At 47.1% G+C, this 257,017-nt stretch overlaps 3 protein-coding genes across 12 annotated transcripts; 1 reads left to right on the plus strand and 2 right to left on the minus strand.

Moving 5' to 3' along the window:
- Window positions 1–12,793: 12,793 nt before the first annotated feature.
- On the minus strand, window positions 12,794–21,678 carry DLL1 (delta like canonical Notch ligand 1). Its single transcript, XM_034963294.3, has 11 exons — window positions 20,679–21,678; window positions 20,105–20,401; window positions 19,319–19,379; window positions 18,829–19,086; window positions 16,829–16,889; window positions 16,161–16,291; window positions 15,846–16,015; window positions 15,511–15,727; window positions 13,819–14,617; window positions 13,576–13,693; window positions 12,794–13,466 (listed from the first exon to the last, which is right to left on the minus strand). The coding sequence occupies exons 1-11, from the start codon at window positions 20,730–20,732 to the stop codon at window positions 13,461–13,463; spliced, it is 2,172 nt and encodes a 723-aa protein (XP_034819185.2). The 5' UTR covers window positions 20,733–21,678; the 3' UTR covers window positions 12,794–13,460.
- A 6,831-nt stretch (window positions 21,679–28,509) lies between these two features.
- FAM120B (family with sequence similarity 120 member B) lies at window positions 28,510–133,711 on the plus strand. 8 transcript variants are annotated; one of them, XM_008975152.5, is made up of 11 exons: window positions 28,517–37,438; window positions 47,954–49,636; window positions 53,586–53,766; window positions 60,875–60,976; window positions 78,663–78,835; window positions 88,743–88,835; window positions 117,813–118,019; window positions 120,528–120,636; window positions 124,779–124,871; window positions 133,183–133,234; window positions 133,396–133,711. In XM_008975152.5, the coding sequence occupies exons 2-10, from the start codon at window positions 47,975–47,977 to the stop codon at window positions 133,221–133,223; spliced, it is 2,661 nt and encodes an 886-aa protein (XP_008973400.2). In that variant the 5' UTR covers window positions 28,517–37,438; window positions 47,954–47,974; the 3' UTR covers window positions 133,224–133,234; window positions 133,396–133,711. The 8 variants fall into 8 exon arrangements, 7 of the variants coding, with proteins under 7 accessions (XP_034819181.1, XP_008973400.2, XP_063461631.1 ...); XM_034963290.3 differs by lacking the exon at window positions 60,875–60,976 and having other exon boundaries at window positions 28,510–37,438; XM_014345540.4 differs by lacking the exon at window positions 117,813–118,019 and having other exon boundaries at window positions 28,683–37,438.
- Window positions 133,712–134,776: 1,065 nt separating this feature from the next.
- Window positions 134,777–227,187, minus strand: LOC117980779 (uncharacterized). 3 transcript variants are annotated; one of them, XM_063605564.1, is made up of 4 exons: window positions 226,596–227,187; window positions 223,425–223,514; window positions 208,630–209,152; window positions 134,777–159,599 (listed from the first exon to the last, which is right to left on the minus strand). In XM_063605564.1, the coding sequence occupies exon 4, from the start codon at window positions 151,263–151,265 to the stop codon at window positions 150,069–150,071; it is 1,197 nt and encodes a 398-aa protein (XP_063461634.1). In that variant the 5' UTR covers window positions 151,266–159,599; window positions 208,630–209,152; window positions 223,425–223,514; window positions 226,596–227,187; the 3' UTR covers window positions 134,777–150,068. The 3 variants fall into 3 exon arrangements, 2 of the variants coding, with proteins under 2 accessions (XP_063461634.1, XP_063461635.1); XR_010112556.1 differs by lacking the exon at window positions 134,777–159,599 and adding an exon at window positions 196,248–198,134; XM_063605565.1 differs by lacking the exon at window positions 208,630–209,152.
- Window positions 227,188–257,017: the final 29,830 nt, after the last annotated feature.

The following is a 257,017-nucleotide window of genomic DNA, read 5'->3' on the forward strand; positions in this document are numbered from 1 at the left end:
GGATTCTACCTAATGCCTTGGGGACATCAGAGGTAAGTGTGCTCTTGTTTCTTAGGTGACATTCTTTTTTAATCTAAAAATATCTGTTGCCACCATTTAACGGTATGGCCCTAAGCAGCTTTCATTCCCACAGATTCAGCACATTGTGAGCAAATAGCACCCGTTACTACAAATGCCTGTGAGGGAGAAAAGCCTACAGCCTTCCCCACAGAAGCATGTGTGACGCGGGGGGGGGACCCTGTACCTGCTCATATGTGTGGAGAAAGTGGGGACATCTGTAATCCTCCACCTCAGGAACTAGCTGACTTGACTTGGACCCAGCTTTTCAGGAGGCACAAAACACGAATGAGAATCAAGTACGAAGCCCTTAGTGTTCCAGTCATTCCAAGTCTAAGAGCTGTTGTGGGCGCCACAGAGCCTGCTGCTAATAGAGATCCCAGTTTGGCAAACACCAGGGCCTCACTTTATCTCTTGTGTGGGGAATGCACACACCTCACATCTGTCTCACGGACCATAAACGCTCTCCCGAGAATCATGTTGACTCTGCTCACCGAGCCCAGGCCCAGCACAAAGACACACCATAAACACCTGCGGAGGGAGCGTGGCCAGCCCCAGCCCAGGGACTCTGGGGCTCCTCAGAAGACAGGGCCCTCCCCCAGCCATGCTGGGAATGCTGCGTGACAGCGGATCAGGAAATGGGGCAGAAGCCCATGAAACCCTCGGAGTCAGGTCACCAGGGCGGGTGCTCGCCCACCCCCAACGTCTGAGGGTGACATTTGACAGTTTACACACAGTCTCTGAGCGCCTGTTTTAGCCTAGGTTTGTAAAGGAGTCAAGAATTCATCTCCGAAAGCTGCCAGTAGACAACCAAATGCTATTTCAAAGCAACTGCAGGGGTTAGTAATTGAGATTTTTTTTATCCCTCTAACTTGCTACTTCCCTAGTTCTGCGGCAGGCCTCTTGACTCAGCTTATAAATACTAAAACTGTTGCTGTAATAAGAAAAAACAAGAAACATTCCTTGAATATTTCAGAGCAAAATGCTTGTGAAAGCCCTTGGTTTCCCCACAGAAAATGTATTTAAAAGAAGAAGAGCCGTGAATCGGTGGCAGCTGCTCCCAGCACCTGTTCCCCGTTCCCATCATTGAAGTTCTCGTGGCATTTTGGAAAGAACTGAGCAGTTTTCCTAGAGAAATACTCTGGGTTCTCGATTACACAGTTGACTGCACTCAACTGTTGGCTGAGACAAAGGGGCCTGAGAGGTGTATCCGTGCGCAGAGCTCCGCACCCCGAAACCGCTCAGGGCATGGACCACGGTGACGTGCCGCCTCCCTCCCAGTGCCCACTGAAGCGTCCTGCTCACTTCTTCGCACAGATGGCAGTGTGGGGCCAGGGGACGCGTGGCATCATTTGCCCATGCCATTTTCACTTTGTTTTTGTTTGTTTGTTTTTGTTTTTTTGAGACAGTCTCACCCTGTCACTCAGGTTGGAATGCAGTGGCACAATCTCAGCTCACTGCAACCTCTGCCTCCCAGGTTCAAGCAATTCTCCTGCCTCAGCCTCCCAAGTAGCTGGGATTACAGGTGCACACCACCATGGCTGGCTATTTTTATTTTATTATTATTATTATTTTTGAAATGGAGTCTCACTCTGTCACCCAGGCTGGAGTACAGTGGCATGATCTCAGCTCACCGCAACCTCTGCCTCCCGGGTTCAAGCAATTCTCCTGCCTCAGTCTCCCGAGTAGCTGGGACTACAGGCACACACCACCACACCCAGCTAATTTTTGTATTTTTAGTAGAAACAGTGTTTCACTATGTTGACCAGGCTGGTCTCAAACTCCTGACTTCAAGTGATCTACCCATCTCGGCCTCCCAAAGTGCTGGGATTACAGGCGTGAGCCACCACGCCCGGCCACCTTCTTCACTTTCATAGAATGTCTGGACTAAGTCTTCAAGGCACAAGGGCATCAAGCTCTAATGAGCACACGGGGGCACCACTGCAGATGGCCAGGGGGGCAGGGGGAGGCCACCATGCACCCTCCCTCTTCATCGGCTCGCAGCCCCTCCTGGGGAGCTCTCGCTGCCATCACAAGCTGAGAGGCTTACAAGACACACATTCATCCCCTCACGGTTCTGCAGGTCAGGAGCCTGAAAAGGGTCCCACTGGGGTAAAAAACCAAGGCTTGGCCAGCCTGGCTCCTTCCGGAGACTCCGAGAGAACCTCTTCATGTCTCTTCCCGTTTCCAGAGGCCACCGCATTCCTGGGCTCCTGGCCCCTTCCCTGTCTCTGAGCCACACTGCATCTCCAGCCTCGCTGACCCCCACCCCTGCCGCTGCTGAACTCCTCCCTCTGTCCCCTGTACAGACCCTGTTCTTCCACTGGGCTCCCCTGGGGAATCCAGGCTAATCCGCATCTCAGGGCCTGGGGCTTAATCCACAATGTGCTGTTGGCTCTGGGGTCGGGAGGCGGGGGAGGCCGTGCCCAGGGGCCTTTCTTCTGTATTCCACACCATTGATCCACATCATGTTCAAATGATCTCCTAAATGGAATGGCCTCCTATCAACCCACGTCACTGGCTTCACCCCACTGTTACCAGGAGCTGGTTCTTGTTGGGCTCTGGAGGCCAAGAAGGGGCTCCTTCCCTCTGCCCATCAGCAGGTTGCTTGGCACGGTAGGGTGGGTGCCCCCGTGAGACACAGCTTGGGAGCACGAAGCGGCCGCAGGCCCTGGGCCCGAGCTACGGGCTGGGGAGGAGGGAGGATGAGGCGTGCAGACACTGAAAGGGCGGCTGCAGAGACTTTTTGGTCCAGAAGTAACCCAGGGCGAGCAAGTCCCCGTGGGTGAGGACCACGCATGCCCGGTTGGCGCTGATGTGTGGGAAAACGACAAGTGGTGCAAGCCACACGAGTCACGTGCGTCTCCTGTGCTAATCGTGGATTTTCATTTCCTCTGGAGACCCAAATGAGAAAGTAAAAGTGTACGCAGGAGTCAAACCCACTTTCTAGAATGTGGTTAATTTCTAGAGGCAGCTGGGTTTCCTGTGGAGAAGACAGGTTTGCCTACGCAGCGTAGAGAGGAGACGGCTGTGTGGGCTCCAGCCCCAGGGGAAGTAGGGCCCGGGGGTCACCGCGAGGAAGCTCCATCAGCCGTGGTGGCTCTGTGGAATCTGAAGAGCGTGGTCTCACGGCCACCTCCCCCTGCACCAGCCGTGTGGCCCAAGGTGATGTCTGTGTGCCTTGGTTTCCTGATGCGTAGAACGTAGCCAGCTGGAGGACAGGGGAGCTGTCGGGTTCTTTGTGTGGAGCTCTGCAGAAGGCTGTTCGTGCTGTAGGCAAATTCCACAAGATCTAGGAGCCAGGACCCCAGGTGCCTTGATGCTGGAGGGAAGAACCTGGCTGAGATGCACCTGCAACTGTTTGGAGCTGGTGACCTTGGGCCCAGCACACCCTCGCTGCTGGTGGACACAGTACCAGCGCTGCCCCTCACGAGCAGCTGCGAGGCCCTCGGGCAGTGGCATGGGCGCCGTCGCTTCCTGCCAACCCCACATCCTCATTTCCCACGCTTCTCCTTCCACCTTCCATGATCACTGGGACCTACTGCCTCAGGACCCGCCTCAGAGGGACAGAGGGAAGCAGACCACCCTTTTCTTCAGAGAGTTCATGGCCCAGGGAGGGAACGCTGGCTGGGGACGATCACAAAGCCTCTCTGGTGCCCGGCCAGCGACAGGGACCCTCGGGGCTGCGGGGGGAGAGGACGCCCCTGCCCTGGCCGCACAGGGTTGGGTTAGAGGTGAGCTGGGGCCGGAGAAGCCACAGGAGCCATGTGGCGCCTTCTCAGGAGGTGCTTCCGCAGCTTCGCCTCCTCTCGTCTTCCGTGTGCAGGGAGGGACCAGCCGAGTGACAGCTGGGAGCAAAACTGGTCACCTCCCCTCGGGCTCTGGGCAACTGTCAACCTGCAGCTTTGAGTCTCTCCCTCTGGAATCTTCTATCTGGGGTATGATAATGTTATTACATACGTTGGTTATTTACAGCGCAACATGAAAAGGCAATTTGTAAGGACTGGTCCATCTAATCAGGGCGAATCACCGGTCTTCTGAGTCATCGTATTGAGTTTAGTTTCCGACTAATTGCTAAATATCTTCACATTGCGTGGATATTGCCCAGCTCTGCCTCCCTTGCTGAAGGTGTCCCTGTGGATGCTGAGCTTCCACGGAGGGGCTGCTGCCCCCTCTGCCCCCACAGCTCAGCTCGAGTTCACCAGTGGGGAAGGCCGAGGGCCTGTGGAATGAGGGCTCCATTCCCCCACCGCAAGGAGTGAACAGCACCGAGGTTCCCGTCGCCGAGCCGCAGCGCTGTGCAAGCCCTCGATGGGCGACGGACACCAGGCCCCAGCCCAACGCGCTTCCTTTGGCTCCTCCTGAACTGGGGGGGCCTCGCACCCGCCTTGCCAGGGCCCTGGCATCTGTCTCACTGGCCTTTCTCACCTGGTATTCCAGCGAGGAGGGCACTTCAGTTTTACCTCCCTTTGAGAGGCAAGATCTTCTCAACCCACAAGAAGAGGCGACCAGGTCCTGGGTGACAGTCGAATAAGCCTGGTCCAACTGGGAACAAGTCTTCTGGGCCCTAATTTCCCACATGGTGTTCTTGTCTGACAAAATCACAGCCTTCCACGTTCAAGAATCTTCATTCATCTCTCTCTTTCAGCGAATGTTCCCTAAGCTCTCCCATCACTGAGCACTGCTGCCAACAGCCCAGCTGCATGCTACCACTTTGGTTTGATGGAGAGAAGGGCTCAGAACCTCGTGCAAGTGGGAGGCAAGCAGAAGTACAAAGGCATCTTCCGGAGCCGAGGCGGGGGCCGCAGAGGGTCTGTCTCAGTGAGATCCCACTGTCTTCCAGGGTTTGCCACCGCAGCAGTAAGCCCCGGAGTGGCCCCACACCCTAAGATCCACGGGGGAAAAGGTGGATGTCTCAGCATGGGTTTGTAACATTGTTCTCTTAAATAAGCAGAGGATGCAGAATTAGGAGCAAGCATTCCGAGGGGTGGCCAGCTGTGGCTTCCGAGGGGCACCTGACCTCCCATCTGCCTTCTGAGCACCAGCTGCCCCAGGTGAGGTGTGTGGAGTTCCACAGCTATGATGAGCCGTCGCCATGGAGAACAGCGGCTCACGATTGCTTTGATTTAAATTGAATTAAGGTGAAAATGAATCAGGGCATAACTCTCTTCTTTCAGCCAGATGTCTTTCTGAACCGGTGTATATATGACTTTAAAAAGTCACGAGGGTTTTGGGCCCAGGGATCAGGCAGGAAGGAAAGGCAGTGCGGTGCAAGGAGGGGTGGGTTAGAAATTGTATCCAGAACCGCTGTGGCTTGTACTGAAGGAAGAAACTTCGTAGTTCTGCTTCTATTTCTACGACAACACCAAGGAAGGTGTGTGGGGTGGGGAGCAGGTACACACAGGTCCTTGGTATTACCAGTGGTCCAGGATTGTATAATTCCGTTTATTCTACCCATCCCACACCCTGACCCTGACTCAAGTCCTGCAGCCCCTTGGTGCCCTGAGCCCCCTCCCCTGCCTGTTCCTAAGTAATCAATCACCCTAAGACCCCGTTCTAGGTTTCAGCAGATGAGGACGAGTTAATCAGACAAATAAGCCATGGGGTAGGCAGGGGTTGTGGGTGCTGCTTCCTGGTGCCTCTGGCAAACCAGAAGGGAGCTGCCTCCCCGCGGTCCCCACCCTGTCTCCAAGCTTCCCAGCAGAGCCCCACATCTAGCAATTGGGCCCAGCTTTAACCAGACGGAGGAGCAGCCTGACGTCCTGCCAGCCCCAGAGACAGATGTGGGCACAGGAAGGGAAGGCAGGGAGGAGAGGAAGCCAATAAAAAGTGTTAGCATCCGTCAGGGTGACCCTTTACAGAAACTGCGTCAGCCTGAGGACGCAGGGACAGGCTGTGCGGAGAAGCTGCTGGCCGTTGCCGCTTGAAAGCTGGGTCCCTGCGGCCTCCCCACCCCAGGGCTCCCTCGGAGAAATTCTCATAGAACCCCTAAGCAATGCGCGGGGAAAGAACGGATGCCACCCGGAAGCATGCCGAGGAAGAGTCCATTCATGGGAACTTCCAGAGCCGGTCACAGAGGCCAGATCCACGATCAGCTGCATGGCAGGGGCTTGCCCGCAGGACCGGAACCTTGGTGAGCATCAGCGGTGGGCACTGTGTTTCCCCAAGAGTGACCCGGGGTGCCTTCAGGCCAGGCGCAGCTTCTACTCCTCATTTATCTCCACCACGCAGAGCAACGTGCGGCACAGATGAAGCACTCAGGGAACATTTAAATGAGTCCGTGGGATGCACCTAAAAGAAATAGAGGTTTTCCAAAGAATAAGCAGGTACAAGTTAGACCCCACAAAAAAGATAGGCAGGCAGGCATTTGTTAAGTCCATTTCATTTCACCCTAGGGTTTTAACATCAAAGTATCCCTGTAATGAAGAGGCATTTTGTTACCCAAATTCTCATGTTCTTCAAGAGGGAGTAGAAAGGAAAAAAAGATGAAAAGGGAGAAACAGTACAGCCCCTACCTTCAAACTTACTACCCCCACCATACACACACACAGACACACACAGAGTAAATGACATGGATATTTATCCAGTCTGCCATAAGACACCTGGCCCCACCTTATAAATGAGGGAAGCCTGGGCCAGCACAGTGGCTCTCAACTATAAGCTCAGCACTTTGGGTGGTCAAGATGGGAGTCTCACTTGAGCCCAGGAGTTTGAGACTAGCCTGGGCAACATGGCAAAACCCCATCTCTCCAAAAAATACAAAAATTAGCTGGGCATGGTGGTGGCACATTCCTGTGGTTTCAGCTACTCAGGAGGTTGAGGTGGGAGGATCCCTTGAGTCTAGGAGTTCAAGGCTGCAGTGAGCTGAGATTGTGCCACTGCACCCGAGCCTGAGCAAAAGGAGTAAGACCCTGTCTCGGAAAAAAAGAGGGAAGCTCGGTGCTGGGTATGTCAGAGATGGAAAGACTCTTTCCAGTCTTTATGTCTCATTGGACAACGTGAAGATTCAACTTCCAGGGCTGCTCAGTAGAGCCAAGTCTGGAAAACAAGCTCGTGGGCACCACATCACAAGCACGTTTTCCCTGGAGCCCGCGTCGTCACCACTGTATTCCCAACTCCACTCCGAGGGCCTTTCAGGGTGGAGGAGAGAGCTGTGGCCAAAGGCAGTGAGAGGCAGAACCCCCAGCCCAAAAGCCAGATTTCAGCCTCAGGGACGAGCCAGGGTTCACCACCCCCGCGACACCCCAGGCCTCTGTGCAGAGACTGTGCTCAGGCCCAGCGCTTGCGCTGGAGAAAAGGCGGAGACATTCAGAACCCAGGGGATTCCAGGCTGCCTTCTCCACAAGGGTCAGGTTTGTGGAGGAGAAAGGGGAAGATTCTCCACCCACCAGGCGCCTCCTGGACTGTCAAGAACTAACAGGGACTAGATCACCCGAAATAGCAGATCAAATTGAAACAGCATACTTAGCTTTTGGAACGAACCACGAAGCAGGCAGGAGGACCGGAGATTGCAACATACTGACCTTCCGAGTTCTGTTTGGGTCAGTTTGTTAAAATTAGTTTGTCCTCCCGGGAGACGCGGCCAATGCAGCCTTTTCTGTGGCAGGAGTCCAAACACAGTCTCTGCTGCTCTCCACGCACGGCAATGGGAAGGCAGCCCTTTCCCCTCCATCACTCCGGGGAGCCCACGTGCGGACAGGGTCCTCTGTAGCATCTTTAAATTGGAGGTGACTTTGTACCGTTGGAGCCGGGGGCAGAGTCAGCAGTGACCTCAACAGTTAGGACCAGGATAAGTTCCTTCTGCTGAAAGAGGACGTTAAGATGAGAAGGGCTTGGCCGGCCGCGGTGTTTCACGCCTGCAATCCCAGCACTTTGGGAGGCCGAGACCATCCTGGCTAACACGGTGAAACCCCGTCTCTACTAAAAATACAAGAAATCAGCCGGGCGTGGTGGCGGGCGCGTGTAGTCCCAGCTGCTCGGGAGGCTGAGGCAGGAGACTGGCGTGAACCCGGGAGGCGGAGCTTGCAGTGAGCTGAGATCGCACCACTGCACTCCAGCCTGGGCGACAGAGCGAGACTCCGTCTCAAAAAAAAAAAAAAGAAAAAGAAAAAAAGAAATGCTTTTAGCGCACTTAGAGCATTTAGAGCAATGGGATGATTAATTCCATTTTCCATTTCAGGCCTCATCTCAAGTATTTTTATTTCTTTCTCTTCCTCACCTTCCTGCCACCAGTCACTGCCCAGTGACCTCGCTAGGTCAGGGCTAGAGTGTAATCATGATGAATAAACTGGGGGTTTCATGATATTTCTGACACCTGTTTGACTACAGAGACACTGAACTGTCCTCTGCCAGGTCCAGCCTGGGCTCTAGAGCCTGCATCTGAGGCCCCTGCCCCACTCGCTGGGAGCAGCTCCAGGGCTCCCCCACCTCCCTTCCCTCTCCTGTTTCAAAAGTATTGACTTTGAGGATCAGAAATGGTCCTAACTGTTGCTTTTTCATTTTAACTAAAACTCTCAAATTTAGAGTGTTTTTCCCTTTTCAATATACCTTTTTAATATTGCTTTTTTTTTTTTTAAGATGAAGTCTTGCTCTGTCCCCCAGGCTGGAGTGCAGTGGCGCAATCACAGCTCACTGAAGCCTCGGCCTCCCGGGCTCAAGCCGTCCTCCTGCCTCAGCCTCCTGAGTAGTTGGGACCACAGGTGCCACCAGCACACTCAGCTAATTCTTTTAAAATTTTTTTGTAGAGACAAGATCTCACTCTGTTGCTTATTGCATTTTTTTATTTCATATGTTTATACCAAATTTTTTTCTAAGCTTCTAAGAAAGAGCTGAAATTCACAAAATCAAATTCATACTAATTCTAGAAGAAACAATACTTGCCCTTCTGCAGGTGAGCAATTCCTATTGTAAGCGTCTGACACCAGATGCCCTTCCCCCCTTCTTCCTTCCTCTCTCCCCCCACAGGTCAGGGTGGGACAGTGCAAGAGAGAAAGTTGGAGACACCATGAATCCCGTCACAAACACTCTTAGGCCACTTCCATAAAAGTGTAAGAGGTTCTAGGCATCAGGCTAAAGTACTGCTGTTGAGGTCCATGATGTCTACACCAGGGTGCCACTTGGGGGTTTGGCAAGGCAGGCTGAGGGGCAGGAAGTGGCAGATTCTGATCCTGTCTCTGAAAAGTGATTTTATCTGTTGAATATCCCAGCACTGAGCTGTGAATTAAGATTCACTAAAGCAATCAAGGTTCTTGTAAAATATCCAGGACCACAAAGCAGATATATTTTTCCTTATGGTTCAATAATTTTAAAGTTCAAATTAACTTAAAACAGTAACATGCTTTTCGTGAATGGTGCTTTGACCATGGGTTTAGACACCGAGGAAGGAGAGGAAGTTGGTGCACAGGAAACAGCCTGGGAGGCCCTTGGCAGTTGAGGCACACGTCTGCACCTCTTGCCATGGAAGGCTGGCTTGTCTTCTAAAAATCGTATCCGAGGAAGATTCTACCACTTCCTCGATAAACCACTGACAGCCTTGAGGTTTTCTTCATGCCTTGATCCAACGAGAATGCCCCGTCCTGCAATTTTAGATGATTTCCTCTTACACTGACCTTATTTTCTTTGAGAACGTAATTAATGACATGAGTCTTGTCATTTTTCTTTTCTGTGCTTTAAAAAAACCAAAAGGTTCTGATGCTCATGTTGCAATACATTTTAAAATGCTGCTTCATTCTGCCCTCCTCAGGTACCTCACTCCGGATTCTATTAAAATCGTAATCTCTAGAAGATGGATTCAGCAAATGCCAGGCGTGGAGCCATGAATGTTTCCATAAGAAACGAGAAAAATAGAAAGAATGTGTGTTAGCCAGACGACACCTTGATGGCACCCCTGCCACCTCCCCAGCCCTCCTCAGTGGCAAAGTGATTTAGCTCAGTTGGGCTTCTCCAAAATGGAAGTAGTCACTTGTTTGAGCAAATAAATGTAATTAAAGTTGTTCCGGAAAAATGCTAGTACTCTGCACTAATACATATCATCTTAAAAACTTATCTCTGAATTGTTTCCAAATGACAAATGTGTAAAGTTTCTAAGTACTTTTTGTTTTCTTATCCTTGTAGTAGAAGATACTACATTCAACACAGACGTACTGTATGCCTCCTGCGTGTGAGGCCTGGTGCTCATGGCGCGTGTCCTTGCATGCAAAATTCTACTCTTCATCTTGACGTTTCTAGACATTCAGCTGTTCCTCAGGAAACGATTTACCTTCCCTCTGCCCTTTCTGTAAAATGCATGGACTGAGGAATTACTAATGCATAACACTTCGTTTGCTGGATACCAAGTAGACGCACTCTTACCATATACAGGGCTGTATCTAGGCGGCCAGTTATTAGAATAAAAACAAAATACTATGTTCATCTGCTCAGATAATCCCTGTGTTTGGCTTCATGTTATGGTTCGAAACTCCTAGTGACATTGGTAAGAGTGAACACGAGAATGAAGCTTCTTTCATGATGAAATGTCCTGAGTGTGTGTCTGTGTGTTCTCAAATTATAGCTCACATGGATAGAGAACGTTTTCTTGCTTCAGCCTCAAGTGGGGATTGGGTTGCAGTGGTGAACCAGGGCCAACACAGCCCGCCCTCTTTGAGGTTGCAGTCTCCTGGGACACACGCCCACTAAACAAACAACTACACGAATTAATCATGCCACAGGGCAAACTGCAAGAGCACCATCACGTGCGGCAGGTAACCCAGGCGGGTCATTTTCGTGGCGGAAGAAGGTCACACTGGAAGTCACCAGACAGATGGAAGATCACACTCAAAGTCGCAGAGTGGGGGCGGATGGAGAACCAGGCTGCCAGGGCGCTGGCTGGAGCCGAGCGGTAACAGACCCGTGGGAGAATAACAAAATGAGGCTCCAAGACAGGCGGGAGCCGGATGGTGCATGACCTGAGAGGCCAAGTCAAGGATTTTGAACTCCACGCTAAAAGCAGCCGGAAGCCGTTCGCTGGCGCCAGCTGAGCACATGCGCAGAACTGTGCCCTGAAAAGCACCCTCCCCTACAGACGGGGAGGAGCTGCTCCCAGCACTGCTGCAGACACTGCCGTTTCCCTTTCAAGGACTTAGCAGAGTGGGCAATCACCTAGGGCGCCACCAGCGAGCGGCGGGCTCTGAATCAGAATCCCTGAGACTCTGCTACCAACGTCCTTGACCAGACTCCCACTCTCCACCCAGTTTAATAGGCTTGGTTTTGGCCTTGTAAGATTTCTCATCTGCAATGTGCGTATGCAACCACAGCAAGCCTCCCTAAGATGCATTCTGCTGTAGGTCACGTAATAGACACGGCGGTCCATAGACACCAGGAAACTGTCGTGTTTGCGTGTGCGTGTATTCACTGTATAATCCGGCTTAATGCTTTTGCTTATGGGAAGTTTCAAACGTATACGAAAGAGGAAAGAACACTGAAGTGAGCGTCCCCATGGGCCACTCCCAGCTGCAGCGACCCCCAGCAGTGCTCGTGGGACTCCCCGTGCCACCGTGTGCCCACGGCAGGGGGCTCCGAATCAGTCCCAGACCTCGTACTGTTTCATCCATAAATATTTCAGAATTTTCTCTAAAAGATAAGGTCTCTTTTTAAACTGAACAGTAATAACACATCACATCTAAACTATTTAGCAAGTACACTTTAAAATCATTTGGATATCCCAGTCAGCGCTTACATGTCTCCAGTGGGTTCATAAATTTTTAAAACTGTTTGAAACAGGAACCAGATCCAGACGCTGCGATGGATTGATATGTCCGTGTCTCTTTGTATCTATGGGTTCCCCTTCACCATTTTCTTGTTTTTTCCTTGCAATTTATTTGGCTACAGAGTTCCCTGGATTCGGCTGCGCAGATCCGTGGGGCGTTGAGGAAGGCGTTTTCAGTCCCGTGTTTCCATAACTGGTAATGAGACTGAGAGCTGTCATCAGATTCAAGCTCAATGTTCTTAGCAAAACACTTCTCCTCTTTGCTGGTATTGCTGGCCTGGTATTTAACGTGCCCTTAATGCAAGGAGGAAATGCAAGCGGAGTCGGGTCTGAGGGGAGTGAGCGCCAGTGCCTCCGCGCAGCTCCTGCTGCATCGGTCGCCCTCTGTCCATCCTGGGAACCGCTCAGTGCTTTGAGGTGCGCGCAAGTTAAAAATGCAATCACTAGAAGGAACCAGGGCTTAGCGGGGGGCAAAGCGGCAAATGAGGGGTCAGCCCACAGGGAGCCCGTGCGGTCCTGCTGAGCCAGCAGGCGGGACGCGCTTAGAGACCGGGCTGCCCACCGACGGGAAGCGGAGGAGCAGCTTCCGTGACTCCCACGCCCATTCTGGGGCCATGTTGGCGTCAAACGGCGACAAAATCATGACAGCTGTGACCCACTGGGTACAAAATAACTCACAAGTCTACACTGACATGAATGAATGAATGAATGAGGAACGCTCATTCTGTGGAAAGAACTAATAAATGCATGGGGGGATGGAATTAGAAAATCGCGGCTGCTTCATGCGCGTGCCTGCTCTTACCAAGTCACCTCATGATGGCCAGCAAGCAGCTTCCTGACGGAGCAGAGGAACGGGCTGCTTCTCATGGATCCAGGGAAACCAAAGCCTTGAAAAGAGAAACACCAAGGCCACCTCTGCCCTCAGCCTCGCGGGCCGCCGGTGAGTGAGCACACCTCCGCTCTAAGGCAAAGCCAAGTAAATACGCCTTCTGGTTGTCATTCATAAAATTTATTTTGGAAAAATATTTTAAAAAGGAATTTCTTCATTAACAAAACAGTAAAAAACTCAAATAACATTTGCACAATATTCCATAAATACATTTATATACAAAAAATATAGTCACATAGACCCGAAGTGCCTTTGTACATATTTACCAAAATTTAAATTATAAAAAACGAACATCACAAAATACTCAAGCTTTACAGATATCATGAAAAATATTTTTACAAATCCAAAAAATAACACACATCTTTTCCATCTAGAAAAAGCACATCTTCGTATCAAAAAGGACAATAAAGGCAGTGTTTGTGTTTCTAATTCAAGAAAAGACTGGCTCATAAGAATCCAAAATATACACTCAGGCAGTGCATGCTTCTTATGCGTAATTCAGTTCACCCATTTAAATATATATTCTCTTAAGAGCAACTGTCCATAGTGCAACGGCGACGACACGGAAGGCAGTGCCGCAGGCAGCCGGGCCGCGGCAGGCTGTCGGCAGGCGTCGAGGACCTCAGGAGGAGAACCTGCTCGGTCTGAACTCGGTTTCTCAGCAGCAGTCCACGAGGCCTCCCTCCTCTTCAGCAGCATTCGTTGGGGCATATATCCTTGGAATTTTACTTATTTTAAGAGAAACGGGAGTCTTGCCATCTCACTTCCATTTTACACCTGGAGGGGCCACAAGACAAATGGGAAGTTAGCCTGAGACAGATTCCCGTGCTCCAGCTTCAGGTGCTCCCATGCCGAGGAGGAGGGAGCGGCTGCTGCCTGCACTGACCTCAGTTGCTATGACGCACTCATCCTTCTCCTCGGATATGACGTACACCGACTGGTACTTGGTGTCTTTTGAAGTCGAACAGCCCGAGTCCGGCCTTTTTCTTTCAGATGCTTCTCCACTAAAAGGAAAATAGAGAAAATCCACAATGAATGCATGAGAACATTTGGGAAGAGAAACGGAGCAGTGGTTCCAGGAAGACACCCCCCAGGTACCCCCTCCTGATGCTCGGCCCGCAGCACGTACCCCCTGAGTGTGGTCGGGGTCCCCTTCTCCTCCCCTGAGGAGCCCTGGGGCTGGCACTTGGTGTCACGCTTGCTGTGCGCGTCCCTGACGGCGGTGTCGTCACCCTTGAGGTCCTGCACGAGGTTATAGTCCACCGCCGGGTAGCGGGCCTTGAAGCCATTCTTGTCGGCGCTGTGGTCCCCGTGGAAGTCCGCCTTCTTGTTGGTGTTCTTGATCTGCGTGGCCCCGATGATGCTGACTGAGATGTCCTTCTCACGCTGGCAGTTGGCCAGGTTGTTCATGGTCTCCGTCTCCCCCCGGCAGGGGTCGGCTGGGGGCCGGTGCTTCTGCAGCCTCAGCCGGACGCAGACCACCACAGCGGCACAGCCCAGCAGCAGCATGAGGACAAGGATGACCCCGGCGCACACGGCCACCCAGGGGAATGGCCCGCCCTGGCCCTCTAGCTTCTCAGTGAGGTCCACCACCGCTGGGCCCGGGGGCAGCTCGGGGAGCAGGAACTGGCAGTTGGGACCCCCGTAGCCTCGGGCACACTCGCACACATAGCGGTGGCCCCTCTCGTGGCAGGTGGCCCCATTGTGGCAGGGTGCATGCTCGCACCTGCTGACGGGGGCACTGCAGTTCCTGCCCGTGTAGCCGGGCGGGCAGGTGCAGGAGAAGTCGTTCACGCCATCCCGGCAGGTGCCCCCGTTGGCGCACGGGGAGGAGGCGCAGTCGTCCACGTTGTCGTCACAGTGCCTCCCCGAGAAGCCGGCCTGGCAGCGGCACAGGTAGGCATCACCGAGGTCCACACACTTGGCACCTGGAACACAGGGACATGAACATCACGTGTCTCCTCGTAGGTTTGTTCACCAAAAAGTCACTCTGAAGCATCTATCTGTCTGACACTGTAGAAACCAGACAAACCAAAGACAGTCTGTGGCCTGAATGAGTCCACAGCGCAAGGCGACATGGTTTAGGACCTCAAATACGAGAGGCGTCCAGGTCTAGCTCTACAAGTCAGAAACCACACGGCCAGCATCTGGACAGGCGCTGTGCAGAACACTCTGTCTGGTGACTGCATTAGTCGCCACAACAGCCGGACAAGAGCATGTGCCACTCGACCCAGGTTTCAGATGGGGAAACTGAGGCTTAACGAGGGTGTCCTTGCCCACAGTTACACAGCAAGTGAGAGGAGCAGGCACTGACAACAGGGGAGGGAGGGAGGGGAAGGATGACCATTCCGGAATGCTCCGGCACATCTGGGGCCCAGCTCTCCTTGCTGTGTGTCTCCTTTCGGCAGCCAGCCCCTCGCTGCTAGCAGGAGGCTCTCTGTCCTCACTCAGGGACACCCCCAACTACTGTGCTGGGTGGCCACACAGCTGGGCCATCCTCCCAAGCTGGAGTGGCTGGCGCCTGTGGGCATCACTTACTGAACCCCAGGCGGCCTCAGGTGCCCCAAGCACCTTGTGGCCCTGAGCAAGTCATTCACTGCTTGGTCTAGGTTTCCACAGAGAACTTCATAACAAATGCCCTGGCCTCTCTCACTCCCCAGGCCTTTCCAGACTCAAAGATAGAGTTTCCATCGAGAATTCCTGGCGGTCTGGATAAAAGTGATTCATAAACTCGAGGTCACTCACAAATGCTTGTTTTTAATGCCACCTCAGTATTGACCACTCGCCCGAGTCTCTGAGCAATCGCCAGTTGCCCCCTTACCATTAGAACAGGGTGAAGAGCTGCAGTAGTCAATTTTCTTCTCACAGTTGAAGCCGGAGTAGCCCACGGGGCAGCGGCAGCTGTACCCTCCATCGGGGCTGTCTGAGCACCGGCCCCCGTTAAAGCAAGGGCCGTCCGCACAGGTCATGGCACTCAATTCACAGATTTTGCCGTAGAAGCCGGGTGGGCAGGTACAGGAGTAGCTGTTCTCGAGATCCTACACGATGGAGAGGTCAGAAAAGGCTTTCCAAAGTTGCTCCAAGGAGCCCACACACTCCATTCAACACCAGGGCACCCCAGCTTCCGGGTAAGATGCCATGGAGCCTCCGACTCACCGTGCAGCTCCCTCCGTTCTTACAAGGGCTGGGGTCACACTCGTCGATCCCCAGCTCGCAGGTGGCCCCTGTGTACCCAGGCCGGCAAGAGCAAGTGTAGCTCCCCTGGCCCGTGTTGGTGCAGGTGGCCCCATTCTTGCAGGGCTTATGGTGTGTGCAGTAGTTCAGGTCTGTGAGGGGTGGGGACAGGAAAAGTAGGAGATAGGAAGCTCGACATCAAATGCAGGAAGACTTTATTTTTCCAGTGATCAAACAGCCAGGGAAGTCCAGGGCTGCTCTGGAGGGAGCAGGCTGCCTCAGGGAGAGAAGGCTTACCCTGGTTGCAGAAAAGGCCCCCCCAGCCTTCCTGGCAGTTGCACTGCCAGGGCTGCTGGCAGGTGCCATGGAGACAGCCTGGATAGCGGATACACTCGTCACAGTAGCGGCCCTGCCAGCCCACTCTGCACCTTGGAGAAAAGCAGAAGACTCAGATGGACGCTGACTGTTGCTGGCTTTGCAGTGGACATTCTCACCCTAGAAACCATCTTCCCGCAGCACCAGTGAGCCTCTGGTTCTCCAGATTAGCAGAACACTGGGTCACCTTGGGAGCTGCAGCCTGGGCCTGGGCCCCACCAGAGGTTCTGGCTTCTTGGGCGTTAGGGCAGCACCAGTGTCAGCATCTCAAAAATCACTCCCTGAGTGATTCTAGGATGAGGCAACATTTGAGAACCATTGAACTATACTATCATTTCCTGTGCCAACTCTTTTTAAACTACTATCTGTAAATTCCATAGCCGTTAAGGGGCTTAGATGAATGACAACTCCATGACCTTACATGCTGCCAAACATTGATTAAGTAGAAACATGAGAAAACGGCCCCCTGTTCAATCAATCTTACTGGAGTTTTTCGAATGATCACCTAGGGCTGTTTTTACAAATACACCAGCTGTGAAAAGATAACAAGAAAAGGCAACAAAACAAAACACCACCTTGTGCAGACTTACTTGCATTCCCCTGGTTTGTCACAAAATCCATGCTGCTCATCACATCCAGGCAGGCAGATCGCTACAAGCAAAGGAAAAACAGGGTCAAGCCCCACGCCAAGTACCTCCCAACAGGGCTGCCGCCCTTGGGGCCAGGACACAACTCGCCGGCTTCAGTCAGCAAATCCCAGCTGAGTTAATCCTCCCAGGTTGTGGAGGACTGACCCCCCTGCCTAGTAGCCTGGGACTTGACTCAGCCCTGGGGATGAGCATTCTTCTTAACACAGGGGCTCAAGGACAAAAGGGCTCTCGGAAGCCCCCACCCCCACCCTATCCCCTTTTCTTCTGAGAGAGGGTCAGAAGTCTTCCCCCTCCTCCTCCCCCACTTCCCAATTCTGTGCACAAAGCTCCACCTCTTAATATCCCAGAAAGTGTGTGTGCAGATAAGAGTGGACAGCTGGTATGCAGGGTGCCAGGGCAGGACAGCTGCTCCATTGTCTGTCCTCCACGGCAGCTGCCCCAGCGCAACAATGCCGGCCTCCCCCGCGCCCCGGCCCCACCTCCTCACACACACCCCTCGCGTGTACACACACACACACACACACACACACGCACACACACCCCTTCCGCCAATGGGAGCCGGCGGGTGTCCCTGCACCTATCCCCGGAGAGATCTAATCTATGGCACGCGCGAGCTGGGGGCGGGGAGAGACTTCAGTGTTTGAAGAAAAAAGTTTAAGTTTCTGGCTACCCTGTGGTGAAGAAGAGGCAGGGAGGCAGGGTGGGAGGCAGCAGACTGGCCAGAGGCTCCCGCAGGGCAGGGAGTAGACAGTGGGCTTGAGGCTTGGAGCTGGCTCTTGCTGCCTGGTTATGAAACTCATTAACAAGCAGCTCCACAAGTTGTTTTTTTTTTTTTCCCCCCCCAGAACCAGTTCAGGCCAAGGCAAAGCTTACAAGGAGCTCAGTAAGTTCCGGAGGGAATTTGGGAAGCTAAGGAGCAAGGACATCAAGGCACTCAGTGAATGGGAAGACCCACCCTCAACCCCAGGCACTACCCAGCTCCTGCCAGAGGTTCTGGGCCTCCCAGAGCCCCTCTCCAAGGTTGTCCAGTTCCAAGGAAGGAGAATGACAGTTCCCTGGAGTTTCTGGGCAGCTCCAGGACCTGCCCAATCCCCAGCTGTAGAGAAATCCGGTACCAATGGGCTGGGACGGCCAGGCGTGCAGGCGAGGCCTCAGTCAGCTGGAGAGAGGGCTCCTGAGGTCCCCATGAGCCAGAACCAGGAGCCAGCACGGCCCCAACCCTGCCCTAGTCACCTGCCTGCCATGACATTGACACATCAATACCTAATAAGAGGCAGGTAGAGCCTCTGTCACTATTGGGAAGACATTGCTTTTCCAGACAAGGTGCTGCGTGAGCATTCAAGCCAGACGGGGCTGTGCACCCCTCGCCCACACAGGCCTTGGAGACCTGGCCTCAGCAGCCCACAGGAGTGAAAGCCTGCTCTCTGGCCAGCATAGACAGTGCGTGTCACAGGGAGTATCCGGAAAGGCGTTTGCTCCAGAGAGGTCAAGCACACCAGCTCCAGAGAGAAAATGGAACGTTTCCCAGTGTGATGCTGTTCCAGCACTGGGAACTCCGGTTGAAAGGGTGCCCCTGACACACAAGCTCTCTCTGTGTTCCTCCCTTCCTTCCTCCTCTCCCTCTCTAATACACACACCCTGGGGGTAGCACTGGCTTTACTTCCTGACCCCTGGCCCTGTCTCTAAAATCCTCCCTGATTAAGAAAGGCAGTTCCGATAGTGGATAAACACAGCCTGGGATGTTAAAATGTCTGCGTTGACCCCAACCTCCCCACTGACGAGCTGTGACTTATAGCAATCCACTTCTGTCCTCTGGGCCTCAGTTTCCCCACCAGAACATCTCTACAGTCCCAAGCCCCCCGTGGCTCAGGAAGCCCCGTCCCTGCGCGCGGTCCGTGTTCGTGGACGAGTGAGCCAGCGGTGCCTTCCCAGAGACTCACGCTCTGTGCAGTAGGGCCCTTTCCAGCCAGGGTTGCACACTTTCTCCCCACGCTCCCCACAGGTGAAGTGGCCGAAGGCATCGTCCCGGGGACGGCAGAAAACGGAGCAGCCCTCTCCGTAGTAGTGTTCGTCACACACGAAGCGGTAGGAGTACTTGAGGTCCGTGCGGCCGCTGCTGTGCAGGTCCTGGGACCACTCCTCGCCCACCGTCAGGTGCCTCTGGGTGGCCAGGCGGCTGATGAGTCTTTCTGGGTTTTCTATGGGGAGAAGATGCTCCTGGTTGGTTCTGAACGAGAACCCTGTGACTCGGGACAGAGCGCGGGTGGGCCGAGACATTCAGCACGGGAAGGAGGCCCAAGCTGCTCCACCCTGAACTTTCTGGGGCACGTGCAGAATGAAAGCTGTCCAGGTTTGGCTGGGGGATGGGTGGGCAAAGTCCAATGCTATTAACTGGGGAAAGCAGTTTTCGGGTTTGGGTTTTGTTTTTACCTGTTGCGAGGTCATCAGGAGAATCTGTGTGGAGAGCTTCAATAATCAGAGAGAAGGTGCCCTGGGAGAGAGGGGAGAAGACGTAAGACAACCCAGAAAGGTAACGAAAAGAAAACGGCAAAAAGCAGTCATTCCTAACAACCAGGTCAGCAACAGAGGCCTGAAGGCTACAGGTCTGGGGCAGCGTGTCTGGAGAGGGTCTCCACGCACCTCCTGCCTGCTCTCACCTTCCCTAAGGAAATGGAAGAACTTTTTAAAGAGTGGTTTCCTGACGTGTTTTTTCAGCCTGTACTACAGGATATTACGTTGTTTTTTTTAATTAGAGAGAGAGAGAGAGAATGCAGGCAGGATGGGGTGGAAGAGGCCCGAGGGCCCTTGTCATTTTTCTTGGGGGATGGGCACGCTCCGGGTGGGAGCGGTCGCGCTGCGCGGGTAATTGCGCCACCAACGCGTCTAGGAGTCGGGAAACCAGAACCTTCCCACGTGAAGGGGCGCCTCTGACTGGAGACCTGGCACAGAGGCCGGATACGGAAATCTCCCGGGCGCGCTCGGCCTCTCCTCCTCGCCCCAGCGCGGTCCCCTCCTGCAGGCCGCGGGGCCCCGGGGCGAGGTGTCCGCGCTGCTGGGCTGGAGTCCTGGGGCCGCCGCTAGGCAGATCGCAGCGCCCACCTGCACCTCGCGGGGTCCCCGAGGTCCCGCCACCGAGCGCCCAAGGCGGGATCCCAGCGCGTCCTGCAGCCCGCCCAGCTTCAGGGCCGGCCCGGCGCGCGCAGGTGCGGCACTCACCGGCCAGGTGAAGCCGAAGGGGAAGCGGATGGGGTTGCTGAACGCGGAGTCGGCGCCCCCGCCGTCGGGCAGACTGAAGGAGTCGACGCCCAGCACGGGGGTGACGGCGCTGCCGTAGGTGCAGGGCGGCTCGGGGGACACGCTGGCCTGGTAGTGCTTGAGGCACACGCGGAAGAAGGTCCGGCAGGCGCACGGCGGTGGCCCCGCGCCCCCGCGGCAGCAGTTGCGGTTCCCCAGCAGCCCCTTCTTGTTGACGAACTCCTGCAGCTTCAGTTCGAACACCCCAGAGCTCCAGACCTGCACGGGGGAGGGCGGGGGCGTGAGGACGCGGGTCCCGCCCGAGCTAGGGGGCGTGGGGCCTGGGTGGGGGTTGTGCGGAGAGCCTGGAAGGGCTCAGGGGCCGAGCGCGCTCGCTGCACGGCCGGCGCTGGGGTCGTCGCCCCCGGGATTCATCTTCCGGGCCGTGGCTGGCGCGGCCCGTGCCGCTGCCCGCCCCTCCCCGCGCGCTCCTGCCCCGCGCCCCGGCTACCCGTGAGACCCCGCAGGGCTGCGGCGCCCCCACCTGCCCGCCTACCTGACACAGCAAGGCCGAGAGCACCGCCAGGGCCAGCGCGCACCGACTGCCCATGCTGCTTCGCTCCACGCGCGAGCCTGGGGGGCCCCCACTTCTCTCCTTAGAACAGCGGCGGACGCGCGGGGGATCGATGGGCCACGGGGAGCGTGGGCAGAAAAGCGCCCTTGCCTCGCCCCAGACCGGAGGACCCAGGACTTCTTTCTTTAAAAGCCGGTCTCCGCCTCTTCCCAAGGCCGCGGTTCTTTATATCCGCCCTGCGAGGTCCCGCGGCAGCCCCAGGGATGCCCGAGGAAAGGCAGCTCTCGGGGGACAGCGCGGCGGCGGCGACTTTCGTTTTCCTCCTTCCTCCCAGCCCCCGAGGAGGTGAGGGTCGCCGGCTTCCTGGTTTTGTCTTGAGCTTCTTCGCAGGAGAGGGAGGGGGAGAAAGAGAAAGAGAGAGAGTCCAGATATTGAGCTTAATTCCCAAGAGAGCTGCAGAGCTTCCTCCCGAGCCGATTAGAAAGCCGCGGTCTGGAAATCCCACGGGCAAGGCGATAATCCGGGGCCAGCGGCGCGCGCTGAGGGGACGGTCGGCGGCGGGTGTGCGCGGCGGCCCCTGCGGATCGCGGCCCGGTGTCACTCGGCGGCGGCGGTCGTTCCGGGAGCACTCCGGGCTCTGATCTCCGGTGTCACAGCAAAGATCCGCGTCTTTCCGATGAATCCAGCCAATGCCATCCAGTACACACGCGCAGGACCGGAGGGGCCGGGCCGTGGGAGGAGGCTCTGCGCCGCGGCTGCCCGGGTTCCCCTGCGCTCTGCCCTCGGCCGGGTCGGGTCTCCGCGGGTGCGCGCAGAGGATCTGGCTCTCGCCGGCGCCTGCCGCCCTTATATTCAGCCGGCCGCCCGCATGGCTAATGAGATGCAAATCAGCAGCCCCCCAATCTGGCGAGAGCTGTCACAAAGGAGCCACTTTTCCAAACCCTCCTCTCAATGGATCGCCAAATGGTCAGTGAGCTGTAAAATGTGCAACCCTCCTCCCCGCCCCCACCCTTCCCCGCCCCCCCAGTCCTCCCCTGCCCCCGCCCCCAGCCCCCCCTTCCGCCCTCACCACACAAAACGCACTCATTTACATTCCTGCAAAATGTTCACCGCAAGAATCCCCCTGCTTCTGGAGCTGGTGCCGCCGCCCCGTCCCCTCCGCACGCCCTCCCGGGCCACAGACGCCCAGAGACCCTCGGCCACACGCGGGGGGCGGCGCTGCGGGCCCCACTTGAGCGGCGGGACGCGGCCTCCGAAACTCCGGGCCGCGGCGCCAGCCGAGGGGTCTCCTTGCGCCGACAGCGTCCCGGGGGCTTGGGGAGGGCGGCTGCGAGCAGGAGGATGAAGTTCGAGGCCCGAGCTCTTGGCGGGGCCGCCCCTTCTTTGGGGCAGGCGCTTCCTAAGGAGGAGTCTCTTGGGGGCGGAGGCGGGGGTGGCGATTCGGGGAGCATCGTAGGAAAGGGGCGGGCGGAGCGGTGGGCCGAGGGCTGCCAGAGCGAAGCGGCAGTTTCGGGAAGTTTGGGGAGGTCCGAGGCGGGGACACCTCCTGGCCCAGGATGGCGACTGAGCCTCGGGGAGTGCAGAGCCGACGCGCGGGCGGGGCCAGGACGCCCCCTGGGACACCCGCATCCCCGCGCCTTCGGTGTCCTCCCGTGGTCCGCGACCACTGGGAGTGGGGGCCGGGGGGCCGGACAGCATATCCCCGGAGCCAGGAGAACCTGGCCTTCAACTCCCCCCATAGACACGCGCCCTCCCCCACAGGATCCTCGGCCGCCGCCACCTTCCCCGGGTCTCGGCCCCTCTCTCCCGGGTATCCCCCTCGGCCTCCCTCCGCCTGGTAAGAAGTGAGTTTGGTGTGTGTCGTTCGCGTGGCTGTCATTAAGGCAGCCTGTTATTGTGCGAGGCTGAATCAGTGGCTCTTTGTGCGCTCAGCTGTATGGTAATGCAGACAGCACCTGCTCCCCGCACAATGCGGAGAGAAAGAGCTCCCCTCCGCGCGCGCCGCGGCCTCTGCAACAATGTCCGGCACATGTTCTAAAGCCCCCTCCAGCCCCGGCCCCCAACCCACAACCTTTACACAACCGTCACCTTATTAGGTTTTTACACGTCCATCAGACACTAGAACTTTTGTTTTCATTTTTTAAAGGGAAATGAGTTTATTGGGAGGGCCGAGAACACACGTATCACACAATGAATTATCTAAATTGCCCTCCTAGGCACGATGGAGAAGTAAGTTGGGGCAGAGACTCCTACTCTGGCACCTAGCTTTGCACTTCTCCCTCTCTTTACCATCCCCGCCAGTGGATCCCTGCCCACCCCCAACACCTCCGTAGCTTCATTAGAGTTCCAGGTGAGTGTTGGAGTGCCCCCTTTGATTGTAGCTCAGCCCCAAGGAAGCAGCCTGGCCACAGTGTCCTCACTGTAGGTGTGTTAGAGCTGCCTTATTGGTGAGAACAGGGCACCGTCAAAGTAGAACGAGACTTTCATCTCGGCAAATGTCTTGATCACAAAGTGTCTAAGCAGAGGGAAAGTCTTCAAACACCAAGGACAACCACTGCAGCCAGAAATCTGAAGGTCACGTGGTGAAGTCGTCCAGGGCAGGCCCTCCGGCTGCTACGCAGCTGGAATTGCTACTCTGTGGCTCCTCTTCAAGTGACCCAGCCTGTCTCCTGCTACCTTGTTTCCCAAATACCTGTAAAGTTTTAGGATCAACAGAGATGTCCACTTTAGGTTTTCCACTGTTGCCTCATGGAATAGCGAAGAATTAACCACAAGAAACAAGCATATGATGTTTAGTGCCAGGTGAGAAAGGCAGGCTGGGATCACCGTGAACCCCCTACTGTTTGGTTCAGAGCAAATGGAGGCTTCAGAAGATGCTGCCACCCCCATGATGGTGTCCTTTTTGGACTCTATAGGGACTTGCTGTCGCCACAGGGAGGGGCCAGCTCAAATCCTAATTTAATCTTGCCACCTAGTGTCAGGATCCTTTTTTCTCTAGGTTGATGTTTCCTCCAAAAGCTGACTTCAGAGCATTCTGCTTCCCTAAGGCACAGGAGCTGTTCCCTGTGCTGGGGGCTGGGGGTGGGGGTGGGGGTGGGGGTAGGTGAAAGGGTTTCAGGAGCAGAAGAAAGGTAAAAAAAGAAAAGAATGCGAGGTCAGAATCCAGAATCCTCTGCCTGTAACACTGAGTGTAGATTTCAGTAAGAAATGAAATATCAGGAACCTTTTAATTAGAAAATGGAAGTGGAAAACAGGCTCATTTGAATGCCTGTTTAGAAAACTGGAAATAAAAAGTTCCACGCGCAAGGGCTTAAACCTTGGGGGAAAAAAGACTTGCCCCAAATCTTTAACAAACCCCCCTCAGTATCAAGTATTTGTTAAATTGACATGGCACAGATTTCTCGATTACGGCGGCAAAGCGGAACTGAAAGGCATCGTAAAATCCATCAGAATCCTGCCCAAAGCGTTCATTCTTTTCCAACTTAATTTATGCCACGCGATTCTGTATTGGGGAAATCAAGCAGAAAGCCCTTTTCTTCTGCTCCCTCTCCTTCCTCCTCCTCCTGTTCTCCTTTCTCTTTTCCTCCTCCTCCTCCTCTTCCTCCTTCTCCACCTCCTTCCTCTTCTTCCTTCTCCTCCTTCTTCTCCTTCTTCCTCTCCCCCATTTCTCTCCCCCCACCCCCAAGTTGGTTCCTCTCTCCCTCTCTCTTTCAAAAGCTGTGCTAACGGGGAGACTGTTTAACTTCAGCGTTTCTATAGGAGCCTGTTGTAGTTTAACTCCTGCGCACCAGTAGCTGGGATGAACAAAGGAGAGACTCGAGGTCCAACTATTCATCCTTTCTTTGCACTTTAATTTTCATTGATTGGGAAGACAAGGGGAGCCCTTAGGGATTCGAGCTGGAGGGGACGACACGCCTTTAGACGCCATCAGCCCCCTAGCCAGCCATCTGCTCCGAACCAAATGGCGTTTTTTCACTCCCTAACTGCATGTCTCTATACTCCCACAACTAAGCACTCTGAACCCCACAAATGCAGGAGGGAGCTTAAGCCAGGGTATGTTAAATAGGCTTGCCTCAGTGTTGGCCCCGGCTGCCGAGTCCCTCCTCCCCACACTATAAATCCTCACCTTGCTCATTAGGAAAAAACAGGAAACTTTCTTTTAAATACTTTTTTATGTCTCAGGAAATTTACTGTACAAAGTGAGGCTCATTAGGGCTTAGAAGGCACCCAATACATCAGACACAGAAGTGGAAGGAGGAATTTGCTGCCTGGTGGTGGTGTTTTTTGTTTTGTTTTGTTTTTTTTCCGGGCACCACAACCCCACAGGCTGAGTAACCCCAGTGTCTAGGGTAAGCTCAGGCTGTATAATGATCAGAGCTGCAGCCACAGCAACCACATGTGGAGTTCTCTGTTTGCTGGAGACACTGAGTATCTCCCCACCATTTTATGAGGCCACCTGGGAATAAAAGCTTATGGCCATCATCTTATCAAATTCCAGTGTGGCCATCCTCAGCAGTGTGTGCATGACCTAATACCATGGTCACTCAATCCTATTCCAACCCCCCCTTTCCAAAGAAAGGTTCTATTCTCCAGGTTCGTGTGTGGTGGTGACTGTGGTGGGGGCAGGAGGGCCTGGGCAGATTGCAATAAACAATGCCCAGAATAGGCTCAGACTCTAGGCCAGCCACAGGTTCAGTTTTCTGTGTAAACAAGTCTGGAGACTTGAGTGGGGTTTGTGTTTTCTCAGACCAACTGAATACTGTATACCCAACAGAGAGGTTCTCTTATTCGTAAGAAGAATTAGGGTCCTTGTTCAGAATAACAAGATAAAAAACTTCCAGGCAGCAAATCTGGTGTTGATCAAACATGCCAGCTTACTTGAAATAAAGAAGAAGAAGAAGAAGGGGACGTAGACCATGCTTATTAATTAGTATTGGTATCACATCTGCACCAACCACCCTCTGCCCATTCTCCTTCCGTCAGTTTTGGAATCTGAAAGCAGTTAACGTAGCAGAGGAATAGGCCTGCTGGCTGCCACACGGGAAGTTCTCAGAGGCGTCCGTGGCGAAGCCTCTGTGTCCTGGAGCTATCATGGTTACTTCCTTGCTGCTTACTTCTTAAAGCTGTCTTTGGACACGTGAACATAGACCTTACCCCCCAACACACACACTCACTGGGCCATGTCCCCTGCCCAGCCACGCCCACCCAAGTGGGTGCACAGATGTGTTCACACTCGGTTGCCGCGCGTGGACTTACAAGCCCACGAAGCCATCGTTCGTCACAGCCTGGAAAAGGGAGGGGGCATCGATCTGGTTTATGTTTGGACCTCGAGGCTCCACCAGCGCTGGCGCAGGCAGGAAGGAGGTGAGCGCCGCCCGCGTGCACACAAGGCGCGCGGCCCCCAGGCAGCCGCGCTTCCACAGCGGGCAGGAGCGCGACCCCCGGCGCGGGCAGCTCTGCGCGAAGGTGGGCGACGGTGGGGGCACAAGAACAGCAGCCGGGGGCGAAGGAATCAGCCCCGCAGCGGCTCCTAAGCCTCCCCGCTGGCCGCGGCTGCGCCGCTGGAGACCCGGCGAGTGACTTCCCCGGTGCGGCCGGGTCCCGGCGCCACACGCCCTTTTCCTTTCTCAGGATCCGCGGCCGTGCAGAGAACAGGAAGACGGGCTCCAACCCCACCTGGTTCGTGTCGGGGGGTCGTTTTGCGGTGGGGGGAGTCCGAACCGCGCCACGGGCCCGCGAGACGCCCACCTCTCGCGTGCGTGGAGCCCGGGGCCGAGGCCAGGCCCGCTGCGAGCAGCGGAGGCATGTGCTGATTTGCATGAGAACGGGCGGGTCGCGTGGCTCAGCTGGCGGCCCGGGCGCAGATGACGGCTCGGCAGCGGGCCCCCGCCCCCTCCTCTGCGCCGCGGCTCCTTCCCCTGGAACCCGCGGATCATCTGCTGGGGCTGTCCCGCGCCCCATCTCCATGACAAAGCGCGTGTTTACCTGCGGCCGGAGCACCGGCGGGCACGCCTTTGTCCCGGGATCAGATTACCGCAGCAGCTGCTGCGGGCCCGCCCCGTGCGAACCCCGGAGCTGCCCCTCCGAACTTTGTGCCGACTGAACGCGCCGGGACCCCGGGCTGGGGGGCCGGGTGTTGGGGGGTTAGAAGGAGGCCGCGTGGCCCAGGGAGGGGCTGTTTTCAGTGCGATGATTGCCGGACGCTGAGATCCGCGACGGGGAGTGAGCGCACCTGAGGGCTTCCTGGAGGTGGTGGCGGCGCCAGGCAGCATTACGAGGGGCACCCGTGCAAGGCCCAAAGCGCGAGGGCACAGGCGGCGCGGCCGTGCGGCGGGTCATCCCTGGGCCACTGCGAGGGCGGAGGGCGGAGGGCGGCGCCAGGGCCCTCCCGGTGGACCCCAGTCGCCGTCGTGACGGCCCCACGCAGCCTCGCGCCCGGCCGCCGCCTCGTGCGGGACTCGTGCCCGCATTCCCACCTCACCAGGTGCAGCCGGCCCGGCCCCGGGCTGTGCGAGGCGACGGCGCACACCTCGGAGCCCTGGGGGCCGGGGTCGGCGGGCGGGGCCGGGGCGCGCCCTTTGTGCCCTCTTAGCGGAAACCGCGCGTTCCCGGAGGAGCGCGGCCCGCCGAGACCCCGGATCCCGACGCCAGGAGGTGCTGCAGGAGCCCGCGCGCGGGGGGGGGTCTCCGGCCCAGGCCCCTCGGTACGGGCCCCCTGCGGCCGCCACCCTCCGCCTCCGCGCGGCGGCTCCTTTCCGGCTGCATCCGGGGGGTCGAGGCGTCGCACCTGGAAATCGCAGCCTGTGACTTTGTAAAAAAGTGAATGGGGAAGAAAAGGCGCTGAGAGGGGCGATGGGCGGACGGGCCGTGCCCACCACCGGGAGGTCGCGGCACCTGTCGCTCCTGGTTCCCAGGGCGGCCTGTCAATCACCCACGCTGGGCTCAGCTTGCCGGGAGCGGGGGCACGCGGGGGGCTTCAAGGCCCAGAGCTCAGAGGCTCGCAAACAATAAACTCAGAAACGTGGCGCGCACCCGCAGGGCCTGACACAGCCTCTGGAGTGGCCCCTGGGCCTGTCTGGCTGCAGGGTTGGTTGGCCGTGGGCGTGTGCGGCTCAGGGTTTCCTCCACGCCCTTTCACGAATGTCCCCACGGGACCCCGCGTCCCCCCAGGCTGCTCCAGAGGAGTCCCGGAGAGCGCGGCCGTGGAAGCTTTCGAACGCGCCGTGCTTCCCCGCCGCCCCCGCCTCCCTTTCTGTGAGCATCTGCCGGGGAGAACAGATGTGGGCACCTGCGGTGACCGGCTGCGTGCGTTCCATCCCATTCACAGGCATTCAGACGTGGCCACAATGAGCGGCCTTTGTGTGCACAGAGTCACTAAATATATTAATCTGTACTCCCCAGAGCACCGGGCTGTTTAATTTTTCACTAGCAATAACATCTGATCTAATCCTTAAATCGGCTCCCAAAGCCTTCCCTCCCGCCCACCCCGCCCCTCCCCCCGAAAAACGTGTGAAGTTATTCAACTTTCCACCTGTTGCCTGCTGCACTGGGCGTGGGTTATTGCAACCTCTAATGTTGGTTCAGGCTGGGTGGAGGTTGGGGGCCCGTGCTGGGGAGCTGTTGGCCCACATGGGCATAGGGAGGGTATGTTTATCAGACGGAAAATAAACACAAAGTGTGGAGTGTGGCTCCCCAAATGTTGTGCAAACAAAGAACAATAATTATTAAACAGCTTCCCAAGCAACCCAGCACACCCACCCCTTCTGTGTAAGGCCTTTAAAAATGTACATAAAGTTCCCATTTATCTTTTTGTTTATTAAACTCTAGCGGTTGTTATAAATACCGGTCAATAGGCCACACAGCCAAAAGGTAACATAAATCTCAGATGTAAGACTTAGATTTTTTAAGCAATTTTGTTGCATGACTCTTTTATCTTAGCATCCCTTATTTTATTTTGATTTGTTTTCGGCCACAATGAGTCCTTTAGTGCCATTGTGGACTCACAATGCACATGGACATCAGGCTGTGAATGAAGACAGAGGCAGTTTAAACAAACCAAGCTCTTTCTTTCCTTTCCTTCCATTGTAATATGAATGGGCCTTCTGCATTTGGCTGCTAGGAGACCGGCTTTGCAAAGCCCTGCTCCAATAAATGGGCTGGAGAGAAAGGGACCCCAATAAACAGCCCAAGTATCCAAGTATCAGAGGGGAAAAAAAAGAAGGAACAAAATTTAGGCAAGTATTTTCTCACTTTCAAATCAACATATTTCCTAATCTCAGAATGTTAGTTTCTATCGTTGCATTCCTTGCTTTCAACAGTTTCCTTCATTCTTGTCATTGTAATTCCTATTCCCTCTCTCCACCACTTCCAATGAGGAAACAGAACAGGGATCGTTCTGGATCACCATCAAGATTTGTTTTCAAGATGCAATATTTTCTTTTTTTTTTTTTTGTTCCTTTTAGTAAAATGGGAACTGGAGTGGCATATTTGTCGGTCATCATCACTAATAACTCATGATCATACAATGCCTTCAAAATTTATTCATTGGGGGATCAGTAGTAGCCTAGTTGGTGAGTCTGAAGGAACCATCACAAACTATGATTTGCTTTTCTACTATTGAGACTGTTCTTATTCCTGTTAATAAGCTGATTGAGGCAAGATGTGAGGCTGCTTGCAGGTTGCGAAGGTCCCAGGCACTGATTGTGTTAGAAAGTACCACCACCTGCCAGCTGTCACTCATTTCTCAGTGGCTAGAGCTCAGGCATCTGGGCACCAAGGAGCCAACCACTCTCCAGGCAGAGGGGAACCCACACTGACTTAGAGCTGGTGGGCTAGGGCAAGACATGCAGGAAGTAGAAGGCCACTTCATTTCCTCACTGGCTTGTTCACTCCTGACTCATCACAGGGGCTGAGGACCCAAAGTGGAACTGGACCTGTCTCTGCCACCAGGTGAATTATAAAATGAGTTGGGGAAGACTTTCTTGCTTTTCCATTTTCTGAAAGTTTGTGTAGGATTGCTATTTCTTCCTTAAAAGTTTGATAGAATTCACTAGTGAGGCTATTAGCACCTGGCCTTTTCTTTGTGGGAAGGTTTTTTTATTGTTGTTGTTTTGTTTTGTTTACTTAATTCAACTTCTTTAATTAATATAGGCTGACTCATCATTTCTACTTCTTCTTTGTTCAGGTTTGGTGATTTGCATGGTTCAAGGAATTTCTTATCTAAAGTTGTTCAAATGTTCTTTTATTCCTTAACTGCAGGTGGTTTCTGTAGTGATACTGTCTTCCATTGCTGGGATGCGCAATGTGTGTCTTCTCTCTTCTTGAGAGATTATGATCAGAGTATTATAGGCTTATCAGTTGTATCAGTCTTATCAAAGAACCAGTCTTTTGTGTCATTGATTTTTCCCTGCTCTAGGCAGAGATGGGGCAGCCACTAGGCTCACCTCATTTGTTTTCCTCCTTTCAAGATTCTCCATCCTTTACTTCCTGTTGTCTGTTGTCTGAAAATAGTAATTTTGTATTTTTGTCCAGTTTTTTAGTTATTTAAAGTGGGAGGACCAGTTCTGTAGGAATTATTCCTTCTTGGATGGAAGCTAGAACAGGACACTTTTGGTTGTAACAGAACATCCTGATTCACTATCTGACTATGTATAAAGAAGATTCTCTCTCTTATAATCAGGAAAGAAGGTGGTTTGAGTGCTGGTTGATGTAGTGGCTCTGCCACGTCAAGGCCCAAGTGCTCTCCTTCCTTCTGCTCTGACATCCATGGCCTGTCAGTCACTCCATTTCCCGACTGTGTGATGTCTGCAGCAGTACCAGACATCTTCACCATTACAATGATCATAAGAAGAGGAACATTGTCTTTCTACATGATACCTTTTATCAGCAATAAAACACTTCAGCAGCATTTAATGTGCATTCTCTATGTAGAAATCAGTATGTTTTCATGGTTTTGGCTTTTTGTCTTTCCTAATTTTTGGACGGTCAATTGTTACCTGTATTAGTCTGTTCTCATGCTGCTAATAAAGACATACTTGAGACTGGGTAATTTATAAAGGGAAGAGGTTTAATTGACTCACAGGTCAGCATGGCTGGGGAGGCCTCAGGAAACCTTACAATCATGGCAGAAGGGGAAGCAAACACATCCTTCTTCACATGGCAGCAGCAAAGAGAAGTGCAGAGCCAAGGAGGGGAAAAGCCCCTTATAAAACCATCAGGTCTCATGAGAACTCACTCACTATCACCAAAACAGCATGAGGGTATCTGCTCCCATGATTCAATTAACCTCACAGAAACTTCCTCCCACGACATGTGGGGATTATGGGAACTACAGTTCAAGATGAGATTTGGATGGGGATACAGCAAAACCATATAATTCCACTCCTGGTCCCTCCCAAATCTCATGTCCTCACATTTCAAAACACAATCATACCTGCCCAACGGTCCCCCAAAGTCTTAACTCATTCCAGCATTAGCTCAAAAGTCCAAGTCCAAAGTGTCTGAAACAAGACAAGTCTCTTCCACCTATAAGCCTGCAAAATCACAAGCAAGTTAGTTACTTCTAGATACAACTGGGGCACAGGCATTGGGCAAATACACCCGTTCCAAATAGGAGACACTGGCCAAAACAAAGGGACCACAGGCCCCATGCAAGTCCAAAATCCAATAGGGCAGTCATTAAACCTTAAAGTTCTAAAATGATCTCCTTTGACTCCATGTTTCACATCCATGTCACACTGATGCGAGAGGTGGGCTCCCACAGCCTTGGGCAGCTCTACCTCTGTGGCATTGCAGGGTAAACCCCCCCCTCCTGGCTGCCTTCATGGGCTGGCATAGAGTGTCTGCGGCTTTTCCAGGTGCACTTTGCAAGCTGTTGGTGGATCTACCATTCTAGGGTCTGGACGATGGTGGCCCTTTTCTCACAGCTCCATTAGGTGGTGTGCCAGTAGGGATTCTGTGTGGGGGATATGACCCCACATTTCCTTTCTGCACTGCCCTAGCAGAGATTCTCCATGAGGGCTTTGCCCCTGCAGCAGACTTCTGCCTGGACATCCAGGCATTTCCATACATCCTCTGCAATCTAGGTGGAGGTTCCCAAACCTCTGTTCTTGTCTTTGGCGCACCAGCAGGACCAATACCACATGGAATCTGCCAAGGCTTGGCACTTGCACCCTCTGAAGCCACAGCCTGATCTGTACATTGGCCCATTTTAGCCATGTCTAGAGCAGCTGGGACGCAGGGCACCAAGTCCCTAGGCTGCACACAGAAAGGGGGGCCCTGGGCCTTGCCCAAGAAACCATTTTTCCCTCCTAGGCCTCTAGGCCTGTAATGGGAGGGGCTGCCATGAAGGTCTCTGACATACCCTGGAGACATTTTCCCCACTGTTTTAGTGATTAACATTCTTCTCCTCATTGCTTATGCAAATTTCTGTTGCCAACTTGAATTTCTCCCCCAGAAAATGGGTTTTTTTAATCTATTGCATTGCCAGCCTGCAAATTTTTCAAACTTTTATGCTCTGCTTCCTCTTGAATGCTTTGCTGTCTAGAAATTTCTTCCACCAGATATCCTAAATCATCTCTCTCAAGTGCAAAGTTCCACAGATCTCTAAGGCAAGGGCAAAATGTTGCCATTCTCTTTGCTAAAGCATAGCAAGAGTGACCTTTACTCCAGTTCCCAACAACTTCCTCATCTCCATCTAAGACCATCTCAGCCTGGACTTCATTGTCCATATCACTAACAGCATTTTGGTCAAAGCCATTCAACAAGTCTCTAAGAAGCTCTAAACTTTCCCACCTCTTCCTATCTTCTGAGCCCTCCAAGTCTCTAGGAGATTTCAAACTTTCCCACATTTTCCTATCTTCTACTGAGCCCTCCCAACTGTTCCAACCTCTGCCTGTTACCCCATTCCAAAGTCACTTCCACATTTTCGGGTATCTTTACAACAGCACCTCACTACCTGGTACCAATTTGCTGTATTAGTCCATTCTCACACTGCTAATAAAGACATACCTGAGACTGGGTGATTTATAAAGGAAAGAGGTTTAATTGACTTACAGTTCAGCATGGTTAGGGAGGCCTCAGGAAACTTACAATCGTGTTGGAAGGGGAAGCAAACAAGTCCTTCTTCACATGGCAGCAGCAAGGAGAAATGTGGAGTGACGCAGGGGAAAAGCCCCTTATAAAACCATCAGGTCTCATGAGAACTCAATCACTATCAAGAGAACAGCATGGAGGTAACCGCCCCCATGATTCAATTACCTCCCACCAGGTCCTTCCCATGACATGTGGAGATTATAGGAACTACAGTTCAAGATGAGATTTGGGTGGGGACACAGCCAAACCATATCATTACCCAAATAAAATCTTGAGCTCATGTGGTTGTTATACTCAAAGAAATTTCATTCAGCATCCAAATAAAAACTGCAAATACATCTTGCAGTCTATTTAAAGGGTCAACTTGTTACCAAGAGAAACCTGTCCCAGATGGCCCTGCCATTCATTTTCTGGGTTTCTCTCTCACAGCTGATGTGATGTCTCTCACTTTAGCTTTTTCCTCTGCATTAACCCCCAAATTCACTCTACAGTTACTTTTTTATTCCCCTTTCTTTTCCTATGTTTCTCTTTTATGTAAACCTCCATCCCATTTATAGATTTTTTTCCCACACTGATAAACTGGCTGTGCACAGCAGAGCACAGGGAAGTGCTTGCCTGAGCTATGAAGCAGGAGGTGAAGCAGGATGTGGATAATCCTATGTAACTCTTCTTGCTCTTGTTACACTGATTTCTGCATGCAACTTTTCTTCTAGTCTCCCAGGAAAGAGACCTTGAAGTAATCTTTGACTTTTCCTTCCCTTTGCTCTAGTGTACTGTAGTCATAACAATTTTTTAAAGCTTCAGGATTTAGACAGATTGGAATTTGAGTGACAGTCGTGCCACTTACTACCACTTTATTAGTGAATAACTTTTTAAAACTTAAAAATTTTTCCTTATATCAAATATTTGTTAAAATTCAAATGGTATTTCTAGATTTGTTAACAAAAATAGTAGTTGCCCACACCACACACTCCCACTCCCAATTCCTTCTCTTACATTTATCTCTTATATATTTCTTTTGTATATGAGAGAATTTACTCTATTTTCTTTTCCTTTTTTTGTGTGTGAGACAGCGTCCTACTCTGTCACCCAGGCTGGAGTGTGGTGGCACAATCCCAGCTCACTGCAGCCTGAAACTCTGGGGCTCATATGATCCTCCCACCTCAGCCTCCTAAGTAGCTGGGACTACAGGTGCATGCCACCATGCCTGGCCAATTTTTAAAAATGTTCTGTAGAGATGAGGTCTCACTATGTTGCCCAGACTGGTCTCCAACTCCTGGGCTCACAGAATCCTCTTACCTTGGCCCCCCAAAGTGCTGGCATTACAGGCATGAGCCAATGTGCCCGGCCTTATGCTCATATTTTCTAAGAACACATATTTAATATTCTGTCCTTACTTTTCAATTGTGCATATAGTCTATGGACTTCCTAACTCTAGAAGACAAGGATTTAACTCTCCCACCCTCCCTTCCTAGACACATGCACATTTATGTAAACACACGTAAGGTCACCTCCCTTTTTTCAAAAATAATTATAACACCCCTTTGGGTTAAACTCCCATTCAGCAATTATCTTGTTATAATTACATATTTATTCACAGCCAAGACATATGCTATATCCTTTTTTGCATATTGTTTTCACTAGATTCAATAATGGCCTCATTTATTTCCTTATTCACTTTCCTATCTAGCTATTACTTATCATCATCAAATTCTGAAGATCCCTTTTAAGATATTCATCCATAACAGGCATTCCATGTGATTCACTTCCTTCTGGAAACATCTCTCCTAGAGGCCTCTATCCCCTACTGTATAAGTCCTAGCTTCTGTCCTAGTACTTCCCTTCTCCTCTCTCCTAAGCTGGGACTTCCTGTTTTTTAGGTCCCAAATATATCCTCTTTCTTGGCTAATTTCTTAATTTTGGAGAAGAATATCCTCCAGTAGCTTTCTGAGATAAGGATATCTGAAAATATCTACATCCTACCCACAAACAGCTAATATAGTGAGAGTTGAATTCTATGTTAGAATTATTTTCTTCAGAATTTTGAAGTTAATGCCCCATTGTATTCCAGCTTCCTGGGATTCTGTGGAGAATTTCCATGCCATTCTGATTTCCAGTCCTTTAAATGTGACCTTTTCATTTTTCCTTCAGGAAACTCTGAAGATCTTTTCTTTATCCCTGGTGTTCTGAATGCTGTGGCGATGTGCCTTGGTGTTGGTCTTCCTAGGTCTGTTGTGCTGGGCACCTGCTGGGCCCTTTCGATACGAGAATGTATCTTCTAGACCTGGGAAGATTTTCCTTCTATCTTTCTCTTTCATTCCTATTTTTCAAATGTCACATTTGTGTTTTCTCTTTGTTTTTCTTTTTTGTTCCATCATCTGAGCGATACCATCGAATCCATCTGGGAGGCCAATGAGCAGTCACCTGGTGGGGCTCCTTGCTCTGCCTGCCTTCAAGGCCTCCCCAGTCCAGCTCTGCTTCCTGCTCCCCTCAGCATGAACCTCCTGCGCATGAGAGTTTGGTCTCCTGAATTTTTCCCTCAGTCTCTTTCCTAGGTTTGCTCCTTCTGCTTGGAGTCCTTCCTCTTCTAACCCTTTGTCAGATCCTACTCCTCCTTCCAGGCTCAGTTCACAAACTTGCTCCTTGAAGCTTTTTCATCCCTGTCTTAGACTGTTCAGACTGCTACAGCAAAGTACCATAGACTGGGTTTAGAAATTCATTTCTCATAGCTCTGGAGGCGCTGAGGTCTCAGATCAGGCACCAGCATAGTTAGGTTCTGGTGAGGCCTCTCTTCTGGGTTGCAGGCCATCTTCTCACTGTATCCTCACACGGTGGAAAGTGGGCAAGAGAGCTCTCTGGCCTCGTTATGGCACTATTCCCATTCATGAGGCTCCACCCTCATGATTTATTCACTTCCCAAAGGCCCCACCTCCAAAGACCATCACGCTGGGATTAATTTCAACCTATGAATTTGGGGGGTGCGGGGGACAGAAACATTACAACCCTTACTCCTTACAATATGTTTTACTTGTTGCCTGGTATTTAAAGTATGTTAGTTTATGTCCCCAACCACGATGAGCACTCCTTAAGACTAGAGGTCATTTCACATACTTCTTGGTGTCACCCCACAGCACTAATCAGCAATAGGTGCTGAACACCATTTGTTGATTTTACTCAAAGAAAAGCCCATCAGGAAACGTAAGCCTTGTATGCTGAATCGAGATTCCTTCCCAAATCCTTTAATGCATACGTGGTGCCACTTCAATTTGGTAATGTTTTCTGAGTACCTGATCAAGTGCTTTGCTAGAGATTCTGAAGAAAATCAATAGAATGTTTTTCCTAGAACAATATTTGACCATTTTACTTTCCTGATGGAAGACTCATTCGCTCACCAGGGCTTATAGCTGCCTTGCTGAGACATACTGTGTGTAAGGATAGGTTTGGAGATACATCCTAAATAAGTTGATATTTAAAATTGACATTTGTCAATAACTTACTTTTCAGAAAAATAAATCAGATTGGTTTCAAGGTCGTCACTCACACGTGCCTGCCAAGATGTTTGCTTGGTTGTAGAGAAAAAGGTGGAACTGCAGCTAGAGGGGTGGACTTGCGCATCACCCGGAGCCCACCTGATCTCCTAGCCCAAGGGAGCATGTCCTGAAGGTGAGTTTCGCCATCTTAGAGCAGCTGCAGAAACAAGACTGAGATTGTGGACTGCAGAGTCCAAACTCCTCAATATGACGACTGGGACCTGCACGATCAGGTGGCACCTGTTCCCCTGTCCCCGCCACCATGTATCCACAGCAGCCACTGGAATTCCTCTGAAGCATCCTGCTCCCTCACTGCCATTGCCTCTGCCTTTCCTCTCTCTCCCTGGAATTCTCTCCCACCCAATTCCGGACTAGCAAACCTGCCTGAAACAACTTTCAGCTGAAGAGTAGTCCAGAGCAACAATGGTGACGGTCAGAACACCTGGCCGAGAAGTGCTCAGCGCTGACTGGGGCCGCGCCGTCCCGATACGGAGGCGAGGGGTCGAACGCCAGGACATCCCCGCTCCCTCCCCAAACGTGGCGGGGAAGCGCGCGGCGGGTCCCCTGGGCAGGAGCCCCCGCTGTCCCCGTTTCCGGCCCAGGCGAGGCTCCCGGCCTCAGGGCCGCCCGCCTGGGCCGCGCTCGCACAACTTCGGCCTGAGGCCCCGGGAGCCGCCAGTCCTCAGTGCCTCCCGCAGGACAAAGACCGGCATGCAGCGTCAAGACACCGTCCGGGCCGCAGGACAGTGTATGAACAAAGAGGTTCAAGGGCAGCACCCGCCCGATGCCAGCGGGCAGCTACCTCACTGCGCGACCCGAGGTCCGCCAGCACCAGAGCAGTTGCTGTGGCAACAGGCCGCGGCGTCCCACTCCGCCGGCGCCTGCGCGCCGCGTCCGCTGTCTGCGCCTGCGCGCCTCTCTCCCCGCCCAACCCACGACGCGGGCGCTCCTCACTCTCGCAACGGTCACGCAGACCCCGCCTCTGCGAACCCGGCCAAGTCCCGAGCGGAAGCGCCTTGAGCGGAAGCGGAAGTGAACGAGGCGGCTGTGGCGGTGGCTGAGGCGGCTGGGCCTAGGGTGCAGCGGGCGCATCTGCGGCTGGTGTTGGCGCATCTCTAGGTAGGGCCGGGCCCGAGGGCACCCGCGGGCCGTCCGGGCCGCTCCTGGCCTGCGTGACCGTCCGTTACCCGCGTCCGACCCTCGCGCGCGTCAGCCCCTCGGCTTCTGCCCGGTCCCGATGCCTTCCTGGCCGTGCCTCTGTCCTTGTCACCGCGGCTGCGACATCATGGGATCCTCGCGTCCCCGCTGCCGAGCCCGTCGTCATCCCTGTCCCTGCGCAGAACCCTCCTGCCGAGCCCTGGTCCGCGTCATTGCGTGCTCCCCGACCTCGCGACCGTCGCCTTGCCTGCCCCATCTTGAGGTCACCTCTGACCCCTACTCCCTCCCTTAAGATGTGTGTTTGGCTCCTATATGTCATTTTTGGGTCAGAGCTGTTATCCTTCGTAGCTGCACGACTTTTCTGGTCGTCTCTAGAAGAGAGAGGCATCCTCTGATCTCTTCACTTTTCTCCCATCATCTGTGGGCTATCCCTGAATCAGGGCCCCAGCTCTTGGGGGAAAGACAGACAGAAAGACAGGGTTCCCTGCCAGCAAGGAGTTTGCAGACCCGTGGGATAACACTGAGCGTCAAGCAGATCCCACAATGTAGAAAGAAAAGGGTCCCTCGAGGGTGATTTGCCCAGGAGGGTCCAGGAAATTTCCATAAAGGTTGGATTTGAGCAGAGTTTTAAGTAGGAGTTGGGAGATGAACGAGGGTTGAGAGCCTATTCATGGCAGTAAGAACATAAATGTTTAAGACATGAAGGTTTCAGAGTCTTGACATATTTGGGGAACTAGGAGTTGAGCATTTGTGAGACAAGAAATGTTGGTTAGGGATGGGGAATGGCAGGAAGGAAGCTAAAGAGAATGTGGGGCAAGGAAGTGATGTGATCAGATCTTAGCGTTAAAGAGATTCAATCTGGCAGATATAGGGGTGGGGATGAGGGCGACTGCAGACAGACAAAAAGGCTTTTGTCGTCGTTCAGGGACTGGAAACCCCGAAATGGTAGTGGAGAGAACCTGGAGGTAAAGAAGTGAGAGGGTAGTCTTTCTGATGGCTTGAGCCCTTGAATAGAGAAGTGCCGAGAGGGAAAAGCCCAGAATGGGGACCATATCTGGAGCAGCAGGGTCCTAACCACCATTTCCTGAGTATGTGAGAGCATCTTATCCGCAGCTGTACTCCCAAGTTCCTCCGTGTCTAGTGTCATGCTTTTGTTTTTGACCTTTCTCTGGCCTCCCCTTCACATAGGCTCTTTGACCTGCCCATCTTTGGACTTTGCTGTTAGGAGCCACCCTCTGCCACCGCTACAGCCTTCACACTCTGTGTTCTGATACCTTCTTCATCCCATTTCTGCCATCTCCCAGCTCCATCATTAGTGAGTGTTTCCCCTGACTTTGCCATTCCTTTTGTTTTGGAACGCTAATTGAGCCTTCTTACCAGTTGTATTCTTGAAAAGCACCAACACCATAGCTGGGTCGGGGTCTTCACTGCTCATCTTCATACACACGCACACCCCCCCACACACCCCATTTTGTGACTACCTTGACCTTCCAGTTTTTTTGTTTGGTTTCTAACCACCTAATCTTCCAGACATACTGAAATCTCTGATCAACTGTGGCCCACTGAGAAGACTACAGTAGGTGACATCTGGGGTAACGTAGTTTTTAGCATTCTGAGATTTTACCCCATCCTGGAACCTGAATCTGGATACCATTTATGGGGCAGATTTACTGTAAAGCTAATGAAGTTCAGGTTTCTGGGTCTGTCACTTGCATGGGCCCTTACCTAGGCACTGGGACCTCAGAGATCTTGTGTTTATAATTTGTATCTTTTTTGAAAAGAGGGTTCCCAAATGGTATGTTTCAAGTCTTTCACAGCTTAGATCCCTGCAAAACTGGCTATTTGTCATATCCAGCCTTGAGATTTGCATTTTTGTCCTTCAGACACCTTCCCTTCCCTACCTCCTACTTCTTCCTCTTCTGGTGTGTGCTTTTTATTTAGGCATGGAGAAACAAAATGTGAATGAATGGAACTGATCAAGTTCCTGCCATAACCTGACTATTTAGCTCTAGTGTCAGGAGGGAGATGTCAGAGCTTAGTAACTCAGCATGTTGGACAGGATCTTTGTAACTTCTTTGTTGCAAGCTTAAATGCCTGTATTGTTAGATTTATTTCACTGCTGAGTTGCCACTCCCTTTAAGAAAAGGTTGATGTTAAGAAGGATAGTCCGCTTAATGGAAATCATAAAAACAACTCTTAACTCCATGGAAACTAGGGTTATACACTGTGTAAATTCACACAGGAATTTATTGTGACTTTTGATTTATTACTTTGAAAATGCCACCAGTTATTTTTATAGAACTTTATAATGAGTATAAATAATTGTAATTTGTGTTCTGTTGGAAAATCTTCAGATTTAAAACATGTTTAAAGTTTAAATTATTTATGCAAAGATAGGTATTTCTAAGGAATTTTTTAGTAGTAGTTTTAAATTTCCCTAATAGGAGAAGTAAATAATTATCTTATTTTTGCAAATAAGGACATCAGTGATGTACAAAGAGGTTAAAAGATTTGTCTTCAGCTGTACAGTAAATCAGGGCCTCCCTTAGCCAAAAAAGCCAGCTCCTGAGTACTGTTTTGCTTATAAACAAATATTAATAAAGAGGAATCTATTTTATCAGTTCTTATTATAGAACATTTAATATAAGATGGACCAAATTATATCTTTTGGTGTTTCCATATATTAATACCTATCTGTGCACATCCGTATATATCTACACACTAGGTTCTATAAAAGTGGGCAGTGTTAATACTGTTCCTATTAGGACTTTAGTCCAAAGAATTAATTTAATTGGGATTTGTGCAAATTATTATAAAGTCATTTACAGTAAAACCATGGCTCACTATGATAAGAGCATATTAACTTTCTGAATAGCAGAGGAGTTTTCTGGCTAGATTAGGTTTTTGCCCGTTAAGCACCAAAATATCCCATTTAGGTTGGGAATCTTCCTAAAGTATATTATTTCTTGTGTTCTTAAATAGAATGTGCTGAATGTGATGTAAACTTTCCTCAATGCTCTCAAGTGACCATTTAAATATAATGTTATGTTGTGATGTGAATAGTAATGTTAGGCTTATTGAGGCATATACAGCTATTTCCTTTGGGGGTTTTTGCATCTTTCCAGTTTTTAAAGTTTTCTGTCCTATTGTTTCCTTGGGTCAGCTGTTAGCACTTCTAACTGCTGTCAGTTTTCCTGCCCAAAGTTTCCATATTTTTCTCTACTATGGGTTTAGGAGCTAATTGTTACAACTGATTAGAAAGGTAGTCCGTAGATGATAATAAGAGCCTAAATAAGTGTCTTGTGAGTAAGTTGTTTATGCTGCATCAGCCTCTAAGGGGTTTTGTAGAGCACAGTGTGGGTAGGAAAGGCCAAGGGCACCAGAGTTCTGGGTTGCTGGGAAAAGCCAGAGAGTCTCTTTTATTCCCGATCCTCCTCTCAGAGCCCACCGATAGGCTGGTGACTGGGAATAATGTAGGAAGGAGAGATCTTGGGTAAGGAAACATCCCACAGGGTGGCTCTGTGGTGAGGCCCTTGCCCCACTGGCAGCACACAGCAATGACCAGATCACTAATCTACAGCAGTGCTAAGTGAGGGTTGTGGCCTAGTGAAAGGCAGCTGGGATCTGGAGTCAGATGGATTCAAATCCTGGCCTCCTTGTTAATTACTGCTTGTGGCTTCAGGCAGGTGATTTCACCTGACACAAAGTTTGCTGCCTCCCCAAAGTGACTCCTGCCTTCTTCTTTGCTGCTAGAATGTGTCTTTGACTTAAGAGACTGCACAAAACTGATAATGTGCTCTAATCTGGGCCAGTGGGACTAGATGGGCTGCCATGGGACTTTTGGAGTAGACTGCACACACTTAGACAGTTGAGTACATTTTGATATATGTGTTACAGCCCCCAACCAAAGCTCTTTGCTTCTCAGAGGACTCCGAGTCTTTGTTTGCCTCCTTCCTCAGGGTTCATGGTCTTAGCTGGGGATCTTGTCTTATTCATTGCTGTATCCACAGCTCCTAACATAGGCCTTGGAGCACAGTAAATCCTGAATGAGTATTTATGAGTGAATGTGGGAATTTGGTTGAGTTTAGATCTCATGTTCTTAGTGTATTTCGGGGGGGATAGAAGAGGGTCTCTCTGCCCTTCTTTTTCTTCTGTGATAGGAAGTGGCCCTGCATCCCTCTAGCCTTGGGATTCTCCCAGAATAGGGAGGGAGAGTGGATGCTGAACAGCCATAGCACCTGGTTCACGATGGACCATCTGACTCCAGTCTTGTCTGCCTCCACCCATCCCCAGAACATAGGCAGAGCAGTGTTTCTGAAATGCACTTGCTTGAGTCCTTAGTGACATCTCGTTTCCCTTTGGGTGAAGCGTAGACATTTTAGCATGGTTTGCCAGGCCTTTCATTCATCTGGCCCCAACTCCTCCAGCAGTATCTCATCTCTTCATCTTCCCTTAAAATAGGTTCTAGACATACTGAAGGTGAGTTTTTTTTTCCCATTTCTACACTTGATGAACAAATTTATAAATACAATTGCAAGTTAGATTAAACTACTTAATAGAGCAGAAGTTTTGAGCACCTAATAATTTGAAAAAAGATACCTTGCAGACCTTTAAAAGATTTCCTCCGTGTTGCTCATGCCTTCCTCTGGCCACACCTGCCTGTCTTCAGGCCTTGCCTTGAGTACCCTCTCCTCAGGGTTTGTCTTAGAGCCCTAAACTAGGTTGGCTTTCCCTGCTGAAAATTCCCCAGCACTCTTACCTTCTCTGTCCTACACTCGTGTCCAAGAGACTGTTGTCTGCTGGAGGGCAGGGATCTCATCTGTCTTGTTCATAGCTTAGTGACTACTCCAATGTCTAACATAAAGGTGCTTGCTGAATGAGTAAGCCAAATTTATTTTCAAATAAAATTACCTGGTATTGTTGAAGAGAGCTGAATATTCATGAGTTACAAGTGGGTCTATTCTTGATGCAATGCTTTTGGAGAAAAACTACCAATGTGTGCCTATGCCGTGACTCAGCAGCTTCCTAACATACTAAGGAAATGATCAGAGGTCTAAGACTTATATACAGGGATGCGTTTCATATTCTTAGTTATGGCGTGCAATATCAGAAATAATCCAGGTGTTCTCCAGCAGAGTTAAAGAACTTACGTCCACGTTGTACATCTGTTATACATGACACTGTGGGAGAACAGTGACATCATGAGTTGGGAATATATTTATAACAAATTAGACACAAACAGATTATAAAAGTATAATCTCAATTTTTAGAAGCAGTGAATAGTAGAAAAAGGCTGAAATATGTAAAATGTTTAAAAATTTTTTCTTGTGTTTTCTCTGAATTTTCTGCAAATGGTTCGTTTTTTGATCAGATTTTTTTACAAATTAATATATTTCCCAATATTAAAAAGTAATCTAGCTTATAAAAATTATAAATACAATAAAACCTCCCTAAAATTTATGTCTTTGTTTTAAAATTTGTGATAATTTAAGAATTTTGACATATTGGGCTGATTTTACTAAACTTTAGGCAATTGATAAACATGTTTGATGAACAAATTTATAATATAATTATAAATAAAATTGTACCACAATTTCACTGTTACTAAGTGGCAGTTAGAATCTGGACTGTTGCATTTTATTCTGGAACTTTTCGTTTTATCAACAAAACTCTACCCATTATTCTCCCACTTCCCCTGTGACATCAGCTGGCACCAGTGGTTGTGGCCCGACTGTTCTGAGGTATCCTCCAGGGCACCCTGAGTCTAGACATCTATTCCTAGAAATTCTAAAGTGCATAATAGCTATAGGCTTTCTCTGAGGTGCCGATGTTAAAATTCTAACATTTGTTCAAACAGTAGGAAGATTTTACTCAAGACTATTGCAGTGAAGGAGAGAGATCTGGCTCAGCTCTGAATACAGTGAAGACAGCTGGGGATTTACAACCAAGGAGCAGAGTGAAGGGGTGAGGGGATGGGAAATTTCTAAGGGAAGACATCAGGGATAGGGAAATTCTTGCTGAAAGCAGGCCAAGGTAGCCAGATATCAAAGGTGGGTTCTCTTTAAACTGACTTAGCAGGATTCTTGCTACAAGCCCCAGATTGAGGCCTGGTAGAGAGGAGGGCTCAAGGCCCTAGCAAAAGTGTGGTCAAGATGAGAGTCTTTATCGGTGATTGGGAATTCTTGCAAAGCTCAGCAGTTTAATGACCCCTGTATGGAGATCATCTGAAGCATCAAGACCAACTTAACTGGCACCCACCCTTATTTATTCACCTGGTTGTTTGTGCATTCATAAATAATAAACCTTCAGCAGATACTATCCTGTGTGCTGGCAAGGGATAAATATTAATCTCTTGGGATTTTCGGTCCCTGTTCTCACCCAACTGGTGTTTAAGAGGTCCCTATGAGTTTCACTTTTTAGGCGGGGGAGGAGAGGAGAGAAGAAACAATAGACCTCAGATACTCCACAACAAGCCATGGGGGAACATCACTGGGAGAGCCTGGGCCCAGGCCCAGCCAGAAGTTACCACTGAAAGAAAAATTACTTTGTACTTGGAAATAAAACAAGAAAAAGGAAGACTTTGTGTTTTGTATTGTCATACTGGGCTGTTGTTTCAGACTCACCCAAGATTATTTAATTTTCTAACAGACTTACTCTGTTTGACTTTGCTGCTTACTCTCCATTAGAGTACAAACATTGTGATGTTATATGCTAGTTTGTAGATTCGAGATGCGAATTATTTCTGTGCAAAGATTATGGTTTTATTGTCTCCAGCTTACCTTGCTTATTCCAATGTGCCTTTGCTAATGGACTGTGTGAGCTTGAGCTCCTCTAGTGCTCTGATCCAGCTTCCCTGTCTCTTACGTGCCATTGCTTATTACTACTTGCCTGAGTTATGTCTTTTAGCTTTAGACAGTTATGCTTTGACATGGCTTAGATGCTGGGGGTGTGTTAAGGTGGTTACGGCAGCCAAGTATTGGTTGTCCCGCAGAGGCTGCTGTCCGTGTGGGGAGTTGCCCTTGGGCTGTCCGTAAGTCCCTCATCCCTGTGTCCAGAGTGACGCCAGACGAGTCTTCCTCACTGTGTGTGTGTCCATCAACATCAGGCAGCTTTGTTTATGCTGAGCGCATTGCTCTTAACCTCAAGGTTTGTAAGTTGAAAGATTATAGTAAAGGAGCTTCTGAACTTCTCTTTGCTCTTTCCATTTCCCTATTTACTGGTAACTCAATACCCTGGGACTGGTCTGACTGTCAGGAGAATGAGCCAGCCGTAGGAACAAGGCAGCGTCCAGCTGTACCTTATGCCTGCTGCAGCTCCTTACTGGGATTTCCTGCTGGTGCTTTGTTTCCCAAACCCTTTGTAAGCTGCTTGAGGGCAGTGATTCTACTTTGCACTGCTTCTTTGGTCATAATTGAAGTCTGTAACTTACTGATTCCTGATTTCTCTTTATATACTGTCCTTGGATTAATTCATTTATTTATTCAAATACTGGGCCTGTCCCATGCAGATGTTGTTCTAGGTGCTGGAATAAGACAGGATGGTGAGCCCCACCTCAAAGGGAGTGATCCCCAAAGGGTCCCAGGCCATATTTGGGGCAATTAGACTCCTCCCTAATGAGAAATAACTTCTGTTTTCTTTCTAAACAACTATTACCTAGATAATGAACATTTCTTATATAATTTGCAGGTAGAATGACTTTTATATACACATATTATTTTCCCCAGTCATCCCATAATAACCACCTTTAGAGAATGAAAAGCCTGCATATATGCTCTTAGCAATGAAAGGCTTAAAAAAGAAAAAATTTAAAGCGATATCCATGGAATTTTCTATATCTTTTTATACATTTTATTCCCTACCTCACTAATTGCATTGATGAATAGATGTTGTGAGTATTTAGCACTTTGAAGATACTGAAATACTGGAAGGCATGCTCTAATATCACAAGTTCCCAAAACCTTTGCTATCCCAATTTTTCTTGGTAAGTCGTATAGAAGAGCACATTGTAATGTCACACTCTAACTCATGATTCAAACTGTGAGAAATTGGTCCTGTGTGTCTTGAGCAGTCCAACCAGCAACTCTGGGAACTGCCTGGCCTGAGAGCCCCACTGGCTGCTGACCACAGTGGGCGTGCGGTGAACCCTAGGGCCTGGCTTGCAGTCCTCTGCTTCGACTGTATTCAAATGCTGTTCCTTGTTTTTTCCTTTCTGCTGTCCAGGGGCTCTCCTGGGCCCGCAGCAGCCAGCACAGAGCTTGGTGAGAGAAGTGGGGCCTTCCCTCACAGCGTAGAAATCAAGTCACACTCCAGATTTGTGAGGCTTATCTTTGGCCAGCTCATCATCAGCAAACCATGCAAGGCCTGTTTAAATTAAAGCCAGGCATAGAGCAGTCATCTAGAGCTGGTGAAATCTAAGCCTTCTTTTAAAAGCCATTTTGACCAACCTTTTTTGTATTCTAGTATTTCCTTTCCAACACCTGTCCCCTGCCTACTCTGTTGGAATAACAAATGAAAAAGAATACCCTTTTTCAGAAATAAGAGTGTAACCTTCCTGGACATAGGTTCCATGCCATAGAACCACCTTACGGTTGACGTAATCACACTATGAAGCCCAGTTTCCACTTCTAAAACTCAAATACCTTGGCTATGTTTCCAAGATAAACTCTTTACAAGTCACAATACTGTCGTGATTTGGTGTAGATGTGTGAATGTATCCCATTATATTTAATAACTTTATGAGCAAGCCTTCTCTAAATGTCATCATAAAATGTGTGCTATTTATGTTCACCCAATTTTTGCATATTTTCATTATGCAATTAATGAAAATCCCATTAATGTGGCTATTAAAAGCATACCCTCAAATTCTACTGTTAGGGGCTACAGCCCATTAAAAATCAGTAAATTCTGTTTGGGCACAGTGGCTCATGTCTAATCCCAGCACTTTGGGAGGCTGAGGCGAGAGGATTGCTTGAGTTCGAGAGTTTGAGACCAGCCTGGACAACACAACATAGTGAGATCTTGTCTCCACTGAAAAAAAAAAAAAAAGGCCAGGTGTGGTGGCAGCTAAGACAAGAGGATCGCTTGAACCTGGTAGGTTGAGGCTGCAGTGAACTGTGATCACCCCTCTGCACTCCAGACGAGGCAACAGAGTGAGACCCGGTCTCAAAAAAAAAAAAAAAAAAAAAATCAGTATATTCTTAAAAGATAGTCCTGTGAGGATGCCTTTTCTCAACCTAACAATTTATAGTTTCTTCATTTGTAAAATAAAGCTGATAATACTTATGTGTCAGGGTCGTCCTAAAGATTAGAATGTAGATGTTAAATGCCTACCACTGTCTGGCAGCTGGGAAATACCCTAAACATGAGAGATACCCATGTGCTTAGTCACCTCATGACTGCTGCCTTCAGCCTGTCTAGAAGAGGCGTCATTTGTTTTGTGCTGCTGTTTGCATATTAAGAATTTTTTGTTGTGTTTTATCAAAGGACATAAAGCCTGCATGACTCTTAAAGAGAACTATAGTGGAAAAAGCATAGATCATAAAGAATGTCAGCACGGAGTTTTTCTGACCATTCACGCACATCATTGCCTACTTGAAGAACGCCTTTTATAACGTCATATACAATATTGTGCTCATACCTTTTCCAGATTCCAAATTCTAACTGTAAACTACTTTGTATCTGTCTTTAAATTTTCAAATGGGCAGTTTCTCTGCAAAGTCAGTCAATCACTATCTCAGACACTACAACATTCGGCATAGTGAATTTTATGTGGCCTTCTTAACACCTTCATTCAGGTGTATGTGACACATGTTTACAGTATACAGTTTGGTAAGTTTTAACATACGCATACACTTGTAAAACCATGACCACTAAGTGGTTAATGTATCTGTCACCCCCAAAAGTTTCTCCTTGGTAATCCTTCCCACCACTGTCTGTCCCCATCCCAGACAACCACTGATCTGTTTTCTGTTACTACGGATTAGCATAACTCTTCATGTACTAGAATTTTATATAAGTTGAATCATAGTGTGTACTTTTTTTGTCTGACTTCTTTTACTCAGAAAAATTATATTGAGAATCATCCATGTGGTGTTTAAATTTATGTTTTAGATTTTTAACAATAACTTCTGTTTGAGTTCCTAGATGAGAAATACTACTACTTTGAAAACTTAACCTCTTTTTGAATTTTATCAAGAAATACCTTGAATGATAATCTTAGTGAAAACATTAAAAGACTGCTACACTCTCTTGTCCTTGTGAAAGTCCAGCTCAAGTAATTAACTTATACTTAGGTAAAGTTCCTCATATGTTTGAATTGATAACTCTTAAGGCTCCTAACCAGCATATCATGTTACCTTGGAGACAAGAGTGTTTTTGGAAACAGAGTGTGAATATTAACTACTGTGTTTGCTTTGAAAGGTGCCATATATCTAATGATAATGCCATAATTACTGATTAATTTATCTTTCTTTCCAGATCCTTTCCCGGAGTTCAGTTATGGGTGTGAGAGGTTTGCAAGGATTTGTGGGAAGTACCTGCCCACATATATGTACAGTAGTAAATTTCAAAGAACTGGCAGAGCACCACCGAAGCAAGTATCCTGGATGTACCCCTACCATTGTGGTTGATGCCATGTGTTGTCTCAGATATTGGTATACTCCAGAATCTTGGATCTGCGGTGGCCAGTGGCGAGAATACTTTTCTGCTTTGCGAGATTTTGTTAAAACTTTTACAGCAGCTGGAATCAAGTTGATATTCTTCTTTGATGGCATGGTGGAGCAGGATAAGAGAGATGAATGGGTGAAACGAAGGCTCAAGAACAACAGGGAGATATCCAGGATTTTTCATTACATCAAGTCACACAAGGAGCAGCCAGGCAGAAATATGTTCTTCATCCCCTCAGGGCTAGCTGTGTTTACACGATTTGCTCTAAAGACACTGGGCCAGGAAACTTTGTGTTCCTTGCAGGAAGCAGATTATGAGGTAGCTTCCTATGGCCTCCAGCATAACTGTCTTGGGATTCTGGGGGAAGACACTGATTACCTAATCTATGACACTTGTCCCTACTTTTCAATTAGCGAGCTCTGCCTAGAGAGCCTGGACACTGTCATGCTCTGCAGAGAGAAGCTCTGTGAGAGTCTGGGCCTCTGTGTGGCCGACCTTCCTCTTCTGGCCTGCCTCCTTGGCAACGACATAATCCCAGAGGGCATGTTTGAAAGCTTTAGGTACAAATGCTTATCATCCTACACCTCTGTAAAAGAGAACTTTGACAAAAAAGGTAACATCATATTAGCTGTGTCAGACCACATATCGAAAGTTCTTCACTTGTATCAAGGTGAGAAAAAATTAGAAGAGATATTACCTCTGGGACCAAACAAAGCTCTTTTTTATAAAGGAATGGCATCATATCTTTTACCAGGACAAAAATCTCCATGGTTTTTCCAAAAACCCAAAGGTGTAATAACTTTGGACAAGCAAGTAATATCCATGAGTTCAGACACTGAATCCAGGGAAGAAGTTCCCATGTGTTCAGATGCTGAATCCAGGCAAGAAGTTCCCATGTGTACAGGCCCTGAATCCAGGCAAGAAGTTCCCATGTGTACAGGCCCTGAATCAAGGCGAGAAGTTCCCATGTATACAGATTCTGAACCCAGGCAAGAAGTTCCCATGTGTTCAGACCCTGAATCCAGGCAAGAAGTTCCCATGTGTACAGGCCCTGAATCCAGGCAAGAAGTTCCCATGTGTTCAGACCCTGAACCCAGGCAAGAAGTTCCCATGTGTACAGGCCCTGAAGCCAGGCAAGAAGTTCCCATGTATACAGACTCTGAACCCAGGCAAGAAGTTCCCATGTATACAGGCCCTGAATCCAGGCAAGAAGTTTTAATATGGACAGACCCTGAATCTAGGCAAGAAATTATGTGTACAGGCCATGAATCCAAACAGGAAGTTCCCATATGTACAGATCCTATATCCAAGCAAGAAGACTCCATGTGTACACACCCTGAAATCAATCAAAAATTACCTGTAGCAACAGGTTTTGAATTTAAGCTAGAAGCTCTCATGTGTACAAACCCTGAAATTAAACAAGAAGACCCCACAAATGTGGGGCCTGAAGTAAAGCAACAAGTAACCATGGTTTCAGACACTGAAATCTTAAAGGTATGTGTATCTGCCCAGCCAATATGCCATGATTGAAAATATATCCGCTGATGGATTTGTTAGTGAAGCTCCATTACTGCCTCTGTTTGGCCACTGAGAGGATGCACAACAGGAGTCTCTAAGTCTCGTTAGGAAGTGTGACGTTATATGTGTGGAAACTCACAACCAATGTTGGATACTGTCACATGAATATTATAGAAAAGTGCTATAAGAATACAAGAGAGAAAGAACATTGTGGGTTAAAGTACAGGGAGAAGGCCGGGCGCGGTGGCTCATGCCTGTAATCCCAGCACTTTGGGAGGCCCAAAGCAGGTGGGTCACCTGAGGTCAGGAGTTCAAGACCAGCCTGACCCACATGGTGAAACCCTGTCTCTACTAAAAATGCAGAAATCAGCTGGGCATGGTGGCGCACACATGTGATCCCAGCTACTCGGGAGGCTGAGACAGGAGACTTACTTGAACCTGGGAGGCGGAGGTTGCAGTGAGCTGAGATTCTCCAGCCTGGGCAACAAGAGCAAAACTGTCTCAAAAAATAAAAATAAATAAAGTACAGGGAGAAGTTCCCCAAAGAGGTAGAACTGGAGCCAGACCTTAATGGGGCAGCCAAAATATGCATTGAATAAGCAAAGACTTGGGAGTTGTGGAAGTACTAAAGGTGTAGCATTTTGAATCTGCATCACGCGGGGGCGCAGGGAGAAAGTCCAGGCTAGAGCGTGGGGTTTGGAGAAAAAAATGGGAAAAGGTGGACAATCATAGCCCAATTGGGAAGGTTATTAAATGCCACATGAGGAATTTGGACTTAATTCTGAAAGTATTATAGCGCCTTTGAAGATTTTTGATGGGAGGCCACTACGTGTGAGGTTCTGTGCTAGGTGCATTAGGTAACTTTTCTCATTAGATCTTCTCAACAGCCCTGTGAGATAGACTTATCCTTGTTTTACAGAAGAGGTCTGTGTCCACATGAATGTCTCAAAGGTACCTCAGCAAGTTCTAAACCAAACTTAACTATCTTAACCACACACCCTTCCTCGTTCCCAGCACTGTGAACGCCACCATCTTTCATCTAGTTACAACTACATAGATCTGTAAGGAAGCTCCTGCTCCTAGTCTGATGCAAAACTCAGGCCCGGACAGCAGCTGAGCAGCTGTGTGGTGAGACCTGGAGGGCAGCCATGTGAACCTGCCAGCCAACCAGCATTCGATTTTTTTTAAGCAGGTATATCGATATGATCAGATTTTTGGTTTTTGAAACATTACAGTGCAGTGAGTGGATTTAAAGTGGCCATTGTAGTAACTCAGGTAAAATACAAAAGAGCTAGAATTAGGAAAATGGCAGTGGAAATAGGAAGAAACAAATTCAAGAAATATTTCAGAAGTGAAACTAATAAATAAGTCTTGCTGTGGAGGTGAAGTTCCTCCTTGAGTACCGGGGATGGTAGATGCTGTTAATCTAAAGAAGAAGGAGGAAAGGTTTTACAGGGAGAAGAAGATTAAGTGGGTTATATTTTAATTGAGTAGATGGCACCTCTAACACATGTTCTCGTAGTGAAATATGGACCTAAAGTTCTATTACTGGCAAGAGACAGACATCTGGGAGTTATCCTATTTTATGTGTAAAGTAAAAGATGATGTGGGATGGAGACTTAAGGAACAGTCCACTGAGATATCAGGAGTGAGCAGAGGAGGAAGGAGAATAAGGAGGGGATAATCCCCACAAAAGTCCAAGGGGGCAAGTTTCAAGAATGAGAAAAGAAACGGTCAGGAGTATCACATGCTACAGAGGTAAAGAGGTAGAATAGGACTAGACATAGGGACTTGGGTCAGTAATTAGGAGGTCCTGATGGCATCAGAGAGTTACTGCAACACAGGGTTGGGAGTGGAGGCAAAGCCGACAGGGAGTTTGGCGTGGAAGAGACTTTGTTGGGGAAGGCAGGGTCAAGGAGAGTCCTCACAGGAAGGGAGTGCCTGGGCAAAGTGGTGGGTCGAGAGTTGTTCACATGGATTGAACTTAATTGTATCTTTGAGAACAATTTTGAAGTTTCTTACATTGCCCTTACATTTTCTCTATAAAATTTTTTTGCAATGTCATCTTCAAACCCTAACAGGCAACTAAAATTCAAACATGTATTTTAACCATACATAGTCACCCTGGAAAAATGCTCAGGTAGAAAGGCTGTGGGCACAACAGTTACATTGGATACACGCATAACCACAGCCTTATATCTGTGTCTTCTCTATGTCAGCATTTTGGAAGATCAGTTGAGTTATTGTTTGTTTCTTTGAGTCAGGGTCTCACTGTCACCCAGGTTGCAGTGCAGTGGCACTATATCCTCTGCCTCCCAGGTTCAAGCAATTCTCCCGCCTCAGCCTCCTGAGTAGCTGGGACTACAGGTGCACTCCACCACGCCCAGCTAATTTTTGTATTTTTTAGTAAAGATGGGGTTTCGCCATGTTGCCCAGGCTGGCCTTGAACTCCTGACCTCAAGTGATCCACCTTGACCTCCCAAAGTGCTGGGATTACAGGCATGAGCCACCGTTCCTGGCCGGATAGTCTTATAATCTTATAGAACATGCATTGGCAGTGAGCTGCAAGCCACACCTCAGGACAAGTGCTTTTCTTATATTGACTCATTTAATCCTCACAGTAGTCCTGGGAGCCGGGCACATTTTTATTAAACCCATTTTCTGTAGGAAGAAGGTAAGGAACAGAGAGATTAAGACTGAAGCCTATGAATAATGAATCAACATAACTAGGACTATTTAAATACATATAAATGAGACACTCTTAGGATTCAGAGTTTCTGGTATCCAGGTTATTCTAGCATCACATTTTAATGCCTTTAGTAGTAGACTGGATTTAAATTTTGAATAGTAATCTAGATGAACTTATTCTCACAGTAATAAGAATGTTCTTCACTGGAAGGTAAAACCTATATATTTAGGCTATGATAGCCCTTCTGATTTTAACTACTTATTTAATGAGAAAGTGGAATTAATTTAAATCATGTATCTCATCACCTACCATGAGCCAGCACTGTCTTGACATTACAGAGGAGAAGCACCTGTGCTTGGCACATGGTTTTTCACTTAGTAAACAATTTCTCAACAAATGAGTGAATGAATATAGTATGGCTTCTAACGCTAAGCAGCTTACAGTTTAATAAGGGAGGCAGACCAGACAGCTGTGTTACAGGGAAAATAGGATATGAGCTCCATAAGGCAAGCTGGATGTTGGTCCTGTCTAAGGGAGGAGGAGAGGGTGACATCAGCGAACCTTAAAGGGAAAAGAGGATTGTAAAGTGGGAGGCTGGGAAAGACTGGAAGAGAAAGATTCTGGGTAGGGTAAGTTCTTATGGGGCACAAGTAAAGGTAGAAGAGGATTGAGTACTCTTGAGGAGCAATGAAGATGTTCTCTTGAGACTGAATTATGGCTATTTCTATGAGGGTGAAATGGTGTGCAAGACTAGAAAAAGGAGATTGAGGCTTTATAGAGGGGCCTCAAATGTTATGGTGAAGGATTTGTGGTAGCCATTCAAATGTTTTGAATAGGGTAGCAGAGTTTTCAAAGACAGTATGGCAATGGTGTGAAGGATGGGTTGGAAAGGGGAGAAACTGGGCTAGGGGATTAAGACCCTTTCATAGCAATACTGGTGAGACGTAGTGAGCACCCGGTTACTGGGAGGTTATCAAGGAGACAGAACAGTGAGATACTGCAGAAGATAAGACTGGTAGACGTTTGGAGAGAGGAGGAGGAGGGGGAATAGAAAGTTTGAAATTGGTAGTCCAAGGGAAAGAGAACATGGCAACTTGATGTCATGAATTTCAGGGTCAGTTACATTTCTGAGGGCCTTAAAAAACTGGCATATGATGAAAGGCATTGACTTTTTCTATTTGAAGGTTACTATCTTGTTTTTAAGGAGAAATTCAGTTGTATTTAAATTTCAAACAGGTTGCTAGAACACATCACGTCCAAGCAGAAAGCTACCTGGTGTACAACATCATGAGCAGTGGAGAGATTGAATGCAGCAACACCCTAGAAGATGAGCTTGACCAGGCCTTACCCAGCCAGGCCTTCATTTACCGTCCCATTCGACAGCGGGTCTACTCACTCTTACTGGAGGACTGTCAAGGTGAGAATTGGTTGGTCCCTCTTAGTAAAGGTTCTATTTGGAGTTGAGTTCTGAGAAACTGGCCAGATGAAATAGAGTGCATTCTTTCAAGACATGGAGACAATTAAATGGGTTTTATATCCCTGTCAAATCTATAATTGAGAATAGCACTGACATCTGTGAAAAATTAAGCGTGAGTGCCATTGGACATCTATATCTAATGAGCAGTAAGTTGATGAGTGTGCATTAAAAGAAGAATGCATGATTTCTATAAAATGTCATATTTTTATGCCTTAAAAGGATTTTTGCTTTTTTAAAAAATGTGAAAATTATTTCCTCCTGTAGGGGAGAGTAGAGTATGCCTATTATTAGAAGAAAACAATGTCTCCTTAGTCTTCCCTCAAAATGTGATTTTTATAAAATAATTTTACAAAATCTAGTGATCATGTTTTTAAATACAAACAATTTTCCTTTGGTGTTTTTGTAATTTGTGTTTTTTCTCATCTATATTTCCATTATGTGCTTAGCAACAAGAGTAGAGAGTGGACCATCAAGGACCCAAATAGTGAAAATGAGGAATTTTAACCCCAAGGAGAAAGTTAGTGAAGGTCCCATAACTCACCGTTTGGAATAGTTTTCGGGGGAATGAGGAGTGTGGAAGAACACTTCATATCAGAAACCAGAGATGTTGAATGCATTTAGTGCCCTTCTATTTCAGTAAGGCCTTGTTCATTTTAGACAGAGACCTTAGGTACTTTATGGTCTGATTTGAGAGTGTGTTGATAAGAAACATGGTCTACACACTATTACCAGGATAAGAGAGAGAAGGAGTAGGATACTGGTGAAGGTGGTCCATTTGCCTAAACATCATTATTTCCAGACGTGTCAATATTAACCGTACTCTGTTGTTCCAGAAAGTGAACATTTACATAATCTAAAAGTGGTGATAGAATCATCAGATGGAAAAGTCATCATTATTATTTTTGGATGATGGGGCTCAGGGGTAGTGGGGTTATTTAAATCCAGTTTTTGTTAGATTCCTGTAGTACCACCCAGCATGCACTGCTTTCTCCCATACATACTGCAAGAGTTCACCTCTGTGACCTAAGGAAGCAGACATGAGAAAGATGTTTAAGCTGATTTAAAAACAGAAATAAAGAACCTGTGTAATAAACTCTGGAGCCAAATGTTATTTAAATCGTTTTTTAAAATTTCAAAAATCAAATTTTAAAATTTTTAAAATTCTTATATGCTCTCTACCCGCATTCTTTCTTAACATGGATGTTTGCACATTGACTCTAATGATGGAAAAAAGAGATCTTCCTCATGAAAACATTTTTACGTTAAATAATAATATTGGAATTATTTTCAGACTATTTCATTAAACTATATAAACTTCACTAACCTAAATTTCATACTTTGTTAATGTAATATATTTATGACCAAGTGGATAACTTTATTAGATAACCGCATAAAAAAACCATTCACATTGAATTTGTCTTCATAGTTGATCTTTAGTTTCTTTCTTTCTCCCTCAACTTTTTGGCTTTCTACATGAAGTTTACATTATTAAGATATGAAAATAAAATGCTGTTTTTGCTGATTTATATATGATGATAATAATGAAGTGTATCCTATGTTATTTGTTTGACTTAGTTTATGATCCCATTTGTAGTTGAAAATGTTGTGTATTTTACAGTTGTTGAGTAGAGTGTTCTGTAAATGTCAGCAGTGTTAATAAGGTTATTCCAAGTCTTTTACTGATTTTCTGTCTACTTGTTCTTAGTTCCCAGGAGAAAACGGTTAAAAACTCCAGCTCTTACTGTGGATTTGTCTATTTATTCCTTCAGTTCTGTCAGTTTTTGCTTTAGGTATTTTGAAACTCTGTTGTTAGGTGCATATACGTTGAGGACTGTTGTGATTCTTAATGAATCGACCCTTTTAACAGGAGAGTTCACTTTTAAAAACATGGTAATACTGCTTGTCCTAAAGTTGTCTTTGTTTTATTGTAATATAGTCACTCCAGTATTCTTACTGTTAATGTTTGCATGGTATGGTATTTTTTCTATCCTTTTAAACTATTTCTTAACATCTAAAGTGCATCTCTTTTAAAAACAGCATGTCCAGTGTCACAGTCTCTCTTTTAATCGGAATGTTCAGACTGAACGTAACTCTTGGCATAATTAGGGCTCACTCTTCCGTTTTGCTTTTTGTTCTTTTTTCCCCACCTTATTTTCTCATTTTCATACTTCTTTTGGATTAGTTTAATAATTTTTAGTATTGTGTTTTATGCACTCATTTGGATTATTAGATTTACCTTTAAAAAAAAAAAAAAAGTAGTTGGCCGGGCACGGTAGCTCACGCCTGTAATCCCAGCACTTTGGGAGGCCGAGGCAGGCGGATCACCTGAGGTCAGGAGTTTGAGACCAGCCTGGCCAACATGGTGAAACCCTGTCTCTACTAAAAATACAGATATTAGCTGGGCATGATGGCAGGTGCCTGTAATCCCAGCTACTTGAGAGGCTGAGGCAGGAGAATTGCTTGAGCCCAGGAGACAGAGGTTGCAGTGAGCCAAGGTCACACCATTGCACTCCAGCCTGGGGAAGATGGGGACAAGAGCGAGACTTCATCTCAAAAAAAAAAAAAAAAAAAAAAAAGTGGTTGATCTGGGGGTCTGTTAGATTGGTGCAAAAATAATTGCGGTTTTTGCAATTACTTTTAATATCTTTAACATCACCATTTACTATCAAATAATATACTATGTTACTAGCAATGTAAAAACCTTGTTACTGTTCATTCTCCCCAACATTTTTGCTATTGTCGTTTTATGTCTTGTACATATATATATTTTTTAAATTTGAAATAATTACGGATTCACAGGAAGTTGCAAGAATAGTACATAGTTTCCCATGTACCCTTCACTCAGATTCCTTCAAAGATGACATCTTATATAACTGTGGTGTAATATCAAAGCCAGAAAGTTAACATCAGGTACAATGCTAACTAAACTGCAGACCTTATTCAGTTGTGCCATTTTTTACATGCATGCATTTATGTGTGTGGGTGTGTAGGTCTGTGCAAAGATCCTGCAGCTACCACCACAGCCAAGATACAGAGCTGGTTTGTTAGCACTCCCTCCATGTGCCCCTGTGTCCTGGCAATCTTTCTTCCCCCCATTCCTGTCCTCTGGCAACTGCGAATCTGTTTTTCATCTCTATGTTCTTGTTCATTTCAGAATGTTATATAAATGGCAGCATACAATATGTAACCTTTGGAGATTATGCATATGTTGTAAACCCTATAATACATGAGGGGTTGGCACACTTTTTCTGTGAAGGGTCAGATAATAATAAATATTGTAGGTTTTGAGGGCTCCTTCCACAGTCCCCATCACAACTACCCAATCCTGCTGTTGTAGTGCTAGAGCAGCCATAGACAACATGGACATGAATGAATGTGGCTGTGTGCCAGGAAGCCTTTATTCAATTTTCCCATGTGACAGAACTTGAATTTTATTTTATTGATTTATTTATTTTTTAGAGACAGAGTCTCACTCTGTTGCCAAGGCTGGAGTGCAGTGGCACCATCACAGCTCACTGCAGCCTTCAACTCCAAGGCTGAAGGGATCCTCCTACCTCAGCCTCTTGAGTAACTGAGATGACAGGCATGCGCCACCACACCCGGCTAATTTTTAAATATTCTTTTTTTGAAGAGATAGGATCTCGCTATGTTACCTAGGCTGGTCTCAAACTCCTGACCTCAAGATTTCCCCCACGTCAGCCTCCCAAAGTGTTGGGATTACAGATGTGAGTTACCACACCAGGCCAAAACTTGAATTTTTTTTTTGAGCTGGAGTCTTGCTCTGTCGCCCAGGCTGGAGGGCAGTAGCACAATGTCGCCTCACTGCAAGCTCCGCCTCCCGGGTTCACACCATTCTCCTGCCTCAGCCTCCCGAGTACCTGGGACTACAGGCACCCGCCACCATGCCTGGCTAATTTTTTTTGTATTTTTAGTAGAGACGGGGTTTCACTGTGTTAGCCAGGATGATCTCGATCTCCTGACCTTGTGATCTGCCCGCCTCGGCCTCCCAAAGTGCTGGGATTACAGGCGTGAGCCACCGCGCCTGGCCAACTTGAATTTTATAGAGTATAATTTTCAGGAGTCACAAAATATTCTTAAAAACATTTTTTTCCAACCATTAAAAAAATATGAAAACATTATTAGTTTTCAGACTGTAAAAAAGCAGGCAGATTTGACCCATGAGCTGGTAGTTTGCCAATTTCCACTTTAAATTATAGGCTTTATACACACTGCACACGGAGGCTGCTCCGGTGAGTCCATGAGTGAGTGGGGAGTGAGTGGGAAGACCAGGATATGACCATGCTGCTGTAGGCTTTATACACACTGCACATGCAGGCTGCTCCGGTGAGTCCATGAGTGAGTGGAGAGTGAGTGGGAAGACCAGGACATGACCATACACCGCTGTAGGCTTTATACACACTGCACATGCAGGCTGCTCCGGTGAGTCCATGAGTGAGTGAAGAGTCAGTGGGAAGGCCAGGACATGACCGTGTTGCTGTAGGCTTTATACACACTGCACACGCAGGCTGCTCCGGTGACTCCAGTGAGCGAGTGGGAAGTGAATGGGAAGGCCAGGACATGACCATACACTGCTGTAGGTTTTATACATACTGCACATTTAGGGCTATAATACATTCAAAAAATATTTCTTTCCTCAACAATAAATTAACCTTAACTTACTGTAACTTTTTTACTTTATAAACTTTTAAATTTATTTAACTTTTTGACTCTTGTAATTAACACCTAACTTAAAATACAAACACATTATACAACTGGACAAAACATTCTTTCTTTATATCATTCTATAAGCCTTTTTCTATTAGAAAAATTTTTAACTCTACTTCCTGAATTCATACTTTAGAAACTTTTAATTTTTTTAAACTTCTTTGTTAAAAGCTCAGACACGAGCACGCACATTAGTCTAGGACTCCACGGGGTCAGGATCATCAAGGCTTCACCAGAAATGTGTATGCAGTCCATCACTAACCAAATCATCGTTTATGCAGTACAGGACTGTATTTCATCTTTCTTTGGGGGGTATAGTTTTGCTGCATATAGAATTTTAGGTCGTTCTGTATTTTCTCCTGGCGTGTGTAGTTTCTGATGAGACAGCAAGGCTCATCTTTATTGTTGTTCCCCATGTGTAATGTGGCTTTTCTCCTCTAGCTGTCTTTGCAATTCCTCTCCAGTTTGCTGGATTTTGAGTAAGGTTCACTCTGCCCCCTTCATGGGATTCTTGAGCTTCCTAAATCTATGGGTTTATATTTCCTATCAAATTTGGAAGAAATGAGCATTTTTTTAAATAAGATTTTGTCTTTCTCAATCTCTTTTGCCTCTTCCTCTGGGCCATTTGTTGACTTCCTCCTACAGGGTCCACATAGTTTTGCTTATTCTCATGTCTAGCGTTTTTTGATTGTATGCCAGAGCATTTTGGATACTAAAAAGAGTGTAGAGTTTAGTTCTGTCAGTTACTCTACCTGCTCCTTCCGAGACTTGCCTTTAAACTTCATTAGGCTGTGTCCATTGTGGCTTTTACTTTACAGCTAGCACAGCCCTACTCCTAAGGCAGGGCCTTCCAGGCTATCACCAGAGTGCCCAAGGTGTAGGACGAGGTCTCTTCATGTTTGCTGGTGGTGGAAACTCCACTGTCTTCAAGCCCAGTGCAAGCTCCATTGGTTGGCCAGCCCCAGGACCTTGCCTGGCTTCTCTGAGTCTTACCCTATATCCTGATAGCTCTCTCTTCAGCCAGAGTCTAAAGGGCACTTGCCATCTGCACACTGCCCTGCTTTCTGGTGCTGTGTCCTGCAGATGGTGGCCTCAATAGTCTTGATCTCCAGTCTCTGTCTCCTCATCTGAGGAACTACCTCCCTCACTAGGATACAGTCTGGACAGTGCCTATGGGCACAAAATTGGCGTGATAGAGAGTTGTTTCCCTTCTGTCTGGGATAACAATCTGGCACTGCCCATTGTCCGTCACATGAATGCAGTTGCTAGAACCATTTCTTCAGTTCTAGTGTTGATGGTAGGAAGGCTGGTCAGTGGCTCTGCCCATTCACAAATGACCACCCCCACTGTCCCCTGCTCAGTGGCTCTGCTCGATCACAGTCACCCCCGCGGTCCTGTGGCATCACAGGTGCTGATAATGCCAACTGCAAAGTCGAGTGCTGGAGTGATTCATGTTCCTTTTTTACTGACTTTTTTTTTTTTCTTAGAAGGTTTTGAGATGTTCTCTTTATCCTGTGTTTAGCAAATCTCTGTTGTCTCAGTTCTCTCCTGGAAGTGCTGTGAAATGCAGGTGGGGCTTCCTGGACTGATACTCTCTTTCTTCATCTTTTGATTCCTGTTTTTGTGTTTTTGTGCTACTTTAAGGGGACATCTCTCCACTTCATTTCTCAGCTCTTTTATAGAAGTGTCCACTCTTCTTCTCTTCATCAAGGCCTGCTTCCCCCAGCCCTGGACCAAGCCCACTGCCTCTTTCTGCCCCGCATTGAAGCCCTCTGCCCAACTTGAGCAGCTGTCTGACTGATGATCACCTTTGTGCTGGGATGTCTGGCATCTAGGGACACCACCTCTTCTTCCCTTCCCCCTTAAGCACCTGTTCTCTGCTGACCTCCTCCCTTCAGAGTTCCTCAGTTACACCCACTGTCTTCTTTACCTGGTCTTGCTTTAAAAAACTGTATCCATGTTGACTGTCCAATTCCAGCAGTTTTCTTTAAGTGTTTTCTGGAACAGTGTGAGGGAGGTAGGGAGGAAAGACATCGTAGGAGTCATTAACATGGTAAACTCTCTCTCCCATATTATTGTTTACTTACCCAGATTATCCTGAGGATTTTGTCGGTTCCACAGGGTATGGTTCTTGATGGAATGAACAGATTACCCTCAGATTGGAGGATAAGAAATTAATTGTTGGATAACTAAGGTTACTCAGTCACCTTGGATTTGAGAGCTCACCTTTGAATTGGCCACCTGGGCAGAGCTGGGTCTGTGACACTGTGAGCCTGGCGATGCATGCCCTCATGCATCTACTGACCCAACTCTTTTTCTTCAGATGTCACCAGCACCTGCCTAGCTGTCAAGGAGTGGTTTGTGTATCCTGGGAACCCACTGAGGCACCCGGACCTCGTCAGGCCGCTGCAGATGACCATTCCAGGTACAGGCAGCCTTTCTTTAAATGAACCACAGATCTTTCCATTCTATGATAAAAGTCTAAGAATGCATCAGTTATGGAAAGCATCTTTTACCAGAATTGCACAAATACTAGTTTTTATTTAAACCCTTGGCTCATGATTAATGTATCCATCTAACAAAGTCCCAAAATAATGGAAGGACGATGCTGTGGGAGGTTTACCCTGGACCATCTGCGGCGGTGCTCTGCCTCTTTCTCCATCCACCCTGGTCCAGGTCCACAGCAGTGGAGAGAGAAAAGAGACAGAAGGATGGCCGTGGTCAGCGCATGTTGCTGCTGCAGCCCCAGTGCCTGATGTCTAGTTGTTGCTTGGTAGACGTCCACAGAGTTTAACAGGATAGATTCTTGATATTCTGGTTGAATCAACAATCTTACCTTCTCCCCACCACTGAAAGCATATTTTGATGAGTTCTGGCACCAGAAAGAGAAGATAAAGGAGGGTTATTTTCACTGGAAAAAAGGTTATATTTTCATGAGCAATATCTTAAAGCTTAATGAGAGGTAAGGAAAAACAAAGTTCACCTGCAGATTAGCTGAAGTATATCCAAAGAGCAGCCTTTCTTTCTGTGAGTTCGTAGTATCTGAAACAAGTCAGGAATGTACAAGTATCAGGGTAGGGTTCTACACACAAACAGTTAAGGAAGAGGAGGCTAAGCTTCAGAGTTTATTTTTAGTGGCTCATGTCATTGTTTCACTGAACAAATATTTTCCTACAGTTTTGCTATTCCATTTTCATATGCATTAAATTCTCTGGTTTCGCTACGATTTTCCATGACATGAACGTGTAATTTACCAAGTACAGATCGGAGCACTATAATTGGTTTTTAAATAAATGGAATTGTATTGAGAGAGAAGTTGAGAAAAGCTATTGTAGGGAGTGTTTCCTTATGCTGTTAATCATACACTAAAACCTTAAAAGTACTTATCAGAGAAACATAATTAAAATCATTGACATTTGTTTTTACAGTAAGGAGCATTTTTTTAAAGGATAGCCAAAATAATTTTCCAAAAATGTTTTATTATATATGTATTTTCATCTTATAGTATCTTTCCAAATATAATATGGAAAATGACTATTACATCTCTTTTCATTGTTTGAATTAAAGAGAACATTTGACTGTTCGTCATTGTGTCAAGAGTTAATTTTAAAGGCCACTCTATATAATGTTTTAATAAATTCCAGAAATTGTATAAGTATTAGAGCGACTACTTCAGAGCTTGTGAAAACATCCTCCGTTGCACTCCTAGAGTGGGAAAGCATGTGTATAGCACCTTGGACCACACATTGGGTTCTCTTCTGGAAGGAGCTCCGGAAGCCTGTGCCCTACATGGAGGGCCACGTCTCAAACACACTCATTTTCACAGCTATTATTCTAGACATAGGATTTGAACTTTTATACGGAGGGCCACGTCTCAGACACATTCATTTCCACAGCTATTGCTCTAGAAATTGGATTTGAATTTTTATATGGAGGGCCACGTCTCAAACACACTCATTTCCACAGCTATTACTCCAGACATAGGATTTGAACTTTTACACGGAGGGCCACATCTCAAACACACTCATTTCCACAGCTGTTACTCTAGAAATTGAATTTGAATTTTTTATTCCAGATTATTTCAATGGGTGACTCCTTATTTACACTTGCACTAATGCAATATCATCAATAATGATGATAATTCAAAAGACAAGATTTTAAATTTTAAGTGCTTTTCCGTATCTATGAGGAATATTGCCAAATGATTTTAGACAAAAATGGAAAACAGAACATCCAATTTCCTGTCAAGTATTCACATGAATACAACATACGATTAAAAACAGATCAGCTGGGTGGTGTTGGGGGGCTCACGCCTGTAATCCCAGCACTTTGGGAGGCCGTGGCAGGTGGGTCACCTGAGATCAGGAGTTTGACACCCGCCTGGCCAACATGGTGAAACCTTGTCTCTACTAAAAATACAAAAATTAGCTGGGTGTGGTGGCAGACACCTGTAGTCTCAGCTACTCAGGAGGCTGAGGCAGGAGAATTGCTGGAACCCTGGAGGCGGAGGTTGCAGTGAGCCGAGATCACGCCATTGCACTCCAGCCTGGGCGACAACAGCAAGACTCCATCTCAAAAAAAAAAAGTGAGATCCTGCCAATGGGCCCTTCCTGTCCACCTGTCAGGAAAACCTGCAAAAGGTTCTTGTTGCACCATTAGAGCCAGTTTTTCCCAAATGACACCCATACCTGATTTTCCTTGTTCTTCTAAGACAGTTTTAATTAGGGTAATCTCATAAGTGCTACATTTTCAGTGAATTTTTCAATATAGTGGCCCATGTTCTTTTTTTTTTTTTAAAGTCTTTTTCCTCTGGTAGCACATGTGATTTAATGCTTGCTTTCCTGAATTGTAGAAATAAAAGGAAATCACAAGTATTTTTCAACAAAGTGGAACTGAGGCCGAAGGGTGCAGAAAAAAACTATAGAAATTAGTTAAAAATTAGGAAGGGGAAATAATCAAAATTAACGAGCCAGGGAGCAGAAAAAGAAATCTCATTCCTGGGTGCTATGGTTTGAATGTTTGTACCCCCACCTCACCACCCCACCCCCGCAATTCCTGTATTGAAAACCTAATCACTAATGTGATGGTATTGGGAGGTGGGGCCTTTGGGAGGGAAAGAGGTGATTAGATGGGATTCCTGCCCTTATAAAAGAGGCCCCTTCTTCCGTGTGAAGGTGCCAATGTGCCATCTGTGAACCAGGAAGTGGGGCCTCACCAGAAGCCAACCATGCTGGCACCTTTATCTTGGGCTTCCAGCCTCCAGAAATTTTCTGCTGTTAAAAGCTACCTAATTTATGGTGTTTTGCCATCGCATCTCAGATGGACCAAGACACTGGTTTGTTTTATTCAGGGAGCTTATTTACATGCATATATTTCTGTGGGCCTCATCTTTTTTTTTTTTTTTTTTTTTTTGAGACAGAGTCTCACTCTGTCGCCCAGGCTGGAATGCAGTGGCACAATCTTAGCTCACTGCAACCTCCGCCTCCTGAGTAGCTGGGACTACAGGCACATGCCACCACACCCAACTAATTTTTGTATTTTTAGTAGAGTCTGGGTTTCACCTTGTTGGCCAGGCTGGTCTCAAACTCCTGGCCGCAAATGATCCTTCCGCTTCTGCCTCCCAAAGTGCTGGGATTACAGGCGTCAGCCACTGCCCAGCGTATGGGCCCCATCTTTATGTGTGTGCATGTGGGAGCATGTATATAGGATATATATACTACATTTCATTTCTTTTACAATATATCATGGAAGATGATGTTTCTGATAACACAGTTTAGCTTCCATTTCCCAAACCCAGCTCGTAAAGGTCCTTGATGTGTGCATGTGTGTCTACCCTTTCCCAGCACACTGCCTGCTCTCACTCCTCTTACTCACTTTCCTGACGTTCTCCATTCTGTGGCTTGGGAGTCTTGGCCCACACCAAAGGCAAGCATTTGAAATTGCCTTTTCAGTCTCCAGAATTGGAGATTTGTCAATTCTTCATTTTCAAAGTGCTGGTGGCTTTTTTTCTCTTCTAAGTGTTTTTTTTTTTAAGTTACTTTAAGCATATCCTTATTTTAGAAACCTAGGAAAACTAATGCACACATCTCATTGGTAATTTGTCTATCTTGAAGAACCTTTTTAAAGTGGTGTTCAACAATCAGAAAGCTTAGTATTTCTTGGCTATACACATTTGATTTACCAAAATTGCAGAATATCTTAGAAGACTATTTTACAAAACGAAATGAGGGTAAGTCATACATTTCATGAAAAAAGGACCATGTATTTGATTCAATCTGTCATTTGCTATCAAACAGTTGTAGTGGCTTTCTTGTTCACCTCCTCTTACATACACTGTTGAAGGTTTTCATCTGATCCTTGTTGCAAGGTCAGTCAAGAAAGTGCTCAACAAGTCTTGGAGGTTTCTGTGAGTGGTAAAAGGAAGCTGGTGTGTGTGTGTGTGTGTGTGCGCACATGCCCTTAAGGAAGCTGGTGTGTGGGTGTGTGTGTGCCTGCCCTTGGTGAGGCTCTGCTCATGTGGCTGCCAGTGTCTGAAACTGCCCCGACCATCGCAGATCAACATAAATTGGTTAAAATCTCAAAAGCAGTTTTTCACCAACTTGTAAAAAATAGTGTGAAGCTTTGTCAAATGTGCTAACAAATTCACATTAGAGTCACAAGGGTTAAATTTTGCATTACTACTTTTTATAGCCACTTTCACTGTTGAATGCATTAGATGGGAGTGGTGTAATGATGTCATTTTTGCAAGCATGAAATTAGAAAACTTATCCATGTAAGTATAGAGTTTGATGTATTGAGATGTAAATGTATTCTGTTTTGTTTATATATGAATGAATTTTTTTGCTTATTATAAATAGGCTTTTGAATTTTGTTCATCTAAAGATTCACTTTGCATGTGCATAGTCAGGGTTTTTTGAGGGTTTTTTTTTGTTTTTTTTTAATGTAAGTTCTGGGATACATGTGCAGAACTTGCAGGATTGTTACAGAGGTATACATGTGCCATTGTGGTTTGTTGCACCTATCAGCCCGTCATCTAGGTTTTAAGCCCCACATGCATTAGGCATTTGTCCTAATGCTGCCCCTCCCCTTGCCCCCAACCCCCCAACAGGACCCAGTGTGTGATGTTCCCCTCCCTGTGTCCCTGTGCTCTCATTGTTCAACTCCCACTTATGAGTGAGAACATGCGGTGTTTGGTTTTCTATTCTTGTGTTAGTTTGCTGAGAATTATGGTTTCCAGCTTCATCCACGTCCCTGCAAAGGACATGAACTCATTCTTTTTTATGGCTGCATAGTATTCCATGGTGTGTGTATGCCACATTTTCTTTATGCAGTCTATCATTGATGGGCATTTGGATTGGTTCCAAGCCTTGCTATTGTAAATAGTACTGCAGTAAACATATGTGTGCATGTGTCTTTATAGTAGAAAGATTTATACCTTTGGGTATATACCTAGTAATGGGATTGCTGGGTCAGATGGTATTTCTGGTTCTAGACCCTTGAGGAACTGCTACACTGTCTTCCACAATGGTTGAACTAATTTACATTCCCATCAACAGTGTAAAAGCATTCCTATTTCACCACACCCTCGCCAGCATAGTTGTTTCCTGACTTTTTAATGATCACCATTCTGACTGGCATGAAATGGTATCTCATTGTGGTTTTAATTTGCATTTCTCTAATGACCAGTGATGATGAGCTTTTTTCTTCGTATGTTTGTTGGCCGCATAAATGTCTTCTTTTGAGAAGTGTCTGTTCATATCCTTCATCCACTTTTTGATGGGGTTGTTTTTTTCATGTAAATTTAAGTTCCTTGTAGATTCTGGATATTAGCCCTTTGTCAGATGGATAGATTGCAAAAAATTTCCCCCATTCTGTAGGTTGCCTGTTCACTCTGATGATAGTTTCTTTTGCAGTGCAGAAGCTCTTTAGTTTAATTAGATCCCATTTGTCAATTTTGGTTTTTGTCACAATTGCTTTTGATGTTTTGGTCATGAAGTCTTTGCCCATGCCTATGTCCTGAATGGTATTGTCTAGGTTTTCTTCTAGGGTTTTTATGGTTTTAGGTTTTACATTTAAGTCTTTAATCCATCTTGAGTTAATTTTTGTATAAGGTATAAGGAAGGGGTCCAGCTTCTGTTTTCTGCTTATGGCTAGCCAGTTTTCACAGCACCATTTATTAAACAGGGAATCTTTTCCCTGTTGCTTGTTTTTGTCAGGTTTGTCAAAGATCAGATGGTTGTAGATGTGTGGTGTTATTTCTGAGGCCTTTGGTCTATATATCTGTTTTGGTACCAGTACCACGCTGTTTTGGTTACTGTAGCCTTGTAATATAGTTTGAAGTCAGGTAGCATGATGGCTCCAGCTTTGTTCTTTTTGCTTACGATTGTCTTGGCTATACGGGCTTTTTGGTTCCATATGAAATTTAAAGTAGTTTTTTCTAATTCTGTGAAGAAAGTCAATGTTAGCTTGATGGGAATGGCATTGAATCTGTAAATTACTTTGGGCAGTATGGCCATTTTCATGATATTAATTCTTCCTATCCATGAGCATGGAATGTTTTTCCATTTGTTTTGTCCTCTCTTATTTCCTTGAGCAGTGGTTTGTAGTTCTCCTTGAAGAGGTCCTTCACGTCATTTGTAAGTTGTATTCCTAGGTATTTTATTCTCTGTGTAGCAATTGTGAATGGGAGTTCACTCATGATTTGGCTGTCTGCTTGTCTATTATTGGTGTATAGGAATGCTTGTGATTTTTGCACATTGATTTTTGTATGCTGAGACTTTGCTGAAGTTGCTTATCACCTTAAGGAATTTTTGGGCTGAGACAATGGGGTTTTCTAAATATACAATCACATCATCTGCAAACAGAGACAATTTGATTTTCTCTCTTCCTATTTGAATACCTTTTATTTCTTTTTCTTGCCTGATTGCCCTGGACAGAACTTCCAATACTGTGTTGAATAGGAGTGGTGAGAGAGGGCATCCTTGTCTTGTGCTGGTTTTCAAAGGGAATGTTTCCAGCTTTTGCCCATTCTGTATGATATTGGCTTTGGGTTTGTCATAAATAGCTCTTGTTATTTTGAGATATGTTCTGTCAATACCTAGTTACTGAGACTTTTTAGCATGAAGGGCTGTTGAATTTTATCGAAGGCCTTTTCTGCATCTATTGAGATAAACGTGATTTTTGTCATTGGTTCATTTATGTGATTAATTATGTTTATTAATTTGCATATATTGAACCAGGCTTGCATCCCAGGGATGAAGCCGACCTGATCGTGGTAAATAAACTTTTTGATGTGCTGCTGGATTTGGTTTGCCATTATTTTATTGAGGATTTTCACATTGATGTTCATCAGAGATATTGGCCTGAAATTTTCTTTTTTTGTTGTGTCTCTGCCAGGTTTTGGTATCAGGATGATGCTGACCTCATAAAATGAGTTAGGGAAAAGTCCCTCGTTTTCTATTGTTTGGAATAGTTTCAGAAGGAATGGTACCAGCTCCTCTTTGTACCTCTGGTAGAATTCGACTGTGAATCCGTCTGGTCCTGGGCTTTTTTTTGGTTGCTAGGCTATTAATTACTGTGTCAATTTCAGAACCTATTATTGGTCCATTCAGGGATTCAACTTCTTCCTGGTTTAGTCTTGGAAGGTGTATGTGTCCAGGAATTTATCCATTTCTTCTAGATTGTCTAGTTTATTTGTGTAGAGGTGTTTATAGTATTCTCTGATGGTAGTTTGTATTGCTGTGCGATCAGTGGTGATATCCCCTTTATCATTTTTATTGTGTCTGTTTGATTATTCTCTGTTTTCTTGTTAGTCTGGCTAGCAGTCTATCTATTTTGTTAATCTTTTCAAAAAAAACCCAGCTCCTGGATTCATTGATTTTTTTGAAGGGTTTTTCATGTCTCTATCTCCTTCAGTTCTGCTCTGATCTTAGTTATTTCTTGTCTTCTGCTAGCTTTTGAATTTGTTTGCTCTTGCTTCTCTAGTTCTTTTAATTGTGATGTTAAGGTGTCGATTTCATATCTTTCCTGCTTTCTGATGTGGGCATTTAGTGCTAGAAATTTCCGTCTTAACACTGCTTTAGCTGTGTCCTAGAGATTCTGGTACGTTGTCTCTTTGTTCTCATTGGTTTCAAATAACTTCTTCATTTCTGCCTTAATTTTGTTATTTACCCAGTAGTCATTCAGGAGCAGGCTGCTCGGCTTCCATGTAGTTGTGCAGTTTTGAGTGAGTTTCTTAATCCTGAGCTCTAATTTGATTGCACTGTGGTCTGAGAGACTGTTTGTTATGATTTCTGTTCTTTTGCATTTGCTGAGGTGCGTTTTACTTCCATTTATGTGGTTGATTTTAGAATAAGTGCTGTCTGGTGCTGAGAAGAATGTATATTCTGTTGATTTGGGTTGGAGAGTTCTGTAGATGTCTCTTAGGTCTACTTGGTCCAGAGTTGAGTTCAAGTCCTGAATATCCTTGTTAATTTTTGTCTCGTTGATCTAATATTGACAATGGGGTGTTAAAGTCTCCCACTATTACTGTGTGGGAGTCTAAGTCTCTTTGTAGGTCTGTAAGAGCTTGTTTTATGAATCTGGGTGATCCTGTATTGGCTGCATATATATTTAGGATAGCTACCTCTTCTTGTTGCATTGATCCCTTTACCATTATGTAATACCCCTTTGTCTTTTTTGATCTTTGTTGGATTAAAGTGTGTTGTATTAGAGACTAGCGTTGCAACCTGCTTTTTTTTTTTTTTTTTTTTTTTTTTTTTTTTTTTTTGCTTTCCATTTGGTAAATATTCCGCCATCCCTTTATTTTAAGCCTATGTGTGTCTTTGCACATGAAATGGGTCTCCTGAATACAGCACACCAATAGGTCTTGACTCATTATCCAAATTGCCAGTCTGTGTCTTTTAATTGGGGCATTTTGCCCGTTTACATTTAAGGTTAATATTGTTATGTGTCATCATGATGCTAGCTGGTTATTTTGCACATTAGTTGATGCAGTTTCTTCCTAGTGTCGATGGTCTTTATTTTTTGGTGTGTTTTTGCAGTGGCTGGTACCAGTTTTTTCTTTCCTTATTTAGTGCTTCCTTCAGGAGCTCTTGTAAGGCAGGCCTGGTGGTAACAAAATCCCTCAGCATTTGCTTGTCTATAAAGGATTTTATTTCTCCTTTACTTGTGAAACTTAGTTGGCTGAATATGAAATTCTGAGTTGATTTGCAGAAGAATTTTCTTTATAAAATTGAAGTTTTAAGGGATGTCAGTGTTTTTGCCATTTTTCCAGTTCCAAAATGATTCCATTCCATTCTAGAAATCTGAAGTATGTAACTTGAAATCCTTAATAAAATTTGGATTCAATTTAAAAAAAAAAGAGGGTAAGAAATTCTGAGTTGAAAATTCTTTTCTTTAAGAATGTCGGGGCCAGGCGCGGTGGCTCATGCCTGTAATCCCAGCACTTTGGGAGGCCAGATCACGAGGTCGGGAGATTGAGACCATCCTGGCTAATATGGTGAAACCTTGTCTCTACTAAAAATACAAAAAAGTAGCCAGGCATTGTGGCACGCACCTGTAGTCCCAGCTACTTGGGAGGCTGAGGCAGGAGAATCACTTGAGCCTGGGAGGCAGAGGTTGCAGTGAGCTGAGATCGTGCCACTGCACTCCAGCCTGGACGACAGAGCGAGACTCCATCTCAAAAAAAAAAAAAAAAAAAAGAATGTTGGACATTGGTCCCCCACTCCTTTGTGGCTTGTAGGGTTTCTGCAGAGAGATCTGCTGTTAGTCTGATGGGCTTCCCTTTGTAGGTAACCTGACCTTTCTCTCTGGCTGCCCTTAACAGTTTTTCCTTCATTTCAACCTTAGAGAATCTGACAGTTAGGTGTCTTAGGGTTGCTCTTCTCAAGGAGTATCTTATTGGTGTTCTCTGTATTTACTGAATTTGAATGTTGGTCTATCTTGTTAGGTTGGGGAAGTTTTCCTGGATAATATCCTAAAGTGTGTTTTCCAACTTGGTTCCGTTCTCCCCATCTCTTTCCGGTACACCAGTCAATTGTAGGTTTGGTCTTTTCACATAGTCCCATATTTCTTGGAGGCTTTGTTCGTTCCTTTTCATTCTTTTTTCTCTAATCTTGTCTTCATGCCTTATTTAAATATGTTGATCTTCAATCTATGATATCCTTTCTTCCACTTGATTGATTTGGCTATTGATACTTGTGTGTGCTTCACGAAGTTCTCGTGCTGTTTTTCAGCTCCATCAGGTTATTTATGTTCTTCTCTGAACTGGTTATTCCAGTTAGCAGTTCCTGTAAGTGTTTATCAAGGTTCTTAGCTTCCTTGCATTGGGTTAGAACATGCTCCTTTAGCTCAGAGGAGTTTGTTATTACCCATCTTCTGAAGCCTAGTTCTGTCAGTTCATGAAACTCATTCTCTCTGTCCAGTTTTGTGCCCTTGCTGGAGAGGAGTTGCGATCATTTAGAGAAGAGGCATTCTGGTTTTTGTAATTTTCAGCATTTTTACGCTGGTTTTTCCTCATCTTTGTGGATTCATCTATCTTTGATCTATAAGGCTGATGACCTTTGGATGGGGTTTTTGTGTACGTGTCCTTTTTGTTAATGTTGATGCTGTTACTTTGTTTGTTAGTTTTTCTTCCAACTGGCCTCTCTTCTGCAGGTGCCTCTCTTCTGCAGGTCTGCTGCAGTTTGCTGGAGGTCCACTCTATACCCTGTTTGCCTGGTATCACCAGCGGAGGCTGCAGAACAGCAAATATTGCTGCCTGCTCCTTCCTGTGGAAGCTTCCTCCTAAAGGGGCACTGACCAGATGCCAGCCAGAGCTCTCCTGTATGAGGTGTCTGTCGACCCCTGCTGGGAGGTCTCTCCCAGTCAGGAGGCACGGGGATGAGGGACCCATTGAGGAAGCAGTCTGTCCCTCAGCAGAGCTCGAGTGCTGTGCTGGGAGAAACCTCCTTGCCAGGATCCGCTGCTGCTCTCTGCAGAGCCGTCAGGCAGGAACGTTTAAGTCCACTGAAGCTGCACCCACAGCAGCCCCCTTCCCCCAGGTGCTCTGTCCCAGGGAGATGGGAGTTTTATCTATAAGCCCCTGACTGGGGCTGCTGCCTGTCTTTCAGAGATGCCCTACCCAGTGAGGAGGAATCTAGAGAGGTAGTCTGGCCACAACCACTTTGCCGCACTGTGGTGAGTTCCGCCCAGTCCAAACTTCCTGGCCTCCCAGCACTGTTGGGAAAACCGCCTACCAAGCCTCAGTAATGGCAGACGCCCCTTTCCCCTCCAAGCTCGATCGTCCCAGGTCGACTTCAGACTGTTGTGCTGGCAGTGAGAATTTCAAGCCAGTGGTCCTTAGCTTGCTGGGCTCCATGGGAATGGGACCCGCTGAGTGAGACCACTTGGCTCCCTGGCTTCAGCCCCCTTTCCAGGGGAGTGACAGTTCTGTCTCGCAGGAATTCCAGGCACCACTGGGGTACGAAAAAAAACTCCTGCAGCTAGCTCGGTGTCTGCCCAAACAGCTGCCCAGTTTTGTGCTTGAAACCCAGGGCTCTGGTGGTGTAGACACACGAGGGAATCTCCTGATCTGCAGATTGCAAAAACTGTGGGAAAAGCATAGTATCTGGGCTGGATAGCACCATCCCTCATGGCTTCCCTTGGCTGGGGAAGAGCAGTCCCCAGCTCCTTGCACTTCCTGGGTGAGGTGACACCCCACCCTGCTTCTGCTCACCCTCCATGGGCTGTACCCACTGCCTAACCAGTCCCATTGAGATGAACCAGGTACCTCAGTTGGAAATGCAGAAATCACCAGCCTTCTGCGTTGAAATCACTGGGAGCTGCAGACCAGAGCTGTTCTTATTTGGCCATCTTGCCAGATCTCCAGTATTTTCAGTTCATGGATTGATTACGATCATAGCCATGACATGATCACAAGGTCCCACAATAGGCCGTCTGCAGGCTGAGGAGCAAGGAGAGCCAGTCCATGTCCCAAAACTGAAGACCTTAGAGTCCAGTGTTCGAGGGCAGGAAGCATCCAGCATGGGAGAAGGATGTAGGCTGGGAGGCCAGGCCCGTGTCTCCAGTTTTCTGAGTTTTTTTGGTTTGGTTGTTTTTTGTTTTTTGTTTTTTTTTCTTTTTGGCCAGGAATGATCTACCAACAGATAATGCTAAATAAATACTCACTTAAATTGAACTTGTGAATTTAAGCTTTCACAAATGATCTGAGCTAAAAGATATATGCAAGTTAATTCTAGGAGTTTCACTTCTTACATCCTGAGAACAGACACAAGCCAGGCAGTTTTATGTTTTTATTAACCCTAGGAATATGTAAGGAAAATAACCTTAAAATAACTCAAAAACCTACCTATTAAAAAACTTATTTCCATGTAAAAAGCACATGTAAGTGCCATGGCTTAGCGTCCAGCATGCCTTTCACTCTTCTGTGTTTGTAGCTGTGGAAACAGCAATGGGGCACTCAGGAGGTGCGTTCACAACTCTCCCCCAGGGGCCAAGTCCTCCAGACACCTCTCAGGACATCCTTCAGAGCTTCCCACCATAGAACTGCCTCCTTTGCCTGCGCTTCTGCATGGCCCCCTGGGGCTCAGTCCCTCCTGAAAAGACCCTGAGGCTGTCCTGTCCGTCTGTTCACACAAAACCTTTTACCAAATTGTGTACTGGGGTTTTTGAAGCTGATGCGTTTTAGAAGTGATGCTGTTGGGTGACCTGGGGACCAGATTGCTTGTTTTGGTCTCTAAGTTCTTGTTGGAAACATCTCAGCTGCCCATGAGGCTCTGGGTGAAACATGAGGGCCACCTTCGATCTTTATTGACAAAGTCTTATCTTTATTCAAGACCTAGATGACTGGATGGGTGTGGATGGAGTCCTCTTACACACCAGATAAAGTTTGAGTTGCCCTCCCCTGAGTTGGTCTGCCTTCCAATTCTGATGCAAGTACATTTCCTTTAAACTGAAATTACTTATTAACAATTCTCTTGCATCGCAACCCTCCTGAGTTATCACACCTGAGTTAGCCATTCTTTTTAGAGAGTGTACCACTAGAAGAGAAGTGATCTAAATGATCCTCCAAAAACATCCACACCCTCCCCTGGATAAGATGATTCCTGGAAACCTGTCAGCTAAGAAATAAACCTGTGTATGGCTAGGAGGAGCTAACATTTTACCGCATTTATGAAAAGAAGTAACTTTGTAATTAAAGCCTTTTTGTAGAGTGGTCAGAGGACTTCCACATATTCTGAGGATGTTCCGTTCTGGTAGTAGCATTAAAAGACAAAAACCTTGGAGTATATTATCTTCCATTAAATACCTGCAAGTTCTGGAGAGAGCTATGGAGGTATCTTATCTCCTAAATTAGTATTCACATAGGCATTCAATAAATATTTCTTGGCAAAATATTGATTGGATTTAGGATGAAAATTTTTTATATTAAAAAGATTTATCAGGACATTTTTCCTACTCTGGTGATTTCCTATAATCTATTATATCATTAGAACTCCTCAAGAGCCAATTCCTTTATTGTTGGTAAGTTACTTGTTTTCTGTGTGTAAATGATTTTGTATCCTTTTTGTTGAAACTCAGCAGCTGAATCACCTGGCTGGTGTGTTAAAACACAAATTGCTGGGCCCTACCCCTAGAATTTCTAATTGAGTAAGTCTAGGGTGGGACTGAAGAATTTGCATTTCTGAGTTCCCAGATGATACTAAGGCTGTTGGTCTAATAAAAGATGTGGGAGAGAGAAAAATAAAACCTGTTGATTCCATAAGTTGTTTACCAGCTTTGTTCACTAGTATGTCACTTACGTGTCACGGCCTCTGAAGACTGAGAACCGATGAAATCGTTCAGTCCATTTGCTGGCACTGTTGCCTGTGGTGCTAGCCTCTCACTGGTTCCTGAGTAGACCCACCTTGGAAGAACGGATGAAATCGTTCAGTCCATTCACCTGCGCCGTTGCCTGCGGTGCTAGCCTCTCTCTGGTTCCTGAGTAGACCCACCTTGGAAGAACGGATGAAACCGTTCAGTCCATGCACCTGCACCGTTGCCTGCGGTGCTAGCCTCTCTCTGGTTCCTGAGCAGCCCCACCTTGGAATCCCACTGTCCTCTATTGCAGTGGATGTCCCCACCACCACCTGGGCAAGTCCATAGATCTGGAGTCCCAGTCACCTCAGCATACTTCCCCTAATCATTTCGTGGATCCAGTCCCTCACCTCTTTGCCTGCCTCTTGTTTTTCCCTTTATATTCCCCCAGTCAGCTTCCCACTGCTGCCAGAGTCCTCCTGCATAGCAGACTTGATGGTGGTCTTCCTTAGGGCTTCCCTCCAGTGTGTTCCTATTGCACTTGGGACATTTCCCTTCCCTGAACTTCCCCTTTTCTTCTCTCGTCTTTGTTCATTTCTACCCCCTCTTCAAATCTCAGCTCAAGTCTCTTCCTCACAATGTCTCTGCCCTGCAGCAGGAGTCCTCTGCCCTACGCTTTGTAGTTGGACATGAGTGTATTTGGTTAGTTTCAGTGTGCTCCACTGATTGTAAATGTTCCCTGGGGGCAGACAGTGAGTCATTTCCCTGTGTCAGCACCTCCTGTGGTGCCTGGCATGTGATTGGTTGGATGCTTGGGTAGAGGGCAGGAAGGCTGGAAGGCTTTTATCACTGTCCATTGTTGCCTCCTTTCAATCCCAGAATAAGTTTTGTTTATAAGTGTCCTTTATCCAGCAAAGTCCAGCCCAATGTTCCCACCAGTCTCTTCCATGAAAATTTATTAATGCCCTACCCCAATTTGTTTGTTACTCTCTTTGACCTTCAGAACTCTAACAGGCTGGGCACGGTGACTCATGCCTATAATCCCAGCTCTTTGGGAGGCCTAGGTGGGAGGACCACTTGAGGCCAGGTGTTCAAGACCAGCCTGGGCAACATAGCAAGACACTGTCTCCAAAAAAAGGGAAAGAACTCCTGTCATAAAACCTTCGCACTCTTGTAATATTTGCACAGCCTTCTCCTGCAAGCTCTTCCAAGGTAGCTAGCAGCTGTTCATCTTTCATGTGGGGCCACTCAGGTGCAGAGCACCTAGAATTGTATGTATCAGTGCATATGAATGGAGCTTCAGTTCTCAGCCTTCTTAGAAACTTTTGTGACAATATGGTAGGAAAAATGTTGGTAAACAATTGATGGATTTTGTGTTTCTTCCTTCCTGTCTTGTTTATTAGACAGATACCTGGAAATCTCTTCCTTGGATGTCTAAGCCCATCTCATGGAGTCTGAACCTGTAGGGAGTGAGTAAGAGATCACAAGTTCCTAGTTGTGTATTCAGGAAGTCTCTCATTGATCATTTCCACTAGACAGCCCTGCATTGCTTAACCACAGTGATCAGTTCTGAGAAATGCGCAGCTAGGTGATTCTCTCGTGAGAACATCATAGAATGTACTTGCACAAACCTAAATTGTGTGGCCTGTGTCTCCCAGGCTGCAAACCTGTGAAGCGTGTGGCTGCCGAATACTGTAGGCAGCTGTAACAGTGGCAAGCATTTGTGTATGTAAACATTCCTAAACATAGAAAAGGTAGAGTAAAAATATGGTATTGTGATCTTACGGGACCACCATTATATGTGAGATCTATCAATGACCAAAATGTTGTTATGTGGCGCATGGCTGTGCTGGGTTCTACTAAATATATGTAATGAATCTTTTTTTTTTTTGTATTAAATTTTCATGTGTAAGCAATGAAACACAGGTAAAATCTTTCCACTGTCCATCTCCCTGCATGCTGATGGGGACATGACCTTTCAGCCACGTTCATAAATGTCTTATTCACATTAAAAAAGGACTGGAAACTTGTATTTCAGAATATGGTTATATCTGGGTGGTAGAATTGTACATTGTTTTTATTTTCTTCTTTATACTTTCCTGTCTGAATTGTAGTCAAAAAATGATTTTCAAAACCGTTAGTATATTTGAAATAACTGTGATAATGGAAGATTCATTACTTACCTTAGATCCGAGACTAGTAAACTTATTCTGTGAAGGGTAATGTAGAAAATATTTCAGGCTTTGCAGGCCACATGGTCTCTGTTACTTAGGTTGGTCATTAAAGCCTGGAAGGAACCGTGGACGATACCCACGTGTGTATACATGGTCCAGTAAAGCCTCAGCCTCAGATGCTGTAATTGGAATTTTGTGTGGTTTTCCTGCATCATGAAATATCATTTTTACTTTGGTTTTTTTTTTCAACCACTTAAAAATATGAAAGCCCTTCTTAGTTCATGGGCTGCATAAAAACAGGCAGGAGCTGGGTTTGTCCCGAGACTGCACACGTTGCCTGAGTTGATTATTTTCCTGAAAGTGTGTTTCTAAGAAGTAGTTACTGACACTTGTGGTTGTCTTGGACTCATCTCTATCTTAAGTACTACTGCCATAGGGTTGTTTTGTTTTTGCTAATTATCCTTAGCGTTTTCTTAAGAGAAAAATATGAGCAAAGACTTGGAACCAACCCAAATGTCCAACAATGATAGACTGGATTAAGAAAATGTGGCACATATACACCATGGAATACTATGCAGCCATAAAAAATGATGAGTTCATGTCCTTTGTAGGGACATGGATGAAACTGGAAACCATCATTCTCAGTAAACTATCGCAAGAACAAAAAACCAAACACCGCATATTCTCACTCATAGGTGGGAATTGAACAATGAGATCACATGGACACAGGAAGGGGAATATCACACTCTGGGGACTGTGGGGGGGAGGGGGTAGGGGGGAGGGATAGCATTGGGAGATATACCTAATACTAGATGACGAGTTAGTGGGTGCAGCGCACCAGCATGGCACATGTATACATATGTAACTAACCTGCACAATGTGCACATGTACCCTAAAACTTAAAGTATAATAAAAAAAAAAAAAAAAAAGAATAAAAAAAAAAAGAGAAAAATATGTTTTTTCTCTCTCCAAAATAAATAATGAAAAAGCTTTTCAGGTGGAGGGAATACTTCAGCCATTTTGGAAATGTAAGTGAGTTTTGTTGAGTTGTTTCACTTCTGATGGCGGGAAATATACCACTGAGAGTAGTCAGTGCTATTATGGGAAACATAAGAAAAGAAAGAGAAGAATTTCCTTTTTTGGGTCATTTGACTCTGAGGCCGTTTGGTTAGTAGGTTCTGTTTCCTTAGTAAACAAAAGGGACATTTAGATCCCAGCCAGCCTTGAGCTTTTGGCATGTATTTTATAGCCAAGTGGTCCTCACAGAAAATCACAGCTGTGGATAGCAAGGGAGGACATCTCGGCAGTCACAGATTAACAAGTCTGACCTTAGAAACAGCACCTTTCTGTTTGTCAGAGTGTGGAAGCAGAGCTGCACCTGCATCTGCAACTCAGTGTGAGTCATCATCATTTGTCGTGGTTTCAGTCAATGAGTAAGGGTGTTTTTCTTTTGATTTTAATAGTTTAAACATCTATATAAAATATAGAAGTGAAACACTAAAAATTACATTGTAGGAATTTCTGTGTATTTAATAGTTTTAGGAAAGTGCTTTCCAAAGCCTGGGGTCCACAGATTGCCTGCATCCAAGTCTTCTGAGTTGTTAAAATGCAGACTTCCAGGCACCCATACCTGTCTAATCAAATCAGAGTTTCTGCATATAGATCCCAGGAAAATGCATTTTTTTTTTTTTACAATCTCTGCAGTTGATTCTTTTGCACATGAAAGGTTGAAAACCATTAATTTAAGAGAGTAAGAGAGCAGACTAAGGGGTAGATGGATGGTGTTTTATCCAAGTGCTCCATCAGCTGTGATACTGCAGGGCGGCAGTGCCTTGTTATATCCTTGAGACAGCGCATTTGAAAGATGTTCTGAAAGCATTCTTAATGGTCGAAAGTGCAGTATCCCTCAAAGTTTAGCCATTAAAAAAAGAAGGAATGTTTTCATTGAAACGTACGTATGCCAGCCCTTTAGGTTTGGGCTTTTTAAAGAAAAACACTAATCTGATCATGTTTACTTTCTAGTTCCTTTTACATCAGGAAGGGAAGAGATTTGTTTCCTTTTACTGTATTTCTACAAGGAGCATATTATAACTCTGTGCTGCAAAGAACAATAGTTAATGGACTTTTTTTCTTAACTAGGGGGAACGCCTAGTTTGAAAATATTATGGCTGAACCAAGAGCCAGAAATACAGGTTCGGCGCTTGGACACACTCCTAGCCTGTTTCAATCTTTCCTCCTCAAGAGAAGAGCTGCAGGCTGTCGAAAGCCCGTTTCAAGCTTTGTGCTGCCTCTTGATCTACCTCTTTGTCCAGGTAATGTCCAGCTGCCCGTTCTAGTCACTGCAGCCTGCGCTTACTTTATGAGAGGGAGCATGTGGGATATTGCCATGGCTGGTGTCCCGGATTGTCTTTTTCCAATGTCTGTTCCATGGAACATTATTAGTCCTTTGAAGTGCTCTAAAAATAAAAAGAAGATTGTATGGCAAAATACGTACGAGAAACTCTGTCACTACCTCAGCTTTAGAGATTGTATTAGAGACTTAGGAAATCTTGCAGGTGGTGGAAGCTGCTCTGGCCTTGACTAAACTTTCTCAAACTTTGTGGACCATAGTGTACCTCCTCTGTCCTCGTGGCATTGTTTAGGGGGTGGTTCTTGTTTCTGGGTTTTAGTGTAAAGGTGAGAAAGGACCTGGCTAGAGACCTAGCTTCTCGTAGCTCTTTGCCTCTGGACAGACTACTTCAGCTTTTTCCTATGTCAGTTTCATTCCATCATACAGCAAATGTTTATTGATTATATGCCTTCATTTTCTAATCTGAAAATGAGATAATCTTAGTAGCTGCCTCCTAGGGCTGTTGGGGCGATTTCAGGTGTCATAACCTTCATTATTTAGGTCCTCCCATCCTGCTGAGCTAGAGATTGTAGTGGTAGATCCTTCATTTAGGCTCACTCGACAAGGTGGACTGTTTCTTTTGCATTAGCTTTATATGTAGTTTATATGTGAAAATCATAAAAATCAGTTAAAAGATTCACCTTTTTAATAGTTTTCTACATGCACAATAGTGCTTGGACACCTTTAGTAAAAGAAAGGCTGAGAATGCTCCCATCTCCCAGCCCCTCTTTCTCTGCTTTGCTCCTCCCCACCTCCCTCCCTGGCTCTGTGATTTAAGATGATTTTTGTCCCACTGTTGACAAAATGTCTACTTCTTCAGGCTGTTGAGATGTCTCATAAGCTTTCTTCACTCCTTCAAGCCATCGTCTCAGCTTCTCTGACCTCCCTATATGGTGGGTCTCCATTGGCATAGCCTTTCAGTGTTCACTTACCTGGAATAGACAATTATATAATTATTTTTCAAACCTGAATTTACTTTACAAATTATTGATTGTCTTTAAGAAATGTACTCTTATTGTAGAAATACATCTCAAGGGAATCTTGGACTGATTTTTTCTTTCTAAATGTCCTCTTGGCTCTGCCCATTCTATAGCTTGCTCTACATTTTGCATTTTGTAAGATGTGATATGGTTAAGTCGTGCTTAGAGGTTTTATTGCTTCATTATTGGTTTCACATGCACCAATGTAAACCTTGGTTTTTGCATTACCATTTTGAGTAGATTACTTCTTTATTTGCTCAAGACGTAGCAGATTATAAATTAATGTAGGATGGCAGGAACTATTTAAAATGTAGATGTAAAAAGAGAGGAGATGAATCCAAGATGGCTGATTAGAAGCAGCTGTGGTCCGTGGCACTCACAGAGAAGAATGAAAAGGGGCAAGTGAATTCAGCACCTTCAACTGAAATACTCAGATTTTCACATTGGGACTGAGTAGGCAAACAACACAACCCACAGAGGACAAAGTAAACTAGGGGTGGAGGGCAGTGCCCCACCTGGGAACAGTATGGAGCCAAAGGAACCCCCACCCCCAGCCAGGGGAAGCCGTGAGTGATTGTGTGACCCTGCCTGGGAAACCATGCTTCTCCCATGGATCTTTGCAACCCATGTATCAGATCCCTTCATGAGCCCATACCACCACAGCCTTGAGTCTGATACACAGAGCTGTTTGGAGTCTCAGCAGAGCAGCTGCTCAGGCATACACAGAGACCCAAGAGTTTTACATACTCCAGCTCTGGGATCCCTGGCAAGACAAGAAATCTGTCTGTACATATCCCTAGGAAAGGGGCTGAATCCAAGGAGCCAAACGGCATCATTCTGCATGCTGCACTTCCATGGCACCTCACAATTTAAGACCCTCTGGCTTGGAATCCCAGCCGGCCAATGGCAGTGAATTAGAGTCCTCCTTAGAAGGGTCCAAGTTCCCAGGAAGAGGGACGGCCACAGTTCAGTCAACTTACCTGCTTCAGCCTGCCAGCTTTGGAGAACACAGGCAGTCCGGATGAGGGAGGGTCCCCCACCTCCAGTGCAGCACATTGGCTCTACCAAAAAGCAGCCAGATCCCTGATCCTGTTCCTCCTGACTGGGTGAGTCCTCCCAGTAGAGGTCTCCAGCCACCTCCTACAGGTGGGTGTGGGCCAGCAACAGGTCAGTAACCACTAGGACAGAGCTTCCAGAGGAAGGAGCTGGCTGCCATCTTTTCTGTTTCACAGTATTCACTGGTAGTACCTCCAGGTATGGGAGAAACTGAGGCAATTGGCATCTGGAGTAGACCGCCAGCAAACGGCAACAGCCCTACAGTAGAATGGCCTGTTAAAAGAAAAACAGAAAACAACAACATCAACAAAAAAGACCCCACCAAAACCTCATTCAAAGGTTATGGATAGGGTTAGAGATCTCAAAGATCAAAGATAGATAAGCCTACAAAGATGAGAAAGAATCAGTGCAAACATGCTGAAAACTGAAAAAGCCAGAGTGCCTTTTCTCCTCCATGACTGCAACACCTCTCCAGCAAGGACACAGAACTGGGCTGAGGCTAAAATGCCTAAATTGACAGAAGTAGGCTTCAGAAGGTGGGTAATAATGAACTTCGCAGAGCTAAAGGAGCATGTTGTAATCCAATGCAAAGAAGCTAAGAAATATGTTAAAACTACAGGAGCTGATAGCCATAATAGCCAGTTTAAAGAGGAACATAACCAACTTGATGGAGCTGAAAAACACAGCATAAGAAATTCACAGAACTTCACAGTGCAATTACAAGTATCAATAGCAGAATAGACCAAACAGAGGAATCTCAGAGCTCGAAGACTATCTTTCTGAATTAAGATAGGCAGACAAGAATAGAGACAAAATAATTAAAAGGAATGAACAAAACCTCCAAGAAGTATGAGATTATGTGAAGAGACCAAACTTATGACTGATTGGGGTACCTGAAAGAGAAGGGGAGAACAGAACGAAGTTGGAAAACATACTTTAGGATATCATTCAGGAGAACTTCCTCAACCTAGCAAGATAGGCCAACATTCCAATTCAGGAAATACAAAGAACCCCAGTAAGATACTGAATGAGAAGATCAACCCCAAGACACATAATCATCAGATTCTCCAGGTTGAAATGAAAGAAAAAAATGTTAAGGGCAGCCAGAGAGAAAGGCCAGGTCACCTACAAAGGGAAACCCATCAGACTAACAGCAGACCTCTCAGCAGAAACCCTACAAGCCAGAAGAGATTGAGCGCCAATACTCAACATTCTTAAGAATTTCCAACCCAGAATTTTATATCCAACCAAACTAACTTCATAAGCAAAGGAGAAATAAGATCCTTTTCAGACAAGCAAATGCTTAGGGAATTTGTCACCAACAGGCTTGCCTTGCAAGAGCTCTTGAAGGAAGCGTTAAATATGGAAAGCCAAAACTATTACCAGCCACTACAAAAACACACTGAAGTACACAGACCAGTGATACTGTGAAGCAACCACATAAACAAGTCTGCAAAATAACCAACTAGCATCGTGATGACAGGATCAAATTCACACAGAACAATAGTAACCCTAAACGTAAATGGGCTAAATGCCCCAGTTAAAAGGCACAAAATGGCAAGCTGGATAAAGAGCCATGACCCATCCATATGCTGTCTTCAAGAGACCCATCTCATGTGCAGAGACACACATGGGCTCAAAATAAAGGCTTGGAAGAAAATTTACCAAGCAAATGGAAAACAGAAAAAGGCAGAGGTTGCAATCCCAGTTTCTGACAAAACAGACTTTAAACCAACAAAGATTTAAAAAAGACAAGAGTATTACATAATGGTAGAGGATTCAATTTAACAAGAAGAGCTAACTATCCTATGTATATATGCACCCAGTACAGGAGCACCCAGACTCGCAAAGCAAGTTCTTAGAGACCCACAAAGAGACTCCCACACAATAATAGTGGGAGACTTTAACACCCCACTGACAAATATTAGATCATGAAGACAGAAAATTAATAAAGACATTCATGACCTGAACTCAGCTCTGGATCACTTGGACCTGATAGATAGCCACAGAATTCTCCACCCAAATTCAACATAATATACATTCTTCTCATTGCTGCTCGGCACTTACTCTAAAATGGATCACATAATCGGAAGTAAAACACATCTCAGCAAATGCAGAAGAGCTGAAATCATAACAAACAGTCTCTTAGACCACAGAGCAGTCATATTTGAACTCAAGATTAAGAAATTCACTCAAAACCACACAACTACATGGAAATTGAACAACCTGCCCCTGAATGACTCTTGGTTAAATAATGAAATTAATGAGAACAAAGAGACTACTTACCAGAATCTCTGGGCTGCAGCTAAAGCAATGTTAAGAGGGAAATTTATAGCACTAAATGCTGGAAAGATCTCAAGTTAACAACCTGACATCTCTACTAAAAGAACTAGAGAACCAAGAGCAAAAGAAAACCCCAAAGCTAGCAGAACACAAGAAATAACCAAGATCAGAGCTGAACTGAAGGAGATAGAGACACAAAAAACCTTTTTAAAAAAAATCAATGAATCCAGGAGCTGTTTTTTTTTAAATTAATAGACCACTAGCTACACTAATAAAGAAGAGAGAAGAATCAAATAAATACAATCAGAAATGATAAGGGGGTTATCACCACTCACCTCACAGAAATATAAGCAACCATCAGAGAATACTGTAAACACCTCTGTGCACATAAACTAGAAAATCTAGATGACATTGATAAATTCCTGTACACATATGCCTTCCTGAGACTGAACCAGGAAGAAATTGAATCCCTGAATAGACCAATTGAATCCCTGAGTAGACCAATAATGAGTTCTGAAATTAAGGCAATAATAAATAGCTTACCAAACAAACAAACAAAAAAAACCAGAACCAGATGGATTCACAGCTGAATTCTACCAGAGGTACAAAGAAGAGCTGGCACCATTTCTACTGAAACTGTTCCAAAATATTGAAAAGGAAGGACTCCTTTCTAACTTGTTCTATGAGTCCAGCATCATCCTGATACCAAAACCTGGTAGACATAGAATGAAGAAAGAAAACTTCAGGCCAATATCCTTGATGAACATTGATGCAAAAATCCTCACTAAAATACTGGCAAACCAAATCCAGCAGCAAATCAAAAAGCTTATCCACCATGATCTAGTTGACTTTATCCCTGGGAACTAACTTCAGCAAAGTCTCGGGATATAAAATCTCCAGTATTCCTATACACCAACAACAGGAAAGCAAATCACAAATAAACTCCCATTCACAATTGCTACAAAAAGAATAAAATACCTAGTAATACAGCTAACAAGGGAAGTGAAGGACCTCTTCAAGGAGAACTAAAAACTACTGCTCAAAGAAATCAGAGAGGACACAAACAAATGGAGAACCATTCCATGCTCATGGATAGGAAGAATCAACATTGTGAAAATGGCCATATGGCCCAAAGTAATTTATAGATTCAATGCTATTCCCATTAAACTACCATTGACATTCCTCACAGAATTAGAAAAAACTATTTTAAAATGCATACAGAACCAAAAAAGAGCCTGAATAGCCAAGACAATCCTAAGCAAAAAGGGCAAAGCTGGAGGCATCATGCTACCCAACTTCAAACTATTCTACAAGGCTACCATAACCAAAACAGCATGGTACCCATACAAGAACAGAAACATAGAACAATGGAACAGAATAGAGAACTCAGAAATAAGACCACACATCTACAACCATCTGATCTTTGACAAACTTGACAAAAATAAGCAATAGGGAAAGACTCCCTCTTTAATTAATGGTGCTGGGATAACTGGCTGAGCCATATACAGAAAATTGAAACTGGATCCCTTCATTACACTATATACAAAAATTAACTCAAGATGGATTAAAGACTTAAATGTAAACCCAAAAGTATAAAAACCCTAGAAGAAAATCTAGGCAATACCATTCAGAACATAGGCATGCGTAAAGACTTCATGATGAAAACACCAAAAGCAATTGCAACAAAAGCAAAAATTGACAAAGGGGATCTAATTAAAGAGCTTCTGCACAACAAAATAAACTATCATCAGAGTAAACAACCTACAGAATGGGAGAAAATTTTTACTATGTATTCATCTGACAGAGGTCTAATATCCAGAGTCTACAAAGAACTTAAACAGATTTACAAGAAAAAAAGCAAAAAAACAATCCCATTAAAAAGTGGGCAAAAGATATGAACAGACACTTCTCAAAAGAGGACATATAGCCGGGCACGGTGGCTGATGCCTGTAATCCCAGCACTTTGGGAGGCTGAGGCAGGCGGATCACGATGTCAGGAGATCGAGACCATCCTGGCTAACACGGTGAAACCCCGTCTCTACAAAAAAAAAAAAAAAAAAAAAAATTAGCCAGGAGTGATGGCAGGCACCTGTAATCCCAGCTACTTGGGAGGCTGAGGCAGGAGAGTGGTGTGAACCCGGGAGGTGGAGCTTGCAGTGAGCCGAGATCATGCCACTGCACTCCAGCCTGGGCAATAGAGTGAGACTCTATCTCAAAAAAACAAAAAGGACATATATGCAGCCAACAAACATATGAAGAAAAGTTCAACATCATTGATCACTAGAGAAATGCAAATCAAAACCACCATGAGATACTATCTCATGCCAATCAGAATGGCTATTATTAAAAAGTCAACAAATGCTGGTGAGGTTGCAGAGAAACAGGAACACTTTTACACTGTTGGTGGGAGTGTAAATTAGTTCAACAATTGTGGAAGACAGTGTTGTGATTCCTCAGAGACCTAGAGGAGAAATACTATTTGACCCAGCAATTCCATTATTGAATCTACCCAAAGGAAGAGAAATCATTCTATTGTAAAGATACATGCATGAGTATGTTCACTGCAGCACTATTCACAATAGCAAAGACATTGAATCAACCTAAATGCATATCAGTGATAGACTGAGTAAAGAAAATGTGGTACATATACACCATGGAATACTATGCAGCCATAAAAAGGAACTAGATCATGTCGTTTGCAGGGACATGGATGGAGTTGGAGGCCATTATCCTCAGCAAACAAACACAGGAACAGAAAACCAAATACTGCATGTTCTCACTTATAAGGGGGAGCTGAATGATGAGAACACAGGGTCACATAGCAGGGAACAACACACACTGGGGACTGTGAGGGGGTCGGGGAGGGGGAAGGAGAGCATCAGGAAGAATCGCTAATGGATGCTGGGCTTGATACCTAGGTGATGAGATGATCTGTGCAGTAACCCATCATGGCACATGTTTACCTATGTAACAAGCCTGCACATCCTGCATATGTACCCCCAAACTTAAACTTTGGAGGAAAAAAATGTAAAAAGATATTTCTTTTGATATTATATGTTAAATATGCATGTATGCACTATTGGTTAATATTTTCTATTTTCTAATAATCTACAGGTGTCTGTAGTTAACGTTGAGTCATAGTGGGACTTGAGAAGTGGTGCATAGCCAGTAAGCTGACTTTTCCCACCCATAAAAATACATGTGTTTTGTTCTTGATACTATGTGTGTGCACAACAATGGGAAGGCCATTGTCAGCCCCCCAGGAGGGACACACCGCCTGCTGTTCCATATGAACGATGCTTGCTGATCCTGTGTGTGGTCACGCAGCGCAGTTCTACCTTCCCATCACTGTGCAGGTGACTGTCAGTTCTTTAAATTCACTTCAAGCAGAAAAAGCCCAGGACCCCAGAACAGTAACATCACATCCCTGTTTATATAAGCCTGAAGCAAGACAAGCATCAGGAAGAAAATTTCCACTTTACCTTTTTTCTATTAATAAAGACCTTTTAAGTAAAATCTCTGTAGTGCAAGTTGGCATGAGCAGACTTGGTAACTTGTCTTTAAAGGAGAGGTTTAAATTGGAACTTTTAAAAACTAGAAGACAACAGATTGACAAATCAATTTGGTATTCGCTAGATGAAGAAGGTGCTGTATTATTCCCAGGGATAATAACTCTCAGAATTAATAAGGCTAAAAAGATACATTTATAAAAATATTACATTTTTATATATTAAGCCTAAATTCGATGTTTTGATGTGTAATATGGGATAAAATAGCATACTGTTCAGTGCATGAAAATGACAGAGAAACTAAATACAGTTGTGTCTTGGTATATGTGAGGGATTGGTCCCAGGACCCCCAAGGATGCCAAAATCCATGCATCCTCAAGTCCTGCGGTCAGCCTGTGGAGCCCACAGATTTGAAAAGCTGGCCATTTATATTCGGGTTTTACATCCCATGAACATTGTATTTTTCCATCTGCATTTGGTTGAAAAAAAATCCACATATAAGTGAACCCATGCAATTCAAACCTGTATTGTCAGGGGTCAACTGTACTCTCATTTGGTCTGACCTCCCAGTTAATAACAGCCACAAATGATTTTATTAAAGACTCATCTGAGAATATCCTCAGGAAAGGTAAGTTTACATCATAGAAATGCATATATTTTATATTCCTTTTATTCCAAGGTAATACCTACTTGGAATAAAAGTGGACTAGGATAGTGACATGGTGAGTAAGAGCATTGGCAGGTCCAAGCAGCAGTCAGCACCCCCACCCTGGTGGAAGCAAATGCCACCATCCTCCAGGGGAGCACAGGAGTCTTTCTGATTTATGGTGGGGTTGTTTTTATTGCAAATAGGCATGTTAGCCATTTTTAATATCCAAGAAGAATCAGTGAAGTTGTTATTCATGGGTCTGCTGTTGGCTTTCTATTTCTTTTTCCGCGAGCCTTTACTTGCCGCAGAAGGTGCTCTTCTGAGAGAAGCAGCTCTTGCGGTCTTAGGATGCCGTGGAGTCGTTCAGTCAGCGGGCACGTCCTGCCTTTATCTGGGTAGCTGAACGCGGTGGCTGGGAGAGGAATGTCTCGACCTCCTCACCGTGTGGGGCAGAGGAAGGGGTGGCACCGTCTGCTCTTGATGGGGTCTGGACCGTCCGTGTCTTCCCCGCTCTTCATGCCCTCTCCTTATCTCCATCATCTACTCCACACCAAGCAGTGCTCAGTCTGTCCTTTGCTGTCTCTTGTTCCTCTGTCCCTCCTTCCTTTTCTCACTTTTGTTGCATCTTGATTCCACAGAGGATTAGTAGGGTCTCATATTGTGGGTTCTGATTTACTCTCAACTAGGATTCGAGGACACAGGTTTCCTCTAGGTTGCCAAAAGTGGATGATGACCCCAGCTCAGCCCAGCTGTGGATATTCACTCTCTGAAAACCCCTGAACTGTTTGCTCTGTGCAATTTGTCCCAAACGTCATCAACTGTCTGGCTCTAAGACCTGGTCTTGGTTGGCACCTCATGATTATTCCCAGATGTTCTGCGGAGTTTTGCCTTGTTAGAGTCTAACCCAACTAGAAATTCAGGCTCCCCTTCCAGCTGGTCTGTGAGTTGTGTGCACAACTGGGGACACCATAGAGAGAGCTTCACAGCCAGGAGCCAAGGATGGTGTGAAGAGGCTGTGCTCTTTCCACCTGCATACTGTCTGCTGCCTGAGGTCTGATGCACCATGTGTGTGCCTGTGCATGTGCCTGTTTGTGCACCTGTGCGTGTGCCTGTGTGTACACCTGTGTGTGTACATGTGTGTCCATGTGTGTGTGCATGCCTGTGCGTGTACCTATGTGTGTGCACCTCTGTGTGCTTGTGTGCACATGTGGGTGCCTGTGCGTGTGCCTGTACATGCCTGTGTGTGCGCGTTTGCACCTATACACACACTCATAGTTAATAACTGAGATCAATTTGTAAGAAATGTTTAATTTTTCCTGTAGCCTAACACTGGCCTTTCTCTGTCCTTTTCAGGTGGACACGCTTTGCCTGGAGGATTTGCATGCGTTTATTGCGCAGGCCTTGTGCCTCCAAGGAAAATCCACCTCGCAGCTCGCAAATCTACAGGTACAGACGTGACCAGTTAGTTGTCACTGCCTGGAAGACAGCTGTGCAGTCCAGCCTTCTCTTTCCCATTATAGTTGAAGTTTCACAGAAAAGATCAGGAAGGTATTTTAGTCAGGATCTTTTCGTGATGCAGTAGTTTGTCTTCGTCTCTTTAATGGCTCTGGGATGAGCAGCCAGATGAGGTACTAATAGGTGCTGCCTCAGTTCCAGTTTTGTGAAACTTGTAGTTCTCAATACTGCCTTTATAGGCTAGTGATTTGAAGAGAATATGTTACGTGGTTCTCTATAAACCTTATTAATTTCTGGTGTTAGCAGTTTTGGCCCTCCCTTGGCCTGCCTCCCAGATGGCTGCTGGCTCAAGGGCGGGGCCGCCTGGCACCTTCCTGGATCCCTCCTGGCGCCTTGCCTGTGGCAAGCGTTCAGTAAAGAACTTCATATGAGGGAGAGGGTACACCTCAGCTAGGAGATCCGCAGCCTCTATTGTTTGTATTCAGACATGCCCTCCGGGAATGCTTATTTCTTTAATTTCACAAAATGGCCCGATCACAGCTAAGTTCTACAGCTCTCCTCTGTGGCTGCACCCTTGTGGACCTGGGTACTGGGTGTTGTTTCCTGTTAGAATATCCCAAGGTCAAGTCACCTATGGATGGAATCTTAAAATTCTGCTTTATCAATGCCATCTGATCGTGGTTATTGGTTTATCCATAGCTATAGTTCAGTTGCATTCGTTTTACTTGTTTTTCTAATGGAAAAAACTAAGTTTCATTTATAAATGGCTTTTACTCAAACCTCACAACTTAGGCCAGGTGCAGTGGCTCACGCCTGTCATCCCACCACTTTGGGAGGCCGAGGCAGGTGGATCACCTGAGGTCAGGAGTTCCAGACCAGCCTGGCCAACATGGTGAACCCTCATCTCTACTAAAAATACAAAAATTAGCTAGGTGTGTGCCTGTAATCCTAGCTACCTGCAAGGCTGAGGCAATAGAATCGCTTGAAACCGGGAGGCAGAGGTTGATGTGAGCTGAGATCGTGCCATTGCACTCCAACCTGGGCAACAAGAGCGAAACTCTGTCTCAAAAAAAAAAAAAAAAAAAAAAAATCACCTCACAACTTATTTTTTTTTTGGTGTTAAGACTCACTCTGTTGCCCAGGCTGGAATGCAATGGCTCAGTCCCTGCTCACTGCAACCTCTGCCCCATAGGCTCAAGTGAGCCTCCCACCTCAGCCTCCTGGGTAGCTGGGACCACAGGCATGCACCACCCTGGCTAATTTATATGTGTGTGTGTACATGTGCATGTACGTGTGTGTGTGTGGAGACGACATCTCATTATGTTGCCCAGGCTGGTCTCAGACTCCTGGGCTCAAGCCATCCTCCTGCCTGGGCCTCCCAAAGTGCTGGGATTATAGGTGTGAGCCACCACACCCGGCCACAACTTTCAATACTAGGTTTCATTCATAAACTAATTCTCATAGCATAGCAGTCCAACTAATGAACAATGCCAGATTTTTTTTTGTATTAGAAATTTCATAGCATCAGTATCCAAAAAGTGGCCTTTTTTTCCTCCATTAAGCAAAAACAGAATTTTAAAATGTTAATTTTAAGTTATCAGTAGGTTAATGTGCATTCTTCACGCTGAGCGGCAGCCCTGGCCTCCCTCCTGGGCCCTGGTTGTGGCTGCCATTGGCTGTGGGTGTTTGTAGCAGCTGCTGAGCCATTTCCATTATAGTCTGGGGGCCTCACCTGCTCCCCTCTTCCCTGTCAGAAGAATTAAACAACAAGACAGAAGTATTACAGAAAGGAACCCTGGGTCCTGTTCTCTGGTCCTAGGCCATGTGGGCAACATAGCACTGGAGTCTGAGAGTCACACAGATGAGGGAGCTGGGTCTGCCCTTCACCAGCTATGGGGTCTTGAGCAGGTTCTTAAGGACATACGGCAAGTAACCAAACTTCTGTGTGCCTCAGTGTCCTCTCATTTGTAAAATGAAGAAACCAAGATTTAAATGCAGCAGAAGGTGTACTGTTCTTTGTAGGCATTTAGCGCATTCGATCTTCGTTTCCACACCCCGTGGATGTGCACACCCTTGCCATGTTGTAATTGGCAAGGCTAAAGTAGAGCCAGGCTTTTGACACCCTGTCCGGGGTTCTGGCCATGCTGCCATTTTCCATGAGAAAGACATGATTAAATAAAGATGCTGTAGAAAAAGGTTGGTTTTAAAAGCACTCCCATAAGTACGCAGCCATCACACAGAGGCCACTTCCCCTTAGCCATCCACTCAGCAGCACTGGTGTATACAAACGTAGCAGAGACTTGTCCCATGCTTCTAGTTCTGTTCTGTTAAAAGTGGGACCTGTGCCAATTATTAATCATTGGTTCCTTCTGAGAATTGTGACTGGGCAGCTTGTGATCCCTGAGGTCACTTAGGAAAATGCTTCCACAAGGAGGGCGTTTTTTCTAACAAACCATGGCACTAAGAACAGAATGTGAGTTTCGCTCATCTCCCCACCAGCCAAGGACTGGCTTGATATCCTAGGTAGGGCAGAGTCACCACTCAGCAGCCCTGCTGGCTCCCTCTTGTGAAAGGTGGAGATGTGGTTTGGGGAAGGAGTTGGGTCCAGGTGCAGCCTCCCCACAGCCTGACTCTGTTCTGACTGCTTCACATTGCAGTAGTATTGCGTTGGGAGTTCGCGGTGGCTTTCTCAATAATGAGCTAATTGAGCCACAGAGGTGTGTGCCCTGGTGTCACCAGCCACTGTTGGGTAGGTGGCTCTTCTGGCAGTGGGTAAGTCACTGTTGCTCATAGTGAATTTTAAAACACCCTATTAGTTCTTTGCCCAACATTACTTTCCTACTCAAATATAGCCTTAAAACTATATATATATATATATAGTTACATACATATTAAAAATTTAGGTGACTGGATTATATGTGTAAAGGTGCATAGTACATATTTATGTATATACACATTCATTTACATACATAGAAATACATAAGAATACAAGAACCCTTAACCTGCAATAACGTTATAAGTAAAGGAAAGAAGAAAGAAGGAAAGCAGTATTACTTACAGTTTAAGAAAACCAAAACATGACTTTTAAAAGTAAAGGACAAAGGATAGTTGTGCACGTGACAGGAGGCTGCTGTTTTCTGGATACCAAGGACAGGCCTGTGAGCAGAAATGATGGCAGTTGTTTTCCCTTTGTAGTTAGGTCTCTGAGTGCCAGTTATGTGTTTGCCAGTTTTCCTATTCATGTCTGTAACTTTCAGTGTGAGCTTCTAGTGTATGGTTCTAGAGAACATACCTGCTCGATTGAACTTTGAATAGGACATGTGATCCTTCATACATAGTTTGTACAACCCTTGTGATCATACATACACATACATATAGATGTATGTGGGATTTAAGTTAGAATCTTTCTTTTTTAATTTTTTGAGACAGAGCCTCGCTCTGTTGCCTAGGCTGGAGTGCAGTGGCGCGATCTCAGCTCACTGCAACCTCCACCTCCTGGGTTCAACTGATTCTCATGCCTCAGCCTCCTGAGTAGTTGGGATTCCAGGCACACACCACCACACCCGGCTAATTTTTGTATTTTTAGTAGAGACAGGGTTTCACCATGTTGGCCAGGCTGGTCTTGAACTCCTGACCTCGAGTGATCTACTCACCTCAGCCTCCGAAAGTGCTAGGATTATAGGTGTGAGCCACCACATCTGACCAGAATCTCTTTATAGTACAGAAGTAAAGTAAATTAAGCAATAGGCTGAATTATATTATGGACAAGTAAATTGTGAGGTCTCCCTCTTCAAACAACTTGAAGGGGGGAGGTAGAGACACGGCAGAAGAGGACATGAACTCTGGCACCCTCAGTACCCTGTTTATTGATGTGACAGGAGGAATGTTTCTGTGGACATTCAAGGTTATGGATCACTCTCCTGTTGCCATCCAGCTCTCCACAGCTGGTGCCCTTGTGGGCCTGGAGTCCAGCATCCTGGTTCAGGCTTCTCTCTGCAGTCAGTGGGCATACCATGTACTGTCTAGGAATGTGGAAAGAGGTATAATTATCTACCTGCCACTCTCCCAGTGTTCTGTAAGAATCTGATACAGGCCCAGATCATTTTGTAAAGTCCTCTGTAGAACACGATGCCATGGTTGCCGTTATTCTCTCATTGAGCAGAGTGGAGTGTGTACTACGTATACTGCCGTGGGGCCAGGCCCAGTGTGTGCACTCACATGGTGTGTGCTCAGAAGTCATTTTGCTCTCATCCCAGGGTGCAATAATAATAATAATTTGTTTTCTTTCTTTTTTCTTTTTTTTTTTTTTTTTTTTTGAGACAAGGTCTGGCTCTGTTGCCCAGACTGGAGTACAGTGGTACAATCTTGTCTCACTGCAACCTCTGCCTCCCAGGCTCAAGCCATCCTCCCACCTCAGCCTTCCTAGTAGTTGGGACTACAGGCGCACACCACCATGCCTAGCTAATTTTTGTATTTTTTTTTTGAGAGATGGGGTGTTGCTATGTTGCCCAGGATGGTCTCGAACTCCTGAGCTCAAGCAATCCTCCTGCCTCAGCCTCCCAAAGTGCTGGGATTACAGGCAGGAGCCACCACCCTGGCAATGATGATTTTATAAATGAGCTCTTGCTCTCTTTTTGGAGAAAAAGCCGAGAAATTCCTCTGCCTTTCTTTGCCCCATCAGTTTATCTTTGCCGTGTCAGGGCTCTGAAAGCCACAAAACCATCACCCCTCCTCCTGCTGGCTTTGTCTCCAGCCCGCTCTCCAGGTGGAGGCTCTGACTGTTAGGGAATTCTGGCTCCGTCTCTTACACACTGAGAACTCCATGAGCTAGTACCTCAGCCACTTTTTCTAGTGCCTCATAGCTAATCATTGGGAAGTTCTTGGTCATATTTTGGTTGGAAAATTAAAAGGAAAAGATGTGAGTTGATGAAAGATAAAATTTTACTGTAAAATTCAAGCCATCTTCTTAAGATTCCCCTGCATGTGGCTGCCTCGTACCCACCGCTGTCCCTGGTGTGCATGGCGAGTGCAGCAAGTCACACCTGTGTCAGCAGCATCGTCCCCTGCCTTGTACAGCACAGCTTGGCCTGGGGCCTGCTGGGGCGCTCAGAAAACAGCAAGCTGTGTGTGCTGTGTTTGTTAACATAGAGTGTGATGACTGATCATTGTCTATGCCAGTAGCAGCTTTTAGTGAAAATACAGGTCCCAGGCAAGGCCTGAAGCCCCAGTTTTTACTTTATTTTGATTACAGGATCATAACAATAAAGTAATTCTGGGTCTCCATTTCCTTGGTAATCACTGTGCTGTGATAGTGTGTGCACCAGCGAAACGTGGCATTCCTACAGTGAGATTATATCAAGAAAGCACTTACTAAACATCATGTTTTGTTTTGTTTTTTTTAGACAGAGTCTCACCCTGTCACCCAGGCTAGAGTGCAGTGGCGCGAACTCAGCTCACTGCAACCTCAGCCTCCCAAGTAGCTGGGATTACAGGCATGCACCACCACACCCAGCTAATTTTTGTATTTTCAATAGAGATGGGGTTTTACCATGTTGGCCAGACTGGTCTGGAACTCCTGACCTTCAGTGATGGGCCTGCATCAGCCTCCCGCAGTGCTGGGATTACAGTCATGAGCAGCCACGCCCAGCCAAAACATACTTTTTTAAAAATGTGTTTTGTTTTTTTCGGGATGTGGCTATGTGCTGGTGATTTGTGCTGCATTTCCTCTTGTTCAGTCACTGAGAGAGATGCCTGCCCCTTCCATTGCATGAAGTCACTGAAGCAAAGGCTGAAAAATGCCCAACTTCCATATCCAGGGGCCCTGGGTCTCCTCCACCTTCTCTGACCTCTCCTCCTTTGAGCCTGCGATGTCCCTTTTATTTATCTTTGTTCAGCAGCACCTTTCACACTGTGAGTCTTGTTCTGAATCCACATGCCAAGTCACTATCCCAGAGTCCTGGCTAGGTTGGTCTGGTGTGTGTTCTGAGGGGGACTCGTGGGTGAGAAGCCAGAGTGTCCCACTTAGGGTTTTCAGTTTCCCTCCTCTCCTAGACTAATGCCCCTTTGAGGAAAGGGACAGTATTCTTGCTCCTCTTTATTTTCCAGCACCTAGCATCCTGCCAACATTGATTAACTTCATTAAATGGATACCTGCAATTTAAAAGTATACATGAGCATTTGCTGAGACAGTCAGAGTCTGTCTGGTTCAGCAAAGTGTTTGTGCAAATACAAAGCAGGTGTCTAGACAAAGCCCCATCTTTGCAGAGCTCCCTCTGACACCTCTCTCTGGGGTTCTCTACAATTCTAGTCTCAAGAGCTGATGGGGGCACTTGGGACAGGGATGCCTGAGGGCCCTTCAGAGGCTGGTGCTGCTGAAACACAGATGCTGGCATGCCTTTCCTTCCTCCCCAAGATCATCCTCTTCAGATAACTGTGGTGGCGTTTTCATTTCTCACCCCTCTGTTACCTGGAAATGCTATGAGCTTGCAGATTGCAGTGGTGAGTGAGACCTACAGTTGGTGAAGCTAAAAGCCCTTTCGTACATGTTCATATAGATGACCATGGGATGATTTTCTGATTCACTGGATTGACTTCTGGGTTGAAAAGCAAAGCTAGGGCTCTGGAGTTTACAACATCAGAATGAGAGGAGGAGAGGATGGGGCAGAGTGCAGAAAAGGGCGTGGTGTGCCTGGGGCACGTACTCCTGCCGAAACCCCCAGTCAGGCTGAGTCCTAGGCCATCTCCTGTCTCCTACAGCTCCCTCCTGGCACTTTACCCACATGGAATTGAATACGTATTTGTGTGTGTGTGAAGCTGGTCAGACTTTGAGCCCACTTGGATTTTCTGAGACCAAAATGTCATAAACCAAGGCTAATGAGAGGCTTATGTCTGAACACGGAGGACGAGGATTCATGCTGGCTGTGGGGATTTCTCAAGACGGTGGCAGAAAAGAGTCTAGGTTCATCTGCTGCTTGGTCTGCAGGGTTCCTTCTTGCCTTACTAGGAATGACAGCTGTGGTCTATGTCATGCATTCTTGGCTGTTTGAAACTAAAGTTGTGTCTTGGACTTCACCCTTTGGTTTTGCCCCTTGTTCTCAAATAATGTCCACCTGAAGAAAGAGGTTGCAGGCAGTGCTTTTGATGATAGCAGATGCTGAAGCATGAACCCATGGAGGAAAGAATTGCCCAGGAAAAAGGCCCAGATGTTTTCTGTTTGTGAACTAGATGTGTCCTCCTGAGGGAATTCAAATCAAAGAGTTGGCAAAACTGGGCGGTGGCAGTGGTAGAGAGGCATGAGCACGGGCCCCCTGACACACACACACACCCCTCCCTCCCCCCCTCCCCCCTGCCAGGCTGCCTGGAGCAGGGCTGGGCCCCTGACACCCCGCCTCCCCCACAGGCTGCCTGGAGCAGGGCTCTGTTGGAATCACGGAAGGAACACACACCCTTTTTGAGACTATCAGAATTGCAAAGCCTGGCCAGTTGGTGCAAGTGTTTATCCGCCTGCCATCACCATCGGGTGGGGTGGTCTGTGACAGGCTCAGCAGGTGTTGGTAAAAGGACCCTTGACCAGAAATGCAAAGGGGACAGAGCAGGAACTCCTCACAATCATAACAGCAGTGAGCTGTTTCTTGTTTTCTGTGGGAAAATGCTTGGAGCCTAAGTCTTGTAGGAAAAAATAGATAAATAAGCAAAATGTAGACTCAGTGGCATTCTGTCATTCAGTGGCATGTTGCACATCCAGACTCTCAAGATATAATACACGTTTCTCTGCAGCTGTTGGGAGGTGGCACTAAATCGTTGTTCTTGGGAGTTAGATTCTGCTGCCTGAAAGCTGAAAGGGAAGCAAAGGCCTCCCCAGTTATCCTGGTGAGACGAGAGCTTAGTGTGTGGGGAGCTGAGAGCTGGGACTCATGGGTGGGGGAAGCGGTTAGGTTCTGGCCGGTTGCCTTGGCAGAGCCTTGCTGGCTCCTAGGAAAGAGTAGGAGTCTCTCCATTGCATCTGGGAAGTGGGGGTGGCCGGGAAGGGGAATGGCAAGTGGGGAGGGGCAGGCAGCTGAGTCTATTTGGCTGGACCTGTGCTCTGAGGGGCAGGTGCCAGGGCATGAGGGAGAGTGGCGTGTGAGCGCACCTGAGTGGGGTTCCCCTGGTGGCCTATACCCGTCAGGGGCCCATGTCACCCACAGGAGGGGAAGCTTCACTTGAGAGGTGAGGGGTGGAGTGGAGAGAGCTCAGGGCCAGCATGGTCTCTGGTGTGGGGTGAATGGGGGTTGAGAGGAGCCAGCGAAGGCTTAGAGGGTGAAAGACTAGGTGAGGCGTAGCCAGGGACTGCAGGCTGTTGAGAAGAACATTGTGACATTTTCCAACAAATGAGTACTTTGTCGTCATGAGTACACAAAGTGAACAGTGTTCTGGGTCTTCATCTTCCCCTAGTCCTGTTGATTATGGCCTCAGGTCAGGACACACACACTCACCGCCCTGCCCAGCCTCGGATAAGCTCATGTTATTTTTTAGATTTTTTTTTCTCCTTCTTGTTGCCATATTCATATTCAGGACTTTGATGAGAGAAGAATGAGGTAGAACTTGCTCATTGCATCTGAGCCCACACTGCTTTGATCCTTTTCTTCTCACCAGAAACAGTTCATTAACCTAGAATAAGTCACTTTTAAGCTTGTTTTAAATTGTGACAATTCTGATTTAAACAAATTTTTCTTTTTAGGTTAGCTATAAAACTCACCAGTAGAAGTTGAAAATAAAAATAATTCTATGCCATTGAATCTCCAAATGATATTTTTATTTTGCTACAAATTAATGAAACTTTAAATGATAATGATACTCTCACTTTGTCAAAAGCTTCAACCAGGGGTTGCCAGACTATCGCCCATAGGCCACATTCCGCCACCAGCATGTAGTGGGGCCTGTGAGCTAAGAATGGTGTTTGTTTCTAAATGGTTAGGGAAAAAGTCAAAAGAATAATATTCCATGATGTGAAAATTACATGAAACGCAAATTTCTATGTCCGAAATGGTTTTCTTGGCACATAGCCATGCTCAGTCATTTGCAGCTGCCTTTGCCCTGCAACAGCAGAGTTGAACGGCTGCGAGAGACATCATATGGCCCACAAAGCCAAAAGTGTTTCCATCCGGCTCTTTCCAGAAGAGCGTGCTGACCCTTGGCTGGAGCCAGCAGGTCAGTCCGCGGGGAGACGGCAGGATGGGGAGCCCCATGCTTTTGTCTCTGTGCCCCTCCTGCAGCCAGGTCTGCACGCACACACGGTGACAGTAATAACCCCATGCGTGAATGTAGCAAGTTTTAAAGACATTAGAGGGCTTTGGTAGTTAGTTTTCATGTCATTCCTTTGAGGTAATTAAGTCCTGTCTTATTCTTAGAAAAATGAAGATATAATTACATGTCTTGGCATTGGTCCTTATAAAGGAGCTGTAGTGAGGATATAAATTCCCCGACTCTTGGTTCCACTTCCACCTAATTCTCCTACACAGAGACCCTCGCCATGATAAAACCTGGATTTGGGAGTCTGTAGGGGTCGGGGTGTGGCTGACTCACATGGATCTCCTCACACCTGTTAGGGGGCCTTACAAGCATCAAGTGCCTTTTTAAGATGAAGTCATGTTTCCAGTTGACATAATAATTGTGCATATTTATGGGGTACAGTGAAATGTTTCAATATGCATGTATGTTGTGTGATTTAATATTGAAGTGTAATGTTGCTTGTTGGTTCAGAGCACAGTGGTACCTTAGAGACAATTCAGTCAAGCACTTTTGTCTTATGGACCAGGGTTTTAGGCTCAGATTAGTGGAACGGTTTGCACCAGGTCAAGGTATAGTGCATGTCTGAGCTGATCAAAAGGCCAAGGTTCCGAGTTCCACCATGCACTCCCTTTACTTCCTGTCTTCTCACCAGACAGTGAGACACCTCTAAAGTGATAAGCAGGTATGCCATGTGTCAAAAGCAGATTTAGAAACCTTCTCATAAAAGATCTTTACTCAGTGCTGCTCTTGGTGAATTCTCACTTTACAAATTGAATATTTTTCTGTAGGCAGAATCAAAATGCTTTGAAGACATAATGAGATCAAGCCGTTAAGATGGCGCTTTACCGATTAAATCCCTAAGACAACCATGAAAATACAGGATTATGTAGTATGTTTTCAAGGAGATATTTACAAAAATGTTTTTACTTCCCTACACAAGTTCACAGAAGAAATACAATTTTTAAAGAAGGAAAAATGCTTTCATTATTGGGCACTCAATAAAAATTTGGTGAATGAATGAATAGTAGATGTACTAGTCAGTTTGGGCTGCCATAACAAAACACCACAGACTGGGTGGCCTAAAACCACAGACATTCCCTTCTCAGTGTTTTGGAAACTTGATGTCCAAGATCCATGTGCCAGCAGCTCTGCTGTCTGCCGGGGCGGGGTGGGTGGGGGGCTCCCTCCTGGCTTGCAGGCAGCCAGTTTCTCACTATGTCCTCATAGGGTGGAGAGCAGAGAGCAGTCTCCTGAGGGCACTCACCTGCTTTGGTAGGGTGCCCCCCCCACCCCCTACCATGAGCCAATCAGCTCTCATAGGCCCCCACCTCCAATTACCATCCCACTGGGGATTTAGCCTTCAGCATAAGAAATTTTGGAAGGACATATTTGCCCGTAGCAGTAGAAATAGGAATCTTGAATGTTTTACTGGACTTCTGTAAACACAGAAGATGACTGATGAGTCCCTCAACAGCTTAAATGAGATAAGATAGAAATGAACAAAGCAAAAGAAATGAGTATTCATATTTTTTTCTCACTTTTATTCTCTCTTGTGCACATAGACTTTCCAGTATTTATCCAGAATTTTCACAGGCCAAGAGAGGTTTGTGGCTGCGTCTGAACCTAGGAAAGGACTTTGAGAACTCAGGATGCCTGGAACCAGCTGTGCAGTGCGTCTGCCTCCTGGACTTGGCAGCAGGGCCCCACTTTCACTGACTTTGCCCATAGTCCTCATAATTGTAGTAGGTGTCTCCTGCTGCAGATCTTGATACGTGTTTGAGAAAATGTGATCTCTATGAGGAAGCAAGAAAAGGTAAGAAGGACCGTAGCAGAAAGCAGAGAATTCCGAGTCCAGTTTGGAGAGAGTGAGGAAGCCAGCTGGAAAGGTCTCTCTTGATAAAGGATCCAGGTGTTGCCAGCAGTGCTGGGGCAGGCCCCGGGGCTGACCCCGCCACTGGATGTAGCCTGTGGCACTCCTCGGGTGACCTTTGCCTCAGCAAACTTAGGGTAGTTTTTTTTTTTTTTTTTCCTGCTCCCATACCTGACTCCTAGATAGGAGGTTTCTCTTGTCCTGGAGAATCTTAAGAGAAGTATGTCTATGTTCTTGGAATCAGGAGAGCTCAGTTACTTGGGGGTGGAAACTGAGTCTTTTATAATTTCCATGGAACCTTTGCACCTTGTAGGTACTCAATAATTAATTGTCAGTTTGCTGGATATATCCATAAATCTTATACTTAAGAGTTTATGCTATAATGCTGGTACATGTATTTTATCTTCGTGAATAAGAATCTTTCACATGTAACTTATTTTTCTACAGCAGAAGCAAATTTCAGGATGTAATTTCAATTTTACAAAAAATGTACCTTTTTTGAATATAGCAATCTAATTTCTCTTTTAAACCCATTCTGTGAGTCGGCAGAAATTTATCGCAGAGGCATTGCAGAGGTGAGACGGAGACTCTCAGTTGCCCTTGAGCTTTCCTGGCCCTGCTCTCTGCACCTCACAGACTTCCCCAGCGGGGCGGCCCCCAGGCCTTGTGTCCTCCTGCTGCCACATGTGCTAAGTGGCACCTTAGGGGGCCCTTGCTGCCCAGACAGTCCATGCAGACCTTTCTTTTCTGAGACGCAGCTATATCCCCGAGCTCTTTGTGGAAGACAGGGAAAGTGATGGTCTGCTCTAAGATGCCCCAGCCACCTGAGGGTCCATCACCCTCCCTCTGGGGGGTGAGGCAGAGGACCCCGTTTCTGTAGGGCTCCCAGTTTCTCTGTGCCCCTGGCTTCCTCTCCCTCTTTCCTGGTTCCAGGAGCTGCTGTCCAGTCGTGCTCTGGCAGATCTGAGTTCTTTGAAGTTCTTCTGGGGGTTAAACCTAAACTCAGAAGGCAGAACTCGGTAATATTACCCTCTGATCCTGTACCTGTCGTTGTGGGATGCCCTAAATGACTAAAGAGGGTGGGGCAAGGCAGTAAAGGGGAAGAACAGCAGAACTGCAGTCAGCAGTTCAGATATTACCTCACTGCATTTCTTAGAAAGATTCGCCTTCTAACACCTTTAAGGACTTGTTTTCCTTAACATTCTTTTAAACTTGGTTTCTTCCTGTAGCTTTACATGTATAAATACAATTATTCCTATTCTTCATTATGCTGAGGTCTCAGGATGGTTGTGCGTCTCTAACAGACGGGAGATACTGCAGTAGAATTTGCAGCACTTAGCCCTGTGTGCAGGCGGGAGTCAACACTGAGCCACCACCCCACCAAGCAAGAAATGGTGTATATATATCTCAATACGGATGGATGGATAGACAGACATTATTTAGACAAAGTCACATGAACTATACAGTTCACCCATTTAAGGTGTACAATTTAATGGCTCTGAACACAGAGTTGTTGTTCAGCCACAATCAATTTTAGAACCTTTTTGTCACCTCAAAAAGAAACCTCTACCTCTTATGCAGTCTCCCTCCCCCCAGCCCCAGCCCCACACTCCTCAGCCCCTGTCTACCACTCATCCATTTTCTGCCTCTGTAGATTTCTTTGTTCTGAACATTTCATAAACATGACATCGCACAGTTTGTGGCCTTTCGTGTCTGGCGTCATTCACTGAGCACTGTGTTTCCCAGGTTCTCAGTGGCTGAGGGTTCTCAGTGGCTGAGGGTTGTGTGGATGGATGATGTTTTGTTTGTCCATCATCAGCTGAGAGACACTTGGTAGTTTCACTTTTTGGCCCTGTGAATAACGCTGCTATGAACCTTTCTTTACAAGTGTTTGTGTGGACCTGCTTAGCAATTTCCTTAAATATGTGGAATGACATCCCCCTCGGATGTTAGTAACGAAAGCTTTTCTGTTTTTTTGATATGTACCTTTTGCCATGATAAGAAGCTGTCATTGAATTCAGGAGTTTCAAGAATTGTGTGTAAAAACCATTTGGAATAAAAACCTCCACCTTAAGATGCAAAAGGGAAAAAAAGAAATTCTCCAGAAAGATTAATTGAAGCAAAAAGCAAAAAGCATCTCATAGTCAGCACTTGTCAAATGAGGCCTGGTGGTCAGAGCCCCCTCTGTGCTCCTAGCACGTGAGTCTTCAGGAGTCAGGCCTTGAAGAGTGTCTGCCATTCGTTCCGAGACAGGAAGTAAGAGATGATTGGCCAGGAGGCTGCAGCTGCAGGTCCCAAGAGCAGCGCCTGGCGCCAGCTGCCACCCTCAGGCTTGGAGCAGAGAAGAGATGGAAACCAAATAACCGAGGGCCTGGCTCAGGACCTTCATGCAGTTTTCAAGAAATTCATCTTTTCTTGCCATTTTCCCTGTGTTAAGTGAGTCAGGAAATTGAAAAACAGAAAAAATAAGCGTGAAAGTAGGTAGTTGACTCTCAAATCTATTCAGTTATTTTTAAAGAGTTTATCCTACTGATATGAGTAAAATAAAATTTTCGTTAGGAATAATAAGAGCTTATTTTCTATCTAGACATACAGTGTCTTGTTTCGCCATTTGATAAGAGCATGGTTCATGCGGTCTGAGTAATTTGTTTACTCTCAGTTTTAATTAAACTTTTTTTTAAGAATGATTTTTTATACTTGATTTAGTCTTAAAAGCTAAGAAAGCTTCAATTCAGGTACTGCTTACATACACTATTTTACTTATATTAATGTTAAAAGAGTGATTAAATCTATTAGGAGTCACTGAGATTAGTATTTCAGAGACATCTGATGAAAGCGGTCTGACTAACGTAAATTATTCCAAGATGATGGTAGTGTCTACAGGGGCGGGGGTTGGGATTTAAATTCAGCCTTGCCTGGCTGTGCTCCTGTCTCATCCGGCTCTGTGATTCTTTGAATGTGAGCGCGTTCTTAGAAGATAGTCTAATTTTATGAACTGACAGTTGTAACTCAGAGCCATGCTGTTTCCTTAGGTAAATACTGTGTGGGCTTTAGACAGCTGTCAGGTACAACATGGGAATCTCAGATGAATGCAGGTGTTAACTGCAGTGCTGCTGGGTTGGCGGGTTCTGCCCTCATGGAGCATCTTTACCAACATGGGAGGTTTTGGCTCCTCCTGCCCCTGCTCAAGGAGGCTGAGGAGTAGCTGGACATGAGTAGAAGCTGCACCGGCGCTCGCTTACATTCTGTAAGACTGTGCCCAACTACAATCGGAAGACTTCTAGTGAAGAGAAAGAATTTTAGTTATAAAATCAAACTAGGCCTTTTGGACCAAAGAAAATCAGTTTATTTTTGCTGTTTTGTTTACTAACAAACAACAATGTATTCATAATGTTTTCCCTCTGTTTAGATTTCCACCAACTTGTAGGACAAGCACCCTGATGAAGCAATATCTGAAACTTAAAATAGCAGTTTTGTTCATACAAGTATCATTTTACATAACTGCCAATAAACCCTAGTAAATGAACCTTCCTTAGCATATAAACACAAAAACAGTTGAGCTGTTTACTGTTCAATATTTACTGTCAGGTTTTAGGAACTTTAAGAACTGGTTTTTCCAGTTTCCTGGTTCCCATCAGATGCCCTGGGACCCTGGACTCTATGGCCTCAGCAGGAAGAGCTCAGCTTTCCTTGTCTTTTATTCCAGAGCACCTTAAACCCTATTTCCAAAATACAGGCTACTTTTATTACGAATTTTATTCATTGGGTTGGACAAGCCAAAGGCCATACCTTTCAATCATATTGAAGTGGTGATGTGAGCCTTAGACCTGGGGCCAACCCTCTGTCACGCTGACTTGGGCCCCCAGAATGTTCCCTAAATTCCAGAGTTCCTTAGGGAAGGAGAGTCACCAGGTGACTTTCTCTGTTGCTGAAAAGATAACCTCAGATCCTCAGATTTTACTCCTGCAGGCTGTGAAAATGTTCTGTCTCCCCATGTAACCCCAGTTAGCTTAAATTAGTTGTTTTTTCTGTTTGATTAGTAATTTGAAAATTGGTCTTTGTTACCAAGCTTTTCACAAGTCCCAAGGTTACCACACAGTGTTTTTGGTATGGACCTCCTAACAGAAATTTGCCAAGAAGAGGTGTAATTTACTTTATAAAGCTTATGTTATAATTAGAAAAGTAAAAGCACAAGGCAAACAGGCCTGAGAAGCACTTTTACAGTATATTATCTGGGAAATAAGAATTTTGCAATGAACACACTTTTAAAATAGTATCTTCTGTCTCCCAGACCTCCAGTAGCACAGGAAAAGAGCATAGGTGTTCTTGTTGATGCCGGATATAAATGCCCAGGTACCAAATCACGGAATATGCAAACCCAGCATCCCAGAGCCCCCAGCACCAACACGGTGCTGCTGGCATGCCAGATCATTCCTCAGTTCTACCTGGATTTTTTACCCTCACTTCTGCTTACAGTAGCAGCAAAAGAAAGCCTTGTTGAGGAAACTGAATGTCTATAAAAAGCGTCTTGGGTTAAACTTCCCCTCTGGTCCTGACACCACTCCCCGCAGTAAGTTCTCTGACTTGGCAAGAGCACGTCTCAGGTTGTGTCCTACTGGCTCCTCGCCCCTCAAATCCTCCATTGGTTGTTTTGCCCATTTTGGATTTGATCATATGTGTAATTCTTTGAGGTAGAGAAATAAAAGAGGTAAATTATACGTAAATTGTGAAATGGGAGCATGGCAAGTTTGGTTGACTTCTGGCTTGAATGAACCTGACAGAAGTCGGTGTATTTAGGAAGAACAGGGTGAACTGGTGTGGGCCCAGCAAGTTCCGTTTCAGCCATTTACTCTGCCCGAGACGAGATCTCATTGCTTCTTGATGCTCTTGCACCAGGAGTTTGCAAGTTCCTGCTTGGAACAGAATTGTTTAATGTTTATTGTTGACTCGTTGAGGCTTTCTTTCACTGAAAAACTTACCCACACGTAACACTCGTTCAGAGCACACCCTGACTTCTAAGAATGAACACGTCTTGTCATTTAGGCCAGGTTATTTTCAAGAGCAAACTTTTCAGTTTTCAGTATGGGAAATAATCACCTTTCTTCTTCCCTTCACTCAGTGTTAGCGCCATGAATAGGGCATTGTTGGTCGGGTGTCTGACCCAGGATGGCATCTGTTAGATGAACGGGTGATGGCACTTTACATTCCTAAGGAGTATTCACCTGTCCTTGTTGCAGCATGTCATAGCAGCTTTACCCGTGAAGGGCCGTCAGAGCACATCAGTAGATGATAGTTTGGTGCCATCTGTCTTTATTTCCATTATACTTTAATTTCTTGAGGATAGGACTTCCACATTTGCACTTGGTTCAGTAGTTGTCAGCTGTTGGTGACTGAGCTGAACCAAATCCAGTTCTTCATTGCACAGATGAGATCACCACAACCCACAGAAGTGGCATCACCTGCTTTCAGTCCCTTGGCCAGGTGGTGAGAGAGCTGGGGCTTCCAGTTCAGGGCTCCCTCTGCTGTAACTCAGGGATGGTCCCTAAGCTGGTGGTTAAACTGTTCATATGAAGTAGGTCCAATCTGTGGTTGTTGCTGTAATCAGTGTGTCAGCACAGAGTTCCGCAATTTCAGTATCTTTCTAAATAACCGACTGTGGAATGTTTGTAATCACACAGCACATAGGCAACAGGGCCTCACAAAGCAAAGGCCTTGTGAAGTCCATTCCTTCAGGGTGGAAACTGACTGTTGGCAAAACATAGTTCTCAGGTTATCTGTTGTTCTTAACAACAAGTGTCTCAGGTCAGGGTAGGCTTATTGTGGTTTGCTTTTGCCTACAAAGGACGTATGTTGAGTAAGAATCTTGGCCTATTACACAGTAAGTTAATAATTGTGTCCTTGCAAATAAGCATTGTGTTCTAAAATGGAATCAGCATATTTCCCTATAAAGATACTTCCACTCATTCATTAATTGAGCAGCCCCAGTTGATAAAGAATCAGTATATCATGTTCTGATATTTAGTCAGCAAACTCATTTATTCAGTAGAAATTTAAATTCCTGTGATGTGCCAGACTTGTGAGGAGGGGTACAGAGAAGATATGGCAAGGAGGCCCTTCAGAGAGCTCAGAGTCCTAAGAAAGTAAGTACAGCGGGCAAGAACTGCATAGGAGACGCACAGGGCACGACGGGATGCAGGGACGAGGGATGGTCCCCGTCTGGGCATAGAAGATGTCTCAGAGACTCCAAGGAGGAAGTGACTTCTGGACTAGATCGATAAAGGGTGGGTAGGATTTAATGAGTCAGAGGTAAGAACAAGGGAAGGAGCGGGACTGTTTGTGAAGAGAGAGCATAGAAATTCCCTGGGGTGTTTGGGAGCCACAGATGGGTGGCCCTAAAAAGGCCAGAGAATTCAGTGAGGAGCCTTGCCCAGATACACGGGGAGCTGTAATGAATTACCTGGGACAGCAGAACTGGAGGTGGAGATGAAGAGAGAGATGGCAGGTCATGTTCAGGAAGTGAAATTGCTAGGCCCTCATCATTATTACAGCATGAGATACAAGGAGGAGGCCCTAGTGTGGTTACTATTTCTCTAGTTCGGGTCTCTAGTTAAGGTAGGTTAACAGACAAGGGGAGGAGGTGATGAAGTCAGCTTTGTGAGGACTGTGTATGAGATCTGTTTCCAGACAGCTGAATATGCAAGTGTGAAGCTTGTAAGAGAGTTTGGCATTGAAGATTTGGGAAGCATAAGACATATGTCTTTGTAAATAGATAAGAATGAGGTTCAGTTGAGAGATATACGTATAGTGTGATAAGGACAGTAAGCCAAGGGGAATAACACCTTCATTGAAGGAGCAGCAGAAAGACAGTGAACACAGAGATCACAGTGTCGAGGAACACGGGGGTGGGGGGGAGGGGGGCAGCGGGGCGTTAGAGGAATGGTAGAGCAGAGAGCGCTGGCATGCGGGGACGACCACGTGCAGCAGAGCGGTATGCAAGAAAAGACCGGTAAGTACCCATTGGGCCTGAACCTTGGTCACTGCTCACCTTGTTGAGAACAATTCCAGGAGATTGGAGGAGCGGAGGCTGATTGGAGTGATTTGGTTACGAATGAGTGGTGAGGCAGGAGAGACAGTGAGATCATCTTTTGAGGCGTTCGAATGTGAACCGAAAATCTGGACTAGCCAGATGGGAACATGGAGAGGAAGGAGGAGCGCCTGCTTGGTAAGAAATAGAAGTCTGAGTGCTTGGCACAGGGGTTTCGGTAACCCCCTAGAGAAGAGGAGGAAGTGCATGTTTCCGTGTAGAGCAAGTGGAGAATGCCACTTTGTGCTTTGCACACGTCCCTAAACCCAGACGCCTGGGAGAGCACGAGCTCAGGGCTGCTCTGTGCTGTGCGCACGCGTCGCTAATCCCAGATGCCTGGGAGAGCACCATTCATTCCGGATGGCAGAGAAACCCTTAGAACAGAGCAGTTAACTGAAGAAGTTGAAACCAAAAGGGAAATGTTTATGTTTTGAATCAGTCAGCCCTTTCAAGCTATGACCTTTTTACCAGCTTAATGTTTGTTTCTTGGTTTAGAGTTTATATTTAATACTTGATAGAGTTGCCATAAAATGCTCATTTCTGTCTGTGGAATTTTCCTTGGTTCACACACTCTGCAGACTTCCATCAGAGATCACAGCCCAGGTGCTGAAAGAACGCTCTTGCTATTTATTTATTTATTAATCTTTACCATACCCAGAATAGCTGTAGCACATCTGATCTAAGTTTTCTTTCTATAAGGATTCTTTAACCCCGAGCAGTTTCTAAGAGGAGCTTGAGACTTGAGAGCCCAAGGCTTTTGGTTTGGGCTTGACCTGTGGACACCTGGCACACACCCTGCCACCCGCTAGAAGGATGTGTAACTCAGAGTCCTCTTCACCGTCACTCCTCCCTGAGGACTTGTTTCCGTTCATGTCCCACAGTAAAGTTTCTTGTCAGTTCATTCCGTTTGTTGAAAACAGTAAAAAAATACGTTGAGCGCCTATTCTATGCCAGACTCTGAAGAGAATGGGTGTCAGTGAGAGACGCCAGCCCTTGTCGGATCTGCAGCCTAGGCGGGGAAAGAGACAGGAAGCAGGAAGCAGAACCACATCCTAGCAGGGGAAATGGACAGGAAGCAGGAAGCAGAACCAGGAAGCGGTGGCGTAGACGGGCCTGCAGAGGGGCAGCCAGTGCCCTAGAAAGCAGAGAAGCAGGGCTGAGCCCTGAGCTCCTGGTTGTGGGCGGGGTGGCCTGCACCTGAGCCCTGAGCTTCCGGTTGTGGGCAGGGTGGGCTGCACCTTTATTTGGCCACATTAAAAAGGGGCTATTTGAGCTAAGACTTGAAAAAATAGAATTAACTATTCAGCTTTCTGTGAGAAGAGCGTGCTAAGTAGATGGCCAGTGCCAGGGGTGGGGGTGTGCCTGTGTCAGGCAAATCAGAAGGAGCAAGGGACGGGGCCGGAGCCATGGGCCCAGGCAGCCTGGTGAGGGGTTTCTCTGGCGTTTATGCTGAGGGAAATGGGAACCTTGCTCAAGACTTGGAACGAAGGAATGACATGACCCAACTCACCTTTTGGAAGGATCAGCCTGCTGGCTCTGTTAAAACTAGGCTATAGTGCAGGGGTCCTTTAGTGGGGATCTGTGGTCTGAGACAGGAAAAAATATACCTGTGTTTTCACTAACTTCTAACTGAAGTTTATCATTTCCTTTATGATATAGTCAATAAAACAGTAATAATACAGCACCTGTGATTTTGTTACCAATAGAAATCAGATATTTTCATTACAGTTGGAGAAGTCCTCATATATTGTTTACTCTTATCATTTTCTCAAAACTGTGATTATTAGACCCATTGCTAGGTCTTAGGTACAGTTTTTACAGGTTGAGTATGTCTTAGCCAAAGTGCTTGGGACCAGAAGTGTTTCAGATTTCTGAATATTTCATTATACTTACCAGTTGAGCATCTCTAATCCAAAAACCTGAAATCTGAAAAGCTCCAGTGAGTATTTTGTTTCAGCGTCATGTCAGTGTTCAAGAAGTTTTGGATTTGGGAGTATTTCAGATTCTGTATTTTTAGAATGGGGTGTTCAACCTATATAAAAAGGGGGTTAAATTACTGTATCTTACATTTGATTTTTATATTATTTTGAAAACTGTCTCATAATTAATTTCTTTATAAATCCGTGTATTTTATTATACACATTAACTGTTGTTCTAAGAAAGTGTTCGTAGGCTTCCTCAGGCTGCCATAAAGATTGATAATACAAAAGAGATTTTGTTTGTTTGTTTTTCCAAATTAACCTATCCATCACCTTCCATAGTTACCTTTTGTGTATGTGTGTGTGGTAAAAGCACCTAAAGTCTACCCTCTAGGCAGATTTTCGGTATACAGTAGAGTGTTATTAACTCTAGTCCTCGTGCCATGCATTAGATCTCTCCAGACCCATTCATCCCACATAACTGCAACTCTGTCCTTGGACTCACTTCTTCCCATTTCCTCCCTCACCCAGTAACTCCCGTTTTGCCCTCTGTTTATATGTATTTGGCGTTTTCAAGATTCCACATGCAGGTGAGATTGTGCAGTATTTGTCTGACTTTGCCTGACTTATTTCACTTAACATAATGTTCTGCACTTCCATCTGTGTTGTTACAACATGACAGGATTTTTTTTTTCTTTTTTTTTAGTAGCTGAACAGTATTCCATTCCGAATATGTACTGTTTTCTTTATCCATTCATCAGTTGATAGATGCTTAGGTTGGTTCTGTGCTTTGGCTGTTGTATAGAGTGCTGCAGGAAACATGGGTGCAGGTATCTCATCAACATACTGATTTCAGTTGCTTTGGGTCTATACCTACAAGTGAGATTGCTAGGTCATATGATAGCTCTATTTTTAGGCTTTTGAGGAACCTCCATACTGTTTTCTATAATGGCTGTGCCAATTTACATGCCCACCAACAGTGTACAAGGGTTCCCCTTTCTCCACATCCTCACCAGCACTTATCTCTTGTCTTTTTAGACGATAGCCATCCTAGGACGTGGTGAGGTGATTTCACACCGTAGGTTTGATTTGCTTCTCCCTGGTGATTAGTGTCGGACACCTTGCGTATGCCTGCTGACCATTTGTGTACTGTCTTTAGAGAAATGTCTATTCGTGTCCTTTGCCCATGTTTTAATTGGGTTATTTGTTTTTTGCTGTCGAGTTGTGTGAGTTCCTTACATATTTTGGATGTTAGCCCCTTATTAGATGCATGGTTTGCAAATATTTTCTCCCAGTCCATAGACTGCCTTTTCATTTACTTCATTGGTCACTTTGCTGTTCAGCTAAGCTTTGCTATGTGAGGTAGTCCCACTTGTTTATTTTTGCTTTTCTTGCCTGAGCCTTGGGGGGTCATACTCCAAAAATGAGCTATAGAGAGAAACAATTTTGGAGCTGCCTCCAGGAATAGAAGACTGAGATAATTTGGACTCACTTTCTGGTTGAAGACAAATAGAAAAGCTAGCAAAACATTTTTTAAATAAAGCTATTTGAAGGTATCAGTGAACTGAAAAGGTAATAAAGAAGTCCCATGTCAAGATCCTGTAGAAGACAGAGATCAAGGGAGGTCAGCTTGGCATTAGGAACCACTTAAGCTCTGATGTGTTTGCCTGTCAAGAAGTAAGAAAACACAAATTAGTACTACTAGGGATAAGGCAGGGGATATTACTGTAGACCCTTCTAAGAAGAAAGGGAAGCACCACAAACAACTCTACACACATGCATTCAACAACTTAGATGTAGGGGCCAAATCTCAGAAAAGCACAGGTGACCACAACCCCCGAATACCAAACAGGTTCTTTAAAGAACTTCATAACTGTTAAAGAAATTGAATCCGTAGTTTGCAAATTCCCCTCAAAAGACGTCTCTAGCCCAGAGGTGTCACTCGGTAATTTACCATATGTTTAAAGAAGAATTAATGCTAGTTCTACAGTCTCTTCCAGAAAATACAAGAAGATAGACCATTCCCCAGTGAGGCCAGTATTACCCTGACACCCAAACCAGACAAAAAAAAAAAAAAAAAATAGTGCAAAACAGAAAACTACAGGCCATTATCCCTTTTGAATGTCGGTACAAAAATCTTGAACAAAATATGAGTGAATCAAATCCAGCAATTAATTATACACTATGACCAAGTGGCTGGTTTAGTACTTAAAAATCAGTCAGTGAAACCCTCCATATTAATAGATTAAGGAAGAAAAGTCACATGATCATATGAATCATTCAGAAAAAGGATTTGACAAAATTCAGTGCCCATTCATGGTTAAAAAAAAAAAAAACTTTCAGAAAAATGATAATGGAGGAGATCTTTCTCAACGTGATAAGGAACATCTACAAAAGCCCCTACAGCCAATGTAACACATAATAGTAAAAGACTAATTGCTTTTCTCCAATATCAGGGATGTTAGGGACAGAGATGTCTGCCCTCACCACTCTTATTCAACATAGTGCTGGAAGTTCTGTCTAGTGCAGTGAGGAAAGAAAAGGAAATAAAAAGCATGCAGACAAAAAGAAGGAAACAAAACTGTCTCTATTTGCAAATGACATGGTTCTCTAAATAAAAAGTCCCAAGGAATCTACAAAAAAAAACTAGAGCTAGGTCGGGTGTGGTGGCTCATGCCTGTAATCCCAGCACTTTGGGAGGCTGAGTTAAGAGGATTACCTAAACCAAGAAGTTCAAGACCAGCCTGGGCAACATAGTAAGACCCCCATCTCTACAAAAAATTGAAAAATTAGCTGGATGTGTTAGCTACTCAGGGAGCTGAGCTGGGAGGGATTGTTTGAGCCAGAGAGGTCAGGGCTCTGGTGATCCATGATCACATCACCATACTCCAACCGAGTGAGACCCTGTCTTTAAAAAACAAACAAAAACAAACTAGATCTAGTGAGAGTTCAGCAAGGCCTCAAGCTACAAGACCTATATACCAAAAATCACTTGCATTTCTATATACTATTAATGAACATATGGAAACCTAAATTTAAAAGATAGTACCACTTAACAATTGTTTCACAAAAATGAATTACCTGGGCATAAATCAAATAAACATATACAGGATATATATGCTAAAAATTGCAAAATACTGATAAAAGAAATCAAAACAAACCCAAATAAGTGGAGACACATACCGCGTTCATGTACTGGAAGGCTCAGCAGAGACGTGGGTTCCCTCCAGACTGATGTACAGGTTTGATGTACTTGCTAGCAAAAATCCCAGCAAGGTATTTTTTTGTAGATACGCAAGTTTATTCTAAAATTTGTATGGAAAGGCAGTGAAACTAAAAGTCATGAAAATAATCTTGAAAAAGAATAATAAAATGGGCAGAATCACTGTACTTGATAACATACCTTGCTATATAACTGCAGTAATCAAGACAGTGTAGTGTTGGTGAAGGGACAGACACAAGGTCAATGAAACAGAATAGAGAACCCAGACATAGACCCACACAAGTACCACCAGTGGATTTGGACAAGGTGCAAAAGCAACTCATTGGAGGAAGGCAGCCTATTTAGCCAATGTGACTGGCGCATTGGATATCCATAAGCCAAAAAAAGAAAAAAAAAAAAAAGGACCTTGTCTTTGGCCTCACACTTTTGTAAAATTAACTCAAATGGAAAATGAAATTAACTGTAAAACATAAAACTATTACACTTTTGGGAAAAAAATAGAAGATCTTTGGTATCTAGGGTCAGGCAAAGAGTTCTTAGACTTCATACCAAAAGCATAATCTATAAAAGGAAAAGTTGATAAATTGGAAACATTTTTAATTCAACATTTTAAATTCAAAATTAAAAATGTCGCTCTATTAGGATAAGGAAAAAACAAGCTACTGCCAGGGAGAAAATATTTGCAAACCTCCTGTCTGACAGAGATCTTATACCTAGAAAATATAAAGAATCTCAGAACTCAACATTAAAAACAATCCAATTAGAAAGTAGGCAAAAGGTAGACATTTTACCAAAGACATTCAGATGGTAAATAAGTACATGAAAAGTTGTTCAACATAATTAACCATTAGGGAAATGCAAATTAAAACCACAGTGAGATAGCACTACACACGGATTAGAGAAGCTAAAATTAAAAATAAAATAGTGACACCACCAAATTCTGGCAAGGATGCAGTCCTTATACACTAGCCTCTTACATGGCTGGTGTCGGTCACTCTGGAAAACAGTTTGGCAGTTTCTTAAAAAACTAATAATGCACTTACCATCTGAACTAGCAATCACATGCCTGGGCATTTATCCCAGAGAAATGAAAACTTAGGTTCATTCAAAAACCTGTGCATGAATATTCATAGCAGCTGTATTTGTAGTAGCACAGGTTGGAAGCAACCCAGATGTCTTTAAATGGACGAATGTTTTAACAGGCTGGTGCATCCATGCCATGAAGCACAACTCGGCAATAAAGAGGAATGAGTGGCTGGCGCTTGGTGAGTGGCTGACGCTTGGAACCACCTGAATGGATCTCAAGGGAATTATACTGAGTAAAAAAGCCAATCCCAAAAGGTCACATATTACATGATTCTATTTATGTTACATTCTGAAAATGACAGGATAAAGAGATGGATAACAGATTACCAGTTGCCAGGGATTTGGGACAGCACAAGGGAGGTCTTATGTGGAGAGACAGTTTTGTTTCTTGATGGTAGTGGCAGGGGCTACACAAACCCACCAGGTTTTGAAATTGCCTAGAACCTGAATAAGGATTGTGGATGGCACTGATGCCAGCTTCCTGGTTTGGATATTGCCCTGTAGTATGTCAGATGTTAGCCTTGGTGAAGGATACATGGGGCCCTCTATCCTATCTTTGTCAATTCCTGTGAATCTATAGTCGTTTCAAAATAAAAATTAAAAAATAAATCACCAGCCAAACAGATACCTAAGGTCTCAGGGACACTGGGAAATTAAAAGTTTTAGGACAGAAAAAGCTGTTCCATGCAGCTGCTAACCCAAAGAAACCAGTGTGCCTGCATCAGAAGTGGACTTCAGGTAGAAATGGCCATGAGAGGAAGAAGGGACACTTGAGAAGAAAGGTCAGCGCCCCAGGATTATTTCCAGATTCTCTAGATCTGTAAGTTAGTATGCACAGTTTCCAGATGCATCAGATGAAAACTGACACAACTGAAAAACGAAGCAGACATATCTGTAATCACAGTGGGACGTGTGAGCACAGGGGTCCACAAACTGTAGCCAATAGGCCAAGTCTGGCCTTTGGCCTGCTTTTGTGTGGGTCTGTGAGCTAAGAATGCTTTTTGGAGTTTTTAAAGGGTTGGTTTAAAAAAGAATATCTAACAGAAACTGTAGGGGGCCAGTGAAGCCTAAACTCTTCACTGTCTGGCCCCTGCAGAGGAAGTCTATGGAGCTTTAACAAAGCCTCTCTCAAGAGCTGATAGGACAAACAGACAGAAGGTTAGTATGGATTCGAATTGTTGAACACATTTTGAACACAGTGAACACACTCATCCTAACGGACATATAGAATCCTGCACCCAAAAGCTATAGAGTAAACACTTCTCCAGTGCATATGGAAAATCTACCAGAATTGACTCGATGACAGCTCATAAAGCAAGCTTCAGCAAATTTCAAACAATTGAAAGCATCCATCTTTTTTCTGTCCACAGTAAGCTAGAAATCAGTAATAACAATAAGTAAAAATTCTGTTATTTGAAATTAAAATACTACACTTCTAAATAATTCACAGGGAAAAAGCAGAAACCACAGTGCGCATTATAAAATATTTTGAATGACAGTGAAAATATTGTCCATAAAAAATGTGTGGGATGAAGCTGAAAGCTGTTCTGAGAAGGAAATTTGTAGAATTAAATGAATATACTTTCAAAAAAAGGCTGAAAATCAATGATCTAAGTATACATCTCTATAAATTAATAAAAAATCAAACTCAGGGAGTGTGGTAGGTAGGAAGGAAATAGTAAAAGCAGGAACTAGTGAAATAGGAAACAAATGGAGAATAGAGAAAGGTTTTTTTTATGTCATTCGCAGGAGTTCTCCCTCCTTGCTGGTGGGAATTCAAAGTGGTGCAGCCACTCTGGATGGCCGTGAGGTGGTTTCTTACAAAGCTAAACAGGTCTTAACACGCAGTCCAGTAGCTGCGCCCCTTGCTGCGGCCACACCACAACCTGTACATAGAAGTTTCGGCAACCCTATTCATAACTACCAAAACTTGGAAGCAGCCAAGATGTCCTTCAGTGGGTGATTAGATGAACGAACTGTGGTCCATCCAGACAGTGGAATGTTATTCAGTACTAAAAATACGTCTATCAAGCTATGAAAAGACATGGAGGAAACTTAAATGCATGTTACTAAGTGACAGAAGCCAATCTGAAAAAGCTGCCTACTGTCTGATTCCAGCTATAGGAAGACTGGAAAAGGGAGAACTATGGAAGCAGTAGAAAGATGAGTGCTTGCCAGGGGCTCGGGGGAGGGAGGCTGAGCAGGCAGGCGGGAGGGCTTTAGGGCAGTGTGCCTGCTCCAGATGATGCTCTCATGGTGGCTCCAGGTCATTACACATTTGTCCAAACTCGCAGAATGTCCACCACCAAGAGTGAACCCTCGTGTCAACTGTGGACTTGAGGGACATGTCAGTGTGGGTTCGCCGATTGTAACAAATGTGTCCTCCAGATTGGCGGGTGGAGGCACTGATCTGTAGAGAAGCAGAGGGTATGTGGGAAATCTCTGTACCTTCCTCTCAATTTTGCTGTGAACCTAAAACTGTTCTAAAAACATAAAGTCCTTTTTTTTAAGTTAATTTGAAAAGATGAATAAAACTGATAAACCTGTTACTAAATTGATCAAGAAAAGCAGAAAGCACAAATTGCCAGTATACGGCATGAAAAAGGGACATCTGTATACATAGATAATGCAGACTAAAGAGATGAGGGAATATTTATACCAATACATTTGAAACTTCAAGTAAAATGTGTGCCATGAAGAGTAATTGTGTTAAAAAATTTCAGGTAAAATGAACACGTTCTTTGAAAAATACAACCAAATAAGACTGAAGTATGAAGAAATAGAAAACTAGAAACCTTGAATGGTTCCATGTTTACTGAAGACATTGAATCTGAAATGAAAACTCTGCCTACAAGGAAACCTCAGGATCAGAGGGCTTCCCTGTGAGTTTTTCCAGACACCGAAGGAGGAACCAGCAGCTGTGCTACGCCCATTCTTCCAGAGAGCAGAAGAAGAAGGAAGGCTTTCCAACTGTTTCTATAAGTCCAGCAAAATCCTGATGCAAAAATCTAACAAAGACATCACAAGAAATAGAAATTTAGGCCATTCTGTTTCATGAAAATAAAGCTTCCAAACAAAATATTAACAAATCAAATCCAGCAATATGTAAAACCAATAATACATGATGACCAAGTTGGGTTTATTTTTGGAATGCAATATTGATTTAACATTTGAAAACCATTGTAAATAACAATGAATAAGAAAAAGGATATAATGGATGCTAAAAAAATACTTGATTAAATTCAGTACCTGTTCATGGCAGTCACCTTCAGGCTTCTGTAGGAAATACGCTTCTCACTAACACATCCTGTTAGCATCTGCTCAGCCCTGTGTACGTGTGTAATGGTTGCTCTTTTTAAAAACGAGTGTTGTTTTGGATAATTTTGTAGAATAAAAAGTGTCGCACAGCACTATTTTAGGGTACAGTAGTGCTGTGCAACAAAAATCATTTTGATTAAACCTAGATTAACTCTTGGATAATCTCAGTTCATGATACGTTTCTTAGAGTGGTGAGCAAGGTTCTTCTATTTTAGTAAGTGAAGCCTTAGCTTCTAAAGGAGCTAAAATATCTGTTACTTTTTTCCTAGTTTATTTTAGTTTTATTTAAAATAACTCTTGGTTAATTTGAGCTACATAGATAAGCCAGACAATGACGGATTCAGTTTCACTTACCTCATTTATGGACTCATGTGGACACTCGCTAGATATCGGTATCACTTTCCATGGGGCCAGTGTCAGCCAGGAGGTAGAGAGTATCTCATGCAGCATCCTCGCTAAATGCAGGAACCCTCTGCAGCATCTTAGGATAGCTTCCCCATTTGAGAACAGAATGTTGGACATCAAGGTAAATTTGACAGTGAAAAGAAATATTTCATATTGGTATGGTCTTAATTTGCAAAGATTATCAGCCTATCAACCTAGTGAGATACATAAGCCATTTTATTCTTAAATGATAAGTGTTCATTTAAAGTTAGATCTTTCATAACAAATACTCATAATTACAACAATTATGATTTTTAAATACAATAAACTTAATAGTGTCTAAAATGATACTCTTTTGGCTTCCCTGTCTGTCCCTTTGCCTTTGAAGAAAGTTGTTCAGGAAAGAATGCACCCAGAAGTGAATGATCATGTGAGCTTTTTCCTAGTGGACCACAGTTTTCACCATTTCTGTTCTCGGCCTAGAGGTTCCTGGGAGGCAAGAGACACTGTGCTCACTGCCTCTGTATGTGGAGCAGGCCTGAGTAAGTGTCTGAGGTTTGAATGGATGGGTGGATGGATGAAGACACACTCTGACTGAAGAGGCACCCTCATTTCTGTCAGCTGAGGTTGTTTCCAAGGCCTCTGTAATCAGTAGAGCTGGTGAAGCTCAGCTTTGAGGATGCAGCTATGGTGATGCTGTCCAGTTACTGAGTGAGCATCCGTTCTGAGCAGAGTAACTTTGCAGAGCTGAGATCTGTTTCCTGCATGTGTGACTCCTGTCTTACATTTTTGGTGTGTGTTCTGGTCTCCACAGCCTGATTACATCAACCCCAGAGCTGTGCAGCTGGGCTCCCTTCTCGTCCGCGGCCTCACCACTCTGGTTTTAGTCAACAGCGCGTGTGGCTTCCCCTGGAAGACGAGTGATTTCATGCCCTGGAATGTATTTGACGGGAAGCTTTTTCATCAGAAGTACTTGCAATCTGAAAAGGGTTATGCTGTGGAGGTTCTTTTAGAACAAAATGTGAGTTCACAGACGCCTACCTTTCACCAGAAACATCCCTGTAGCTCCAGGCTGCACAAAAAACATGAAGTCGGCTGTTGCATTTTTCAAATTAATGCTTTCCAAATAAAGGATTCCGTTAAACCAGGAACACATGATTTGAAGCATTAGGCTTCTGCATCAACATAACTAATACAGGCTGAATATCCCTTATCTGAAATACTTAGGACCAGAAGTGTTTTGGATTTTGAATGTTTTTGGAATTTTGGAATGTTTGCATATACAGTTGATCCTTGAACAATGCAAGGGTTAAGGGCTCCAAATCCTTCTGCAGTGGAAAACCTGTATATAATTTTTGACTCCCCCAAAATGTTACTACAAAGAGCCTACTGTTGACCAGAAGCCTTAACCAATAACATAAGCCGTCAATTAACACATCATTTGTATTATATATGTATTATATACTGTATTCTTACAATAAAGTAAGTGAGCTAGAGAAAAGAAAATGTGATTAAGAAAATCATAAGAGAGAACTATATTTACTGTCCATTAAATGGAGGTGATCATCCTCACATTGAGTGGGCTGAGGAGGAGGAAGAGGGGTGGGTCTTGCTGCCTCAGGCGTGGCAGAGGCAGAAGAAAGTTCGAGTGTAAGTGATCTATGCAGTTCAAACCCATGTTGTTCAAGGGTCAGCTGTACATACATAATGAGATATCTTGGGGCTGAGACCCAAATCTAAACACAAAATTCATGTATGTCTCATATACTCCTTATACAGTAGCCTGAAGGTAATTTTATACAGTATTATTAATGACGTGCATGGAACAGTGTTTTCACTGCATCCATCACATGAGACCAGGTGTGGAATTTTCCACTTACAGCAGTTTTAGATTTTGGATTTTCAGATTAGGAGTGCTCAACCTGTAGCTTCTTCCAGAATTCTTAAATAGGGTTCAGGACTCCCAAACTTATGGTTAGGTAGGGCGAGCAGCATCACACCCAGTCTGACACATTTTTAATTTTTGAAGTGCTTTTCACTCCTCTCCCCATTTCTCACACACACACACGCACACATATATGTAATACACATACTTTTTTTTTTTGAGACAGGGTCTTGCTCTGTTGCCCAGCCTGGAATGCAGCGGTGCAATCTCCACTAACTGCAAACTTCCACCTCCTGGGCTCAAGTGATCCTCCCTCCTCAGCCTTCTGAGTAGCCAGGACTGCAGGCGCGCATCACCATGCCCAGCTAATTTTTGTATTTTCTGTAGAGGTGAGGTTTTTCCACGTTGCCCAGGCTGGTCTTGAACTCCTGGGCTCAAAGTGATCCGTCTGCCTCAGCCTCCCAAAGTGCTGGGATTACAGGTGTGAGTCACCGCAACCAGCCCGTCTCCCTATTTTTTAATGAGGAACTAATACTCCCTGCAAAAGTGCCCCCACAGATATCAGACTAATCTGATAGGTGTAGTTATGATTTATTACTTGAAAATACTCCCCAAAGGCTGCCAATTTAGTTGGGGACGCTGGCTGCTGTCCAGCTTAATAAATACAATCACTACATGACTCCTGGAAGATTTCCAAGTAAGGCCTCAAGCCAAGCTCATTTGGAATGTGTTTTAATACCCGCAGGGATGAGAAAAGCGGTGTGATCCGTGAGAGAGCATACCGGTCTGTCACGATAAAGCACTCCAAGCTTTCATAGCAGAGAGAACACATTTGGTAATGTGTTGCCATCACTGTTCCTCACATACACACACACAGATTCCAGAGTGGCATAGGACTGCAAGTATTTAGAACTTAGAAGCAGCCTGAATTTTATAGAGAGCAAAAGCAGAACAAGAGGAGAAATGTGCTTCTAATAAGCCAATAAGTATTGGAAAGTAGACTGTAGAAATGAAAGGTAAAGTAGCCTTAGTGGACCATAGCCTGTAAGTCATCCATCAAGGATCTTTTCCTTTCTTTATCCAATCTCTTGACCAAGTTCCAAGTGATTATACATTCTAGTTTGGGGAAAAAAAAAAAAAGTATAGGATAGAGTATTCAACAATAAAACAGGAAGCTTGAAGGAAAGGTTGAATGTTCCATGTTCCATTTCTTGATCTGCTGATGTTGTTTTGTTTTTTGTTTTGTGTTTTTTTTCTGACGTTGGCATTTCTGCTGAATGTTCTTATAATTAAGAATCGAAAGATTAAGATATATTAAATCCAAACACTTTTTAAGGTAAGATTGTGTGGTAATCACCTAAATTGTCGCAATAGGACTTGGAGATTCTGTTTTAGAAATGATTGTTTAAGCTACAGAAGCTGCTCGGTGTTCTTTTTCTGGGGGATTTAGGAGAATGTGTTCTCGAAGAACCTCTTGGGATGTGGTCATGCTGAAGGAGAACTGTGCTGCGGTTCGTGCCTGGGAGGAGGGTGCAGCCACCATTGCTGCCTCGCCTTTGGGAACAGTGTGGGAGGGTGTCCCCTAAGCTTCCTTCCAGCCACATGTGGCCCCTCACATCTCATTTGCATCTGGTCTGTTTGCAGAGATCTCGGCTCACCAAATTCCACAACCTGAAGGCAGTCGTCTGCAAGGCCTGCATGAAGGAGAACAGACGCATCACTGGCCGAGCCCACTGGGGCTCACACCACGCAGGTGGGAAAGGGCCAGGTGCCTCGAGAAGCCCCACAATCGTAGACCCTAACTGCTTCCTGAGTTTTGTTGACAAATGAATTCTAAGAAGAGGCTGATACAATTGGATGAACAGAATAGAATTTAAATGATAGGGCCGGGTGCGGTGGCTCACGCCTGTAATCTCAGCACTTTGGGAGGCCGAGGCAGGCAGATCACTTGAGGTCAGGAATTCAAGACCAGCCTGGCCCACATGGTGAAACCCCGTCTCTACTAAAAATACAAAAATGAACCAGGCGTGTTGGCAGGCGCCTGTAATCCCAGCTACTCGGGAGGCTGAGGAAGGAGGATCACTTGAACCTGGGAGGTGGAGGTTGCAGTGAGCCCAGATCACGCTACTGCACTCCAGTCTGGGTGACAGATCGAGACTCCATATCAAAAAAAAAAAAGTATTAAAATCTCTACCCAGTGGTTTAAATTCTGGTCCCAGCAGGAAAATTTCTCAGAAAGGATTCGCTCATTAATTAAATAATGAAGAACTCTTTCTCTGCATGTGTAACCTCCTTTCTAGGGTTCCCCAAAGTGGAACGGCTGCTTAGGTAATGTTTGTTTATTTGACAAGAGTTTAGGTTTATTTTTTCTTATGATAAAAGTATATTATTAAAAATGAGTATAAAGAAAGTAATTAAAAAGGAAATATACATGGCCTTTAATTCTATCACATAAAGACGACAAGCTTCTGCCGAGGTTTTCTGTGTTTGCATCTCATTGTGAGTACACTCCATGCAGTTTGCATCCTGCTTTCCCACTTAGCACTTAACTTAGGGCGTTAACACCGTTCTTCTTAAACAACGGCCACAGAATCTTCCACTACTACATAGCTTGTTCCCCTGTTTGGAGCTCTGAGGGTATTTCCGTTTTTTTCTCATTACTCCTAATGCTTGTATGTGTATTATTATTATTTTCTTTAAACAGAATATCATTGTCTGTGGAATCATAGATTGAAATGTAATCAATTTTAGGTAAATGATCACTGAATACCTTCTCCAGCAGTGAGCAAGAGTTTCCGTTTCAGGGTACCCTTGACACTTCTAAAAGTCTGGGGGTTTTTTGCTTTTTGTTTTTTTGAGATGGAGTTTCACTCTTGTTGCCCAGGCTGGAGTGCAGTGGCTCGATCTCGGCTCACTGCAACCTCCGCCTCCCGGGTTCAAGCGATTCTCTTGCCTCAGCCTCCCGAGCAGCTGGGACTACAGGCTTGTGCCACCACGCCCGGCTAATTTTTGTATTTTTAGTAGAGAAGGGGTTTCACCATGTTGGCCAGGATTGTCTCAATCTCTTGACCTCGTGATCCGCTGGTTTTCAAAAACCAATTTGGTAGATGAAAAATCTGTCTCATTGATTGAATGCTGCTTTGTCTGTCAGTGAAGTTAGACATCTTATTAGTTTATTTTGTTAATGAGACTTTTTAATTATTCTTTCATGCCCTCCTTCAGTTCATGTTTACACCTGTAACTACTGCAGTCCCATTATTTTTCTTGATGGAATAGGAGAACTCAGCCCAGATTCTTATCACCCAGACTATCTCTAGGAGAACTACTTGGTGTCAGCCTTGCAAATACCATTCTCAGAGGTTTCGTGTCATGAGGGGAGTAGCCGCCTCAGATGCACCCAGATCCCACCAGGTGTCGTGCGTAGCACCCCATGAAGGGAGAGCAGCCAGGGTGTGTGGAGCCATGTCCAACCATGAGAGGGAAGGCTGCTTTTTCTACTGTTCCCAATCCTTTTCTCCATCTTTTGACTTTCTGTCACCAACTATAGATAGACTGAGATTGAGACCCCCAAAACAAAGTTGATTTATTGCAAAATAAATGTGTGATACTCTCTCACATTGCCTGTTTCCTTACCTGGTTGGCAGTAGGTCCTCAGAAGTCTGCGCCGTGGCTGGGCACACACCTGTAATCTGAGCACTTTGGGAGGCTAAGGTGGGAGAATCACTTAAGGCCAGGAGTTTGACACTGGCCTGAGAAACATAGCAAGACCCTGTCTTTACGAAAAAAAAAAAAAAAAAAAAAAAAAGTCTGCACTGCATACACAGTCCTGCAGGGTTCCCTCTCCTCTCCATACTGAGGTTGTCAGCGAAGCCATGACAAGCGGCTGAGAGACCTGCAGATGCTGGACGCTGCTGCTTAGGTGGCAGTAGGCGTGGCGGTTGTCAGGCCAAACTCCTCTTTCATTTCAGAGGCCATGAGGTCCTGCAGGACAAGTTTATTTTGAGCACTAAAGATGACCTGTTAGTCTAATGCAGTGTGGTACAGTGGTGCTTGTAATTTTTATAGAAACTAAATTTTGACTATTTTCTAATGAAGTCTGCATACAAATGGGCAGAAATCAGTGTCCTGTCATATTATTCCAAGTTAATGAGGCAAACTACATTTTCCTTTTGTATTATTCCATTAATGAGGCGAACTACATTTTAAGAGCTATGATAGATTAGTAAGATCATTTCGTGTTTTGGAAACTGTTCCCTTTTTTGTTCTCAAAGTAATTTTCTTCACAAATCCAACTTAAGGTTCTATGGTTCAGTCCCTCATTTTGCTGAAGAACCTTATGCCCCACATGGCTCACCCAAAACCAAGCTGATTCTTCGTTGCAGAACTTAGACTGAAGCCTCCACCGCTTGGCCCCAGCCCCATGTTCTTGGGTAATGCTGAGCTTGCACCTCCTGTGTTGGGGAAGGGCTGTAGGGACGTGGTGGGGGAAGGGCTGTAGGGACGTAGTAGGGCCCTGCAGTCCTGACTGCCGTTGTCTGCTTCCACGGGCCGCACAGCCAGGCCACTGCAACACCAAGCTACTCTCGGTGTGTTGGCCTCTGGACCCAAGCTGACAGCTGTGAGCTCACAACTGCTCCAAGCTTGGAGTCACCTGTTATTCTCAGTGTGTGGTCACAAGTGCTCATGCTGGAGGTGAGCTGGAGACCACGTGTGTAAGATGAGCACACACGGGCTGACCCTGGCCAGATGTGAGGAGGATGTCACCAGTCCTGCAGAGCAGTAGCTCAGAGACAAGGGCAGCAGTCACAAAGGGATGACATCACGGCAGGAAGGTGGGTGTTGGGGGACTTTCAGTAGCTAGACTGGGGTAAAACACCACAATGGGAGGACACTGGGGAAGGTGAGTCAGCCTTAGAGACCACAGAGGCTGTTGAATGCCAGGCAAGTCGTGGCTTTTCTACCCACCTCATACTGGGGAGGTTTTGGAGTTTTTTGAGGTGATGTGATGAGAAATCTGTTAGTTCAGGACCTGTATCTGGGCCCCAGACAAGGGGGTTGGTCCTGAGGGCAGCCCAGGAGCATGTGCCAGCACAAGGCCACGCCTCCGTGGGCACCGCAGCATGTCCAGGGAGGACCAGCCTGGCGGAGGCACACCCTGCAAGGCCACTCTTCACTCATAGCTAAAGCCCCAGGTGGCCTGCACACTGCATGTGTGGTCACGCACTGGGAGTCCTGGTCACAGTGTGGCCCACCTCGCGGATGCTTCCAGTGCACCTGTGGAGCAGGGACAGTACCCATGGCAGGGCTGGACGGCCTGGGCCTTCTTTGTGGAGCACCATGGACTATCACGATACCTTTAAAAAATCACATGAGTTTGTAGGTAATCAGGCCTTCTAGTAGAGACAAACAGGACAAGGTGTCATGGACTGGGAAGTTACGGAAATTTTAAAGTACGAAAAGTGTGTGTGAGTGAAGTTTGTGGAGAATGGGGAGAAGCTCACAAGTCCCAGAAATGCTGCTCCATGCCTCACCCAGGGCCCTAGAGGGATGGGCTTGGTCATGGGCGCCATGGGTCCAGGGGGCCTGCATGGGTCCAGGGGGCCCCAGGGAAGAGGAGTGGTTGGGCTGCTCAAGTCTTTGTTTGCAGAGTCCGACCTCTCACCACCAATACCAGATTCTCCTGGGGTAGGGTTTAACACGCAGATTTGTGACTCCACTCCTGAGCCGGGTTCTCCGGGGATGCAACCCTTAAATTTGCATTTTTTCGTGACCCTCCCTCTGATTTAAGTACGGGGATACTGCTGACCTGGTGCTGCCTTGCCATCCTTACATGCTGTGTCATTTGGGTTAAGACATTTGACAACTTACTAATCTTCTGACCATGTGTTCCCACAGGGAGGTGGGGAAGACAGGGCTCCAGCTACCACAGGACGGGCTCTGGGTATAGCCGTTCCAGTCAGGGACAGCCGTGGAGAGACCAGGGACCAGGTAAGAAGGCCAGTGGTCACTCTGCTGGGCCACCTGCATGGCACTGCCTCTCACCTTGTGCTTTTGCTGGTAACTGCCTTCCTCTGTTTCAGAAAGGTTGTATAGTTCCAGTAAATAAACAGATAAATATACCAATGCATCTAATTTTTATCATTTAGTGAAATAAAGACAAATAATTTCCATGCTTGATGCTAGCCCTGTCTGCATGTGGCCACTTTATTCATTTTCTATCAGTTCATTCTGCTCAAGATCTAGTTTTTGTAATTCACTTGCTAGAAGGTACTTGTAAAGTTTACATGTGGAAGATCCATTGTTCTCATGAAAAAAGGACAGGTTGTAGTGTTTCACCAATAGCTGCATTCAGGTAATAGGATTCTGATATTTTCCGTGACTTGGATTACAGTGTGAGGTAGGAAATAGCCCCAACCCTTTGTTTTTTACATATGTTGTACAGATACTGTTTTAATGCATGTATCGTGCTGAATTTAAATACATCGAGAACTTCACATCAGTATTTGAGCTCAAATTCCGTATAGTTTTGAGAGCCAAACTTTATAAACTTTGAAATTACCTAATATTTATCATTTAATCCCTTAAAATCCAAATCAGCCTTTGATTTATGATATCTGTGACTTTCGCAACGTCTAAAATGTGTAGAGACTTCGCAAGCTGCTCAAATTATTCCCTAAAACACAGCAAGTCTTCAGTGTGAATCCAGTTGACCTTTGGGGTCTGTCTCGGGTGGAGTCTGCATGGAGGCTGCGGGGCCGCACGTCTGTTGAGTACCGTGTCCTTTCCTCTTGGGTCTGTACAGTCAGCAAACATTGCGAGTCCACTGTATTGCTGAGTGTAGATGAGAATTGATGGTGAATGTTTTTGAAATGCCCATCCTTGAGAGAGAGCTCCATGAATTTAATGCCCGTCCTTGAGAGAGCTCCAGGAATTTAGATTTACATTTGCTTGAGATGTTTCCTTGAATGAGCTTAACCTGCAGAAACTCGACCCCACCGAGTCGTGCAGTCACTGTCATGTGGAGCTTCCAGATGGCCCCACTGAACACGTGCAGTCCATCCTTTCATGGTCTCTACTACAGTGTAAACATAAGGGTCACTTCCACTTCGTCACTAACTAAATCATCCAAGTATTTATACCAGTGCAGTGCAACTGAGATCTGGGCAAAAGACCTTCCATTTGTGCAAGGATATTTGAGATTGCTTTTAACTTAGAAGGTGCTGCAGTTGATTGGAGTAAACCACAAACAGGGAACCCAAAAACAATGGGAGGGGTTTTGTAAACTTACATAGACTCAGACTGAAGCCTGGTGCTTTGGGCCATTGCCGCTGCCCTAGGCGACTCTGGCCTTGGGGTGCAGTCCTGTGTGATGCACGTGCTGTGGCTTTCCAGTTAGTTTCTCCACCCTGGTTAAGAGTCTGCTTTCAGGTCAGAGACTGCAGCCCTGAGGTCGTGTGTGTGTAGAGAGCTCAATGCCTGTCCTGGGGGCTCCCCGTGGGCTGGGGGCCTACAGCCCTGACCTGGCGGATCTGTCTGCAGCTGGCCGCGCACATTAGGGCTGCTTGGGAAGAGTGCAGGGTCTGGGCTTCTGAGTCTTTGGGATGAGAGGCCTTCCTCACATGAGCCATGGTGAGGGTGCTCCCAAGAGGAAGGTGAGCGTGTGCAGAGCACTTAGGTCCAAATGGGTGGGTAGAGCTTATGCTCCCCCTCCATCCCTCCCTCACTCTCTCTGCTGCTTGAAATAGCAAATCTGAGATCTCCTTGACAAGGTGATATTTAAGCAAAGGCCTGATGAGAGGGTGGGAGCTGATGCCAGATGCCTGTGGGCCAGATTTGGGGGCAGAGGGGCCAGTCAGAGCTGTCACGAGGTCAGGTGGGCTAGACTTGGAGGGCCCTGCAGCTCTGTGTGAATCTGGAGTCCACCCTGACCGAGAAGCTTGACCCAGGTGATTGCAGCAGGTGGTGAGACCTCATTGACCACATCCCGCAGAAATGCTCAAGGTCTGCAGACCGACCACATCCAGCTGATGATGGCACACAGCTTGGTCTAGATCTAGGGTTTAGTAATGTCGGAAATATTGGTGTTGACTGGTGTGGAGTAAAGCTACTGGGTGAAGCGGGCATCCCAGCCTCATCCATCCACACCTTCCCACCCTGGAGATCCGTGACCAGCCTGGCCGTAAATGCCAGGCCAACCTTGATGACATGAAAGCTGTTGGCCCCTCTAGGTGAGGATTCAGCAGAACCCACCTGACCCAGTAAGGCAGGCTGGCAGGGGAGGGAAGAGCCACAGCCTCTCTTTCAGGCAGACTGACGGAGCAGGGTGTGCTGTCGTGTCCCCTACTCCTAGCCTCGTGGTAAGAAAGGAGACCTTCTGCTTACCCTCTTTGGCTTGGGGTTGCCCCCTTTCGTCCCCCTGGGCCTCAGGAAGGTGGAGAGGGGATAGTCAGGAGAGTCCACAGTCCAGATGGGAGGATGGGAAAGAGGCTACGGGTTCTGCAGACAGGTGTGCCTGCCTGTCACAGAGGAAACTGTAAAGAGTGTGCCATCAGGCCTCCCACTGATGGGACGCATCGCCACAGGCAACGCACTGAACCCTTTCCATCGGGCATCTGGCCTGGATAACCTTGAGTGTCCTTTCTAGCTCTGGAATTCTGTGACTTTCTATTCTATTTATTGAATGGTGGGTGAGACATTAGTAAAGTGTAACTCTTAGGAGTCAATAAGGAAGGTAGAACTATGTCATAACTCTTAGGAGTGAGTGGGAAAGGTAGAACTATGTCATAACTCTTAGAAGTGAGTGGGAAAGGTAGAACTGTGTCATAACTCTTAGGAGTGAGTGGGGAAGGTAGAACTATGTCATAACTCTTAGAAGTGAGTGGGAAAGGTAGAACTGTGTCATAACTCTTAGGAGTGAGTGGGGAAGGTAGAACTGTGTCATAACTCTTAGGAGTGAGTGAGAAAGGTAGAACTATGTCATAACTCTTAGGAGTGAGTGGGAAAGGTAGAACTATGTCATAAGCCTTAGGAGTGAGTGGGGAAGGTAGAACTATGTCATAACTCTTAGGAGTGAGTGAGAAAGGTAGAACTATGTCATAACTCTTAGAAGTGAGTGGGAAAGGTAGAACTATGTCATAACTCTTAGGAGTGAGTGAGAAAGGTAGAACTATGTCATAACTCTTAGGAGTGAGTGAGGAAGGTAGAACTATGTCATAACTCTTAGGAGTGAGTGAGAAAGGTAGAACTATGTCATAACTCTTAGGAGTGAGTGAGGAAGGTAGAACTATGTTATAACTCTTAGGAGTGAGTGGGGAAGGTAGAACTATGTCATAAGCCTTAGGAGTGAGTGGGGAAGGTAGAACTATGTCATAAGCCTTAGGAGTGAGTGGGGAAGGTAGAACTATGTCATAAGCCTTAGGAGTGAGTGGGGAAGGTAGAACTATGTCATAACTCTTAGGAGTGAGTGGGAAAGGTAGAACTATGTCATAACTCTTAGGAGTGAGTGAGAAAGGTAGAACTATGTCATAACTCTTAGGAGTGAGTGAGGAAGGTAGAACTATGTCATAACTCTTAGGAGTGAGTGAGAAAGGTAGAACTATGTCATAACTCTTAGGAGTGAGTGAGGAAGGTAGAACTATGTTATAACTCTTAGGAGTGAGTGGGGAAGGTAGAACTATGTCATAAGCCTTAGGAGTGAGTGGGGAAGGTAGAACTATGTCATAAGCCTTAGGAGTGAGTGAGAAAGGTAGAACTATGTCATAACTCTTAGGAGTGAGTGAGAAAGGTAGAACTATGTCATAAGCCTTAGGAGTGAGTGGGGAAGGTAGAACTATGTCATAACTCTTAGGAGTGAGTGAGGAAGGTAGAACTATGTCATAACTCTTAGGAGTGAGTGGGGAAGGTAGAACTATGTCATAAGCCTTAGGAGTGAGTGGGGAAGGTAGAACTATGTCATAAGCCTTAGGAGTGAGTGAGAAAGGTAGAACTATGTCATAACTCTTAGGAGTGAGTGGGGAAGGTAGAACTATGTCATAAGCCTTAGGAGTGAGTGGGGAAGGTAGAACTATGTCATTTACAGATGTATCATCAGAACATTCCCCATCCTGTCCTGATCTCAGAAGGCAGGTGGAGTGGGACCTGTTTGGTACTGACTCCTCTGGGAATGGTAAGAGTCACAGGCTTTTCTTTATTTCTTTCATTTTCTTCCAGAGGCGGCCTGCTGTGGTAGCTTCAGACAGGCTGACTTTGTCTCAAGCCCTGGTTCTGCCCCTTCCCAGTGGCCTGCCCTTAGGGGATCCCTGGACCACTGGGCTGCTCCCTGGCTTCTGATCAGTGTGGCCTGACCAGCTGCAGGGACGGCACCTCCACAGCACCAGCATCCAGGCAGAGGGGATCGTGGCCACTTCTTCCAAAACCAAGTTTTTCCTTTCCTGGCATTAATTCTAACATTTCTCTTAATATTTATGTCAAACTATTTTGTTAAAGAGTTTTTTCTGTTAAAAATAAAGCAATGTCCGTCCTACCTCAGTATCGCTGTTCTTGCAGAATGAAGTGAAGCAGGAACATCACCAAAGCCTGCAGGTGTGGCCTGGCGGGAGCAGAGCCATCTGCTTCTCCCAGGACTCCCCCAGAGCATGGCCCCCAGGTCAAGTGCCAGGAAGGATGCCATGCACATTGGCTTCTTTCTTTCGTGTGACGACAGAGACTACAGGAGCATCTTTAAACTAGACCAGAAGAACCCCCTTCCTTGGATTGACAGAAAACAGCTTTCTTCCGATTCTGTTAGCAGAGAACAGTGTCCAGAAATTTCTCATCCTCTTGCAAATTAAAACAGCAGAATGACTTTCCATAGGCGGAACCGTAGCTAGTCATCCTCAGCCCTGGGTCCCTGCCAGGGGAAAGTCTCACTCTTGGAACCCTGCGTGCCTCTGCAGCAGATCCCTCGGCCGTCCAGTAACAGGAACCCCCCAGTTGCCCCGGTCTTGCTGGAAGTCCAGAGGCCACCATGGTTTCCTCGTCCTGCCTGATGGCAGCTCCTTGGGGCAGGCTGAGCTAAGCCTGAGGGGTCTCCAAGTGGCATTCAGCAGCTGGTGTGTGGGTGAGGAGAGAGCCCTCAGATGGACACAGGTTTGGGGGTGACAGGACATGGGGGGCTGGCAAGAGACAGACAGAGGCAGTGTCCCATCAGGACTGAGCTGGAGAGGGAGGCCGTCCAGAAGCTGGCAGAGAAGAGAGGCTCTGAGGATAGAAGCTGACAGAAAGGGCCAGGGAGCAGGGAGGGAGGGAGCAAAGGCCGCTGTCCCCTGCAGGAGCCAGGACAGGCACCGCCAGTATCTCCAGCAGTGCTTATTTCTTACTCCTTTCTGCCTGTAATAGTATAAGCTACTGATAGGAAGCAGAAAATATATACAGGCTGAGTATCCCAAGTCTGAGATCCAGAATGCTCCACAGTCCAGAATTTTTGCCCACCAACAGGACGCTCAAAGGAAATGCTCCTTGAAGCATTTTGGAATTTCGGATATTCAGATTAGGGTTGCTGAACCCCGGTAAGTATAATGCAGATATTCCAAAATCTGAAAAAAATTTGAAACCTGAACTACTTCTGGTTCCAAGCATTTCAGAAAGGGGTTACTCAGCCTGTAGTAAACAACCCAGGGCTGCCTCCGCAGCCTGCATCTGTGTGGCTTTGGATGCATGAGTGGCCACAGGCCTCCCCAAGAGGCACTCCTCTCTCTTCCCCGAACGTGCCATCCTCCCTCAGGACTCCCTGCGCCCTGGGCTCTGTGGGCCCCGCACCCTGCGTGTCCCACGCTTCAGTCCCTCATCATCTTTGCTGTGTTCCCACTGCTGAGGGTGCTGTGCACGTCCCAGGATGGACCTAAGGAGGCAGGCTCAGCAGACGAAGGCCCCTGGTGTGTGCGCCCTCTTAAATATTAAATATTAAATTTAGTCTTGCTTTAATATTTGCTTCCTGTAGATTCCTGAATCCCTGAGCTGGTCCGCAAGGCTGTGGGGGTGGCAGAGGTTCTGCCTAGACTCTGCATTTTGCCAAGCTTTTCATAGCATGCCCAGTAATTTGCTTTTAAATCTAGTACGCACATCTGTAAGTACCACTTTAGCACAAGTTTCATTTCTGACATACATTTCTTTAGGATGTCATTGACAAATATAAATAAAAAGCCAAGTAACCAAAGTGAATTAGTAGCTCTTCCTGACCCAGAAAGGAGCACGGAGGAGATGTGAGCAGTGGGCACAGGAGAAGTGCGGGCACACTGGCCCTGCTCAGTGAAGCACGCGTGACCAGGAGAGCAGCTCCACACCTGTCTCTGTCGCCTCGTTCCTAAGTCACTGTTAAGTGAAGTGGGCTCTCCTGGGCTCTGCAGAGCCCACAGCCCTCCAGAAAAAGGAGACAGTTGGGCTACATGGCGTGAACTCCAGGTGTAGGGTTCCCTTCTCACCACCTACAGGACCACTTTGAATTTCAGGAATGATTTGGAACTCGAAGGAATGTTTGTCAGTCTGGGTGCAAGGCCTAAGGGAGCATGTTTTACCACTTCTGGTCACTTAGAAACAATAAAACCGTAATGACCTCAGCAGCTGGAGCCTAACACCACTTCAAGGCTGTGCCCTAGTTTCATAAATAGGTCTTTGAAGAAGATCCCTGCTTTATTGGAGTAGATCATAACAGTAACACAGAAATCAAAGAGTGGTGATGCGTGTGGGTTTGGGGCCAGGAAGTAGCTCTGGGAGACTCTTAGGTTAAAGGCAAAATTGAGATGTTAAATGCTGAGTTTGTGTCAGATTTAAGAGTTTAGGAATGAGAGTGGGAGAAATTAAGCCGTTCTTGCAAGACAGAAGCAAGGATGCTATATTTCATTTGCATTCTGCCTTCCATGCGGAAGTAGTTACAAAAGTGATATTAGTGGTGCCTGTGTGTATTCTAATTTCAGAGATTCCAGTATAAAGTGTATGTTATACACACATGCACACACACTGCTCTCATCAGGACTGGAATCTGCTTTTCAGACCAAGTAATCCACCTTTTCAGTTGTAATTACTGTGAGGGACTTTGGGGCAGCACATTTCTCCTGGGTTTTGCCTACCTTCAACTCCTCTTTTGGTATTTCTTGAAGATATTAAAGTAGTTCAAGTAGAAAGTTGTCACTATTTCCAGGGCAATTGATAGGTAAAATTTCTTGTGTTAGTAAAAAAACTAAAAATGCCTCTTCATGAAAGTATTCAGTCACTGCCAAAAGTTGTCAAGTTTCTGGAGCCTGAGTGTGTGGACAGGTAGGGGGTCCTGGGGAGCCTGGCCTGAACTCTCTGGTCCACTTCAAAGGCCTCAGAGCTCAGTGCAGGCAGCTGCCCCGAGAACAAAGGCTGCTCAAGTGAGAAGGCTTTAACCTCTTCCTTGCTGTTGCTCAGCCCCGCTGGAAAGAGATGACGTGTTAAATTCCACAGTCCATAGCTACAATTTGCCTGTGATTTTCCAGATTGTCACTTCTCTGTGGTGATTCTGTAGGAGGCCTGCCATAAAACTGCTGTGATCATCTGTGGTAACAAGGGTGGGGGCAGAGGTAACAAGGGTCTGGAAACCTCACTTTGGCTGTAACCCTCTCCTTTCACACCTTCTGCCGGAGTCCACAGTTTTGGGGGAGGGGAGAGACCCAGGCTGCCCACGGCAGGAGTGGGTCAGAGGAGAGGCATGGAGACCATCCCCAGTCACAGCAAGTGAAGGCTCTTGCCGTCATACACCAGAAGATAACTCAGAGCAGGGAACTCTGGAAGAAAAGTGTTATTTTTAAAATGTGAAAAACTGTCACCGTTTTTGCTACTAGTAGGGAGGTTCTGCCCCGAGTCTCTTCCCAACGTTCCCTGTCTATCAGAAAGGCAGACAGTAGCCACCCAGGCTGGGCCAGCCGCAGAAAGAGCTGCACGTGGGCTTTTCTGTGTTGGCAGAATGTCCATGGTGAGCCATCTGCATGTGAATTTCCATTTCCAAAAGTCATCAGCAATAGTAAATGCCTAGAAATCACGCAGATGGATGGAGCTGGTGTGAAGAGGAACAACTTTGACATTGTTTCCTTCCACGAACCTCTTAATTAATTGCTTCCTCTTTAATGGAATGATTATGGAACACAGTTTTAATGGCATGTGGCCACAACTGTAAAGAGGATAAAGCTGTGTCCTCCAAATACAGCTCAGCATCTTTGTTCGTACTTAGAAATGTGCAGCATTCTTGTTTGTATATTGAGAGAGATTTAATTCTTACTTTGGTTTTCATGTCTGTTTACTGCAGGAAGCAGACAGTATGAGCATGACCAGTGGAGAAGGTACTAGTCATCCTCCAGGTAAGTTCATCACCTGCATCTCCAGAAGAAATCAGTCACATGTCTGTCGTAATAACATAAATCTTCCATATCAAGTACCAAAGTAAACAGAACTCAGATACTGAATCCTGCTGACCTGGTGCCGAGTTAACTTGGTTTCAAAACACACTTGCTTCCTCCAGAAAGAGTATGGAGAGAAAAAGAGGCACACCTGGACGCAGAGCCCTGCCAGCGCCCTCCTCTGCTGTCGCAGCTACAAGGAGACCATGCCTGTGGGAGCCAGGCCTCGCTTGCATGAAGAAGGAACGATGCCTTTTTCAATGGTGCCTCCCTCCCATCGTGCAGAAGAGCTTTTGTTGGCTTCTCTCCCGAGCTTGTGCCTGATTCTGTGGCCCAAAACAATCATTGTTAACATCTTCGTGTGTTTCATTCTGATCTTTCATTCATATATATGATGCCTAGCTAATTTCATTTTAAAATAAATGGGAATCTGTTGTATTCTGATTTTTTATTAGCAACACTAGATTATGAGGGGTTATCTCCTGTTATTAAAAAGTCAGAAAACACTATACAGTAGTCCTCCCTTATCTGCGGGGGAGACATCCCAAGACCCTCAGTGGATGCCTGAGACTGGATAGTATGGAATCCTACATATATATACCGTGGCTTTTTCCTCTACGTACACACCATGGTAAAGCTTAACAAAGAACAGTAAGAGATTAACAGCAACCAATAACCAATAAAAGCTATGTGAATGTGGTCTCTGTCAAAATATCGTGCTGTAATCACCCTTCTTGCTATCTGAAAACCAAGAAGACCACTAAGTGACTAATGGTCAGAGAAGCTGGATGAGGGGCTGATTCATGTCCTGGGCATGACAGAGCGGGAGGCACAAGGTTTCATCACACTATTCACAATGGCGAGCAAGTTAAAACGGATTTCCCATTTAATTTAATTTTCAGACTTCAGTTGACCATGAGTAACCGAAACCACAGAAAGTGAAGCTGGGGATATTTCAGAAATTCTTTTCTAATCAGAAATTCTAATCAAACGTAAGTTTCCAACTATGTGTTCTCTTGGTCCTCAGAAGTGTTTGAATAGAAAAGTAACAACTAACTTCCCATCTTTCTGGTGGAAGAGTTAATTCTGCCTGGAGGGTTCTGCCTGGGAGACATGACAGCATGTGTGTGACTCCTGTGTCTGTTTCTATGGGGTCATCCCTTTCGTTTCATTTTGCCAGGGCCTGGCTCAGGATTTTTTATGGCAGTGCCTGTGAAGACAAGCCTGGCCCTCCATCCAGTCACACAGGAAATCCACAGAGAACATGCTGAGAGCAGCCAGCGGCTGGGCTGCCAGCAGGCCTGGTTTATGATGCCGCAAGTGAATGGCACGTTTGCTCCTCTTTATCTCTGAGCATTGAAGGACTTTTGGTTAAAAAAAAAATTAAGTTCAGAGTAATCCTTTTCATGAAAGAATCTTCAGGTCATCAAAGAATTGAAATTTTAAGCCCCAGATTGTACTAAGCTGTACCTGTGGGAAAAGGAATGGCCAGGGTATTGATGATGGAAAAGATTCAAATGAGGAGTTAGAAGGCAAGCCCTCTGTGGGCAGCCGTCTTCCAGAAACCTCGAACTTATGTGTGTCTCCACCTGAGAAAGGAGAAGAAAAGCTGGTGGTGACCCCTGGTCCTGCTGGGCCATGCCATGGCTCTGAAGATGCCCAGTGTTCTTAGGAGGTGCTCACCCCTGGCACCTAAAGACATTTCCTTCTGGTTGTTGCTCTTTAAAAACAAAATAAGCCCCTGAACGTGCTTGCAGGCCAGTTTGTGTGCCTGCACTTGACGAATTACCTTGACCAACAGGCCAAAGGCACAGTGCTCCAAGGCATCATCTTTCCTTAAAATCCTGAGTGTTTATTAAAAAGGGACATGGTCTCTAGGTATTTTATTACATTTGTGTTTCTTACATTTGAAATACCCTAACCGCTCCCTTCAGTTTCTTCTTAAGAACATTTACATCGAATTATTTTTCATGCAAGTCTTGTAGGACCCACATGTTTTCCTAGCTTTGGAAATCGATTTTTTTCATTCCTCTTATGGGGATTTCCCTATGTCAGTGAACATTAACTTTCTATTTCTTCCATTTTTGCTCATTTGAAACCCCTGCTGCTTCTAGATCTATTTCTTTGCACTTGTATAACTTTGAAATAAATTCCTCATCCCTTAGACTAAGAGAGTGGGTGTCTGTGAAAATTGTTTTCTCCTTCATAATACCTAAATTCTAGTTTGTCAATAAAATATTTGTGTTTGGTTAACAAGCCCTTATTTAAGCCATTGAGTTAGTATAATCTTTATTACATTTGAAAAACCAGAGAACTGAATTTTTTGTCATTCTAAGATGTAAGTAACACTGCAGTCAAGTCTTCTGATGAAATTTCCATATATCAAATTGAAAATAAAGCAAAATATATTTATTACTCATAACTAATATACTTTCACATTTCTCTGATTATGTGTAAGACATTTCAGCATGTGGATGTGGGGAAGGGTGAGCCTGCCCCAGAAACATCTCCCTGCTGCCACCATGGCCACGGCTCGGCAGTCTCCCTTCACTGACTCCTGAAACTCCATGTAAATCTACCATCACCCACCCCTTCTTTGACCGTTCCCTGCACCTTCTTGCTCACAGAAAGCTGGTGTTTCCCCCATTCCTCGGTGCACAGAGCCGACACCCCTCACATTCTTGGCCTGTTTCCAGGCTGTTGTAGTTGCTTCAGCACATGGTGGTGCACAACACCCATTCGATCGTGCTCATAGATTCTGGGCGTTGAGTCCAGGCAAGGCATGGGAGGCACCACCTGTCCCGGCTCCCACGTCTGGGCTTGGCTGGAAGACCTGGAGTCAGACGAGTCTTCGTTCTCGCCTGTATATGGCTGATGCTGGCTCTTAGATGGGGCTTGTGTCTCTCCATGTGAGCCTCTCATTGGTCCTGAAGACTAGTTAACTGATAACTGGATGGTAACTGGATTCTGAACACAAGCATTCCAAAGGCTAAAGAGCCAGGTAGAAGCCATGTTACTCTTTATAGCCCAGCCTCCGAAGTCACAGCATCCAGCATCTCTTCTGCCATATCCTGTTCATCAAGGCAGACAAAAAAAAAAAAAAAAAAAAAAACCAGTCCAAATTCAGAGATGAAGTAGCTGCTTCCTCTTGGCCAAGCAGGACAGAGTCCCAGGAAATCATGTGAGACCAGAAGTATTACTATGGCCATTTTTGGAAAATACGGTCTGCTGCACACACCATTTCCCCTTCTCCATAAAAGCCACAAACTTGGAATCTCATCATCCAACCTTGCCACCCACCAGTCCTCCCTGTTGGCCTTTGGGTTCCTGACTGTCACTCTTCCCAGTATGACTCTTGTAATAATTTCTGGCAGCCTTAGTATCCTGGAGCTAATCCTTCTGGTGCCCTGATCTCAGTTCCTTGATGTCCCCTCCCAGTGATCTTGTTCTCCACCTTTGGCCTTGTAATTACCAGTTACTCAACTCCTTCACAATCTCAGTCCCCAGTACTCACTCTCCAGCCACACAGGTCATTACCTCTGGCACATGGTGACTCCTCAGTCAGACAGGAGCTGGTGCACTGACCCAGCACACTGCAGCCAAGTGCCTGTCATCAGCCCTGGTCCCTTCCTCACCTGTTCTACCCTATCTGCTGACTTCCATGGTCAATGGAAGTGACTTTCTTATATACACTACTTTGCCTCTCTCATTTTATTGTGTCTATGTGGTAAAACCACACACCTAGGTTAAATCCAACTCTGCTTTTAGAATGTGGCTTGAGAAAATCCCACAGTCATCCTTACTGGTCCCACCTTAAATCCAGTGAGCCCTGGGTACTGCCCAGTGGCCATTCCCCACTTCCTCCTGCGCTCTTCAGATGCTTGGTTTGTGTCCTCTGCTCAGCCTTCCAGCACTACTACTGTCCTCAGTCACAGGTGACAACTTTGCTTTCTGTAAGTTCTCACAGCCCTGTTTGCTAGCCTTCAAGCATCTGCATCATCAAGTCAGAATTCATAAACAGAATACCAGTAGAAATAGACAAATCCACAACAGAGGGAGTATCTACTTTTTAACCTACCACATGGATGAGCTGACTCTGCCCCTACCTAAGGCCGTCTCTCCAGCTGTGAACCCAGGGTCCCTCAGCTTCTCAGACAGCCCCAGACAGCCCCTTGCCCCTGAGTCATCAGCGGTGTCCTCTCCATGCTGTCACCCCCATCTTACAGAAAACCTCTGCAACCTGCTTCTCACTCCAGCAGCCACATCATGTTTCTTTACCTTTATAGAAAAATAATGCTGAGCCCAGAATCCTAAGGTCAGCCAAATTAGCATTCTACACTAAGGAAAAATTAACACATTTTCAGGAATCAGAAATTCTTTGACCCGTAGAGCCTTTCCAAGAGAAAGTGGATAGCAAAATGAGCACATCTAACGGGAATACATGGACAATGAGAAACAATGTTGAGTAAAGAAATTAGTAAAATTTCAGTCATTGCTAAACAACTATTAACCCAAAGCGAAGAAGCCAAACAATTGGAGACTAAATTTCCATATTATTTCAAGGAAAGAGATGAATGAGGGCAATGAGATAAAAAGAAAAAAGCATACTAAATTTCTTACCTTGCTTAGAAAGGATACAAATTTTTATTAAATCTGGATGTTTTTGGAAAAATGTAAGTTTATGTATGTATGCTAAAATGTTAAGCATGCACATTAAAAGAAGAAAAGTAAATAATAAAAGGAAGGTCTTTATCATAACGTTCATGCATCTGGCATAATAAATGAAAATTACAAGCAAAATACAAGGAGAAATAGACCCAATAATAGGACACTTAACATGCATTTCACTCTCAGAAATCAAAAGATTTTGTAAACCAAAAGAAATGACATACATTTGAGTAAGTCAGTAAACAAGCTTATTCTAATAGAAATATACAGAACAAATAGATGCCTTTTTATTAATATTCTCAAACACAAATGGACAGTTCACAAAATTTAACCATGTGGTAGACCCCAAAGTAAACCTCAATCAAAATACTGAAAAGCCAATTTACTGAAATCACACAATCCTATTTTCTGCCCTTAAGAAAACAGAGGCCAGGAGCAGTGGCTCACGTCTGTAATCCCAGCACTTTGGGAGGCTGAGGTGGGTGGATCACCTGAGGTCAGGAGTTTGAGACCAGCCTGGCCAACATGGAGAAAGCCTGTCTCTACTAAAAATACAAAAATTAGCTGGACGTGGTGGCAGGCGCCTGTTGTCCCAGCTACTCGGAAGGCTGAGGCAGGAGAATTGCTTGAACACGGGAGGCGGAGGTTGTAGTCAGCCAAGATTGCGCTACTGCACTCCAGCCTGGGTGACAGAGCAAGACTCTGTTTCAAAAAAAAAAAAAAAAAATACAATGATAAATCAACAACAAAAGGATAAAAAGCAAACATTTTTCCACTTAGAAATTGACTCACCATTTAAAAATATTTACTAAGGAAATCTAAACCAAAATTACTTTTAGAAATAGAAGTGTTACCTTAAGAAATTCATGGGAGGGGAATGATATCAGAGAAGATGGCAGAGCAGGAAGCACCAGAGATCCATATCCCCACCTAGACAAAAATGGCACTGGCAGAAACTATCCAAAGTAACTATTTTGGAAGTCGTGAGTCTACTTGACAACTTGCAGCTTCTAAGGGGAAGCTTGCCTGGTAAGTTATGGTTAGTTTCCATCAGTTTTGGATGCCTGGTTCCCAAGTGCATGGTAGACAGCCATGCACGCATTCCTGGTGCAGTTTGCTGGAGCCAGGATGAGCAGTAAGGACCTTGTTCTCCAAATACCAGGGCTCCGTGTTGTGATTGCTGCTTTGGATCACTGAGTTCAGACAGAGACTGGGCACCATTGGTTCTGCCCACACTGGCTAAAGCACCTGTGGGTTTCTATGGATTTGTTTTCGCTTTTTTGGGAGTCAGGCATTTAAGGATTAGGACATTCAAGAGCAACCATATATAAGGGAAAATTTAGAAAGCCACAGCACATGGCCAGGGGAGTGACAGGCTCAGAAAAGACCTAAGAGAACTGAGAAGTTTTTCCCTCAGGCTGGTCTTCACCACAGAGGCACCCTTTAACAATCAAAAAGCAAACCCAAGGGGAGAAGGATTATCTGATTTCCAGAGGTACAACGTTATAAGATTCAAATGTCTGTTTTTCAACAATAAAGAAAATCACATGGCTACAAGAAACAGGAAAGTATGGCCCATTCAAACAAAGAAAAATAAATGGCAGAAAGTATTTCTGAAGAAGCCTAGACATCAGGCTTACTGGACAAGACTTTAAAACAGCTGTCTTAAAGATGCTCAAAGAAAACATGGACAAAGTCCATTGAAAATGTATGAACAAAATGAGAATAACTCAATAAAGAGATAGAAATTACAAATAGGATCCAAAAAGAAATTCTGGATCTGGAAAGAACAGTAACTGAAATGAAAATTCACCAGAGGAGTTCAAAAGCAGAACAATAAAGTATTGAGCAGGCAATAAAGAATGAACAAACTTGAAAATAGGAAAATTATTGAGCCTGAGAAATGGAATGAAGAATGAAGAAACGTGAACAGAGCTTAAGGAACCTGGGGAACAGCAAGTGGACCAACACACATTTCAGGGGTCTCAGAAGGGAAAGAGAGAGAGAAATAGAATAAATAATTCTGAAAACTTCTCATATTTGATAAAAGACATAAATCTGCAAATCCAAGAAACTCAACAAACTCCAACTAGGATAAACGTAGAAAGAGACTCATACCAAGACACATTATAGCCAAACCATTGAGGACCAAAGGCAATCCTGAGAGTGAGAAGTTACTCCTCAAAGAGATTAAAAGGGACCTTCAATAGAATTATTGCCAGTTTATCAGCAACCTTGGAGGACAGAGAGCAATCGGTAGATACATTTAAAATGCCAAAAGAAAAAAAACACTGTCAACTGAGAATCATCTATCTGACAAGACTATCCTTCAAAAATGAAGGAGACACTCCCAAATAAACATAAGCTGAGGGAGTTCATTACCACTAGACTTGCTGTGCAAGAAATGCCAAAGGGAAATCGCTCAGGTTGAAATGAAAGGGCCCTAGACAGTCACTTGAAGCCACATGAAGCAGTAAAAAATCTCCAGTAGAGATAAATATATGGCAATTATAAAAGCTAGCATTATTATAATTTTGGTTTGTAACTGCACTTTTTATTTTCTACATGATTTGAAAGACAAATGCATAAGAAACAACTGACTAATCTACATTATTGGGTTCACAGTGTATAAAGATGTCATCTGTTTCAACATTGTCTCCTACAAGAATTCATTAGCTTGATTTCCCAGCCTACTTACTCTTTTTTAATTTGAGGTTTAATTTTTTCAAAGTAAAACATTCACATAGTTTAGAGAGTCAAATAGTTCTATAGGCTGTTTTTTAAAACACATCAGTCCCTTTCTGTGTTTCCCAGAAACACCTACTTATACTTTCAGCTTTTCAGATGATTGTTTCCTAATAATCTGTGTATTTCTAAATAATATTCCTATTGCTATGTCTTTATTTTCTGTTTTAGGAATTACCTCTAGTGCTCACTATAGACATCAAAGGATTTCCTCTCTTGCCTCTCATCTCACTGCGTTTCCCAGTTCTCCTGAATGGTTTTAATTTTACTTAGTTTATATTACTATTTCCATGAAATCACTGTTCACAGCTAAACTAAATAATTATAATTACTTTTACTTTTTCACTTATCATTTGTTTTTCCCGAGATTCTTGTTTTTCTTTTCCTGTGGGTTTATTTAGTTTTCTATACATTTATCATAATTTCAGTTCTCAGTTATAGAAATCTCATTTCAGTATACCTATACATTAGGTATCCTGTCAATTTCATCTTCTCAACATATCTTCTGCTCACTGGCCCAGCCCTGCCTTGTGAGCTGTGGCTGTTATCCCTCTGTCTGGAGTTGGGGCCCTGAGTCCCATACAATCCTCTTTCTTGATTTATTTCCTTCTCCTGAGAAAAGAGGAGAATAGGGAATATGTTTTTGAGGCCTTGCAGGTCTGAAAATATCTTTATTAGACTTTCATATTTAATTGAAAGTTTACCTGGTTGTAGAATTCTAGGTTGGAAATAATTTCTTAGAATTTTGAAGACATTCCCTCATTGTCTCCCTGCTTCCACTGTTACAGGCAGGCATCTGATGCTTTTCAGGTTGTCGATGCTTTTCTGTACCCATATTTTCTCCCTGGATGTTTATAAGGTCCTCTGTTTGTCCCTATTTGTGTGAAATTTTGTGATGAGAGGCCTTAGTGTGGGTTTGTTTTTACCTACCATGCTGGGCACTCTGTAGAATTTTCAGTTTGGCCCCTCAGTCCTTCCATCACAGAACACATATCCTAGCAACTTAAATTGGCCTGACCAGATGGCGGTGTGATTGCCTCAGTTCATCTTTGACTGTTAGCCTCATTATTGTAGAGAGTGTCCAATCAAACTGTCCTACCTGAGCAGAAAGTGCAAGTGGTGTCTTCGCCACAGTTTCTGTCCCATCCTTAGCATCCTTGGGAGGAGGAAAATGGGTGGGAGGGTGTCTGACTTCTTCCCAGGTGGCCTTGTTATAATTTTCTGGAAACTTCTTCCAGAATCCTTCTGTCTTGCCTCTTTCTGCTAAGCCTCCCTTCACAGTAGAAGCTGGTTTTGGTGTGCTGCCTCTATGTCAGTGAGCTTCCTACCCCTGTCATCCAATTCTCCACTTAAAAGACACAGCTCTTTCCATCTTTTCCCAATATTGGAAGCTTCAGCTTCAGAACCAATGTTCAAGATTTTGCATTACTGAGATTTCACTGCACTTACTTCAACTTTCCATGTCTTTTATTTGCCAACTCATCTCTGTCATTTCCCCTCTACAGGCTTGAGTATGTGACTCTGACCTGTGGTGAGGAAAGTGTTCTCCCCCACTCTTAAGGAGGTTGGGGTGGGCGAGCTTCCTTTTGAAAGGACCCAAGTGTGGCTGCCCTGTGGTCTGGGGCACCTGGCAGTCCAGCCTCTTGGTGCTTCCAGTAGAGGATCCCATGGGGGAGGCCCAGCCCCTAGAGCCCTCAAGCCCCACCTCCCATTGCCAGTGCTCCTGTCTGCAAAGGTAGCAGTGACATAAAGCTAATTCATTTCTTTCAGATCTGGAAAAGTTTTCTTGAATTATTTCTTTGATGATTTTCTGCCCTCCATTTTATCTGTTCTGTTCCCCTTCTCAGAGGTCAGACACTATATCATAGTCCTGTAATGATCTTATATTTTCTCTCCTAATATCTGTCATTTTGCCCTACTTTCTGGGAAGGTTTCTCAACTTTATCGTTCATCCCTTCTATTAATTCTTTAATTTTGCTGTTTTTAAATTGTGAAAGCCCAGACTCTTCCTTTTTTGTTGGAAAGTCTTTGTTTCATGGCCGCAGCACTTTGTCTTCTATCTCTGAGGAAATTGTGTCAGTAGTTTTATTTTGTTATTTCATAGTGTCCTTTGTAGACACTATTTTTTCCAAGTTTCTTTTTCTGTTTATTTGGTTGTTTCGGTCTGTTTTCATTTTCAGTTTTTTTCTCCAATGCCTGGTGATTCTTGAATGCCTTGTCTTGTGTAGGAGCTGGGCTTTAAAAAGGTGGCCGAAAGCCTGCCTGCCTGGTTGGGCCTTCAGCTGTCTTGTCAGTCATGGAGTCCTTGGGGAAGTCCTGATCCTAGAATTCTTAGCTCTTTCATGGTGGGCTGTCAGTTTCCTTAGATAAGAGTCCTCTGGTTTCTTCTTGGAGACACAAAGAGAATGATACAGTTTAGAAATTCTAGAGAAGCTCTGAGCCTTTGAAACTAGGGGAGGATAGGAGGTGACAGAGGAGGGCCTTGGGACAACCTCTAGGCTTCTGACTTGAGTTGGGCTCAGATTCCGCTCCCCCCCACCACCGCATGACCTTAGGAAATGCAGGGGAGGACACAAGCAGAGGAGAAAGACACAGCTTTGAGGACCCCTGTGGCTGGGCAGCTGGTGTAGGGCCAGAGGTCTTGGCTCAGTGTCTGCCGCCTGTTAGCACAGGGCGTGGGCAGGACAGCCACCTTGAATCTGCACGTGTGTCTGAGAGGATAACACCTCCCCCAGGATTAAACAAGAGAATGTGTATCCATAAAGCATCTAGCCTTACACAGCACGGTGAGCAAACACCACCATATTCACAGTGGCACAGCTTCTTTCCAACACTAGAGGCATGCAGGCCCGTCAGGCTGGACACAGGCATGGCAGGGACTGGCACCACTCAGGAATCTTGCAGAGACCCAAGAATAGAACCTGGGAACACCAGCACTCATGGGTCTATTGGAAAGGGTGAGTCTACAAAGAGGGGCAGGGAGAAAACTGATCACACAGCGCCACAGGCCATTAGAAAGGGCACATCCCAAGGAAAGACATGTGGTGTCCCTGAGATGCCAGTGATCCATAATTAGTCATAGGTTAAAATGGCTGAAAATGTGATCTTTGGTTTCAGCAATTAGGAGATCCATAGTGATGGCTTCGATCTTCCTTTCAGGAAGGGAGGGAGCAGGTCTGAAGGGCATTCTAGAATTAGGTCAGATATGTACATAAAAAATAGAACAGTTTTCCCAACCAATCTTAACATTTCTTACAAATCCACAGATTGGTCACTTTGCCACATTTACACACACCTGGAGTTCAGCCAGTGCACTCAGAAAGGGAACTACAAGTGACAGATCCACAAGTCCACAGTCGACAGATGCTCCTCAGCCTCAGCCACTTGCCTTTCCTGGGGCTGCGTCCCACGCCCCAGACCCTCCTGTTGCAGCCTCACTCTCTACAGGATGAGGGAGAGGTTGATTCTGTCACCCATCCCAGGAGTCAGCTTGGACTATCACATGATTGCTGGTGTTTTAGGTGGCCCAGCTGATACCTACTTGCCGGAATAGGACAGAACCCTTTCAGGGTTGAAGAAAGCATTGTTTAAAAACTTGGACATTGAACATAAAGTCAATACATCTTGCTTATTCTACAATCAAGGCATATGATGAAATTCACCGTGCATTTTACACAGATGCCCAGTACAGATGTGTTGCGTGGCATCACGTGGACATGGCTTAAGCCGCTCTGCTGTGCTGTGCATCCTACATGCAGCAGTTAGAGTGGGGCTGACTCTTAGAACAACAAGGAGTTGAAGCAGAGTGGAGACACAGCTCAGGGGGCTTCAAAGGACCTTCTGGCAGACACTTCATCAAAAACAACCTGCTGGCCACATAACAGTCTCACTGATCTTCACCCTTAAATACAATGATTGTGTTTAACTTAAATATTTGTAAATTTTTACATAAACATGGTAAATGTCTTTTCAGAAAAGAATAAAGAAAGGAAGAACCATCTTCCTGTGGTCAGCAGAGGCTTGTGCTCTGCTAAGTAGCTGAGAGCAGCCTCTGTGAGCTCTCTCCTTTGGAAAGGTGGAAAACAGCAGGAACACCTCTCCTCCATTCCACACGTGCCCTGGCCACATCTGCAGCACCAGCTCAGCATGCGGTGTCCTCTGACAGCTGCCCTCAAACCCGTCACCCTTGGGTTAGGATGCGATTTCATGCAAGTCACTGTCATACTGGCTGGCTTGATACATACGTGTCTGGTGCAAGTTTATGGAGATGTGCACATCAGTGCATATGCTGTGACTTCTTGTTTAAGTTTGTCTTCTTAGAAATGCCCTTGTCATTAGCTCATGAGCTCTCTATTGGAGAGAGGAAGTGACTAGCCTGACTCAGGGCTCATAGAAGATGACCTGGTGGCACACACAGGGGTGGGCAGGAGTGTGCCCGAGGCCCCTCCTCCATTCCAGCATTTCATCTGCCAGCGCCTCGGACGAGGCCACCACACAGAGGAAGCACTACAGCCTCACAGACTGAGGGCTTGGTGGCTCTCCTGCGTGTGGTGACAATGTCCAATAATGCAGCCTTGTGACTTCTTCTTCTACCAATGGTCTGCTATTACTCGCAAGAAAACATAACTGTTTGCTTTTGGTTTTCATCAAGACCTGTTACTAAAGTTCGAGAGTTGGTAAGGCTGTAGGGCTTCTAAGGCAGCCCTCCCAGGTGACAAGCGGAGTCCAGTGAGGTTTGCATGGGGTATTGTGACAGCGTCATCACCTGGCTCAGCTCTGCACTCGGCCACCCTTGGTTTTTGACTCCCTAAGACAGTGTCATCATCCTCAGGGAAATGGGTTTGCTGCAGTTCAGGATTTCTCCAATTCAACTCATGTGTACATTCCCTTGGAAAGAAGAAAAAGTGTGGAGTCCTGTGTTGATTTGTGATTGCTAACCCAATGTTATTTAAATATGTGCAAACATAAATTAGATTCCTTATGCTTAGGGTTCTTTCTTAATACAACTTTCAATCTAAGGCATCACAGAAGTGAAATGAAAACAAAATTATAAACACACACTGTTGTTGCCACAACCCCCAGTAGCTCTCCGGGCCAGCCAGTGGCTTCTGAGGCCAACCCATGAGCTTCACCCAGGAAGAGGGCTTCACACCCCATGATGGTTGATTGGAACCTCCTTCTGGGGGCTGCAGGGCAGGGGACAGCAGAGCAGAGAGGCCCAGGGAGGGGCCAGGTGTCAGGAGCTGCAGAAGCTTAAGACTGTGCCCAGGGCACCCACCACACCACCGTCTGGGCCCTGTTCCTTCCTACCCCTCCTTCCCCACGTACCTGCGATGTGAGCCTCACCTGAGCCAGAGCACCCCCCGACGTGCCACCCAGCTGAACGCCAAGTGTTGACTAAGGTCGGTGGTACCGGGGACAGGATTGCGAGGGGGACCCTGCTTCATCTGCATTGTTTAAATGTCTGCAGCAAGAATGACTTCATGCATCATGTGATTGAAGATACAGAAAAAGAGGATGGCCAGCAACCGTTTGTAAGCCTCAGATAAAGTGTCAATTTTTAAAGTACTCATTGCTTGGATTTAATAAATCGGACTTTTTTTTCTTTAAGTTTCAGCACCCTAGGGATGTGTATGTTAACTTTTTTCATCCATTGAACTTTTTGTTTAAACTCTCAAGCTCTCAGGAAGAAAACTAAGTAGGCCCTGGCATTTCCTGACTGCCACACAAATGCCTACCTTCTGTGTGTGGTGGGTCCATCTCTGCTCCCATGGTATGGAAGTAAGACCTGTGACCGTGAGCTGGCTGCACACACATGTGGCATGTGGTGTAGCTTTCACTTACTTCCATCTTCTCAGAAAGAGCTGCACTGTGGCCCCAGCTTTCCACCGTGCCAAGGCTCCTTACACGCATCCTCATTTTTGGCTTCAGGAGGAGAAGGCGCATGGTTGGGTCACGTGCTCACTCAGCAGAGGAGGCACCGGCCACTTCTGTGTCCTCCAGATGCCCCTGCTATAGGGAGAGGCAGCAGCACGTGCGGGTCATCTTCCCAGAAGTCGGCGGCTCTTGGGGTTCTGGAGCATTGAACTTCCTCCTGTTTGATGCTACATTGAACCCCCAGGGTACAGCCTCGTTCTCACCATCTGCTTCCTGTCACACAAGCAAGAGCTGCTGGGTGCTTTTTCCATCTTGGTTCCCATTTTCCAAATGGTCCCAGAGGGACTTAGTAAAGCATTAGAAGAGCCCAGAGACTGGAAGCAAACTCACAAAATTGACCATGAAATTTAGTCAAACGGTGATGAAATTTAGTCAAATGTTGATGAGATTTAGTCAGTGATGAGATTTAGTCAAACGGTGATGAAATTTAGTCAAATGTTGATGAGATTTAGTCAGTCAAACGGTGATGAAATTTAGTCAAATGTTGATGAGATTTAGTCAGTGATGAGATTTAGTCAAACGGTGATGAAATTTAGTCAAACTGTCTTGAAACCAGCCAGTCATTGGAAATGCCCTGATTTCTTCCTTTTCCCTCACGTTGAGCCAAGTGCACGAGCTGGTCCTGGCTGCCTGGAAGGGTGCTGGCCATGTGCCTCTGCAGCCTCCCGTGCTGTCCTCGGGCCCCGTGGCCTGTGCTCCTGCTCCAGCCCCTATTTCCCTGACGGCCCTTGCTGCCTGCATGACTGATTTTGCTCCTGCCATTGCTGCAGTACCGAAGCCCAGTGGGAAAGCCCCTCAGCCTGTAGAAACAGCCCTCGGCGGCCGGGCGTGGTGGCTCACACCTGTAATCCCAGCACTTTGGGAGGCTGAGGCTGGCGGATCACGAGGTCAGGAGATGGAGACCATCCTGGCTAACATGGTGAAACCCCGTCTCTACTAAAAGTAAAAAAAATTACATGGGCGTGGTGGCGGGCACCTGTAGTCCCAGCTACTCAGGAGGCTGAGGCGGGAGAATGGCGTGAACCCAGGAGGTGGAGCTTGCAGTGAGCCAAGATGCACCACTGCACTCCAGCCTGGGCGACGGAGCGAGACTCCGTCTGAAAAAAAAAAAAAAAAGAAAGAAAAGAAAAGAAACAGCCCTTGGCTTGCAAGCTGTTCATTTTTCTGAAGGAGGAAATTGAAGGGTGAAATCAGCCTTTCTAAGAATCTGATTCATCTCATTATTGCCAGCATTATTAGATGTTAGATAAAAAAACAGTTAATTTCAACCTTTTCTACCTGGCATGTTATCTGAACTAAAAAGAAAGAGAAGAAGCAGCCCTTCAAAAATAGATTTATCTTTATTTCTTTATGGCTTCCCAAAAAGTCTCTTTTATCTGTGGAAGCTGGAGTAAGAATAAACCCCATAAGACACATTATGAGAGACTGAGGTGATTTCTGGTGGCAGCACCCACAACCTGGGCTGGGGTCCCTCAGGCCTCACCCTAACCAGGAGACAACCTGAGAACCCAGGGCACTGCGTCCGCGTGTGACCGTGGACGTCAGGAGAGCACCGGCTCTTCACTGATTACAGCTTTGCGTTTCCCCACGGGGGCCACTGAACTTTAATCACGTTTTCAATAAAACCAGATAAAGTAGTCCAGGAAGGTCATGTGGGTCATATGTTTCCCCACTGGCTCTCTCTACGATTTCACTGTCTTCTGATCCCATCTTATATGAGACACATTTAATACCAAGAGTGAAAGGGGCCCTGGGTGTGTTTCTCGGTGTCCACTCAGCCCTCTGCCCCTTTGTGAGCATCGGGTTTATACGGTTTTATGAAATGGTGGGAGACAGGCTCTCCCTTGATGCAGTCCCTGTAGTTATAAAAATATGGACAATGCAGATAATTCTGTTAAATTAAGATACCAATTCGTCTATTAAATCAATTGCTTCCAGCCACAGCCCTTGTTATTCAAATCAAGACAAAAAAAAAAGTCTGTGGAGTGTGAGGAGGCAGCTGAACCTGTCTCTTCCAGAAGCTCCTCTGGGGATGAGAGATGGGCAGGAAGCAGCGTGTGTTTGTGAAGGAGAAACGTGAATTCCATGTGAAAGGGAGTACGTTTTCTAACTTGGGGTTGGAGCTGGCTGTCGGGAAGCTGGTTCTGAGATGGTGGTGTCGGTGCTGGAGGTGCCACCCCTCGGGAGGCTGTCTGGGTTCTAAGGTGGCAGCACAACTTTACAGTTCTAGAATTGTATTTCTATCTGAAAGGGTTTAACAGTCAGATGCTCTTTTTTTCCTCAGAAATCCTCCTCTACCTTTGCTACTTTACAATATTCTGGGGTTTTGTACATTTCCTGGCAACAATTTGACCCTTCCATCTCAAAGCTGGTTTAAAGGAGGGTTCACCATCGGTTGGCATGCATGAAGTGAGACCGAGCTGTCAGTTTTTCATAAAAGTTCTCCCAGCACAGAATCAGCTGACTCCTAAACTAAATATTTCTGCGTTTATACATTGCTTTCCTGTTATGTTTGGATACTGGAAGACTTTTTTCTCTTACGAAAAAGCAGCAGGCACTCACTGAGCCATGAGGGTTGCCAGGGTGCTGTGGGTAAGTGACCAAAGACAGAAATCAGACGGTCACAGACAACACAGCTTCTGTCCAATCCAGTTACCCTCCAGCAGCAGGTCTCATTCTCCTTGGTCTCAGACCCCTTTACACTTAAAAGTTATTGCAGATTACAGGTTTACCAGAAAAATTTTAAAATATGTATTTATTCATTTCAAAATATCAGTACAGCAACTACATGTTAATGTTGTTTTTGCAAAAAGCCTCTATGTTTTCCAAAAAAAAAAAAATTAGAAGAGCAGCATTCTTTTACACTTTTGCAAATCTGCATAATATCTGAATCCCATGAAAGAGAGCCGGGCCACATGCAAACTCCTGCAGTCAGGCCACGGCAATGTGTTGTTCTGCTATTGAAGTCAAAAAGAAAAGTCAGGGAGGTCCTTGTTAGTCGCCTTTTCAGGCAACTGCGGACTCTTCCTTGATACCACATCAAAACTCAACAAGCCGTCATCCTCTAAAGACCACAGTGTAGAATCTGAAGCCGGTCGGTGACCGCGTGCCTGCTGCTGTATCACAACACGTTGGTCTGTCCTGCACTTTGAATGAATCTTTTTCCTGTGAACATCATGTTTGGGTCATGTGGAAAATACTGGTTCACTGAGTTACGGAGATTTGCCAAATGCTGACACAGTTCAACAGATGGTATTTTTAAAATCACGTGTACAACGTACAGGGCCTCGTACGTTGCAGACCGGTTGTGTCCACAAGCGTGCTGCCTGTGCTGGACGCCAGGGCCCAAAGATGAGTCTACCTGGGCCTGCCCACCAGAAGCTCATTCTTGAGCGGGGCAGACAGTAAGACGGGCGACCCATGTGGGTGAGGTGACAGCACGGACTCAGGTAACCGGAAAAAAGAAGACGGTGGCGTGCGCTGCGAGCCGGGTGGGCAGGATCCGCGCGTGCGCTGCGAGCCGGGTGGGCAGGATCCGCGCGTGCGCTGCGAGCCGGGTGGGCAGGATCCGCGCGTGCGCTGCGAGCCGGGTGGGCAGGATCCGCGCGTGCGCTGCGAGCCGGGTGGGCAGGATCCGCGCGTGCGCTGCGAGCCGGGTGGGCAGGATCCGCGCGTGCGCTGCGAGCCGGGTGGGCAGGATCCGCGCGTGCGCTGCGAGCCGGGTGGGCAGGATCCGCGCGTGCGCTGCGAGCCGGGTGGGCAGGATCCGCGCGTGCGCTGCGAGCCGGGTGGGCAGGATCCGCGCGTGCGCTGTGAGCCGGGTGGGCAGGATCCGCGCGTGCGCTGTGAGCCGGGTGGGCAGGATCCGCGCGTGCGCTGTGAGCCGGGTGGGCAGGATCCGCGCGTGCGCTGTGAGCCGGGTGGGCAGGATCCGCGCGTGCGCTGTGAGCCGGGTGGGCAGGATCCGCGCGTGCGCTGTGAGCCGGGTGGGCAGGATCCGCGCGTGCGCTGTGAACCGGGTGGGCAGGATCCGCACGTGCGTGTGCCGTTGAGGACCTGCGTCCAGTGCATGGGAGGTGGAGGTGAACCCACACAGGAGGGCGCCTGCCCTTGAGGACCTGTGTCCAGTGTGCGGGAGGCGGAGATGAACCCACGGAGCAGGGCGCCTGCCCTTGAGGACCTGTGTCCAGTGTGCGGGAAGCGGAGATGAACCCACAGAGCAGGGCGCCTGCTCTTGAGGACCTGCGTCCAGTGTGCGGGAAGCGGAGATGAACCCACGGAGCAGGGCGCCTGCCCTTGAGGACCTGCGTCCAGTGTGCGGGAGGAGGACATGAACCCACACAGGAGGGCGCCTGCCCTTGAGGACCTGTGTCCAGTGTGCGGGAGGCGGAGATGAACCCACAGAGCAGGGCGCCTGCTCTTGAGGACCTGCGTCCAGTGTGCGGGAAGCGGAGGTGAACCCACGGAGCAGGGCGCCTGCCCTTGAGGACCTGTGTCCAGTGTGCGGGAAGCGGAGATGAACCCACAGAGCAGGGCGCCTGCTCTTGAGGACCTGCGTCCAGTGTGCGGGAAGCGGAGATGAACCCACGGAGCAGGGCGCCTGCCCTTGAGGACCTGCGTCCAGTGTGCGGGAGGAGGACATGAACCCACACAGGAGGGCGCCTGCCCTTGAGGACCTGTGTCCAGTGTGCGGGAGGCGGAGATGAACCCACAGAGCAGGGCGCCTGCTCTTGAGGACCTGCGTCCAGTGTGCGGGAAGCGGAGGTGAACCCACGGAGCAGGGCGCCTGCCCTTGAGGACCTGTGTCCAGTGTGCGGGAAGCGGAGATGAACCCACAGAGCAGGGCGCCTGCTCTTGAGGACCTGCGTCCAGTGTGCGGGAAGCGGAGGTGAACCCACAGAGCAGGGCGCCTGCTCTTGAGGACCTGCGTCCAGTGTGCGGGAAGCGGAGGTGAACCCACACAGGAGGGCGCCCGCCCTGAAGACCTGCGTCCAGTGTGCGGGAGACAGAGATGAACCCACACAGGAGGGTGCCTGCCCTGGGCAGCAGCAAGCCTTCCCCACCCACCAAACAGAACCTGGCCCACGAGTGTTTCACCGCCAGGTCTGATCTGATTTAGGAGGGCTGTGGGGTTGTCCTGATAAGTCAAATTTTGTTAAAAACATGTTCTTAGAGCCGTGGCATTGGCCACACTCTGGGTGTGAGACTGCAGGGTGCTCAAAGGGTGTGGCCCTTCCCGGTCACCTTCCTCAGTCCAGACGTGCGTCTGCCACTCAGAGTGCGTGCCAGGCCCAACCAGCCGTGGCCCTCGGTTCCCTGGGGGTGACAGGAAGGGAGAGAAAAGCACATCAGGTAGGCAGGAGCAGGGGAGAAGGCAGCTCCACGTAAACTGTAATGAGACAAAGAGGGCAGGAATCTCGTTTTAAAAGTCACAGAAACAAATGAATTTTAACCTTTTTCTCACAAGGTAACCCTCCTGCAACATTTCCTTTTCTTCGTTTTCTTTGCTTTCATGGTTATGCTGGGTTGGAACATGCCCTGGCTACAAATCATAGTAGGCCTTTGATAGACTTTTAAAATGGCCAAATGAAATACAGAGAATATAAAGGATTCAGAAGTAATTAATTCAAAACTACAACCTACTTTAAAACATTTATGCAGAGAAATTCGTTGTTACAAAAGAGGGTCAGGGCCGGGCGCGGTGGCTCACGCCTGTAATCCCAGCACTTTGGGAGGCCGAGGCGGGCACATCACGAGGTCGGGAGATCGAAACCATACTGGCTAACACGGTGAAACCCCGTCTCTACTAAAAAATACAAAAAAAAAAAAAAAAAAAAAAATTAGCCGGGCGTGGTGGCGGGAGCCTGTAGTCCCAGCTACTCGGGAGGCTGAGGCAGGAGAATGGCATGAACCCGGGAGGCAGAGCTTGCAGTGAGCGGAGATCGCGCCACAGCACTCCGGCCTGGGCGACATTGAGAGACTCCGTCTCAAAAAAAAATAAAATAAAATAAAAAAGAGGGTCGGTGCATTCACGATCTGACCCTTTAATCCCATTGCTGTTTTCTGCACCGTTGGTCTATCCCCTCCTTTTTTTTTTTGGAACACTCACACGCAATCACCCGGCTGAAAGATGGTTAGAAAAAGAAATTATGAAGAGCCTGGAAAATCCACAAACCAGACAGTCAGCCCCTGATGCGTGGAGCCGCCTTCCCTTCCTGGGTTTCTGGCGCGGGCGCAGACCCTTCCCCAGCCTGGAGGGCGCTGCCGGTGTCAGAAGCGGAGGTTTCGGAGGCGGCTGCAGCCTGGGAATAGCTGGTCAGCCACTGCGCTGCTGTCGGTAAAAATCAGCCCGGGACCTGAGGCCAAATGCAAGCTCAGGCCGCAGCTACCAAGGAAACCTGCCTAAGCGGGCGGCACAGAAGGGAGCGCCGGGGACGCTCTGGTTTTCAGATCCCCTTTCGGAAGGTTAGATTGTTTTTCATAACAGGGAAAGGAAGATAAGCCCCGCCCCCGGCGAAACCCTGGCCCTCCCTCGCTGCTGCGTCTGGCCCTGTGTGCAGCTGAACGCAGCTCTTATTTAAATCATTTTTAGGAATTAATACTGGTGAACTGACAGGTTTTTTTTTAATACAAAGTTTAATAACCGCTTAAAACAAGCCAATAAAGAAGAATGAGATGTTTTTAAAATCAAGAATTTGACCTGGCTCAGTATCTCACACTTATAATCCCAGCACTTTGGGACACTGAGGTGGGGGGATCACTTGAGGCCAGGAGTTCGAGACCAGCCTGGCCAACATGGCAAAACCCAGTCTCTACTAAAAATACAAAAATTAGCCGAGCATGGTGGCGGGCGCCTGTAATCCCAGCTACTCCGGAGGCTGAGGCAGGAGAGTCGCTTGAACTCAGGAGGAGGACGGAGGCTGCAGTGAGCCGAAATGAATCCACTGTACACCAGCCTGGGTGACAAAGTGAGACTCTGTCTCTAAAAAATAACAAATAAATAAAACCAAGAATTTACTAAGCATAACGTAGTTTAATGTTATCCTCATCCCTTTGAGGTGTGTTACAAAAACATGTCTGATGGGAGCTCGAGAGCCACGAGTCCCTTGTCCTGTTTTCAGTGAGTTTTTTCTCCACACCCCTCCCCAGCCCGGGAGCACAAACAGGCCTGGCCTTGACCTAAAGTCTCTCTGTTTTTTTTCCTACTGCACTCAGGCCCCCAATGGCTGCTCTTCTCTTCCTCTTTTGCCTACTAGCTGGAACAGGAATTTAAATCCAAGAAGCCTACCCCCTGCACAGGACACAGGTGGATGTGAGGGAATGGTCTGGGTGGAGCTGCCCTGGCTGAATGTCTGCAGCTGTGCCAGCTGCCTAGGCATGTGAGGAGGGCGGCCAGGCTGCCTCACAATCTCTGGCTGGTCGTCAGTGGGCTGGATGGGTGCAATGGCGGTGTGAGGACACAGGACAGTGGAGGCCGTAATCCACGTCCCCTGAGCAACCTTTCACGCAGCCACTCACCACTCCCGCGTACCAGAGAGCTCTGCCCCACCCAGAGCAGGACCTGTGTCCTGAGAAACCACCCAGCAGCTGTGGCTTCTCCCAAAGGCCTCCGTCCCAAGCCGCCGGTTGTGTGGTTGCATGGCTGCCGTGGTGGCATTCTTAAGGCCTGAGGAAATACGCGTTGAAATGCACACAGGCCTGGGCAGGGGGAGCCCAGGAAAGTGCTCCAGCTCCTGCATATTCCTGGATGAGTTTCCCCCCCCCGTGGTTCCTGACTGCTCCAGTTCAGCATCTTCTTGTGCCCAGCTGGCTTAGAGTTAGCCTAGAAAAACACAGTTGAGGAAGTAAATCTTCCACTGAGTAAGGGTATACATTCCAAAGTCAAATAAAGGGTGATGGATTAGAAGGCTGTCCCCTCCAGTGTGGCTGCCTCCCAGAAATCACACATTCTGAACCATGGAGGTGTCCAGCACAGACCCCACCTCCACCCGCAGGTTGCCCTCTTCAGACACCAGCTCAGGCTAGAGGGCAGGCAGCGACAATGCACCTGGCCCCTGAGCACTTAGACCTACCGGCTCAGGTCTGTACTGCCCTGCTTGGCACAGATTCCCCAAGGGCAGGGTTCTGTCCTGTGCACGGCTGAGTCTCCACTGCCTTGTGGAGCTTCTGGCACATTCTTAGTCATTTGAAAAGCTATTGAATGAAGGAGCCCATGAGGTATGTGGATTCACCTTGGAAGGAGCAGGAGCTGTGGGTCACCACAGATGGCCATTCTAAGACTGCCCTTGCCTGGAAGCACAGAACAGCTCAGTGGGCAGTGTCCCCAGGCACGCAGGGACCCCCCGCCCCCAGCCCAGATGCTCCCAAACATCTGGAAACACGGTGGTCCCAGCTGCTCTGTGTTTCAACAGGAAGGATAGAGGCTCATGAGAGCCGGGTCTGTGTCGCAGCAGGAAGGACAGAGGCTCATGAGAGCTGGGTCTGTGTTTCAGCAGGAAGGACAGAGGCCCATGAGAGCCGGGGTCATCGGGGAAGCTGGGGCAAGGAATCCACAAGGGGTGTGTCAGCTCCTCAGGGAGACGTGGTTCTGTTTTTCTTTTCATGTGGTTTCATGGAAAATACCTTGATGAAAACTATCAGCAAAAGTCAAAGAACTTTTTACAGGAAAGAAAATAAATGCACCAACTCGTCTACCTGCATATCAGACGTGATCCCATCAAATGAGGAGGGCCACAACAAACAGAAACCCCCCATAAAGAATGTCTACTTTCCATAAGTGAATAAAGTCACAAAACGTATCACTTGATGATCGCCATTTTCATTTCAACGTCATCCTTCATTAATTTGTCTACACAAGTTTTATTCCGTTCTCTTAACCTGAAGCTTGCTTTTAAAAACAAAATCCACGAACCCGTCGCACATGCTAAGCAGTTACACTCCTGGATGGCCAGGAGCTTGTTCAGGTGTCTATTCACTCATTCATGGTTTTTGGAGCAATTACTGTGCCCAGTGCTGGGGCAACAAAGGCAAGAGACAGTTCTCATCTTCAAGTTGCTCCCAGGCTGGCTCTGCTACCCAAGAGCTACGAACAGAGATCTTCCTGAACTCGCCTTTTGGCCTCAGGATGATGTGGTATAGAAAAATTCATTAGCAAACAGTCACCTAGAAATCTAGAGCTGTAACATTTGTTAAGGAACACACAGAAAAAGAGCACACATTGATGCTTTGAAACAAAATAAAAACTCATTGCATTATATTTGGTCTTAAGGTGTGAATTATGTGCAAGGACATCTGCTCCGTCAGTATTTCTTGAGTATCTAACGAAGGCCGGACACTTCATTCACTCCACATCTAAATTCATAACAGTGTTGACTTCATTGTTACTGAAAATACTGGAAAGAAACGAAAAACTATCAGATAAAAGTGTTCTCAGTTCAGAGCAGCAAAGAGACTATTAAATAATTAACATTTAGAACATTGATGGAAAATATTTGGTGTTTTCTCCCTTTTCCAAGTTAATCTAAAACAAGCCATAGTAAATGCCTCAAAACATGTTTCCTATGCCCTCCATGGAAGAGAAGCTGCAACTTTAACAGGCCCTCAGGGCCTCCTGTCACACTAGCCCCCTGCCTGCAGCATCAATTTCAGGAGTGGGGAGGGAGCCATGATGTCCATCCACATTGTTGTCCAAATGTCCAGAGTGAGTGCAACTGGGGTTGGGGTAATAGGCTGTCAACAGAAATAAACAGAGGGAGGCTCTAAGAGAAAATGACACTGATTTGGGAAATAGGACATTGCAATGAGAATACACGTGCCATTGTAGATTATGTGCACATTCAGGGAAGTCAAAGAAGACAAAGGTTTTTAAGGGAAGAGTGAGGAGGCACCCAGGATTGTTTTGAGATAAGTATCCTTGGCTACAAAGATGAATAACAAGGGAGATTCCAGTTCAGTGCTGGACAGGCACTTGCTGGACAGATGTAGAGAATTTTTTGTGTAAGGTTGCAATGGCGTTTGTGCAGGGTCATGATTTTTTTCAGTCTTTTGTGATTGTTCTTGTGCAATGGTGCATGACCACCCTCCCTTTATGGTCTTTCCCAGCTCTATTTGTCAGAGCATTTCTTAACACAAGTGACTCCATTTTGATTTTGATTCTGACAACTTCCACATTTTCCACTTTTGATCAAGGTCTTTCTCCAAAAGTATCAGCAATCCATCCTGCCGTAGTGAGGTCTGATGTCCCCTGATGCCGAGATGGGCCTGTCCTGGGCTGCTGGTCTGGTTCCACACTAGGGGTAGTGATTGGTGAGTAGGAGTCATTGTCAAAACCCTTTAGCCACATTTGAGCAACAAGGGAGGTTTGAAGGGAGTGGCTGTCAGGCTAAGTCTACCTGGAGTCTAGTATTACGTTCAATTTTGTCTTTTTCCATAGTCTTCTGTTATCATCTCAAAGTGCTGGGCCAGCATTATTCTGTTAGGAGTTGTACTTCTACAGAAATTTAACAAGTAACAAATACAAAGTTTTAGAAGGGGAAATTCAAAGTAAAATTATTAGTAATGTGACTATCCTAGTCTGCATAATGGTTTTGAGCCATGAACCTTAAAGGCAGCCAACTGGATAAATCAATTGACCATGATCCCGTCAAGTGAAATAGGTGAGCTTTAAGAGGGTTAAAAGTCTTATTATGATACAGAGTTCTGTTCTAATGTCAGAAAAATCTGTCTACAGCATGGAACCATCCACTTCTCAGCCTGGTTTGCAGTTTGAATGTCTCTGGTTGTGGTACTGGGTGTTCCTCAAACATCAGACATATGACTTGTTCCTTAAAATTTATATAATTTCAGCTTACAGGGCTTCAGGAAGAGAGCAGTATTCAATTTTAGTAACTCTGGAAGAAAGTTGGATTGGAGGAATTAGGATAATTCAAGTCTAGTCTATAGGTAGATAACAAGAGCTGGAAAACAATGCATAGAGCTACAATCTAATAAGAGGTGTATTACAGCTTTTCTTCAGAAACATTTTCTCCCTACATTTGTCGCACAGGATTCTCAGATTTAAAAACTTCTGGGGGCTAGGAAGCCAAACCAAAGCAGACTTTAGATTTTACTTACAGTCTTAAAGTTCCTGGGCCTGCCGGGAAGTGACCATTTTTACCTACTCACTGTAAATCCAGGAACCCTTGAAACCAGGCATTCTGTGCACATTCACGAGTATGACATAAGCAGTGTTTTAAATTATGTTCTGTTGTAAAGAGAGAGCTGATTTTTACTGAACTTAGCAAATCACTTTATTGCCATAAAAATACTCATGAATGATTTTCAAATTTTGGAGAAATCAGGAAGGGAGAAAAAAAACAAATGCTTCCATTACAAAAGTATGCTTTACCAAATTGCTGTAAATTACAGATAGTTTAAGAGAGAAAATGTCCTTACAGCTGGAAAGCAAGACATTTAAGTAAAGAACTAATAATGTTTTAAATAAAAATAACAAAAACATGATCAATTATTTAATCTCATATGATTAATCTTTGTTCTGCTTGACCTTGAGCAGTTTCACAAGCCCACCAGTTTCTTCATTAGAGTTTTTAAAAAATTGTATTTATTCCATTGATGTTAAAGTTATAAGAAATCTATATGTAAGAGCACTTGTTGAAATCTTTTCCATGAGTCTGATTGCAGATGCTTTTAGGGGAGAATGTAAAACAATAACTGTAGATGACACTTAGAATAGCCATGGTTAAAACTCTGATGGAAGTTTATTATAATCAGCAAGTAACAAGGAAATAGAGTTATTTTTATAGCACATGACATAATATCCAGAATTAGGACTGATGACATATTAGAGTTCTATGAATTTATATAATTTTTGAAACATTCACATCCATAACATTCCCATAAATGTAACTGAATGATCTAGTGTCACTTATCATTTCACGATGCTTTCCATATACTTTATCGAATAAGCCTAATTATTTAATATCTCTACAAGATGAGAGGTAACATTGTGTGAGGCTCTCCAGGGGCCCAACTAGAAAATTTCAAAGTTAATTCTAGACCAAAAAGACTTAATTTAGAATTTCAGTCCTGGGGAAGCCTGCCAAGGATACAAAAGGTTCAAAACACTCGACCAAAACAGAACCACAGGTCACAGTGAAATAACTTCATTTAACCAGAATAAAGTCATTTAACCAGAGTAATAATCAAAAGACTTCAAAGCAATACAGAAAAGTACATGGATGTTAAAACCTTAACCCTTTTCAAGCTGTTTTCCTAAGTAACCAAAAACGTAATAAAGACAACACAGGAAATTGTCTTGGTAAAAGGTAAATCCACTGGGCTTTTTAAAGGGCCAGTTACCAAGAAGGTGGAGAAACCCTCCTGCACTGCGATTGCTCTTCCTTCTGGGAAGCCCATTTAGGTATCTTGGAAATTGAATCTGATGAAAGGTACTTGAATTTAATTAAACACAGAAAAAAGATGTGTGTCCAAACTTATGAATGTGTCCCATATTGTAAAGGAGTGTAAATAAGAAAACCAGTACCTTCAGCAAGTCAGAGTGCACGGCTCTTAGTGTCAGTATATGAGATTTCCTGGTTACATGGAACAATTCAGACTCATCAAGGAAAGCCAAGAGTACAGAATCAAGTTATACGGGGGAAAGCATTGCTTTTCCAGGCCTCCAAGGTAAACATTTCCGCTTCAGGCCCTCACAACAGAATTAGAGCTGGAGAAAAACTTTACAGAAGCTGATGAAGTTGGAGAGAGTTGTCATCCCAGGCCTCCTCGCGGGGAGGAAAGGAAGAGCAGAGGTTGATGATGCCTGGCCGGCAAGTCACGTGCAGCGAGATCCAGCAAAAGAGCCTGTGAGATACGAACCTGAGAGGCTTCAAGAGGAAAACGCTGCCTTGAGAAATGAAACTACTGTTCTGAATGAAAAAAGCAGGTCTAATCTGAAACTAGGGAAACTCAGTGGAGACTGTAAAACAGAAAAGAGAGAAGCTGCTGTTAAGACCAGATCAAAATTTCAAAAAAACCTTGTTCTAACATAGAGTACCAAGTTTTTAGTTTTGTATTAGTGTATTTTTAATATTGAAGCTCAATCTTCAGGAAGACTTATAATTTCCTTCTAATTATAGCCAACTTAATTCCTTTTATAAATTCATCCTTCACAAACCTCATCACAACTTATTCCAACATTTGACAACATACTTAGAATTTCTGCTTTGTCCCCTATTTACTGTTTCTTAAATAACCAGCTGTTTTAAGACAAAAATTTCTACTCAAGATTTTTTCTTACATAAAATTATTCTCTTTTCTTTTTAATAGCCTTCCTCACCAAGAATGCATCTTCAAACCCATAACATTCCTTGTATCTCTCTCTCCTACTTACTGTCTTGCCTCTGTTTCCTACTTTCTGTCTTGCCTCTGTTTCCTTCCTAAATCCATATTTGGAAACAACCTTTAAATAACCTGGCAATTAGACAGAATTATTCTTTCTCTCAATAAAGAACCCATTTTATGCCTTTATCATTTTCCTAATCAAAAACATTTTCCTTTTTTGTATATTTTATATGCAGAATTATATATATATTAATTAGAATTTTAACTCTTAGTAACCTTAATTTCTGGCAAGCAATTTTGAACTATTTGTCACATATTGGTATTTTATAGATGAGAACCATTTTATAATTCTTAAAAATGTGTTTCTCCATACAACATAATATTTTATGTATATTAATAGACCCAAATATATTTAGTCTTTCATTAAATGTAAGAAGACAAGAACAAATGTATATTTATGTTTAGCAATTGATGTTTCAGGTTTTTAAATCTTATTTAGAAATGACCTAGACATTTAATGAATATCTGTTGTTTAACTTAACATAATATTAAGATTTCATATTACATGAAAAGCTTATTTATAAGCATTTATTCCATTTACATTTACCTAGTTTGTTTTTAACAATTTACCTAGATTAGTTATGAAAACTGAGATACTAGACAAAGCTTGTCATCATTTCAAGTTATTTCCTTTTAACCATTTTTATAGCCTGTGAATATCAGGCATTCATCTAAGTAAGAACCTTAAAGTAAAATATATGGGTATTTTGTCAATAACCCTGAAGATACAGCTGTCTTATTAAACCACAATATTAAATTAGTCTTATTTATCAAAGAATTGCACAAAGATCACTCTGTTTCAGGCTGGGTTTATAGTTTTATAACTTTTGTGTCAAACCCTGACACCTTAAAACATCTAGCAGAGACAAATATAAAACTATTACACCAGTCAACCCAGGCAAAAGTGTGTACTGACAATTTTGAAGCTATTACTAGTTTTATTTTACCAATGATTTTTAAACCAGCTTATTTATCAAAGATCCACTTAGGTCACATGAAACAGAAGACATTTAGGTTAATAGCTGTGTACTTTATATGAGCACTTGTTTAAGCAAATCTGAATAGAATTTCTTAGGGATTTCTGGCCCACTATGCCAGACTACCACGTAGATACAACATACAACATAATACATGTACATGTGCATAGACACACCTAAAGGTATATACATACACAAAGCTCTTACAGCTTTCATTTTAGAATTTTAGTCATGAGACAGTAAAATATACAAACTCACTAGTTTATAAAATATAGTTGGATCCAAATTACATTTCTGACAAAATGGGAACTGTTCACACGGCAAAAACTATTTGCCCTGATAGTCTAATGAAAGCTGTGGACCAAAATGTTGGGTTAAGCAGTTTGGTTTTAAAAGACATTTTTTTTGTTTGTTTCAAATGAGTTTAATGTTAAATTTTTAATGTTTATGTTTTAGCTTGAACTGGCTGAATTATACAAGAAAAAAAATCCACGTAGCCTTGCATTAGTAAAAAATCTATCTTGTGTTTGCAGTCTGGTTCCCTTGCACCTGACTGGTCAATGCAGGTGGGGAAACATTTTAGCAGGTTTTGGGGGGCTTTTTTCCCTTGGCTCCTGCATGACAGAAAAAGCAATGTTTATGCCAGAGATATAAAAAATTATATTACTGCTCTGAGCTCAAGATTTTGACCTGTTTGATCTCAGATCCTAACTTTTATAAACATTTATCTAGGTCTTTCCTTTTAGACTATCAGTCCTTCAATTAACTGTTCCATCACCCTAAGCAACTGTTAGGCAAATCTAAATTTACATTTTCAAAAAGTGTCTATGTTGTTGGCTACCATGGAGCTGTTATAATTTGTAAAGCCAGTAATTTGAAAGCCCTTTAAGACTTTTTTAAAAGAACCTTGGCTGGAATATCACAAGCAGTGAGTTTTATCTCAATACCAGCAGAAGGGTCAGCAGATTGGACATAAGCAGAAAAAAAATAGAGGACTTAGAATGCTAACTCTATAGTTGTAGATTTGTTTTAGAAAGTTCAGATAATGACCACTCAGCTCTGAATTTTCCTTGGTGTAATTTGCCCATCAGTTTAAAAATGTAATGAGAACGGGCCATAATACAGCCAGCTGGAGTCCCAGAATACCTGGCACGTCCTCATGTTTGAGAATCCCATTCCGTTTCTTACTAATCTCTTGAGAGCAAAGAAAATCCTATGAATCCTCTCAAGAGAATGTTGGGAGTCTGGACCGGCGCTTTAGAGAGGCCGTCGGGAGTCTGGACCGGCGCTTTAGAGAGGCCGTCGGGAGTCTGGACCGGCGCTTTAGAGAGGCCGTCGGGAGTCTGGACCGGCGCTTTAGAGAGGCCGTCGGGAGTCTGGACCGGCGTTTTAGAGAGAGAGACCGTCGGGAGTCTGGACTGGCGTTTTAGAGAGACCGTCGGGAGTCTGGACCGGCGTTTTAGAGAGAGAGGCCGTCGGGAGTCTGGACCGGCGCTTTAGAGAGAGAGGCCGTCGGGAGTCTGGACCGGCGCTTTAGAGAGAGAGGCCGTCGGGAGTCTGGACCGGCGCTTTAGAGAGGCCGTCGGGAGTCTGGACCGGCGCTTTAGAGAGGCCGTCGGGAGTCTGGACCGGCGCTTTAGAGAGGCCGTCGGGAGTCTGGACCGGCGCTTTAGAGAGGCCGTCGGGAGTCTGGACCGGCGCTTTAGAGAGGCCGTCGGGAGTCTGGACCGGCGCTTTAGAGAGGCCGTCGGGAGTCTGGACCGGCGCTTTAGAGAGGCCGTCGGGAGTCTGGACCGGCGCTTTAGAGAGACCGTCGGGAGTCTGGACCGGCGTTTTAGAGAGAGAGACCGTCGGGAGTCTGGACCGGCGTTTTAGAGAGACCGTCGGGAGTCTGGACCGGCGTTTTAGAGAGAGAGACCGTCGGGAGTCTGGACCGGCGTTTTAGAGAGGCCGTCGGGAGTCTGGACCGGCGTTTTAGAGAGGCCGTCGGGAGTCTGGACCGGCGTTTTAGAGAGAGAGAGACCGTCGGGAGTCTGGACCGGCGTTTTAGAGAGACCGTCGGGAGTCTGGACCGGCGTTTTAGAGAGAGAGGCCGTCGGGAGTCTGGACCGGCGCTTTAGAGAGAGAGGCCGTCGGGAGTCTGGACCGGCGCTTTAGAGAGGCCGTCGGGAGTCTGGACCGGCGCTTTAGAGAGGCCGTCGGGAGTCTGGACCGGCGCTTTAGAGAGGCCGTCGGGAGTCTGGACCGGCGCTTTAGAGAGGCCGTCGGGAGTCTGGACCGGCGCTTTAGAGAGGCCGTCGGGAGTCTGGACCGGCGCTTTAGAGAGGCCGTCGGGAGTCTGGACCGGCGCTTTAGAGAGGCCGTCGGGAGTCTGGACCGGCGCTTTAGAGAGACCGTCGGGAGTCTGGACCGGCGTTTTAGAGAGAGAGACCGTCGGGAGTCTGGACCGGCGTTTTAGAGAGACCGTCGGGAGTCTGGACCGGCGTTTTAGAGAGAGAGACCGTCGGGAGTCTGGACCGGCGTTTTAGAGAGAGAGACCGTCGGGAGTCTGGACCGGCGTTTTAGAGAGGCCGTCGGGAGTCTGGACCGGCGTTTTAGAGAGGCCGTCGGGAGTCTGGACCGGCGTTTTAGAGAGAGAGAGACCGTCGGGAGTCTGGACCGGCGCTTTAGAGAGACCGTCGGGAGTCTGGACCGGCGTTTTAGAGAGAGAGACCGTCGGGAGTCTGGACCGGCGTTTTAGAGAGGCCGTCGGGAGTCTGGACCGGCGTTTTAGAGAGGCCGTCGGGAGTCTGGACCGGCGCTTTAGAGAGGCCGTCGGGAGTCTGGACCGGCGTTTTAGAGAGGCCGTCGGGAGTCTGGACCGGCGCTTTAGAGAGACCGTCGGGAGTCTGGACCGGCGTTTTAGAGAGACCGTCGGGAGTCTGGACCGGCGTTTTAGAGAGAGAGACCGTCGGGAGTCTGGACCGGCGTTTTAGAGAGACCGTCGGGAGTCTGGACCGGCGCTTTAGAGAGACCGTCGGGAGTCTGGACCGGCGTTTTAGAGAGAGAGACCGTCGGGAGTCTGGACCGGCGTTTTAGAGAGGCCGTCGGGAGTCTGGACCGGCGTTTTAGAGAGGCCGTCGGGATTCTGGACCGGCGCTTTAGAGAGGCCGTCGGGATTCTGGACCGGCGCTTTAGAGAGGCCGTCGGGAGTCTGGACCGGCGCTTTAGAGAGACCGTCGGGAGTCTGGACCGGCGTTTTAGAGAGAGAGAGACTGTCGGGAGTCTGGACCGGCGTTTTAGAGAGACCGTCGGGAGTCCGGACCGGCGTTTTAGAGAGAGAGACCGTCGGGAGTCTGGACCGGCGTTTTAGAGAGGCCGTCGGGAGTCTGGACCGGCGCTTTAGAGAGACCGTCGGGAGTCTGGACCGGCGTTTTAGAGAGAGAGACCGTCGGGAGTCTGGACCGGCGTTTTAGAGAGACCGTCGGGAGTCTGGACCGGCGCTTTAGAGAGACCGTCGGGAGTCTGGACCGGCGTTTTAGAGAGAGAGACCGTCGGGAGTCTGGACCGGCGTTTTAGAGAGACCGTTGGGAGTCTGGACCGGCGTTTTAGAGAGACCGTCGGGAGTCTGGACCGGCGCTTTAGAGAGACCGTCGGGAGTCTGGACCGGCGTTTTAGAGAGAGAGACCGTCGGGAGTCTGGACCGGCGTTTTAGAGAGGCCGTCGGGAGTCTGGACCGGCGTTTTAGAGAGGCCGTCGGGATTCTGGACCGGCGCTTTAGAGAGGCCGTCGGGAGTCTGGACCGGCGCTTTAGAGAGACCGTCGGGAGTCTGGACCGGCGTTTTAGAGAGAGAGAGACTGTCGGGAGTCTGGACCGGCGTTTTAGAGAGAGAGACCGTCGGGAGTCTGGACCGGCGTTTTAGAGAGACCGTCGGGAGTCTGGACCGGCGCTTTAGAGAGAATGTCGGGAGTCTGGACCGGCGCTTTAGAGAGGCCGTCGGGAGTCTGGACCGGTGCTTTAGAGAGACCGTCGGGAGTCTGGACCGGCGTTTTAGAGAGAGAGACCGTCGGGAGTCTGGACCGGCGTTTTAGAGAGACCGTCGGGAATCTGGACCGGCGTTTTAGAGAGACCGTCGGGAGTCTGGACCGGCGTTTTAGAGAGAGAGAGACTGTCGGGAGTCTGGAGCGGCGCTTTAGAGAGACCGTCGGGAGTCTGGACCGGCGTTTTAGATAGTGGCAACCACTCTAGTGGCTTTTAATGAGCCATCCTGGGTCCAGCATTTAGAATGCTTGTTTTTGCTCTTAGAAGATTTCCAGAAATAAGCAAGAGAAAAGAGCCACATCAGACAAAATATTAAATTAGGTGCACAGAAAGAATCAAAAGCAAATTCACTAGAAAAGACATGCCTCAAAGACGGAATGGAGATTCTGCACTTTATACCAGAAAGGACTTGCTGGAAAAGACGAAAGGTCTTTTATCACCCCCGCAGGGATGTAAGGTCCGTTATTAAAGGTGGCCTTATCACCAAAACAAACTCCTATGAAATCAAAAAGCCTCTACCAAAAAGCAGCGAGGCTCTGCCTGAGAGAAGACTCACCAGGGTAGAAAAGCAAGTGGCAGATGCAGAGAGCTCAGAGGGCTCAAGTGAGAACTACACACCAGCTCTAAGAATCACCAGTTCCTTCCAATCACAATCTTTCTTCAAGTTCTGTTCTAGGCACCACTTATGTAAACCTAAACCACAAACAGAGACAGGCTCTCTAACAGAAACTGATATTTATTTGGGAGTAGGCATTGCAATGGGAATACATGTGCCATAGTAAACTATGTGCATATATATGCAACAATGGGGAGCCAGTTAATAAGGTACTATCCGTGCCGAGGGGACAACAGCAGGATAAAATAATTCACGGTGGCTTGGGCCAGGTGCGCGGAGGCACTGGCCATGTGGGATATCCAGGCCTTCTCTCCACTCACTCAGCACTCAGTCTTCTCAGACACTTGCAAACTGCAAAGGAATTAGCCCTCCAAGGCCCCATGAGGCTGATTGCTGTTGACAGGTGAAAGCCTCTTCCCTCCCTGTCCCACTCACTGAGCAGCAGGAAGGCTCTGACAAGGGGCCGGCAAAGGGAAGAGGCACTGGGGTGTGGTCCCAGTACCTTGCTACTTGCTGTCCATGGTGTCATCCCCATTGTCTTTGCCACTGGTCGCCAAGCTCTGCCTGCCTCAATGCTACACACAGCTCAGAGCACGGAGCATGGCAAGCTCATGGGGCAGCCGGTGGGGCACATGGGGCAAGTGGTGGGGCCTGGTGCTGTCCCCACCAGACTGGGGTCTGCAAAGGGACTCTGCAAGTGTGATTAAATTGAGGATCGGATGGTCCCGAGTTATCCAGGTGGGCCCTGCATGCATCTCAAGGGTTCTCATAACAGGGAGGCAGGAGGGCCAGACAGAAACAGAGGTTGGAGTGATGCAGCCATGAGCCAAGGAAGGCCGGCTGCCTCTAGAAGCTGGAAAAGACAGGAACGGTTCTCCTCTGGACACTCCAGAAGGAACCAGCCCTGCCAACACCTTGATTTTAGCCCAGTGAGACCCATTTTGGACTCCTGACCTCCTGAACTGTATGGTAATAAACTTGTGTTGCTTTAAGCCACGAGGTATGTAGTAACGTATTACAGCAGCCATAGCAAAAATACTGTCCAATAGGGTCCAGAAATCACAGGTGGCTACAGAGACCAGACAAGTGGCCCCTCTGCAGGTAAATAAGGCACCTCTCTACAAACACTCCCCTTGTCTTAGTTCTGGTTGCAGACCCTGAGTGTGGAATTGGGCTCCCGTTTCTTAGCCACTTAGCCTGACATGCTGGTCCCGGCCGGGACCTCAGCTGATGGGGAGCTCAGGTTACAGCGGGGAGGAGATGAGTGTGCTCTGTCCTTGCAGGCTCAGGTCTGGGGAAACACAGACAAGGGTGGCTGGACTAGAAGTCCATGTCGATCGGTGCCGTGCAGAGCTGGCACCCCAGCCGTCCGTGAGGTCTGTGGGTGCAGCAGGTCTTCCCGCAGCTTCCCCTCCCCCAACACCCTCCATGTCCCGACTTTGTCCATGCAGCCGTTAGTCACTGCTGCCCTCCCTCCTGTGGCTGAGGATTCGCGGATGCCTGGACCACGTGCTCTGGAGTCATGATCTACCGGCAATACTTGTCGATCTTTGCTTTGGAATTCGGGATTGAGATGGGAAGGGCTCAATTTAGCATCTGCATTCCCACATAGCAACCTCATCAGGTTCCCAGAGCCTCTAGAAGCTCCAGGTTGACCCTCCAGGAAGGCAGCACAGCTTGGGGGACAGTACCTGGGGCCACGTCAATGAGGGAAGGCTGGGGTTTGCTTCAGAAAGCACTTTGCAGGGGGTGGGGCAGGCTGCAGTGACTCGCAGCACCATGACCTTGACCGCCCTATTTGGCTGTGCGGGCGTCTGAAAGAAGTGCTTACCCTGGGGAACCAGGAGGACTTCAGAGTCCTCTGGAGAAACCCACGGGCTCACAGCAGCCCTCCATTCCCTCCACCTGAGGCGGATCTGTGCGGTGAAGACAGGGGCAGGTCCCGAGAACCAGACTCCGGTCGTCATTCCTGCAGCTTGGAACCCACCGCAGCGGGCGCGCAGGACAGCCTGCCCTGTGCGCAGAGCGCAGGTTTCACGGTGGGCAAAAGTCACCGCCCCCAGCCGCCTCTGGGTGGCCGAGGGCTGCCCGGCATCAGCACAGCTGAGCATCTACTGAGGTGAACTTCCCAGGGGCGGAGAAACTGCCAACAACACAAGCCTGATTAGGAAGAAAAAACTAACTTGAAACAAGCCTTAGTACTTTTGGACGTTGAGTTGAAAGCTGGGTAAATATCTTTAGATTTTTTTCCCTGTCCACTAAAGCCGCCTTTCCCCAGGAACATCCCCAGGTCTCCCCCACGGGAGGCTCAGGCCCAGCTATCAGCACGGGAGATTGACAGGTGATGCCGCCTTTCCCAAGGAACATCTCCAGGTCTCCCCCACGCGAGGCTCAGGCCCGGCTGTCAGCACGGGAGATTGACAGGTGATGCCGCCTTTCCCAAGGAACATCCCCAGGTCTCCCCCACGCGAGGCTCAGACCCAGCTGTCAGCACGGGAGATTGACAGGTGATGCCGCCTTTCCCAAGGAACATCCCCAGGTCTCCCCCACGCGAGGCTCAGGCCCGGCTGTCAGCACGGGAGATTCATAGCCTTGGCTGGGCTGTTGTGAGACCCTGAGGGCAGGGGATTGCTTTGCTCATTTTCGTGTCCCCCACAAGGCTTGGGACAGTGACTTCCACACAGTGGGTATCCAACAAATATTTGATTGGGTTTTGTAAAATTCCAGTTCCCAAAATGCATCATTCTGACAGAGTTTTTAAATCTTTCTTTTTTCCTTTTACAGATTTGGCCCAACTGAAATAATTGTGTGTATGGCTCTATTTGCCTAAACAAAGGCAAAAATATGTGTCTGGTCATGAGAGATCCCAGAGCCTAGTGGACCCCAAAGGGCACCTCAGTCATTCATCTGACAACCTCCATTTCCTCCTAAGTGTGGCCGCTTCCTGAGGAAAGAGCAAGTGACTCTCAGGCCCACTCAGAGCACCCGATCCCGACAGCACAGGGACACCCATCTCCTTCAGAGGCCTGTGCAGCCCCAGAGCCAACCCTGTCAATGTCATGGCTTCCCAGGCTGGAGCTGGTGGGAGCCACATACCAGAGGCTTGGAGGGTGAGGGCTGGCACCAAGGAAAAGTGTGGGTTGACCCCAGGGAGAGGATGGGCCCAGCTGCCCCCTGCTGTGGACATTCACTGTGACAGAAGCAACCAGCACTCACCTCCCAAGGGCCTCCACAGTGTGTGGAATTAGAACGAAGTGTAATGAATGTCTGAATTTATGGCAGAGGAACATGAAAAATTGTCTCTGTTTAAGAAGGCAGGAAAACCTTTTTACTGTTGATATCAAGTTCATTGAAGTATAACGTACATCCAACAAAATTTTGCATTTTTAACAAATGGAAATACTCATGTAACTATCACAATTGATACACAGGTTTCTGTCCAAAAAGCTGTCTTTAGTCTGAGCCGGGGCCCAGACAACGACCATCTGCTGCTGATTCTCTTGATGCCTGTAGGGTCTGTTATGATGACCCTCCTCCATTCCTAGTCTTGCTAACATGTGCTCTCTCTCTTCTTGATCAGTCTAGGTTGGAGTTTATCAAGTTTGCCAGTCTCTTCAAAGAACCAACTTTTGGTTTTGCTAAATTTCTCTGTCATCTGCTCTTTATTTCATTGATTTCTGTTCTTTATTTTTTGTTAACACTTACTTTGTGTTACTTTTGCTCTTCTTTTTCTAGCATTTTAAGGTGGAACTTCAGGTCGTTGATTTTAAGCATTTTCTTTTGAGGATAGGCATTTAGAGCTATAAATTTCCCACTAACCAAGTATTGTTCTAAATGCTTAATTGGAATAATTAAAATTTTATACATTTTGTAAAAGTTTTAATCTGTAAAATTTACTCAGATTCACACATTTCCTTGAAGATGCCCCTGAAGCTTCCTTTGCATAGCACTGGGGTGATGTGGCATGTTTAGGGCTGCCCTGGCCTTGTCCCACTGGCTGTTTCTCTTGGTTTTGGGGAGCTGTGACCCAGGGATTGGTGACTGTGGGCTCACTCAGCGAAGATGACAGGAAGACGGATGTTTTTCACACAAGTGCCCCTGAAGAGAAAATGCACATTAATTTTTTTTTCTCTTGGATGTACAGCATTGGTAAACCAAGTCAAGCAGAAAGGAGGTGGAAGGAAATTCCTGGCTTTCCTGGAAGCTTGTCTGTCTGGGCACTTCATGGTAGTTTGTTCACTGGCACCAGTGGACCTAGCAGGTCCCATTCATGCAAACGTTGTCTCTGCCCCCAGGCTCCCTGCAAAGCACGCCAGGGTGTTTGTTTCTATACAAACTGGATTTATCCCTCTGGTCAGTCAAGCCTGCTCCTTCAGATTTTAACCTGATTTGTTATGGAAAGGAGAACTGTCGAGCGGCTGCCCCTGCTGGCCTCTTCCCAGTAACTTCTGAGCTTGCAGGTGGATTTCCACTGCATTTGACTTAGAGGCAGAATATTGAAGGCCTCTCCACAGGGCAGAGTCCTGCTCAGGACTGGAACGCATCCAGCCCAAGCAGAAATCTGCTGTGGACATTCCTGGGATGGGATAGGATCCAACTGAAGATTGTTACAGGACCCCAGAGGGTCAGCTCTGTGCTGGTATTGGGTACCAGTGAGCAGTGAATTTGTGAGGCCTGGTGAACCAGGCAGACTCGTGTAGAGCACAGACAAGCCTGAGAATAGAGACCAGAGATATAATGGGAGCTGGGAAGCTGTGCCCACTCTGGACAGAGTTGCACCCAGGACCAGCAGACACTGAAGAAAGGAGCCCAGGGCTTCTCTGAAGCTGACAAGACTGTCCCCAAGAGAAAGGGTGCCTGGCTTCTCCTGGCCACAACATAGCCCCAGTGCAGACACAGCCAGGCCTGCCCTGTGGCCTGTGACCACAAGACCGCCTTCCTGGAGCCCAGCTGGGCCTGGAACTCAGAGCCAGGCTAGACACCTCCTCCACCCTTGCTGGCTGGCAGAGATGGGATCCTAGAGGTGTATCCAGGGTCTGGGCATAGTAGATGTTCACTGAAAGGCAGTTGCTGTAATCATGCTGGCAATCAACGATGTAATCACCAATATCCTTTCTCCCTGAGCTATCCTCATGCTGGTGATGGTGGAGAGATTGGGGACCTCATTCTGAGGGGCCAAACCAAATGCAGGGAATACAAGGTCTGAGAGACGAATCACTTGTCACGGTAGCCAGTGGCCAGTGCACGCGAACGTGTGTATATTGACTTTGATCGGCTTTGAGGCCGAACCCTCTGGGATCCCACCTCCATGGCCGAAAGGCATCTAATTCTCCTTTGATCCTGTAAAGGGCAGTTTGATTTCTCCTGTAAACATCCACAGAAACCGGAGGCCTGAGATAGTGACACTGGAAGGTGGGCAGGCTGCTAATGAGGATTCCTGGCTGCGATTCAGCCTCATCACGCAGCTCTGTGTGCCTGGCTGTTGTTAACTGTGCAGCGCTCTGGTTAAGCGAGGCTGGGAGTGGCACTGGCGTGTTAGTAATCCGCACTCACCAGCACCACGCGGGCTCCCCGGCCTCTGGGCCTCTCGGCAATGCCGCACCCATGGGAAGGGAGGAGAAGCTCCCGCCCACCCTCCATCTGTGCCCGTGTCAGGGCTTACGGGAACATATGCTGCCTGTTACTCACTGACCATCTGTTCACAGAGCTGATGAAGTGTCCCGGTTACCCTGGCAACGAAGCCCTTGATTGGCGGCGGCTCCACAAACATTTGCCGCTCAGGTTTCACTTTTATCTGTGCTCTGGAATGGGGCTGGGTGGGGGATGCTGAGGCCTGGGGACTGGGGATCAGCAGGCTGGGGGGTGGGCTGGAGGCTGGGGAAGCAGTCTGGGGTGGTGGGCTGAGGCTGGGAGGTCAGCAGGCTGGGGGAATAGGCTTGGAGCTGGGGGGTCAGCAGGTTGGGGAATGGGCTGGGGACTGGGGGTCAGCAGGCTGGGGGGTGGTCTGGGGCTGGAGGAGCAGGCTGGGGGTGGTCTGAGGGCCTAGGGGTCAGCAGGCTAGGGGGTGGTCTGGGGCTGGGGGAGCAGGCTGGGAATGATCTGGGGGCTGGGGGGTCAGCAGGCTGGGAGGTGGTCTAAGGACCTGGGGGGACAGAAGGCTGAGGGATGGTCTGGGGCTGGGGGAGCAGGCTGTGGGGAGCAGGCTGGGCCTGGGGGTTCTGCAGCTGGGAGGCCAGGCTCCCCTTCTCCATTTTCCTTTCTCATCTCTCTCCCACCTCCTTTCCCTCAGCACTCACCCACCTCCAGTCCAGCCCTTCTCCCCAAAGTTCAGAGCAGGTAGAGCTGGGAATATGGCTGACCAGTCTGAGAGCTGGGTGGGGGCTTGTTCTTGTTCACCTGGTGCCAGTACCATTTTGCCAAACTGCAGGCTGGAGTCTAAGGGCTGAGGATTCTCAGCCTCCCAGTCCAGGGCAGCAGCTGCCCAGAAGCCACCTCACGGCAGTGGACATCTGTGCCCCCGTTTTGGAGACCTGGTGTGATGAGGACACATGGGCTGCAATTAGCTGTTAGCAGGGCCGTCCACGGACCACAGTCCCAGGAAGACGTTCTGCTCAGTTGCTCCGGAAGGGACCTAGGGTGCACTGCAATTGTGGAGGGGTGGTTGCTGCTGATCCCAGACCCCAGAGGGAGTTTCTGAGTTTTTAGCTTGAGTTGAGGAGCTGATAATGGAAGCTGCAGCAGCCCGTTCATGGCAGTCCCGAAAGGAGGCAAACCACCTCCTCTCCGCTAAGGACATCGGCCAAGTGCTGAGGCCAAAGGCCTGCAGATGAACCCTAGTGTGAGATGGAGAGGCTGGGGCACAACACTAGTGCCAAACTGAGCCTTCGTTCTTTTCTTTAGCGAGACCTGGGATTGAGCGTCACAAAGTCTAGATTCTATTTATTCCACCGTCTCACAGTCTGGTAGCACGTGTCTGTGGGGAGCCCTCCTCACTCCTGTCTGAGCTTGGAATCCTGGGACTAAGAATAGCAGCGTGGCCCTGCTCTGCACAGGACTGGTGTGAGTGCCAGAATGCTGGGCCTCAGGGCATGTGGATTGCACATTCGTGGCATGTGGAGGCCACGTGGGGTCTCAGACAGCACAGGTGAGGGAGCTCTGTGTCCACAGGGACCACGACACTTTATCACAAGGGGCGCAGCATGCCAGCGTCCTCTCTCCCAGGAAGAGAGGCCCCGGGCTGTCTGCTGTTGGCTGAGATGATTGAGTCACTGGCCCTGCCGCACAGCTGGGGTCAGACACGGAGGCCAAGCTCTGCTCCAGGCTCTCTGGGGTCTTCTTGTCACCGGATGCTGAGCAGAAGTGGGGTGACACAGAATGCCCACACCCCACAAACTCCCTGGGAAGTCAGTGTCTCTGAAAGATTCCATCTGGGACAAACAGAAGCCATCACTTGGTTAGAGTCAGCCCATGACGGCTCTGCCTGGAATGGAGAAGGCCTGGGCCCAGGTATCATCACTCTCTCTGCTCATGGCCCCCAGAATTTTGCAAAATCTGTTTTAAAAGTTTCCTTGTAAAAGTGACCCGTCCTCTGTCAGGAGCCTGGGTCTCACTGGCCATTTTAGGAGTGCAGCCTTCCCGAGCTCAGCAGAATCCCTCCATCGCAGTGCGCACGGGTGCCCCCCTCCCTACTGTCCTTCCCCGTCCTGGGTCCTCCCAGGCTGGCGACCCCTCGTGGCCTTGATTCTACCCTTTCAAAAGTCCAGCTCCCACCGGCCCCTGCAAGGCGCACTGCGGGGTCACCACAGGTCTGTCCAGGGCACGGTCAGGCCCATGAGACCCCTTGTTCTATAGGACGCTACGCTCCTTAAAAACAGGGACTTTGTCCCTCACTGAATTGTAGTTTTCTGTATCATTCGTCATTGCAGCTTGTAAGCATCAAGAGTGTTTCCTAAATATGATTAAGATCTGGCCTTCAGACAGCTTTTGAATTAACTGACAAATGTGTGTTGGGCACAAAACGGATTTAGGGACGTCTGCCCTGGGCTTTTACCAAACTCCAGCTCATACACTTTATTATCTCACCTGAAATAAAATTGAAATTTCTTCATAACGTCTGATATATATTTTAATTTCTGGCAGAGATACATTAAAAGACCTGTTTCAAGGTTACTTGGCTAAAGAATGGAAAATGTCAGTTTTCAGCTGTACCATTTCCCATCTATTCCAACAGTATTTAAGCTTCTCCAAACAAAAATAGAAGGAACGCTTCCACTTTTTTTTTTGTGAGGCCAGCATGACATTGCCACCAAAGAGACCAGCTTAAAAAAAAAAACAAAACAAAAAAAAAAACTACCAACCAACCTAATGTGTCAATAACAATATAAAGAGGCCCAATAAAATATGAGCAAATGAAACGCAGCAGCATGTTGAGAATTACACACCACGACTAAGGGTGGGTTGTTCTGCCCAGTGCAAGTAGCAATGACTCAGTATTGGGTCTATTAATATAAGTCACCATTTAATAGAGCAAAAGAGAAAAACAGTATGACCAGCCCTAGAAATGCTGGCAAACAGTGGATGGAAGTCAACATCCTCCTCTGTGTTTTGAAGTAGAGACTGAAATGTTCCTGATAAAATGGGAAGGGATGAATAGTTCTTTTACAGGATAAATGACCTCTGCCTCATCCTGACCATTCCCTACAGCCATGAGGAGGCCAAGACACTCAGAGTTTCCAGGCTGCATTCTCTCACTGCTTTGCAGGCACATCTCGTGCAATTAAGGCACAGAAACTGGGAGTGCAAAAATGAGAAAGGAGCAGAGAAAGTGATGATTACTTATAGATTATTTTATTGTGCATCTGGATAACCCTGAAGGAGCAATTGCAAACAAATATGCAAAAATATAATTCAACAAGGTTAGCAAGAAATGTGAAAACGGCCCTGCCTCGGAGGGATGTGTACAGACGGGGCAGAATTCAAGCAGGTATACAGACTTTCAATTTTTGCAAAGTTAGTCTCTGCACATATGATACAATCCCAGTTAAAAAGCTAACTTTTTAAAAACCAGACAGGCTAAATCTAAATTTGTGTAAGGAAATATTTAAGAATACATAAGACAAACCTAAAAGAAAAAACAAATAATAGAGAAACTATTACTATCAGATCTCAAAACATATTATAAAATTCCATTTAAAGCTATGTCCATTTAAAAATATGTTACTGGCAAATAAATAATTAGAAAGCATAGAAATAGACCTCAAAATACTGCAAATTATAAGACAAAGACATTTAAATCATGAGGGGAAACAGGATATTCATATAATGATGTTGACTAGGTAGTCTCCTGGAAAAACTATGAAGTTGGTTCTATACTTCACCAAAATTAATTCCAAATAGAGCAAAGGTGTAACTCCCAGAAAGAAAAAAAAAAAGGAAGAAAAGAAGCAAAGAGGAGACCATGGGAGAATTTTTTATGACATTGGAGTAGGGAAGATCTAAACACAAGACAAAATCCAGAAGCCATAATAATGCTAAGAAATATGATGACACAAAAATAAAACCTTCTGCCTAGAATGAAACACCACCACGAGTCAATTGAAAGATAATAACAAGCTGAAAAAGAAATTTGCAATTAATACCAGAAACAGTCATTTCCAAATATTTAAATCAATAAGAAAGAGACCAGTAAGTCAATAAGTAAAAAGAAGCAAAGGATTTCAACTGAGTTCACAGAAAAAAAAATATAAGGCACTCTTAACCGCATGAAGAAAATGCTCAACCTGCTCACAAAGCCCTGCTCAGGGCCAGGGTGTGGGCAGTCAGTGTCTTGTGTGTTGTGAAGGCTACATAAAGCCCATCTCTTCCGAAGAACAGAAAACTGGCCACATCCATCGGATGGCAAATGCATGTGACACTTGGTCGAGCAATTCTATTAACAATTCTATTCCTATGAATTTATTCTATGGATACAATCTTGCAGACGTGAAACAACACATGTGTGGTTACTCGCAGAGGCAGGGCCCTGTAAGCTTGGAAGTGGCCGTCAATGGTAGAGCAGGGCTAGAATTTGGAAAAGGCTCACACAGCACACGGCCGTTAGCTGGTTTGTGATTCCTCCTTCATCATTCACCCGTCAAGGGCGTTTCTCATTAGGCCCTGAGGGTGTGCTCAGCCCTGCCTAGCAGAGCAGGCGCAGATTCTCCCTCAAGAGTTCAGAGCTTCTCACCCTGGCTCTTCCCTTAAGATTCTGGCTCCCAGGGCCACCTCCCAGGGACCCCATTGTCAGAGTGGAGGAACAGGCTTGGGCAGGTGTGACCTCCAGAATCCTCAGAGGTTTTCCCACTCTGGGAGTGGCTTCAGACCTGAATCACGGCAACCCAGCCCCCTCCTGATTACAGACCACCCTGGAGTGTTACCGTGGAGATGGGAGAGCCCAGACAACGGAGATGTTCTGAGGGAATTTCCATTTCTGTCTTCAGGACATTCTGCCAGGGTGGGGACCTGCTAGAAGTATGGGACACCAGTTGTCTCTTTGCTAGAAGGCCCCCGTCCCAGGTGTGCCTCCCCGCCTCACTGTCACCTCAGCACAGTCCAGCGGGGCTAGGAGAAAACCACCAAGATAGTGCAGTCCCTGGGAAGGGGTTGCTGCCAGGCCCTACACTGTGGGAGGAGGGCTCTTGGGCTCCCCCTGGGCCCTGTGGCCTGGCAGGAGCCACCAAATGACAACACTGGGCAGGCAACCTGTTCTGTTGTCTGGAGGGCCTCAGAGCCCACACGGCTTTCTCTGTGTACAACGTGTGCATGGGGAACATGGGCAGCTGCCCTGACAGGGGTTTCCACACACACAGTCCCTCCAGACTTCTGTGCCTCCACATCAGAAACGAGCCACTCTTCCAAGCCATCAGAGTGCTTTTTGGTCCTGAATCGGGCCTTGCATTTGTATGTACCTTGGATCCAAGAGGCTGTCAGCCTAGAGAGAAGAGCACGCTGACGAGCTGCAGGGCTGGGATGGAGAACGGACAACAGAAGTCATCACCTGACTTGCACAACCACCTATGCTTTCTTCTTCATGTAGAATTCCCTTCCAGAGCCAGATAGAGTGAGAAGCAAGAAGAGAGCCATGTTGAACAAAATGCTGGGTCATAAGGCTGTGCCTGGCGCCTCTGGGGTGCCCTGTGAATGCTGACGGGCCCGCAGCTCTGCCTGGCCCAGGAGCAGCTCAGAAACGCCCCGAGTATGAGCTGATTTGACACCCAGCAGCTAGGCCTGGGCTCAGAGCAGAAGGCTTGTAGGACTTCTCAGTCAGTCGGCACCTGTCACCACTGTGAAACACACCCTCAGTCAGTCGGCACCCGTCACCACTGCGAAACACACCCTCAGTCAGTCGGCACCCATCACCCCTGTGAAACACACCCTCAGTCGGCGCCCATCACCGCTGTGAAACACACCCTCAGTCAGTCGGCGCCCGTCACCACTGCGAAACACACCCTCAGTCAGTCGGCACCCGTCACCACCGCGAAACACACCCTCAGTCAGTCGGCACCTGTCACCCCTGTGAAACACACCCTCAGTCAGTCGGCACCCGTCACCCCTGTGAAACACACCCTCAGTCGGCACCCATCACCACTGTGAAACACACCCTCAGTCAGTCGGCGCCCATCACCGCTGTGAAACACACCCTCAGTCGGCACCCGTCACCACTGTGAAACACACAGTGAAACACACCCTCAGTCAGTTGCTGCCCGTCACCTCAGTCAGTCTCACCCATCACCGCTGTGAAACACATCCTCAGTCGCTGTGAAACACACCCTCAGTCAGCACCCATCACCGCTGTGAAACACACCCTCAGTCGGCACCCATCACCGCTGCGAAACACCCTCGGTCAGTTGGTGCCCGTCACCACTGTGAAACACACCCTCAGTCAGTCGGTGCCCGTCACCACTGTGAAACACACCCTCAGTCAGTCGGTGCCCGTCACCACTGTGAAACACACCCTCAGTCAGTCGGTGCCCGTCACCACTGTGAAACACACCCTCAGTCAGTCGGTGCCCGTCACCACTGTGAAACACACCCTCAGTCAGTCGGTGCCCATCACCACTGTGAAACACACCCTCAGTCAGTTGCTGCCCGTCACCGCTGTGAAACACACCTTCAGTCGGCACCCATCACCGCTGCGAAACACCCTCAGTCAGCAGCCATCACCGCTGTGAAACACACCCTCGGTCAGCGAGGACGCACAGTGGAGGAGCAGCCCTGCCGCCCTCTTGACACAGCTCAGCCTCTCCACTGGGCAGGTGCAGAGGCACCTGGCAGAACGGCCCTCTTCAGACTTGCTTCTTAGGAGTAGGGTCTAGAGCGCTGAGTCCCACAGGTGGGTCTGGTCTGCAGGACACCCAGCACCCAGACTCTCATAGAACAGCCCTGACAAAACATTAATATCCCTGCTAATGATGCCTGGCTGTCAAAGCTGGGGCAGAAGCCTCAGTCCAGGTGGCGGAAAACACTTGGAAGGGCTTTGAGAACTTGCTTACAGAAAAGGCACCAGCTCAACAGGTAAAGTTGTTTCCTGTCATCAAAGCCAAAGGGAAAATGCAAAGTTTCAAGTCTACCTTCCCTGGCAACTTCTTCAGACGAGGTCTCCCTGGCTCCCTGGTTTTTCTCCCGGCATGGTCCTGCCTCACGACGCCTACCATTGTTACCATCCATGCCAGGTTTGTCCACAGTCCGCCCTCGACTCTGTCCCCTCAGGCCTGGCTGCCGTGTGCCTTCCTGGGGGCAGCTCAGGGCTGAGTCAGACACCTCACACCGCATCCTCCTTGACCCCGACGGCCTCACGCCCTCCCTGCCACAGAGAGGCTGCAGCCCACTTGGGCTGTTCCTGACGGAAAGCTCTTTAAGCCGGGCCCAGACCTGCAGCTGTGGGATCCTGAGACAGCAGCCCCTCTGGACTGCATTCAGGGTCCCAGGCAGCGCCTGTGCTGTACCGTTCATTCAGCTCCAGAGGTTCCTGCTGCTTGGCGTTCTGCTGCGAAGCCACTGCAGCCCGGCGGTGGGAGGGTGAGCCCCTCGCTCTGCCCACCTGCTGCACTGCGCTCTGCGGGAGCCTTGGTGCTCCTGAAAACAAGGGTGGGTTTTGTGGGCTGAGGTGAAGCCTCTGCTGGGCCCAGAAGTCCCTTCTGAGAAGGAGAACTGGGGCCAGCTGCTGAGGCCTTGAGGAACGCAGACCAGGATAGACACTTCTGTATCAGGACTTTGCTTCTAAGAAAGGAAACCTGTGAGTGTTTTTTGTTTTTTGTTTTTTTTTTAATGAAAGTCAGAGCCTGGAGTGAAGACAGCCTCTGTCCCACCCTCCGTCCTACGCGGGCGCGGTGGATGGCAAAGGCAAAGCTGCAAAGGCAAAGCTCCCGGTGGAAACGGCCTGCCCGCTAGTCTGCGCCCTCTCTGACAGCAGGCCCCGAACAGAAGTGTGGAAATGTCTTCCGGGAGGGTGCTAGCGAAGTCACTGTCACGCCTGCAAGTTGGACTCAACTGTAACACTTTTTCTGTTTGGTTTCATGCAAACAATTCAGCCAAGCCAACACACAGCTGCCCCAGGAGCAGACGGATTTGTAATTGCAGGAATAACGGCATTGCGTCAGCTACCCAACACATCCTCAGCCAGACCCAAGGGTGATCTTCGGAGTCCAGGCTGAGCCGCTGCACTCTGAAGCCTGTTAAGCTATCGTTTGGGACACATTTTTAAAGTTCCTGGAGTAGAATATGAGCATTCCTTCCTTACTGGTATTTTGACATATGTCTAGGTGGAAGATTTTTACTCCTTGAATTAATTCCTGGAGAAAACACACTACAATTCAGAAACAAACACAGGCTTTATGTCCCTTGTTCATATTTAAAAATTTAAAAGGCAGAGAAACACCCTTACTGGATTTCCCGGTAGCTTACTTAATGACGTGACGGATGCCTCAGCCCATCAGAGCATGGCTTAGTCCTACCGACTGGAGCTGAGGGCTGTGTCTCCTCCAGCTCGGAGTGCGCGGCATGACTTAAATTTGGGTGTGTGACCAAGGGTGTCTCACTCTGCTCCAGCCTGGAGAGGACTCGCCTATTAGAGTTACCTGCTGCCAGTCAACATTCTTCCCACAACACAATCCACATCAGTAGGATAGAACCAGTGGGTCGTGTAGGCTACATTCACTGGGGAGAGACATGAAAGTTATCTATTACAGAAGTTATCCATTATGGGAGTTATCTATTATAGAATGGCTTCAACGTGAAGTGAGTTTAAGGGCCCTGGAACTAGGGATGTGGGTTTACTGTTGGGGTCTCTGATTCTGAGAACCCACCTGATGCAAACTCTGGTGAAAGGAACGTCCTCCCCCCAAATCATGTGAGTTCTCCTGATCGGATTCTCCTGACCGAGTGAACGTCCCCCCCCGGATCACGCGAGTTCTCCTGATCGGATTCTCCTGACCGAGTGAACATCCCCCTCCCGGATCACGTGAGTTCTCCTGATCGGATTCTCCTGACCAAGGGAACGTCCCCCCACCGGATCACGCGAGTTCTCCTGATCGGATTCTCCTGACCGAGTGAACACATCCTCCTCCCGGATCACGCGAGTTCTCCTGATCGGATTCTCCTGACCGAGTGAACATGCTCCCGGATCACGCGAGTTCTCCTGATCGGATTCTCCTGACCGAGTGAACGTCCCCCCCCGGATCACGCGAGTTCTCCTGATCGGATTCTCCTGACCGAGTGAACACATCCTCCTCCCGAATCACGCGAGTTCTCCTGATCGGATTCTCCCGACCGAGTGAACATCCCCCTCCCGGATCACGCGAGTTCTCCTGATCGGATTCTCCTGACCCAGTGAACATCCCCCTCCCGAATCACGCGAGTTCTCCTGATCGGATTCTCCTGACCGAGTGAACATCCCCCTCCCGAATCACGCGAGTTCTCCTGATCGGATTCTCCTGACCGAGTGAACGTCCCCCTCCCGAATCACGCGAGTTCTCCTGATCGGATTCTCCTGACCGAGTGATCGTCCCCCTCCCGGATCACGCGAGTTCTCCTGATCGAATTCTCCTGACCGAGTGAACGTCCCCCTCCCAGATCACGCGAGTTCTCCTGATCGGATTCTCCTGACCGAGTGAACGTCCCCCTCCCGGATCACGCGAGTTCTCCTGATCGGATTCTCCTGACCGAGTGAACGTCCCCCCCCGGATCACGCGAGTTCTCCTGATCGGATTCTCCTGACCGAGTGAACACATCCTCCTCCCGAATCACGCGAGTTCTCCTGATCGGATTCTCCTGACCGAGTGAACATCCCCCTCCCGAATCACGCGAGTTCTCCTGATCGGATTCTCCTGACCGAGTGAACATCCCCCTCCCGAATCACGCGAGTTCTCCTGATCGGATTCTCCTGACCGAGTGAACGTCCCCCTCCCGAATCACGCGAGTTCTCCTGATCGGATTCTCCTGACCGAGTGATCGTCCCCCTCCCGGATCACGCGAGTTCTCCTGATCGGATTCTCCTAACCGAGTGAACGTCCCCCTCCCGGATCACGCGAGTTCTCCTGATCGGATTCTCCTGACCGAGTGATCGTCCCCCTCCCGGATCACGCGAGTTCTCCTGATCGGATTCTCCTGACCGAGTGCACATGCTCCCGGATCACGCGAGTTCTCCTGATCGGATTCTCCTGACCGAGTGAACGTCCCCCCCCGGATCACGCGAGTTCTCCTGATCGGATTCTCCTGACCGAGTGAACACATCCTCCTCCCGAATCACGCGAGTTCTCCTGATCGGATTCTCCCGACTGAGTGAACATCCCCCTCCCGGATCACTCGAGTTCTCCTGATCGGATTCTCCTGACCGAGTGAACGTCCTCCCGAATCACGCGAGTTCTCCTGATCGGATTCTCCTGACCGAGTGAACGTCCCCCTCCCGGATCACGCGAGTTCTCCTGATCGGATTCTCCTGACCGAGTGAACGTCCTCCCGAATCACGCGAGTTCTCCTGATCGGATTCTCCTGACCGAGTGAACGTCCCCCTCCCGGATCACGCGAGTTCTCCTGATCGGATTCTCCTGACCAAGTGAACACATCCTCCTCCCGGATCACGCGAGTTCTCCTGATCGGATTCTCATGATCAGCCCTCAGTGTCTGACCCAGGCTGTCACAACTTGCCAACATGAACCCTGTGGCCAGAGCCCTCTGACCACTGACACCACATGTGCTTCCCCACATCCATGTCCCTGTGGCCTTTCCACCCGGGAGCTCTTACCACGGGGTGGGGGCTTGACCTTGAAGGACACCACTGCAGCAAGCAGCGCCAGCCTGGCGGGCCATGAGCCAGCACCCCATGGGTCGCACCCTTCCTCTCTGCTCCTTCCCCAAGGCCAGCTCCATAAAAGCTCTCTGGAGCCCTTCACGGCTGTGTGTCATCTCTGCAGAGCCTCTATGGCCGTGTGGCTGGTATCCAGCGTGCTTAGCAACCCTCTCGTCGGAATGGACGCCAGCTGCTGGCGCGGGCCCTGCCGGCCCAGGTGTGGAGAGGGCACTCATGGACCCAGCACCAGCTCCTGATGCATCACCAAGAGCCTCTCAGCTCCACATCCCTGCACCAGATGGAGGCTCGCAGGGCAGAGAGCTCACCAGCTCAGCAAGGCCATGTTCATGGTATGGCGAAGGTCGCCATCTGCCTCCCGCCCATTCTGATGGTCTCAGTCACAACCCTGCGTCCTCCAGGCAGCTCTGCACTCATGCAGGCTGAGGCACCTCCACACTGACTCCACAAGGACTCAGCGAAGAATTGTGAGTAGATAGATGGTGCCTAACGCATCAGAGAGTGGTGAGGGACACGCATGTCATCCCGTGCAGCCGTGAGCCAGGAGCATGAGCTCGAAGGATGCTGAGGGAGATGGCAGTGGAGGGGCTTTCAGAAAATGGGCAGTGGAGCCAACCGAGAGCATTGTCAGAGGGTGACAGCACTGTCCCGGGAGGGCGTTTGCACGTGTGAGTGGCAGGGACCAGGACAGGGACCACCACTCTCCGTGTCCTTTACCTTTTTATTGTTTAAATGTGTTACAAGCTTGTGTGGTGCTCGTAATTAAAAGACAGACTTGGCCGGGCATGGTGGCTCACACCTGTAATCCCAGCACTTTGGGAGGCTGAGGCGGGTGGATCACCTGAGGTCGGGAGTTCGAAACCATCCTGACCAACATGGAGAAACCCCATCTCTACTAAAAATACAAAATTAGCCGGGCGTGGTGGTGCATGCCTGTAGTCCCAGCTACTCGGGAGGCTGAAGCAGGAGAATCACTCGAACCTGGGAGGTGGAGGTTGCGATGAGCCAAGATCGCACCACTGCCCTACAGCCTAGGCAACAAGAGCGAAACTCTGTCAAAAAGAAAAAAAAGGACCTGTTTCTGCCTAACTCCTGCCTGTGATTTGACCTCTGACTCTGAAAACTGGGATCTTCCTGCAAAAACTTCAGAGATGAGGGCCTGCCCCGTGGAAAGCCTGGTGGTGAGGGCCTGCCCTGTGGAAAGCCTGGTGGTGAGGGCCTGCCCTGTGGAAAGCCTGTGGTGGTGAGGGCGTACCCTGTGGAAAGCCTGTGGTGAGGGCCTGCCCTGTGGAAAGCCTGTGGTGAGGGCCTGCCCTGTGGAAAGCCTGTGGTGGTGAGGGCGTACCCTATGGAAAGCCTGTGGTGAGAGCCTGCCCTGTGGAAAGCCTGTGGTGGTGAGGGCCTGCCCTGTGGAAAGCCCGGTGGTGAGGGCCAGACCGTCGACAGAATACAAAGGCAGAGATGAGCCGTGTGGGCTGGTGGAATCACACCCAGGGCAGATCAGCAGTCGCGGAGGCCTGAAGTGCCTCCATCTGAGATGGAGCTCTAGGCACTGCCTCCCTGGTGGTGGATGGAGGCAAAGGGGCCAGGATCTCCTCGGCGCCCCAGGCCCTGGCAGGCATGGGCCTGGCTATGGAGGTAGAATCTTGTGGTATCTCAAAAGTTGATGCAGTTTTGAAATGCAGTTATTCCTTAACGCTAATTCCCTGAACTGTTCTCTCAATGAGTACAGAAAGACTGAGATCGCAGCCTCCAAAGGCACACGCAGCGAGTACCCTTGAAGCTTCCGTTCCATTTGCCTGTTCGCTCTCTGATCGCTGCGTCCTCTGCTCTCGCCCAGCAGATGAGCGTGGCAGCTCTTATGCACTGGGAACCGTGCCAGGTGCTGGGGGCCAGGGACAGGGTGGTCTCAGACCCCTTCTCCGAGGAGAGTCAGCCGACGAACGGCACACAGGAGGTGTAAAAGCAGGAAGAGGAGAGTCAGGCTGGGGCGCCTCCCAGGGCAGGGGAAGGATGGATGCTGCCCAGCGCAGAGGACGGGAAAGGCTGGGACTGAACCACAGGTCTCTGCAGCCTGCCATACTGAGCCCCCCACCTCCCTGGGGCCATAATTTCCTTTCTCTGAGCTCCTCACGTGGCTCTCTCTGAGCCAGGGCCCCAGCAAGCCAGCAGGCAGGCACAGCATCCCTGAGAATGAGTGCCGGTGGATTCTATGTCTTTGCTATTGTGAACAGGGCTACAGTGGACACACCTGTGCAGTGGACATGCCTGTGCAGTGGGCGACACGCCTGTGCAGTGGACACGCCTGTGCAGGACACGCCTGTGCAGTGGACACGCCTGTGCAGTGGACACGCCTGTGCAGGACACGCCTGTGCAGTGGACACGCCTGTGCAGTGGACGACACGCCTGTGCAGTGGACACGCCTGTGCAGGAATCCCTTTGATATGTTGATTCCTTTTCCTCTGGGTGGATCCCCAAGAGTGGGGTTGCTGGATCTAATGGAAGCTCTGGCTTTAGTGTTTGGGGAGCTCTCCACGCTGCTTTCCATCGAGGTTGTACTTACATTCCCACCAGCAGCGTCTAAGAGTTCCCTTTTCTCCAAATCCTCGCTAACATCTGTTATTTTTTGTCTTTTTAGTAATGGCCATTCTGACTGGGGTAAGATGGTATCTCATTGTGGTTCTGATTTGCATTTCTCTGATACTTAGTAACGATGAGAATTTTTTTCATAGACCTGTTGGCCACATGTCTGTCTTCTTTTGAGAAATGTCTGTTCAGGCTTTTTGTCCACTTTTTAGTGGGATTTTTTTTCCTGTTGTTTGATTTCCTTGTACATTCAGGACATTAGTCCCCAGTCAGATAAATAGTTTGCAAATAATTTTCTCCCATTCAACCAGCTCTCTCTTCACCCTATTGCTCCCTTGTGCAGAAGCCCCTTGGTTTGACGTAGCCTCCTATGCCTGTTTTTGTTTTTGTTACCTGAGCTTTTGATCACACTAAATACCCTGACTTGACCACTACACATTAGACACACGTAACAACATTTCTCATGTACTCCATAAATTTGCACAACTAAAAACAAATAACTTTTCAAATACAAAAAATAATAAAGGATAAGCATTAGCATCAAAACCATGGAAATGATGGGTGGCTTGGGAGCCAAGCAGGGCCATGGTGGGGAAGGGCCTCCGCTCAGGGTTGCTGGTGCTCAGGGCCGGCCTGCGGACCGGCTCGTGGTCGCTCGTGGTCAGGGCCGGCCTGCGGACCGGCTCGTGGTCGCTCGTGCTCAGGGCCGGCCTGCGGACCGGCTCGGGGTCGCTCGTGCTCAGGGCCGGCCTGCGGACCGGCTCGTGGTCGCTCGTGGTCAGGGCCGGCCTGCGGACCGGCTCGTGGTCGCTCGTGGTCAGGGCCGGCCTGCGGACCGGCTCGGGGTCGCTCGTGGTCAGGGCCGGCCTGCGGACCGGCTCGGGGTCGCTCGTGGTCAGGGCCGGCCTGCGGACCGGCTCGGGGTCGCTCGTGGTCAGGGCCGGCCTGCGGACCGGCTCGTGGTCGCTCGTGGTCAGGGCCGGCCTGCGGAACGGCTCGGGGTCGCTCGTGGTCAGGGCCGGCCTGCGGACCGGCTCGTGGTCGCTCGTGGTCAGGGCCGGCCTGCGGACCGGCTCGTGGTCGCTCGTGGTCACGGTCGGCCTGCGGACCGGCTCGTGGTCGCTCGTGGTCAGGGCCGGCCTGCGGACCGGCTCGGGGTCGCTCGTGGTCAGGGCCGGCCTGCGGACCGGCTCGTGGTCGCTCGTGGTCAGGGCCGGCCTGCGGACCGGCTCGGGTTCACTCGTGGTCAGGGCCGGCCTGCGGACCGGCTCGGGGTCGCTCGTGGTCAGGGCCGGCCTGCGGACCGGCTCGTGGTCGCTCGTGGTCAGGGCCGGCCTGCGGACTGGCTCGTGGTCGCTCGTGGTCAGGGCCGGCCTGCGGAACGGCTCGGGGTCGCTCGTGGTCAGGGCCGGCCTGCGGACCGGCTCGTGGTCGCTCGTGGTCAGGGCCGGCCTGCGGACCGGCTCGTGGTCGCTCGTGGTCACGGTCGGCCTGCGGACCGGCTCGGGGTCGCTCGTGGTCAGGGCCGGCCTGCGGACCGGCTCGTGGTCGCTCGTGGTCACGGTCGGCCTGCGGACCGGCTCGGGGTCGCTCGTGGTCGGGGCCGACCTGCGGACCGGCTCGGGCTCTAATTCCAGCTAGGTGCTCTTCAGCAAGTCTTTCTCTGAGCCTCAGTTTCTTCAGCCAGCAAGAAGAGCTTACAATAGGATTGGGGTGGCAGGTGGATCGAGCTAACGCTCATGAAAATGTTGCCGCGGGCCCTAGGGCACAGAAAGCACTCAACCGTGCCTGTTCCTCCCTCTTTCTGCAGGAACCATGTGAACCCTTGAGGCATATGGGACATAAGCTAGACGCCACGTGGCTGATAATTACCACTTTTCTTAGCAAATCTGCTCCCTCACTCCCAGTGGCTCCCGTGACACTGAAGACAGGAGCGGAGCCCCTCAGAGGATGAGTGTGAGGAGAGGAGGCCTGAGGGGTGCCCCTCCCCACACTCCTCCAGGGGCTTCCATTCGCAGAGAAGCCTCACCCAACTTCACACTGGGAGCTCTGGAAGCCCCCCCGAAAGGTGGAGTTCAGAGCACAGGACACAGTCCTTCTGCAGAAGACCACCTGTGACAGCTTTGCAATCACAGCCAGGATCACTATCACGTTCTCACCACTTGGCAATTTAGCAATTACTGAATTTGTGTCAAGAAAACACGCGTTCCATAAAAGAATCTTAAAATATGTTGACTCAATACCTCGGGTGATTGTTTTCGACACCCGCCCACTTTGACAATAGACATTACAGTGGTGTTCTAAATATTCTAAGGGATCCACTGAGGCTCAGGAATTGCAGCCCTTTCTTTATGGTGAGAATGTGTAATTAGTAAATTGAATAGATTTCAACACTATTTTGGGAAACTGTTGAAGGGGCAATTGCAATGCTGCGGTGCTTGGGTCTCATTTTGTGTGTGTGTGTGTGTGTGTGTGTGTGTGTGTGTGTGTGTGTGTGTTAATTACATACTCAACAGCAGCTGCTGAGGCAAGATGAGCCAGTGTTTTTCTTCCTTCTCCTCCCAGGAGACACGGACTAGCTGTCACAAAGATGCGGCAGAAGTTTGTGAGTGTCCATTTGGAGTTTTCCCAGGCCAGGCCCTGGGGTCACTGCACAGCCAGCAGCCGCCTCACTCTTGCCTCCTTTCTGCTCAGGCAGAGCTAAGCTCTAGGGAACTCACTGTGAGCGTTCCCACTGGGGATTCCCTGGGACTGTCTGGGTCAGGTCCCATCCCTGATCCTCTGCTGCAAGGGACTGTGATGACTGTGGTCTGGGGAGGAGGCTGAGGGCAGGGAGGGGCGTGGGCCGGGTATCCCTCAGGCCCATCACCACCCACGGCCACTGGCCGGCTCAGCTCGTGCCTGGCAGAGGATGGTAGGGCAAAGGCTGGGTGACCCTGCGTGGAGCCTTTTAGGATCCGTGGGAGCTCCTCCACCTCGTTTGTAAATGATGAGCCAAACAAGACCCTGGAAAGCAAGATCTGCCTAAACCTCAGGGAGAGCCCAGGCATCCACCCAGCAACAGCTCCAGGCAGGCCGTGCCCAGGGCTGAGTATGGCCACATCATCGCTCGTCCCCCGAGGGACATGAGAGCCCTCCCGGCCTGAGCTGGCGAAGCTGAGACGGGGCCTTTCCCATGGGCTCTGCTGTGCACCGGCTGCTCACTTTGCTTTAGCAAGACCGAGCCAGACATCCCTTGCCTGGAGCAGGAGCAGCACCTGTCACCCAAACGTGGGTCAAGGGGTTTCCTCTCTTGCTCTGTTCAGCCCCGACCCAGCCCCAGAGCCCTGTTTCTTAAGCAGTTGTAATAGGACTAAACTAAAGCAACTCACGACATGGTGGCGGCTCTCAAGCTCTGCTGTCCATCTGAACCTGGAGGGCCTTGCTCAACACACGTCTTTGGCCCCACTCCAGAATTCGTGATCCAGGTGAAGCTTGAGACTGGCATTTCTCACAAGCCCTGCGATGCCGCTGGTGTGGGGACCACACTTTGAGAACTTTGGACTTGATTGCTGATGACATTCAAAGCTTCAATTACAAGAACAAACTGAAGCTGTCTGCAGGATGCAGAGTGCCTCTGGCCGACGGTGCCTCCAACCCCCCAAGAAGGCTGCCGGCCCCTCCCGCACCAGCCACTGTGCCCTGGTTCAAAGGCCACAGCCAGAGATGCCGGCCTCTTGTGGGTTCCGTCACCAACCAGCACTGATGGAACATGGCGATGCTGAGTTTGGTGCTGCCAGAACAAGCCGCATTAAAACAGTGGAGTCCACTCTCCAGAAACTGCAGGGCTCAGTCCACCAGGAGGGTGCCGCTGAAGCCTCGCCATCCCCCCTGGAGGCACTGTCCCCTGCCTGGGCCTGCGCGTGGGCTGTGCTGGGACCCTCCACATGCACCCACCCTCCCCAGAAACCCTGCAGGACAGGGCCTGGGATGGGCAGGAGCCCGGTCACATCCCCCCTGCCACCTCAATGCCTGGGACCCCCTCAGTAGGCACCTGGGCCCTGCACCCTGGTAGCAGGTGGACGGCAGCATCCTGTGCCTGTTTCTGTCTTCAGTGAATGTTTAAAAAGCTACTGGAACCACATCCACGGGTGCACCCAGCAGGACCAGGGCAAGGGGTCCCAGCCCCGAGTCAGTGTCACCCCCACTCTCATTGAGAATGCCCAGTCCCCCGGGGCCAAGAGCAGACGCAGCCTGACAGAGTTGGCGGCAGATTTAGGCAAAGTCTGACACCTGGGAAGGCTCTTCCTTGACGGGGCCTGGCAGAGAGTGTGTGAGAGTGTCAGTGTGGAGTGAGGGTGTGTGTGTGTGAGAGTGAGTGGAACAGTGAGGGTGTGTGTGTTAGTGTGAGTGTATGTGGGAGTGAGTGTGTGTGTGTAAGAGTGTGGAAGTGTGTGTAAGAGTGAGGGTGTGTGTTAGTGTGAGTGTATGTGGGTGTGAGGGTGAGTGTGTGTGAGTAGGAGAGGGTGTGCATGTTCGTGTGAGTGTATGTGGGAGTGAAGGTGTGAGTGCGTGTGAGTGTGCGGAAGAGTGTGGAAGAGTGTAAGAGTGAGGGTGTGTGTTAGTGTGAGTGTATGTGGGAGTGAGGGTGTGTGAGTGTGAGAGTGTGAGTGGAACAGTGAGGGTGTGCATGTGTTAGTGTGCGTGTATGTAGGGGAGTGTGAGAGACAGTGAGGGTGAGTGAGAGTGGAAGAGTGAGGGTTTATGAGTGTGTGTGTGTGAGGTGTGAGTGTATGTGAGGGTGTGAGTGTGTGTGTGTGAGGGTGTGTGTGAGGTGTGTGTGTGTGTGAGGGTGTGTGTATATGCGTGTGTGAGGTGTGAGTGCATGTGTGTGTGAGGGTGTGTGTGTGTGTGAGGTGTGAGTGTATGTGAGGGTGTGTGTGTGTGAGGGTGTGTGTGTGAGGGTGTGTGTGAGGGTGTGTGTGAGTGTGTGAGGGTGTGAGTGTGTGTGAGGGTGTGAGTGTGTGTGTGTGAGGTGTGAGTGTGAGGGTGTGTGTGTATGTGTGTGAGGGTGTGAGTGTGTGTATGTGTGTGAGGTTTGTGAGTGTATGCGTGTGTGAGGTGTGATGTGTATGTGTGTGAGGGTGTGAGTGTGTGTATGTGTGTGAGGTTTGTGAGTGTATGCGTGTGTGAGGTGTGAGTGTGTATGTGTGTGAGGGTGTGTGTGTGAGTGTATGTGTGTGTGAGGGTGTGTGTGTGTGAGGTGTGTGAGGGTGTGTGTATGTGTGTGAGGGTGTGAGTGTGTGTGTGTGAGGGTGTGAGTGTGTGTGTGAGGTGTGAGTGTGAGTGTATGTGTGTGTGAGGTGTGTGAGTGTATGCGTGTGAGGTGTGAGTGTATGTGAGGGTGTGTGTGTGAGGGTGTGAGTGTGTGAGGTGTGAGTGTGTGTGAGTGTGTGAGGGTGTGTGCATATGCGTGTGTGAGGTGTGAGTGCATGTGTGTGTGAGGGTGTGAGTGTGTGTGAGGGTGTGAGTGTGTGTGAGGTGTGTGTGTGAGGGTGTGTGTATGTGTGTGTGAGGGTGTGTGTGTGAGTGTATGTGTGTGTGAGGGTGTGAGTGTATGTGTGTGTGAGGTGTGAGTGTGCATGCGTGTACACATGTGTGAGTGAGGAGCCCAGGATCCCGGCTGCTTGGGCCTCCCTGGCCTCCTACAGCTCCCGAGGGGAAAGGGCTCCTGCCTGTGCCCTTTCTCACCTTCTCATCCCAATCTTTAAGGACAGAGTGGGGACAGCTCCCAAACCCAAGGCCTCGGGAACGGGGAGAAGGTGGCCCCAGCTGCCAATTGGAGCAGCCTCTCTGTCCCTGGCACCTGGGAGCAGCTTCCAAGGGGCCCGAGTGGTGGAGGAAGCAGCCTCTCCAGCTCCTTCTTTAGTCCATGGACACCCTCACAATAGCCCTTTGAATATTAACTCCTTTGTGCCCCCGGTAGCATCTCATCTTCCTGAAAATGGTACCAAAATATTTGATCAGGTACCACGGCCAAATCCAGAGCAGGAAGACAGCCATTTTTCTCTGTGAGCGGCAGATGCAGACAGCCGAGAAGACACTTGAAAGGCTTCTGCTGCCTCATCCGCGGGCCTTCCCCCCGTGAAGGCACCGCCTGTCCCGCCCCATGGGAAAGGTCACATTCCACGGGCCCCTCCCATGTCCCCTGCAACATGGGAATCAATCTCGTGTCCCCAAGTATCTGGAGGTGGTCTATCCCAGGCAGCCCCAGTCGAGGATCTCAGGGCCGGCCCACCTGGGCTCAGCCCCCAGTGCTGCGTGGGCCCCCATGTCCCTGTCGCTGCTGAATTTGAACAGTAGCCACTAGAAGGCTGCTGGGGAGGGGAAGGGCACAGCGAGCCAACTAACTGAACTGTGTGTCTGAAAGGGCCTGCTACGCGGTAGGCGGGAGGCGTTGGTGCTGTGTTCCCACCAGCAAGGCACTGAGGAAAGTCACCTCCTTCCTCCCAGCGCACCTCCCAGATACTCAGAAGCAGAAAGACCCCGAGATGGCCGGCGTGTCCTTTCCAGGAGGACACCAGGTCCTCATGCACTGTCTGCCTAGCCACCCTCACCACAGACATCACAATTCAAACCCTCCCTCTCTGCACTCTGAGTCGAGGAAACCTCTCTTCGAAGTCCTGAGCCTCTCTCTTAAACAAACCTCGAAAACAGTCCCCACTGAGGGCACTCGGAGTGCAGGGAGAAAGAGGCAAGAGTGAACCACCCTGCCCCTGGCCATGCTGCCCTGAAACACTCACGGAGCCACCCAGAGGGAGGTTCCTTGATTCCCATAGGTCAGGTGACCTCACACACCCCCTAGGCAGCCTCACCTACGGTTGCCAGAAATTTAGCAAAACAGCCAAACATGAACAGAAAACATTCAGCAGGATGGCCAGTTGTTAAAGTTTGAATTTCAGATAAAGAAGAGTTCATGTTCAGTATACGTATTGCCATGCCGTATCTGGGACATGTTTATCCTACCTGAAATTCAGATGCAACTGGACATCTGTATTTTACCCAGCCATCCTCCTACCACAGGCCCTCCTACCTGTGGGTAGTTTCTGGGAAGGGCAGGCCCTTTGGCCCCCTTGTGCCACCCACATCCTCCGTCCATCTGTCCCGGACAGGAAGTGGTAACCTGCTCCCACCTCAGCCTGTTTTCTCTTCTATCAAAGTTCTAATTTTCCCCAACACTTCGTTTACTTTCCATCACCCCCTCTGCTAGGTGTGGGAAAGCCCTCACTTTGTAATGTAATTCCATTTTACACCACAACAGTGAATGACCAAGGCCCAGGGCTGGCTTTGTGGCTGGTTGCATTTAATAAGGACCTGAAAAGTCTCCCAAGGGCTCTTCAGGATAAAGAGAAGAGGAGAGAGGTGGATGGATACGAGCAGGTGACGCAGGCGGACGGAGGGCCCTGCGGGGGGAGAAGGGGCAGCCTGGCCCGGGTTTGCCAGAGAGGAGAGTGTCGGCTGTGCTGGAGCCTGGGTCCTGAACGCAGCCGCAGGACCCAGCCAGGCCTCTCGGACAGCCTGGGCTCGTGCCATGGGCACTGCTGGATGCAGGCCCCGCGGGCCCTGGGGCATGTCCCCTGTGAGGCACCGGGGAGCAGACTGGGTCAGAGAGTGCAGAGGAATCACATTTGTCATCCGCCAACTTTCCTTAACTCGAAGGCCATTAGAGCATTCTCGTTTTCTCCTTAATGCAAGGAGGCAATGTGTGACCTTAGATCTGTGGAAAAAATGAAAAAAACAAGGTGGAGGTGGCACCATTTTTAAAATGAGCTTCCTGCTCGTTGTGGCCGTGGAGTGCTCCCCGTGCCTCGGAGTCTCAGGCCGCATTCCGGGGCCAAGCAGGGTCCTGGGCCCAGGACGGAGGTGCCGGCAAGAGTGGGCCTGGGTGAACGGGCACGAGAGGAAGTGGCGAGTCCAAACAGAGCCCAGGGCTGGCCTCGGCTCCAGCCTCCCCTGCCACACTGCACCTGTCGGTGCCCGGTGGGTGCTGAGTGCCACACGGTGCATTCCGCCCACCATTGACGCAACTGTCAGTCACACAGCCGAGAGGTGGGCACTTTACAGAAGAGGAAGCGGAGACTCACAGAAGAGAAACACCAAGCCCAACACCGAGCAGTTTGTGGGTGGCAGGGTCTGGATGGAAGCAGGGTCCACCTGACCCCACGTCCACACCCCGAGCCCACATCCCACATCCCAGATTCCAAACCCACCGGCAGTCCACACTAGATCGGCTCTGTGGGAGGCTGCGTTTGCTGATGAAATGGCCGCCAGCTACTGTGCGCAGAAGAATCTGTTCCCTACAGAATCTGTGTAGATGACTTGGTTTCTGTCACATGGATGTGCCACTGTGAGCTTCATAAATAAGAACAGCAAGCCAGGCCAGGCGCAGTGGCTCACGCCTGTCATCCCAACACTTTGTGAGGCCGAGGCAGGTGGATCACCTGAGGCCAGAAGTTCGAGACCAGCCTGGCCAACATGGTGAAACCTCATTGCTACTAAAAATACAAAAAATTTGCCGAGTGTGGTGGTGCTGCCCGTAGTCCCAGCTACGTAGGAGGCTGGGAAAAGATAATCATTTGAACCTGGGAGACGGATGTTGCAATGAGCTGAGATTGCGCCGCTGCACTGCAGCCTGGGTGACAGAGCAAGACTCCGTCTTGGGGGGAAAGAAACCCAGCAAGTCAGGGTGCACAACAGACCCTCCTGGGAATGGCCTGAATTGCTCCTTGTGGATGGCCAGGCACATCCCCTCAGTCCAGCCAAAGCACAGAGCCCTTCCTGCGCTCTGTCCCCTGCCCATATCTGCCCCTGCTTTCCAGACTCCACCCACTCAGTGAATGGACTCCCATTAGGGCACCGCATGTCTGCTCTCTGGGAGCGCCCTCTCCAGCTCCACGTTGGGGGCACATTTCCTCCTGGAGTCCCTGTGAGTCACGTCCCAACCACAGCCTCCTCGGCACCCTTGGTACCTCCCCACCCGCCCTACCAGGCCATCCCACCCATCATGCCCACCTGCAGGCATGTTCTGGATGGGCTGTCTTGTGCTTTGTTGTTTTTACTTGTTTGTTTTGTTTGGTTTGGTTGTTTGTTTTGTTGTTTTGTTGTTGTTGTTTGTTGTTTGCTTGGTTTTTTTTTTACAGAGTCTTGCTCTGTTGCCCAGGCTGGAGTGCAGTGGTGCAATCTCGGCTCACTGCAACCTCCGCCTCCCGGGTTCAAGTGATTCTCCTGCCTCAGCCTCCCAAGTAGCTGGGACTACAGGCATCCCCCCACCTCCGACCACCACACCTGGCTAATTTTTGTATTTTTAATAGAGACAGGGTTTCACCATGTTGGCCAGGCGGTTTGTTTTGTTCTAATTCAAGCCAACACTTAGAATTTTAACAATTTGGCACAGAAGCCTGGATTTCTGCTGCCTTCTCCACAGGACGACCTCTGACAGTTAGGATGGTTAGCATGCTCTCTGGGCTTCTCTGTGATCTACACACAACTTCCCTGCCTCTCCCTGCCTGCTGGGCCTGCTGCTCTGATCTGGGCCCCTGGGACCTTCCTACAAGTCAGGAGCTGGCACTGACGTCCGGGGCTCCAAAGCAGCACACCTGCTCACACGGAGCTCACCTTTCCAGCACGGCTCACTCGCCTCAGCTGCAGGCCTGGCCCTCTTAGCTGCAGGGCACGTACAAGGCCCCAGGGTAGTGCGAGAGGAACTTTGGAGCAAAGCAGCTTCATGACCCTGTGTCCTGCCTGAGTAAATGCCTTTCAGCCTCTTTATCACCAGTGTCTCCTGGCTCCAGGGCCCTGCCTGGATACCCTTGGGCACCTCAAGCCCTCAGAGGCTGGTGTTGCCCAGTCTTCCCACAGAGGGGCCTGCCTAGTTCCAGCAGCTGCCCACCGGGTCTCCAGACCCTCCACACCCAGCAGCTGCTGACAGCTCCACCTAAACTGGGGCCAGCCCAGTACCATGGAGATGGGACGTGTTTGCAGAGATGGCGTCCAAAGGATTTGCAGAGCTACTGGGAGGTGGGAAGAACAAGAAGTATCCCAAATGGTAGCAGTCCCAGCCTGGCTGCTGGGGCCAAGGACCCAAAGGGGATAGGGGCAAGAGGAGCCCCTATCCCTTAGGAGGAGCCACTATTCTGCAGGAGGAGCCCGTATCCCACAGGAGGAGCCCCTATCCCACAGGAGGAGCCCCTATCCCACGGGAGGAGCCCCTATCCCACGGGAGGAGTCCCTATCCCACGGAAGGAGCCCCTATCCCACGGGAGGAGTCCCTATCCCACGGGAGGAGCCCGTATCCCACGGGAGGAGCCCGTATCCCACGGGAGGGGCCCCTATCCCACGGGAGGGGCCCCTATCCCACGGGAGGAGCCCCTATCCCACGGGAGGAGTCCCTATCCCACGGGAGGAGTCCCTATCCCACGGGAGGAGCCCCTATCCCACGGGAGGAGTCCGTATCCCACGGGAGGAGTCCGTATCCCACGGGAGGAGCCCGTATCCCACGGGAGGAGCCCCTATCCCACGGGAGGAGTCCCTATCCCACGGGAGGAGTCCGTATCCCACGGGAGGAGCCCGTATCCCACGGGAGGAGTCCCTATCCCACAGGAGGAGTCCCTATCCCACAGGAGGAGCCCCTATCCCACAGGAGGAGTCCGTATCCCACGGGAGGAGCCCGTATCCCACGGGAGGAGTCCCTATCCCACGGGAGGAGTCCGTATCCCACGGGAGGAGCCCCTATCCCACGGGAGGAGTCCGTATCCCACGGGAGGAGCCCGTATCCCACGGGAGGAGCCCCTATCCCACGGGAGGAGCCCCTATCCCACGGGAGGAGCCCCTATCCCACGGGAGGAGTCCATATCCCACAGGAGGAGCCCCTATCCCACAGGAGGAGCCCCTATCCCACAGGAGGAGCCCCTATCCCACGGGAGGAGCCCGTATCCCACAGGAGGAGTCGCTATCCCACAGGAGGAGTCGCTATCCCACAGGAGGAGTCCCTATCCCACAGGAGTCCCTATCCCACAGGAGGAGTCGCTATCCCACAGGAGGAGTCCCTATCCCACAGGAGGAGCCCCTATCCCACAGGAGGAGCCCCTATCCCACGGGAGGAGCCCCTATCCCACAGGAGGAGTCGCTATCCCACAGGAGGAGTCCCTATCCCACAGGAGTCCCTATCCCACAGGAGGAGTCGCTATCCCACAGGAGGAGTCCCTATCCCACAGGAGGAGTCCCTATCCCACAGGAGGAGCCCCTATCCCACAGGAGGAGCCCCTATCCCACGGGAGGAGCCCCTATCCCACGGGAGGAGCCCCTATCCCACGGGAGGAGCCCGTATCCCACAGGAGGAGTCGCTATCCCACAGGAGGAGTCGCTATCCCACAGGAGGAGTTGCTATCCCACAGGAGTCCCTATCCCACAGGAGGAGTCCCTATCCCACAGGAGGAGTCGCTATCCCACAGGAGGAGTCCCTATCCCACAGGAGGAGCCCCTATCCCACAGGAGGAGTTCCTATCCCACAGGAGGAGCCCGTATCCCACAGGAGGAGTCCCTATCCCACAGGAGGAGTCCCTATCCCACAGGAGGAGTCCCTATCCCATGGGAGGAGCCCCTATCCCACAGGAGGAGCCCGTATCCCACAGGAGGAGCCCCTATCCCACGGGAGGAGCCCCTATCCCACAGGAGGAGTCCCTATCCCACAGGAGGAGCCCCTATCCTGGGTGGCCGGGGACACAAGAGTGATGAGTGGGAATGCCCACACTGGGGTGGGGTGGGTCGGGGTGGCCGGGGACACAAGGTTGTGAAGGGGACAGAGTGATCAGTGGGAATGCCCACACTGGGGGTCAGGGTGGTCGGGGACACAAGAGAGGATGTGAGTCAGACCCGAAAGTGAAAGTCCTGCTGGCTCAGCCGCATGCTGGACCTCACAGTAAGCAAGTGCTGCCACAGGAGTCTTTATGTACAAGAGTGACAATATCAGAGTTTTCTTGCAGGATGACCATCTCCGCGGTGCCTGGTGGAGCAAATGAGGTGACAGTTGAAGGTGGTGGGGACTCTGTGAACAGCAAATGCAGGAAAGGGAAGCCAAGAAACACTTCATTTAAACCTTGAAATAGGAGTTGCCAGAGGCGTTAGCCCAGGTCCCTCAGCAGGAAACAGGACTTGGGGTGTCTAACCCCCAACCCTGTGCCCCAGGGTTATGGGGTCTATGAGCTCTGCAAGGGTTCCCCAAAAATACATAAGAACTGGAGCAAAGATTCTTTTCTCCAAAATATGAAAGTAAAAAATCCGATTGATATTTGAATGCTTACAACAAAATTTCCCATCTATGAGCACAATGCATATGAGCACAGTGCACCTCAACCCTCACATACTTCCTATCAATTCTACTTCGTGTGGGCTACTGAGGCAGTTTCACACGTTTGGTGGGATTTGCATGGAGCCTCCAGATGTCGGAGGTCTTGAAGCCTGAGACGCAGAGAGAGAAAAAGGAGAAAGGGAGTGAGAGAGAAGCAGTGAGTGACCACAGAGGAGCGCTGAGACTTCCTCCTCCTAATACCCCACTTTTTCCAACTCCAAACGTGTGAAACTGCCTCAGTAGCCCACACGAAGTAGAACTGATAGGAAGTATGTGAGGGTTGAGGTGCACTGTGCTCATATGCATTGTGCTCATAGATGGGAAATTTTGTTGTAAGCATTCAAATATCAATCGGATTTTTTACTTTCATATTTTGGAGAAAAGAATCTTTGCTCCAGTTCTTATGTATTTTTGTCACCGACCTTCACAGATCATGCTCCTTTAACACAACCAACAGTCTTATGAAACAAAGCTTCTGAGAAATCACAGTACAATTCCACAGATCTGGCCCGAAGACCTGGAAAGAACCTGAAGAATCATGCTTTGAAGGTCCAAGAAGGGAAAGGAGAAGAACGCCACCCAGGAACGCAGGGGAACAGGTGCACTTGGATAAAAAGCCACACACCACGCTGCACCGCAGGGAATGCAGAAAGGACAGCCACACTCAGGTCCATGACCTCACTGCCCAGGACGAGCATGAGAAAGAGGCAGCTCAGGACGGAGACATGGGAAGGGTGGGAGATGCCGGCAGGCAGAGAAGTGAGAGCCAAGTCCCGTCCTGGGGAGCAGACACACGTCGGGTGGCAGAGGCTGAAGGAGGGCTTGGAAAAGAGGCTGTAGAGGTGCCAGGCCCAGAGTGAGTAGCAAGGGCCATGGGAGCCAAGCGGTGCTTGGGGCTGGGGCCCAGGAACGGAGCTGGGGGTGCCCGGCCCAGCCTCCCACTCCTCGCTGTTCCCCAGGTGCAGAGCAGGGTGGAGGTGGACCTGAGTCTGGGAGCTGAAGGAAGTGGGAAGGGGCTGAGGCTCCTGGAGAGGAAGAAAGTGTCCTCTGAGAGACGCTGGCACACATCCTCCAGAAAGTCCCAGGCTGGCTTGGGCCGGCTGCTCGGTGACACAGGCTCCTGGGTCCTGGGACCAGCCCTGACCACTGCTGGCACTGCAAAGCTGGTCACCCGACGGCTGCCCTGTGGAGAGGACCAGGCAGACAAAATGGAAACCACCATCCAGCAGGTGGTCCGGCCACAGCCCCAGTCACCGAGACTCCTGAAGACGGTCAAGGCCAGGAGCCCAGGCCAGCCCCCACCTTCCACCTCCCTGCAGCTGGTTGTGGCCACAAGATAAGTCCACCAATGAGCATCAGCACTGGTGTTTGTAGGACTTCGGGTGGCTTTTTAAAAGTAGGCTGTATGTATCATACAAACCAGGAAGTCCTACAAAGAGAGGGGGTAACAGGCACAGACCAGCAGCACCAGGATGTGCAGACACCACAGAGCACCCTTTAGCTCTTCCTCCTCCCTCCGTCCCCCCCTCACCTTACATGTTATTATCAAAGCATTTACATAATGCCCCTCAACCCAGCAGTCACTCTGAAATGAGATTCTCAGCAGTGAGAGGTCCTGGGAGTGGAAGCCCTGGAGTCAAAGCAGGAAGGGAAATGGAGCTTGGATCCCTAAGGGACCTGCATTCCTGCCTTGGGGCTGCTTGGGCTGGGATCTGGGCCTACCACATAGGAGCTGCTCAAGAGCTAGCCATTCAACTCCCACCTACCTTCATAGTCTCTGAAATGGGGGGGGCCACGTGCCCATCGTGAGGAGCAGGTGCCAGCTCCCTTTATGGAGAGACTGGATGTCTGCTGGGCTGGAGCTGCTCATGTAGGTGTTGACAGAACACTGCCCAGACCAAGGCTCTGAGGAGGACAGAAGTGGGAGAAAACTGAGGCAGAAGCCAGCGAGGGGGCAGTGATGGGGAGGGGGCTGGTGCTGTGCCATAACCTTCACTGGCCCTGGTGGGCAGGCTCAGAGCTCGCCGGGCACCCCTCACACCCAGGGGGTCCACCTGGAGCATCGGGCATGTTTGGAACGGTGACCTCCACATCGGGCGTGTTTGGAACGGTGACCTCCACATCGGGCGTGTTTGGAACGGAGGCCTCCACTCAGCGAACATTGCAAAGCACCTAGCCACGCACACGCTCTGGTGTGGGGATGGTGAGATCATCTGGGTGCATAAAGTGGTGATGGCCACACAGACGTTAGCTGTAACATTCACCAACAACTCATCTCCAAAGGAGCCGGGGAACAAGGCCTGCCTGGGGCAGTCAGGGGAGGTGCTCAGCAGGCAGGGGCGGGAGGGGCAGAAGCGGTGCCTGAGCTGGACCTGGAGGGACTGGTGAGAAGTGGAAGAGTGGAGGGAAGAAGCGGCTGCGGAGGCTGCGGAGGCTGCGGAGGCTGTGGAGGCTGGGCCTGGGTCTGGGGAGGCTGTGGAGGCTGGGCCTGGGTCTGGGGAGGCTGTGGAGGCTGGGCCTGGGTCTGGGTCTGGGGAGGCTGCGGAGGCTGGGCCTGGGTCTGGGGAGGCTGCGGAGGCTGGGCCTGGGTCTGGGGAGGCTGCGGAGGCTGGGCCTGGGTCTGGGGAGGCTGGGCCTGGGTCTGGGGAGGCTGCGGAGGCTGGGCCTGGGTCTGGGGAGGCTGGGCCTGGGTCTGGGGAGGCTGCGGAGGCTGGGCCTGGGTCTGGGGAGGCTGGGCCTGGGTCTGGGGAGGCTGCGGAGGCTGGGACTGGGTCTGGGGAGGCTGCGGAGGCTGGGCCTGGGTCTGGGGAGGCTGCGGAGGCTGGGCCTGGGTCTGGGGAGGCTGGGCCTGGGTCTGGGGAGGCTGCGGAGGCTGGGCCTGGGTCTGGGGAGGCTTGTCGGGACCAGGGGAGGGCGACACCCAGTCGGTAAGGAGGGGCATTGGCTGCATGCTGGCCCCCGTGCTGAGATTGTCTGGTTGAAGGGGAAGCCCAGCTCAGTGGCCTTGGCCAGAGCAATGTGGCTTCGAGGACAACCACAGGTGTCTTCCTGGATCAGCACCTGCCTGCCCCGGCCCAGCCTGGGAGAAGGACTCAGGTGTTCTTCTTGAAGAGGGTCTAGCTCTAGGGACAACTGGGAGGAGGGGGCTGGCACAGGTACCAATCACTCTGCCCCCTGCACCCAGATTTTTATAGAAATGGAAGCAAGTTACAAATCAGCATGGGGTGGGCTTTGCAGGAAATATAGTTACAGTGGAGGGGGCAGTCAGGGGTGCAAGGAGAGGAGGCTTCTGGGGACCTCAGCCAGGCTCATGAGACCCTCCATGGTAGACTGTGGGAAAACTTATCAGGGCAGGAGGAGAAAAGGGGCCCCTTTTCAATGGTGAGTATTTTTCAGCCTGCAAGAGGCAAGCAGCCTTTTTCCAATCGTTTTGCTTAGAGACCCAAATTCTTTGTCACCCAAGCCAAAGCAGCCTGCCTGTCTTTCTGAACCCCTCACAGGGTAGCCCTGGATGTCCTGTGAGCAGCACCGGGTTCACACAGTTCACCCGCACCCCAGATGCCGGAGCCTGATCCTATAGCCATGTGCAGTTCCCATGCCCTCTCCCCTCCGTGCAGCCGACTGGGGCAGCCGGCAGGTTCTCAAGCCTCCCACTTGAGCAAGGGGGCACCGTGCTGCTCTGCACCCGCCGTCTGACTCGCCTCAGCCCCAGATCCCTGAGAAGTGTGGTTCTGCCAAGAGGCAGCAGGCTGGATTGAAGGACTTTTTTGGATTCCTTCCCTCACAAATCCCCACCAGTGTACTCATGGGAGCCCATGAATGGTTAGAAAACAAAGCTGTAAGAGAGAGAGGTTCCCACATAAAACAAGAGTGTTAAAGTGTGAAACAGGAGGTTCGGCCCTCACCCCTCCTCTCTCTGGGAGAGGTAGGGGGTTTCCCCGCCCACGCCCTGAGAGACCATCAACACCGTGCAGGCCGGTCTGTGCTTCACAGGGCTGGCTCCTGCCTTCCTCCTTTGTGAACTCAGGGATTCATGGAGCTGAGCCGTCAACACCTGGCTGAGAAGTAGGGCCTCTCCACCTTCCTCCCCCGCTGCTCACAAATGGCCCTGAGGAGTGTCGGAGATCAAAGGGGCCGGCGCCCTGGCCTTCTGCTGCTCAGCCGCATAACTGCCCTCAGAGGACGGGAATTCACACCTGCTGGTGGTGCAGGGGGCCCGAGGTGTGGAGGACTGTGTTGGCTGCGGCATCATCTGCAAAGGTGAGTGAGCTTGAACTTTCAAAAGGTGGCCCCAAGCCACCATAGGGGTAACAAGACAAAAGGTGTCTCCCTTCCTACATTACAGAAGGCGTTTGTGGAATTCACATCCCACTGGGTCCTTTTTTCACAGTTCCTTGGCTTAAGGCCTCTGATCCTGCTTTCCACAAGCTGACTGGGTGTCACCAAGGCCCCAGAAGGGCCCGGAGCTCCCCCTTCTCTCACCCACTCCCCCATTACGTGCTCCCAGCACAGCTCTGCAGCCAGAGGGTGAGGCTGCAAGCGAGATTCTGAGGCTGACTGATAGGCCTTCACCAGGAGGAGCCATCTTGAAGGAGAAAGAGGGAGATGGGGGCGCTGTTGTGAATGGGTGGGTACGTCAAGATGTGAGAAACTGAAGCTAGTAGCTGGAGTGGATCCACAGGGATTTCTATAGGCAGCCGAGTTTCCTGAACTGGACGCTGTTGTGAATGGGTGGGTACGTCAAGATGTGAGAAACTGAAGCCAGTAGCTGCAGTGGATCCACAGGGATTTCTATAGGCAGCCGAGTTTCCTGAACTGGACGCTGTTGTGAATGGGTGGGTACGTCAAGATGTGAGAAACTGAAGCCAGTAGCTGCAGTGGATCCACAGGGATTTCTATAGGCAGCCGAGTTTCCTGAACTGGACGCTGTTGTGAATGGGTGGGTACGTCAAGATGTGAGAAACTGAAGCTAGTAGCTGGAGTGGATCCACAGGGATTTCTATAGGCAGCCGAGTTTCCTGAACTGGACGCTGTTGTGAATGGGTGGGTACGTCAAGATGTGAGAAACTGAAGCTAGTAGCTGGAGTGGATCCACAGGGATTTCTATAGGCAGCCGAGTTTCCTGAACTGGACGCTGTTGTGAATGGGTGGGTACGTCAAGATGTGAGAAACTGAAGCTAGTAGCTGGAGTGGATCCACAGGGATTTCTATAGGCAGCCGAGTTTCCTGAACTGGACGCTGTTGTGAATGGGTGGGTACGTCAAGATGTGAGAAACTGAAGCCAGTAGCTGCAGTGGATCCACAGGGATTTCTATAGGCAGCCGAGTTTCCTGAACTGGACGCTGTTGTGAATGGGTGGGTACGTCAAGATGTGAGAAACTGAAGCCAGTAGCTGCAGTGGATCCACAGGGATTTCTATAGGCAGCCGAGTTTCCTGAACTGGACGCTGTTGTGAATGGGTGGGTACGTCAAGATGTGAGAAACTGAAGCTAGTAGCTGGAGTGGATCCACAGGGATTTCTATAGGCAGCCGAGTTTCCTGAACTGGACGCTGTTGTGAATGGGTGGGTACGTCAAGATGTGAGAAACTGAAGCTAGTAGCTGGAGTGGATCCACAGGGATTTCTATAGGCAGCCGAGTTTCCTGAACTGGACGCTGTTGTGAATGGGTGGGTACGTCAAGATGTGAGAAACTGAAGCTAGTAGCTGGAGTGGATCCACAGGGATTTCTATAGGCAGCCGAGTTTCCTGAACTGGACACTGTTGTGAATGGGTGGGTACGTCAAGATGTGAGAAACTGAAGCTAGTAGCTGGAGTGGATCCACAGGGATTTCTATAGGCAGCCGAGTTTCCTGAACTGGACGCTGTTGTGAATGGGTGGGTACGTCAAGATGTGAGAAACTGAAGCTAGTAGCTGGAGTGGATCCACAGGGATTTCTATAGGCAGCCGAGTTTCCTGAACTTTTCCCGTGAAACTGACTTTGCTTTAACGAGAGCAACTGCACTGGCCATTCCCACAGGTATCTCTAGCCCCTCGTCTACGTGAAATGAGTGCATTCACTCAGATAAATCTCTAAAATGGTGGCTGGAGGCTGTTATTAGGAGGCTCATAAAGATTTTATGCTTGTTATAATATTGCCTGTGACTTAGCCACTGTTGTAGAACAATATTTTGCCTGAAACTCTTCAAATGATGTTTTGGTAGCTGTTTCTGCTCATTTTGGTTAATGTTTTTGCAGCAATAAGTCTGAGCAGCTGGATCTTTTGTTCCTCACACAGCATATTCCAGGTGGGCTGCCTGAATCCTGCATCCTAAACCCTATAAAATACCATTTCAGGAACAACTGGATTTTTGTCTACAAGAAATTATCCCTATAATAGCTTGTATATGCCGTGAAGTAATGAGATGGTTGTTAATAGAAAAATATTTCCTAGAATAGACCATTTTTATTCAAACATCTGCCAACATGAAAACTATGTACATGGCATTGCAAGGGAGTCATAGCTTTCCTAACAGTTTTCCTACAGCCTGACTGACACCCACACCATTTACAGCCTGACTGATACACCATTTACAGCCTGACTGACTGATACCCACAACATTTACAGCCTGACTGATACCCACACCATTTACAGGCTGACTGACACCCACACCATTTACAGCCTGACTGACTGACACCCACACCATTTACAGGCTGACTGACTGACACCCACACCATTTATAGCCAGACTGATACCCACACCATTTACAGCCTGACTGACACCCACACCATTTACAGCCTGACTGACTGACACGCACACCATTTACAGCCTGACTGACTGATACCCACACCATTTACAGCCTGACTGACTGATACCCACACCATTTACAGCCTGACTGACACCCACACCATTTACAGCCTGACTGACTGATACCCACACCATTTACAGCCTGACTGACTGACACCCACACCATTTACAGCCTGACTGACTGACACCCACACCATTTACAGCCTGACTGACACCCACACCATTTACAGCCTGACTGACTGATACCCACACCATTTACAGCCTGACTGACTGATACCCACACCATTTACAGCCTGACTGACACCCACACCATTTACAGCCTGACTGACACCCACACCATTTACAGCCTGACTGACTGACACCCACACCATTTACAGGCTGACTGACTGACACCCACACCATTTACAGCCTGACTGACTGACACCCACACCATTTACAGCCTGACTGACACCCACACCATTTACAGCCTGACTGACTGACACCCACACCCTTTACAGCCTGACTGACTGATACCCACATCATTTACAGGCTGACTGACTGACACCCACACCATTTACAGCCTGACTGACTGACACCCACACCATTTACAGCCTGACTGACACCCACACCATTTACAGCCTGACTGATACCCACACCATTTACAGCCTGACTGACTGATACCCACACCATTTACAGCCTGACTGACACCCACACCATTTACAGCCTGACTGACTGACACGCACACCATTTACAGCCTGACTGACTGACACCCACACCCTTTACAGCCTGACTGACTGACATCCACATCATTTACAGGCTGACTGACTGACACCCACACCATTTACAGCCTGACTGACTGACACCCACACCATTTACAGCCTGACTGACTGACACCCACACCATTTACAGCCTGACTGACTGACACCCACACCCTTTACAGCCTGACTGACTGATACCCACATCATTTACAGCCTGACTGACTGACACCCACACCATTTACAGCCTGACTGACTGACACCCACACCATTTACAGCCAGACTGACACCCACACCATTTACAGCCTGACTGACACCCACACCATTTACAGCCTGACTGACTGACACCCACACCATTTACAGCCTGACTGACTGACACCCACACCATTTACAGCCTGACTGACACCCACACCATTTACAGCCTGACTGACACCCACACCATTTACAGCCTGACTGACTGACACCCACACCATTTACAGCCTGACTGACACCCACACCATTTACAGCCTGACTGACACCCACACCATTTACAGCCTGACTGACACCCACACCATTTACAGCCTGACTGACTGACACCCACACCATTTACAGCCTGACTGACTGACACCCACACCATTTACAGCCTGACTGACACCCACACCATTTACAGCCTGACTGACTGACACCCACACCATTTACAGGCTGACTGACTGACACCCACACCATTTACAGCCTGACTGACTGACACCCACACCATTTACAGGCTGACACCCACACCATTTACAGCCTGACTGACTGACACCCACACCATTTACAGCCTGACTGACTGACACCCACACCATTTACAGCCTGACTGACACCCACACCATTTACAGCCTGACTGACTGACACGCACACCATTTACAGCCTGACTGACTGACACCCACACCCTTTACAGCCTGACTGACTGACATCCACATCATTTACAGGCTGACTGACTGACACCCACACCATTTACAGCCTGACTGACTGACACCCGCACCATTTACAGGCTGACTGACTGACACCCACACCATTTACCCCTTCGTGTTGGCACATCGAAGAGCAGCATCTTAGTGGTCTGAGTCACAGTGACAAAACTTTCAAGTAGGTCCACCTTTTAGCTGTAGATGGAGCAGGTGCCCCCTCTAGAAGAATCTGCCTACATCCCATGCCAGAGCTGGGCCTTGCTCCACAGACAGCGAGGAGGAGAAAGTGCAGCCAGTTTCCAAAACAGGCATAATTTAGATGTGCCCAGGCTCTGATCCAGATGCACCCTGTGCTGAGACTGCAGAAGCTGCTGTCATCGACCCCTCAGCACCCTACTGTGAGCTTTGCTCCATAACCACTCCTGTGACAAACAAACGAATTAAATAGCGTGAAGGATGGCCACCCTGGACTCTGTCCACAGAGGTGCCGGCTGAGAGTGTGCTCTGACCGTGGCACACCAGTCCCTCTGGGCACTAAAATGAGACCCTGTTCATTTCGTGTCTCCCACCAAGCAGCTGTCAGGCGACAGTGGCTTTTGGTCCCCATGTCCTGTGAGACAGTTTCAAACAGGTGGTCTATACAGGTTTTAAAAATTCCCTATCCCATTACTGGTTCCCAGAGCTATCCAATTCCCCCTCCTTCTTCTGGGGAGAATGTTGTTATGAACAGAAACCCTGAATCAGAGGTTGCTTCTTCTTTCCTTTCTTCCACATTATTCCTCAGCCTCCTCAGAAGACCCACGACCAAACACAGGAGGAGTCTTCCCTTTGGGGCCGAGTTGCTTCAGAAAGGCTCAGAGTGGCTGACAAGCTTCTCTGGGTACAGATGGGTGCACAACCATCTCAGCAAATGCCAATGCTTTTCAGCAAATAAAGCCCAAGGGGTGACTGGCGATGGCTTTGGGGCTGCAGTATGTCTATGCTGGATGACTGTTTGGGGGACGCAGCCCTTCCCTCTATTCAAAGTGCTATGTAGCTTATATTTATTTAAATGAGTTAAAACGTATCTTCTTTGGGGACATTTTAACATAGACAAGACCATCAGACTCGGAGGAGAACCTGCAGACCATCTGGTCCAGTGTTCTAGCCAGGGGGCCACGGAATCTCCCGCGTGCTCTGAGACCACTGACGTGCTATGGCCTCAGGGGGCCCACGGAATCTCCCGCGTGCTCTGAGACCACTGACGTGCTATGGCCTCAGGGGGCCCACGGAATCTCCCGCGTGCTCTGAGACCACTGACGTGCTATGGCCTCAGGGGGCCCACGGAATCTCCCGCGTGCTCTGAGACCACTGACGTGCTATGGCCTCAGGGGGCCCATGGAATCTCCCGCGTGCTCTGAGACCACTGATGTGCTATGGCCTCAGGCATGGTTCTAGCTCGGTCAGCCTGGGGGCTCTGGTAATGTACACTCTAAAAAGGCATCAGGATTGATTCTAATCTGTGGCCATGTTGAGAACTGTTGTATAGATAAAAAAGCAGAAGCCAAGGTATTTGTTTAAACATGTTTTGTGACATATTTGGGGGATGTAACCCTTGGAAAATGGCAGTCACCCTGGGATTCCTGGACTGGTAGCTGTGGGAACTCCCACGTGCCAAAAGTGCAGCCCCAGACTCTCCAGGTAAAATCAAGGTTCTGCTGACTGTTCCCCAGGTAACACACAATGCACTTTGTTTCCTGACTGACTGTGGGTGTTAGTTCACTGCAATATAACAAGCACATATTAAGAATGTTTATGCCAGGCCCTCTGGGAAATACCATATTTATGTGCAGGTATGTACAAATCCTCGTGCCTGCGTTCAGGAAGGAGAGGGGAGAGGGGTCTCCCCAGGCAGGCAGCCAGAGGACAATGCGGCACAGGACGGTGCACCAGCTTCTGTGCTCTAAGCAGGGGATTCTCTCTCTCTCTGCACTGGAAGATAAGATAAACGCATTGCTTTTAAAATGAGTCACCCTCACGTCCTCTTCATGCCTCCATGGCGTAAGCACTTCTAACCAGCTGTGCTTTTCTCAAGCCAAGAACTGAGACGCAGTTTCAGGACCAGACTCTGCACTGGGGCCCAGAATGTCAGCTCCCACAGCCACTTAAGGAAACAGAAGTGTGTGCAACAATTTTACTCTGAAGGTAAATGAAATTCGTGACAAGCAGGGGCACATGGAAAGTTCTATGAGGATTAGTTCAATCCCACTGGAGAATCCAGAAAGATTTCATGGATGAGGGAGGATTTGTACTGGATTTTGTTTGAGAAAAAAGGCTGCCTAGCCAAGTTACGTAGAAGGTACTCGGTAAATGCTAAATGGAATATCAATAAACAAGTAAGTACTGAACCAGATCGTGGCTTTGATGTGTAAGCTCGAGATAGAGTCAACAGTACATGTGCATGAGTGTGCATGCCCGTGTGCACGTGTAAATGAGAGCATGATCTGAACACATGTGTGCTGGAGGGTGTGCACGTATGCGTGCATGTGTGTGTGCAGATGAGTGTGCCCGTGTACAAATATGTGTGCATTCCTGTGTATGTGCATGTTCTTCTGCACAGGTGACCTGCCCTCCCTCCTTTGTTGCTGCCCATAGTTCCAGGGAGTTTCTGCCTCAACCCCTCTCTCAGTATGGTAAGCGGAACCCTGCCTTCTTCTTGGTAACCCACTATGCCAGATTTAACTGTTTTATGATTAAATATCCTCCATGCAACATTAGGAAAGTCAGGAGTCCTAAATAAGCCACATGGTTTGGCACTTTAACATCTATGATCTCATATGCGCTTCACAGTAACCCTATGCAATGGAGATCAGTCAATTAACAATTGAGTTCAGCTGCCTGTCACTGAAAAGCTAAGGAACTGGATGAAACCAGATGTCAGGGTTTGCGTCATCTCACAGAACGTGAAGTCCAAAGGAAGGCATTTTGGAGCTGGTCACCAGGGAGCCAGCTGGGGTCCACCTTGTTTAGGGTCTAGATGGGTGGTGTGCTGGCACAACGTAGTGAAAAATAGTGCTGCTTTCATTTTACAGATGAAAAACTGAGGCTTCCAGAGGCCAAGTTATTTTGCCCCAAATCACACAGTGAAGAAGAGGTGGGTCTGGAATTCGAAGCCAGACTCTACACTCAAATCTGTTTGACCCAAAGTCTGTGCACTTTCACAGACCATAAGTAGACAAGCGTGTGTACTCACGTGGAGGAGGTGGGCTCAGAAGAATCGATAGCCACGGAGACCATGTTCATGCGTGGGCCAGGAGGAATTTGGAGAGGCTGGAGCCTTAGACTCATTTTTAGTCTCGCTGTTTGACTGGAAGAAGCTGTCCTATTCCTAATCTCTGCAAGCAGACTGTTCTGGTGTCCCCAAGATCACTCCCTTTGTTGTTTCAAGACAGGCAAGGGCTGGGTCTAGGGGTCCTGGAAGGTAGGGCTTTTCCAGTCTCCTGAGGTGTCACCAGCTACTGTCTGCTGAGGCTGCTCAGATATTTTCATTCTAATCCTTGATAGCAGGCATAGCTCTGCCATTTATAACCATCCCATCCACCTGACATAGGTTCTTGCCGGGGGCATTTGAGTTGGTGCCTCTTGGTCTGATCCAACAGCCCACTGCGATGCCCTGGCCAAGTGGCAGCTCTGAAATAGTCCCATTGATAGGAAGGGTCCAGGACCGTCTGTGATGCTGTGAAAAGCATAGTCTTTCTCCTCGTTTCCCAGCATTCCTGGAAATATATGAAATACAGGGCACTTTATCTTGCCACAAAGTTATTTTAAGAAGGAAAATCAATTTTATTTTATTTTATTTTGTTTTTTGAGATGGAGTCTTGCACTGTCACCCAGGCTGGAGTGCAGTGGCGTGATCTTGGCTCACCGCAACCTCCGCCTCCCGGGTTCAAGTGATTCTCCTGCCTCAGCCTCCTGAGTAGCTGAGATTACAGGTACCAACGACCACGCCTAGCTAATTGTTTTGTATTTTTAGTAGAGATGGGGTTTCTCTATGTTGGCCAGGCTGGTCTCGTACTCCTAACCTCGTGATCCACCCACCTTGGCCTCCCAAAGTCCTAGGATTACAGGCTTGAGCCATCACACCCGGCCAAAATCAATTTAAAAAATCCTACAAAACACACACTGTAAATGCTGAGATGTATGTGTATGTAGACCCTGAAGGTTGCACTGTGACCACATCTGCAAAGCTGCTCACCCCACCTGCCTGCCTCACCTACTTCCTGCAGGGCTGTGCCTGCTCCTCAATTCACATGTCCAGTTTTTCTGGGACTCTATTGAATGCCCTAATTCCCATCCTTTCCTAGAGCCCTGTCTTTCTAAGCTATATGCTCCTTCTTTTTCAGGCCTTGGAGAAGGATTAACAGATGTCACTGAAGTCACATCCCTCCTTCCCTCACTGACAGTTCCCTCGGTCGCTGACACTCAGTGCTGGGTGTCTCCTCCCACTGCCAGGAGGTACAAGCTGCCTGCAGGCTTCCACCAGAGGTGGCTGCTGACAGACAGATGCTCACACTGCCAAGGACAGAGATGCTGCTCCTCTGCCAGCTGCCCCATCTTGTCTCTCTGCCTGCCCAGGCTCTGGTGCTCACAGTTGAACTTGACAGGTTCTTTTCCAGGCTCCTCATAAGACTTTTTCCATCCAATATTCAGGCCCCTTTTCCTCCAGGAGCAACCACAGGACCCGGCCACGAGCTCAGCTCTGTTTCTGCACCTGGCAGAATGCCTGACATACAGCAGTTGCTTGGGAAACAAAGTTTAGCTGGTGAGTGAACAAAAAGGTGCTGCAAGGCAGTGACCCTCCTGGATCTCTACACAGCTGCCTGAAACAAAACCCTGCATGCACCCTCCAAGAGAATTCTGAAAACCTGGAGCCTGCCACACACACAGAGAAATAAAACTCCTCTGCTTATGCCCCTAAGAGAATTCTTAAAACTAGGAAGCACCCCCATTTTGAAATAAAATTCTGCTTCACTCCCTAAGAGAATTCTTATAACTGGGAACCTAGGAACCCCCTCCTAGGTGGGATCCTAGTATAGCATGTGGCTGAATTCTACACTATAAATGTGCTGAATGTGGCCGAATTCTACACTGTAAATGTGCTGAGTGTGACTGAATTCTACACTGTAAATGTGCTGAGTGTGGCCGAATTCTACACTGTAAATGTGCTGAGTGTGGCCGAATTCTACTGTAAATGTGCTGAGTGTGGCTGAATTCTACACTGTAAACGTGCTGAGTGTGGCCGAATTCTACACTGTAAATGTGCTGAGTGTGGCCGAATTCTACACTGTAAACGTGCTGAGTGTGGCCGAATTCTACACTGTAAATGTGCTGAGTGTGGCCGAATTCTACACTGTAAATGTGCTGAGTGTGGCCGAATTCTACACTGTAAATGTGCTGAGTGTGGCCGAATTCTACACTGTAAATGTGCTGAGTGTGGCCGAATTCTACACTGTAAATGTGCTGAGTGTGACTGAATTCTACACTGTAAATGTGCTGAGTGTGGCCGAATTCTACACTGTAAATGTGCTGAGTGTGGCCGAATTCTACACTGTAAATGTGCTGAATGTGGCCGAATTCTACACTGTAAATGTGCTGAGTGTGGCCGAATTCTACACTGTAAATGTGCTGAATCTGGCTGAATTCTACACTGTAAACGTGCTGAGTGTGGCCGAATTCTACACTGTAAACGTGCTGAGTGTGGTCGAATTCTACACTGTAAATGTGCTGAATCTGGCTGAATTCTACACTGTAAACGTGCTGAGTGTGGCCGAATTCTACACTGTAAACGTGCTGAGTGTGGTCGAATTCTACACTGTAAACGTGCTGAGTGTGGCCGAATTCTACACTGTAAACGTGCTGAGTGTGGCCGAATTCTACACTGTAAACGTGCTGTGTGGCCGAATTCTACCCTGTAAACGTGCTGAGTGTGGCCGAATTCTACACTGTAAATGTGCTGAGTGTGGCCGAATTCTACACTGTAAACGTGCTGAGTGTGGTCGAATTCTACACTGTAAACGTGCTGAGTGTGGCCGAATTCTACACTGTAAACGTGCTGAGTGTGGCCGAATTCTACACTGTAAACGTGCTGTGTGGCCGAATTCTACCCTGTAAACGTGCTGTGTGGCCGAATTCTACCCTGTAAACGTGCTGAGTGTGGCCGAATTCTACACTGTAAACGTGCTGAGTGTGGCCGAATTCTACACTGTAAATGTGCTGAGTGTGGCCGAATTCTACACTGTAAACGTGCTGAGTGTGGCCGAATTCTACACTGTAAATGTGCTGAGTGTGGCCGAATTCTACACTGTAAACGTGCTGAGTGTGGCCGAATTCTACACTGTAAATGTGCTGAGTGTGGCCGAATTCTACACTGTAAACGTGCTGAGTGTGGCCGAATTCTACACTGTAAACGTGCTGTGTGGCCGAATTCTACCCTGTAAACGTGCTGAGTGTGGCCGAATTCTACACTGTAAACGTGCTGAGTGTGGTCGAATTCTACACTGTAAACGTGCTGTGTGGCCGAATTCTACACTGTAAATGTGCTGAGTGTGGCCGAATTCCACACTGTAAATGTGCTGAGTGTGGCCGAATTCTACACTGTAAACGTGCTGTGTGGCCGAATTCTACACTGTAAACGTGCTGAGTGTGGCCAAATTCTACACTGTAAACGTGCTGTGTGTGGCCGAATTCTACACTGTAAATGTGCTGAGTGTGGCTGAATTCTACACTGTAAATGTGCTGAGTGTGGCTGAATTCTACACTGTAAATGTGCTGAGTGTGGCTGAATTCTATACTGTAAATGTGCTGAATGTGGCTGAATTCTACACTGTAAATGTGCTGAGTGTGGCTGAATTCTACACTGTAAATGTGCTGAGTGTGGCTGAATTCTATACTGTAAATGTGCTGAATGTGGCTGAATTCTACACTGTAAATGTGCTGAGTGTGACTGAATTCTACACTGTAAATGTGCTGAATGTGGCTGATTTCTACAGTGTAAATGTGCTGAATGTGGCTGGATTCCACACTGTAAATGTGCTGAATGTGTCTGAATTTTATCCTTTGAAATGGTTAATGTTATGTTTCTTGAATTTCACCTCAATAAAAAATTCATTTAAAAAAATACGTTGTGACCGTAAGCCACTAACTTTGTGTTTTTAAATTTTTGCCGTGGATCCCTTTTTGGTGATCTGGTGAAGCCCACAGACCTCTTCTCACAATAATGTCCTTAAATGCAGAAAGTAAAATACACAAGATCAAAAAGGAAAACACGTGCACCAAAATACACCCATCAAATGAGCTTAATCATGGTACAGTCACACACGGGCCTCTTTAACACATCGTGGTGGTGTGATAGATACCGGTTTTCGTACAAGGCTCCTGGCTCATAACTCCCACGCCTCTTGTTACAGTCTTTTGTTATAACCTTGGCTGTGTTAGGTCTCAGGGGCAGCCTCTGACCTCTTGCCCCCTTTCAGATTAGAGTTCTGTCCCAAGGGAGGATTCTAATCTTCCCTGCCTTTCTGGTTGTGGGTCTAAGACCCTCCCATGAAGCAAGACCCCCTATAGCCTGTGGGAAGGCATGCTGATGTCTTGAAGCTTCCATAAAAACCCTAGAGGACTGGGATCCGGGAGCTTCCAGAGAGCTGAACATTTGGAGGTTCCTGGAGGGTGACACCCAGGAAGGACATAGAAGCTCTGTGTCCCTTCCCTATACCTTGACCTACCTTAGAAGCTCTGTGTCCCTTCCCTGTACCTTGATCTACCTTAGAAGCTCTGTGCCCCTTCCCTGTACCTAGACCTACCTTAGAAGCTCTGTGTCCCTTCCCTATACCTTGATCTACCTTAGAAGCTCTGTGTCCCTTCCCTGTACCTTGACCTACCTTAGAAGCTCTGTGTCCCTTCCCTGTACCTTGATCTACCTTAGAAGCTCTGTGTCCCTTCCCTGTACCTTGATCTACCTTAGAAGCTCTGTGTCCCTTCCCTATACGTTGACCTACCTTAGAAGCTCTGTGTCCCTTCCTACACCTTGACCTACCTTAGAAGCTCTGTGTCCCTTCCTACACCTTGACCTACCTTAGAAGCTCTGTGTCCCTTCCTACACCTTGATCTACCTTAGAAGCTCTGTGTCCCTTCCCTACACCTTGACCTACCTTAGAAGCTCTGTGTCCCTTCCCTGTACCTTGACCTACCTTAGAAGCTCTGTGTCCCTTCCCTGTACCTTGACCTACCTTAGAAGCTCTGTGTCCTTTCCCCTATATCTTGACCTACCTGTCTCTTCATCTGTATCCTTTGCAATAGCAATATCCTTTACAATAAATCAGTTAATGTGTTTCTCTGAGTTCTATGAGCTCCTCCAGCAAATTAATCGAACCCAAAGAGGGAGCCATGGGAAGCCCAACTTGAAGGCAGCCTGTTGGAAGTTCCAGAAGCCTGGGCCTGTGACTGGTGCAGGGGGCCGGCAGTCTTGGGGACTGAGCCCTCAACCTGTGATATCTGATGCTAACTCTGGGAAGATGGTGTCAGAACACCAGAGCACACTCAGCTGGCGTCAGCTGCTAGGTGTGTGGGGAAAACCCCACACATCTGGCCACAGAAGGCTTCTGTGCTGATGACTGCTGTGGTGTGAGAGCAGAGGAGAAACACGGTTTGAGGAGAGTTTTTCCCACACACACACATTAACAAGGTCTAGTTTGTTAATCCTAGTAACAATATGTAAGTCCAGTAACTATTGCAACTTTGAAGCAATGCTAAGCAGAAACGATGTTTCAAGTTATCTGCAACAATTATAATGTGATAGAAACTATCTCTGATTTCTCTTGGTGACAAAGTCACAGACACTTTAAGACCGCTACCATTTATTGCTTGCATGTATAATGGAAGGAAATGCTAACTTTCACTTAGAGGTTAGTGGGAAAAAATGTAATTTTTTCATTCAAGTTCATGAACACACTAAATTAAGAATCTGACCCTATTCTAAACATAAGAAATTTATTCTGAATTGCACGATCATTACATCAGTACTAACTTGTTAGTAATATATACTTGAACAAAAGAGCATACGTATGCCATACAATTTGACAAATAAATAACATTCCAAGTAAATTTATGTTAAAATGTAGTCTTGATGAGATGGACGAGGTTGGGAGTTTTTTCCAATGAGTTTTTCTGTGGGTGGCTAATACCTATTACTGGAATGATAGAGAGTCCAGCATCAATTATTTTCCTGGTGTTTATTTGTAGGGGTATAAGCATGGAGGAAACTTTGTCCACATACAGAGTTTCATTGAGCAACAGGACTCAATTGTTTGAACTCCTCCAGAGTTATATGTCAAAAATCACATGGTAGGCCGGGCACGGTGGCTCATGCCTGTAATCCCAGCACATTGGGAGGCCAAGGTGGGCAGATTGCTTAAGCCCAGGAGTTCAAGAATAGCCTGGACAACATGGCAAAACCCCATTTCTACAAAAAATACAAAAATTAGCTAGGTGTGGTGGTGAGCACCTGTAGTCCCAGCTACTCAGGAGGCTGAGGTGGGAAGACTGCCCAAGCCCAGGAAGCAGAAGTTGCAGTGAGCTGAGACTGCACCACTGGAATCCAGCCTGGATGATAGAACGAGGCTCTATCGCAACAACAACAACAACAAAATCATATGGACATGGTAGTATCTCATCAAGATTTATGTGTAATGCTCTATCAGTTGACAATTCAATTTGAATCTCCTCCAATTCTGATAAGAGAATTGGAAGCCAACTTTCTTGGGAAAAGTTTGTTTTTAGTTATTAAATACCACAAGACTTAGCAAATGTCCCTTTATTCTACCTGTTCCTCTTTCGCTTTACGACGCTGAGTGTCCCTGTGGTCTTGTGGTGTGCGACGCAGAGCTCAGGCCTCTGTTCTGTTGGCACAGACTGTAGAAGAGGCAGCACGGGCTTGGAGCCGGCACTCACGGGGGCTGGTTCCTGATCCCTGGATTTCTTTCTTGGTTTTTTTTTTTATTGTTACAATTTTGGATTTTATTGTGATCAAGATAACAACTCATTGGGCGGTTTTTAATATACAGTACTCGCATTTACATTTTAAAAGTGTAAAATTTCTGACTTCTGTATTAAGGATGAGTTTTAACAGGGCTAGTGCAGAGGCAAGCAGGTCAGTCAGAAGGTTATGGCAGTAATTCAGGCAGATGAGGAGGACTGACAAATGCTAATGGAGGAGGTAATGAGCACTGGTTAGGTCATAGTTGTTCTTCAAGTTCTCTGACTGTTAGCTTTCAGAGTTAGGGTTAATTAATCTATTTATTTATTTTGGTGAGGCAGGAGAGTTTCAAAAATTTAGGCTTTAATTTCTCTTGAAAAATTAGAAACTTTGGAAACGAATTCTGTGTCTAACTGACCTCATGGAAACAATTCAATATAGCTGACTCCATTATGTGAATTCTGACTGCAGCAAAAGCATCAGCTCTCTCTTACCAGGCCAGGTCTGTGGGGGTGCTACTGGGTCATTTCAGGAAGTTCAGCCTAGATCCTGCTCCTTCATCCATTTCGATGATGCTGGATTCTCCTAATCCCCGTATGACATTCCTGGCTGCTTAAACTAGCTGTAGTAGATGTACATATCTGCAAATAAACCCTGATCAATTTTAAAAAATGTCTATAGCCTGGGCTAGATGACAAGACCCCATCTCTTAAAAACAAAAGATTCCTATATATGCCTTGAACTGGGCCCTGACTGTGTCTTTCCAGTGGCGAGTCTTACACCAAGACTATGAATATGGACTCTGTCATCAGGTGCTATTGATTAACAAATCATTCTCTCTGGGCCTCTTTTTCTTACCTATAAAATGATAGGTGGTAGACTGAGTTATTGTTCAGTGAACACTCACTCCGAATCTCCCCTCCATAGGAGGGTCACGTGTCCACTCCTCACACAGGATTGCTTGGGCCAGTGGGGCCTGGGCAGGAGGGAAAGTGAGCCGTGTCTGCACCCAGCTGAAGGACAGCAGCATTTCTGCTCCCAGCAGCCCCACTCCCACCCCATGAGAAGAACCTGCCCGGGCTCCAGGCTCCAGATGAGACACATGGAATAGCCCAGGATTCTGCCATAAGACCCTGAGTGAGAAATGATGCATGTATATCACCAAGCACTGGGGTGATTTGGGCATTATCGTCGCAAAAGCTGGCAAAACCTCCAAGCGTAATTTTGAGAATAAAATGAGAAAATGCACAGGATATGCTGACCTGTGTTCTACCTACCAGAGTAAGCATCAAACATTGTTTCTGAAAACTTTCTACTGATTTCTGAAAGCTGACTGTTGGTAATTCCTTTTCTTCCAGGTTCTTCTTTCATCTTCTTTCATCCTTTATCAATCACAAAATTGTGGCTGAGGTATCCGGTTACAGCAGCTGTGTGGAACTCTGAGTGTTTCCCCTCATCTCACTCTTCCTCTGCCCTGACGATCCAGCACCCCACACAACACCTGGCAGAGAGGCAAACAAATGGCTTGGGCAGCTCTTCCGGACACCAAAAGGAGGTGAGAGTCCAGGACCCAAGGGGAGCCCCAGTGGACCCTCTTCAGGCTTCATCTCCTGGTCCCACATGTAGTGTTCTGTTGGCAGTTGAGGCAGAATTGGGCACTCCCAGGAAGGTGCATGATTTCAACAGAATTCTCAGAAAACTAATGATACAGAGTCATCTAAACATCAGTTGCATGAACAGGGGTCAGAGGACCATTCCACAATCAAGGATGAAAAGAGCAGCAAGGGCCTAGCCACACTCACGAAATGAGCAAAACTTGTCAGGGTGTTCCTACCACCCAGATCATCACAGATAAGACTGTTTCTCCATCAGGATGAACAGAAATGAGACCCTTACCCCACCAGGAGGAACAGGGGTGAGGCTCTTCACAGCGTCAGGATGAACAGGGGTGAGGCCCTTCACGGCATCGGGAGGAACGGGGGTGAGGCCCTTCACGGCGTCGGGAGGAACGGGGGTGAGGCCCTTCACGGCGTCGGGAGGACTGGAGCTGTACAGACTTCCCCAGCAGTTCTCAGAGCCTTCCCATCATCACTTAGCTGGTGCTGCCAGGGCCATCCACTAATCATGGACCCATCAAGGTCTAAACTGACACAGTCTTAGGCCCCTCAGGTGCCTCCTCCTCAGCTTGAGACATAAAAACCAAGTCTGGGTGGTCCAGGCCTCCCAGGAGCATCCTGACCTGCCTGTCACTGCCGCAGGCTCTCTGTGGCTGGTTGCTCTCCACCCATGAGGCTTTCCTCCTTTGTCTAATTTTATGCCTTTTGGATCACTGAACTATTCATAGTCTTACAGTAAAAATCTCTCTAAATTATCCTGAGTAATTTTATGTACTCACAAACCAAAGAATAGATTTGAGCACTCTCCCAATTATTCGCCCATCCTTAGGCCATGGAACATGGTGGGTTTGGGGAGGTGCTGGTTTCTTCATGCTTTCTATGTGCGATATCTTCCAGTTAATCCACTCTGCCTCCACACTGCTCTTCTGGGCCTGCCTCTTCACTTGGGTGGGATTTTATGGCATGCCATGGCAAACCTGAGGACAGAATTCAGCCTTGTCTTGTCCTGACAGCTCAGGGGCTGCGCAGGTCCTTGCTGGCTTCCTGCAGGCCCCGCCTCTGGTGGCCGTCTGACCTGGGCCGACACTGGGGACCTTGATAATGTCGGTGCAAAACTGTCTAGAGTCACTTCCAACGCAGATCTGGAATCTTCCTTCAACAGCCCTTTCCTACTTTCCTCAGTGGGGAGAGCGAGCAGCCCCTAAAATTAGACCAGTCTCTTTTTGGGAATTTGGAAGATTAGAGAAGAAACTGGGGAAACTAAACCTTCGACTGGATTTGAGAACCAGAGGGTCATATTTTTCACCATATCCTTTTAAGGTTGAGGAAAAGAGCTTGCGTATCACAGGCCTCCTCCTGTGAAGGCCCTGGGCTCGGATGGGTAAGCTAATACCTGGGACTGTGTGTGTCCCAGGTGAACATAGTTACCATATACCCTGGAGCCATGGAAAACAGTCCTGTCCCCCACTACCTCCCTGCGAGAAAGAAGAAATCCAACAATAAAACCAATGAGAGTATTTGCAGCTGGATCAACAGCTTGTTTCCTAGTGAAAAAGTCTCAAGGCAACGCAGCAGAAAGAACTGGAGGGAAGAGGGCCCTAGCCTTGAGTCAGAGAGAGAGGAGGACAGGGAGAAACAACTGAAATGTTAGATACTGACGGTTTCCCCAAAGCCTCCTAGAGGGCAGCAGTGACAGAAACTGCATTCCAGCTGAAGGGGATCCCAGAACAGGACGGTCAGCCAGGCCCCTGCTCTTTCTGGCAGAGTCTTTGCATAGGGACATTGGGCTCACAGAATGGGCTCCTAACCTGAGACAACCCCACCAGGCCCTTCTGGCTCTAAGCAGTCACCTTCACTGACTTCCGCTTCAAAACCATTCATGCTCTGAAATTGAAGAGAGCCACTTATTCTGGAAGACCTCCAGAACAACTTGGAAAAGGTTCAGAGCCCAGGGCCTCTGAGTACCTTGGTGGCTAGCACTGACTTGCCAGGACTTGGTTCACCCACTTCTAAAACGGCAGGAACACAGTGGCAGGGAGCCACACAGACTCAGTTTCCCTGCTGTGTACCAAGCATGGATCTCCTCCCACCCCAGCAGCTACAAGCATCTGGCTGTTGAATAATGGAATGGCTTAACTTAGTTACACCCCAAATATCTGAATGCTCCCCTAACAGGATATCGTATGAACTTCGATCCAGCAAAGGTTCCTCCTATAGCCAGAGCCCAGGAATCAAAGGAGAGACGTGAAAGTGGTCTCTCTTGCTGCAGTGTCTGATAACCCATGTGAGGACCTTTGCTGTGTGTCCCCTTAACTTTAGGCTGATTTAGAGGTTTTGGTTCTCAAAAGAAGACAGAATTGTTCTGATGAATTGAAGTTGAAACTGCCACCTGGTCATTTCACGCTCCTCATGCTACTGAATCAACAGACAAAGAAAGGGGTTACTGTGTGCCCTGGGATAATTGATCCCAGTTACCCAGGGGAAATTGGTTTGCTGCTAGGGAAGGAGAGAAGAGAGACTATGTCTGGAATTCAGGGATATTTCCAGATCCAAGTAAAGATGAATGGAAAATTAAGCAATGTACCAAAGGTACAATCACAAAGGATTCAGACCCTTCAGAAATGAAGGCTTGGATTACCTCACAATGTAAAAAAACTCCATCAAGCTGAGGCAACAGATAAGGGCAAATGGAATCCAGGGGGGAAAAGAAGTAGGAAAAGGAAATTATTATGCAAAAAAAATGAATCTAGGCACAGACCTTATACCTTTCTCAAAATTAACTCAAAATAGATTATAGACCTAAACATAAAACAAAGGCTGGATGCGGTGGCTCATACCTGTAATCCTAGCACTTTGGGAGGCCAAGGCGGGGGGATTGCCTAAACTCAGGAGTTCGAGACCAGCCTGGGCAATACGGTGAAACCTCATCTCTATTAAAATACAAAAATAAAAAAAAAAACAAATTAGCTGGGAGTGGTGGCGGGCGCCTGTACTCCCAGCTACTAGGAAGGCTGAGGTAGGAGAATCGCTTGAAACCGGAAGGCGGAGGTTGCAGTGAACCAAGGTCGCACAACTGCACTCCAGCCTGGTCGACAGAGCGAGACTCTGTCTAAAAAAAAAAAAAAAAAAAAAACTTCTAGAAGATAATGTAGGGGAAAATACTGAGACCTTAGGCTTGGCAATGAGTTTGTAAATACACCATAATAATGATGCATGAAGTGAAATGTTGGTAAGTTGGACTTTACTAAAATTAGAAGCTTCTGTTTTGTGAAAGACATTGTCAAGAGAATGAAAAGACAGGCAATGGACCAGGAGAAAATATTTGCAAAACACATTATGGCAAAGGGCTTGTATATAATGTACACAAAGAACTCCTCAAACTCAACAATTAAAAAGTAACCTTGTTAAAAATGGGGAAAATATCTGAACAGACCCTTCACTAAAGAAGATACACAGATGGCAAGTAAGTATATAAAAGATGTACCCAGAGTTTGAGGCTTCAGTGAGCCATGATTACACCACTGCATTGACGCCTGGGTGACTGAGACCCTCTCTCCAAAAAACAAATGAACAAAAGCCCAAAACAAATAAAAGACGGTCAATAACATATGTTATCAGGGACGTGCAAATTAAACCAATGAAATACCAGTTCATACCTATTAGAATGGCCACAATCTTTTAAAGTGACGTCAAACACTGGTGAGGATGTGTAGAAAGAGGAGCCCTCATTCATTGCTGGTGGGAATGCAAAACGGTGCAGCCACTTGGAAAGATAGTCTGTTTCTTACAAAACTAAGTGTTGTCTTCACATACAATCTGGCAATCATGCACCTAGGTATTTACTCAAATGAGTTGAAAAATATGTCCACAAAAAAAACTGCATACAAATGTTTAGCAGCTTTATTCATAATTACCAAAAACTGCCCTTCAGTAGGCTAGTGGGTTAACAAACTGTGGTATATCCAGACAATAAAATATTATTCAGCCATAAGAAGAAATGAGCTATGAAGCCGTGAATACGTGGCAGAACTTTAAATTCATGTCATGAGGTAAAAGAAACCAGTCTGAAAAGACAACATCCTATATGATTCCAATGACATGACAATCTGGAAAAGACAAAACTATGGAGACAATGAAAAGAGCAGTGGTCTCTAGAGGTTGAGAGAAGGAGGGAAAAAATGGGCAGAGCACAGGGGGGTTTAGGACAGTGAAGCTGTTCCATATGGAAGATTGGGAGAAGGAGGGAAAAATGGGCAGAGCACAGGTGGGTTTTAAGGCACTGAAGCTCTTCCATATGGTATTGTCATGATAGAGAAATGATATTCCTCCAAACCCATAGAAATTTGCAACACCAAGAGTGAACCCTACTGTAAAGCATGGACTTTAGTTAATAACAATAATGTATCAGTATGGTTTACTAACTGGAACAAATGTACCACACTAATGCAAAATGTGAACAATAAGAGAAAATGTGTGTGCTGAGAGGGGAGTGGTGTAATGTGAGAACTTTCTGCATATAGTTCAATTTTTCTGTAAGTCTAAAATTGTTCATTAAACATAATCTATTAGACAGGCATGGTGGCTGACACCTGTAATCCCAGCACTTTGGGAAGCCAAGGTGGGCAGATCACCTAAGGTGAGGAGTTCGAGACTAGCCTGGCCAACATAGTGAAACCCTGTCTCTACTAAAAATACAAAAAATTAGCCAGGCATGTTGGGGCACACCTGTAGCCCCAGCTACTCAGGAGGCTGAGACAGGAGAATCGCTTGAACCTGGGAGGCAGAGGTTGCAGTGAGCCAAGATTGCACCACTGCACACCAGCCTGGGTGACAGAGCAAGACTCAGTCTAAAAAAAAATAGTCTATTAATTTAAAGTGAAGAATAATGCATCAGTGGGCTGTAGAAAAAGTCTCAGATCTGATGAAAACTATAGGCCATAGATTCAAAAAACTCAACACAACTCAAGCACAAGAAACAAAAAAAATAAACCATGGTACATTATAAATTACTTAAAACCAATGATTAAAAAGAAAACACAAAAAACAGTCAAGAAACACACATAATGTGCAAAGGAACAGATTAGAATGGCAGCCAACTCCTCGTCAGAAATAATGCAAGACAGAAGGCAGTGGATCCACATTTTTCAAGTACCAACAGAACAACGCTGTCAACCTAGAATTCCATGCCTAGCAAAAATATCTTTCAAAAAACAAAGTAAAGACATTTTTAAACATATGGAGGTTGAAGGAACTTATCACCAGCAGACCTGCTCTACAAAATTGCTGTATACCTTTATATATATTTTTTTCTTTTCTTTTTTTTTCTTTTTGGCATGGTCTCACTCTGTCACCCAGGCTGGAGTGCAGTGGTGCAATCTTGGCTCACTGCAACTTCCACCTCTCAGGAAGAATCAAGAGATTCTCCTGCCTCAGCCTCCAGAGTAGGTGGGATTACAGGCATGTGCCACCATGCCCAGCTAGTTTTTCCACTTTTAGTAGAGGCAGGGTTTCACCATGTTGGCCAGGCTAGTCTCAAACTCCTGACCTCAAGTGATCCATCTGCCTCGCCCTCCCAAAATGCTGGGATTACAGGCATGAGCCACCATGCCTGGCCACTTTTCAATATTTTTAATACACATATAATCATATACAAATATAGATACAGAGACATATTTGACCTTTTGGGTCACTGTTTAACAAGCATGTAATAATTGTATCACTTTTCTGAAAATTGCCGTTCTCATTCAATAATACCTGATGGACATCCCTTGATGTCAGTGTTTTCATAGATATACAATACTCTCTGATGCATATATTCTGTAAATTACTAAATTTCTCTTTAAAAAGAATGTTATTGAGGTCAGCTGTGGCCCAGAGATAAGTTACAGGATAAATAAGGCCATAGCAGCTTTGAATTTTCTTCCTTTTGGGTATGTATGTGTTTATATATATTATTTTCCTCTGCTCTTTTCTTCCATTGTTTTACGTAATAATCACTGATGGTGGTTAACTTTACAACTTAGCTTTTAGATTTAGAACATTTGGGTGGGATTTTGCTTGGACTCAAGTGGGACTTTACGTCACACTGAGGTGGATGCAGCAACTAATGGAACTGTCATCTCGCCTTTCTGGCTGAGCAATGTCATTGGTACCAATTATGGCTGCATCTTATTGGGAATAAGCATGAGTTGTTTTGTGTGGCAGTTCAAATACGGGTAAAGGGAATCAATGGAAGCGAGTAGGAGGACTGTGCCTACTGTTTACCTTAGTCTCTCGACTCATTGTCTATATTCTGTTCTGTAATGCTGGCGCTAAAACTACATTTCTCAGTCTAGTTTGTGTTGCTGTAACAGAATATCTGAGACTGGATAATTTACAATGAACAGAAATTCATTTTCTTACCATTACGGAGGCCGGGGAGTCTAAGATCCAGGCAACAGCATTTGGCGAGGGTCGCGTTGCTGTGTCCTTTAATGATAGAAGGCAGATGGGCTGAGAAGGGAGGCAGGGCACAGACAAGAGGGGTCAAACTTACCCTTTCATGACAACATTAATTCCGCCCATGAGGTCAGAGTCCGCATGGCCTAATCACCCTCAAAGTTTCCACCTCTTAATACTGTCACACTGGCAGCTCAATTTTAGCACAAGTTTTTTGGAGGGGACAAACACTCAAACCACAGCACTCTGCAAACTGCACTTGCAAGATAGCTGGCTTTTATTACTTGCATTTCCCTTCATAGCAGGCTTCTTATTAGGTTCTGCCAATGGGAGCTCCTAGGAGTTTGAAAGATGAGGAGAGAGGAGCGACTTCCTCATATTCTCCTGTTTCTGTCAATTGGCTCCAGCCCCAGTTGAGTCCCACCCACTTCATGCTGAGCACCAGTGCCAAGGAACCCTGCTCTGAGCACTGCTTGCTTAGGTTCTGGTAACATTCCCTCTCTTTTTTTGCACCACCATCCCCAGCCACGGAGGGGCAGCTGCTTTAGTTCCTAATATCGGGGTTGTTTCCCCTCGCATTTTGCCCTTCCAGACTTCCAACACCTATGTAACCAATTCATCTGGTTAAATTCCCTCTGTTTGAATTACCAGTGCAGTTTTTACTTTCCTGTCTGGACCCTGACTGACACAAATCCCATCTCACACTGTGAATCTTAGAGCCTGAGTAACATAAGCCTACTTAACAAATGTCTGACATCACAACCTCAATCAGGGAGCTAAAAGTCAGTTAGCATGGTCCTCCAGTCTATAGATACAGTGAAAAGGGAATGCTCGTGCAACCCCCGTGACAAACAGTTCATGCCTTCGTAGCCCAGTACTGATTGCAGTGGAATTGCATTGCTGAGTACTTACTGAACATCAGCTACCACCTGGCCGTTACATTCACATAGAGAATGTGAGTGTAGAAGCTCTATCATCCCTGTCTGCCTTCAAGGTGCTTTTCACAGGGGAGGTCAATGTTCTCAACGTGGGACAGGTGCATGACAGAGTTATGTGCAAAATAATTTGGGAGGAAGAGGAAGAAAAGATTTACAATATCTCTTCCCTGCACTCACTCTCAGCACTCACCACCCGCTCACATACTATGCATTTGTTTACTGCCATAAAATATGAGCTCCATGAAGGAGCATGTTTTATCCACTTCACTCACGAAATAATTCCCAGTACATAGCAGAGTGACCAACACATGGTAGGTACTGAAGAAAAATTTTCAAATGAATTAATGAAATTATCAAACAAGTGAACAAAAAGATATGCTTGAAGAGGCTTTGTATAATATTAATACTATATCAATAAAGTGTGAACAATTTAAATAACAGTATATGATAGGAGCCGGGCACGATGGCTCACCCCTGTAATCCCAGCATTTTGGGAGGCCGAGGTGGTTGGATCACCTGAGGTCAGGAGTTCAAGATCAGCCTGGCCAACATGGTGAAACCCCGTCTCTACTAAAACACCAAAAATTAGCTGGGCATAGTGGTGGGCGCCTGTAATCCCAGCTACTCAGGAGGCTGAGACAGGAGATTCGCTTGAACCTGGGAGGGAGAAGTTGCAGTGAGCCGAGATCGTGCCATTGCACTCCAGCCTGGGCAACAATAGTGAAACTCTGTCTCAAAAAAAAAAAAAAAAAAAAAAAAAATATATATATATATATATACACACACACAGGATAGATTATATAACCTTTGGAAATATTTTGAGCCATGCATCCATTAAAAATAAAACTCTGGGTGGCTCGTGCCTTTAATCCCAGTCTTTGGAAGGCTGAAACAGGTGGATGCCTTGAACCCAAGAGTTTAAGATCAGCCTGGGCAACATGGTGAAGCCCTGATTTACAAAAAATAAAAAAATTTGCTAGGCATAGTGGCATGCACCTATAGTCCCAGCTACTCCAGTTACTCAGAAGGCTGAGGTGGGAAAAATCACTTGAGTCTGGGAGGTCAAGCCTGCAATGAGCCGTGATTGAGCCACAGCACTCCAGCCTGGGCAACGGAGTGAGACCCTGTCTCAAAAACAAATAAATAAAAATAAACAAATAAATCAACAAAACTCTAACAATGTGCTTGTGAACACAAAGTTGTTCATGATGCAACATTTTCTTTATTCTCTTTCCTTCCTTCTTTTTTTTTTTTTTTTTTTTTTTTTGAGACAAGGTCTTGCTCTGTAGCCCAGGCTGGAATGCAACAGTGCCATCTTGGCTCGCTGCAACCTCTGCCTCCCATGTTCAAGCCATTCTCCTGCCTCAGCCTCCCGAGTAGCTGGGACTATAGACATGCCACTAAGCCCAGCTAATTTTTGTATTTTTAGTAGAGACGGGGTTTCACCATGTTGGTCAGGCTGATCTCGAACTCCTGACCTTAGGTGATCCACCCACCTTGGCCTCCCGAAGTGCTGGGATTACAGGTGTGAGCCACTGCACCCAGCCAGCATTATTAAGTAAAGAATAAAAGCTCAAAAGAAAAGTTTGCTGTCCAAAGTTCATTCCTTTTTTCTAGGAACAGCACCAAAACTTGTTTCTAAGAACCACCTCTTTCCATCTTCACCACATGGTTGGTGGTTTGGCTCCTCAGGAGTGTCCCCTTGCATAAGCCAGTCAGCACATCCCACCCAACTGGCCACATCTGTGGCCATGGCACCCAATTATGAAAAATAAGATTGCAAGAGTTTCCTGAGGCTTCTGTAAAAAAGAAAATATGTTTCTTCTTAAGGAGCCACTCAGGATCCTCTCTTGCCCCGAGTGGTACAGAATGATGACAGGTACTTTGCTGCCATGTTTGATGGTTGGGGACAGTGGACCCAACAGCTCAGAGAGCAGAGTGAAGAGAAAGAGAAACCAACTCATTCAAGCCACTTATTCTTGTCTCCCAGAAGGTAACCCTGCTCTGGAGTTTCAGTTTGGTAAGTCTATGCATTCTGTTACTGCTTGGGTCCAGACGAATTGAGTTTCCTGTCGTTTGGGATTAAAGGAGTCTGGGCTGATATGCAGAGCATGATTCCAACTTGATTTTCTAAACGTATTTTAAATATACAATCAAAATTTTAGAAGTATCATCAAAACCCACTATTTTCACCTACCAATCCACTCCTCAGTGTCCAAGCGTTTGCTTTTATTCCTCCAAGAAATAGCTGTGATAGCCAGTGAGATTCATTTATACACAAATGGAAAGAGAGTTTCCAGATAAATCCTGCAAGAGATCACAGTGGCTTGAGCATGGTCGTGGTGGATGTGTGAGAGAGAGTGATGGGGAGTGTGTAGGAAAGGTCAAAAAGAATGTTGAAGAAAAGGTTAACAGTGGTTGTCTTGGTTAGTATATTGCTTTGTTTTTCTTTTTACTTATTTGTATTTTCTAAGCTTTCTAGAATAAACTTGTATTTTCTGGGTCATATTTCTGGGTCTCTGCCCTAGCTCACAGGATGGATATCATTATTGACATGATATCAATATAATTTTAATCTCAACCTAAGATAATACAGTACTCTGAGTTCCTAATTCTGTTTGCTTAAGTTGCAAATTCTTAGAAGTTACAACATGACTGGGGGGTTTTGCTAAATAGACTGAACAAAGCAAGAGACACAGATTGGGAGGTTTTGCTAAATAGACTGAACAAAGCAAGAACCTAGACTCTAATTCCAGGTTTTCTGTTCCACTCTAGCTTCAGACTTTACTCCTAATTTTTATTAATGTGAACATCTGAGCACACCAGAAAGAATAATAAGAACCACAGAGAAAGAAGGGTCCTCTAGAAGAATGATAATATCTTCTACATCAGAAATAGGAGCACTAGTATTATAGCATCTGGTAAAGTCATGAGGAAAGATCCTCCAAATAAGGGCTGTCCCAAACTATCTGCAGTTATGCTTTCCAAGCTTCCTGGTGTTGGCCCCATGTTTGGGGTGTACCAGGAGAGAGTGAGGGGTTCCAAGGGAAGGCCGGAGGTGCTGGGGATCTCAGGCATCATAAGTAACAATGACAAAAACACGGATGTGCAGAAATCAATAAGCCGAGACTCACTCAGGAGGCTTTGAGAAGCCAGTCGGTGCCTATGGACCAGGCTGAACATCTGTCAGGCAAGCAAAAAGCAAACAGAGAAGAACAAAGGGGAGTGGGATTATTTTCACTCAAGTTCTTCAGGCTCAGCAGGTGACATCCAAGCTGCTTGGCCTTCCTTCCTTCAGACACTGAAACTCCATGGAGGGTATGCTGCCCAGAAAACTCCAAACCAGCAACCCCAGCACAAAAGAAGGATGAAAACAAAGTGCAGATGGAAAATCCAGGCAGAGCCACACTGTGGCCATGTCAAAGCTTCGCACATCCTCGCTAATTTCCACAGAACCATTTTGTTTGAGTGGCAGAACCATCGATCTCCAAGGGGCGTAGAAGTCCAGTTAATCGAACTCTTACTCCACCGCTTTTTCATTCTTAAGGCCCGAAGTTGGGGAAAAGGAGGAAAGCGGAGCAGCCATGGGTCTTTGCAAAACGAACAGAGCTCAGAGATTGCCAGATCCCAGGCACAGGTGCAGCCATTAGTAACAAAAACAGCTCACAGTGGGAAGTCCATGCTATGCTACGTGCCAGCTTCTCTTACTGCCTTTAGTCTTCACCCAGCTGCTATGAGGTAGATTCTGCTACTATCCAGACCTTTGTGCACACTAGAGACACAAGGTGTCCCCTGGGGTTGGGAGTGGGGCTGCCACAAGTCTTCCCTAATCAACAGATGACAAAACTGCTCAGGAATTAGCCCAAATTCCCACAGCTGGTATGTGACTAGGTTATATTGCATTACAAACCTACCAACAAAATTAAGATCACCAAGTAATATTTATAAGGTGGCTTGGGGGTCAAGTTTTATGGGTTAAGTTTAGACACACCCATCACAATGATTTTTAAATATGTCCACAAATTCTTTGATATTCCTCCCTTCAAAAGGCAGTCTAATTCCTTTCCCCTTAAGCGTGGCAGTGCTTCACAACTCACTTCGTACAAATCGAACATGAAACAATGAAGAGGTGTCACTTGTCATAAGAAAGCATGTGTACCCTGCTCACTTTCTTGGGTTACTAGCTCTGGGGGAACCCAGCTGCCACTCAAGCAGCACTATGGAGAGTCCTCGTGGTGAGGAGCTGAAACCCCCACCCAACAGCCAATACCAACTGGCCAGGCATGGGATTCAGCCATTTTAGAAGCAGATCTTCCAACCAGGTCAAGGTCAAGGTCAAGCCTTCAGACGACTTCAGCCCTAGCTTCATGACAGTGTCCTAAGAGACCCTGAGCCCAAACTACCCAGCAAAGCTACACTTACAGACTGTGTTAGAGGATAACTGGTTATTGATTAAACCATTTAATTTGGGGGGTGATTTGTCATGCATCAATAGATAACTAAGACATCCACCTTTATCTACCTTATGCCTATTATGAGATACCACAATTGCCAAGGCTGAAATTTAACGTAAATGCCCTCTCCCTCTCGGTGAAACCAGAGACTCGCAGGCACTGTGGAATGACAAAGCTGACAAAGCTGTTCCCCAAACTCACGTCACTCTCCCAGGGCACAGCTGGACTGCACTTCTCAGCCCCCTTGCAGTTGGGTGCAATGGGACTGAGGTACGGTCAGTGGAATATGGGCCAAAGCGTTTATACTGCTTCCAAGCCTGACTAATAAAACCTTCCCAGGTGGCCTGCTATAAACTGAATGCACCCCAGAATTCACATGTTGAAGGCCTAATCCCGGTGTGACCATGTTTGGAGATAGGGCTTTTAGGAGGTAAAGTTAAACGAGGTCAAAAGAATAGGGCCGGGAGCCAACAGGATAGGAGGCCTTACAAGAAGAGGAAGAGAAGTGTTTCTCATTCCACATGCACACACCAAGGAAAGGCCAAGTGAGGACACAGCAAGAAGGCAGCCATCTGCAACCCAAGGAGAGAGCCCTCCCCAGAGCCTGACCCTGCTGATGCCTTGATCTCAGACTTCCAGCCTCCAGAACTGGGAGAAAATAAATTCCTGTTGTTTAAGTCACCCAGTCGTCTATGGTATTTTGTTATGGCAGCCTGAGCAGACTAAGACAGATACTCCATGTTCCCTCTTTTCCAATCTGCCTGCTGGATATTGAGACTCAGGATAACCTTGGAAATCACACATGGAAGGTGGCAGAACCTCCATCAGCTTGGGTGCCTGAATGTCTACATGGAGCAGAGACCTACCACCACCACTGCTATAACCACTCATCAGGAACTCCTACCATGAGCTTCACAAGATAGAAACTTCTATTGTGTTTTGCCACTAAAAGTTCAGGTTTGTTCATTATGGTAGCTAGTATTCTGTAACTAATACCTGTTACATTCATTGTGTTAATTATATCAGAGTTTCTTTGTATGTATGCTAACATTAGGGAATTAATTTATTTCACTAGTCTGTAGTTTCAACTCCCACAGACTGACTCAGAAAACAATGATATACAACTGCTTTTGGTGGGGGCCAGTTTCTTGTTCAGGATAATGCATTCCAGTGCCTATATGAGCCCAGGGCTGTGGTTTTGGGGGTGCCTGTTTGACTCTAATGGATGCCATCAGACAACTCTTGTTCACAGGGTGGGAAATCTTCACTTTTCAGTGAAATCTTTGAATGCTGGGTTAGAGACAAGGCACATGCAGGGTTGTCTAGTAATGCTAGAATACTAGGTATTCTAGTAATGTTTGCCATGCTTTCTCTCTTTCTGAAAGATATTAATCTCCTTCTACATCCAGGGCACATTAACACACTGTCCAAAATTCCCAAGGGGAATAGAACTTTCTTTCCCGTCATTGGGAAAGCCAAATTTTCCCATAGAATTCAGTATAGTGTTTGCTTACATGGATTATGGTGGTTACCATTTCCTAATCCCTAACCTGCAGGTCAAAAATCCACGTATATACGAATGCATTACTTGACTTATGTGCCTCAGTTCTCTTTTTTTTTTTTTTGACACAGAGTTTCACTCTGTCACTCAGGCTGGAGTGCAGTAGTGCTATCTCAGCTCACTGCAACCTCCATCTCCCAGGTTCAAGCAATACTCCTGCCTCAGCCTCCCGAGTAGCTGGGATTACAGGTATGCACCACCATGCCAGGCTACTTTTTGTATTTTCAGTAGAGATGTGGTTTCACCATGTTGGCCAGGCTGGTCTAGAACTCCTGACCTCAGGTGATCTGCCCACCTGGGCTTCACAAAGTGCTGGGATTACAGGCCTGAGCCACTGTGCCTTGTCAGTTTTTGACTGGGTTGGAGGAACTACAGAGGGGTGGTGAAAAGGAGGATGGGGTTGGAGGAACTACAGAGGGGTGGTGAAAAGGAGGATGGGGTTGGAGGAATTACAGAGGGGTGGTGAAAAGGAGGATGGGGTTGGAGGAATTACAGAGCGGTGGTGAAGAGGAGGATGGGGTTGGAAGAACTACAGAGCGGTGGTGAAAAGGAGGATGGGGTTGGAGGAACTACAGAGCGGTGGTGAAGAGGAGGATGGGGTTGGAGGAACTACAGAGGGGTGGTGAAAAGGAGGATGGGGTTGGAGGAACTACAGAGCGGTGGTGAAAAGGAGGATGGGGTTGGAGGAATTACAGAGCTGTGGTGAAAAGGAGGATGGGGTTGGAGGAATTACAGAGCGGTGGTGAAAAGGAGGATGGGGTTGGAGGAATTACAGAGCGGTGGTGAAGAGGAGGATGGGGTTGGAGGAATTACAGAGGGGTGGTGAAGAGGAGGATGGGGTTGGAGGAATTACAGAGGGGTGGTGAAGAGGAGGATGGGGTTGGAGGAATTACAGAGGGGTGGTGAAGAGGAGTATGGGGTTGGAGGAATTACAGAGGGGTGGTGAAAAGGAGGATGGGGTTGGAGGAATTACAGAGGGGTGGTGAAGAGGAGGATGGGGTTGGAGGAATTACAGAGGGGTGGTGAAAAGGAGGATGGGGTTGGAGGAATTACAGAGGGGTGGTGAAGAGGAGGATGGGGTTGGAGGAATTACAGAGGGGTGGTGAAGAGGAGGATGGGGTTGGAAGAACTACAGAGCGGTGGTGAAAAGGAGGATGGGGTTGGAGGAATTACAGAGGGGTGGTGAGAAGGAGGATGGGGTTGGAGGAATTACAGAGCGGTGGCGAAAAGGAGGATGGGGTTGGAGGAACTACAGAGCGGTGGTGAAGAGGAGGATGGGGTTGGAGGAACTACAGAGCGGTGGTGAAAAGGAGGATGGGGTTGGAGGAATTACAGAGGGGTGGTGAAAAGGAGGATGGGGTTGGAGGAACTACAGAGCGGTGGTGAAAAGGAGGATGGGGTTGGAGGAATTACAGAGCGGTGGTGAAAAGGAGGATGGGGTTGGAGGAATTACAGAGCTGTGGTGAAAAGGAGGATGGGGTTGGAGGAATTACAGAGCGGTGGTGAAAAGTAGGATGGGGTTGGAGGAATTACCGAGCTGTGGTGAAAAGGAGGATGGGGTTGGAGGAACTACAGAGGTGTGGTGAAAAGGAGGATGGGGTTGGAGGAACTACAGAGGTGTGGTGAAAAGGAGGATGGGGTTGGAGGAACTACAGAGCGGTGGTGAAAAGTAGGATGGGGTTGGAGGAATTACAGAGCTGTGGTGAAAAGGAGGATGGGGTTGGAGGAATTACAGAGGGGTGGTGAAGAGGAGGATGGGGTTGGAAGAACTACAGAGCGGTGGTGAAAAGGAGGATGGGGTTGGAGGAATTACAGAGGGGTGGTGAGAAGGAGGATGGGGTTGGAGGAATTACAGAGTGGTGGCGAAAAGGAGGATGGGGTTGGAGGAACTACAGAGCGGTGGTGAAGAGGAGGATGGGGTTGGAGGAACTACAGAGCGGTGGTGAAAAGGAGGATGGGGTTGGAGGAACTACAGAGGTGTGGTGAAAAGGAGGATGGGGTTGGAGGAACTACAGAGCGGTGGTGAAAAGGAGGATGGAGGGTCTAAGGGAATAGTAGGTAAGGCAGCCAGCAGAATGAATTGTTCTGTCTTCTGACAACAGGGCCCTGGTTGTCCTCTCAGAAACTACTGCTTCCTCTTCACATAACTGGAGAAAGCTGACCTTTACTCCCAGCTCCAGGACTAGGTCCTCAGTGGCTTAAGTCAATCAGCATTTCCCATCTTCCTGATCAGAGCCGTTACTTCAGGGACAGGCTTGTAGCCCAGTTAGAATCAATGATGTTAGAATACACAAGAGGCAAATACACAAGGCAAACCAGATAAATGAAGGAAAACTTGGATTCAGTGACTGGACCAAGTCTCGTCTGAAGTCGCTTTACTGTTTAAGCCATTTTTAGTTGGGTTTTTCTGTTACCTGTAACCTACAAAGTCCTGTAGACACAGTGAATCAAGACGTTGAGGCAGGAAAGCAGGGGAAGTCCAAGAAACTACAGGTTGTTCTAGAAGTTAAGCAAGCAACAGGAGATAAATCTGCAAAGATAGATTTTTAAATCATTGTAATAACTCCTTAAATGTAATAACAGCAGCTATTATTTATAGTGACCACTTATTTCATGTTAGGTATTCTTTTAGGTTGTATATGTTAATTGATTTACTTAGTCCAATGAAATAGATGCTACCATTATCCCTCCTTTTTAACAGATGTGGAAACTGAGGCATTGGATAGATTGACTTATCCAAGGTGGCACAGTTACTGAATGACAAAGCCAAGATTCACATTCTGTCTGAACTCTTAAACATTATGCTGTTGTTTGTAGTTTTCAGTGAACTGTAAGAAGCTAAAAGATCTGTAATCTTATAAGCTTTGGGGTCAGATTCAACTTCTTCCACTTTCTAGCTAGTGTGACTTTGGAAAAGAATTTAACCTCTCTGAGTCCCAGGTTCTCCATCTATGTGACAAAACAGAGTTGCTGTCTGCAATGAAATAATGATGGAAAGAGCCCAGCACCAAGGCGAGCACACAGCCAGGCTCCACTGCCTTCTCATGTTCCTGCCTCCTGCTGGGCCAGCTCATTGTCCTGGATTCTGGGCCGGTTGGGTTAACATGAAGCTCCTTTCTTACCTTTGTTGACCTACAGTGGCTAACAAAACCCAGTTGCAGACCCAGGAGGAGCAAGAAGCACTTTCCTTTTATGTCTGCAGCCCTAAGTAATCCTCCTCCCAGGGTCTCCCAGAGAGGGGAGACTGTCAGCTGTGCCCCTCCCCTTAAGCCCACTGCTCTGTTTGGCTCTTGCTCATAGACATATGGCAGGGGCTTTGTCTTCAAATATGTCTGCTTTCAAGTTGAATACAACCATTGTCTGAGCCTGGGCCCTCCAGGAATTTACTGATGAGGGCAGGTTGATGACGGGAGAGAATTTCAGTTGAAACTTTCCAGTTGGCTGGTTGTCAGCAGCTGAGATGGCCAGGGAGCTGACCTGGGCTGAGATTCCCAAACTACCCCTCTTTTTTTTTTTTTTTTTTTTTTTTTTTTTGAGACGGAGTCTCGCTCTGTCGCCCAGGCTGGAGTACAGTGGCTGGATCTCTGCTCACTGCAACCTCCACCTCCTGGGTTCAAGAGATTCTCCTGCCTCAGCCTCCCAAGTAGCTGGACTACAGGTATGTGCCACCACACCTGGCTAATTTTTGTCTATTTAGTAGAGACAGGGTTTCATCATTTTAGCCAGGCTGGTCTTGAACTCCTGACCTCAGGTGATCTGCCCACCTCGGCCTCCCAAAGTGCTGGGATTACAGGTGTGAGCCACCGCACCTGGCCTGAACTGCCCCTCTTGTGAGGAAGGTCCTGGACACTGTCCCCCACCTAGTCTGAAGACCCTCTTGGACACGTGGAGGCCCAGGGCATGGCTGTAAGGCTGGGGAGTGGAGTTGGGGTAGCCCACGGCTAACATGCGTGAACAGAATGAAGGGAGTAGCAAAGCAGGCAGGACCCACTGCATGGCTGCCCCAGGGCCAGAGTGACCAGGACACCCCAGGTGAAACAGAGTGGAATCTTGCTGCGGGCCTTCCTCTAACTTTTTGTTCTCGAATAGTCTTTGAGATTTATAGGGTAGTTGCAAAGATAGTACAGAGTTTCTATATATCCTCCACCCAGCTTCGCTAATGTCAAAATTCTGTGTAACCTTGGTACATGTACCAAAACTAAGAAATAACATTGGTTCTGTGAGTCCATAGATGGTAATTAATAAACAAATAAATACAATTAAAATAAATAAAAATTTGCATAGACACGTGTCAAAACTAAGAATGAACATTGGCATATGTATCAAAACCAAGAATGAACATTGGCACGTGTATGAAAACTAAGAGTTTATGTTGACATTTGTATCAAAACTAAGAATTAACATTAGCACATGTATCAAAACTAGCAGTTAACATTGGCACATCACCACTACTAAGCTCCAGACCATATTCAGATTTCGCCCGTTCTTTTGCCCCCGGACACATCCAGGACCCTGTGCTGCATTTAGTTGTTATGCCTTCTCAGGTACTCTGGTCTGTGACAGTTCCTCAGTCTTTCCTTGAATATCCCGTGAATTGGGTTTGTCTGTTGTTTCCTCATGATGAGATTGAGGTTGTGGGCTTTGGGGAAGAATGTGAGCTGCCCTTCCCCAGATAGCAATGTGACTTGGGTGATTTTAGCCTTCATCTCCTGGTTGAGGTGGGTCTGCCAGGTTTCTCCACTCTAAGTAACTAGTTTTTCTATTTAACATTCTGTTCTAAAGCCACTAAATCCAGCCCACACTCAGGGTTGGCGTGGAGAGGGAGCAAGGAAGGACTCACATGTATTGTTTGGAGTGCAGAGGCTTTTGAAAGCAAAAGATGTCTGTTTTGGGTGCCCCAGCTCAGACCACTGCTTTAGAGAGAGTTTCCATGAGGCTTGGGGCCCTTCTGTGGGCTCATGTTTCTTCAGAACAGCTAATTCTGAACTTTGGCAATCCTGATTGGAGCACTGTAGTGCCACCAGAGAGCTAATGAGAGACAGAGAAGGTATGGCACGTGGAGCCACCCCTACCCCCCCCCCACCCCGGAGGGTGTACCATAGTGTGAGTGGAAAAGCCTGTTCTCCAAAGCACCTTCCCTGCTGGGCCCGGCTAACACAGGCCCTCAGCCCACTCCAGACCCCTCCCTGCTGGCATTCCCTGACATCTGTCCCTGACCATCAGCCCCTCAGGAAGGTGGCCCTTCCCTACAAGACCCAAAGACCCCTGCATGACACTTAAGGCCTTCCAGGAAGCCTCCTGGCCTGTAGGCCCTTGAGACCCCCACTGGACCCTCCCTTTCTGTCCTGTTTGGTTTTCTGACTAAGCTTATCTCTGAGTTGTGGAACTGCAGTGCCCATAAGACACACCCCTCCCTAATTAGGAATGCAGGTTCACACCCACAGTGGGCTCTCTGGGGTGGGATGAGGGTCCTGACGAGAGAAGGGTCTGAAAACCTTAACCACCCAGAGTGGGCTCTCTGGGGTGGGATGAGGGTCCCGATGAGAGAGGGGTCTGAAACCCTTAACCAGGAGTGTTTTCTTCTGGCCTCTTGGCATTATATTTGTCTCCTCAGTCACACCCCCCTGCCCCTGCTGTTTCTGAAACTCCCTGCCCCAGTGGTTCTAGTTCTGGTCTTGGATGACTCCCCACTGTCTGCTCACTGATGGAACCAGATGCCTCACTTTCTGCCTGTGGTTCCTGGTGTCGCTTTGTCTTCTCAGGCACTTCCATGACCAAATCAACAAGTCTCCCTCAAAAACCATGTGGTGTGAGCAGCTGAGGCTCAGAGACAAGAGATCACCTGTCCCATGTCACATGGCCATGTAGCCCCAATGCTTATCTGCACAGGTAGGAGAGCTGGACCCATGCATTCACTCCACAAGCATTTACTGAACACTACTAAATGCCAGGCTCCCATCTACTAGATCAGAACAGAGAATGTCCGGCCCAAAAAGAACAAGCCCATGACCAAAAAGCAGGCATTGGCAAAGCAGAGTAGTACTGACCTCTCTGAGGAACCGTCATTTCCCAGAGCCAAAGGGAATGAGAGGCGTGTCCCACGGCCATCAGGAGAGGGAAATGAGGGATATGTCCCACGGCCATCAGGAGAGGGAAATAAGGAGTATGTCCTGTAGCCATTAGGGGAAGAAAAAGAGGGGCATGCACTGCAGCCTTCAGGAAAAGAAAATGAGAGGCATGTCCTGCAGCCATCGGGGAAGAAAAAGAGGGGCATGCACTGCAGCCATCAGGGGAAGGAAATGAGAGGCGTGTCCTGCAGCCATCAGGGGAAGGAAATGAGGGACATGTCCCACAGCCATCAGGAGAGGGAAATGAGAAGTATGTCCTGCAGCCATCAGGAGAGGGAAATTAGGAGTATGTCCTGCAGCCATCAGGGGAAGGAAATGAGGGGCATGTCCCATGGCCATCAGGGGAAGGAAATGAGGGACATGTCCCATCCCAGAGCCAAAGGGAATGAGAGGCATGTCCCACAGACATCAGGGGAAGGAAATGAGGGACATGTCCCACAGCTATCAGGAGAGGGAAATGAGGAGTATGTCCTGCAGCCACCAGGGGAAGAAAAAGAGGGGCATGCACTGCAGCCATCAGGGGAAGGAAATGAGAGGCATGTCCTGCAGCCATCAGGGGAAGGAAATGAGGAACATGTCCTGTAGCCATCTGGGGAAGGAAATAAGAGACATGTCCTGCAGCCATCAGGGGAAGGAAATGAGGGCCATGTTCTGCAGCCGTCAAGGGAACGAAATGAGGGATGTGTTCTGCAGCCATCGGGGGAAAGGAATGAGGGACATGTCCTGTACCCATCAGGGGAGGGAAATGAGGGACATGTTCTGCAGCCATCAAGGGAAGGAAATGAGGAACATGTCCTGCAGCCATCAGGGGAAGGAAAGGAGGGTCATGTCCTGCAGCCATCAGGAGGACGAAATGAGGGACATGTTGTGCAGCCATCAGGAGAAGGGAATGAGGGGCATGTTCTGCAGCCATCAGGGGAAGGAAATGAGGAACATGTCCTGCAGCCATCAGGGGAAGGAAAGGAGGGTCATGTCCTGCAGCCATCAGGAGGACGAAATGAGGGACATGTTGTGCAGCCATCAGGAGAAGGGAATGAGGGGCATGTTCTGCAGCCATCAGGGGAAGGAAATGAGGAACATGTCCTGCAGCCATCAGGGGAAGGAAAGGAGGGTCATGTCCCACAGCCATCAGGGAAAGGAAATAAGGGACATGTTCTGCAGCCATCAGGGGAAGGGAATGAAGGGCATGTCCTGCAGCCATCAGGGGAAGGAAAGGAGGGGCATGTCCCGCAGCCATCAAGGAAAGGAAATAAGGGACATGTTCTGCAGCCATCAGGGGAAGGGAATGAGGGGCATGTTCTGCAGCCATCAGGGAAAGGAAATGAGAGACATGTTCTGCAGCCATCAGGAGAAGGGAATGAGGGGCATGTTCTGCAGCCATGAGAGAAAGGAAATGAGGGGAATGTACTGCAGCTATCTGGGTAAAATAATAAGGGGCACATCTGGCAGCCATCTGGGGGAAAGGGATAGGATATGTCCTGCAGCCATCTGCGAAAAGGAATAAGAGGCATGTCCTGCAACCAACTTGGGATGGGAATGAGGAGTATATCCTACAGCCATCGGGGAAGGGAATGAAGGTCACATCCTGAAGCCATCTGGGAAAGGGAATGAAGGGCATGCCCTGCAGCAATGAGGGGTACATCCTGCAGCCATTGGGGCATAGAAATGAGGGGGCATGTCCTGCACCCATTAAGGGAAGAGAATCAGTGGCATGTCCTGCTCCCACTACGGGAAGGGAATGATGGGCACATCCTGCAGCCATCAGGGGAAGGGAATGATGGGCACATCCTGCAGCCATCAGGGGAAGGGAATGATGGGCATGTCCTGCAGCCATCAGGGGAAGGGAATGATGGGCATGTCCTGCACCCATCAGGGGAAGGGAATGGTGGGCACATTCTGCCCCCATTAAGGCAAGGGAATGAGTGGCATGTCCTGCCTCCACTAGGGGAAAGGAACGATGGGCCCATCCTGCAGCCATCAGGAGAAGGGACTGAGCAGTATGTCTTGCACCCATCAGGAAAAGGGAATGATGGGCACATTCTGCCCCCATTAAGGAAAGGGAATGAGTGGTATGTTCCACACCCATCAGGAAAAGGGAATGATGGGCCCATCCTGCAGCCATCAGGAGAAGGGACTGACTGGTATGTCTTGCACCCATCAGGAAAAGGGAATGATGGGCACATTCTGCCCCCATTAAGGAAAGGGAATGAGTGGTATGTTCCACACCCATCAGGGGAAGGGAATGAGGGGCATGTCCTGCAGCCTTCTGGGGAAGGGAATGTGGGTCACATCCTGCAGCCATCAGGGGAAGGGAATGAAGGGTACATCCTGCAGCTGTCTGGAGAAGGAAATTAAATGCAAGTCCTGCAGCCACCTGGGAAGGGGAGTTGGAATGAGTCCTAGGTCACCAAACAGCAGGCATCAAGCTTGTCCAGCTCCCCTCCAGTCTTCCAAGCAAGCCACAGAAGCTGGTGTCCCACAGGAAGCCACAGAAGCTGGTGTCCCACAGGCCTATGGAGTTTCCAGGGAGGACTTCTGCTGATCTAGAAGGTGGCTTCCTGCCTGCTGAGTGGGAAACCAAGGCTGCCCTTCTTGGTCAGGCTCTCTGAGCACATGCATCATTTACCAGAGCACCAGTGAAAAGCAGAGCAGGAGGCACGAGAGACCTGCAAGTGCTCTGGACAGGGAGCAAGATTTTCTTCTGATCTCATGAAGCTTAATGGAAAAGCAAACACTTGAAAATTATTTTCTAACCCACATACACCACAGCAAGGGAACACATTGGCTTCTACAAGTGTCTAGTTGGTGTGACTTCCTGAGATACGGCACCAACGTCGTAACTCACTGGAGAATATTCAGAGGCCCCCTGAAGGGAGGGAACAAGATCCTTTCTGCTCTTACGCTTAAACCTCTTCTCCCTCACCATCATTGCACTGTGTCTGTGAACATCTGATCACCAGGAAAATATGGCCCTGGATTAAGTCCCTAATGGTCAAATTCTTTAGGCAATTTTTCCCCTTTAAAATAATTAACTGTATTAAAGAATCTGAAAAACAGCAAACAGTTCTGGACATGTGGCCTGTGGAGGATGAAAGAAATGAAGGTTCCTTCTACTGGGGAGGCTTTTGGAGACTACCCTGAAATTGGAACACGTCGAGTATCTGGAAGGAAGACCCTAAGGCTCCTGCATTTTGCATGTTGATGGCCGTTGTGTTATGATGTTTTTTTCTGCTCACTTCCTTTTGTTTCTGGAGGTTTGTGCACCCCTGTGGCCCTGGGATCAGTGAAGGAACAGATCTCTGGAGTTTCCAAGTTCTTTTCTAACCATCCTTAGCTTTATTGAGCTAGGGACACAAAAGAACAAGGCGATGGGAGCAGGAGCTCATCTGTGCACATTAACTTCTTGCCCAGTGAAGGCCCAAAAGCAAAGTTTAGCCCCACGCTGATGTGAGGAAACCTAATTTCACCCACAAAGAGCCCATGGCCAGCTGACAGGTCAGGGAGGGTTTGTCTTGCTGTGCATGGAGGATCCTGCCAGAGGCATCCGGCTGAGGTTGTCTCTCTTCAGTGACGTGATCAGACACCCAAGGACTCAGGGCAGGTGCCAAGCCCTGCTGCCCCAGTTGGCTGATGCCTGACGTCTTCACGATGAGGCTGGCATGCGGCCAAGAAGGAGCACTCGGGGACATAATTCATAAGAGAGCAGCATGCATCTATGTTGACAGAATCGGAGCACTCTGCTCTTCCCAGTGTCTTCAGGTTTAAAAGGGCCTCTCCCCATTAAAGTCTTATTTGAAGTCTAGACTTTAGTCTAAACTTATATATAAAGATTTTAAAGGTTTGTTTGAAGTATAGATAAAGTATAACTGTAAGCTCATGGGACCTGCTGCTGGAGAGTGGAATGGAATGGAGATTTCTCACAAATGAGAATCAGCTCTGGGTCAGAACTCCCACCACGGTGGCTTGAGCCCACTCTCTAGACTGACAGCAGCAGGAGGAGGCAATGCTGGAAGAAAAAAAAGGGAGGATTGAGCTCCTCACTCGGTAGCAATACAATAATACTGAAGGTATTATTATTTGTACATCGATGGAAAAGAATAGGAAAAGGAGACTGACTAGTTGCTTAAATTCAATAGTTTTCTATGCTATGGCACATCAGAAAATATCCCAGATGAATTAAAAGGCTCACTTTTTAAAACCTAGTGAAAACAGAGAATTATATTTTATTAGTATAGTTTGAAGAAAGCCTTCAACCTATATTAATAAAATATAGAAGAAACAAACCCAGGAGTAACAAAGGAAAATACTGGCAGACTTCATCACATACACACTTAAAACCACCCTATGAGAAAAGCCCACATAAATGAAGTTTCTTTTAAGGTGTCTACTTGAATAAAATATTTGCAAAGTATTTAAGAGGTTAAAAATTAATATGAATAATATATAAAGGAATTATTCAAACTGATAAGAAAAAGACAACTCAACAGAAAAATGGGCAAAAAAAAAAACACAGGCAATTCATAGAAGACAGACAAGATACAAATATATACACAAACATACACATACACATTTATTTTCCAACCTCCTCCTCAACTGTTAGTAAGGGGAAGGCAAGTTTGAGCAAAATAAACAAGTATGCTCATTACTTATAGTAGCTGTGTTTTGTAAAGTCACTGCTGTCAACTGAAGAATCACGAGGTTCATACATTTGGAGAGGAGAGCTTTATTTCTGACAAAGGATTGCACCCTGCAGGCTGGCCATCTTGCAGGCTAGGAAGCAGAAACCAAAAGCAGGCACTTTGAGGGCGGAAAGGCTGGAACAGGGATTTATGCCAAATGGGTTGGCTAAGTACACGTATCTAACAGGTGATTCATGATGGGTGGATGCATGCATAGAGAGCAAACATGCATGCATGTCCGTCCACATTCCATCTGGGGTGAGCACTTAACGTTTAAATGCACCAGAATTAGGTCTGTATGTAGAAGATGAAATGGAGGGCGCAGAGGCATCCCGTGTGCAGCCACTGTACACCGGCCAGAAGCAGTCCCCGGTCGGTGGTCTCCTATCAGGAAGGAATGCCGGTCCGTCACTGTGTCAAAACCACGGAAGGGGAGTCTGGCAAGTCTTTGGAAAGGGCTGTGGCTTCTGATCAACCCTCGCGTAAGAAAGTCTAATGGCGATTAGCGAGGGAGGGGGTATAACAAGGCGTGTCCAACCTCCCCATTCCATCATGGCCAGGAACTCAGCTTTTAAAATTTCTCTGGCGCCCCCTTGGCCGACAAGGAGTCCATTCAGTCAGCTCAGGGGCTTAGGATGTCATTTTTCTTTTTCAGCACAAACATTGAATAAGTGAACAGTGAACCATCGCTCATGGAGGAAAGACAGCGTTAGGTTCCCATGAGCCTCAGGACACAGCTTTTCCATCACCCCATCAATACACAACCTTGTTTTATGTATGTTTCTGTTTAAAGACACCTTATTTAGTATGTGTTGTAGAGTAAGTAACATGACCAACGGCACTGTAACTCATGTCTGAATGAAGCTTATCTAATGCGTGTTTTCTCCAAAAGGCACCTCACAGCCTTCTTGCTCTCAGGAACGCTAAGCAGCACTTCCGCACCGTGCTTGAAACAGTTTTCACTGATTTTAAACAGTGAAATCACCAACAAAAAACATAAAAATGCGGCGAAAAAAAGTGGCACTAAATAAACTGTGAATGTAGTCCCAGCTACAAGGGAGGCTGAGGGTTCATGCCGGGAGGCGGAGCTTGCAGTGAGGCAAGATCGCGCCACTGCACTCTGGCCTGGGCCAAAGAGCGAGACTCCGTCTCAAAAAATAAAATAAAATAAAAAATAAAAAATAAACTGTGAAAAGAAAACAGTTGCTTAGAGTATGAGTTAAAACCAGAAGGCCGAGCATCACCTCATTCATCTGGGAGCATGTACACTGAAGACAAACTTTCACCTCATTCAGCTGGAAGCATGTGCACTGAAGACAAACTTTCACTCATTCAGCTGGAAGCATGTGCTCTGAAGACAAACTTTCACTCATTCAGCTGGAAGCATGTGCACTGAAGACAAACTTTCACTCATTCAGCTGGAAGCATGTGCTCTGAAGACAAACTTTCACCTCATTCAGCTGGAAGCATGTGCTCTGAAGACAAACTTTCACTCATTCAGCTGGAAGCATGTGCACTGAAGACAAACTTTCACTCATTCAGCTGGAAGCATGTGCACTGAAGACAAACTTTCACTCATTCAGCTGGAAGCATGTGCACTGAAGACAAACTTTCACTCATTCCGCTGGAAGCATGTGCTCTGAAGACAAACTTTCACTCATTCCGCTGGAAGCATGTGCTCTGAAGACAAACTTTCACTCATTCCGCTGGGAGCATGTGCACTGAAGACAAACTTTCACTCATTCAGCTGGGAGCATGTGCACTGAAGACAAACTTTCACTCATTCAGCTGGGAGCATGTGCACTGAAGACAAACTTTCACTCATTCCGCTGGGAGCATGTGCACTGAAGACAAACTTTCACTCATTCAGCTGGGAGCATGTGCACTGAAGACAAACTTTCACTCATTCCGCTGGGAGCATGTGCACTGAAGACAAACTTTCACTCATTCCGCTGGGAGCATGTGCACTGAAGACAAACTTTCACTCATTCAGCTGGAAGCATGTGCACTGAAGACAAACTTTCACTCATTCAGCTGGAAGCATGTGCACTGAAGACAAACTTTCACTCATTCATCTGGAAGCATGTGCACTGAAGACAAACTTTCACTCATTCAGCTGGAAGCATGTGCACTGAAGACAAACTTTCACTCATTCAGCTGGGAGCATGTGCACTGAAGACAAACTTTCACTCATTCAGCTGGAAGCATGTGCACTGAAGACAAACTTTCACTCATTCATCTGGAAGCATGTGCACTGAAGACAAACTTTCACTCATTCAGCTGGAAGCATGTGCACTGAAGACAAACTTTCACTCATTCAGCTGGAAGCATGTGCTCTGAAGACAAACTTTCACTCATTCATCTGGGAGCATGTGCACTGAAGACAAACTTTCACTCATTCAGCTGGGAGCATGTGCTCTGAAGACAAACTTTCACTCATTCAGCTGGGAGCATGTGCTCTGAAGACAAACTTTCACTCATTCAGCTGGAAGCATGTGCTCTGAAGACAAACTTTCACTCATTCAGCTGGGAGCATGTGCTCTGAAGACAAACTTTCACTCATTCATCTGGAAGCATGTGCTCTGAAGACAAACTTTCACTCATTCAGCTGGAAGCATGTGCACTGAAGACAAACTTTCACTCATTCAGCTGGGAGCATGTGCACTGAAGACAAACTTTCACTCATTCAGCTGGGAGCATGTGCTCTGAAGACAAACTTTCACTCATTCATCTGGGAGCATGTGCACTGAAGACAAACTTTCACTCATTCATCTGGAAGCATGTGCTCTGAAGACAAACTTTCACTCATTCAGCTGGGAGCATGTGCTCTGAAGACAAACTTTCACTCATTCATCTGGGAGCATGTGCACTGAAGACAAACTTTCACTCATTCAGCTGGGAGCATGTGCTCTGAAGACAAACTTTCACTCATTCAGCTGGGAGCATGTGCTCTGAAGACAAACTTTCACTCATTCAGCTGGAAGCATGTGCTCTGAAGACAAACTTTCACTCATTCAGCTGGGAGCATGTGCTCTGAAGACAAACTTTCACTCATTCAGCTGGGAGCATGTGCTCTGAAGACAAACTTTCACTCATTCAGCTGGAAGCATGTGCTCTGAAGACAAACTTTCACTCATTCAGCTGGAAGCATGTGCACTGAAGACAAACTTTCACTCATTCAGCTGGGAGCATGTGCACTGAAGACAAACTTTCACTCATTCAGCTGGGAAGCATGTGCTCTGAAGACAAACTTTCACTCATTCATCTGGGAGCATGTGCACTGAAGACAAACTTTCACTCATTCAGCTGGGAGCATGTGCTCTGAAGACAAACTTTCACTCATTCAGCTGGGAGCATGTGCACTGAAGACAAACTTTCACTCATTCAGCTGGGAGCATGTGCACTGAAGACAAACTTTCACTCATTCAGCTGGAAGCATGTGCACTGAAGACAAACTTTCACTCATTCATCTGGGAGCATGTGCTCTGAAGACAAACTTTCACCTCATTCAGCTGGAAGCATGTGCTCTGAAGACAAACTTTCACTCATTCAGCTGGGAGCATGTGCACTGAAGACAAACTTTCACCTCATTCAGCTGGAAGCATGTGCTCTGAAGACAAACTTTCACCTCATTCAGCTGGAAGCATGTGCTCTGAAGACAAACTTTCACCTCATTCAGCTGGAAGCATGTGCTCTGAAGACAAACTTTCACTCATTCAGCTGGGAGCATGTGCTCTGAAGACAAACTTTCACTCATTCATCTGGGAGCATGTGCTCTGAAGACAAACTTTCACTCATTCAGCTGGAAGCATGTGCTCTGAAGACAAACTTTCACTCATTCAGCTGGAAGCATGTGCACTGAAGACAAACTTTCACTCATTCAGCTGGGAGCATGTGCTCTGAAGACAAACTTTCACTCATTCAGCTGGAAGCATGTGCTCTGAAGACAAACTTTCACCTCATTCAGCTGGAAGCATGTGCTCTGAAGACAAACTTTCACCTCATTCAGCTGGAAGCATGTGCACTGAAGACAAACTTTCACTCATTCAGCTGGAAGCATGTGCTCTGAAGACAAACTTTCACTCATTCAGCTGGAAGCATGTGCACTGAAGACAAACTTTCACTCATTCAGCTGGGAGCATGTGCACTGAAGACAAACTTTCACTCATTCATCTGGAAGCATGTGCACTGAAGACAAACTTTCACTCATCCAGCTGGAAGCATGTGCACTGAAGACAAACTTTCACTCATTCAGCTGGGAGCATGTGCACTGAAGACAAACTTTCACTCATTCAGCTGGGAGCATGTGCTCTGAAGACAAACTTTCGCCTCATTCAGCTGGAAGCATGTGCTCTGAAGACACAAACTTTTCACTTCTCTGTGCACTTGAGAGGGTTGATTTGAGGGTTACCAATAAATGTTGGTGAGTAGGTAGATTCACAAATAAGAAATCCATGAATAATGAGGGTCAACTAGAGAGAGAGGGAAAGACCTCGCGTGTGGAGAGAAAAGAAATGTGAATATTTGCACCCCAAAGCTTGCCCAGTAGAAGCTGTCAACCCTTTACTGCGCTTCTCCCTTACATCATGTTTGTTTCAAGCACTGGGGCAGAAACACTGAGACCACGTTGCTGCCTCAGAGGGTTTATTATAATGGAGGAGTCAGATTATACTCAAGTGAACAAATAATTACAGGTTGTGCTTTTTCTAGAACAAAATAATCAGGTTGCTCTGAAAAAGAATACTCAGGCTAGCTGAGAGAGATGTAACCTGTGTGTGCTGGAGAACTGAGGGAAACCGTTGCCAACAGTGTGGAGAAGGGAGAGGGGGCCAGGCTGCCAGCAGCCTGTGGCACGGTGGCTGGAGAAGCCAGCTATGGGCCTATTTGGTTCTGGGGAGAGTAGTGGGGCTGTATGTGAGTGGTTAGTGGAATTTTCACTCTTTATATAACTGTGGGGTATTTTTAATGAAAATATTAATATATTTACATTGCAGAGTATAAATGAAAATATTTAAAATAACAAAGCAAAGCATTTTCCAGTTTCTTTAAGGGTGGCCTTGTGGTCCTTACTGACATAACAGGGAGAGCTTGTTAGCTGTCCATCTCTCATCTGGACACCACAGCAGCCTCTGTACCATTATCACTCTTACTAGCACTATCCTGGACCACTCCCCACAGCAACCAGGATAACAGCTGGCTGTGTGGCTCCTTTCTCTGACTGTCCTGTGGTCTTGAGATAAAAGGTCATCATCTATCACATGCTCCCCAAGGCCCAAAAGGAGCTGCCTCTGCAAGCCTTCCCCACTCACTGCGCGTTCACGCCGTGTGAGCTGCACGCGCTCACTCTGCTCCGCTGCGCGTTCACGCCGTGTGAGCTGCGGGCGCTCACTCTGCTCTGCTGCGCGTTCACGCCGTGTGAGCTGCGTGTGCTCACTCTGCCCTGCTGCATGCGTGGCTTTCTCTGCTCTGCATTCTTGTCTGGCACCCTCTCCTGGGGGCCCCTTCCCTGTCACTTCTCCTGCTCTTCCCAAAGCAGTCAACGGAAAATTGACTATTTATACACAAGTGCCCAGTTACAGATTGGTGTAAGCCTTTGATCAATCTTAATCAGCAGCCATAAAAAAGAATGAAATCACATCCTTTGCAACAACATGGATGCAGCTGGAGGCCACTATGCTAAGTGAACTAACTCAGAAAGAGAAAATCAAACACTGCTTGTTCTTGATTATAAATGGGAGCTAACAACAATGGGTACACATGGACATAGAGATGGAAATAATAGACACTGGGAGCTCCAAAAGTTGGGAGGTTGGGAGGGGAGTGAGTGTTGAAAAATTAGCTGTCAGTTACAATGTTCACTATTTGGGTAATCGGCACACTACAAGCCCTGTGCCCGCCAGCATGCAATATACCCATGTGACAAACATGCACATGTTCCTCAATCTAAAATAAAACCAATGCAAACGCACGCCGACATGTGATTGACTAACTTATTCTACTAGACTGTGGGCTACATCACTTGAGGTCTGTCATTTGTACTGTGGGGTTTACATCAATGATAGAATCTTTAACTTTCTAGTTCAACACTTTTACCAAAGCAACATACTTTCACAAGTTTGACAGTCTCAAATTATTGCCAAAATGTTGCCACCCAGACTCGGATTTCAGAATATGTCTGAATTCGTACATTCATTACCAAAATTGTACATATATATTAACATCATGGGAAACAGAGAAAAATTATAGCTCAGTCATTTCCTCTTGAAACTAAGCTTTACAATAAGAGAAAAATTTGAGTTCAAATCTAATCTAAAATTTGAATTCAAATGGCAGCTGGCAAAAATCAAGTTTTCTTAGCTCTAAGAATCTCTTCTTATACTATGACTACAATGCTTGAAATGTGCAACCTCTTTGAGCTAGGGCAGTCTGGCTATGGAGACAGGGCAGTCTCCACTCTACCTGTCCCGGCCACTGGATCATGTGCGGCCTCATCACCTGCATTCTGATGGCCAGTGAGCATCACTCTCATTTTCCTGCAGGTGCAGTGGGGGTTGTGGGTACTTCGCATCCTCAGTAAGAGAAGACCATGTATGAACTATGAAGCCAATGATCATTGAGACCTCCAATACCTTTCATTCTAAAAAGTCCTTAAGAAGGTGGGATCAGTTAGGCAAGAAAATACCTCCACAACACAAAAGTTTAGATGTGTGAAACAGTGAAGGAACTTGAGTGTTAGAGTTACAAATAGTTTGTTAAGAATATTTATTGAATGCCTATTATACACTTGATACTATGTAGATGCTGGGAATACACTGATATATGGAACACATAGTTTCTTCCCACATGGAATTTATCATCTATTGTCCGAGAGAGATCAAGGAAATTAAAAACTAATAAAAAATGCAAATGGAGTAATGTTATAAAGGAGACAAACAGGCTAGGCCACAGTGAACAATGGAGTATGGAACCTATTTCTTCTTAAAAGGAGGACTAGGAAGGTTGCTCTTTGGAGGCGCAACAAGTACTGACAAGTGAGAATGAGGAGCCATGCATGAATGAGCATGCAAGGTTGACACACCAAACTGGCCAAAGCCACTGAGAGAAAATAACTCTATAGGTTCAAGGGAAAAAATGAGGTCAGGGGAGCTGGAGGACGGTGGTCAGTGGGAGAGGGGCATGAAATGAGGGAGGAGAGGCGGCTGGGGGGGAAACACACACAGAGACCACACATGCATTAACTACCTGCAGGAGGGACACACACACACGCAAAAACCACACATGGATGATTCACCTGGAGGGGATGAACACACAGAGACCACATGTGGATGAGCCATGTGGAGGGAACACACACACACAGGGGCCGCACATGGACAACCCATGTGGATGAGCAACACAACACAATGGAGAAATTGGTATGATTCCATATGCTTTAAGAAGGTCATTCTGGCTGTTTGGTGAGATTGGTGGGGGAATAGCTAGATAAATTAGTGCAGTGGCTATCCGAATGGCCCAGACCTGTGCAGATGATAAGTTGGATGATGGTTACTGAAGACGACAAGATGTGGTTGGGTCTGAGATATGTATGGTAGGTAGAACTGACAAGATCCATACTGGACTAGATGTAAGGAATGAAAGGAAAGCCATTCAGGTCTATAGTGTGAGCAACTGATGAAAGGGCACATGAAGAAGACTCCTGGATGAACAGATTGTAGGAAAAGCTGGATACCAACATTCACTTTGGGACATGTTTCTATTGGAGAATCTCAGTAGTGATGTTATAGTCATTGAATATTTTAGTCTGGGATTCAAAGGATAGGTTTAGTCCAGAAATATAAATTTAGGACTGATCAGCATATAGATAACATTTAGTATCATGGGGCTGGTTGAAAAGCTTAGGGAGAGAGTGGAAGGAGACTGAGCCTTGAGAAATGGCCACAACTAGAAGTTGGATAGAGAAAAAGAAAGTGTACAGAAAACTGAGTAGCAGCTAATGAAACGGGAGAAAACTTCAGAGAATGTGGCATCACCAAAGCTAAGAGAATAGACTGTTTCAATCAAGAGAATTATCATGCTATTTGGCCACAAGGAGATCACTTGTACCTTGACAAGATCATTTTAGTGTAGTGGGGACAAAAGCCAGATCAGAAAGCAGGAAAGGATGGAAAGAAGTGGGATCAGCATTTATAGACAACATTTATGAGAGGTTTGACTATGAAAAGAATTAGCTAGAGGGTACAATAGCTAGAGGGTAATTAGGGAACAAGGGATGCTCTCTTATTTCTTTACAATGGGAGGTAATAAAGCATATTAGTTACTGGTGAGGATGATTAAATACTAATGAAAGATCAATAGCACACAACAGAAAGGAAAAGAAAGAAGTTCTAGACAATGACCCCATGAGAGGGAATGGGATCAAAATCTCCTGTGAAGGGTTTGATTTTTGTTAGTAGGGGAGACCTTCTCCAGTTTTATCTGGATGGAATAAAGAGCAAAAGGTGCAGGTAGAATTACAGATTTGGGAGTGAGAATACGAAGGAGGTCTATTATGATATTATAACTTGTTTCAGTAGAGTATCAAGCTATATGGACAGTACTTAAGTGAAAGATGAAGCTGAAAAGATAGGCAGGGGTTATATCATACAGGGCCTTACCTGCCATGGTAAGGAGTGTTTTAGGTGCTAGGAAGCTTTTTAAAAACCAATGAAGGCATAATAATAAGAAAACAAATGACCCATTATAAAAATGATTTAAAACATAATTAGTCATTAGGGAAATACAAATTGAAACCACAATGTAATATTACTGTACACCTAGTAAAATGGCTTTAATAAAACTCTGACAATGTCACATGTTGATGAGAGAGTGAAACAACAAGGACTGCTAACACTGGCAGAGATATTAATTATTATATGACAACGATTTTAGACCAACCATCATAAAAACACTTCAGGCTGGGCATGGTGGCTCACAGCTGTAATCCCAGTACTTTGGGAGGCCAAGGCAGGCAGATCACTTGAGGTCAGGAGTTCAAGACCAGCCTGGCCAACATGGTGAAACCCCATCTCTACTAAAAATACAAAAATTAGCCAGGCATAGTGGCACGTGCTACTCAGGAGGCTGAGACGAGAATCACTTGAACCCAGGAGGTGGAGATTGCAGTGAGCTGAGATCACAACACTGCACTCCAGCCTGGGTGACTGGGCAAGACTCTGTCTCAAAAAAATAAATACATAAAATAAAATAAAAATAAATAAAAAAACTTCAACAAGCAATACAAAAACACTTGAAATATATTAGAAAAATAGAAAGTTCCAGCAAATAATTAGAGGATATTAAGAATAACTGAATGGAAATTTTAGAACTGAGACATGCAATAACAACAAAGGTTTTTAAAACTCAGTAGATGGACTCAACAGCAGAATGGAGGGGACAGAGGAAAGAATTGGTGAACAGGGAATTAAAACAGGGAAATAAAATAAAATAAAAAAAGAAATTACCTAATCTGAACTGCAGAAAGAAATAAACAGAGCCTTGGAGACCTACAGGATCACAATCAAAGGTCTAACATTTATGTTATTGGAGTCCCAGAGAGAGGAGAAAGAGGGCATGACTTAAAAAGTAGTCAAACAAATAGTGGATGAATATTTTCTAAATCTGGCAAAAGACATAAATCTACAGATTCAAAATGTTGAGTGAACTCCAAATAGGATAAACCCAAAGAAATCCATGCCAAAGCATGCTATAACTAAACTTTTGAAAACTAAAGACAAAGAAAAAATATTGAAAGCAATGAGAGAAATAACATCTACCTATAAGGGAAAACAATTTGAATGATACGGAATTTCTCATCAGAAACCAGGGAGCCAGAAGGAAGTAACAACATTTTTCAAGTGCTCAAACAAAAGAATTGTCAACCCAGGATTATTTATTCAGAGAAAATATAAAGGTGAATGAAGGGGACTTGAAGATATTTTCAGATGAAAGAATAGTAAGAGAATTTGTTGCCAGCCGACCTCCTCTAAAATAATGGCTAAGGGAAGTTTTCTAAACAGATAAGAACTAATAAAAGAAAGAATCTTGGATCACGTTAACCTAAAGGAAAAAACTGAGGCAAAATTAATATAAGTAGAGAGTTTATCTGGGCTGAAGCTGAGGACTGAAGCCCAGGCGACTCATGCAAGTTGCCTTGATCCATGCTCCAATTAACAGTAACTACAAGTGGTTTGTAAAAGCAAAAAAGAAGTGCAGTCCTTAAGTTGTTTACCAATAATTTACTTTGCTTTATTAAAATAACAAAAGTGATTGGTTGGCTATACATTTTTCTTTGTATCACAAATTCCAGGAACATGAAGATTATGGATGAGAGTTACATTGTGCAACTTGTGGTAACATTTTAGGTAATTTATCAGCTAGCCTGGAAACTAGAAGAAAGGGAAAAAAAATCAAAATGCCTTTAAAAACTTGCCCCCAGGTATGGCTGCAGAGGACATGATTAGAGTCTCATGTTTATGTCTCTCTGGGTCTGATACATTTTCCATATCAGGCCAGGCATGGTGTTTCATGCCTATAATCCTAGCACTTTCGGAGGCTGAGGTGGGAGGGTCACTTGAGAATGGGAGTTCAAGACCGCCCTGGGCAACACAGTAAGATCAAGATCCTGTCTCCACGAAAGAAAGAAAAAAAGAAAAGAAAAGAAGGAAAGATTGATTTAAAAATTACTTGACATGATGGTGCATGTCTGTAGTCCTGGTTACGCAGGAGGCTGGGGCAGGAGGACCACTTGAGCCCATGAGTTCAAGGCTGTAATAAGTTATGATCATGCCACTGTACTCCACTACAGTGTGGGTGACAGAGTAAGGCCCTCTCTCAAAAAAAAAATTCATATCTCACATTCCTCAGACGCTCTGAGACATGTTCTCAATCATTAGGAAAAAAGAAAGAACAAGGAAAATAGTAAAAATATAGATTAAAAAATACATTTTCCTTCTCCTCTTGAATATTCTAAATTATGTTTGATAGTTGAAGCAAAATTATAACCCTAACTGATGTGGTTGTAAATACACATGGAGGAAATATTTGAGACAATTACATTAAACATATTATTAATATCAAATATTTATGATTATTAAATTATAAATGAGGAGGGTGAGGTGACATAAAGGAGGTCACCTTTTTTCCTACTTTTCACGGGAGCTGGTAAAATGCTAACACAGATAGACTGTGTTTTGTGTAATAAGTAGAAAAGCGATACCAAGAGATAAACTAAACAGTGCAATACATAAATCAAAGCGGAATTGTAAAACAAAAATATTCAAGAAATATATAGGAAGGTAGGGATAACAGAAAAACAAAACAGAGGGAAATAGCAGAAAATTTAAAAAAAGATGGCAACTTCAGACCTAATGTATCAACAATTTCATTAAATGTAAATGCTCTAAATAAACCAGTTAAAAGAAAGAGATTGGCAGAGTGAATTAAAGCATGACCCAAATAATTACACTGTTTATAAGAAACTCACTTCAAATACAATGATACAGGGAGATTGAAAGTAAAAGGATGCTTGTGCTTGCCATTGGTGGACCTGTAGGCAGACCTGCCCAGTCCAGGCCTGACCATTGTGGCCCCCATTCCACCCCCTAGGGCTGAGCAGGGAGCTCAGACCACTGTGCAATCCAGAATCACCCCATTGCCTGAGGCAACGGTAAGCTTCGGCCACTAAAGAAGGATCAAGTATAGACCCAGCCACGTTGGCTGCTGCTGGCTCTTACCTATAAGTGCCATCTACTGGATTGTAGGTCGAACTGCACAGCCCAATATAAAACCCGAAAGAAGTGCATAGGGCTATAGAAATAAAGCCAAAAGACCCTACCCAGCATTCTCTACAGTTGCACCCCTAGGGAGGGGGTAAAGGGAAAAGGAAAGAAAACTAATAATACTACTATAGGAAAAGAAAGAAAAAGATAAGAATCCTGGATGAAAATATTCACAAAAATTAGAAGTGTCAACATCTCCAGATGAGAAGGAACCAGCACAAGAATTATGACACCATGAAAAATTTGAATATAGTGATTCCACCAAAGAATTGAACTAGCTTTCCAGCAATGATCTATAACCAAAATGGAAACTCAAAAATGACACATAAAGAATTCAAAGCATGGATTGCAAGGAAGCTGAATGAAATCTAAGACAAGGTTGAAAATCAACACAAAGAAACTTTCAAAGCAATCCACGAAATGAAGAAAGAGACAAACATCTTCCAAAGGGGGAAATCAATTAGACCTTCTGGAATTGAAAACTCACTTAAGAAATTTTAAAAATACAATTGAAAGTTTTATCAATAGACTGGACCAAGCAGAAGAAAGAATTGCAGAGCTTGAAGACCAGTCTTTTGAACTAACCCAGTCATACGAAAATAAAGAAAAGAGAATTTTTAAAGATGAACAACATCTTCAAGAACTAAGAGATTATGCAAATAGACCAAACTTATAAACTATTGGCATTCCTGAGAGAGGATAAAAAGTAAATAATCTGGAAAACATATCTGAGGGAATCATTCAAGAAAATTTCCGTATTCTTGCTGGAGAAGTAGACATGCAGATACAAGAAATCCAGAGAACACCTGTGAGAGACTATACAAAACAAATATCACCAAGGCATAGAGTCATGAGACTGTCCAAGGTCAACTCTAAAGAAAAAATCTTAAAGATAGCTACAGAAAAAAGTCAAATCACATACAATGGGAACACTGTCAAGCTAACAGTGGACTTTTCGGCAGAAACCTCACAAGCCAGGAGAGATTGGGGGCCTATTTTCAGGATTCTTAAAGAAAAGAAAGTCCAACCAAGAATTTCATATCCCACCAAACTCAGCTAAAAGAAATAAAATATTTTCCCAACCAGCAAGTGCTAAGAGAATTCATTACCGCTAAACCAGACTTACAAGAGATCCTTAAAGGAGGTCTAAACATGGAAGCAATAGAATGATACTGGCTACCACAAAAGCACACTGAAGTACACAGCCTACAGATCCTACAGAGCACCCACACAATAGAAACTACAAAGCAACCAGCTAAGAACTTCACAACATGATTAAAACCTCATATATTAATATTCATGTTGAATGTAAATGGTCTAAACACCCACTCAAAAGACACAGAGTGGAAAGTTGGATTAAAAAACAAGACCCATCTATCTGCTATCTTCAAGAGACCCATCTCACATGTAACAACACCTATAGGATCAAAGTACAGGGTTAGAGAAAAACCTACCATGCAAATGGAAAACAAAAAAGATTAGGGATCACTATTCTTATATCAGATAAAGTAGACCTTAAGCCAACAACAGTAAAAAAGAACAAAGAAGGGCCATTACATAATGATAAAGAGTTCAATTCAACAGGATTCATAAAACAAGTACTTCTAGACAGCCACACAATAATAGTGGGGGACTTCAACACCCCACTATCAGCATTAGACAGATCATAGAGGCAGAAAACTAACCAAGAAATTCTGGACTTAAATACAACACCTGACCAATTGGACCTAATAGACATCTACAGAATACACCTATCAACCCACAATATACATTCTTTTCATCTTGCACACCAAACATACTGCAAGATCAACTATATTCTTGGCCATAAAGCAAGTCTCAATAAATTCAAAAAAATCAAAATTATACCAACCACACACACAGACCACAGTAGAATGAAAATAGAAGTCAATACTAAGAAGACCTCTCAAAGCCACACAATTGCATGGAAATCAAACAACTCTATCCTGAATGACCCTTGGGTAAACAATGAAATTAAGGCAAACACCAGAAAAGTCTTTGAAATAAATAAAAGCAGAGACACAACATACTAAAATCTCTGGGATGTAGCAAAAGCAGTGTTAAGACGAATATTTGCAGTGCTAAACGTCTACCTCAAAAAGTTAGAAAGATCTCAAATTAACAATTTAACATGACACCTAGAGGAACTATAAAAACAAGAACAAACTAACCCCAATGCTAGAAGAAGAAAAGAAATAACTAGAATCAGAGAAGAACAGGATGAAATTGAGACTGAAATATCCATACAAAGAGTCAACTAAACCAAAAGTTTGTTGTTTGAAAGGATAAACAAGACTGATAGACCACTAGCTAGGTTAACAAAGAAAAAAAGAGAGAAGATCCAAATAGGCACAATCAGAAATGACAAAGGTGACGTTACACAACCAATCCCACAGAAATACAAAAGATCCTCATAGACTATTATGAATACCTCTATGCACACAAGCTAGAAAATCTAGAAAAAAAAATAGATAAATTCCTGGAAACACAAAATCTCTTAAGATCGAATTAGGGAGAAATTGAAACCCTGAACAGACCAATATTAAGTTCCAAAATTGAATCCATAATTTAAAAACCTATCAAACAAAAAAGCCCCAGACCAGATGGATTCACAGCTGAATTCTACCGGATGTGCAAAGGAGAGCTGGTACCAATTCTACTGAAAGTGTTCCCAAAAATCTAGGAGGAGGGACTTCTCCCTAACTCACTCTACAAAGTTAGTATCACTCTGATACCAAAACCTAATAAAGACACAACAACAACAAAAAAAGAAAACTGCAGGCCAATATCCCCGATGAACATACGTGCAAAAATTCTCAACAAAATACTAGCAAACTGAATCCAACAGCACATCGAAAAGTTAACTCATCATGATTAATTAGGCTTTATTCCTGGGAGGCAAGATTGGTTCAACACACACAAATCAATAAATCTGATTCACCACATAAACAGAATTAGAAACAAAAACCATATGATCATCTCCACAGACACAGAAAAAGCTTTCAATAAAATCCAACATCCCTTCATGATAAAAACCCGCAAGAAACTAGGTATCAAAGGAACACCCTTCAAAATAACAAGAGCTGTCTATGATAAACCCACAGCTAACAACACACTGAATAGCCAAAAAACTAGAACCATTCCCCTTGAGAACTGGAACAAGATAAGGATGCTCACTCTCACCACTCCTATTCAGCATAGTACTGGAAGTGGTAGCCAAAGCTGTCAGGCAAGAGAAAAAAATAAAAGACATACAAATAGGAAAAAAAGAAGTCAAATTATCTCTCTTTGCAGATGATATGTTTCTATACCTAGAAAACCCTAAATACTCCACCAAAAGGCTCCTAGAATTGGTAAACAATTTCAGTAAGGTTGTAGAATACAAAGTCAATGTATAAAAATCAGTAGCATTTTTATACACCAATAACATTCAAGCTGAGAACCAAATCAAGAACATGATCTCATTTACAACAGCCACAAAGAAAATAAAATACCTAGGAATACATCTAACTAGGAGGTGAAAGATCTCTACAAGAAGAACTACAAAACACTGCTGAAAGGAATCATAGATGATACAAACAAATGGAAAAACATTCCCTACCCATGGACTGGAAGAATCAGTATCATTAATCTGGCCATACTGCCCAAAGTAATCTACAGATTCAATGCTATTCCTATCAAACTACCAATGTCATTTTTCAAATAACTAGAAAAAACTACTGTAAGATTCATATGGAACAAAAAAAAATCCAAATAGCCAAAGCAATATTAAGCAAGAAGAACACAGCCAGAGGCATCACATTATCCGACTTCAAACTATACTATAATACTACAGTAGCCAAAATAACTTGGCACTGGTACAAAAACAGACACACAGACTAATAGAACAGAATACAGAACCCAGAAATAAAGCCACACACCTACAGCCATCTGATCTTCAACAAAGTCAACAAAAATAAGCAATGG

Source organism: Pan paniscus, chromosome 5, assembly GCF_029289425.2.
Source record: "Pan paniscus chromosome 5, NHGRI_mPanPan1-v2.0_pri, whole genome shotgun sequence".
Classification (NCBI taxonomy): domain Eukaryota; kingdom Metazoa; phylum Chordata; class Mammalia; order Primates; family Hominidae; genus Pan; species Pan paniscus.

Bases quoted from the DNA above. Each gene is read 5' to 3' on its own strand.
- FAM120B (XM_008975152.5), top strand. From the start codon at position 47,975: ATGGGTGTGAGAGGTTTGCAAGGATTTGTGGGAAGTACCTGCCCACAT. The intron at 49,637-53,585 runs GTATGTGTATCT...AATTTCAAACAG, and splicing joins CAGACACTGAAATCTTAAAG to GTTGCTAGAACACATCACGT. The intron at 53,767-60,874 runs GTGAGAATTGGT...CTTTTTCTTCAG, and splicing joins CTTACTGGAGGACTGTCAAG to ATGTCACCAGCACCTGCCTA.
- DLL1 (XM_034963294.3), bottom strand. From the start codon at position 20,732: ATGGGCAGTCGGTGCGCGCTGGCCCTGGCGGTGCTCTCGGCCTTGCTG. The intron at 19,087-19,318 runs GTAAAAACAAAA...TTCTCCCCATAG, and splicing joins TCCTGATGACCTCGCAACAG to AAAACCCAGAAAGACTCATC. The intron at 15,728-15,845 runs GTGAGTCGGAGG...TCCATCGTGTAG, and splicing joins AGAACGGAGGGAGCTGCACG to GATCTCGAGAACAGCTACTC.
- LOC117980779 (XM_063605565.1), bottom strand. From the start codon at position 151,265: ATGTCCTCCTCCCGCACACTGGACGCAGGTCCTCAAGGGCAGGCGCCC.